The sequence below is a fragment of the Parus major genome, chromosome 2 (assembly GCF_001522545.3).
Source record: "Parus major isolate Abel chromosome 2, Parus_major1.1, whole genome shotgun sequence".
NCBI lineage: Eukaryota > Metazoa > Chordata > Aves > Passeriformes > Paridae > Parus > Parus major.
The window spans coordinates 9202627-9480023 of record NC_031769.1 but is presented as its reverse complement, the minus strand read 5'-3'; the positions used below and the strand labels follow the sequence as shown (position 1 = coordinate 9480023).

Below are 277397 nucleotides of genomic sequence, written 5' to 3'. Positions count from 1 at the left end.
GCCTTCGAACGGGGCCCGCGGAGCGCCGCGGGGCAGCGCAGCCCGGCGGGCCCGGCACTCGGCGGGCATGAGCGCCCTGCCGCTCCTGCTGCTCTCGCTCTGCTGGAGCCTGGGGCGGGTAAGTCTCCGGCGCACGGCCCGCCCAAGGGAACACTCGCTCCGCTCCCGACCGCGGGCGGGGATGACCCCACGGCTCTTTCCCGAGGAGCCTGTGCGGAGCCCTCCGGGCTGTTCCCGCAGCTCCGCGGGCGGGGGCTCGGCGGCAGGCGCGGCAGGTGCGGACGCTCCGGCCCCGCACACGCTCCGGGACGGCGCTACCTCCCCACGCTGGCCTCCGGCCGGCCCCGGACAGGGAAAACGAGGGGAGCGGTCCCGGCCGGGACCCCCGGGCGCTCCCCTGCGCTCCCTGCCGCATCCCCGGGCTCTCCGCAGCGCCGGGACCGCTCCGCACGGCTCCGCTCCGCCGGACACGGTCCCGTCCCCGCGGAGCCGCCGCTCGATCCCCGCAGTTTTCCCCGTAGCCGGTGGACACCGCTGGTTTGCGAAGAGTTTTCACGGAGCGCAGCCCGGGAGCGGTCCAGAGGCCACTGGCCGTCATCGTAGGGGGGAAAAGCCCCACATGCACAAGTGCTCTGTAATATGTACAGTGGGACTGCGATGTACGAAGTATTCAGAATACTGAAGTCTTCTTTAGGGCGCCTGCTTTCATCATCTTTATATTTTCAAGCGTTTCTTAAGTAGTTTGTAAAAGTTAGTTGCATTGCTGGAAATATGATACACACAAAAAATTTTTTTAAAGCCCTTAATTTTTTTTTTTACTGTGTTAACACCAAAAGTCGGGAAACCATACTGAAGGTGAGTTTAAGCTGCCTGTCAGAGAAAATGTTTATCCATCAAACTGCTGGTCTAGATGCTTTAGAAATTGTTAAGCTGCTTACAATGCAGAGGGACTCCCGAGCTGTATTTCCAGCTCAGATTGCACCTTTACATGTGGTTCTGTATTCATTGGTGACAAACGATAATCTACCCTTGGTTAAGCAGAGGGAAAGAAGGATGAGCACAAGTCCTAAAAAGTGGTGAGCGCCCTCAAAATCTTGATGTGTTTTGGGAGGTGGTCAGAGCCACCTAGTCTGGAACCCTAAATCTCTTTAGCTTTGTGAAGTCCGTCTGAATGAACTGGATGTATTAGAATGAAGTATAGTACAGTTTAGCATGTAGCCCAGCTGTGAAAAGTAACATGCTGCCTCTGGGTAGTAACAAGTGTATGTTTTCAAATTAACCTTACTATTAATCACTGATATTTTGGAGGTACCAGAAAGAGAAGCTGTTTATTCAGCAGGTTTCTTAATTACAGTAGCTAGTTTGACTTAACCTTCATTTAATTAACATTTTTATTTACTGAACTTTCCTTTCCAAGACCCAGTAATTGTAATACTTCTTGATGAGTAGGAAATCTACATTCAGTTACTGAATGTTTGCACTTGGAAATGAAAAACAGTCAAAAATATGTTCTGTGAAAGGAAGGTGCTATTAAAAAACATTATGTATGCATGGGACTTTTATTTGACATAGCCGCTATCTGCAAAAAAAGATTATACATTCCAAGATGTAGGTATTTTCAGTATAATGCTGAACTTTAAATTATAAGTTCTAGAGATCCTAATTTATGTTAAATATGTGTCTTTGAAAGGAAAAGAATTCTGCACTCAAAACATATAATTTCAGTACTCAACACAGAGAAAAGACATGGAAAAGGAAGTCAGGTTCTGATGTTGTAGATGGTGAAATAAGACATTTGGAGAAGAGACAGATTTTTTTGAGTTTTCATAACAGCCCCTGCTGTTATGCTTATGGCTCTTGCACTGTATTTTTAAAAGCTGTGCAAGTGGTTTGTCCACAAAGACACTGCTGCATCACCAGCTTCTCAGTCCTAACTCTGGATCTGAGGTTCTGGGCCCAGAATCACAACTTAATAATTATCATTTTTTAAAAATTGCTGTGTCATGCATCAGAGATCATTACCAGATTCTGTTATTAAATGTCTCCTAAAAGATGTGAAAGAAAAGACAGAAACTTGGAGAGCGACCACCTTTTTCTTGGTAATTACAATGAGAGGTGTGAGGATGACTGAAGTACTGCATATTCCCATTTTATTTATTTAAGATATGATTTCATTTGAGCTAATCTAACTGTCCCATCAGCTTCACTGACATTTCTAACTTTTTTATTTGCCACCTCCTTGCAGTAATTTCTCCCATTCAGTCTCTTACAGACTCCATGTGTTTCTCTGTGAGGCTCTGACTGCCTCCCCAAATTCAGCTGACCCCAGAACAACTTTCCAGGGTCTCACTTCTCTCTCTCCCCAGTACTGCTGCATTCCTGCCCCTTCCCATGGACATAGATAAACTTTTCTGAAAACCAAAGAACTGGGGCCGGGGCTTTGAACCAATTAAGGCATTAGTGCTTTAATTTTTAAGTAGTGGGTTTTTCTTCCTGTGTATTCATTTGCTTGAATCAAATACTCATGCTCTGGGGCCTTCAGAAGGTAAAATATACATGGTGGGAAAGGGAAGAAAAGCAGAATTTACCATGTCAAAGAGAATGAAGTTTGATCAATTTTCATGTTCAGTGATTTGTATTAAACTTTCAGCTCCCTAACTTACTAAAAGAAGGGGAAAAAAGCAAATGAGCAAATGTATCTACTCTCCTATTTCAGTTTCAGCTCAGAGTTTTCCTGGAGAAAAAGATCTGGTGGCATAATATTGAGGAATGCAGTAGAAAGCTAAATGAATGCTACAGGAAGAAGCCAGTAGATTGTTTCAACATTTTGTTCTAAAAAGTTAATTCTTTATCTGGAAACTAAAATGGGCGAGTGAAAAATGCTTCGCACGTGCTTGGGTGAAACCTGTGCCTATTGAAGTTGTGACTTTCATTATTGGTAGTTACATTCTTCATGAAGCATTTTAATTCTAGTTTCAAGACATAACCTGTTTGTTAATTTGACACAGGTGAATGGTGTCCATCCAGAATGCAGATTTCAGCTGGAGATTCACAAGGAGGAAACCAGGTGCATGGAGCTTCTAAAGAATGCAAAGCCAGTGGACTACAAAGGTACGAAAACTGTGATGTAGAGATGACGGGAGTAGTGGAGATTTTCTCTCTTTACCTTCTTTACTGTTTTTATTACTGTTTCCTAGTTGTCTGAACTCTGCTTGGGATTTTACTGTTTTTGGAATTTATGCAATTTTGCATTAAATGTACTGCTGCAGCAAGCTTGTGGTGAGAGGTGTGCAGATGCTAAGGATGCCCTGGCTGGGACACCAGCTGGGAGCAAACACATTCTCATGTGCTGAGATGTTGTAGTGTTTTCTGACTGGCAGAGCATCTGCAGGCTGGTGATGACAGGTTCAGCAGAAAGAGCAAATCTGAGGGAAAGCTGAAAGCCTTGGCTCCAAGCCCTTCTCCCTGGCTATGGGTGAGAGTAAAGTACTAGTGGCAGGAAGGATTTCTGGGTTTCCCAAGCAGACAGTGTTTCAGACTGAGGATCAGATTCACACCCAGAGGACCATGGAGTCGAGCAAAGGGAAAACCAGACAGTCGTGTCATGCCCAAAACCCCAACCCTCTGTGTTACTTTATTGTTTCCATTTTCCTTCTGCATAGAAGGATAAACATAGCTAGTCATTCAGCAAACTGTAATTTAATGGAAGGAAGAAGAATAGTAGATGTAGGGGTTCTTGTTCGGTTTTTGGGCTTGGAGTTTGTTTGGGTTTTTTGGGTTTGTTTTTTGTTTGTTTGTTTTGGTTTGGATTTTGTTTGGGTTTTGTTTTGGGGTTTTTTTTAGATTTTATTAGGTTTCCTTCCTACATTTTCATGTGAAGAGAAAAAAAGTTTATGGAAAAATGACGTTTTTCTTGTAAGCTGAAACTGCTGGTAAAAGTCATTTGTTCACCAAGTGGAACAAAAAGGTGACAGATAAATTCAGATTGTCAATATGTGGTTTATTTGGTCTTCTTGTGTTCATTTTGTTTTAAATGCACTCTGAAGATGATTATGGGACCTCAGAGACCTGCCACCTGCAGTGCTCTTTGAACATAAACATGAGTCTCAACTTACGATACTTTTTCCACCTCTCCTCAGTTTAAATGTGTAACTCTCTCAGTGCATATTCTAATACTAATTTGTATAAAATAAAAAATTCAAAGGATTATCAACAGTTTGTATTTTATTATAATTTCTCCATTTTATTAATCAAGATCAGTAATTAAAAATTTCTAAATCTTACTGGAATAATTAATCTCGATTTATGGTTTTTATTTATATATGAGTGGTGAAGAGAGAATGACTGTTACATAAAAAATATTAGTGGGAAGCCAGATGGAGAAATAATTAGTAGCCCAGCTTAATGAATTAAATCATGAACCAATAAATTCACTGTTAGCTGTTACATGGCTTTGAAAGTCAAGCTTTCCTCAAGATACACTTTTGTGATCCAGATGCTGGACTGCTCTAAGGGTACCTTTGTGAAGCACACTAGTTTTATTTTGGGTCCCCTAGGGGAAGAAAGAAGTTTGCTGTCAATATTTTCTTCCAAGACTCTTTTCACTGGAAGAGGGGTGTCTCCAAAGGCAAACTGCTGTGAAAGAAAACTCATGTCTTGAGGATGTCTGATGGTGTTGATCCAACCCTGCAGACAGTGGCAAAACAGCAGTGAAAGGATTTAGACATTTTATTGAATGCCCATCTAAAACTGAAAGAATATTCTGTTTTGTTGGAGACTGGAGTAAAGCCCCTGTGGGGTTTTATTAAATTTTATGTTTTTTAAACTATATGTTTAATATTACAAAAGATAATATTGTTCCATGCTTCCTGTTACAGATACCTTCACCAAGAACCTCCAGAGAGTAGCCTATGTTGAATATATGCATTTGCATTTACAAAAATAGACATTCTCTGCATGTCCTTAGTTTCCTCGTAAGCTCTCTGTAATCATACAAAGAAGGACTATTTTGTACAGTAATACTCTGACTGCTGATAAAAAAGAATTACTCATGAAAATTGGCAAACTGGAACTAGTCCAAGTTGTAGCTCTACATGTAACTTGTAATACATTTGAAACATAATTCTTTGCAATATATTCATAAATGCTATTCCACTTTTTCCTGAATGGGAAGGGTGGAAAGGGATGACAGCCCTTGTCATACTTCTCTAGCTTTAGTATGTGCTACCTGACTTACAAAAGCTTTTCATGAAATCTTGAGAAGGTACTGTCTTGAACTTGGAAATAAGAGTTCCCTGAGATTTTCCACAGAACACTTGGACCTCCATTATCAAAAACAGTGGGAACATTTTCATTAATTTATTGGGCACCTGGGAAACCTTTGCACCTCTACATCACATGCTCCAGAATTTGGCTGGCATGCACAGCTTCTGAATTTTGGAGGACCCAAATTGTATGGGACAAGTAGTTTCTTTCTTTGAACTAGATGGCAATTATGTATTGAATATCTTATCTAATCTTCTCAGTTCCCAGTTAGGGAGATAAAAAGGAAACATTTAAAGGCTGTTGGGGTTTCTCTGACATGATAAAATGATCTTACACCTGAGCTGTCTCAAGAGACAGGCTGAAGAATTTTACTCACTGATTTTTGCATTGCACCTAAAATCACTGACTATGAAGTCTATGAAGCACTTCTTCACTTCATTGCTTAAAGCAGTAAGGTGTTTTGCAAGGAAACACTGTACAAAAACAGGGTAAGTATCCTTTGAATAATGCTAAGGATATGCTAAAATCAAAGGACTCAGTTGGTCTAAACTCTGTTCATTTGTCAGTGTCAAACTGTGAGACACCCAAACCTCTTGCTTTGCACCCTTTGGGGGATTTTCAGGCATTAGCACATACTTTTCCATTAGTGGAAAGCATTACACTCCATTTAGAGAAGAAGTCACTCTCCAAAGACCTGTGACAGTGCTTTCCTCTCTGTAGTGCTCTTTAGAACATCTAGTAATTTATTTTTTGAAGACTGCATTAGCTTCTACCCACATTTGTTGTCTTCTTTCCTCCTATAATTTGGCCCCTGAGGTATGGATGCACCTTAGCTGGAAGCCTAGGAGAGGCACATTTCTTTATTTTTGAAGGGCAGATGAATTGCATTTTAACCAGCTCATAATAACTACAGATTTTGAGGTCTGTATGGTAAATAAATAATTTGTTTTTCATCTACTGATGGCTTGTCTTACCAAAAAAAAATTAAAAAAAATTAAAAAAAATAGGAAGCTCCCAAGAAAAGTGATTGAAAATACATAAAAATTGTCTTTCTGCAAATTTTTGTCTTTATTCAGTATTTAGAATTTTTTCTTACAAAGTAACTGGCTTATTTCTCTTTACCTTCAAGTGAAAAATTAAATCTTATGGTCAAAAATGCTAAAATTCTGGAGATTTTTTTAATGGGTTCTACAACTGAAAGTTCTAAAAAAATATTTCCTTATGAAAAGAATGAAGTTTAGGGATTTTGATTCATCTTCTACTAAATGGCTGCACAGTTAAATGCGTCTTTTTGGATTTTGATTTCCAGAATAGGTTTTTGTGTGACCCATATGTCAGACGACATTTTTAATTTTAGATATGGAATTTTAACTTTGAGAAAGGGATGTAGAAGAAAAGAAAAATAGCTTTGGAAAGAATTTCATAAACCTCTCAAAGAGAAGCTTCATAATGCAGCTTGTAATAGGAAATTAAGAGACAAGACACCAAAATTATGCTCTTAGTTATTGGTAAGTTTAAAGCAAGAGGGACCAACTTTGTTGTGTGGATTGCTGTGCAATCCAATCTCCTGAGCTGCACTGTCAATAGAATTCTCCTCAGTGATTTCACCACTGAGCTCACGATCTTGTGGATGAAACAGAGCTGTTCAGAACAGTGGGATGAACATTTGAATGTTGGACCTGTGGCAAGTTGTCCAGAAGTTAAATTTATCTGACTACCTTACCTGTTAAGGTGGTTTTTCCAGGAAGAAAGGTGCCTATTTTGCATTTACACACACCCTCACACCTTTGTGTACAATACACACACCTCTCTGTAACTACACCAATGTGATCACTCTATTCTCCACCTTAGTAAACAGAAGACTGACTCAAAGCCAGATGAGGCCTTTCTTTTGCTGTGTGAAAAGGGATGTCCTCAAGGTTTCCCCTTTCTTAATGCTCCCTATCTCATCAAGGTCTTGAATCAGGTTTTGTTTAGTTTTAAGGTTATTTTCTCTGTAAAATGAGTCAGACTGCAGTGGTGCTGACAGTCCTCTGTGGGAGCAATCAAAGTAGAATTAAATGAGGTGGTGGGGTCATGGAACTTCGTTCATGCAGCACCAGTAACTCTTGGAAGAACAACTTTAACTTTCTCAAATATCTGTGCTGCTGCTTTTCCAGCTGTAGTACAGATATGTTGCTACTTTTTAATTCACACTTTTTTTTTAAATGAAGGAAGCTAAGCAGGCTGCTTTGAATATTTTTATGTTTTGGATTTCACTGATTGAAGTGTAATCATTAATGACACCACATAAAACTGATCCTTATGGTATTGACTATGTCTGGGTTTTGTGGAAGCTGTACTTAAATATTTGAGGGCAGAAGAGAGGCAGAGCTATGTGCTTTAAGGAGGCTGGGTGAGAAAGGTGAGAAAGGACATTGAATGAAGGGAGTTGCTTACTAAAATGTAACTAACTGTAGATAACATGGCAAAGACCAAGAAAACATCCTGATCAGCCTCATTCAAAAATCTTACATAATAAAGTTTACTAAGAGTGACAATAACAAACCCTTTTGGAATGAAGAAAAGCACCAGGTGTCCACAATGATTTTGAAGACATGAAATTTCTGCTCTAACCAAAATGTAAGCAGAAATTCAGCAGTAGACATTAATATATGGCATTTGTAGCCCTGAAGAAAGAAAATGCACAGCCATAAGTGATTTTTTTTTGTGTTTTCCAGAAGATTCTGAAAGAAATACTGCCCAGCATAGTCTAGTGCTTCAGTCCTGATAAAGACAGCTGTGGCCATGGCAGTCTATTCTCCATGACATCCAAAGCTGAAATACCACAAGGAAGGAATTTTGAGTACCAAAACACTGAAAAAGCTTCAGCTAATACAACAATGCACATGGGTTAGACATAACATATACTAGCAGAAATATATGGTCCTACTTCTTAATAGGTACTTTTAATATTTTGTGGTGGTTTTTTTATGAGCAGGATATTGATTTTTAATGGTAATTATCAAGAATGTACAGCATGTCAGAATTGGGGCAACATAAAGGTGAAGGTACCTCTTACAGCTTTGACTATACATTCATTAATATATTTGCATAAGAATAGAAAATAATGTTCTTACGGTAAGATTAGCATGCTGTTCAGTCATACAAAAATAAATGCTCTTGCCACTAAAAGACATTTTGAGTAATTGGAAAGCAGGATTTACCTGGAAAATTTGAATTAATTTTTTTTTCTTTTTTGAGTGGGTTTTTTTTCAAAATTTTAGCTGGCAACTTCCATATTTCCCCACAGAACCCTAAAAATATGCAAATTAAGTGTAAAACTGGCAGATGTATTTTTGAGTCTCTAAGAGGAAACTTTTCTTCAAAAGGGAAATAAGACATTTATTCTGAAGTGTTGAATTTCATGAAAATCCAGAAATCCTCTAGAAATCTGGGAGACAGTATTTTTGCCATTCCTGGTAACAAAACTGGCTTTTGAAGAACCTATGAACTGCAAATATTTCAGGTTAATATGAGACGAACTCTATTGTTTTCATCATTCTGTCTAAACTAGTTAAATCTGATGAAATCAGTAAAATTTCAAATTTCTGTTTGCTGTCTACAAGTAGTGTTTGTTGTCCAGAAATTAAAACTTTTTACACTGGCATTTCTTCAGTGTTTCTGAGTAATTGGGGCTGCTTCTTGCCCACGTTGTAGCCAGTGTTTTTACAGGCACACGATGCAGAGGGGATTTGGGCAGGCAGGGTCCTTCCCCCAGGTGAGGACAGCCCAGGGCAGGGCAGGTGTCACCTCCCTGGGACAGGGACATCAGCCCCCATGGGCAGGTGTCACCTCCCTGGGACAGGGACATCAGCCCCCATGGGCAGGTCAGGGCCCAGCACAGAGCATCAGAGCTGGGCCACAGTGCAAGAGAAGAGGCAGGCACAGGCTCTGAGGAGGATGAAGGCAGGTGCAGCCCCAGGACCATCACAGCCTGTTCGTGCTCTTGGGGCTCTGACAAAAGCAGGTGGGAAATTCCCTACCTAAGGCAGGTGGAGCAACAGCCTTTTTTGGGACTGTCTCATTCCTACCCCCACTCTAAGCTTTGCTCCCAGTTTGCCAGCTTGCTACTTGTGCAGCACCTCTTGTTTCTTTTCTATCACTTGTGTGAAAATGCAGAAGGAATGTCAGTCCATATATGTTCATAATTCCCATGCGACCTAAGTTCCATGCTGTGGCACACAGACCTGCAGCCTAGAAATCCTTGCCCATAAGAGGTGAGATGGCTCCTGCTCTGCCAAGTGCAAAACTCAAAACATTGAAAAATAAACCCTAGGCTAGCTGTCGACTTTCTGACTCATTTTCAAAGCACTCTGTTGTTTTTTCGTGTTTTATGCACGCCTAGACAGTTTTAAAAAATGCTATACCTCTCTTGGAAGTGACAAATTTTAAATCCAAATACGAAGTGCCACCTAGTGGTTGTATATTTATAAATGTGTCTATAAACAAAACTTTCCAGCATAAACCTGTGTTTCATGTTTTTTATAGAAGAAGAAGCACACGTAGGTAAGTGAACTTGTTGCTCAAAGACTGGATCTCAAAAAGCAGGATGATGAATGGGATGGCAGTACTTATGTAAGCTGAAGAAGATGGGGGGAAAAAATGTAGTTTATAGTCTGTTTCCTTTTATTATGAACTATGTGCAAATACATGACAAGCATTAAAGACCAAACATTTAAATAAAGAAAGTGATCTCATTGAAACTTGCTAACAATAGCATCTGCAGTATCCTCTGGAGGAACAGGAGAGGGGATCAGTGGAAGAGACTTTTGGGCGAGTCACTGAGCAAAGGTTTTCTGGGAAGTTTGATTGTTTCCTTGGATATGCTATGTGTGACACATCAGAGAAATAAATGGTGCAAATGAAGAGATTGAAAAGGCATTGTTCTATGAAGGCTACAGGAGTGTTCTCCTGCAGAAAAACACCACAGAATCAGGGATGAAGAACCCTTTTTCTTTTTGCCTTTGCTAGTTTTATGAAGTTGTTAAAGGCTTCACCCCAGAGATCAGCCCAGCCCCGCACAGACACTCACTCACTCCCTTCCAGCAGGACCAGGGAGAGAACTGGGAAGGCAAAAGCTGGAAAACTCCTGCATTTAGATAAGAACAGTTTAATAGGGAAAGCAAAAACCTACTGTTCAGCACAAATCCAAAGCACAGCCCCCTGTTAGCAACTAGGAAGAAAATGAGCTCTATCCCAACCAGAACCAGCCCAATAGTTAAAGAAAAAGGTGAAGAATATGGCAGTAGATGTGCAGAAAAAGTTGAGGAGCTAACACAGATCTAAGCTGGGCTGACTTTTTATGTGTGCTTATCAAAGTGAAATGAGAAAAACACTCAGTGCTTGAGAACTTACTGAAGCACAGTGCAAACATAGAGACTAAATCCAATAATGAACATAATAAAATATGTACATTAAATTACCTCTGGGTACTTATAATATTTAAAAATATTATAAATAAAAATGACAGACATTATATGAAATAAACATTGGTGCAATTAAAGTTTTACCTTAAAAGTGAGCTACAGAAAGAAATAGAATGCTAGCTTTAGAAAGTATCATTTTAACTGGTAATATTGGTACCAGAACTAAAATGTAAAACCTTACTTAAACCTAAAAATATGAGTATTTTTTATCTTACTTGATTAATATTCTTCAGAGACAGTAGGAAACAGGCCTGTGTATGTGAGAGATGGGTAAAATTTCCAGAAAATGAGACTTCAGATAATGATCTTATGAGTTCTGCACTGATGGATGACAGTCCAGAAGTCCTAACACTGAATGAATTACTGGCTGGACAGAGAGTTGTAGAGAGTGAGTAGAGAGGAGAATACTAAGTTTGATCAAGTTAGATAATGTAGAAAACCAGAAACATTTAACATATCATTTGCCACACCTTCACTTCCCAACAGCGTGGCAATTAAAGCTCCATAGACTGCTTTGTGGTCACTGGCAATTGCTGGGAGCAATTAACCTGGCCTAATTTCATGGGTTTTAGGATGAAGTTAGTCAATTGTGTCCCACCTCTGCATAAGGTAATGTTTCCCTAAGAGAAAAAGAAGATACATGAGTGCAATATTGTTAAAAATCTGTAGTAATTGGAAGAAGGGGGCAATGAGGAAAGGTGTGATTTGAAAACCCACAAAGTCCACTGTTGTTTAACAGTTGTAATTCTAGCAGTAATTACACCAGTAATGCCATTTTAGTTTTCAGACTAGACCAGTTTTCAGCTGCCCACTGCAGTCATTCAGTGACTATAGATGCCTCCAGGACATTTTGGCAGTTTTCTCAGATGTCCTGTACCATTATCAGTAAGCCTGTAGATATACATAAATTGAGGCTTAATATTCTTTGAGTTCTGGTGACAGCAACTTCAGTTTCACTCACATGATTTGTGATGCATTTGAATGTAGTCTACATACAAGAAATACATCTTTGGTGTAACTTCATCCATTTGATTTAAGGAATCTGAAACAGTGCCATTCTCTCCTGGGCCGCAGATGCCTGTAAAGTCCTATTATACTGAGGAAAAATAAAGGAAAAAGCATATTCCCCAGAAACCACTAGTGACTTGTGATGTTTTGCACATCAAAAACTTGTATATTGAGTTCCTTCCAGCAAGCTTTGAGATTTGATACAAATTGTGTTAATTAATTTTGGTAGGAATAGGGATTAAACCTCAATTTTTCTATATAGTATTCCATGCAATTGAGGCTTGAATTAGACTTTTTTAAGTGTTTTCTGTGGAAAATATAACAATGGAGCTTCAAAGTCCAGGCTGTTCAGCTGCCTGTTTGTCAAAACCTTAGCCCAGTAAATACACAGCAGGATAGGAAAAAATTATAAAGTTTAAAAATTCTGAGCTGTTTGCAGACTACTGTAACAAACCCACTATTTTACAGAGAGTGGATTAAACAAAAGGGAAAATTTGAGAAAGTCATCAGCTTCCATGAGTGTGCAGTTTCATGACTCAGCTCTCACTGTTAGTGAAAATGGGGTTTAAATAAAAACGTCTGAGGTCTTACAAGATGATAATTATTCTTGTGTACTCCAGGGCTTGTTTATGCTGGCTCAGGCAGTCTATCAATCAAAGCCAAAAGAGTTTCATTTTGTCACTGTAGTTTGGAGTGCTGGCAGATGAAGAAAATAGTTTCTTTGTCTTTCTGATTACTTGTATGTCATGCTGTTGATGTTGTTTTTGGCTTAAAATCAGTTGGGGAGGAAGCATGGTTCAGGTAAACATTCTTTTCCTTTGTGTAAGCCCTGGTGCTGCATCATAGAGATTTGGACTTGATTTTGACCTGGAACTGAAGCTGAGGAAGCACCTAAGCATGTTCAAATTCCATTTCAAAGGCTATGAAGGTGATCTGCTCACTGCAAACCCCTGAAATTGTGTACAGATGGCCACGCCACCATCCAAGAGCTCTCAGGGATACTGTTGATAATGCCAAGAGAGGTTGCTGCACCATACAGGGCAATGGAGGATAAGGGATTACGTTATCTATGCACAGAGATAAACTTTGTGAAGTATTCCCTTTAGTAGTCCCTTATTTTTGCACCATCTTTCTGAATATAGAACAGATGCTGCATTTAGAGCTGTACAATCCTAAGAGGAGCGAAGAAATATCCAATCCCCGTAAGCAAGAGAATCCTCTGGAGAATTGCAATTCCTTGGGAAACTCTATAAAGAGGACTCTGTGGAATTGGTGATCAAATGCAGAATTTCCCCCATAATCCTCCTCTCATCTTCATTTATCATTTCCAAACCTTGTTCTTGGTACCACACAGAGGCTCCCTCACAGTTACCACACTTGGATGGATGTTTCCAAAAGAAAGTAAATCCCATGGGAGCACTGTGCCACTGGCTTATCTTTGTGCTGCAGTTAGGACACAGCCCTGGGACAAATCCAGCTGCTGGTCCTGTTACACATTCTTTGCTTCCCTAGTTTAAGTGTGCTTTGAAAGTAACTTAAACTTTGAAAGCAGGATGCTGCATATTTTAAGTCAACACAAGCTGTCCAAGTTTAATCGCACTAGAAAGTTTTTATACAAATACAGAATTTCTAAATACTCCTTTTCAAGTTTCATTTAACTCATGTGGCTTGATTTTGGGCATGACCTCACTGGCACGTAATAAATTAATAATTAATTGCTAATACTATAAATATTCTGAAGAATAATATGGCTGTGAACAGTTCCCAATCCAAGTTTTATGTTCTCTACTGAAAGGAACAAACTGTCCCTTATACTACTAATAATCTTATGGAGATAATGCCAGTGGGATAATAGTTTGATTTCTGCCCTTACCATTAATTACAAATGTAAATTTTAATCTCCTTATCTGAAGACATAAATACACAGAATTTTTCACAATTTCTTTTTTCTAAAATAACTTGAACTGAGATAAGATGAGTAACATGTCCTTACTTCTTTGTCCTTGGAAGGCTTGTTTTGACAAACTTTCATGCTCTTTGCTTTGCTTAGAAGATCTGCATTATAAACAGACATCTTTAAACAGGGCATGATTGAGCCAAGTGCCTATAGCAGCTATAGGAAGATTTACACTCATTCACAAGATGTATTCTTTGAGCCCCATTAATATGGACATCAACATGGGCAAAGCTGTACCAAGTTACTCTCTACCTGTAACAAGCATTTCCTGCCATTATAAAATATGTCTACAAAATGTGAAGGCCCCCTCCCCTTCTTGAAACCAATATATAGAGGCATTCTCTGTTCAAACGTCTGTTATTTAGTTTAAGATATTATCCTGTAAAATAAGGCTATTATAAATACACTATAAATATAAATTATGCCTGTTGTTCCAAACACTCTCCAATCATAATGCATTCCAATCATATGTGGTGCTGAGTACAATGACCTACTTACATATTCATTTGTGATGTTCAGTCTGCTTGATAGAAACTCCATTTTAACTGTGATTAGGAAGTTCTCAAAATTTTGCAGTTCTTAATGATTCATATCAATGCTCAGGAGTTATTTTTTTAATATTTCTTACTTTTTCTTATCATCTTCACATCACAATGACATTGTTTTAATTAGACATTTTGCAAACAATGTATTAACTGACCTAAAAATTGGCTGGTTAATCAGCAGACTCATGATTCCTTTCAAGTTTGAACAGAAAATATCATATTTGCAGCTTTCTTGAAGGTGTCTAATATTTTTTGAACTGTTTGTCCAAAGCTTTCACCAGGACTTTATAAGCTAAACCCAGCTTTCAAGTCTGTTCATGCTGGTTTTTTTTCAGGATGTGTTGGAGTTTGGGATAACATCACCTGTTGGCGTCCTGCGAAGATTGGAGAGACAGTCACTGTCCCTTGTCCAAAAGTATTCAGCCTTTTTTCTGGCAAACCAGGTATTTTATTTTTAGGCTAACTTTTACTGGCTTCTCTCTGGTATTCTGTAATATAATGTGCTAAAAATATTTTATTTGGGATTTAATTTTCTTTATAGATTAGGAGTTTATGTCAGAGCTACAGGATACACCATGAAAAGACCAAATTATCATCTTTGTGTTCTATTTGGTGTTCTTTGAGTTAGATCCTAAATATATTTTCTGATACAGTGACACTCACCAAAGCTGCAGACATTGCTTGCTCTTTTCTTACCTATTTTGTTAATTACTAAGGCAGCTGAGCCTGACTGACATCTCTAACAGTTGCCAGCAGGTCACATGTAGGTTGTTCCTTCTGTGCCTCAGGAGGGGAGCTCTGCCTTGCCATCATGAGAATAAAGAGCCTACATTAACAGATAATACCTAAAAATTACTGCTATTGCAATTTAAGGTAGTTATTATGAAAGCTTTTATTCTGCTTTTTAATGGAACTTGAAAAGAGCTCATCAGTGTCTGTCTGCTGAAACATTTAACTGGTTTAAGTCCACCATCTTCTGCACCATCTTGTCAATAAATCATATTTTGCCCTGTGGCGTTTAAATGGGGTTTTGAAAATAGATGATGCACACAGAGTATTTCACATGTATCTCAAAATGCTTTAGGAAAAATCTTATCCCCATTGCTCAGGTGGGAAACCATTGTCCTGAAGAGCTGGTAAAAGATGCAAACCTTACCACAGTTATATAATTCTTTATTGAGGGGTGAGGAATGGGAGGTTGGTGTCTCTGTGGAGAGCTTTAGAAATATTACTTTTAACTTAGAGGTTAATTTGGGGTATGATTAAAATACCTTTAGACTCAAAACTGTTGAATAAGTCTTTTTCCAGTAAAAAATAGGTAAGTAAAACAATCTACAGACAAGCAAAGGTTTTCATTCCTGGAACTGGTGAATCTTGATTAGTTTGTCATGGATAGTCTAAACAATTTGTAAAGGGGAAAGAATGTGTAATCATCACTAAATGTTGTGAAATCTATAAAAGTTTTCAAATTACTCAAACAAAGATAATAAAGTGTTGTCAAGAGACAAGGCAAACTAATAAATATCAAAAATTCAAAGTCTGAATTAAATCATGCTGCTTCTATTTGCCAAAAGCTAGAGCATGCACACTCTCTGGACTTTATTTCACAAACTTTAGTTATATTACAACAACATTTTAATTTTACTATAAAACAACTGCAATAAATATTTCAGTCTGAAATCTTCACAGTGCATTCCAACCCAATCTCACTTCACCATGGTGCCAGCAAGACTGAAAGATTACTTCATTTTATAGTTTGCTATCAAACTGTTTTCTCAGATCCAGCTTTTTTCGTAACTACTGGTTTCCTTCCTGCTTGTGGAACTAACAGGGTTGATTTTTAGAGGTCCCTCTTCAATTAAGAGTTTTATAAAGTTTTGTAAAGGTTTATACATTTCATAAATCTTGTCTTTCAATAATTTCAGAGAAGGAAGACAACAAACATTTTGCATGGTTGATTCAATTAAGAGCTAACTAAGCATATTGGTATTTTCATAAGTTGATTACGCTCAGGAATATGTAATTTATTTAATTCATTCGCATTACAAATTAATTTCATTCTTATAGAGGAAAATTGTGAAAATACCTTCAAACAAGATATTTAAATCTTTTTATTTAGCCAGATTTGTGAGATGTATGTTTTAGCTTTTAGTGTTTTAGAGGAGTTAAAATTCTACTACAAGATGATCTAGACTACCTTATTTTTATGCAGATATTCCAAACTGCAAGTAGGCTTTTAAATTCCTTAAAGGAATTCCTTAAAGGATTTCCAAATTTAAATTGAATTTTAAAAAGTAGCTGTCTTCTCATCTTTAGAACTTTTGGAAAGCTGATTTTGAGTTTCTTCTGTGGTGTTCTACATTATAGTTTAAGCATGCCACATGGTTAATTTTATATTGAATATTAGTAACTTTTGTTTAAAATAATTTTTACTGTAAAAGCAATCATATTATCCTGTAATATTTTCCTGTATTGTACAAATTTGTGAGTCTTAGAAAGTTATTCTGTAAAGTTTTTATTCAAATGTATGTGTCATGTTACAGGTTTTAAATAAGGTTGCCATTAGAAATATTTAATTGCATGAAAAGATGGTGTAGAAATAAACATTGCCTTCCATAGAACATTGCCCAGCTCTCTTTAGGTTAGAAGGTATTGCAGTATTTGACATAGAGGATACTTCAGCATCTTGAGTACATTGAGTTTTTTCTTGCAAAACTGGCTTTGAGGCAATTTGTGGTTCTGTTAACACATTCCTCTGCTCTGCCTAGTCAGAGAATCTTGATGTACTTTTAAAGTGAAGACTCTTCACAGTGTATAAATAGGTTACATTTTCTTTTAAAAATGTCATTTCTATGCCAAACAGCAAAAGTGGTCCCATTGTTTGAGGAGACTGTGGGTTCAGGTCAAGGCCTTTTTATTAGCTGGAAAGATTTGACTGCTGGTTGGTGAACCATATATGGGATATTTACAACTTTCCACTGAAGACTTTATACAAAGAAATTCCAGTAACAAATCAACAAAGTAAATATCACAAAAGCTTTAGTTTGGAGTGTATATAAACAAGTTTGGTTATTCTTGACCAACACTGATCTATGACGCATAAATTCATTTTTCTATGGTAAAGGCCAGACATCTTTAAGTCAATTATAAACCAGTGGTAAACTGCGAACCAAAGCAGTATATTATTATAGATTTCCAGTATCATAGATATACAAATTGCTCTAAGAAATGTGAGGGGAAGTTGGCTGTGAATTAACATTGTAAGAGTAAGTTATGACAAATGTGATGGCTATTAGTCTGACCTCAGGTTTTTCTGCTTTTCCCTCTTGAAATTGTTCCATATTGCATGAAAATTAAATAATTTTAATTAAATTAACAAGTAGAATCATGAGTTTACTCCATCTCTTTTGTGTGATTTTGTCTCTGGAGTCAACTTTTTCTACCAGTTCCAAACAGAAACTTTCTGAAATAAATAAATGTTCAAAATTCCTTTCCAGCCATACTTCCAAACACCCTGTACATTCCTTGTACAATATTGCTTCAGTATTGGTTCAAAGAGGGAAATTCAGCATGCATCTTTATTCCTCATTCTTCAGCCTATGGCATAATTTGGCATTTACACCATTACAAAACTTACCAACATTTGCTGTAGCAGTAAGTCATCACCTTGATGTCTAAGAGCTTTTGTAACTCTTCAGCAGATCCCTTGCTGTTGGCTTCTCAGAAGGCTTAAATTGGAGATTAGAACAACTCTCACTGAAATGACTTTTCTTTCAAATTACTTTGCCTACAAATACCCCCTTTACAGAGTGAAATGTATGGCTCCCTCCTGAGTATTTTAAATAAAATAGCAGAACAATTTATGCTTTTGCAGATGTGCAACAGAAATAGCTGTTATATCAAAGGAAAAGTCTGGGGTTTACTTCTGTTTTTCTGTAGTGCAAAGGCAACTCCAAGGAAGAGTCCTAGGAAATAAAAGAAAAAGAGCAAGGCTGCAACCAGTTAATGACACAGATTGTTTAAGGAGTCACTGGTGAGAAGAGTTTTAAATCTTTCTGATTTAAACTCTCTGATTTTGCTTTACAGGAAATATTAGCAAAAATTGTACAAGTAATGGATGGTCGGATATATTTCCTGACATCTTAAGTACTTGTGGATATAATGACTACGAAGACGATTATAAGGTAGGAAAAATACTTTTTCTATTCATTTAGATGATGGTGTTCAGTACAGATACCAGATATATTCTGCTTCTAAATAAATCCCATTTTGCTCAGACTGAATAAAAATGAGATTTAATGAAAATCTGTAGTAATTTTTCATAACGGTGGTTGCAATATGCTTGGATTGCAGTTGTCTAATGAGATAAAATCAGGAATATAGAACTCAGTAACTGTTTGAAACTCAAAGCTATAAACAGTTGGCAATTGCAGTAAAGGATCTGTATATCTAATATTGCAGTGGTACTCAGCTGGTGCACCATATGTTTTGCATTGTGTTATTTCTAGAAGTTTTTTATTTCAAATGAATATTTTTAAAAGTTGTCTCAAAACTTAATACTAATAATCTGTTAGTATTGCGTGAACGACTTGGTTGATGCTATGTGTTGAAGTTATAAGTAAAATCGAATAGATTTAGATCATTTGAGTTATTATAATCAGTTGGGGATTATATTGGACTTGAAATTGTGCTAGCAGTTGTAAGTTATTCATAAAGCTGTCCTAAAAGGTATCCTAAATAAACTATGCATGGAAAACTGAATTTGTTCACTTTGCAGATACTATCTCTTTTTGTTGAGGGAAGAGTTTTCATCATCATGTTTTATGTATTTTCTGTCTGTTTTCCTACTGAGGCTAACAGACCAAGAGTTTGTTTACAAGGATGAGCTCACAGTGTCAGTAAAATTCTTGTTACCCAAAACAGATTAAGTCCTCTCATGAACAAAGATACTTGGCCAGCTGGATTTTAGTACGTGTGGAATAGCTGTAGCAGATCTGTTCTGTCTGGCTTGCAGAGATGCACTGGTATTCCAGCTAAGGCAGGAAGGTTTTAGCATTTCTTTCTGTATTTAAAAGCCCAGCCATTACTGTAGTTGAAAATAGATAATAGAGAAAATTGAGAGAATATATTGTTTTCCCAACTTTTCTGAAGACAAATTCTAAAACATCTGTGTCATCTGACAGCTTGGGAACACACATGTATTACTGCTAAAACAGCCACTTTAAACATTGTCACTCAACCCAAGAATTGCCATGTGGTATGAAGATGGGTCAAAGCATAAAAATTCAAATTAACAAAATATAATATTTCAAGTAGTGAGAAACAGTTAGAAGATGAACTAGTATAATAGAAAAGCCGTTCTTGTTTGACATATTCATTAGTAATTTGAAGGAGGTGAACAAAATGCAAATTGAGTATATTGCAGGAATTAACCTAGACAACTTGAAATGGGATATAGCCGGAACATTTGCAAAAGACTTGAAAAAAGCAAAAAAGCAAATAGAAAAAGTGTGAGGATGAAAATCAAGAGAGGGATGTGGAAAGCAGGTGCTGGAAAATTAGCGGCAAACATACAATCAATATAATATCATACATATAAATCATAGAGACAATGGAAAAATGCAGTTATCATGCAGCAGTGAGATTTCAGGAGGCATTTGAGGTTCTGCATCAGCTACTTGTTTACACAGATGTTTTCTTGAATTTGGATCTTAGTGCTCAATGGTAGCCCCCCAAACCAAAATCTTTACTCAGCATAAATCAGTGTAGTTCTTTATTTTTATTTTTTTTTAATCTAATATTTCAACTATGAAAGATAAAAATAAAGTCCTAATATTTGGATACTGAGTATTCTGGGCATAAAGATGTCATGCAACAACATGCTCTACAGTATGGGGGATGAAGCATATGAGGGTGTCCCCAAAGTTACATTAACTAATATTTTAGGGAAGTGGTAAAACAGTTTTCCTAGAGTGAGTCCTAAATTTTCCTTTGAAGACAATTTTAGAGGAATAAGTAGAAACTGTCTTTGGTGTAGCTTTGGTGCCTGTATCTTCATTGCTGAATGAATTTCCATTATAGATCCAACTAAGTATTTGTTCCGGTGGGGTTTTTTCCTGTCTTTTAAGATACAGACTTTTATCTTCAATGCAAAGGTGGCTTATTTCTATACATATTCCACATATTCTATATATATGCATACACACAGGCATATATCTGTCTGCAGATATGCATTTATTTTGGGCAGCTTTGAATATTCTAGAGAAGGTTTAAATGATCGAGGTCTGTGAACAAATACTGAATAATTTGTTAACAGGTATCAAATTGCTATGCTTAAAAATGCACTGAAATAAGGAAGCTTATTTAAAAATAGCATAAACATGTCACCTCTTATTTTCTTACTGAAAGATCTTGCATGCTTCCACAGTTTGCATTGATTTTATGTTCACATTAAAATATTCCATTTTTATTCCATGTTAATGATATATTAGCAGGTTCTATAAAAAGAAACTATTTGCTTAACATTTTGAAATTAACTGTAAGTGCCTGTTTAAACCCTTGGTTTATTCTATCTAGATCTTAGTGCTCTTTACTGCTCCTGCCATTATTTATGGGGGACCAGTTTGATAAATATGACTGTCCTGGTTTCATCTGGGATAGAGTTAACTTTCTTCCTACTGGCTGGTACAGGGCTGTGTTTTGATTTTAGTGTGAGAATAATGTTGGTAACACACTGGTGTTTTATCTGTTGCTTAGTGCTTACTCTAAGTCAAGGAATTTTTTTTTTAAAGGTTTTATGTTCTTCCCAGCTCTCCTCCCCACCCCATGGCAGGGGGAGGAGGGAGGGAGTGGTTGTGTGATGTTTTGCTGCCGCTGGGGTTAAAGCCTGACAGTGATAATGTCTGAGCAAACTATTTGTATGTTAGGACATTGAAGTGTAGATCTAAACCTTTATTATATGCTTCTAGACCTTTTTCTGTAAGTAAACTGGTTACTGCTAACCTTCAAGACCAAGTTTTAAGTTCATCTTAGGTATTCAGATAAGTATCTTTTTGTTCCCTTTTATATTTCTGTGGACCTCAAGGCAGTACAACATGCAAAGAGCAAAAAAAAGCAAGCTTGATTTGACCATGCTAGAAACACACATCAAGGTGTGTTAACCAAACTCAAGCCTCACTGCAGTCTTTCCTTGACAAACTTTGACATCTTCTATCTAGACTGAACAAGCTGGAGATATGTCCTAGCTGTTGTCAGATGGTATTAAACTCTGTGTCAGCATTATTAATACACAGCAAGATGTTTGGTGAATGTAAAGCACTGAAATGTGTCCACTTTATTTAAATATAATGACTGAATAAGTTAATGCAGCTTTGTCTGATCTTAGTGTGAATTGCCCCAGGATTTATTAGATCACACAAGAGCCCCACTATGTACAAGTTACAGGCTGTGTGATTTAAATGTGTGGTGTCATGTGAAGAGAAATTCATGGGGAGAAATTAATGAATGAATGAATTGTGGAATATTCAATAAACTGCTAGATTCCAGTACACAGTGAGTGTTCACATTCACAGATACATCTGCTGATACACATTTACACAGGAAAATGTGGAAGTTTGTGCATTTACAAAGTTGTCATCTCCGCCACTGTGGTTAGGGAACTTTGAATAAGAAGACATTTTGACTGACATAATTAAAATTAATGATGCCACTATTACTAAGAGATACTTAAGGCAATGCTGATCTCATCTTTATTTTGGGTGGTGTTTAGGTTCAAAGTGAATTGAAGGAAAAATGTCAGAAAAAGGATATCATTAATTACTTGTATAAAAATTATTAAATCCCATGAGGAATAACAATTTTATTACATGTCCTTTTGGTAAATTCTATTCTTCTCTACATACATAATTTTAAAATGTGTATAAGTGTCCTTTAAGAGAAAATTAAATTTTCCACAAAATGTAATACATCTAAGGCATTGAACACATTTGCTAGGCCCAGTTCTTATTTTACATTGTACAGCTTAAGATTTTCTGATATGTTCTTCAAGTATGAATATTCAAATATTATGAAATACTCAAATATTGACACATGGATCATGAAAATTTAAGACCACAAATTCTAATACAGTTGTAAATAATTATATCTGTAAAGAGGAAGTTCTTACATGCAATATTACAGGGTTATATTATCCCACAGAATAAACAAAATGAAGAGCCAGTTGGGATGATGATGGTCATATATTCCTTAGCAATGATAAGTTATATTTTTAAGCAAATTAATAAAAAGTTGAGGGCTTTTCTTATGCATTAAGAGTGATTTTATGTCAACAGCAAAACCCCTTTGGACAAAGAATCAAGCTCTTTCTCCAGTGTTTTCTCCTTCAGCACTTAGATACCTTCTCACCCCTAGAGGTCCTTCCAAACCAAGGCTGATGTTAAGAGATCTACTGGGTGACTGTCAGCTTTGCCTAGGAAGTGTCTCTGCTCTTCTGTGCTATTTTGTAAATAAACAGAAGAATTCTGTCTCCTGAATTCAGTGAAAATAACATGAAACTAAATTTAAAGGAAACACTAGCAGAAACAGGTGTCTTTTCTAAAACAACGAAACACAAGTGTGCCTAAAAATAGACTTTGCAAAGTATTTATTGAAGTTAAGAAAAATTAGGCAAACTTGTACTAATCCAATTTCATTTTATGTGTGAGGGTTTATGTCCTTTTAAAACTATTAACATTAAGTAGCTACAAAAAAGGGTAAACATTTTAGGATTAGCTCTTTAGAAAACATTTACCCTTCCTGTAACCATTCCCATTATTTCTTCTAAAAATCTTAGCCACTGATTTTTTTCTATGCCTGAACACCTATTGACTTTGCTGTAGTGGTTGTAATTTTAATATTTTCCTCGGAAGTTTAAAAATAAATAGTTGGATTTCAGTTTTGGAATCAGCATTGCTTAAATAACCCTGTGAATATTTTGCAGAGGCCAGCTGTTCTTATTGTGTTGCAAAAGTACTGATTTTGTTAGACCTGCAGAAAAGTTCATATGATTTCAATTTCATAATGGCATTTCAATTTCATGTGTATGACTTAAATCAGTTTTTCCTTTGAAAAGAGCTATAAAATCTGAAGTGCTTATGATATTTCATCTGTGTTAAAATGTCAGAAATATAATTTCTGAAATTCTTTTTTAGTCCATGCCTTGTTGCAGTCATTTTATTCTTGCCAATCTTGCACATTTATATTTTAAGTTTAGGGGTTAAAGCTGAGTGTTACTTGAGACCTGGGTAATTACAGTTCACACAGAGTAGTAAGAAATAAGTAAGATATCCCATTTTGTATATAAAATATATTCCTTTGTGTCCTATGAGATTTGGCATTGCTTTGCCTCTTTCTTTTGCACCAATACAATACAAAGAGCTTGTCTCTAAAGGGTACAAGCTAAAATACAGACAAGTGACAAATGTTTAATAGCTGTGACTAAGTCAATATTAGTCTAATGATTTTCTGGTTTTCAGTTGCCACAGCACAATGTGGAATTTAACTCTTTGTCTTTACAGAGTTTGTGAGTATATTTAACTGACATATGATTTGAGAACACCATTTTTTGTTGAGTCACTTGGAGTCAGAGGTCTTACAGGCAAATTAAGACACATCTGGTTTATGTTCATGCAGGAAATGTAAGGAGCAGTATGGTTGCATCATCTTTGGTGCTGAGTCTGATAAAGTACTTCATGCTAATAATCTAAAGCATTCTAATCATCTACACTTTTTTTGAAAATCATAACACATGAATTTGAATAATTGTAATTTTTGATGTAATAAATTAGAAGTGGGTTAATTTTTACTACCCTTTGCAACAGTTTGAGAAGCAGAGTTAATTTTTGATCAGTAGAAAATTTTGTAGCATCTAAGATTACTGTCCATTATAAAACTAAACCACTAAAACGTCTGAGGAAAAGGTGTTCTTTTCTACGATTTCAAGTGTAGAATACAGGATAATTATTATCATAGGAGAAATAATTTCCACTGTGTAATTATTTCTTATTTCCTCATGCTTAGCTTGAGCAAAATGACCATGGTCATTATTAAGGTAATGTCCAAGCACTCTTGGCTGATTAACTTCAATCCTGACATACTTCCATGCAGCTATTTCACATTCATCTGTTTGGCAAAGGAATGGACAGCAGAGAGACTCAGTCCTGCTGATACTGACAGCTGTTTGTTGGGCTAAATGTACACAGGCTTCTTCTTTTGATTTTAGTCAGACACTTTGTTGTAGGGGTTGTGTGTGTGTGCAGAATGCCAGAAGCATTACATGAAATAGTGTGGTTTTTCCTGGCAGAAGACATCTCTTCTGTTCTCTCTAGCAGGGTGAAGTGACAGTCACTTCATGTGCAGCAGCCTGGCAGTTTCTGTCAAGCTCAGAGTACAAAGCCAGAGGATAAATCAAGGCACTGTTACAGCAGTGTGGCTGGACAACTGATGCTTTGTTAGGATGTTCATGCAGGGTTTCCACATATTTTTCCCTTCATTTAGGAATTCTGAAACCAGATACGTCCAATTTCAAGTGTCTCTGCCAGAGGATTTTTCCTGAAATCAAATCTGGACAGAATTTTCAAAATTGTGTGGAATGATGAAAAATTAAACCAGTCCAGTTTTCTTGTTGGGCATGTCTCAATCATCTCAGTACAGTTTGAACAGCTAGTTTCTTTATACCAAAGTACAAAAGACTCTCTTACTCTACAGTCTAATCGTTGAAATATATAACAACAGTTGCTATGAATGCACTTAAGATCCATGGCAGTTGCTTCCCATATTTTTCCACTTAAACCATATCTACTACAGTGCAGTTGCAAAAGTCTTCATTTCATTTCACATTTCATATTGCCTTTTCCATATCTGTATAACATTTGCAAAGGGAACGTTCAGCTAATTTCATCATGAATTGGGATTGCTAAAATAACTTCCTTACTTGGCCTTTGGAATTCTATAAAAATAAATACACTAACTGATCTGAGATTCCTTTGGCTATGTTAGTTTACTTAAAAGTGTTCCTTCCTTGCTACTTTTTACTGGCATCGTTTGGGAAGGCAAATGATAACCATGTGCACTAAATATTGAAATTCTGTCTCTTATATGTAGCATGTTCCACACTGCTTTTAAAGTCTTCAATTTCATGATTTTAATGTAATAAAAAAAATCTTCACTCTTAATATTTTATCTAGTCTGAGTGGAAACTTATGTCAGTCTAATGATTTTGTTGTAGGCATAAATGGAGAAGCAGTTTAATTTTGAAAATACTTAACCCTATTTTTCTTGATGTTGTCATTCAGAATAAGATTTATTGTAGTGTGCAGCTGGTATATTTACAGATATATGCAGTTAATCAGCAGACTGTGTATTTCAGTCTGCGTTTCCTCTGTTGAAAAATTTCCTTTCCAAATTTTAGCAAGTAACTTTACTAAAGAAAGGGTTGTTTGGGTCACCACTTAATAAAGTATTTGAACATTTAGGAGAGGAAATTAATGAGACTTAAATGTGTCCTTAAAACTAAATTCATGTATAACTGCATTACAAAGTACTCTAGAGCAGAAGGACTGAGGGAAATTATTTCTTTTAGAGATAATCCGTTCTTTCAAACTGACTTGCTCTTACCAGTTTGATTGTGTACATGGAAATTGATGATTCTGATACTTTATTTGACCTCATTGACATGGTATAATCAACTGGAATAGTACCAGATTGTGTGTCTAAGTTTTGAATTCCTGAGGCTGAATTTTCTACTGAAGTAAATTCCCTTGAGATGTTGCCTTGCAAAAATGTGTTGGAATAGAGATATAACATTCTCATCATGTACTGTAGAGCAAAGAATGAAAATCATGCTATAGCTTTCAAAGCTATTTAATGGACAGTTAGATCATTTCACAGACAATTTGACATATCAGTAAGTAGTTTCTGCTGTATTTTTCTATGCAGGTCAACTTCTATGTGAGGGTGAAAGCAATTTATACCCTTGGACACAGCGTATCTCTGATTGCTCTTACAACAGGAAGTATAATTCTTTGCCTTTTCAGGTATGTGTTTTTCATGAATAAATATTAACAATGACAAGACATCTTTAACTGTTTTCTGGTTGCTCAGCTATTTCGAAAATGCATTGAGTTTATACTTTTTGCAGTTAAACAGCTGACAGTAATGTAATGCTCACTAGATTTTTTGCTAGCACTGATCATATTAACAACTTTCAAAGCATTTTACAAATTTACAGGCATTACAGCCCATGCAAGAAAGAACAGTAATTTAGGAATGATTGCATAAAACATTTTCTATTTGGTTAATAAAATCAACACCTTGAATTGCTCTTGAGAATTAGTTGGATGCTGATCTCACCCCTGGACAAGAGTTCAGCCATGTTTTTTGCAGAAGCTTCTGAGTGGTTTCCAGGAGTACTGTAATCAAAGGCAATCTCTAATTTGTCCAGCTGGGGCTTTAAATCACAGAATCACCAAATCACTGAATTACCAAATTTGAAAGAGACCTCCAGGATCATCTACTCCCACCATCAACCCAGCACTGCCATAATCACCCCTAAACCATATCTTCAAGTGCTGCATCCAAACACCTTTTGAACACTTCCAAAAACAGTTGACTCCACTACCTCCCTGGCCAATTCATTCCAACACCTGACCACTCTTTCAGTGAAAAATTTTTTATCTAATATCTTATCTGAACCTCCCCTAATGCAACTAAAGACCATTTCCTTGCATCCTTTCATTTGAATCATGGCAGAAGGAGCCAACCCCCATCTTGCTACACCCTCCTTTCAGGTGGTTGTAGAGAATAATGAGGTCTCCCTTGAGCCTCCTCTTCTCCAGACAAAACAACCCCAGTTCCCTCAGGTTCTCTGCACAAGACGTTTTCTAGACCCTTCACCAGCTTCATTGCCCTTGTCTGGACACTCTCCAGCAGCACAATGTCCTTTTTGAAGTGAGTGGCCCAGAACAGAACACAGTGCTCGAGGTACAAGCCTCACAGGTTCCAAGCACAGTAGTGAAAGTATGGATAATTGTGCTGGGTCTGCAATATTTTTGTTAGGCAGTGCTAGGAAAGGCAGTACTGCCTGCTGCTTTTGCCTAATTTCTGTGACTTTTCTTACACTGAAGGCAATCTTCGACAAGTAAAATAACTTTTAAAATGGTCTTATCAGTATCTCAGTTTTTCTCTGTCTCTCCATCTTCATGCCTTTATGTATCACTTCCACCTGTCTAACAGAGTAGCCTCTATATTCTCCATTTTGAGCTTCACACAGCTTTTCTGCTCCACTTAGGACCAGGAAAGCCAAGAAAGTGCATCTCACAGTTTTGGTAGAAATAATATGTAGATAACAGCATGTTGTTTGTCAGACCCTCATTCCTCTCATGAAATATTCCTTTGGCTAGTTCTCTAAACCTTTCATTCTGCCATCAAATTTTCTCAATATCTAAATATTCAGAGACCATTCAGAGCAGATACATAACCCATAATTATGTTTGGAATACATTTTAGAAGAATGAATTCAGCCAGTCATGGTTATACTCCTTCTACCAGCAAATGCTCCAAGCAGATCCCAATGCAAATTACTGCAGTTTCAAAACTGTTAAAACCTAAAACCACATTTAATACAGAGAATCACAGATTTCTGAATGTCACCCATCACCAGAAGTCAGGTGTAACAGATCAAGCATTTACTCAAAACCTTCAACTATAATTTAAATATCCAAGTAGAGATATTTTTTTTTCAGTATTCCAGCTGAGTCAGGGAAAAGACAGACTTTATTTCAGGAGGCAATATATAATCTTCTAAGCCCCGCTTCAAGAAGAATCTTCCTCTGTTATTTGCAGGGAAAGATAGGGCTTCCCAACATAGAAAGTTGAATTAGGAATTAATTTCTGCCCACTAACTCCAAAATACTGGTTTGACAGCCTTGTATATATCCAACATTTATTATTTGAGCTACTAAGTGTGATTAATAGCTAATCATTTACAAGAGTTATTAAAAAAAACAGTTTCCTCCTATTTGCAGTTTGCATCTGTCTCTGCATTTCACAGAAACCTGTGATGCAATCACATAATAGTGGTATTTCAGCAAAGGGGGTCAATGGCCACAGCAGTCACTGTATTTTTGACAACTGTTTAAAATTCAACCTGGCATTATGTCCTTTGCCAAATTCAGGGCTAGCAAGACAGATCTGTTCTTTATTTCCATACACTCACTGTAACTATCCTTGCTTCAGTAGTTTCAGAAGGGATTATATATGTTTGGTAAAAATCATTACTGGAAGAATACTTGGAAATTGCACACTGCCATTACACCTGTTGCATCTTCATTTTTTTCACTGCTTATGCTTGCTAAAATGCCCTGGCTTCTGGGCTATTTCCAGGTGCAGCTCAAGGTGCTGGTTGCAACCACAAAAACCTCTTAGCAGTTTGGTTTGTAGGGATTTTCTATAAAAAGAATCTTTTAAATAGGAAAATCTTGAAGGGAGTGAGTGTATTTTAAGGGAAAAGACCTCAACTTAAAGCTTGCTTCCCCTGAGTACTCATTCACTTACTTGGAATATTTAATCTGTCATTTATTTGTAAGGCTTTCACATGGCTGCCAGACTAAAGAAGTTTTGCATTCATTGGATAGAAAGGATAGGTGATCAAATGTTCTGAATGCATTTTGAATTGCTCCTGCATACACCAACATCACAGGATCAAAAGTCACTATGTAGCAAAACAAATGAGCTAAATTAAAGAATGAAACCAGATGATAGGTGAGAGCACATCTGAAATATATTCAGGATAATCAAAGTTGTATTTTCAAGAAAAGCAGTGGAATGAGTGCACACACAGAAGGACACAATAACCTATGTTTATTGTCAGCTTATGTTAAAATGTGAGAGAAATACCACTGGGATCTTTTAGTCTGTGATACTAAACAGAAGTCAGAGATGAAAGAAAACAGCAAGGCAGCACTGACAAAATGACAGAAGAGGAAAGAGTATGCTTTAACTCAAGGCTCATATTGCTAAGAAGTGTCCACAGAGCAATAGAAGTTTGTTCAACAGTTTCTGCATCGTAATCTAAAATGCTTGTTTTTAAATCTCTTTTTAGAAAACTTCATTGTACTCGGAACTACATTCATCTGAACCTGTTCCTCTCTTTCATTCTAAGAGCAATCTCTGTTTTAGTCAAGGATGATATTCTTTATTCCAGCTCCAACACAGCTCACTGTCCAGAGGATCAAACCTCATGGGTAATAAACCTCATTTGCTACCTGGTGTAACACTATTTTGTCAGTGAATTTTCCTCCCTGATCCTTTTAAATATTTAGGAGTACCAAGATTTCAGTGCAGACAATTCTGAAGAGAATATAATGACTGGGAGAATGGTGTGTTAGACGTATCCAGATAAAGGCTGCAGCACAAGTAGGAGACTTTAATATTGTTTGCATGTCCATGAAGGACAGCTTGTCATCAGCCATGGTGTTTATGTATCTGATAATGACAAATCATAACCAGACACAGCTCAGAATAAATATGGCCACTGCATTCATCAGCTGAGAGCTGAAGACAAACAGAAGTGCTGTCAGCTGGGAATGATTAAAGGCAGCTGCTCTGGAAATGTTCCAGCAGCTTTATCAGGGGTCCAGGAGTTGGACAGGTATCAGTGGAGGGTGGGAAATAACTCAGGAAATTAAATATTTGCAGGAGGTGTCTTCATTAACTCCTCTGTACTTCTGGGCTATGACAGAACTGATATATCTGTATTCTTGGCAAGCAAATATGTTTACTGCATTTCCATGCACAGGGTTTAAAATAATCTCAAGTCTTGCTGTTAAAAGACTGACCTCTATATGATATGCCTTGTTTTTTCAGTCAACAATCCCTTCTAATTTTAATTGACTACAGTGTAAGCTTGTGGGAAAAAAAATGGAAGATATTTTTGTCTTGATGAAATAATATTGTCCCAAAACATGAAGTTCATAGCAGTGACTACCAAACTCTATATAAGAATTCATAATCTGGGATATTTCTAATGGAGAAAAGCAGGAACTGAGTTAGTGGACCCCAGTTAGGCACAGTAGAGAGTAGACAGATTGCCAGGGCTACTCAGAAGTTCTTAGTCCTTGAAAGACTGTTCAGTGGACTCTCAAAATACTACTTAGTTTCTGCAATTTCATTTATTCTCACGTTATTCTTGGCTACAAAGCCTTATACTTTCCTATTTAAATATGTAAGATTTTGTGGACTGCTGGCTAATTTCTGTTCCATTGTATATAGGATGATCTGGTACCAGCCTGACAAGGCTGTTCTGTCTTGCATTGGCTTGGTGCTGCCTTTCACAAGTAACAGCACACGGGGTTTGCCCCTTTTGTCACGTGTGTGTGATGTTCCACAGTTCTGCTGCACTCACAGAGGTCTAAAACACACAGTTCATAAGGCTCTATAAGTAGGTCCTGGCTCTGGATTACATGGAGAATTAATTTTGGCTAACTTTGCTGATAGATACCTTCACCATTCAGCATCTGCAAATAGAGATGATATAGGAGGAAGAGAAAATACTTTGATGCAGGGTTCTGGTATGTAAACTGAGAATGTAATACAAGGGAGTACTGGAATTTATAAAGGATTACAAAATTGTCACTGCTGATCTGATTGTAAGTAGTCCAAAGCATAAAAGCAAATTTAAGCTTGCTTGAAAAGTTCAACTTTTCACAAATTTTGAAGGACTTAATTTTATCCATCTTACATTTTTCTGGCCCATTGCTGATCTGCAGTGGATATTCCAAAGTTCAGAGGTAAGATCAGTCTTACCGAAGTTAGCCAGCTTTCAAACTTTGGTTGTAGGCAGCTAAAATCAGGTGAAATAAATTCTAGCCTTTGGACTCTCCCTTAGTTTTCTGTATATGCATCTACACAGGCATGAATGTTACTTGGGATGCAATGAGGTATTTGGTACATCATAGGGAACTGATGGATACAAAGAAGTATCCCTGAGGAGGTCTGTGCCCTTCTGGCTTAGCAGCTGGTGACTGCATCTCTATTCTTAATAAACATCTATATTTAGAGAGAGGAATCAATCACTGAAAGTGAGTAATTTACCTGCTTAGGTATGTGGTGTACTTGGAATTTTAACAGAAAAATGCAGGTATGGAGGGTATTTAAAATGAAATAAAGCTAGCAGAAACTAGAGATTTTATTTGGCTCAGTTTGTTTAGTCTGTTATATTCACCATATCATCACATTTCTCAGCACATTCTCAGTCCATATGAACATTTTCATATTCAATTCTCACATCCCAGATTCCTGCTGGGAAGTACCAAAGTAGCAGCAGCCAGCACCGTGGAACATCAGCAGCACAGACATCTGAAAATTAATTCTGCAGAGCACCACACAGGCTATAAGTATCATTTTTTGATACATGTCTATGTGTTTAGTTAACTAAGAAACTCTAAAACATTTTCTAAAGGGAAAACATTATTTTTAACAGTCCAGCCAACCTTTTCTTCTAAGTCCACTTAGTCATCACATAAACTTCTATTTTTCACTCAGTTTCACATTTGACTTTGAAAAAATCATAAAGTAGTTTCTTTGTTAATTTTTACTGTGTTAGGAAGCCATGTGAAGTTTTAATACATTTATTAGACTCCTAGTAGGTGATAATTTAATTTTATAGCCATTCATTAACAAACTGTTGCAAAATGTGCATTTATTGAAAACCACCATATTTTTCTATATTTATCCTCTGAGTTTTTCAAAATTTCTGAGTGAATTTGCAATGAGAGCCATCTAAATAAATGTAATAATTCACTTTCTTTTCATATACACAGTAACATTTACAATATCACATTTACTTGACTGAAGATAAAAATTTCTACTGGATCTGGTTTATTGATATTACAAAGACAGCTGAGATTTTTGTCTGTAGTAATAAAAATAACATGGCATCCTTCCTGCAACAAATTTGATCCTTCTTCTCGTATTTCAGGTGGGCTGCAAGGCAATTCTGGTGTTTTTTCAGTATGGTGTTATGGCAAACTTTTACTGGCTCTTAGTGGAAGGACTTTACCTCCATATCCTCCTTGTGCTAATATTCTCCCCCAACAGACACTTCACAATCTACCTGCTGATAGGATGGGGTAAGAACTTCCACATCTTTCCAGTAATGCTCTTTTTTCCATGTGTGTGTGTTGGCCAGGTTCAGTATTTCACACTAAGGTAGCTGAGCTGTCTCTGGTGGTGATTCCTCAGACTCACAGGTTCCTCAGCTCAGCTCCAGCACAGGTTACTGTAGCTGGGGAAAGAGCAGGCACAAAACTGCTGCAGCATCACTGCTGGCTTGATCCCTGGCATGGCTTTCACCTGTGCCATCTGCACCACACCCAGGGATTGCCCTGGTGCAAGGACTGCCACTGCAAAACATATGATTCAGGCATCCTAATTTGTGAGGAAAATTAAAGTTTAGCTGCACAGCCATGAGCTATACTATGCAATTTTCCTTTTTGAAAAGCCCAATAATACTGTCCATCTGGTTTTAAATACATTTAAATAATGTATTTAAAAGGAATTTAAATAATTCCTTTCATTTACAGAAGGTATGATGGTATTTATATGGAACACTTTAATACTTCCAGTAATAGGTTGTCATAAAACAATTGGGTGTTGCTGGGAAATGGGAATAAACCAGTGTGTGGACAAGGTTCCTTATGAAATGATTTATGCTCGTATTTTATATTGCAGTCCTTGGAGGTGCATTGGGAATGCATAACTTGTATCTATTTCCCTGTAAGTCACTCTGACACCTTGCAAGACACCTAAGAAAGGCAGTTTTTTGTGTACTAGTAACTATGACTACATTTTTATGAGAAATAAATTCACTTCCCTGCAGTCTTTGTTTGTATTTGTACTACATTGCTGATATATACATGTAATCATGTAGCTCATCAGACGGGCTTCTCCCTCCATTCACTGAACTTTACTATATGTTTTTGGGGGATAACTGCTTACTAGAAGGCTGAATTTTAATTTATTTTTTTTATTTTATTTTTTTTCTCCTGTGGCCTTGCATTTTTGTGATCATTCTCTAAAGCTCTTTGGCATTTTTCAGGAATTCCTACAATATTCATTATTACGTGGACAGTGACACGGATCGTTCTAGAGGACACTGGGTGAGTGTGTGTGGGAGGGAAAGCTTGAAGCCCCCAATGCCTGTGCAGTCCTTGCCTTGGATGTGGGGTCACTCCCACAAAGGTGGTTTGCTGCTCTGCAGGGGACAAGCACAGAAGTCAAATTTCCAAGATGGCAATAAAAGAACAGGTATTTGGGAGCTGTTCAGCTGTTGTTTGTGCTCGATGTTTATTTGAAAAACTCAGAGGGCAAGAGAGAGCAGAGATAGGATATACCATTACTCCTTCCACCCACATCTAGAGCTATCTGCTTGGGAAGTCAATGTTTAAAACAGCAGAGGGGTCCTTGGGTTCAGTGCTGCCACACGTGCAGGAAGGCACTGGGCATCCTCATTTGCTAACTAGCAGCTCAGAAGATTGAAGTGTAGATAACTTTGGGTACATAAAAATTGCATTCCCAGAAGTGAAGTGATGTAAGAGTATGACAGATGCATGTAGCCAGGTAAAGCTAAAGCTAACTAGAGCTAAGCCTGGCTCCTGGCATGAAAAGGGGATCTGAGAAAAGAATTTTGTAGGAAGATCAGATTTGATCATGCTGCTCCCAAGGAATGAGAGAAAATTCCTAACTAGTGGACAAACAGTTTGAACAGTACTGTTTTGTCCAACTAGCTATTATTTTTCAATTTATTTTGTAATTAAACTGAAAAATCACGTCCTGTGTAATTTCAAGGCTTTCTTTACAAGATCTCTAACATGTAAACCAAAGGCAAATTCCTTTTTCCTCTGTCATTATGATTACAGAGGAAGTCTGAAGGGTAATTAATCTTTAATCTGACTAACCTTTCAAAGCACTTAGAGTGTTTGGATCAAAAGTGTTGAGCCCATGGTGAAAATTAAATATTTAATTTTTCAGACAGAGTTTCAAGTTCACATTTTCACAAACAAGTTCCAGGCATCTATAACCTAAATATCCCACAAGAAATTGTGTAATTTCAATTGCACCTGTCAGTTTCTTTAGATCTTCCTGCTACCCAGAGGTGAATGTTAAGTGCACACTGAAAAAGTATCCTTGCACGAGGCAAAACTAAGCTTGGTTTCCACTAAGGTCAACATCTCCCATGGTATCTAATGGTACAGACCAGGGTGCTTGATGTTTTAGCTGATTTCATAGAATCATAGAATGGATTGGGTTGCGAGGGATCTTCAAGATCACTTAGTTCCAGCCCTCCTTATCATGGGCAGTGATGCCAGACTATAGACCAGGGTACTCAGAGCCCCATCCAGTCTGATCTTGAGCACTTTCAGGGATGGGGCATCCACATCTTCTCTGTGCAGCCTGTGCCAGGGCCTCATCACCCTCGGGGTAATGCACTGGTGAGGCCACAGCCTGAGACCTGTGTCCAGTTCTGGACAGGAAAGACACTGAGGTGCTGGAATGTGAAGGACAACAGAGCTGGTGAAGGGTCTGAAGCACAAGTCTGGTGAGGAGCAGCTGAAGGAGCTGGGAATGTTTAGTCGGAAGAAAAGGAGGCTCGGGGGGACCTCATCACTCCCCACAGCTGCCTGCACAGAGGTTGTAGCCAGGTGGGGGTTGGTCTCTTTTCACAGGCAAGCAATGACAGGACAAGAGGAAATGACCTCAATCTGTGCCAGGGGAGGTTCATCTCCAGTTTGGACATTGGGAAGAATTTCTTCACTGAAGGGGCTGTAAAGCATTGGAATGGGCTGCCCACAGGGGTGGCGGAGTCAGCTTTCTGGAGGTGTTCAAGAAATGACTGCATGTGGCACTCAGTGCCATGTTCTAGTGGTGCTTGGTCAAAGGTTGGACTCAATGATCGCAGAGGTCTTCTCCAACATGAATGATTCTGTGACTTTATGAGTAAAGAATTTTTTCCTAACATCTAAATCTCTTTCATTTTTAAACCATTCTCCCTTGTCCTATCACTACATGCCCTGGCAAAATGTCATTTTCTCTCTATTTTATAAGCCCCCTTTAAGTGCTGAAAGGTCACAATGATTTTTCCATGGAGCCTTGTATTCTCCAGGCTGAACAACCCCAATGCTCTCAGTCTGTCTTTGTAGGAGAGGTACTTCAGCCCTCTGATCACCTTTGGGGTCCCCTCTGGACCTGTTCTAACAGATCTACATCTTCCTAATGTGGAGGACTCCACAATTGGACACAGTACTCCTGGTGGGGAAATCAAGTATGCATATTAAAACAAAGGAAATAAAATTAATAGCAGGAAATGACTGACTGCCAAATTCTAAGCTAGAGCAGGCATTATTTTAGTGTGCTTTGACTTGTTTATGAGAAATACTACTCCTCATAGGTCTTGCTTGCCAGATGATATTAATGTCAACATGATTTTCCCTCTTTTTTTTTATAGTTGCTGGGATACAAATGAGCATGGTGGTCCCTGGTGGGTTATACGAATACCAATTTTAATTTCTATTATAGTAAGTAAAACTTATTATACAACTAAAAATTTGAAGCATGAATTATAGATCTGTTCAGCATTGTGCAGTGCATGTAGCCATTATTCTTTACTGCTAGTTACAGTTAGGCATGAATTCTGTTTTAATGAGAAGAAATTGTGCTGCAGGAGAAATGTTAAACAGATGCCAAGGCCATTAAAATTTGTTGCCTTCAAAATTTATCTGCCTCCTATTAAATGAGCAGTTGCTTTTATTTGTGTGTTGTTCTTTCTTTAACATCTCTCCTATTTATGAGGCTGGAGGAAGGAAAAATGTAATTATACTTTTCAATGAACTGCAGATTTGATTTTGTGTGTAAATAGATAGTCCTGCAATTTAGAATCTGATATTAGTCATAAAAAAGTGTGGCAGTGTATATCTTTCGTTAATTGGTAGCCTACTGAAATATATATTGGACATGAAATATTTGCAAAATTATACCATTTGAGAAGTTTCACAGGGCTTTTCCTGTTTAGAACTCATCAGAATTACTGGAGTAGTGTAATAATATTCCTGTTCACTGTAATGATTGTATAATTAACTTTGGGCATAATATACTGTGGTTAAATGTCCATTTCTGAAAATAGAGAATAAATTAATTTATTTTAGATATATTTGTTTAATTTTTAATTGTAGGCAGAAAATCTAGGGCGTTATTAGGTTACACAAGATTTCAGGAGTTTGCATTATGCTTGGGCTTGCCTTTCAATCTGTGCCTGCTGAAAATCATTTTGGGAGAAATTTATGTCATCGCCATTAGAGTGAATTCTGCTGTTTGAAGAGAAAGAAGAGTTGGCCATATGTGTGAAAATGACAAAAAGTTAGGCCTCAAAGATGTGTTATGGTATGAAGAAATGAGCATGCGACGGAACTACAGCATGAAGGGAATACTTGGACCTCAAAGGAGCTGGGGAATGGGGAACAATCCAGAGTGAAGAAAATATGTTGGAAGATAAAAGCAAAACAAACCACCTGGTGTTTACAGGAAAGTCTGTTCTCTGGATGCTCGGCTTGAACAGCCATCTGAGACCTCATGTGCCAGAAAGCTCCTCCAAAGCAGTCCTAGACCTGGAAGTGGGAGTTATCCCGGGGCACACTGGCAGAGCTGAACTGCAGCTGGATCCCAGTGAAGACTGGGAGGAGAGTTGTGATTTAAACAAATGGAGTACTGGTCAGGCAGCAGAGTTTGATCTATCCAGCAGTATCGTGAGAGCAAGTTCTGATACCATTTTGCACAGTGGGAATGGCTTCAGATAATTCAGTGTGTCAGAATTGTCCCTGGCATTTCCTCCTGAGGATTTTGGCTTGTGAGAAGTCATTTGGCAGACGTTCACACTTCATGCTGTACACACTTCAGAGTTACTCAGTTGGATGTTCCAAATGAATGTGCTGTTACCCCGGTTCTCTCCTTGTCCACTAATACGGGCTCCAGTGCATATGGCAAGTTAATATCCCCTGCTGTGTGCACTCAGCTGCATTAATTTTGCAGATAAAATCTGCAATAACAGATTTCTGTCTGTTACCTCTATAGATAAGCCTCTAAGTAATCATCTTTCTGAAAAAATGTATGTTAAGTCCAGCAAAAGCCTATATTTCATTTTATTTCATCCCTGTCATTTCAAACAAAATGTTAGAAACAGAGGGACATGCAGTTGCTATGACCGTGGTTTATTTATTAGAATCCAAAATTCTATGGGCTGTGTTATAGAAGACAGAGAAATTAATTGAACTTGAAAGCTCAGAGCCAAATTTTTAGTAGAAAGAAGACTTCCACCAATACATGAAGAAAGAGATTCATAGCAGTGAGACAGGCATGCCTGGTTAGGTACCTCACCTCCAGATTTTGGGCCTTAGGATGGGGTTAGTTTAAAACAACCAGTTTCTCATTTTCACCGAGATATAATTTTTCTCTAGATTAATTTATTCTAAGATGTGTTCCTTTGATGCAGCTTGGAGTTGCAGTTTTTAGCATACATTGTTCCTCTGAAGGTGTGGATTCCAACTGTTCCCTTACTTCAGTAAGGACATGCTGTATTTAGTGGGCAGCTTTCTAGACCACTCAAAAAAATCCTGCACCAGAAGGGATGGTGACCAGAGGAAGCAGAAAGTCAATGCAGAAGAAATAATGGGAGTGAGATTTAGGATATACTGAGTTTTATACTTCAGTTTTCTAGACTGATTAGGTACTGATCATAATGATTTTTTTCTGCAAGTGCCTTCCTATAAAGTAGAATATGAAGTAAAATACAAAATAAAATAATGCTATTGTACTGTCTTTAGAAGGCTGTTGTGAGAATTAGGCTGCAGGGGTTCAGATGATCTCCAGAGGTCCCTTCCAGCCCCAGCTATTCTGTGATTCATTCGTAATGTCAGCATCAATATCCAAGACAGTGAGGTACTTGTGAGAGGCCCCTTTTGTGCTTGATTGGAGTAGACAATCAGCTGTGCAACAATCTTCTCTAACCCTAATGCAGACAGAAAATACTGAAAGTTGAGGTGAGGAGCAAGGGAGGGTCAAAACTGCCTCTGGGCTTCTAGTTACAAATCCACATGACAATTTAGGATGGTGCTTGTTTGCAGAAAATCACATCCAGTGTACCATCCTGCTGGGAAACCTGCCTTCAGCTGAAGTAGTAGAAGGAGGATATTTCTGAAAACTGGGGCTTTTGAAGACTTTTGCCAGCCAGAGCAGGACTGGTGGGCATGAAGTGGTTGCTGGTGCTGCAGAACACAGCAGGTTTGGCCCTGCAGAGCTGAGGGGTTCTGGAGGGAGGTGCACGACTCCCACGCTGACTTGACAGGCATTTCTTTATGCTGCATACTGAGCGGAGAATTCAGAAATCACCATTATATTTGTTTTCTTTGCAGGTGAATTTTATACTTTTCATAAGCATTATAAGAATCTTGCTGCAGAAGTTAAGATCTCCAGATGTCGGAGGAAATGACCAGTCACAGTACAAGTGAGTCATACTTTTGGATATTATAGACAGAACCAAAATAATCTCTTTATTTCATCTGCTGAAAACCAACAACTGCTGTCTTACTGTAATTATATTTAATTTGGAACTACTTTTAGATATAGTTTAATAAATACAACTATGCTGAAATGGAGATAAATATATTTTTATCAAAACTAAATTAAATTTTAAAAATGTTTAATTTCAGAAAGATCAACAAGCTATTCTAGAATTTGAGTTTAATCTATGAACGAATATGTTGATACAAAATATATGGAGAGTAATATATTTCTTTTGATATATATATGTGTCATTTGGACATAAGAAAAATTTCAAAGTCAAAACATTTTCCCTCAACCTCCTTCAAAACTTTTTTTTAAATTTTAAAAATACTTAAATATGTTTTAAGAGATGGAAAGGACTTACATTGTTAGCAAAAATTTAAAAATTACATATAATGTTTTAATTTAAATGTTTAATGTTTAAATGTTTTAAAATTTAATGTTTCCTTTTCTAGAGGAAAGCAGTTGTTTCTGACTTAAATCAACTTCATTTCTGTTCAGACTTTCTTCTTTTGTGTCTTGGTTTGAACATCAAGTCCTAAAATGACTCTTTGTTTCCACAGCTTTAAAATCAAGGGATATTGGGGCACAATTCAAATGCATTGCTAGAATTCTTTTGTTGCAATACCTGCTATTGTTGTTAATTATAAGAGCTGCTGGATATGTAATTACCTGCAATCAAGATTCTGTTGTAATAAGTCTTATTTGAAAGCCCAGACACAGACTCTGACAGTTCAGGGTGTCAATATGATACTTCAGTGACAAAACCTAACATGAGCACTGAAAATCCAAAGCTGTTGCAAGTGGCCTTTGAAAATGTGCTCCTGGATAACAACTTTCCTTCATTTAAAAAATACTGAATTCCTGTTCTAAGAATATTGTTAAAGCCAAGAGAAGCAGGACCTTATGTGTTTTGTGGACAATGTGACATGTTTGATGCAAAAAGTGAAATATTCTGATGTGCCACAGAAAAGTTGACACAACTGGACTGACAAGCACATTGTTTTAAAGAGCTACAAGGGTCCTGTTTTTGTGTTTGCTAATTCAACTAAACATGTGGGAGAGCTTATTCAATCTAGATGAAGTTGTGCAGTTGCCACATTATTATGTAGCACAATGGCCAACCTCTAGGCAGGAAATCCCCTCAAGTTTACTTCTTGTGACATGAAGTTTTCTTTGCTTCCATGTGATATTTACTTTTTGAAAATTAGGCATTCCCTTAATTTCAGTCTCACCATTTTCCACAGTTTACTGTAGCACTTTATAATATGAAATATTCATATTAATAGCAACCTTGTCCTTCCTTACTCAGCCCTGTAAATTCTTCGCTTTTAGCATTTGATTGCCTGATTAAGTTTGCATTTCTGGTCTTTAGCTGATACCCATGGGAAAGTAGATTAACCTCAAGAAACTGCATTTACAGACCACATTAAAAGATCTGGGAGGCTTGGTATAAAACTGCAAATGCACTTTCTAAAATGCAGAGAAGAATAAGGCCTTTTTTGTTTGTCTCTTTTACTAAAATGTAAGTGCAGTATAGAGAAAGTAGCATCAACTAGACAAAAATTACAAAGCCAAGCATGGAGTGAAAGTGAAATATGAATCTAAAATGAATAATACTCACACAAGTCACCATTTTTCTTCCCTTCCTCAGAACCTGCTTGTATCTGGTTCCATCCTTTTTGTTGTTCATTTTACTTTTGTAGTGGATAAGTCTAATTTCAAGTAAAATCAGTTTTCCATTTCACTTGGGAAATCAGGAAATTTGCTGCCAGTGTCGTCTCCTCCAGTTGTAAATGAATTTCTTCTATTAAAGAATCCCTACTTTTCCTGCTTCTGGAATCATCTTTAGATGTGAGGGGTTTACTGTTCTTGAGAAGCTTTGCTGTCAGAAATTATTATTTCCACATAAACAGATGCAGCCCCTGGGACATTATGAACAAAGCAAGGCCATGAAAACTGACTGAATAAATAAAATTTGTTGAAACACCTTAACTTCTGTGTTAAAATGGGTGAATTCACAACAGTATCCTTTCATTGTTGAATCAAGACATTGATGAATTATGGAACTCAGCATTATAACTTCTCAAATTTTATCTGATACCAGGCATCCAAAATTGTGCATAACTTGCCCTGTATGATATACAGAACTGATGTTATTAGAGTGAAATAAATGTCAGATAAGCTAAAAGTAGCAATTTATCATTCCAGTAGTTTCACAAGCTGTTTGTCAGAGCAGTTCTGCTTAGAAATTTAAAGTTCTCTTTCCTTAACTTTAGTAGTGTCTTCTGCTAAATTGTGTTCTGTAATTGACAACATTGAAAATTATTTTATGGTGTATGCTTAATACCATCAGTAAAGCTATGAAGTTTTAGTATTTGGAGCTCATGAAAGTCTCACAAGTGAGACGATTCTGGATTACATTTCCTAGGTACTGTTTGCATACTGTGCATGTGCAATGTACAGAATAACCATACAGTTACACATTCATCTCAGTCAAACAAGAGCTCATCATTAAATTTCAGCTTTTTGTCTTTCCTTTTCCCAGGAGACTTGCAAAATCCACTTTGTTGCTTATTCCATTATTTGGAGTTCACTACACTGTGTTTGCTCTATTTCCTGACCGCAGTTCCAACAATTATAAAATAATCTTTGAGTTGTGTTTGGGATCTTTTCAGGTAAATTTTAAGTTTTTTTATTCAAAAGAAGTTTTATTGACCTAAGTGAGTGCCGCCTACTAACTAAGGAATATTGTCTCTTTCCAGGGGTTGATTGTTGCAGTCCTGTATTGTTTTTTGAACAGTGAAGTAAGTCTCACCTTTCCTACTGAGAATGTTAAATATTGGTTTTAGTAAATGTGTAAGTGCCCCTGTAATTCTGTTTTGATACACGAAACTCTTTTAGAAGATGTCTGCATTCCTATTAGTGGAATATATTTGCAACAGTTTTTATACAACAGGAGAAATCAGTGTAGTTGGGTGAAGAGCTTTAAGAGCTGTTTAAAATCTAGTTCCTTTCAAACTGAGGTGTTAGTGTCAATTTTTCATGATCTAGTCTAGCTCTGTTAGAAACAATGTGTGAGTGAGGTGCAGCAAGCCTGACAATTTATCCAGAACTTGAAATACCATTTAGTCAGTATTTAAGGGTGATGTTCTGTCAGTATCTAAACCTCAGAACAGCAACAGATTTTCAGAAGTGCTCAGCATGTCATAGTTTTCATAGTCTCAACTGAGAAAGATGCAAGGAATTCCTTTTGATTTCAGCCACCATGCAGTGTCTGACAGAAGGAATCTGTGTGAAGAAGACACCTGCCTGCACAGACAATTAACATACAGCTCTCCTGAGTGCTGTTCTGGTCTTTGATACTCAGGAGATGACTGATTTTGGGCTAATCATTTGATTCTATTCCTTAAGTACATCAGATAAATGGCTCGATGCCAAAATTAATGTTGCAGCATAAATGATACAAAATTTTGGAAGTGACCTTAGGGCATCTCTTCACAGACAGGGTAGACAGTCTTTGCTTCAGCTATGTGACCTTTGTAAAAACTGACTGGATACTCTAGAGGGAAGGGATGCCATCCAGAGGGAAGGGTTGCCATCCAGAGGGAAGGGATGCCATCCAGAGGGAAGGGATGCCATCCAGAGGGAAGGGATGCCATCCAGAGGGAAGGGATGCCATCCAGAGGGACCTGACAGGCTTGTGGAGAGGGGGGAAAGAACCTCAAGAGGTTCAACAGGGCAGAGTTCAAGGTCCTGCACCTGGTTCTGTGCAGTGCTGACTGAGGGATGAGCTGGTAACTTGTAGCCCAAAAAGCCAACTCTATTCAGCATTAAAAGAAGCAAGGCCAGCAGGTCAAGAGAGGTGAATGGTCACCAGTACAAGACATGGACCTGGTCTGTAAAATTTACCAGAAGACTGCAAAAATTACCAGAAGGCTGGAACACCTCTCCTATGAAGACAGGCTGGAGGAGTAGGGATTGCTCAGCCTGGAAAGAAGGATAAGGGGAGTCTTCATAGCACCTGAGAGTACATAAATGGGGGGTCATGAGGAAGATGGCATGAAACTTCTTAGCAGGGTCTGTAGTGTCAGGACACTTTTAAACTGATATGTGGTAGATTTAGGAAGGAAAATATCTTTTCTGTGAGGGTGGTGGAGACACTGTAGCAGGTGCTCAGAGGAGCTGTGGAAGCCCTGTTCCAAGGCCAGGCTGGATGGTGCTCTGAGACTGGTGGAAGGTGTCCCTGCCCACAGAAGGGGGTAGAACTACATAATCTTTAAAGGTTTGTAAAAATCCAAACCATTCAGTGATTCTGTTCCTAGAGATCCCCATGTGACAGCCAATAGACTGTGTGGAAAAGTTCCTCACATAAAAGAAAATTTTCAGCTCATATTGTGCATTTCCTTTTAAACACAGGTGCAGGGGGAGCTGAAAAGAAAGTGGCGGAGTTTGTGCTGGAAGCAGACAGCGGGCAGAGATTACAGACTCCACAGCTCGTCCATTTCTAGAAATGGATCAGAAAGTGTTTCCCAACTCCACCGGAATTCAAGAGCTCATTCATTTATGCAGACAGAGACCACCATGATATAAATGAGCTAGGTCCCCCCCAAACATGAAAAACTGTGGATATATCATTCATTATACAGCTTGATGTGATATTTTATGAAATGTACAGTTTAGTGCTTTGCTTTTCTACATGTTGGTATTTGGGGAATTGGTTTGTGCAGCCAAGCTGTTAATAGCAGAGAAGCCTGTCCCATGGATGCTTTCTGTTTTGTTCAAATGGTATTCATATTAATTCTGATGTTCTCTTGCAGTTTACTGTCTGTAACAATTCAAAAACTCATTTTCCATAAAGGTCGCTTTACCTTCCAAAATGGCTACAAGATCCATGCATGGTATCCTGCTCAATGCAGACTTCTTTGGCACAAGTAAGGGTTAAGATGGGAAGCAAGAAAATTTCTTACACTTTATTTATACTTAAGGAAACATTGCCTTAAGGGTTAGGAAATTATTTTCTAATTATGGAAAATAAGATTTAAAAAAAAAATCTAAGGCTATAATTAACCACACTGGGAATTCAGTGTGCTAATCCAGGAAATCATGAACATGATTTACACAGGAGGAAAAAGGTAGTACTTCTAGGCTAATGGTATAAATTTCAGAGATTACTTTCTACAGAGTTTGATTTCAATCCTGTTGTCACTTTCAAAAGTGCCTAGTTTAATATTTGAGTGCAGAGTGTAGGGCCACCTTTACAGTCCATACAGAAAGAACTGCTATATTACTTTTGAATTTAGTAGTTCTCAGTTGTTCTCCCCTGTTTAAAGTCAGATTTGTGACTTTCGTGAAGGAATTTTCTGAAGAGGTATATTTTATTTTGTAAAGCAGCCTGGCATAGGATAAACAGTCTTGAATAGCACATTACACACTGAAAATACCATTTTTTTGCAATATTATCATTGAAATCTGTCTCTTGGAACTACATATTTGACTACAAAAGACAAAGAATAGTGCAGTGAAGTTACAACTCACATTTAATGAAAAATGTAAATTCTTTTACATTTATTCAGTTCCATATATATCTGAAATTATTTAAAATATATGACCCCCAGGAAAAAAAACAACAAACAAACAGAATCCCTAAAACTTACCGTAAAAGGCATAAAGAAGGCATTTTCAGCAATGCCAAGCCTCTTATGTTGCCACATTTACAAAAAAAAAGGCAGAGAACTGACAGTCTTATTAAAAAGTATACAACATTTCCGCTCTTTAACAGAAATAAATGCAGTGATATTTTCTTCCCATGCCAACATTTAACCATGTCCACCCTACATTACAGGTTGGAATGATTTGTATTTGCATGAGTACCTCCATACAAACCATTGCCCTCATATTTCAGACAGATTTTATGGAGCCAGCAGAATCCAAGGTCCCTACTCTTGTCAGATACAGGGAAGAACAGCAGCAAGGGCATCTCTTGGCAGGCATATTTGTGCATTCTTGAAAATATTACCAGCACGGGGAAAGGACTGAGCAGCTGTCAAAGTGTCCCTGCAATTCTTGATCTGATTTAATCCAGCCATTTATCAGTCAAACACAATTTGTTTTAACAGGATTGTCATGGAGTCACAAAAAGTTTTGTCAGACCAAAGATAGAAAGGGCCCCATGGTTCACTGCTACAGAATGTGGTGAATGTTACATGACACCAGTAGGTATCATTTGAGTTAAATAACAACCACTCAAAGAATTGTTACTTACAAAAACTGAATTTAAATAAGCTATTGGTCACTTCCAGACCATTCATAATGTTTTCTTCTTGGCAAAGTAATTATGAGATTCTGGATGAAAGTAGGCTGACCAAGGACATTCCCATGGGGTCTAAAGATGTCCCCTTACACATGTATTTAAACTAAATATATTCCCAAATACTTTAGACTAAGGAAGCTGCTAAAATTTAGTATGTTTCCTGGATCTCTGGAAAAACTTATCACAAGCTCTTAACTGCAAATATATGAAGACCCACTGGAGCTTTGGGAGCTGCTCTTACACTTAAATTAAACACATCTGCACAAATTAGGATTCTTTGTCTGCAGTGGAATTGGGACTGCTCAGTTCCCTGAGATGTGATGTGCAGGATGTTCTTTTTTCCCCTTAATTTCTAGGGTAGAAAGGCACATGTGACAAGCATTCAAGTGTGCTCATCTTTTTGCTCAAATGAGGTTATGTGAGCAAGTTGACACACAGACAGAATGATAGCACAGAAATAGATGTTTCAGGCAGTCATTTCCATCAGTCTGCTCTGCATGATGCATCACCAATTATATGTGTTTATAACACATTGTATCTTAGAGAAAACTGTCTTTGTTCTAATTAGGTGAGCATGGAAAAAATCTGCATTTTAATTATTTCTGGGTTATAAAAAAGAAAACCCCAAATAAGAAAATACATTTTATGCTGCAACAAACCAGCATTGTTTCCTTTAACAGGGTGCAGATGCGTTTGGGCTTGATTCTACTTTTCATGTAGGGTGAAATGCCACATGAGAAGTTTACAGTGGGAGAACATAGGGGTATCACTAATTTGTAAAGGACAATGTGGTCATGGAAAGAATGGCACACAGGAGAGAGAGGTGCTGTATATATTTCTTTCAACCCAGTCAAAAGTACAGTACTTTGGAGAACCTCATCATTATATTAATAATGTAAATGCAGATAATCTAAATACTGTTTTATGAGACAGTTTAACTTGATAATGCTTTGTACAAGCAGTAAACACACAGAGGGCACTGTGCTCACTCATTTTTATTCCCAGAAAATTTCTGATTTCCAAATAATTTTATGCAAAGTTACAGCTTCAACCCTATACACCAGTTTGACTTTCAGCTGCCTTTTCATGAACAGATACACATAATAAAAAATGTCTGTAAAAGATGCATAAAATTCGACAAATATAGAACTCAATCAGTGGTTTTCATCTTTACAACACCGAAAACAAGGCAGCTTCTCATGGCTTTGTCTTTCATTGCATTTTGCTGAGGAGTATGGGATTAAATGCTCTTGTTCTGTGCTGTGGTGACTCTAAAGAGTCAAAAGTACAATGCAATGAAACATCATTTGGCCTTCTGTCATCCCTAATCCTAGTTCTCACTCAGTCCTAGCAGCATCAGGGGAGGAAGTAGAGGCTGCAAGACAAGTGTAACTTTTCCCTACACCTCCCTTTCTTCATTCCTTTACTGCCTCTTTACCTTTGGTTGCATCAGGGTCCAAACTGAGTTGTAAAGTCTTCAAGGCAGGAAACATGCACATTTTTTTTTGTGCATCTGCACTGAAAAACCAGTAGCACAGCTTGTACTTACTGAATAAGAATGGTAATACAGTTCACTCCCAGTACCATGGTTAACTGCTGTGCTTTACCTCTCCTGGAGGCACCATTAATTCGGAGTGATTTCTGTCACCATTACCTGCTGCTGCTGCCTGAGGAACACAGTGACACCTTACTAATTACAATTAAAAGATATATATGGACACTGACTTAAATTTTCCTCTGCAGTCTATTTCAGCTGGGTGCTTGATAAACTCAGGTGAAATTCATCTGCCCTGGTTTTGGTGTCTGAAAGCTGAATGTTTGTGCTAAAGACACTTTTACAGGGCTTTCCACAGTCATCATAGAGAAAGAGGCACCAGCTGAAGATGACTCCTTCCATGTTCAGCTGGGCATCTGAGGCAGGAAAGCTGCACCTAGTTTTCTCTTTACTTACTATAGAACGAGTCTGGTGTGTACTTGGATTTCTCACTCCATAGATAGAATCAGGTAAGATGTATCCCTCCAGAAGAGATCATTAATCCTTCTGGGTTATTTATATTAATATTACACAGATACCCCTTTTTAAGGCAATTACCTTGGGCTGGCCAAACTTATTCTCCAAGAAAAGTGCAGTGTAATTCCAAAGGTGAGGCAGTGGAGGATCCTGCAGTTCAGTTGGTCAGGCGTCCCTGCCTTCCATGACAAAGCCCACAGGCTTATATCTCATTTTGATTTCCCTGGCCTCAGCTTCCAGACAATGTTTGTATTTTGGGGTTAGGTGTTTGGCTTTTTGCCTTTTGTAGGGGGAGCCATGCTAAAAGAAAGTGCTTTACAGTACCCAAAATTTTCTTTATGTTGTACTGCAAGTAGCCAGCTGAGGAATACCCAATCTAAGCTTGTGATGGGTCTGTACTGTAGCAGCAATTGATAACTGATGGCAAATAGCATTACAAAAAACCTTCAACAGTCAAGTTGGAGCCATCCTACCCCACTCTGTAGCATCTGCTTCATGTCCTGATTCACCCTAGGCTTGAAGCCCTTTTGCCTTTAACACACCAAAGGGCAAAGCAACAGACATAGACCCTCAGCAAACCAGAGATTCTGTCTGGGGCAGAGTGGTGAAATAAGGCATTGCCAGGTGCATGTGGCACACAGTCCATGTACAAAGACTAAGATGAATCATCTGCAACATTTGTCCTCTATTTTTCAAAAAATCATCTCCTGTTAACTGTGAATTTGCCCAGTTCAGCAAAGTGATTTGGGATTAAGTCCAGATTCAGACTATACAGATTTTTTTCAGACATAAGGAAAAATCAAGCCCTAAATATGTCTGACAAAAAGAAAGAACAGGAAAGTAACCTACAAACAAAGCTGCTATGTGTATAAGGGTCATCATCTGAACAATTATTGTCTGTGCATAGTGATAGAGAAAATACCTTTACCAACAGGAGTCCCTTCATGTTACCATGAGTGCCTATATCAGCAGTGGGCTGCCATTACTACCCTGACATGACCAAATGCAGAAGTTAGGGTCCAGTGCTATTCTGTTGCTGAAAAAAATAAAATTATGAAGTATTCTAACATGTATATTACAAGAGTACATCAGGACAACATTTAAATAGAGCATTCTATGAGATGGTTTAGCCACTCTATGTTGAATCTGGTTCTGCCCAATGATAGCAGGTTGTAGTTAAATCCAAGTCAGGCATTGTCAGCTAAAAAAGGGACTGAAATGTCCCAAACCCCTCTATTTCCCAAAGCACTGTAATAAGTTTATGGAAAAACCTGCAGGTTTTTTTGTCCTGGCACATTAGTATGAGTATTACTTCAGACTTCTCTTTTGTCATCTTTGTTATAACTTTGTATCTGTCAAGTATGGTAAAAATTAAAGATTATGTAAATGAATGTGATTATTTTTTACAAAATGTACAGATTATGATGTTGTATAGATTAATGTGTGTAAATAGATTTCATACTGTAATTCACTATAGTTTTCTTCTGGTTTTGCTCTTTTGTTCTTTTCTGGTTTCAGTTTTTAATGTCACAAACCTAACAGCCTTCTCTGAGATGTTATGTATAAAGCTGTGAACAAATAAGTGTTTACATCTTTATGCTATTACAGATAATAGTAATCAATAACACCATAATGGACTGAAGAGGAATCAGAGAATAAAAATTTTAAAAGTTTTCCACAAAAATTCTGTAATTTATGTTTTTTAAAAATTGTATACAATGATGCAGTTTTGTTACAGATTCAGTGGGTCATGGCCATGCTGAAGGAAGTGAATAAGTTAATATTCCACTTTTTAATTCACCAGCTGTTAGACACACATAACAAAGAAAAGCAGCCCCTAGCTTCACTGAGGAATATGTAGCTTTCTGTAACCAGATGTGCTTACAGGGGCATGAGAATGGCACACAGCTAGAGCAGAACCAGGTGATCCCACATGTTGTGTATGGCACCATCCTCTATGCCCTGCAGCTATTTTTGATTTTTTTATTTTTTTTTTAATTTATTTTTGCTTGCTCAAAACTTGATTGCCCAGTTATCTGTCAGAAGTACAGATGTCTGTCAGGAGTACAATATAATGCAGTGAGAACAAAAGAAAGCTGTGGTCTCTCCTGTGGAGGCAACACTATATATCATGGGGTTTTGCCTAAAAGATTTGTAACTCTTCCTATACTTGTAATGGGAATGGGCACAGGGAAGAGACTGGCAGGGATGTGTTGCTGATGGGGCCAGAGAGAGAGGGGAGTACATGTGGGGGAGGAGATGGCACCTCGTGGGGATAAACCTGCCCTTGCTGTGGCACCAAGCAGGGACAGAGGATGGAGCCTTTTTTGGTGTCTCTCATGGACTGAGAGTCCATCCCCTTCTTTGTTTCTCCATGATCACAGAAGCCACACCACCCAGAGGGCTCTTCTGAGCCTTTGGGAGACCTGAGCTCTCATCCTCTCCCACCTTATGTGAGTTCTTGTAGGAGCTGAGTCAGTCTGGACCCTTTGGCAACCAACAGCACATCAGCAAAGTGCTTGAGTGTCCTCGCCCACATGCATGCCCTCTCTCCCTCAGAGCTAAAGGGGCAGCCCCACAACCAGATCACCTTGGAGCTGATAAGCCTGAATGTGCAGGACAGCCAGGGTGAACAGAACACTGGACCAGCTCCCATCAGCTCTGGCAACAGCAACTGCAAGTTTCCATGGCAAACCTGAGTCCTCTCGAATGCTGAAGTGGATCCCTTACAAAAATTCTGTATAATTAGAGGCATGGTTATCCCCAGAATACAAGCAGTGTACTGTGGAGGGGAAGAATGAGGATGACTGCACTTCAGAAGCAGCTTAAAGAAGGAAATGCTTCTCTGACAACTCCTGCATGGTCACACTGGGCAGTATCAGCTGAAGGAATCTCCTAGCTCTGTACTCGTACACAGCAACCCACAGGCAGCTGTGAATAAAGCACAAACTGTATGTGAATACACACACTCCCTTTCCTCTAGAAGACTGCACCACAGAGCTTCTAACTGGGACACTTGAAAAGCTACAGGAGATCAGTGGACAGGAGGGTGGCAGAGTCAGAAAAGACCATCTGTCTTCCCTTCATCTCTGTAAGAGAGCTGAACCAAAGACCTTTGGAAGACAGTTAGAGAAAAGGTATTACAAACTCTTTGTTTTTCAGTCTGGGGTGAATTGTAGAATGAGGTTACTTTTAGAGAACACCTTGTTCTCCCCTGGCAGTGCATAAGCCAAATCCCCATTTTTCTCCCAATTGCAGTGCAATTCCCAGCACTGACCCCAGTTCTGCCTGTACCGAGGCAGAGGTCATCCCTGGAGGCAGAGGGTTGACACAGACCATGAGGAGGAGCAGAGAACTCAGGAAACGCAATTTTCCCCTGCTCAGGAAAAGCAGCATCTCCCCCACCCCCTTCAGTCTGCTGTGCAAAGGTTGTCTGTGCAATTCTGCCCTGTCTGTGGAGTTTGGGGGTGACTTTTTTAAAGCAGTCACTCTGGAGAGGTACAGGTCATTCCAGCTTGCAAATGGGTTCCCTGCACAATGTTAAAAAAGTCCAACTTCATATGTGTCCAACAGAATAAAATAAAATGCTAGCTTTTAGTTAAGTTCTATTATTTACAATAAACTATATTTTAATATCCTTATTTTAACATAGACTGGGACATATTACAAGCTGGCTGACATGCCATTTAGGTTGAATTATTGTATCAAACCATTTAATAAGTAAGTATATGTTACATCAAACCATTAAATAACTGTGTGTTGCATCAACATAGTTATAGATACTTCACACAGGACAAGTAAATGTTTTTCATGTAATATCCTACAAATTTCCCTAGGATATTCCATTAAATATGGATATTGGATTTGGAAGACAACAGAAATCAAAACGAAGAGCTGTGCTTCATGTTTAAATCCTTCTGGATTTCTCAGTTGGTGCCTTTGTAATTGAGACTGCTTCTCAACAAAATCCCGTTAAGCTGTGAAATTCTCTGTTCAGAAAGGCTTTATTTAGTAAGAGCCCTTGGCCACTGCTTATCCCTGGTTTCCTGCTTATATTCTTCACCTGCTTTTAATTAGTGCCTTGGGCTTTGCCTGCCTGTCTCTGTAGGATATGAAAAAATACTGAGAGAAATAATGAGGGAATCAGTAAGCAAGTTTATAACAGTATAATTAATAATGGATGCTGACTACAAGGGGACATTTTGTTATACAGAACTGCATTCACGAGAAGCAATTTGAAAATTAAAACATAATCTGAGTAATACACAAAATGGTGCTATAGAGGATGTCTGTGCCTTAACCAGGTGATGAATTGGACAATTTAATCATTCCTGCAGATTATAGCTTCTGTTATTGAGATAAGTACCAAAATCATGTGGCCTGTTTCAAAAAACACCTAACTTGACCTTATCACTCAACAACAAAAACATGAATAAAAACACTGTTTCCCTCAAACACACAACACCTTTAAAAAATCATTTTCATTTTGCCTTTGAAGGCCGCAACATCTTGTTTATTGGATTAGAATAATAATTTATCAATTTAGACACTTGAAAGTACCTTTTTATCATGAAACATATGGAATTAATATTTTTAATAAGTGGGAAGGGGAGGGTAATCTTTTAAAAGCCCAGCATAGACCTTGATCAATGATCAATGTATAGCTCTGTTTGCTTGTCCTGATGCCCCAAACATGAGCTGAGTGCAATATTGGGGGTTTTTTTATCATTGAGGCCTAGTCTGTCTCTGTCGAACTTGAAACTTCTCAGTTAAGGTTTATTTTTACAATTCCCCTTTTTGACTGAATGCAGAGCTCAAAGTCCAGCCCAAGCAGTGTTCCTGCCTCTTGGATACTTCATGTACCCAGAGGAGCCCTTGCCTGGTGCCTATGGGGGTCTGCCATGGGGAGACCATGTCCCCACAGAGGGTTCAGCCAGTCTGCTGCTGCCTCTCACATACTATTCCCCTCTCACTGGCAGTCTGACAGGGCTGTGCCATAGGTATGTTGAGGTTTTCCCACTCTTTCGGCCACTTACAAAATCTGAATCTTAATTTAAACCATGAGATCCCTGATTTTACTGTGCAACTCTCATGATATCCAGTAGGACAATACTTTATCACCCCTTCTGGCTACACTGCAGTGAAATATTGAATTTAGAGCAATGCTTTCAAACATAATAATGGATTTAAAGGATTAAAGTTGATTAACAACTGTTCTTGGAAGCACAAAAATCAGTATTGGGTGTTTTTTATAGTACTGCTACCTATGCAAATTTACATAGTCAAGAATAAGTCAAATATTGACTGGTATCACACAAACTGAGGCTGGAAACTAGAAAGTTATTTGCAATAAACTGAGGAGTGAGGTTTTGAAAAAGCTTCATGGCATCTCAGGAAAATTCCACTTATAGATTCTTGTTTATATGGCTAAGGAGGAGTAATGTGATATGAGTCTAAAGCAGAAGGGGTTTAGACCCCATGACCCATGCACTTAAACTTCCTACTCTCCCATTAATATGTCCAAAGTTTTGGAAAGAAACAGGAAAAGTTAGAAAAAAATGTCATAAACTTACACAAATCAGAGTTTAGACAGATGCATTAGTCACAAAAATCATTAGGTTTTAATCTGTTGTCAACTGCTATTACAAAACTCGCTATTAATGACATTTCAGTCACTTATTTCAGCTGTAGATTCAGTCTGCTCCATTGTGTCTGGATGAATGGAAACTGCTGTGACGTAGATACTTTGGAAGAAATGTGATCACTATAAAGAGACTTTTAGTCTCAGTTCATCTTCTCCCTCTATTGTGCTCTGTATTCATCACAAGCATAGAAAAGTTCTTCCAATTTCCTATTCATATAATGATCCATGAATAGTACAACTGTACTGCTATATATGTTCTCCAAATGTCTGGGCTGAATAGTTTATTTCCTCTGAGTGGTAATTATTCATCTCAGCATTTGGCAGTGTTTTCAAGCGGTTTTAACTTTCCTCATGCAATGTGTCATCAGGTGTCAAAAACAGGAGTTTCTTTGGACAATCTGGATGCTGAAGTATTTGGTTGGCTCATAGGGTGGAAAACAGCTTCTGACCTTCACAACTAACTTGTGCTTGACTGGTTTTCCACTGCTTTAGCACATTTGAAAAATTCATATTAATGCAAAATGATAAATAAGAGGAAAAACATCAAGAAAAAGGATGTGAAGTTGGGGAATAAAGTGAGGTAAAAGCTAGGATCTCACTCCGAGGAAATACAATTATGATCTAGGACAATGGAAGAGGAAAGGGAGTGTTGGTTTGGAGAGGCTCCATGTAGAACAAAGTGGCTGGAAAAAAGGTTGTGATAGGAAGCCAGGAGCTGTGCTGGAGATCCTATTTGAGTCAATCTACTTGAGGAATATTTTCATGAGGAACTGTGAATGATCTTGCTAAATATTTTCCATTGTGTATGTGTGAAGCTAAACTAGAACCTAAATTTTCAGAAACATGCACTGCATATAAAACCTTTCTGGTATTGCTCCAGTATGCAGCTAATACAGTCTGAAAAATTCAGGTGTTCAGTTACAATCTACCTATCAACTGATGGTCTACATTCCTATCCTTTTACATAGAAATTTTACACATTTTAGATTACATGAAGACCATTTTTTGGCTCTACATATAAAAAAATGAAAACTTCTCTGAGTAAATAAGAGAATTGGAAAGCACTGATTTATCTTCTAAGACAGAAAAGGCCAAAGCCTTTTACACCACCAGACCAAGAAAACATTTTTACACCAATAAGCTAATAAGGTAGTATTTTTGGGGGGCATTAAACATAAATCATGAATTTTGATCTCATTACCAAACTTGAACACTGTGGCATTAACAATGTCAGCCGATGGATTATGTGTGCTGTGATTTCCACAGCCAAAGTCACTAATGAAAAAATAATATTCTCTATACTTTCATGTAATGAATATTTATTTTATGATTCTTCATTTATTTTATGATTCTTCCAAAGCAAAACACAATAATTTTGGCTTTCACTCTTCCAGTAGTGTCAAGTTTGTACCTATTTAATTGCAATTGCTTCACTAAAGGTACAATCCCAGTAGCCAACAGGCTGCCAACTACCAAAGCCTTCCTAAGTAGGAAGTCGATTTTTGAATACAACTGATTAATTTGCCCTTCCATTTTCTACTTGAAAATAGCTAGCATTTGATTTTTTTATTAATACAGCTTAAAGTTTGCCATCTGCCTTTGTAAAACCATGAATTTTGGACATGCTGAGCCAAATTCCTGCAAGATGACCTGTGACGTATCCCAGCCTAATTATGTCCCTGCTATTCCTGACATATTTATTCAATCTGTACTTCATGTCCCTCAGCAACAGGCACTGAACAATCTTAAGAGGGCAGAAATCCACTCAAGGAAGACTTTTGTCACAAGTTTAGGCTGGAGAAACACCTATGTTTTGTGTACAAATCTTCCTCCAATGAGATCCACAGATGTCATGGCATACAGTAGTCATTTGAAGGAAATTAATTGCTGTTCTAAAATAAGTCTTCTGCAATATGTTTTAGTTCATCTTCTGCAATGAGCAAAACCCAAAAGCATCTGGATATCTGCTTACCAAAATTTTTTATTGCTTTTATGTATTCAAATTTCCAGCCACTCTATTACTGTATCTGTTGTGGGTACAATGGACAGGTTGGTACCAGCTAGGAATATGTGCCCATTTCCTGCAAAAGAATCACATTTCCTCATGCCTGTTCAGCTACCCAGCTGCACACATCTCAAGATTTAAGCCTATACTTAAGTCCTGAAACATCAGCAGAACTTAGGATTTTGATCTGGTGTTTTGCTGATCATAAACAGTTTAGAGCAACAGTGCTTGCTCATCCCTGCTTATGCTTTTTGGTTTCCATTGTGTAAATTATATATGATCTTGAGAATCCCTTATCAATACTTACCCATCTTACAGCATGTTTGTAACTCATCTTTTGCACTTCACCAAGGATGCAGTTTCTTCTTTTGCAATATTGTGAATATTTTATGATGTTGTACATATATCCCTTTAATTTATATGGACGTGTTTGCTGACATTGGTCTCTGGATACAACACTTATGGTCTCTGGATATATTTTCGGAATTGTTATGGCAGGAGGAAAACAAGATCACAGATACAGCTGAGACAAGGCAGTCATGACACCCTTCAGGGAAGAAAACAGATTGGAACACTGAGCCAAGAGGGCAAGTGCCAGGGCAGGGTGCTGGAAGACCAAAGTGTGTCAACATGCAGCAGGAATGAGCCTTGAGCACCCATCCTGCCATGGGCAGGGCCAAGGAGATACCACAGTGCCTCCCACAGAAGGTCTGAAACCCTTTCCTAAGTGATCCTGGTGCTGACATAAATTGACAGCCCACCACAAGAGCATAAGGGAAGAGCTTGGATCAGCTGCACCAGTGCTAAGGAGCTCTTTTAAAGGCTTCAGTGACTTTATGCAGTGAGTGATTAAATCACCCTAATCTTGTCTGGGGCCATTGGACAGCAGTGCAGACAGCTCCAGACTTGCAGCATGACCTCCCAGCTGTGGGTTCCAGCAGGATCTCTGGCTCATACATCAGAAAGTCTCACTGCCATTGCTCAAATTTTCTGTTTATTCTTTCAGATATCTCCTCACAAATGTTTGTTTTAACTCCATGGCAGTTACTTAAATCAAGATGGCTTTTATCATTGTTAATTACTAAAAACTTGAACTTATGAGATACTTTGAATACTCCTACCAGGCCTCTGACTTTGTTACTGTGGAAGAAGAAATACTGAGTAAATTAAAAGCAGTCTCAGAGTTTGAGGATACAAAACCAGCCAAGATGCAGACAGACATGAGACCAAATTTTGTTTATTTTCTTGGTGAATAATAACTTGCAGCAAGCTTATAGCTGAATTTTAATTGACAGTAAACCAGTAAACATTTAGACAAGTCCATGTAGGTCCCAGTATCACTTACCATTCTTTAAAAATCAGACATTGTAATGTAGATGAGGAATTCAAACAAGTGGACAGAGAAGCCCACTAGGTTTCCCTTGCAAACTCCAGTGCAAACCTATTTTTAAAACAGTTGTATATTATGGATGGACAATAAGAACAGTAGTCTATAACACTGTTTGTACAGAACAGTAATCCTGAATGATATTTACATTAATTCCAGCTTTCTTCTAATATATATTTATTTATTTATTTGTTTGTTTGTTTGTTTGTTTATTATATTTTTATAATTTTTATTTATTTATTTATATTTATATTTATATTTATAAAATTTCTTTTGTCTTTTCCTGTGTCTCTCCACTACCCCAGAAATATTTTTTTGTGATTTATAATATGATGTTTTAATAACAAATTAACAAACCCAGAGATGATGCTGGACACTGAAAAATGGGGTGTAAATCACTGACACAAGACACTGACACAAGTTTCTGTGCAATTAATGAGTGCACTTGAGAATGGTTCAGTGCATTTAAAGTACTTAAGGATCTCTGCTAAGTCACACAATTCAAATGCAATATTGTTACTAGAGCCATGTCCTTCGAGTACCATTTTACTCCAAAAATCATTCAACTAGGTTCTATGAGATGTCCCTAAAAAGGGAAATAATTGGTATAAAATAAAGACTGCAACTGCCTGTTATAAACTGAGTATAAATTGTGTAGATGTCTGCTACTGCTTAGGAGGGTTTTCCTGTTTATTTATCTATTTGGAAACATTTCTGAATGCATTGCTATATCACAGTACAGCATGCCATACCAGATCAAATCAATGACCACATATAGAAAAAGCTTCAGGAAAAACCCATCAGCATTTTTACTGTACAACCTCTGCTTGGTCTCTTTCTAACCCAGGGCCCCCGACTCTCACCCAGACACATGCGACACCCAGCTCCCCATGCTACCTTTTAACTCTTCCCTAACACTCTCCTGAGACTGATTCTCTGTTTACCAGTCCTATCCACTGCAGACTGTCCTTTCTGAAGGGTAACTTTCTTTTCAGCTCTGTTTGTTGAGCTGATCAGTTCATTTTCTAAGTTCAATGGTTCCTTGCTGAATAACACAGTAGTTGCATTAGTGCGAAGTCTCCAAATTAAGGTATTGTGTTTCCTTACAGAATTCTGGGCTGAAGCATTTTCCTGTGCAGCTCCATGCTGCTTTCCTGCACACCAAGACATTCTCTTGCTATTGCTGATGGCTGGAAGATGCTCTTTGCCTTTCCCCAGCCCTTAGGGTAGCAGTTCCCAACCTGCTCACACACATGAAATCAATTCCATGTACTGATGATTTTGTTCAAGATTTCCACTTCCAGAAGAATAAAAATCTTCATCACACATCAAATGTCTCAGACTCTACTGTTTCAGAAACCTTGCAGATTTGCAAGAACAAATAAAATTGCAAAATATTAATTGAATGTATTTAATTATAAATGTTTTCTTTGGCTCCTTCATCCCAATTTCAGTGAAGGTGGAATTAACTTTGTGAAGTTAAGATGAAATTTTAAGATTCCTGCCTTCCTTTCCTTTTTTTCCCTCTATATAAACAGGACCAAACCCCAGAATTTTCATATGTTCATGCAAGCTTATTGTACCCATTTGTTTGTTACAAAACCTTGTTGTTTGTTTTTTGCTGTTGTCTTATGTTGTCTTATGATACTTATTATCCCAGTAAGGAAAATTTCCTCTTTGAAAATGTGTAGTAGTTCTTTTATTCTTTTTTTTTTTTCTTTCATATATCATGTCCTTTAGAAAATGGTTAGCAAAACCTTTTGTAGCATCCTATGAATAATTTTCAAAGCACATTTTTTCCAGTTTCAAAGCTGTTTTCTGCCTGTGAGGCTGTAAAAAGATCTAAAGATACCACAGGTGGTGAAATTGAAACAAAGCTACTTAATTTGACTAATATCCCTTTCCCTAATACCTGGTGTTTAGGACACATTGCACTCATATCCTATTGAATTCATGAATAAATTATGGGCATGTTGGCTGTGTTTGTGTGTTTCAGCTCACAGCATTTATTTCTGAGAGTGACCTCCAGAATTCAAATAATGTGGCATACCCCAAGTATTGCCAGCTCTGAGTGATTTTATGGAAAGACCAGCTTACTTCTGTTTAGAGCTGGAAGGGACAATTGAACTGCTTTTGTTGGAAAGGAGCAAGACTGATCAGGCAGTTAATTAAGCAATCAAACTGTTTGGTTAATGATCCTGTAGGGGCTGTCAATTCTCATTATGTTTTAGATTAGTTTCACTGAAGTGGAGCTGGAAGCTGGGGGTTGGTTTCTGCCTCTCTCTTCAAAAGCAGGAGCAGGTAGATCTTCACAAGATCCTGGGCCAGCAGGCAAGGGAAGGGAATGGCAGTGTTTTGAGCACAGACAGGAGAGGTGCTGCTGGTCAATCTCACCTTCTCTCTGGTGCCTTGGCAAAGGTGCCATTCTGTCTGTGGATGTCTATCCCAAAAGAAAATCAGGAAATATGGTTATTTTTATCTTAGACCAACTCCAGGCTCTGTTTCATCTTGTTGCCCTGCAAACGGTTAATTTGGCACACTGAGAGTTGCTGACAAAGGAAAGGGGATGGAAAAAGGGGGCCAGAAGCTGCTTGAGCCAAAAAGGAAGACTTGTGATGTATGCCCATGTGTGGGGGCAATATAAAGTCCTACCTGTGGCTTATCTGAGGAGCTGTAAGTTGAACCTCCATAGAATAGGAGCAATTGGTAAAGTATAAGTATAGGGAAAATTTAGTAGCTTCAAGAGAAAGGGCTGGAAAATGAATGATGAAGAAACAAATCAAATAAAATTAATTTTGCCAAGTGAGAGATAAGAATATACTAATATTTAATGGTAAAATTTACTGTGCATGAATGATTTCTACTAAAAAAGTGAATAAGTTCCAGATGTAGACACCCTGTTATGCACAGTGATGAAATATAATTTAATTCCATTTTTTGTGGCTCTATACTGTCTCAAACGTACACGTCAGTGCACTTGAAAAATATCAGTTAATAAATTATCCCAGTTTATTACTTTGATAAAACTGATCATATTCTTCCTAGGGGAAAACTGAATATTTCTCATATGCTTGGATCATACAGGAAGTCTGTGGCAGTCCAGGATATAATCCAGATCTTCTGAATATCAGCCCTGTATTTAGCTATAAATTCATCTTTCCTTAGACTTGACTTGTTTTGAGTCATATTTCGTAATCCAAAAGAGCCTCCTCCTACCTCCTCCCCTCCACTGCAAAAAAAAAAAGCCAAAAAAACCAAAACCTTAATTCCAAAGAAGATTAATAGTATTACTTTTTCGGAGCTATTGGTGAGAATTTGCATGGAGATGACCCCAAATCTACCAGAAGACTGGCTAGCTTGACACTGAAAAGGAAGAGAGAACACAGAAATTTTGAGAGCTATACAGACATTTTTGAAAGTTTTAAATAGACATGCTGCAGTTTGCATGCAAACTTTACATGATGAGACATCATCTATTCCCTCTCTGGATGACAAGGTCAAATCAGCTATTTGTCTGCTGACATTCAGCTGTTCATGAAATATGTGCTAGTTGACTAAAACTTTTGTTGACCAACTTGGACTATTATGAAATCATTCTGGAGAAGAGATAGTCTGTGTAACCTGCTTTCCTTTAAAGATGAAATTTTTTACTCTCTATTCCTCCCTTATCTGCCATCAGTTTTTCAGCATGCTGGAGTCTCTCAAATCCGACATTATTCAGACCTTTGGAAGAAAAGTAGAAACATAACATTGCAATTTATCCTACAGTCCAGACTGGAGCCAACCCAGAATCCCTTCTAAATTTGATTTCTTGATATTTCACTCTATCTTACTTTTTAAGAAAAATATTATTTTTTTTTAATTGTTTTCCACTGAATCTTGAATTTTTGTTGAAAAAAAACCAAAATAGTTTCTTTTTGTGACACTTTCTACAATTCAAAGATCTAGGTAGGTACATCCCAAATCCTGGCTGACTCCTAGTCATATCCTGCTCTTTTAGCCCAGTCTTAAGTTAAAGTTCTTGAGCACATCACTATGAGCAGCATAAAACATCTCACTTGGAAACCCACATTTTCTGAAATCAGTGCTCAAGTGTTTGGACAGTGCTGCCAGGAATGTGGTGTGCCTCTTGGGGCACATAAATCAATGGTGGAGCCATCTCTTTATCAGATAATGCACAGATTCTTTGCAGGGCCAGGAGTTGGACTCAGTGATCCTTGTGGGTCCTTCCAGCTCAGCTGATTCTGTGATTCTGTGATCAGCTGCTGTCTGAGCTCATCAAGGTACATCATGCATCACCCAGAAACTCCTTTGCCTTTCTGCTCCCACTGCCTTTTTTCTGCTGATCACAGCTGACCTTCCCAGTTGTGTTGGACTGGAAGTGCAATGAAGAGGATTTAGCAAGCTGTCTATGAAAGAGAGGCATTCCAGCCTAAGGAAAGCAGGAGTTTATCATTAAAGACTTCATAAATAATGATTTGCTCATAAAGAACGAAAATGGAAGCAGAATAGCTTGGAAACTCATGAACATTTGAAATGGCAGGAGCCATGTTACCAGCATCTGAAATACATTTAAATTGCTGTAAATGTTGTGGATCAAGGATCACTAAATTGCATACTGGAAGAAAGCTAGTGATATAAAAAGTAATGAAAAGAGCCAGAACTGAACATTAGTAATTTTCTTCATAAAAAGCAAGTTTCCATGACTCACTCATATACTATCAATTACATGTGTTTAGAGGCTGAATTTTAAGATTAAAATAGTCTACTAAATTTAACTGAGCTGTTATCTTTATATTTTTGCAGAAATGTTTTCCCCAGGCAATTGCAGAGAATAGCAAGGTGGTTGTGAGCTTGGGTTATGATAACATCTTCCCATAACCTGCATTTGCTGCTTATATAAATGTGTGGATAACATTGAGGATTTATCTGTTCTTCTAAATATTTGCTTGCCAGGGTGACACTGTTTAATTCCCATCTCCAAAGAGTTTTAGTTTTACAGATGCATTTTCGGTCTTTTCATAGAGATGTCAATTATGTGCAGTGTGAACTGAGCTTCCTATTGTCCCAGAGTGTGATGTTTTGAGGTGGTTGCAGCCACGCACACCAGCAGTGAGACGTGATGATTTCCCCACCCTCAGCCTTGGTTTGTGCTCACCTGTTAAAAATTTTGTGGAGAATAAGAATATAAATGCTATATTGTCTTGACCCAGAGATTAGCCCAGATGATTAGGCTGCCTCTGGCAGGAGCTTGTGGTGGAGGCAGAAGGAAAAGGAATGGGAAGAAAACCATGGGCAAATGTATTTTTCCTGTGTCTCTTCTCCCAGTTTCTCAGCTCATGATAAGCCTGGAAGCATCTTGAGTCAAAGCTGCATCCAGTGTTAGTAATCTGTGTTAGACTTGTCTTCCATCACCTGAACTGAATACAATTACATCTTTTTGGCTGCCACAGCATCCTCAAAATCTGAATACTACAATTTTGCTATGCATTATCAGAAAAAGTATTTATTTTTATTTGAACACTGTAACTTAATAATCTAATAGTGGGTCCCTTAAGTTTTCTGTTATGGGAAGTCATGAATAATGCTTCCCATGTTGCCCACTCACGTTTGCTCCAGAGTGATGACTGCCTCTCTGCAATCATCACTCCTCTAAACCAGGTAGTGCCTGGAAGCTCTCCTGGGTTTGGCTGAGACAGAATTAATTCTCTTCATAGCAGTCTGTAGGGTGCTGTTTTGGATTTGTGACCACAACAGTGTTGATAACACAGCAATGTTTCAGCTGTTGCCCATACCCAGCATCAAGGCCTTCTCACACTGCCTCACCAGCGAGCACTGGGAGCACACAACAGGTTGGGATGGGACACAGCCAGGACAGCTGACCCCAACTGACCAAAGGGATGTCCCACAGCACGTGTTATCTCAGTAATAAAAGCTGAGGGGAGAAGGAGGAAGGGGGTACATTTGGAATGATTGTCTTGCCAAGTCCCTGATGTGTGTGAGGAAACTTGGTGTGGCAGAATATCTGCTGCCCATGGGAATGAATTCCCGGTTTTACTTTGCTTCTGTGCGTATGGCTTTTTTTCTGCCTGTTAAACTACCTTATCTGAACCCATGAGTTTTCTCCTCTTCACCCTTTTGTTTCTGTCCCTTTCCCACTGAGGGAGGTTCAGTGCCCGGCTGTGTGGGGCTGAGCTGCCTCTCAGGCTCAATCCACAGCAACTCTTTAATACATCCCAGTGCAGAAGATGCTCTGTCTCCCTGATCCTGCGCTTCTGCCCTCTTTGTATCATCACTAGTTCTGCATCTCCTTCCCAGAGGGAGCCAGAGCTGCACATAGTGATAAAGAGATGGCTCCACCATAGATTTATATGACTTAGATATGTTTCTTTTCTGTTAAGAAATATGTAATAAGGGATCTTAATTGAAGATCCTTATTTAATATTCTCTTTGACTTCTGACCATTACTAAGCAGTCAGACAGCATTTTCACAAAACTATCAAAAGGCACCTTTCTGAGTGAACACGTTTCCTATGTTTGTGGCTCATTTTATGCCATATAGACCTATAGCTGGGGATTTTACTGTTCCATCTTTTGACAGGCATACCTTCCAGACCAAAACTGACAGAAGAGAATGCATCAGGACTCTGTGAATCTCATTCACAATGTTTTCAATTTCTTCTTTTCAGAACACACTACCTTAGAAGCTTTACAGCACAGAAGTCCTGTGAATTTACATTAAATACCTCAGAAAAAAGAATTACTGAACATAAATCTGAATCCTTCTGTCAGCAGAATATTCTTTTCTGTAATATTTGGTTTCTCTTTCCATTACATGACATAGCAGAAGTATTTTGAGTTGATTGTAAAGTAATTTATACTCAGTGTAAAATAGAATGTAAAAATTTTTATATAGTATACATTTCTTTTCACATCCATCTTCCTACAAGACTCTCTTTTTTTTTTTTCCATTGTGGTTTTTCTTATGTGGCTTACATTCCAGTCAAGTAAAATCAATGCAGTCCTTAATTAGAGTAATTTGATTCCTAAGGAACTAAAAAGACCCCACAACCTACAACCCAAGGCAAAAGAAAACCAAAACCAAAAAAACACAAACAAACATACAAAACCCAAACCAAATTACTGAAAACAGTTACTTCAGCTACAGAGTTTTGGTGTGCTTGTATTTACAAAGATTGTAACAGAAAGCCTTTTCCTTTAATAATTTTTTTTAAATTTAAATAAATAAAAATATAAATTCTAATTCTCAAATACTGGCCATAACTCCTTTTCACTAGTCTTTTCATTTTCATCATGATCAGAAATATTTAAGAGACCATGAGAGGAATTTCAGTTAAAAGCAGTTCATGCTTATTACTTTATCATGGATTATCAGAACAATTTAGAAATGGACAAATATGAGCAGAATAAGCTCATTGAATTCTTTTTAGTTAAATCAAATTAATAAAAACATCTAATGAAGGACTTTTCTAGAGAGACACATGGTGAATGGTTGCTAAGTCTTTTAAACCCAACAGAAATCCAACTATTTTTCCCTTTGCACATACACAATTATTAATAATAAGTAAAAATATATGGCAATGGCTTATCTTCAGGAACATCAGAGAGCCTAAAGCTTCCCAAACTTAGTTTAACTGAGTGCCATTATCAGTTTGAAGAATACTGTGGCAATTGAGTGTCTGTGGTTGCTTTCCCTCTCTACCCAGTCCCATTGTCTCTTGAGCCACCGCTGCCTTTGAAGCCACTGACCTGCCAGAGCCAGCACTGATGTGCTGAAGAGATACCTCTTTAATCACTGTTTTGTTGACTAGCCAGTGTCTGTCTTGCCAAGTCCTCCCAAAGCCTTAATCATGAAAACGGTGGGTTTTTCCATTCTGCTTTTGTCTTCACTTTTGCTTTCATATTACAGGTTTTTTCCTTGCTATTTGTTTTTTTTCTTATATCTAAGATGGATTTGATGATCTTTCCAACACACACTTCTATAGCTATTCTGCTTTTGGCTTTCTCCTAATTGCAGTTCAGGTACAGTTATGATACTTCATCATTTCAGAACTTGCAAGAAACAAACTTTGCAATAATGGGAAGGTCATTTTCTGCAAGAACATGGAGAGGGAGGAATACAGACTTTATTATCCCCTCTTTCTATAATTGGATTAAAAATACACTTTATTTTATTTGGGGACACTACAGTCATTTGTTGCAGATGTTTAACTGGTTGTTGTATATTTTGCCATTGCACTTACAATGATTCAGCTTTTAAGAGATGTTAGTACCATACATTCAAGTGTATGTAAATTCTCTGATGCAAAAAAATTTATTTTTTCTTCTGTGGTTTTGTGCTTTGGAAATAAATATTTCTTACAAAACCTTCATTTATGGAAATAATGAGCTACTTTTCTCTAGAGTATTTCCCAGTACAGGAAGCATGGCATTCAGATAAGCATTTCTCAGAAGAAGCATACCACACTATTGCCATGGAAGTGTCTAGCACCAGGCTCATGTCAGTGATAAATGATTTGTTACTTTTGATAAAGCAGGGTTGTGATTTTTCCCACCTTCACCTTGGTAATGAAAGGCCTCAAATCAACCTTAATTTTGCAGTTTTAATTCCTATCTTTTAGCCACTTGACTATCTGAGATACTTCTCTCATTTCTGCAGGGTTTAGCAGCGGTTATTTGCAAAACAAATCTTAATGCTATACTAATGTCTTAAATAGAATGTGGTGGTCTGGAATTCCTCTGGCACTCTTAGTCTTTTCCATAGAATCAGGGGATTATAGAATATTGTGAGTTGGAAGGGATCCAAGGATCTCTGAGTCCAACTCCTGGCCCTGAACAGGACAATCCCCAAGAGTCTCACCCTGTGCCTGAGAATATTGTCCAAATGCTACCTGACCTCTGTTAGGCCTGGGGCTGTGACCACTTCCATGGGCAGCCTGTTCCTGTTCCCAGCCACCCTCTGGGCAAAAGAGCCTTTTGTAATTACAACCTAAACCTCCCCTGACACAAATTCAGGCCATTCCCTCGGACTCTGTCACTGTCACCACAGAGCAGAGATCAGTGCCTGCCCCTCCTCTCCCCTCACAGGAAGCTGTAACAGCAGTGAGGTCCCCCCTCGGTGTTCTCTTCTCCAGACTGAATACACCAAGTGACTTTGGACAGCTTTTGTTTCTCCCTCAAGGCCCTCAACATCTTCGTGTCCCTCCTTTGGACAATTTCCAATAGCTTTTCCTTCTTATATTGTGCTGCCCAAAACTGAAGGCAATGCTTGAGATTAGGCCACACCAGGGCAGAGTAGAGCAGGACAATCCCCTCCTTGGACCAGGCAGGGATTTTGTGTCTGATGTACCTTCAGGGTCTGTTAGATCCTTCTGGACAATTTGTATCTAATTCTTAAATAAAGTCTTTAAATCTTCGCTGATTGTTGCTATCAGGAACCCATGCAGGCTCTGGTTGCAGGCAGAGGGTCAGTGCCTTGCAGTCAGGCTCTCAGAAATATGACAGCCTGTTTCTTCTGGATTTAGTAAGGATTATTCAAAGCCAGATAATAAATGTCCTTCTTAATATAAATTTTTGTAGCCTTTTTCATTAAGAGCCCTAGATAGTGATCAAGGCCCATCCTCACTTGCCCATTAATCATGTGTTATGCCATAGCAATAGCTCCCACAAGTGGGTTTGCTTCATGAAGGTTTCCATCAAACTGCAACCTGAGCATGTTTTCAGCAGACATTTATCTATAAATATTATCACATGGTTACTCCAAAAGCAATCTATGAAATGTCTCATATGCTGACTACATCAGTGAAGTAAGTCAAGGCATAAATTTCCAAAGTAAATAAATCTATTCAGATAAATCCAAGTCTGCCTGGTCTGACAGTTTTTAAACAAAACCTGTAATTGTGCAATGTCCTGTGCTCTGCAGTTGTGTTTGCTCTGTGCAGTTGGTAGAGCAGGTAATTAAATTGCTTCTTGGACAGTCTCAAAATTTGCTCAATGAGTTTAAACCAAAGCTTGGTTTTATGGTAATTTCATATCTCAGCATTAAGAAGATTATTGTGAGATCAAACATCAAGGAAAGAAAAAAAATAATTGATTTTTTTTGAAATAATTTCATTCTCTGCCCAAAGAAAACAAATAGAATATTTGGACTGTTAATCTCTCATTAAGCAGCTCATATGTAAACTAATGCATCCCAGCAATAAAAGTCCAGTAAAAGACATCAATTTGTAGGGACTCTAGGAAAAATCAATGGAGGATGATAAAGATATTTGCAATACCAGCTGAATTGCTGCTAGGTTACCAAAAATACATTACATTAATTTCATGGCAGAATATACATGGTTAGTGCATTCAGTGAGTTAGTATTGAATTAGTTCAAGTTATAAGGAAGTGCCTCAGAAATCAAGCAGCACAAAATAATTACCATTATGTGCTGATGGGATAATCTCTTTTTTCACAGACGTTGACTAAGCAAGTCATTCGTGCTTGCTTTGCTGGGAAAACCCATTTGATTAAGAATCCCATGAACATGAAGCATGTGCCCAAGATATAGCATGACCAGTCATCACCTGATTTTTCAAGAGATTTAAATAGACTTTGGATCCTGTCCCAGACTGCAGTGGTCTACTTCCTTACAGTAAACACTATCTTAACTAGCAAGAACTTGAAAAGGTCCTGACATTTTATTTTATAAATGCTACATAACTCAACAGAGTAAAGAGAGGGCATACAACACTCCATATGGTTAGTTATTAGAGGTCCTGAAAATAATATTATATACTGTTAAAATGTTACCCTCTGTTGGTTTTATCTTCCAATTATTTAAGCTTGTGGTTTGGCACTAAAATTAACACTCAAGAACAGTCTGAGGTGTTCATTGAGTGCAAATGTTTGGTGTACAGGTCTCTCAAGCTGGAATTTTTTCAAGCAAACTGAAAAAATCTTATAATTCACACTTTGTGTGTGCTAGAGCATAGTTCACTTAGCAAGTAATGTATGTAATTTGTAATTATGGAGTAATTTGCATAATTTACATTACCCAGTGGTGAAGGCTCTTGAAAACATCACCTACATAGAGCCTAAAATGAAAGAAGTATCAGAAAGACTTACAGAATGACATCAGTAATTCTCACTCTGTGTATTGTATTTCTACCACAGCCAAATAACAGATGCAAGAACTGTTTCCTTTGCTGTCCTTCTTGTGAGATTTTCTGTGAACACAGCACTGAGTGGATACGTGAAACAAATCATTTCACACAGAGCAGTCATTTAAGTGTTCATTTATTTAATCTTATTAAGAAGTACAACACATATCCTTCCAGTGCTGAATTAAATTGATCTCTTTTGCCTGTTTATCTTGCTGCTTTTATGTTTGAGCTTTCTGACATCAAAGAGATGGATGTCTTTAGGCAAGATACGCTGTTTGGTGTTCTGCAGCTAAATAGCTGTGACCTATGAATATGTCAGCACTAGCAAAAGGATCATTGTATAAACAATAGCAGAAGTTAATTTCCTCCAAATTTTGTTTAAAGAGTTATTTTGAAATGTTTGATATATGGGTGGTAAAGGCTTATGTGTATGACAAATTCTTCTTTAGTCAGTTCTGGTCTTTTTTATGCACCCTATGAGGCTGTCAGCTCTTATTAACATCAACTAAAGCTTTGTATGTCTTAGTTTTGAAGTTTAACAGTTTACAAGGAAAACAAAAACCTTTGACATTTGTTTCTACAGAATAGACTATAACAAAATAAGATGGGCAGTAGACTTAAATATAATGCAGCTATAGTCAGCATTGAATGCCTTTTGGCTAATATGCTAACAAGGACTCCATGCAGTCTCAGAACCCTGAGAGAGGGAAGATACTTGTATCCATAGCAGCAATTCACAGTAACCAGTCTCTATTTCTCCTTTACACTCTATTGTGAGGAAACTGCATAAAATGATCTGCTCAGCAGGGAGGAAGGAAACTAGCATCCCTTTTGCTGCTTTGTTAATAGGAAAGTGGAGTGATTAATCATTAAAGAACAAAATGTAATATATTTTGTGGGAACAGTGATGCTATCAGTAAGAGCATCACAAAGGGCGCCTACATGAGTAACAAATCCACATTAAACACTGTTGGGGATTACAGCATTTGGGATAAAAGTCAAGATTTAAATCCTAGTAGTTTTCAGAACTATTAGCATATTTCAAATTTTTATCTAAGTGTCTTGAAGTACAAAAAACAACTTCTACAACCTCTGCAATCAAATTCTTAAATATTTTTAGTAATATTTTTTCCCTCATTAGAAGAATGGTTTTATCCTGCTAAGTCTTAATGTTCAAATATCCCAGGCTCCATCAAAATAAATTTTGGAGCATGAGGGATGAAGCAGCCCTCCCATGGACACGCAATGAGAGTTTGGGTCGTTCAGCCTGGAGAAATGAAGCCTCTAGAGAGACCTTAGAACACTTTATAGTACCTGAAGGGGCTACTTGAGAAAGCTGAAGAGGGATGTTTTACAAGGGCATGGAAGGATAGAGCAAGAGGCAATAGTTTAAAACTACTGGGAGAGGAGAGAAAGGGAATAGATTCAGATGAAATATTAGTAAGAAATTCTTCTCTCTGAGAGTGGTGAGGCCCTGACCCCGGCTGGCCAGAGAAGCTGTGGCTGGCCCTTCCCTGGAAGTGTTCAAGGCCAGGTTGGATGGGGCTTTGACAGGCCTGGTCTAGTGAAAGGTGTTCCTGGCAAGGGGGTTGAAATGAGATGGTTTCTAAGGTCCCTTTCATCCCAACCCATTCTATGTTCAGTCCTGGAAGAGTATTTCAATACCCTACTGCTAATGTGTCTTTTGGGTTTCTTTCATGAGTTGTTTCCATCAGATCAGGTGTTCTGTGATTACTGCTATAGTGGCAGACCAAACACACAAAGCCAGCAGGCTCTCAGAGAAGAAGCAGATGATATGCCAAGATGGTAATTGCAGAGCAAGAACCCAGGTTGTTAGCTCAGTACTTCAGGGTGGAATCATGATGATTCGCCAATGCTCCCTTATCCTTTAAACCAAACTGGAGACTGGGATATGATTCATCTCCTGAAAAGTTGCTTTCAAGAAACCACGTAGAGAGAGGGAGATCTTTCTTTTCTCATTCTCTGCAAGAAAATTTTCTCATTTTCTTTTGCAAGGCACAAATATAGAAATGGAGGTAATAAGATAGACACCAATGTTGGAATGACAGGAATGCTATGACTCTGGGACTATGGCCTTTCTGTTGTCCTCCTGAGTACAGGAACCCCTGGAGCTTTCTTTTTCTTCATGGAGCATTTTAGATCATCAAAGAAATTCTAAGTTTATAATATCCAGGGACTAAATATTAGTAAGAAATTCCTCCCTGTGAGGGTGGTGAGGCCCTAGCCCAGGCTGGCCAGAAAAGCTGTGGCTGGCCCTTCCCTAGAAGTGTTCAAGACCAGGCTGGATGGGGCTTCTTTCCTCCAAAAAAAAAAAAAAGGAAGCCAGAGGCTTCTTTTCTCCAGGCTGAACAACCCCAGCTCTGAGTTTATATCCAACCCCAACTCCATCCTCCAATTTTACACTCAGGAGCTCCATATCCTTGAGTACCAACATCTGAACATGGATAGGAAAAGTCACAGGGTTTAGACCAGGTACAGGTTTGGCAGGGATTCTTCCTTTGCTAGAAATCATTGACTTTCATAGAAATCATTGACTCTGGAGTCTCCAAACCGTGGATATCAGGGATACCTGCTCACTATAATGCTCTGGTGCATGATTAAAAGATGAGTTTAATTATAGCAGCCTGGGAACTGCTCATGTTATCTATCTGAAAAGACAGAGCAGTGCCAGTGAGTTTACAAAGGAACAGACATAGTTGTAATATTCTCTGGAAAAGCACTTCAAAGAGAGAATTCCTGGAAGAAAATCATGAAGTCACAGGCGATAAATCCAACTAATGTTTTTAAAATATGCAGAGTTTTGAAACTACTGAATAACATATGCTCACAGAAAATCAAACACGAAGAAGACCTTTTGTTCTTGGCCTTAGGATTGTTTGGCAGCCCAAATGAAGTGTGGGGTGAGGGACGCTCCAACTGTACCAAGAGCAGGAGGTAAACATGTCATTAGTGTAGGAATTGGATGTCCAGAGTCATGGCTAGGCTATGAGGCAAGAAGAAGATGAGGCAGTGAATAATTTGGTTTCTTTGCTGAGGCTCATAGCATTTCTCACCAGTCCTGAGTAACTCATTATTCAGATCCTTTCTGAAGATGCAGATATTCCTAAGGGTTTTCTGTTAATCAAAGTTCAGAGAAAACTTTTGCACTTTGGGTCTAGCTGAGAACTGAAACATCACTCTCTGCCCATGAGCAATTGCAGACTGAGACATGGCAAGTCCAAAAGTGCCCAGTAAACCAAGGCTTGCTACAGATGAGCGGAGTGCTAAAGCAGTTTTTTCTCAATTTTGTCAAAAATAGTCATATATTGGATAGTCTGGTATATCCATATTGGATACATATATTGGTATATCCTGTATTGGATATACAGGACATAGGGGACTGGGGTCAACTGTAAGATATTGGCATGGGGAAATGTTTTTGCAATCTCTTGTGATGAAGATCTTTGTATCTGTTGTTGACTCTGGGGATGTTAGGAAGTGGTCAGCTTTCAAAATCACAGTTTTTTATTTGGTTGTTGGTGACCTGAAAATAAAAATTGAGTGTGATCTCCTGATGAGAAGCTGTGCCTTTTCAGCTGCACTAAACTGCACCACTCCAATTCCTGCCACCTCTTTTTCCCAGAACACTCAATAGGTAACTCACATGCCCTGCCTGGATCAGGATTCCCACGCTTAGCAAGGATGTTGCAGTGCACTCCCATTAGTGATGGGATAAACTCCCTTTTCAATTAAGGACATGCAGATTTCAGTGCATTGAAGCAAAGTATTAATATATCAAATATAAATTCCATAATCAGCTACAGAAATCTCAGCTTTGAAGATGCTTTCTACTTTCATTTATAAATCTGGATGTTATATATTCACAATACACACATATACACTTAATAATGGAAAAACACTACCTACATGCAACAGATTGTTTCTTAATTCTATTTTGTTTTGTTAGTAAAATATCTATTTGGGAAAATAGTAAAGCCATAATTTATTCAAGAAAAAATTGCATGATAGTCACTATAAAGTAATGGAAATATTAATAAAATAATGCAGCCTCATTAATGGCAGAAAAAGAATTGAACATAATAATCAGTTGTAACTGAATGAAGGGCCACACAGGAGATTCTGTCATGGAAATAACTTTTACATGAGAAACATAGTAAAGTCAAGAAATCAGAAGAAAGAGAAACACTACACAGCTCACAATTCAAGAATATTTTCTGCAGGAATCAGTGATAAATGTTTCTTCAGAGCTATTTCTGCCTGCAGGAGGGAAAAAATATCTAACGAAACACAAGCTGCTGCATAGAAAATTAATGAGTGAATTTATTGAGTAGAGAACACAGCATATATAAAAATGAATCAGATACAGATAGATCAGCACTATGATACAAGAAAAGAAAGAGAACTTCTCAGTGATATACATACAAAACCTAAAAAAAAACCCACAGAAAGAGTATTAGAAAATCTGTTCTAGTTCTACAGACTTCTGCCTTGTCATTTTTTTATCTTAATTTGACTGGGTTTTTTAAGAAGATCAGAGAATCAAGGCACCCCCAATCTTCTGTAAATGACCTCATGAAAATAACTGACTTGCAACTTCTGTCCTCAAGGATCAGCTCGATCTATGCCATTAGTTCATCATTTTTGTGGAGTGAAGACTGAAGGACCTCTCCTGATAAGCCTTGCTAAACAATTTCTGAAATATAGAGCTTCATCTCTATTAAAAATCTGTCATTAACCGAAATTCATAGAATCACTGGACAACATTTTTACCGGTCTATTTATTTTTATTTTGAAATATTCAATAACTTTCAAGTGAGTAGTCCCCTGACTCTTTTCTGCTTTAGTGGATATAGCAGTTTACACTCAGAAGTGAACATATGCCATTAAATTACTTTAGGGATCCACTGTACAGTTCATTTTTACTTCATTCTGAAATTTTTACAGAAATAGCATGTGGCAACTGCAATGGAGATGGAAAACTTTCCTTAAATCATGCCATATTATTATTCCATAATATTTCCCAGGACATTTTTGTTCTGTTCATTTTTAAAATCTCCACAGAAGAGGGGAAAATTAAACAAATTATATCTTCTTAAATTTCTTACTGCTTAATTACTTGCACTGACATTTACATGGCAATACTTTTCATATATTTCAGTTTCCTCAGTGCAGGACTGTTTGAGAAAATCACTTAAATAATCATTAGATCATTATCTCCATTCAGAGAGAAAGCATTTAAAATGTCATCACACCACTTATCCCATAAATAAAGCACTCAAAAACTGAGTACAGTTTTATGAGGGCCAAGAAGTATTTTGCAGTTAGTAACTTTTATGACAATGAAATATAAAGGGGCAGATCTGTAATGGTCAGAGATAGGTTTGTGTTTTATAGGAATATGATCTGTATCACTGCCATAGCTTGTCTATTCTCTAATTTAAACTAGTCAGTGCCTTGATAATGACTGCTCTCTATTTCTTATACTTTACAGCTTTCTCTTGGCTGTAAAATACGTATCATATATCTCCCATGACACCTGAAGGTGTGCTACACTTCCCAGGCAGTTTTCCAGAGGACACAGCTCTGTAGCCAAGGACAGACACATTTTGTCTTTTTGTTTGCTTCTCTTAGTTTTGATGGTTTCCTTACAGACACGGAGCTCAGCCAGCCAGGACAACCAACTCATCCACTGGCTTCTCCTGTGCCCTGAAGTCACTCCATGCCTTTGCTGTCCCTTGCTCATTATAATTGCATTTCACAGTAATCGTCAAGTCAGCAGGTTGTCCAGTGAAAAATTGCTCCCTTGGGCAGCATTTACTATAATTTCAAGTAATATTAAGTACTAATTTCTACACTGTGAATGTTAAAGGGAACTGGGCTTTAGACCAGGTCTGGAAACACATTTAACCAATGATGTATTTATATGGGAGAGGAAGAGGAGCAGAGAGTCTGGTCTGGGTGAGTTTGACCATAATGTCAATAAGATGGTGCAGTTTGGAATGACAAGGCATTAAAGAATTTTTTTTTTCAAGCACTGAGTTATCCTCAAATGTTTTGACTTTTGTTTCCCTTTCATCTACCAAGGTGATAATTACCAAGGGGATGGCTGTCAGAAGTGCAGCAGTGATTGTTTTTAGCTAGTGCTCCTTTCTCAGCAAAGTAGCTGCATCCATCCCCACAGCACACTCCACGTCATTAAGAGTAAGGCTTAGTGAGAAATGACTGCTCTGCCTAGTAGAAAATCTTCCATTTCCTTTGTTATCCAGACACTGTAGCCAAGGACTGTGTGTTCAGCCATGGACACACAGTGCAGGCCTGCAGGAAGGGGAAGATGCATAATTTATGCTGTGAGCCAAGACAGTGTCTCGCACGCTTTGAAACAAGTTCTTCCTATTTCATGACTTTGGCCAATTCCACAGCTGGAGATGGCTTCTGTCCTATTGCACATAAGCCTCCTGTGCATATTTCAAAGTCTTAGCATTAGAGCAGAATTTCTATACTTAAATGGAAATAAGATTTTCCTTCATACTATCATCCATCTCCAGCTAAATGTTCTCTTTCAGGCAGCTGCAGAGAGTAAGTGCTAGTGCAGAAAGGGAAGGATATTCCTCTCAGTCCAGGTACAAATGCTAATAATTGAAGAGGTTCTGTTCTCATCTTCAACAGAAATTAATCTTTGGGAGGACATAAGCACTCGATTTTCCTCGTCTCTCTGTTAGACCAGGTGTCACCCCAGCCCAGCTGTGGTGTGCATAACCCTTCCTTGTCCCCCAGTGAAGTTAGTCAGGACCTGAGCCAAATCACTCTGTGGAAGACATGCAGGTACTAAAATGCAGACAAGTTGCATTTCAATTTGTCTTTGCAAGGCCACAAAACCCAAAAGATGCTGTCAGGACTTAGGGTAGAAAATAAATCAGGATTAAATAGTAGTCAGAATAACATAAAAACTGGTCTTTTTTTCCCTCTGCAGGAGCCAAATGGCACCACCCAAACTGATGCCATGAAAGTGTCTTGCTGGATGGGAACACAAAGAAAACAGAGAAAAAGGATAAATATTTTTAATTGTCTTTTAAATAGTAATATATTAAGAGGTGTGGTATTACTGGCAGTGGGTCAATCAATGACAGATTTGCTTTGCTCAGTGAGAATTGTGACAGAAATAGTTAATGTTATTTTGAAATAATTTTATTTTTTAGTGCAAGTCATTCTACATTTAAATTCCCTTTAAACAGCTCCATTTATTTCACAGTGCTGTTGCTGTAGTACAGCAATTTGTCCTGGACATTTCACTTAATATTCTAGAAAAGTACATTAGAAGAAAGAAATAAAATCCTCAAGAATCCTGAGAATCCTCAACCTCTCAAAATTTTTTTAAGAATTATCTTTATTCATTCTACCATAAAGAAATGTTGCAGCAACATAATATTTTTCATATACATGCAGGGATTATTAAAGTATAGGATAATCCAGATTTTTTCATTTACACTAATGTAAACCAAGATGGAATCAACTTCATTTGCAGTCAGAGGAATCTGGTTTAGGAAGCCATAGGTGCTGTAGGAATTTATAAATCCTACAGCAGATCACTAAGGGAGATGAAAGAATCTCCAACATGTAAATATAAATCAAGATTTATGTCTGGGATTATACACTATGTGTGCATGTCACAGATATACACCTGCTAAACGTGCTTTGATTTCAACAGATGCTGAATGGGACAATGAATCAACAGGCCTTTCCCAAGGTCCTTTTCACAATTTATTTGAATTTATAACGGAGTATCTCCAAACACAATCTCACCACTCTGCAGCTAGAAAGGCTCATAAATCATAATAAATCTTTTAGAGGAGATTTCCAGCTTTCCCTCTCTAACAGAACCAATGTCTATACAGCTGCTGAGTGACCAAGAAATTAGTTTGCCATTTTTTAAGCAACATAAAGGCATGCAAATGTTGTCTATGCTGAACCTCCCATAGCATTTACTCTAATCAAACTACTCTAATTAGAGCTGATGGAAAGGTCATGAAGGACGAGTTGTTTTTCCTAAGCCGAAAAGGCTGACTCTTCTCATGGCTTCCCAGCCAACAACTGGGACAACAATGGGCATGTTATAGCATAAAAACAGCCCCTCGAGTAACACCCACTCTCTAAATTGTGCAGGTTATCTCAGAAAGTTCACGTTGAAATCCTAGCACCACTGAACTTGACGGAAACTTTTTCCATTAGCTTTGGCAGAATGAAGGCTTTCCTCTCACATCAGGGTTGAATAACTTCCAGAATGGAGGACAATTAACTGCAAACTGTCTGCAACAATTCCATCACTTTCAGCTGTGGGAACACAACCTTGCTTTAAACTGAAAGAATAATCTGACTCTCTGCAGTCTTTAAAAGCTTATCTGACCAGACGTGACAGCTGTGAACTATTTTCACTGCTTGATATGAGGAATACTGGGCTTGTGCACTATACCTTCAGGTCCTTGTTTGGAATATAACCAAGCTGCCAATCTTTGCCAGCAGTGGCTGCATTTGGAATAATTTCAGAAAGTCAGCAGGAGCTGGAAGTCCCTGGAGATCCTCCTTAGCTCCCTTACTGGCCCTTAATACGCTCATTAAAATGGCACAGCAGCCCTGTGCAGGTTTGTACACTCCTCTCATCCCCTCTCATGTCCCAGTTCCTGCAGCTCCACTGAGGTCACCCCTGTCAAATGGCCCAGCCTGGATCTCATCCATGCAGAGCAAATGCTGAGGGAGTGACACGAGGTGCCACACCTGCCAGCACCACACACCTTACCTGTGCGAGCTGGTGACACAGCCTGAGACAAAGGCAGCTTCCATCACTGGACAGACATATTTTTGGTCAGCCTCCAATACAAAGCATGCTGCCTGGACCTAATTATGCCACTGGCCTTTAAATCTCTACCTGGCAGTCTTTTCAGGATTTCACCCACCATTTTCCTTTCTTACCAATTCCAGATGTCCCAGAGTTTGAAAACAAGTAAGGTTTCCGAAAGGTGCATCTTGATCAAACTGGTTTTTAGACTAAAGAAATACTGTGGTATTCACCTCACTGACCTTCTGACTCTCTTAAACCCTCCTAAGGATCTGGCATCACAAGCCATGTATTCCCTTCAGTTTCACTCAGCCAGTCAGGAAGTACCTACTAACTTCTCTTCCTCCTCCCTAGCATGGTATAAAAAGGAATATTTGAAAAGCCTGTTCTCTTCTCTAAGGCTCCTCAAGGTGCTGTGAGGTGCTTAGAAGACTAATGTTTTCTTTCAGCATTCTTGGGTACGTTTTACTGACTCCTTTTCACTTTTAAACTTTCTATTGTCTTTCTTTTATGCTCTTTTATGCTCTGTTTGAGCTCTTGACTTCTGCCTAAACTAGTATGTCTACGTGCAGTGATGTAAACCTCAATCATTCTAACTTTCCATTACTTACTGTTGTATATTAATACATTCATAGCCACTGCATTATTTCCTTGAAGAACTCTTTTAAAAGTCTACCCGCACTATTATTACTACAAATAATTTAACTAGAGTTATATCAAAGGGTTTCCCATGTTATTTATTAACTTCTGTTCTAATAATTGTAGCTACAGACTGTTTACAAGGTAGGAGATACTATTTTTATAATTAGCTATAATAAATATGCAAAGGTCAGCTTGGCTAAATAGTGTCCTGATGAGGGAAATTACTAAATAGAAACACATTAAATTGAACATAGCAAGTTAAGATAAAATTGTAAACAGCAGTTTGGCATATAAAAATAACCATCCAGGCCTGTAGAAGATACGTCAATAGTAGAGCAAAATAAAATGAGCAGAAACTGAGCTAAGTTAATAGGAAAATGTTGCTGGTATTTTTAAAATAGCCAAACACAAAAGAATAGTGTAGAAAGGATTTTTCATTTTAGGAGTGGTTACTGCACTTTTGAATTATAAAATACTGGGAAAAAAAAATCCTAGAGAAAGATATTGCAGGACACATATGAGTTATGAGGTCACCTGGTTCTTAATCAAAACCTGTGAATTCCAGAAAATATGCAAAATCATACAACAAAATTTGAACTAGCTTTCCCATCTCTTTACTGTAACAACAATCAAGTCAGTAGAAGGAAAAGTTGTTGAATTTTCACACCCAACTGTCTCATATTTCTCTGCTTGACCTTCCTTCCTTCACGATCCTCTGGGATGTTCTGTAGCCATCAGAAACTGAACTACTGCTGCTTGGCTCTCCATCCATCTCCACAGAGCTGCTGAGCCAGCACTTGCCTTTTACTTAACTGCACAGTGAAATGAGTAAACTTAGAGCACCTGACTTGTCCCAGCACCTTTGGGACAGTCTCAAATTCAGTAATCTGTTCAGTAACCAACTCCAGAAGCCGAAATTTGCTTTGCTGCCTGCACATGTGATGTGACTTGTTCTGATGCAAGGACTATCCACACACTCAGCATTTATGTCCTCTCATACTCATTTGACAAGAAGCAGATGCTTAGACTAATTTTTTATCTGAGCTCCTTTTCTTTGACCTCTCTGGCCCAACTGTGAGAGTTTGACAGTATTGTTTCTCCTGTGAACAGTCCACACAAACTGCCAGCGTGGCTATGAACAGTAAGATAATGAGATGAAGCTTATCAGCAGGCTTTAGCATGTGCAAAATTATACCGAGAAAACTGCTCTGTTCTGTCATGGTGAGGCACAGGCAGTTTTGCACCAAGACTCTGCCCTCCTCACTGTCCATACAAAGTATGAGCTGGTTCACATTCAGGCTCCTCTCTGACAGAGGTCAGATAGCTCCGGCCAGGGAAAGGCAACTGGAACTGGAGGTTGGATCATTCAGGGATTTCTCTTCTACAAGTAAGATGTGTGTGAGTGGTGACCAATGTACAAGAACAGATATTCTCTCTTGAGCAGAGAAAAGCCTAAAACATGTAGAAGAGACTCAGAGATCTGGTCAAGATTTGGTTCTTTAATAGAGACCAAGCAATGATTCAGTCAGGCATGCAGCTCAGACTTTCTTTCAAGGGAATTCTGAAATTCACCCTTAACCAACAAAGACCAAGTTCACCAAGGGTTTGGTGATCCTAATCTAAATTAATGTCAAAGGGAGATAATTTGGCTCTGAGGACTCAGAAGGAGCTAGAGAAAAATGTATTCTCCCTTGCTTTTACCCAAACCAATTTTTATGTGCACTAATGCACTGCACTTTCAAGAGCCAATTAAAGGGCTGTACAGAGCAATCCCAGCCAGGCACTGATTGTAAAAACAAAATGTACAGACATTCGGGATTCAGTTTATATTTCAATTTGCAACAATGATCAGTGATATTACCAAGCACAAAAAATCTACCTGAAATGATCTGTGTGTAAACTGTACAGAGACCAGCCACACAAAACACAGGCAGCCTAACTTCCTCAGTCTGCAGTGAGTTCATCCTTAATAATTCCTGTTGAGCTTATCCAGTTTTTCTTTCTCATACCATATCACCAGTCTACAAAGGTAGCTGATGGGATCTGGAACTACACTGCTGCATCTGAGCTATCCTGTTCTGCCACAGGGGCACACAGCATCTGGGCCAGTTCCCTGCTCCTGGGAGTCTGTGGTCTGAGGAAGACAATTTAAAGAAGTTCAAGCACCAGCAAGAAGCAGAGGCACCATGCTGTGCTCTTAATAACAAGTGTCAAAAGGCATTTAAATGATGCTTCATTTCAGCTTGTACTGCTGGGCAGTGAAAAGCACTGAGCTGAAAACATGTGGGCTGACCTGTGTGTTATTTTTGCAGAGGGAAGAATGTCGGCACTCAGCACTGCATCATGCAGCAGTTCTGTGTGATAGGTGGATGCAGCACTATCATGGCCAAGAGGGGTGGTGATGACATGCAAAATAATTGTATGTAGGACTTCAGGCTATCAACAAGTGCTATTCCTAGAGACAAGCAAAGGCCACACTTGCTGGCAGCAAATAGTATACCTGCAAGCAGAGGTTACTCACTCTACTTAACCCCACTTCCCCGAAGGAAAAAACCATTCATTGAGTTTCAATGGACCTGAATTAGGAGCCATGATTAGCCTGATTGACAAGGATTTGGGTGTGAGAAGTCAGATTAGCAGAGTTTAGCCACCACACTCCAAAAGTGAGCTACATTCCTGTGCTCCAGAGCTGCTCTCCCCCAGCAGTCACCAGGTCAGGTCCTGTCACTCACCATCCTCTGAACCTTGGGCAAAAGTTTCAGAGAAACAAACCAAATCGCAGTCTCACTGATGAAATTCTCACATGAAGCTGATGGAAATATCTGGAATTTACTTCAAATTGCACCCATGCATTTCTGAGGTCTGTCCAACATTACTTACCATCACCTGTTGTGCTGTGTTTGAACAAAATTGGAAAAAATTTCTTCCTGTAGTTTTTTCCTTTATGTTGATGTTCACTTAAAGAGACTTGTCAGCTCCATTTTCCAGCCTCTCTGAAGATGTTTAGTATTTTGTCAATTTAGGGACACATCCACATTCTTCTTTGTATTATCTTGGCATTTTGGTTTCCATGAGGGTATTGACAAAGTTATTAAAATGTTGCCCATTCTTATTAGATTTTCACAGATGCAACCTGGCCTCTGGAGGAGACACTCTGATTTCACCCATCTGAGACACAAGTCACAAGATCTTTTGATAGTCATCGTGGAGACATGAGGGAGCAGTTTATCCTACCTTAAAAGAGATGTTGAAGATACCTCCTCCCTTTCATTTTTTGGCTTAATAGAATCAGCATTTATCTGCCATAAGGATCTTTTTGCTTTGTTCCACCTGACAGTGGATATGATCCAGGTGTATATTTTAGAATATTATGGTTTATTTAAGAAGACTGCTTTCCTCCCCCTCCTCTTTTTTTTTTTATAATGATCTCTTCAGACACAGCCCATATAATAGGCACCATTCTCTGGGATTTGGTTCACCTTGACATGCAATCTCTCCCCTCTGGTTATGATGCTCAGAGGAAAGTCATCTACCCCTCAGTATCTGACATCTGAGTACAAACGGCTGGTGCAGGGATGATGTGGGTAAAGGAGAGCAAATCTCAGAATTCTCCTGACACCAGAAATCAGTTACTGGAATGGGTTTTTTTCATGTTTTAACAGTACTTGGCTTTGCAGAATGCTGAGGGACCCACTAAGCTTTGGAGTGAAGTGACTGCAACCACTGGTGCTTTGCTGATGTCAGTGGACACCACAATCCCTGTGATTCCTCTTAGCAAACTTGCACCTCTAAATTTCTTGTTCCAAATGCCAGACAGCTTTCACCACAAGACTGGTGCAGCCAAGACATCACACAGCAACATTTGATGTGCAAAAGTAAGTTAAACTAAAAGCTCTGAAAGTGAAACTTGAAGAGAAACCAGAAAGAGTGAGTTGTGCAGGTCCCATAGAAAATGTCACTGTCAGGTTACTGTTGGCAACTTGACAGGTCTTCACACCTCTCATGATCTTCATGGTGGCACCTTTAAAAAGGCACAAAATTCACTGAAATGCTTTTGAAATTCCAGCCTGCTTTTACCTGCCCACCTCTTCTGCTTACCCATACTTCAGGAAAATGCTTTTTTCTGTCTTTCTCCAATTTACCACTTTTGTTTTTTTCAGTCTCAAGGTCATTAAATGAAAGATAGTTGTCTTAAATATTGAATTGCAAACATGTTCTGCTGTCTCTGTTGTCAGCAGCTGCTCCAGAGTTGCACTCAGTGCTCTTGCTGAAACAGAAAGAGATGGCAATAATCCAGGCAAAGTCACTGCAGGAGGCACCACAGGGAGCTGGCATCCACCCATTCCCAGGGAATGGCTCCTCTGCCAGGAGGCATCACGCTGGCCCCTCTGCCCGCTCGAAACACCTCCATTCTCGAGCATTTGAAAATCACATAATAAACATTAATGAGTACTGTCAAACAGCTTCCTCCCTCCTCAAAATCAGCTTGCATGGTATTGAAAATATTTTGAGGTAATTTCATCATAAAAACACATTTAATCACTTCAGACATTTCAGAGTGTGGGTTTCAGCACAAATAATTGCTTTACATTATTCCACTTATTCGTGACAATGACACTATTTTTGGCGATAAAAGGTTCTTAATCACTTGGTAGGCAAGTGCAAAGGAAGAGCAGCTGTCATCAGAATAAAGAAGCAGCACAAATCCTGCCTGTCTGGGATTGTAAATGAAGGAAGCCACATGTATGAAACCTGACCATGAAGTAGCCCCTCTCTGCCTGCACATGCTGCTTCTTCCCCTGTGCTCCACCTGCAGAGGCTGGGAGGAGGAAAACACCCATCCAAGTGGAGTTTTCCTGCATGCAGCTCCTTCCCTGTGTGTCCTCTGGTGGCTGAACCAGTGCTGGCTCCAGGAACTAAAGACAGGTGTGCTGTGAGAGCAGATAAGGGATAAAAGCATTCTTTAGCAATGCTGAAGTTAAAAGCAAGTTATGAGTACCAGGGTAAGCCAGGCCTGGTGCATTAAATAGATGGTGTCCATTTCCCTGCAGAGCTCTTCATCCTGACCCTGGGAACTGCTCCTGAGCTCACTCTGAGCTGCCTCCATGGTCCCTTCATGTCTTCTCTCCTGGCCCTCATTGGCACAGACTGTCTCTCACAAAGCAGTAGCTGAGATGCTCACCTCCGTACACAGCGTGCACTTTTTCCATAACTCCAGGTTTCCCCATACTGCATACTAACAATTCATTTTCCCAGGAACCTTACTAGCTGGGACATAGAAGCAAAAACTTTGTAAAGAAGGATTGATGATTAGGCTTTCTTGACTCTCAGTATGTCAAATAATGAATTGGATTCAAGCACATAGCCATGTGCCAGTTTTCATTTTAGTTCAGTTAGTGCCTGCTAGGACTCAGGTTTTCTTAATAAGTTTCATGTTCCTCCCAGTTGAACTTATGTTTTTTTTCTATAATATTTATCTCCATCAGTTCATATCAGTATTCTTTGATTGCTTCAATTACCAGGAAGTGTCCATCTCCTGGTCAAGACTGTGTATTTGCTCTTTGATTATGGATTTTCCTGTTTCTCACAAATAGAAAGATGAAGGGATCACCTTAGCCCAAACAAAACTGACCATGGAATGTGAAATTAAATCCCTGTGACTGTCTCTTGTCCCTGAAAATACTGCAGGGACACACAAGAAATGATGGCCATGGAATTGGGGTCAAGTTAGTACAACAGGTATTTCTATCCCCTCCTGGAAAGGGCACTACCCCCCAAAACTTCATACCCTTTGCAGCAGCCCAGCTGTGCAGCCAAAGTTGGCCTGGTCCACCATCCAAAGATGTCTGCATGGGTAATGGAGTACCAGTGGGTTCTTCTAGGCAAGTTGAGTGGAAAAGATTCCAGGAGAGCTGTGCTACTGATAAGCCATTGGATGGTGACACATCTTTACAGCTATACCAATGGTTTTGATCCTATTATTAGCATTTTATAAATGGAAATAATGCAAACACAGAAAACTCAGAGGTGATAGGCAGGGCTTTTTATCTGTGCTCTTTTATGGAACCAGCCCTTAATCCAGAAGATATCTCTAGGTTATCCATAATATATTTACCTCCTGAGGCTGCAGCACTGAGCTGGCAGAGTTTTGCAGGAGGTACCTATCACTTACCCTTTCCAACTGAGGCTGAAGCATCCCAGCAGGAGCTTTCCTGTAGCAGCGCAGCAGCCCATGCCAGCCTTCACTCAGTGCTGCTGGGCATTATTTGGGAGAGAACGAACAGCATATATTGTGAACTTCGAAAAAACGTCATGCTCAAGCTTCACTCAATGCCCCAGATGCAAAGGGCTGCCACCCTATCTATCTCCACTAGCCTGGAGATAAAGTTTCAGTCATGAGGCACAGTTAAATCAGCAGATCTGAGGAGGGACATATCTCCCACTCTGCAGATGGAGGCTTGTGAGCTTGGGTGGATGCCTGAAAGTTAAATATCTGTAACCTGAGGGCAAAAGCAAAAAGGTATTTAGAGCCTTAACAGAGTAATATTTTGAAAATTCCAGATTTGCTGATGATGGAAGAGCACTGAATACCCATTATGGAATTCAGCAGTAGGCGGGAACATCAGCTTTTCATTGAGGTAAAATACACATAAATTTCTTAAAATAAAATAAAAAAAAATCAGAATGGCAAATTCTGATTTACTTCACAAATATTTTATCATCCAAATTCTCAGGAACAATTTTTATCTCTTTGGTCAACTTAATTTATTCATCTACTTATTTTCACTGATGTCAAAATAATGGGAACTTAAATAAGCAAGATCCAAAATGGTGAGAGGATAGATTTTTGTCACTGCAGCTGTATGGAAGGAGAGGACAGATTATATCTTAGAGGGTTGTTAGCCTCATTTAGACTGACTTTGAGGATGGTTGGAAGATGCTGTGGAAATACAACTGACAGGTTTGGGACCAACCTGACAGGTGGGATGGTGGGACACCATGTTTGCTGCAAGAAGGTGGGCAGGGGAGTGAAAGGTGGAATGAAGACAAAACAAGGAGGCAAAACCATGAGTGTGAACAAAGAAAACTGTTGTTCAGGTGAAAGAACAATAGATACCAGCATACTGATATGGTGAAGAAATAGACAAAGAGCTGAATCCTGCCAAGCCCATAGGGCCTGATCTGTCAGTGCCCACCTTGTCATGGCCCTGGCATTCCTGCAGAACTGGTAGAATTTTATGCTTTTTTTCTACTTATTTGTGGGTATTTTATCCTTATTTTTCACAGGTGTGTACACTGTCAGAGCAGCACATTCATATTGCTCAAACACCTGTTCTTAATTATTTTCACAGGCTCACAACTCAGTGGTTGGAAAAATAGATTCAATCAGCAGGGATGACTGTGCTGTTCTGGATGAGTCTTTTGAGGCAGCTGTTTCCATGGTGTTTAAGCATTAAGTACAGTGAGTGACATTCCTGAAGCTCCTTGCAAGGCAGCTGGGCAGTCACTGCAGTCAGGAGTTGAAAACATAAGGACTTTTGTTCAGATGACGGTCAGAAGTTTATTGGGCAGATGGAAAACACTAGCAATTCCATGATGTCCTTATGCATGATCTAGCACTGCAGTAATTTAGTTTATGTATCTGTCAACACACGTCACTGAACTCTAAAAATCTGTGGGCAACTTTGTCTATTTGGATTTATCAACCTATCCTTGAAGCAACCTGGATAAAATATTTCCCCTTTCTTTTCTTCCTGCTGTTAATGAACTTAGTGTTAGAGGCATATTTTAGCAAAATGTTAAGCAATGCTATTGCTGCTATTGCAAATTGATAGATGTGCTCTAATGCAAACAGCTTGTGAGACAACTCCTGTGTTTTTGACAACATTTTGAAGGCGTCACAGCAATTGTTAACTAGTCCATTAGGGATGTTCTAGTTTTCAAAATGTATTGATTTAAATTATGTATGTTAATGTACCTATCAACATTACAAATGTAGTTTGCAGGAAACTGCTTATAATATATGAATGATAAGCCATAAATAATAACTGCTAATTAAATTACTTGATTAAGCTTCAAAGATGCACTCTAATTTGGAACAGAAAATTACTTTGAAGTGATTTCAGCAGCTGATAATTCTTTTAGAGTAGCAGAGTTTTATGAGCCATAGTCATTTCTAGTCAGGCATCAAACTTTTACTCACTAACATGGTTGGTTGAGTATTGCTATGCCTTGAATGCAATGGGTGCAACAGATTGACAAAATAATGAGTGACAACTAATTTAACCAACATATGAAAGTGCTTGAAATCAAATACATTAATTATTTTCTGACAGAACATGAATAACCTTGGGCTGGGTGTCAGCAAGGGCAAAACCCCAAGAACCTTAATTTTGAAAGACAGCAGAGACAGCACATAAAGGAGCTACAGGTACTTTGGAATTTTTTAATAGACACAAATAAATAATGATATTGTAAAACCCTGAAAACCTTCAGCAGAATCTGATATGAGTCTCTGAAATACAAGCTGAGCAGAAATGCTGTGCTTAACCTCTTCTCACAACACGTCTTACATTGCTGGTACAGTAGATTAGATTCTGGATGAGTTTCAACAGATAGAATAACTAAAAATAACTTACCAAACATGGACTTCTGTACCCAAAAGCTGCTTTGATAGTTTGCACATACCTAAGCGGAAAGGGACGAAGTTGTGGAAAAGTACTGGAGAGCTTGTGTTCCAGGAGCAGTGAGCCTTTTCTCTATACCCCAAGCAAAGTACTGAGCCTGCCTTAAAACCACAGAGTAAAACCATGGACTCTTAAGGCACATGTCACTGCTCAAGGCTTACCTGGAACTCAGGGCAGTGGCAGCACTGCTGTATATCCATAAGGAGACTCCTTCTCAAACCTTCTTGGGCTAAGGACACCCTAGACACTTGCTGGGGCACATAGATTCCTTGGGGATTGTTACACAGTATAATAGTGAGGTTTGTAATTTGTGGCTTCTCTTTCAGGGTCACCATCAGCACAGCCAAGGCAAGGGCAGCAATGGTTTATCTGGGCTGGATGAGCAGACAGATTTCTCATTACAATGTGACAACAAAAAGACACTGGTAAATGAAATATAAAACCAGTTCAATTTTAAGAATAGTGGGTACTTTCAGTTGTCTGGGTGCATTTTTTCTGTAATCCAGTATTTCTAAGTGTCCCAGCTATCTGAGGCTTGGTGTCCACCTCCTCCTTCGGAGTTCTTACACTAGATCTCAGCTCATACATTTGTTGCTCTGAAAGCCAGTTTCTAGGCACTTCAAGTGTGGGTTGTTTTTTTCCCCCTTTAATAAATGCAAATGATGGGAGATGGTGTGATCATGCATCACAGGATGATGAAGGATTCAAAGTGTTTCAAGTAAATGGGACTTGTTTGATCTCTCAACCCGATATTACAAATCATTCAACAGCAAATTTGTTTTTTTAATTATTGTTTGATTTCTCCTCTGCTAGGTCTGCTTGGGCAGAGGTGTCTAAGATGTAGATAGAGAAATATATATATATGTTTATATTATTCAATTAGCATTTATATTTAAAACTTCCATAAGTTGATATAATTAGCTTGAGGCCAACTTCAACACACATCTATTTTCTTTACCTAAACAAGTGTCTTTGGAGCAGGGTCTGATGCAATTTACTGGTATTCCCAAGCATGACTGTTACAGAAAACACCTTTGTAGCTGAAAGCGATACATTTGAGCCTAAATCATACTCTAAATGCAACTCACCTCAACACAGAGGTAAACATTTGAAAAGTTTCTCTGTGAGAAAGTCAGAATAGACTTTTAAAAATCAGATAAATGGACAGAGATATGAGAAATAACAATATTCCTACTTATTTCCTGGTTAAAATTTTCTTTTAGAAATAATACAAGATGTAGGATGTAGTTACTGAGCTGATCAGCTAGCTGGCTTGAAACAGAAGTATTTATTTACACAGCCTAATTATTTGGTGGAATATATTGCCACAAAATATTTTGGGGACAAAATAAAAATAGTTTTTAAAAGCTATTGGATGAATCACTGGGAAAAATATTCCTTCCTTTCTCTTAAGCACTGTGATCTGCCACCATCTGAGTCAGAAAATTCCTCTGCCACCAAGGAATTGCCTTCCAGATTGCCAGAAGCTTGGAAGACACACCATACTTGGAAGAAAAGTGACATTGCATGTTACTCTTGCTTCCCCTATTACTCTTTTTCCTTCAGCATTTGCTGTTGGCCCCTGTGGGTGGGGTAAGATCAACCTGTTGTCTATTTGTATAATTCAATTAATTTATACTATCTATTATTAATTAATGATATAAATAATAAAATAATTTAAAATATTAAATTGGTATAATTTATATAATTATATATTAATATATAATTATATATTAATATATATTTATATGAGTGTATATATATTTATATATATAAGTATATATTGTATATATTATATATACTTATATAATACAGCTATTTTCATGTATGGATAGATTTTTCAGAAGGACCTTAAACTTCAGAGATCAGTGATGACATTAAAGAAATTAATTTTTTTGGTTATAAAGATATGGATGCAATGATATGAAGAAATGCAGTATATTGTGAAATCCTTATCTTTGTATGATAAAAAGAATGGAAATTAGAACTTAAATGCAAACTACACTGAATGTCTTTGAAGATTGTGGATAGGCAGTTTTTGATTGGACCCCATGCAACACCCACATAATTAGTAATGAATTTGCTTAATGAATTGACTTCACAGAACTGCCAAAATGCTAAATATTGAGCAAGTGAAGCAAAAGCCTCAGGGAATTTAGGGAATCTATAGTAATGTATTGTCTAACCTATGTCCTGCATTCCACAGCACCAATGAAGGAATTTCCTTCTACTCAATGTGAATTTCACTATTTTGGGTGGCTGAATCTTTAAATGAAGCCCTTTGTCTGATAACAAAAAAAATAGCTGGATATCTAAAGTAACCTAAGTAATTGTTCATTTTCTAAGTGAAGGTTAGAAGGGCAGTTTCACATCCATTTTTTCCTTTATCCTACTTTTCTGGTATAAATCAGCCTGTCCTTTGGCTCAATGCAGGGGCATTAAGAATATCATCACCATTGCAAATAAACGGAGCAATCAAAAAAAACCATCTTTTCCACCCTACCTCATATAGGCTCTGTGAGACAAAGACTTTTCTTGGTCACTTATTTCAACAGTGCAATAGAACTTGACTCCCAAAAAATCATTTCAAATAGAAGTTATTCTAGATATTAGATTTTTCTCTTAATTCTTTGTCCTCAAGATATGGCATTAGAAATCTGGAGTTCTGAGTGCAGTCAGGGTAAGGCACAACTTCAGGTAACTCACTATAAGGGTTCACTGTTTGACTCTGCTATTTAAAAATTATAGCAAATGTCTGATTGTGGACTTCTGGATTGTTCTCTAAGCCTCGGAAAGAATTCCTCTATCTCCCTAAACAACACTTTTTTCCCAGCTCACCTTCTCACCTTCTCTCTCCCAAGAAGTACCAAGCAGATTAAAAATGTGGCTTTTAAAAGATGTGCCTAATGAATTGCTGTGTTATGCCTCTCTTTTTTCTGTAACAGAGAGAGAAAACATTGCAGTTGGGGTTAGAGGAAAGTTATGAAATCCCTGATGTGCAACAATTGTGGGGTGGACGAGTTGAACGGCTTTGTCTGGTCACAAGACAGACAATATAAAAGAGGAACAGCAGTGAAACTATCAGCTGGTGGAGCAGAGCTTTTGGCTAAGAAAGACCTCTTAAAAACACTGTAGCACTTCAAGGCCTGACTAAAAAGACCAATAATACACTCTACCTGCTTTTTATTTACTGTATTGAACCTATTCAGCAACAACAGATTGTCTGACCCGTGCATGGGACTAGTTTCCAGAGGAGCTGCTATATTTCAGACTCCTGAAAGTAAAACCCACTTGACATCCTGGAGAAAAAGGGCAGCAACTATATCACAAAATTTAATGAATCCAAGGGAAGCAAGAGTTCAACTGAAGGTGAAAAATAATCATGTTTTAAATGTCAATGGGTAGTATAGGCTATTACTGTATGGCTTTACTCCTGCTTCTAATAGGGTATCATTGCAATTGCGTTGCATCAGTGTAAAACTGGGAAACAGAGCCCTTAGGCTGCTTTAATTTATAATAGGATATAAATTATTTTGGGCTAAAATTCCATCAGTTTAGTGGCACAGTTAAAATGTTTATGCTACATCCATTAAAAATACAGATTTTTCTAAGTATCTGCAAATGTTAGTGTTTTTGAGTCTGTATTTGACACTACATCAGTAACCAATATGAGGTAAAAAAGCAGATTTCCTTGTGCTCAAAATCAAGCCCATCAATGCTATCAAACAATTTGACTCTTGTCTGCCTCCCTCCTCACAGCTGAGGAGGCTCAGAAACACCGACAAACAAGCAATTGTCTGTAAATAGAATATATTACAAGTTAATAATGAAAACATGGTTCATTAGCCATTTCCCTGCCCTGGTTTCTTCACAACTTTTCCTGGTTTACATTTCATGCCTGATGGCCACACTCTGGTTACATCCTAAGTGAATTCTATATGGGCCTATTCCAACAGTCTCTACAATTTAATGACACTTCAGTATTTGCTTTATTCCTGCCAATTTCTACACCTAGAACAGACCTAGATAGACTTTCCAACTCCTCAGAAAAAAGTTTCTACTTTTACAATTTAAATCTGTTCTGATAAAAATATTCCAGGTTGCAGAATATTCCCTCCCTTTGGAGGCTGCAAAGCAACTGTATCCTTCAATATTACTTAATTAAATGACAGCTATACTTGATTAAGGCAAAATTGCATTGGGTAGGATGGTCATCTTCAGTACCACTAAAAAGAAATGTTCTGGGATGAAAGAAGAGTCATTCTATTCCTGATCTCCCAAGCTCTGCTGGAAATATAGGCTGACAGGTTAAGAGAAGCATTTCTAAACAGTTGTAAGAAATGAGCCATCTGATTCAAGAATTCTGTTCCTTGGTTATCTTTCTATTCAGCTACTGAAAACTTGATTTTTCCCATCTGTGAGATGACAAAATTGAATGAAAATAGCATTAATATTTATGTTGCAAATAGAAAAGGCTTTCAAAGCATGTTCACAAAGTGGAAAATAAAAGCATAAGTTTATCCAAAACTTTCTGGCCTTTTGCAAATTTAAAATTCATCAGCCTTGCTGCCAGGATTTGTTAGTTTAAGAGCAGGTAATCATATTTCATAGAAGTTGTTAATGTAGGTGAACTTTTATATCGTTTGAATGTTCTCTATTTTGTGGATCAGTTAATTTCAGCTACATTTCATACTGCTATGAATATGTATTCCAAAATTGCCCACAGGTGGGAAGAAATATGTTTACTGGGTCTGGTTGAGATGTTTTGTGATAGCAATGTTTATATCCTACATAAAGAATATTCAATAGAATGTGTGCGCCTGTGAACTCATACCAGAGGTACGAGTAAAAATTATATTGATATGAAAATAGTGAACTATTTTCTTTCATAAGAGTATCAGTTCTAATTAATCATGTTGCCTTCTTATGAATAAAATCCAGTATCTTTTATAACTTGACAATCATTACAAGTAGCTGATTGAAAATTAAATGTTTTGTTTGAAACAATTTCTAAAATCCTTATGCATGCAATTGCTTTCCTTGTACTGTGGCCTGCCAATACTTCCCACTTTGCTGATACATGCTCCAAAATGGTTCTATCAAAATGTCCAACTGCATGGCCTGTACTCTAATGATCTGCATCTACCATTGAGAGCATGCAAAAAAGGGCAAAAGTTTTTTTCCTCACATTCTCATACAGCAACTCTCAGCCCAGGATACTTTCATTATTACTGATATTCTTACATTAGTTTCCAGTTCAAGAGAGAAAAATCCTTTAGGCAAGAAGCACAGGCCCAGTGCAGGAACTGACTCTCCAGGCAGTACAAGCACAAGATAATAAATATTTGGACATTTGAATTCAAGCAAACCTAACAACAGCTGCTCAAAAGCAGCAACAAGTACTTCTGTGCAAAGCCTGACACTATTTTTTTCTTTTGCATATTGAAAAAGCCCACCACGCCTGCACACAGCACAATGTAGAAAAATCCCAACCCTTTGCTTACAGGTTCCATGTACAGAATTGAGTACAGTAAAGAAAATTCAGGATGGGAAGTCCTGAAAGTGATGAAATTATATTGGATTTCTTTCAGAAGATTGGTCTGGCAGGAAGGAGTAGTGGAGTATGTGTCTCTCACTTTGGGATAGAAAGAGTGAGAGATTTGGATTTGGTTTTTTTTTTATGATGGGTGTCAGTAGAGACACTCTGATACCTTACTGGAAAAACTACCTGCCCTTTCTTCATCTGTATACCAAAGTTATTCTTATTTAACTTGTAATGTAAATTATTGTCAGCAATGAAGATAAGAAGGGTCACTTGTCTTTATGGACATTAAAAAGAAAGTCTGCAAAAATGGTCTCTGAAATATTAATTTCTCCAGCAGTTTTTTGGGCTCTCTGGATTTGTGCAATGGACAACAACACTGCCAAAGTGGTGGATGTTGTTTTCATAAAGAACTCATTTTTTACTGCTGTGACTTGGCACCATCATGTGGCCACTTCGAGTTTTTGCAACTTAAATAAAAATTTACATAGAAAAACATTTCCAATTAATTAATTTAAACTTAAAAATATTTCAATCTATTTTAGAAGGAGAAGGCATATACCTTAAATATATATGTTCACTAAATACTGAATGCATTGTCTCTAAATTGCCCTTTTTTTCACCAAATCTGAGCTTGTTTAATCAACTTTTTACTTACGCTCTTTCAGCCAGGTTTTCTTAAATTACAAAAGACATTTTCAGTGCTTCATCTTGGTTTAACCCCTACCAATAGTGTACAAAAATTAGTATCATGTTATAGACAGCTGTCCTCTTCCTCTCTACAAGACCTTTGGAAAATATTTGCAGAATTAAACAGGTATTTTCTGTTTTACATCAGAAATCCCAATGGATTTAGAATTTCAGTAAATCCCCCAGGCATATTGTTCACATAGTTCAATCCAAATAGGGAATGTACATCTCAGAACCTGAGTTAGTCAGGTATTCCTTGTGCACAGTTTCAGGGTCAAAATCAGAAGATAGATAAGTGTGATGTAATGTGTATTTTTTGCATGTATGTTTGCATATGGTCTTTAGGTAGACACAAGAAAGTTTTGCAAAGCATTAATGTTTAAGAGGCCCAGAGGTGGAAATCTCCTCACATTCAGAATGTACAGAAACACAACTTTATGTTTGCCAAAGAATTGCTGATTTATTTCAGAGTGAAATAATGAAAAACAGCAGTGCAATTTATAGGAATGCATTTTTGGTATTTTTTAAAAGTATATGTACATGTAAAATACTTTCAATAATGAAACACAGCAAACATATTTTTGAGTACAATAATGGTAAATTTGATTCTGTCATTTTTATCATAAAATATATTGTTTGTTGAAATAATGTATTGATAGTCTTTAAAATATATACAAATAATATACAAATTGCATTACAAATTTTTTAATTGAAATAAAAAATAAACTACACATTTTGCACAATAAATTGTACAACCCTGTTTCTAAAAAGACTGCAATAAAATAGAATACAGTTTGTCAGATTCCTCAGGCTGAGGTAATGCCCACTTCTTCTTTACATACTGAATGTCTATCTGTCCAGATTCCTTGGCCAGCACGATGCCTAACAATCCATTTGCTTTTTCTGGCTCTCCCAGCAGAGTCATAGTTACAACCCTGAAATCAAAAGAACAGGGGAGTGTTTTTTAATTGAGGCAAAATAAATAGAAATTATTCTTCTTTTCTGCTCAAGTCCCAGCATGTTCTTTAGCTTTCCACCAGTTGCAACCATTTCATGTATATAACATGCAATTCTTCCCCCATGCATTTCATCATCAATTTCTAATCATGGTTGTAAATTATTTCAAGCTTGTAAAAATGAACAATGTTTGATGGTATTTTCCAGTACAGTGTAATAAATTTAAAAATTGTAATATTTTCTCCAAAAACTAGCAGTGTGTTACTACAGTTTACAAGGAACCAAGGAAAGCTTTTAGTTAGAGGGATATTCAGAAAGGCTAACTTCAGCCTAGGGAAGACAGTCAAAATTTAGCCCGCTGTAGTTTGTCTCCTCACTTTAGGTAGTTCACAAAATAGAGTTAGAAAAGAAAATTCTAATGACCATTTAAAGTCAAGCAAAAAAACCCATGCAACAATATTAATATTTTGTAAAGAAGAGAGCACTTACTTCTCTGATGGGATAGTCTGCTTTGCCACAGGCAACAAATCATTTTCCAGAAGATCCCAAATGTAAATATTGGATGATGCATCCAGGGCAAAGAACACAGCAGGTCTTGTCAAAGCCCACTGCAGGGCAAGAATTGGCTGGCCCTTTGTGCTCCCATTCCACTGCATGAGGGGATACTCTGATGTCATCTGATGTAATCTAATACTTCCATCTGAACAACCAACCTACACCACAGATGAAAAGAAAATACATTCTGGAACAAAACAAACTAAGCAAGATATAAAAAGTGGCTTACTGGTGGACTTGGCAGTGGTGAGTTAAGGGTTGTACTTGATGATCTTGGGGGGTCTTTTCCAACCTAAATGATCCTATTATTCTATGATTTTTTGTCACCCTTCATGGCAGATTTGAATTAGTGAGGTAAATCAACTATCACATCTAATTAAATACATCAAAGTAGAAATACTGCCTCAGCAAATAATTAAAAAATCAAACTTTTATTAAAATGTTTTCATACCAAAAACAGTGGCTTTCCAAAAGGGAAGAAATCAATTGCAGTGATGCTTATTGATCTTAGTCTGCTCTCCTGGGGTCTGAATAGCTTTGGAACAACTTTTAAATCATGTCTTGTACCATGGCCTACCAGACCCTATGAACAATATAAAGAAAATTAATTAAACAAAATGAAACAAAACTTGCATTATTGGTATTACAGGAAAAAGTTAAATAATTCATGAACTGATACTTTAAAAGATCCTTACTACCTAACAAATGTTATTAGCTAAAAATTTTAATAATATAGGCACAAATTCTAAATTTTATATACAGTCTACTGGTCAAATTCCAACTAAATGAGACAGTTTCCAAACCAAAAAACTAACAACAAGATGAATTCCAGCATGGTACTCACAATGTTTGTTCCAACAATGAAGTGATTGGTATTAGAAGACAGAAATTTAATAGTCAGTGTCTGTGGCATTCTCTGGCTAATATCCTTTGGGAAAAGGCTGAGGAAAATAGCAAAGGCAAAAGATGACATTAACACAGTAAATTGTCTCCTTAAGCTGTGCAAGTACGTACAGAAACTCTGATCTAAAATGTCTATGACTAGATATAGGAAGAAATGTGTATTAAAAAAAACAAAACAACACAAACAGAAAATAATGTTAAATATGTCTTAGGGAACAGCAAATTAGTAAGGTATAAGAAAAATTAGCTTTGTGAGATAACATATGTAAAATTGAAATGCCCCAGTTTTCTTACCTGTTATTCAATTCCATAGTAGAGCTATGTACTAACTTCACTCTCCCTCCAGGAACTAAACCTAAAATTATAAAATATTATTATTTGAACTGATTGAAGAACTTTGCATTAAAAAAAGCGCAATCAACAAATTAAATAGTAAATTAATAAGTAAAAGGATAATTCATAATCAGTTTACAGCCTTTGACGTGTAAGAATCTTATATAATTTAGAGCTATTTGCTTCAGAATTCAAGTCTGAAGTTACAATCTTTGACAGAAATAGAAATATAGTTACATGTTTGTTTTTCAGCACTCTGTAAGACCCAATTCTAGAAGTGGTTCAAATGCCCATTTATGTTACTTGGATCTTTGACAATTAATTATAGTGATGAGATAGTGCAATAATGCATCCATGAAGTTGGTGTATGTTGCTTGCTAGCAGAGAACAACATAAATACTTCAAGTCCTTCAAGGACAACAATTTTTTGAAGAGGAAATAGTTTTACTCATGGTTGCATTAAAAATGTGTCAACATATGACCACGGCTTTAAGATGCACCTTTCCACAGACATAATACCCAGCTTTAGCAGCTTAATATAGCCTGACATTGCATTGCACATGATCTTATAGAAACTGATCAAAAGTTCTAATTTGCTGGGATTACTTCATTGTTTATTTATGTATTTTCAAATGTAAAAGGATTTTTGTTGCAGCCTTTTCCAGTTAGGTAAGCATGTAAGTGTAAATTTGTTTAAAGAACAAAGAATGTCATTTTCTCCATTTACATAACTCATAAATGGTTGAATGGAATTGGTTCTTCAGTGTTTTCACAGAAAATTTTTCTCACACTAAATTACTTATCTTACCTAAAAAAGAGCTTTCAGGACAATTCTCAAAATGGAGACACAGGCAACAACAGAAGCACTATATCAGGTTTGGTTAAAACTAAGGTACAAAGAGGAGGACCAAATACACAGAATCACACATTCTTTGAAAAAAAAAAGCTGTTGACAACACAAAAAACTACTCTGACATTGTAAGAAATGTGTCTGTCTAGTGGCAATTAACAATATAGAATTAGCAGATGAGATTTAGATAGCAGTGAAAATGATTCTCATACCTAACCAATAACCCCAAACATCAGCTATGAACTATTCAGGACTGACCTTTTCCTCAGTAATTTTGCCTTCTTCTAAATTACTTCTTGGCATCACTGACTCTTCCTCTCTCTTTTAACTTCATAGTCTCAAAACTGGAGCATTTCATTCTACCTCTAATGCACAGTACTCACCTAAGTCAGTTTGTGAACCCGCTAGATCCACTTTTCGCAATTCAACAACTACCTGAAAAGTCAATATTTAACATTAATAAACAATCAAAATTTACCAGACTTCCAAGTTTTTTAACAAGTTGTAATAGTAAGTAATAATGTAAAGGACAGTTTGGAGAGGCAGGTCTAACATTACAATGGTTACAGGTAGATTCTCTATTCCCTATCAATGTCTGCAATTCTAAAAATAGCTTCACATGCCTGCTGGATGTTCCCTGATGGAAAGCAGAATATGGAAAGCTACATTCTACACTTAATTGCTAGTTGGTATCTTGTTGTTTGGTCAGTCACAAAAAAACCCACCCCAAACAAGGAATTGTAATACATTTCCAGTGCTTTCCTATACATGAATAAAATGAACTATACATGAACTGTACATTAAATAAAAAGGGTAGATCAATTGGCCTGAATCTGTTGCTATGAAAGTTACTAAAGTAACTGAAGTTAAGGCTTTAAGGAACTTGATTACTGACACAGAGGTGAAATTCTTTTATGCCTTATTATCCACAGGTTCAGCAGCTGGGCCAAAGCTGCATCAGGTAAAAAAACCACTGAAAACATGTGACAGAAGAGTTTTCTGGACAGTAATTAACAGCAGCAGACCTGGTGCTTTCCCTATTACCATATTTTAGGCAAGGAAATCTTATCTTCTGATTTTTACTTTTTATCTCTTTAGCATTTGCTTTACATAAATTAGAAATTTAATTTCTCCCTTACATTCAGTATCATCTCTGACATCACTTTTATTTTAAAATAAAGTAGGTGGGTGAGAGATAACTGAGGACTATTAATTAACTACTGGAAATACGTGAACATATTTTTATGAAGTAAAACAATTGATTGTCTTTTTACATGAATTCATGTACCTGTTAATACTTTTGCCTAAAGATAACATAAGGGAGTCAGATCAAAACTTTGAAGGAGAATTCCAACAGAATGGTTAGTGTTGCTGTACTTTTCAGGGAGGCAATTCTCATCAGAAATTCTGAATTTGGGTTGTTGTATTTGAAGTATTTTATTACACATTATACTCTCTCTTTTCATACATACTCACCCACATGTTGAGGATTCCATTTTCATCCATTGAAGCTATCTGAAATGGAGAGCTTGACATTTCTATAGACAGAAAGGCAACAATTTATATTCATACACTGACCTTCCTCCTGAACAATATTGAAGAATTTGAAACATTTCCAACACTAATACATCCCCTGAAACTTCTACAATCTTTCAGCTGAATAAAAAGGGAAAGTGTCCTAATTCTACCAAAGGAAAAAAAAGGCATGAAACTTTCTTTACTGACAGGGTGGTCAAATATTGGAACAGGCTTCCTAGAGAGGTGGTCAATGCCCCAGGCCTGTCAGTGTTGAGGAGGCATTTGCACAATGCCCTTAACATGTTTTAAGATGGTCAGCCCCAAATCGATCAGGCAGCTGGACTGGATGATCCTTGCAGTTCCCTCCCAACTTAAACAGTCTGTTCTATATTTCTGTCTATTCCAGTATGTGCAGCTTGTCCTACCAGAAAGGCAGATGATCTCAGTCTGCATCTTTTTTAAAATGTCTGGATTCTGCATGGACTTTGGAAGGGGACATAAAAGTGTAACAGATGGAATCTTGTAAAGCCTGCAATAGGCAGCACATTTCTTCAAACCACTATGGATTTCAAAGTACAAATCTGCAACGGAAGTGATAATGTCTTCCCTAGCACACTGTCTGAGAATTTGAGGATGTGAGGATTAGAGTTTCTTTGCAAAGGTCCATTAAAAGAACAGAAAAAGGCACAGAAAAAACACCAGTTAGAGCCACATATTTTAAGTGTTTTCAGATATAAGAAAATTGCTCCACTGACTCAGACAGGTATTTTTTTTGGACATTAGAAAAGCATTAAGATTCTTCCAAAGGCAGTTTTTGAGTGATAACTTGTTTTATCATAGAAATATGGTCTAGAAAGCAGACATTATAGCAAGCACACAACCACATCTGATATGAAGCTGCACTGAATGAACATTACATAAAAATGAGAGCAGAAAACAAATATGAATGTTGCATGCAATTGATACTACAAACAACTAAAGAGGCAGACTGGAATTATAAACTGGATTTTGGCTATGATGTTTGTTTCACTAGATTCCTAAAGAAAGACTCAGATGTACTGATGCTTAGAAGAGCAGTTTACATACCCTCCTGGTAAGAGAGGCTTGAGAGCCCATAACTGTGGTCACTGGTGAGAGAAGTTGAGACAGGTTCCACTGCCAGTATAGGAGAGGTGTGGTTTACTGAGTTGAGAATGCCATCTGTAAATAAGGATCATGAAAGTTAAACATAGTACTTTCCACAAAAAGCAACAATAAAATCTTAATCACTTTTCAGCTTATGGGAGAATGATGATACAAAGAAAGAATTGCAAATAATGAATGACCTTTGCACAAGTCTCAAATACAGTACTGCAAACAGTTTGCTAAATTAACAAAATACTACTAGATAAATCAATGTTTCAATATTTCTATTCACTTCTCATTTTCCAAATGACTGATTTATTCCACTGTACCAGACATTTCATTAAAATCTGCCATTTCAGGTTAGCATGGAAAGAATTATTTCAAGCTCCATAAACAACAGGGGTAGAAATAAATCACTGTTTACTATAAAAGAAGACAGAATTGAAGGAAAATTACTCTTAGTAGAAAATATCCTAAAATATCCTAAAACAAAGTATTCACCACAAGAAAATATGTATTTACCATTTAATAACATTTTAAGGCAAATGTGTGTTTAGAGTAATTTCAGTGTGTGTTCTTTGTCAGGCACCCACGATTCCTGGACTTGCCCTGTGCACTGAACTCAATCTCATTTAAGACTGAAGGCATTAAATCTTCCTAAGTATCCAGCATTAAACCTGCCTGCTTACATAAGCAACCACATGAAACTGTACACATCCATTTGACTACCAGTGTGCAACACAATACCAAGCATCTTTGACCTACTAAAAAAGCTAAAAAGTCTATCTACAGCCAACTACTTTTACATGGCTGCTGCAATTAGAAACACTTGTGAAGAAAAGAGGATTTGGTCAATGTGTGTAGTGGGGTGTTTTAGAAAAATAATAGTACCACAGCCAGAGTTACATCAGAAAATCCTAGCATGATTTGGACTGAAGGGATAAAGATCATCTTGTTCCAACCCCCAGCTGTGGGCAGGGACAGCTTCTGCTGGACCAGGTTGCTCAGAGCCCCATCCAGCCTGGCCTACACCACTTTCAGGGATGGGGCAGCCACAACTTCCATGGGCAAGCTGTGCCAGTGCCTCACCACTCCCACAGAAAAAAAAATGTCTTCCTAATAACTAAACTAAACCTACACTCCTAATAAAATTATTTACAAAACTATTGCTATATGTTATTCTTCACTCCAGGATATCTTGCACGAACATTACAGAAACATCAAGACTCAGGTTACAATTCCACTGTGCACAGTGACTGACCAGGATGCACAGATGCTCACCTGTGGAAAATGTGGGAACTCTAAATGTCCACTCAGTTTCACTGATCATCATACAAGGGTGCATTCTTGAGTCTTCTCGAAGATCCCACACCAACAATGAACCATCTACTGTTCCAGCAAAAACTAATGTTGCTTTACTGGGACTAAGGCAGCAACATACCACCTGTAAAACAGTAAAAACATGCAAGGATGATATGATAAAGATGAATTGTTTGATGAGCCTGAAATAGGTTTGTGAGCATGGAAACCCAGAAAATAGGGATTACATGTGTTTATGGCAAAAGGAAAATCTACTTTAAAATGGTAGTAGGATACAAGACCTTCAGTAGGCCTTCCCTTTTCAAAACAATCATTGTGTAATCTGTATCAACTGTCACAAAGCTGAAAGAGGTGACTCAGCTGTATGGGAATGATGAGTAAAGAGAAGTCCTAACAGCATCTGAACCAGATGTTTTACTTCCACTACTCTTCAACCATGAAATACAGTAAAAATTAAACAATCAAAACAACCAACAAAACACCATGACCATCACTACAATCTGGTTCTGGAGCACAGAACAGAATGAGAATAGTCTTTGTTCACTAGGTTCAAATATGTTTCTCAGAAGACAGAAGAGGGCATATTTTGCAGCAAGACATAAAAAAGGACCCCAAGTAAATATAAAATCTTTAAATAAAGTCTTGTAATTGGTGGACAAATGTACAATGTTATTAAAACATACCTCTGAATCACATATTAAAACTTTCTGAGGACTGGAGGGCTGCCAGATGTTCCAAACACATATAAGGCTCTTTCTGCTCAGCAAACCAACACCTGCCTTTTCAGGTAATCCATGGACAGAAAGTAGTGTCTGCCTCTGAACTTGAGAGACATACAAGCAGGGTATTTTTCGGCCTAAACCATTAAAAAAAGCCAAGAAAGAAAAGCAATAAATGAAAAAGCAAATTCACTGCAGATGAAAAAGCATATTCAGCTGCTATAGCAACAAATAAACTAAGATGCAATTATGAAGAATATTTCTATTAACACTGTGTTGCTCTTGAAGCTATAAAACAAAAAAGGAGGGACTAGAGAAGGAGTTCAAAATACTAGAAGTAGAAAGCAAATAGGAAGAGACTCACAGAAAATTAATAGGATAATTATTCTGGGCATAAGCAAGCCAATCTGATCTGATGCCAGTACATATATTGAAAATTAAACTGAGTCTCAAACGGGAAACAGCACAGGCCAGGCTTTTTTTGTTTAATCTCATGTGTTCATGTCAGATGACATAGGGTTCTGTGTTATAATAGGCCTTCCTAACTTATTTAGAGATGCTGTATTTTTCACTTTTCATCTAACAGCTACTGTTTATATGGAGAAGATATAATTGCTTTTCAAATACATCAGGCTACAGTGTCCCTGTTGAATAACCTCACCTATTTGTAACTTGAGCTCTACTGTCAATATAAGATCCCAAACAGAATTACACCCCTTGGGATGGCCCTTCAACAACAGGGACAAGACATTACACACATCACGTTAACTGCTGACTTTTTATCTGGTAGGGATAGAATCTATTTCTTGTAAGATGCTCTGATGTTCCCTATGTGAAACCAATCTGCACAGAGCTCCAGCAAGATTAGTGCAATTAAAAGGAAAGTGGGGTTTACATCATCTGTGTATCCTGATATGTGCTGTTTGCACAGTAATGACAGAGAACATGGCACTTTGCATAAGAAAGAAGGTATCACTCTGTACACTAAAAAGTGTAGAATAAAGTTCCCTTACCATGGAGGAATGGCTGGTTAGTATTTAACTGGAAACAGCTATCACTAATAGACAGACTGGTTTGTCGAGATCTTAGTTTCCTGGGTTGTGTTGCAACTTGATCTTCCTCTAGCAAAACAGCAATCACCTTTCAAACATAATTACATTTATAGAAACAAAAGGGTCATCTTATCTTCCAGCTTGCTATTTGTAGCTTTCTAAAGTTGTGTGGATTAATTTCATAAAACTTTATCAACTGTCTTGTTAATTTTATAACTTTGTAAATACAGCTTTACAGACATAGAAGTTGCACAGCTCTGGTTCCATTCCTTTGCAGAGAGATTATTCTCCTTGATAACAAGTATTATTTAAGTAATTTATTTAAATTAGTCAGAACAAGAACTGTAAGTGATCTATCCCACTGTATACTTAAACACACAGCTCATAAAGGATATTAAGGATCTAATGTACCTGGCAAGCAGACCGGAGAAAATTTGCTAATCTTTGTGAATCTATTTTAGGCGTCAGAGCTCCATTCACTGATGTATCCTGGCTGTTTATGGGACCTATGAGAAACAGAAAAACAAAATACCAAACTTGAGGCTTTAAAAGGGAATCAGTTAAGAAAAGTGCAAGGACAATTTAATTTTTAAGCAAGAGGAGAGTGGCAGGAATCAACTTATCATCAGCAGAAATAACAGTGCTGAAGAACAAGATCTGTTGGAGACTCATTTTTGCTGCCAACAGAAACATCAAGCCAGAAGAAAAATTATTTCTGCCATGTATTTTTCATATCTTCCACATGTGGATTCAGAGTGCCTGTATCAGCTTGCTATCAAAGCAGCCTGCCACTCCATAGACTCACACAAGTAATGGGCACCAAAGAGAAAGTTTACATGACATGAACTCATCTGTGAGTGAATAAGACTAAAGTGTTCTTCACCTCCAGATACAAGAGCACTTTCTCCTGGATGCTGTGTCCATTTCTCCAGTGTCTCAACTTCCTCAGTCTGAATGTCTCTATCAAGATTGTCCTCATTACACTGAACATATGCCTAAAGTAGAATAAAATTGATAAAATTATCAATATATGGGGTGACACAGCTAAGAATGACAGCACATAACTGAACAGAACTTATTAATTTTAAAATTGAAATTTACAGCTAAACCTCTTCTGCCTGTGAATTCAGACTTGAGCATACTGACACAGTGTCACTATTTCATGCACGTACATTTTACCACATTTCACACCAGAGTGCTAAATAAATAATATTGCAAAAATACAGAATATCTTCCATGATGTGCAAACACCAAACCCAGCATATTTGGGGACACTGAGCCACAGACAGGCAAAAAAGCCCTTTAGAAAATGGGGAAGGAAATGAGAGAGTCCTCTTCTAATACAGAAATGAAATGGCATGTCTGGCCAAAAGTTTCAAGACCATTGCTTTATAGTAATTGAGGCTTAGAGATGAATATGATTAATTTACTACTTTATGTCCTGGTAGCTTTAGCAACCTTATTTTTCAAGGAAAATTATTTTGCAGAAGGAAAATCAGGCCTTTGAGAATTTAAATATTACTATGTAAGGTTACTCACCTGCTTGGTGTCCATTTTACCAAAATTCCTGATATACATGTCGTACTCATTGACAGGGGGCAAATCCAGCAATGAAAAACTAACTGAGAAATCCAGGTCAATTAGTGGAAGAAGTTCTGAACTCCGTTTTCTTCAGGATGAGTTACAAGAGAAAAACACAAAAATGGTTAAGACCAAATATTTGATATTCCTAAAGAAAGACAACCTGATTTTGTATCTAACAATTCTTTAATCTGTGGAGATTTAAATTGAACCAAAATTAATTGGCAGATAAAAATGTATCAATAAAAATATATAAACTATTTTTAAGAGATTTCATTTAATGTTACATTGAGGTAATAATCATATTTGAAAATGCAATATTTATTGTAAATGGCAAACTTAATATGGTTTATTAATAAAAGCAAACTATCAAAAGCTCACCAGATCAACTTGCCTGAGTATTCCAAAGCTGTTCTGTGAGGTAACAGATGAATGTCTCTTTCTTCTATAGTTAGGACAGTGGCTAATTCTCCTAAACTCATTTTATTAACTCACATCACTCCTATGTGTACGTGCTTTATAAAGATCTTCTATGATGTCCTAGCTTTGTTACACATATGCAGGAAAAGACTGACAGTCTCAGCCACAATTCACACAACTGTCTATCTGCTTTAATGCCATAAGGCTGTTGAGACATGAACTGCTTGAATTCACAAAGATGTCTGCTTACAAGTCAATTCCAGGCTCTTGCTGTAGTACAATCTTTGACAATTAGATAACAGTCTCCTTTTCTCTCTCTTGCTCTTGCAGGATTTTTTTAATGTACTTAAATGTGATACATAAATACAAACCAGATAAAATTATGGGTCTATAGCCATTCCATACCTAAAAACCCTTGCAGATGCATATTCTAGTTACAGCTTCTTGCTGAGGCTAGATTGTATTTGAAAAAAGACTAGAGCAACAAGAGCTAGAATTTCATAAATATTTCAAAGTAAATTTTTCTTTATTCTTCAGGATAATTCTCACATCTTTTTGTTACTTGATGACATCTATTGCATACTCTTTCCCACATTTTACTTTTCTTCCTAATACATCATCTCCTCACAAACATGGGTATAGACTGCTGAGATTTAACTCAAACATATGAACATTGCTAACTAGTTACGCATCTTAATGATAAATGCAGACAGATTCTTAAAATAATTAATAAGTATTTATAATTTACAACTCCCAAGTGTCACAATTTATTTATGGGATGCTTTCAGTCTATTTACTGGTAGTAATATATTATCACAGCATTAAATTCCACAACCCCTTCCTTTAACCATGAAAATGCTCATTAACTTCACAGGCTGTGTATGCTATTAGCATGCACACAGTGTTATAAATATAGTCATAATCAGTCATGGTACATAATCAGCAGAGGCTGACAAACATTCCAGAAGGCAATTCTCCAGAGATGCCTTTGTGAGTTTCTTAATGTCTCCACAGTCTAGAGAGAAAGCCTAGATAATGAACTTGTGTAAAATTTAAGCATATAATTTTAGGCAATGTGAATTAAATAACTTAGACAATAAAATCTCCCTTATGTGAAAATTAGCCACTGATGTGCAGCCATGAAACAGTGGAATCTGGTACTAACAATAACATTTAATAATCTTGCTTTATGCATACAAACATTGTAACAGAAAACTGGAAATATATATAGTGCTTCAGACAAACCTGGAGCTCCTGGCAAGTTCCACAAAAAACAGGCAACAATTTGTTTCTTTAGAATACAGAGACATCTTAGGTATCTCAAATCTAGATCAATTTTAGATCAGTAATAATATGTTTTTACAGCAATTGATGTTATCCCTGAAAGGGAATATGCTACTTTGGCAACTATATGCAAGATATATTCCTGATTAAGAAGTTAGAGCTCTGCAGAGTCTTGATGGTAGCTAAAAGGCTTGCTTTTCAGTACTTTAAGTCTACATCTAATTAAACCACTAATGCACTACACAAAGAAATTACAATCCTGGCAACATGTTCTGTATAAAATGTCCTGAATAAAATAAAATAACTGATCTATAGATACATTTGTCATATAAAATGACATATAGCAATACCTGTAAATTATATATACTTAAGAACTAATTACAGCTAGTTAATAAAATATTTGATTCCATAAGCCTCAAGTTTTAAAGTTCACACAGCTCAAATATCTCCCATAGCAAGCTGCCATTTTGTGAGGATTATTTAAAATACACTTACTTCTGCTTACTGGCCATACTTCGGCTGCTTTGTCTTTGGTTTGCCATTTGGAAATCCATGAATATTCCACAAAAAGAGCTTCTGACAGAAGAATCTTGCCTTTCTGTGATATTGTAAAACACAGTGTTACCATTCTTCAAAGAGCATGAAAATGTTAAGCAGTAAGTCTAAAAAACAGCAGATTTGTTACAAAACAGCTACTAAAAGTGCCTCATGCTCCTTACACAAAGTGCTCTATCACCATTTTCAGAGCAGTGAGTTTAACATCAGTAATGGGCCAGCATATGGCCTTTGCAATGGCTCTTTATAAATCAATTCAAAATTGCTGACTATTGTAATTTTTACTTTAGAAGATTGATGCAGAAAATGTCTCTTTCTTTCTCTTGCTATCAGCTGGTGCCTTGTTCCTCTGTGCACAGTAAAACACACTGTGATAAATTCTAAAAATTGCATTAAAGTCACACAGACTTCACCACGTCCACACTACACCTCTGAGTAAGAAATCAGGTAGAGGAGAACCTCATCAACACAGTCTTAACTAATGTCCTTAAATGAATAAAGAAAACATTGAAAACTGTTCCTTGAAAAGCCACAGTTAACAGACCAACTGATGTCACATCTATCTTTCCTGGCTAGTTTGTATCTAATTGACCTTAAGATGCAACTTCCAGTCAGGACTAATGGTGCTTTGACTTCGTCAAAGGTTGACCGCCCTTTTAGGCAATACTAGTAAAATTATTTTAAACTTATAAAAATAATTGCCAACTGATCAGCCACCATTTTAAGCAAACAAGATCAAAAGTTCAGCAAAAAAAAAATGTAGTGCAATTAAGAATGAACCAAGTGCTTCACAATTCTGAAATTTAAAAATCTTTATTGATTGTGTACTTTTCATTAGAAAAAAAATAATTGCATAAATCTTCTGCAAAAAGAAATTCACATAATAGTATGCTGGTTCTGGCTGCAATGACCATTAACTGAAAATCTATTGACAGAATCAGCTGGAATTCCAGAATTGACAGAATTCCAGGTTTTCTAGGCTGGAGAAGACCTTTAATAGATACTGTAAAGACTTACAGAAACTCCATGCTATTCTTCCATGACTGTACTAACTTTGAACCAGACTAAAAAGCTATTAAATATTCTTTTACACAATGATTCTATGTGGTTGTTCACCTCAGTGCAGACTGCAAAGGAGAACCACAACTGTACTTAAATAAGCAGCTCTGACACTCACAGGTGTGAGATCAATTGAATGCCAGACATTTCAGAAAGAGCTTGCATTTAAAAGTGATAAAGTGCTATATATTTGAGTAGTATTGATATTTTTTCTTGCCTTCCCTCCAAAACAGTTGCTTCAACTTCGCTTAAAAGAAAAAGGTGAATTTAATGGCAGCGGAAGCCCCAGACTGTTCCAGCAGACTGTTCCAACTCTTTAAGTTTTCAAAATCCAGACTCTCATATGCTTCTTTTACCCAAAATAAGACATATTAAATGTCAGTCTGTACTTTTTATATTTCACAATTTAAATGATTAGTAATGCCTATGAATCATGTAGCAATGTGGACGTTACAGTGCTTACCACAAATCTATATGATTCATCCAGAGGACCAGATTTTGGTCTTTAGGCAGACTTTTAGAAAAAGTGGCCAGCTGACTTGTAAGTTGTATGTGTTACTCATACATTTAATAAAAAAAGGGCTGGTACTAGTCACATACCCATGACTGGTTCCTTTTTTTCATTTTCCAGTTTCTTTGGCAATGGATTAAAAATCCTATCATTTTCTGCAGTAATTGCTCTTTGAATTTCTTCAATTTCTGAAGTTCTGGAAAATGGAACCTCTCTCAGGTTTTCTTCTGCATCTCCTACTTCACCAGTTTTGTCTTCATCATCTTCAAAATCATCTTCATAGTCCTTTGAAAGTAACAGAACTTTCCATACTTAGTAAATGCAGACTATTAGATGTATTTTTCAAGATTTCACAGAAATTATAAAATGGTGTCAAAATAAAAACCTCATACAGATGGCTATAAATCCTCTGACTGAAAGGCACTCTAAAATAACTGATGGAAAGAAAATGGCATCTCTTGATTGTGCAGTAATTTTAATCAAGAGAAGATAATCTCAGTGTTGTTCTACAGTGCCCAAAATAGTCTTTTTATTTAATATCCTAAAGTAGATACTATATGTTTAGGTGAATTATGTGATCTATAAGAAATAAAATAACAGTGTTCAGTGGTATAAATGCTTCAGGGATGTATGAAGTTGTTCTTTTGACAGTTTTAATTCAAGCTATCCTTTAATGGCAGACTCAAATTTACTAAACCACCACACTCCCTGTCTATGCCTAAGGGTCACCCTTTAATTAATTCCTTTAACTAAGACAATTCATGTCATGCTAAATTAATCTCCTAACATATATGATATGAACAAGTCTTAAATGTGCTTATTTCTCTTCACTGAATGGCAAAGGGCAAAGTGACCAGCTCAGCAGTGGAAATCATCACTCCTGACAGGAGAGGAGATGAGTTCTACCCTCACTGAACAGAGATGATTCTAGTTCAGCTCACCATGAAAGCACATCCCACACACTCTCGTATCTTAATAACTTTAAAGTAAACAAAAGAGAATTCCCCTAAAAACAGGGAATTCAATTAAACAAATTAGTGAAGTGAATGCTATGTATCAATACCTTCTTCCTATGATACTTTTTCAGTGATAAAGGAACTGTCTTTTTTAATTTTTTACCTAAAATTATCAGTTCTGATTATTTTAAAAATTCAGTATTCTTCACAGAAAGTAATTTAAATAATTAAAATCCAAAAGGGCAGAGAAAACATTTTGTGAACACTTCAACTAAAAAAACAAAAGTTGGTTTCCAACCTCTGATGAAAACTAACTAAATACATAGCAGAGACTTTATACTGAACATTTTAATTACTCACGATCTACTGTTAGCCAAATTAAGGTCACTGTCACCTAAAAAATAACTAAAAACCTGTTTATTTCTGTAAACAAAGTTATTCTCTATTTTGATACTTAAGAATTACTTCAGACAGACAAGTGTATGCTTTTACTTACTTCAAAGTCATTTTCATAATTTGGTGAAAAATCCTCAAGTCCTGTGTCTGAATTAGAGATGTGTGTATCTTTCATTTCCTATATAAGAAAAATGAATGAAACCATTAAATAATCTTACAAAATAAAATCTCTTATCTGCCAAATCTTAGCATACAATAAATTAATAGTTGCTGTTCTCAGAGATTTTTACATTTTCAAGCAAACATATAGCTTATACAGGTAATTAAATTTATATTATGAAGTGAAAATTGCTGAATTAAACTAAAGAAGAAAAACAGAACTCAGACTTATCTTGGGAAGACCAACTGGTTTTTACCATTATTTTTATTGGAAACAACATAAAAACTGGTGTGTTGCCTACAATTTCATTGCTGGTGCTAACAACAAAATACAATTGCCCTACTCTTTTGAAGACTAGACAAAATTATCCCTGCACTTAAGTTATACTGAGGGTATAACTTTAATCCTTTAATAAAATAGTGCAAATGTTGAAACCAGGAAAGCAGAGACATGGATATAACAGGAGAATAAGATAATTTTTATATGTAAATAATTTTGGTGGCATTGAATCCTCCACTTTATTTACATGGAATAAGATTTACGGTATCCCTGCAGTAACTTCCAAATACGTTTCCTTTCTCTAGATTATTAACTTGATTAAAATAATGACATTTATTTATGGCAGCTTTCCTGGTTGCAACATTTGCAGTGTTTCATTAACAGACTGAATCCCCCAGTATAACTTAGGTTGTGAGAAATTTCTTTGATTTCTTCTTTCTGCAAGGTTGCAGGAACTCAGAAGTAACTATAATTCATATAATTTTTTAAAAAAATCCTAATTCCATTTAGTCATACACCTTTGGTAACACACTCAACAAAGGTGAGTCTTCATTAGCTATTAGTAAAACTTTGTAGTTTTTATTACCTATGATCATCTCAGAAATGCCCACAGAGCTGTCAGCTTCACTAATAACACAGATGCACCTGGTACATAAATGGTTTTTACACACTAAAAAACTCCACTTGTCAGTAGTTGCCTGGGTTCCTATTTTAAAGAATTTGTAGAGAAAATCTATATATTGCCAATACAAAGCAGGATTAGGAAATCCTGCTGGAATACCTGGAAGGCTGTGGCACTTGGAGCAATAAATATACAAAAAAAAATCAACAGCATAGAATGAAAATCCCTAGAATTTAAGTCTCCTTGTTGAGTCAGGTAGGGATTAAGTGGAATTTCACCCTCCTGGGCTGCCTCCGATTGCCAATGAACACAGAGAAGATAATGGAAAAGGAGTCCAAGTATAAGAGTACTGAACTGCCCATTTCTCTCCACAAACTGAAAATGAAATTTAGGTCCTCACCACAGAAATTCACACTTAAAGATGAGCTGAATCAATTAGTTGAAAATATCATGAAACTTTTTAAAATTGTTATGGTAGAGTTAGGCTGTATCTGCACAGACTGCTCCAAATAAACCCAACTCTATAGAGCTTCTGACTTGATGAAAATTTGGTTCTGTCTGCACCTGTTCATTTAAAAATATTAAAATAAATAATTTCAAAATATAAAAATCATTTCCTCTTCCTTAGTTTTACCTCTTGTCTTGTGTCCATCTCCTCTTTTTTGATGAGTTTTCCTTTATCTTTTACAGTCCTATTCAAAAAGAGAACAATTAATGTATTGGTTAACTCATAAGAAAACAATTCTGTTTGTTTTGTTTTCTGGGGATTTTGTTTGTTTTAGTAAAAAAAAAAAAAAAGCTTTTTTTCTGAAAAGGAAAAACAGTTGGAAATTTCCAATTAACTGAAATATTTCTACAAGTATTTTTATAGATTTCTGTTGAAACAAGAGGATAATTAAATAACCAAGTGATTAACCAGCAAAGAATTCAGAAACTTTGTCCAAATTTAACACCTATAATCGCATAAAAAGGCAAGACAAAGTAATAAGGAAAAAAATTTCATAACCCCACACATTTATTATTTGTATTAATATTTTCAGCAAACCAGAGATCAAGATCAGTTTGGTTCAATATACACTAAAGCTATAAATCAAAGACAGATTTCAAACCTGGTTTTTCATTCAGGAGTCTTATTTGTAAGGATAATACAATCAGAGTCAGAGAGCAGGAGCAAATCAACAAAAAGCTTTGCTACTCAGTAATATATTTGATTATTTAATAAGTTGAGAATATTATAATATTATAGATAATAAGTTGAGAATAAGTAGAAAGTATCAGACTTCAAGAAGAGAGTATTTTTACTTCTTGTGTGAGTATTTGTATATACTGCTGTTGGGATTGACAAACATAGGAAAAGGCAACAAAATTAAAAATTTTTAAAATTAAAATTTGTCCTAACAAATTGGAGTGATTCAACATTAACAGTGTTTGAAACTGAAGCAGGCCTTCAGGACATCTCTCTAAAGCATGCTGCCTTCCCTGCCATTCAGGAATGGCTAAACTCTTCTTTCCCAGCTATGCACAAACAATGACTCAGCCACAACCCCAGCAGCAACAGCCTCAAAACATTGCCTGAATATTCAGCACTGCTGACACAGCTGAGTGCTGCTGCCAGGTAGCATCACAACATGTGTATTCTGAAATATTTCAACAGGAATACACTTCCACTAATTCACTTCAGCCAAAGTGGTCTGTCCCATGCTTAACATTAGTAATACTCAGCCAACACTGGCAGTGACTTCACTGCCAGGGTCCCCAGAAGCAAACAACCCAGACTTGTATTGAGCCAGGAAGCTAAACTAGGGTTTAAGAGTCAGAATTGAAGCCAACAATGTACCCAGAGAATTAGACTTCACAAAGTTCTTCAAGAATTTCACAAGGCTTAAGAATTATGGAATTCAAAGTACTAAAATATACAGGAAACTTCTCTCAGATTTATATTTGCTAGTAATAAAACTTAGCCTCGTAGGATCAGTTAAATTTCAGGATTATATTTCTATCTGGAACTTTTCCTTTCATATTCAACTGCAAACTTGCTATATATATAAATATAATGTTTTAGATACCATCTAGGATAGGAACTGAGTATTGATAGTCAAATTAAACTAAACAACATAATAGTGCCCTGTGTAGTTCATCATGAACCTTACATATGTCCACATGACTATATAGTGAATTTCCAGGTGGTAAAATACAGCAATTTGTCTCCAAAACTAAGTGCCCAGATTAATATATATGCAGTTTACAAGGACTGAAGAGTATCTCTTGCTTCCCTGATGAAGAAAAATAATTAAAGGAATACAACTACATACATTTTAATGTGAATCATCTTAGAGGCAATGGATTTTTTTGTAATTTATGTACTATTGGGCCTATGAAAAAAAAAAGGAAAAATATTATCCCCAGATATGTGAGATTAAGAATTTATGCTTATTGGTTTGGTGATGACTGAATCTTGGTAGACACCATTTAGTATATAATTATTTTAAATCCCTGAACTGACCTTGTAAGCTGATGTCTCATTTCTTCTTGAATCTTGTCCTCCTTTTTGTATTCACTGTTCTGTGAAAGAAGGCACAACGTTCATGAGTCAGAAATGCTGGGAAGGAATATGTATATGAACCTGTATTAGTTGAACTCTCATCAAATGGGAAAAAAGGTTCCTAATGAATTGTTTCAGTTACAAACTATATTTAATTTCAGTCATTGCTTGTAAGATGCTCTGAAAAGCCTCTGGCAGAGGCTGCAGGCTGACCTTGTGAGGCTGCAGCAAGCCTGTTCCAAAACATGAGACTTTAACAGCATTACTACAATTCACACAAACTGGACACAGGGACAGAGAACAGTCTCAGGCACTTTTAATCCCCAGAAGAGGGACTTGAATCTTAAATTCTGTATTATGAAGGCTTTTCTTAAGTTTGGAAATGTATTCAATAGGCTGTTAGGAAATAAATATTTGTTAAAATAGCAAAGGTCTTTGTTCCTATTCAGAAACAGAAATCAAAATATTACTCTGGGACAGAAGCATCAGCATGTGTGCTGTCTAACAGCTACCTGAGCAAATTTCCAAGAAGTCAAACATTGAGCAAGCCCCTGATAGACTTTTGTTGTCTGCTGCAGACAGTCAGTTACAAGAATTGTTCATGGAGAGCCCCCTACTCTGAAAATTACCCATATTGTCACTAGAAAATATATTTCTCAACTTTTATTTCAGAAGCTTGTACATCTTCACTCTTTAGGCAGCAGAAGAAACTATCCTAGACCATCTCAACTGTTGTATGTCTCATAAAATTTATTTAAGAGTTACAAATTACTAGAGATTCCTTCTCTCAGTTTTGTTGAATAAATACTCAGAAAAATCAGGAAAAAAAATTAATTAAGTCTCTAGGACATAACCTCATGTTCTATATTAGAAACATAAAAGATATTCTATGGCTTCAGAAGTACAGGCAAACCCCACAAATATAAAGGGTCTTTATTCACATGCCTACTTATGAGCTGGATAGCTGTTCTTCCTTCATAGACAACATAAAATTAGTTTCCATTAAATCACACTTTTTGCTACAAAGGCAGCCAATAAACTTTAATGGACCTCAAGCCTTATGAAATCTCCGCTCCAAAGTGTTTGCAAAAAATTCAAAATCATAGCAAGAAAGAATTTTATTAATAAAAGATGTTTCTAACATATAAGCAGGGTTTTTTTGTTTAAATTTTATGGAAGGAATCAATTCTGAATAAGCATACTTAAATACAGATGTAGTGTTTTCATCTACCACCTTACCCTCAAATGTCAGAAAATGTTGACTGAAAATCCTAGCATTTTTATCATTCCCCTATTGACAATACACTAATAATTAAAGTAAGTGATAAGGTAATGTTTTAACAAAACCTACCTTTAGATCATGTTTCTTTCTCTCATTTTCTCTACTTTTTACTCTCTCCTTAGCTTCTGCTGCTGGCCCCTCTCTGTCTCCATGGGAAGACTTTTCTTTAGATCTCTTCGATTTATGCTTTTCTTCCTCTCCCTTTCCATAATGTTTATGACTTTTCTCTTTAGAAAGCCTCTCTTTTTCTGTCCCAACAGAATGTTCTTTTTTTTCTCTGTGTTTTCTTTCTCTCTCTTTATCCAGCTCTTGATGTTTCTCTAACTTGTGTACACGTTCACCTTCTTCAACTTTGTAGGCTAAAACTTTCTCAATTTTCTTTCTTAAATCATTATCCTGCAAAGGGGAAAATAATATTAACAAGTCCTCCAAGACTGTTCAATCTTCACAAATCTATCCATATTTGACTATTAAAATGATTTAATTGTAAGAACTTAATCGTTCTGTCACATGGATTTCCAGACATTTTTTTTTTTATTTCCTATGATAACAAGTTTCAAATTATGACTGCACTTAAGATTTTGGTGTTTCTTCTTGGACACTGCACACTTTGATAAAGAAAAATCTTTGAATTAAATGTTCTTCACACAAAAAATTAATTCTTATCTACTAGATGGTCTAAAGTAGGACATACACTCATCAATTTCCTTTGTCATAGAGGCATAAATAGCAAAATGGAAACTTTTGATTTGAAAAATGAAGCACTGTTTGCTATGAAAATTTGATTTCATGTTTGCTTAAAAAAAGAGATAAAAAAATATGTCCTTAAAATCAGGTACCTGAGATATATTTTTTTTGTGTTTTGTACACTTGTCATCACCTTACTATCTATGTATCTCCTGGATTTCTTTGGAAACAGTCTGATCCAGCTTCTTCATTTTTCTACAGTTCTACCTTATTCTGTTATGGAAACACTTCACTAACTTCCTTTACCTTCTGTGCTTTATGTCTTCTTTCTCGCTCCTCAGTTCTTGCTTTCTCCTCCTCTAGAACACAGATGTATAAATTAGGGAACAGATTTTATAATATACAAATTCTGTACATAATTTACTCTAGCATGTAGAAAATAGTATTTTAGCAATGTGTCTTCTCTAATGTAAGAGCTTTCTGAAAAGGAATTCTGTTGAAATTCTCTCTCCAAAGCTGGTTATTCCTTCTTCTCTCCTAATGAATCCCTCTAGTCTTGTGTAATGGTAGGAGTAATGACACATACTACTGATTTCAGCAATCACCCTGCAAGTGAATGGGTCATCACTCAGTAGAGAGTGTCCAGGCACTGACCAGCAAAACCAGTGACATCCATCCTCTCTTCAGAGGAAGTGAAACAAGCATCATTTTTTTTAAAGCATCAAAATAAAACTAGGTTACCAAAACATTCCATAAAATACACATGCCAGTAGGTACTCACACCTGCCTGTTTCATCCTCTCTGCACAGATGGGATATGGTTTCAGAGTATTCCTATCTAAATATCAAATATTTCCAAGTACAACAGCAGCCCAAAGTTACTTACCCAAACGATGCCTGATTTCTCTTCTTCTGTGATGTTCTGTATCTCTTCCTTCAAATGATTTCAGGTAATTTTGTGGATCTGTTTGCTTTATTTCATATGTCTTGTGCTTTTTGTCTCGTTCTCTATCAGTCTCTCTGTCTTTATGTTTCAGTATACCATGTCTCTCCTCCAAATATGACTCTTGAACCTTATCTTTGTGTCTCCCTCGGTCTTCTCTCTGGTGTTCCTGTTCCCTTTCTCTCCGTTTGTCCCTGTTCCTTTCACTGGATTTAAATCTTTCTCTCTCTCTTGTTCTTTCCTTGCTCTTCTCTCTGCCTCTGAGTTCACGTCTGTTAGGGTCTATGTCATAAACAGTCCTCTCTCTCTGCAGTTTCTTCTCTCTGTGTTTTTGGTCTTCATTTTGTTCTGGTAGTGATGCCTGAAATAAAACAGAAAATCTATCATTGTAATTCAGCAATCTACTTTGATAAGAGCATATTCATGTGAAAAAAAAATTGCTGAATTACTAAATGTATGTTTAATTTCCCAAACTATATTAAAATGCTGATTTAGTTCTGGGCTTACTTTGTAAATACTAACATTATGTCTGTGCTTATTGAAAAAAACCTAATAAATGGAATAATAATAACACATATTGGAAAACAGCTTTTAAAAAATAGAACACAAACCCAATATAAATATCAATGATGTAACTGACTGCAGCTTGAATGACTATTTGACCAGGGGATAATGTAATCAACCAGTTTAAAAAAACAAGACAAACATGATAGATGATGATAATAAATACAATAGATAATATACATTTTAGGAAAGTGAATAATATATATAAAGCAGAGCTTGGATTTGGGTGACCAGCAATTCATACCCCATTGACTGCTGTGTGATTACTGTAAAAATGCATTATTCCCATTTACCTAATATAGAAATGTATAGGGTATTATGTGATTCATGTAGCCAGGAAGAGCTGAGTGGGGCCGGCCTCTGGGTAACCTTGGACTGGAGAGATTCCAGAAGAGTCAGTTGTGACAAGGAACTCAGCAGCTACACATTAAAGCCCTGTATCATTTATATTCAGTGATGCAGATTTAAAGTGTCTGGTGCACCAGGAAGTGTTAAAAAGCTACTGCAGGTTCCACTAGGCAGAGTGGCTTGTAGAACAAAGAGTCAACTCTTCATGTTTAGACCACCAATAAATTCTAGTGCTGAAAGGCAGCTTAACGTCAAGACTAGCAGAAATGAAATAAATCCACCTTTAGATGTTTCCTAAGTTCTTCTGCTTTCCAAGTATCTTCTTTGGTTCTTTTCTAGAACAAAAAGTGCAGAAAAGACTGAGTACCTAATTTGCATAGAGAAGTAAATAATTTAACAATTAATCATATTTCTAAGGAAAGGATCAAGGTACACATGGCAAATATCACTGAAAAGATCATCCAAACACTAATTTGATTTAGCTCTAGTACCTATTTACAGTAAATCTCACCTGACTGGACCTGGAAGAAGCCTTAAGCTCAGACTATATGTGTAAGTTAACTGCATATGAAATATTTGTACATAGAACTGAAGGTAAAAATAATATGTTAATGAAACTAATCAAAGTACACATGATTGTTTCACTAGAGTGCTCCCTAGTAAAATAGGTTATATTTCTTCTATTGCATTTGGAGAGCTCATGCACTTGGCTGCTTGACTGCTTTCAAAAAGCCTAAATAAAAAAATCATATTGTTTGAGGTCACAAAGGAGGAATTTTAATCTACTGAAAATTTTAACTAGTTCATTGAAGGATGATGACAATATCCAAAGTGACATGATCAGGCTATCTTTATTATCAAATTTAGACTTGGCAAAAGCTACTGAAAATTAACAAAATAATCATTGAAAAATATTGTAATGATGAGCTGCACTGGTGGAAGAAAATAAACATATGGTGCCCTTTTTTTTTTTTGTTAATTCATTATATGGAGACAATATTTTAACAGTATATATATTTTTCAAATTATTCTACAATTAAAAAATCTTGTCTTTTCAAACTTGGATTTTATAGAAAATTGTAGTGGACTGGTAAACTTCTAAAGTCAATGACAAGTCTCAAGAAGGCAGTATTTGCAACAAACAGTTGTTTTTTTCTTCTGATACTTAAAAAAGGCAAAAACCAAATATTTACTATTGCAGAGAGTCAGATGAGAAAGTAAAAACAAAGCTGACAGTTTTCTTAAATTAACCTTTAACAAAGCCTAAGAAACTCAACAGAACTTTTGTGAATGCAACCTGGAAGGAAGGATATGGATGGGAAGAGAGAAGAATGCTGCATTATAGTCTCAAACAGTAACCTATTTAAAATCATGTTCTGGTTTTACACAATATTTAGGTACATATCAGCAAAGAAAGAATTATTTTAATAGCATAAAATCAGCACAGCCAACAGACAACATCAGCAAAGGCAGCTTCAGATTCATTTTAAAGCTGAGGCAAAAAGCACACAGCAAACATTCACAGGTGGTTCTCTGGCACCCAATAATATACATCTGTCAGTTTTCTGGGGTCTGCAATTTTCACCTCCCAACCACAACCAGAAACTGTTGCTTTTGTGTATGACGATTTTCCACTTAAATCTCTGCTTTTGCAGAAGTATAATAAACAAACAGGGAAAATGAGATATTTTATAAAGGGTTGAGATCTCTGTCCCTCTGTAAGTAAATATCCACACAATAATGTTTAAAACAATCTTTCAAAGGATTTATTGAACTTTCTCACCTGTCTGCTAATTTAGAAGTACTTACATACTCATTTAAATCCAGATTAAGATTAGTTACTTAAATGACACTGGGGTCTTAATTCATCCACCTGAGAGCATTCAGCTCACATGAAATGTCACAATTTACTGAACTCAAAAAGTGCCATTAACGTTTTTACCAGCTAAGAATCTGTCCTTTAATCTAAAGAAAAAACAGCCAGTAGAAAAAGAAACCTCCTTGCTTTAGATAAACTTTGAAAGAGATCAACAGGGGTTTCTTCTTTCACAACTAGAAAGATAAGACTTTTTAACTAATTTAAGAACTCAGTTAAATGTGATTCCAAAGAACAAGAAACAGAACAGTAAGACAAAATTCTGACTTTAATTTTTAAGCTAAACTACTTTACTTTTTGCATGTAAACATTTATCTTTCTTATTTCCAGTATAAGCTGGCAATTTGAAAGCCCTCTCAAATAGGTGAGAGGACGACTGATAGAAGCAGCAAAAGGAGGGTTCTCACTCAGTGTGGTTGTTCCTGCCACTGCCTCTGGCTCTTTGGCATTCTTATAGCGACACACCTGAAATATTTTATATCAAAGTTTAACTTTTCCATCGCAACCCACTAGCTCACTGCATTGGCACTTCTACTTTTTCAAGAGAAAATGTCACACAGTAATTGATGTTAGCGCACGTGGTTTTGTTTCCTTTATTCCGGAGCTTTACAAACGTTCAATAATTTAACACCTTAATGCGAAAGTTACGTGTGTTCCCGAAGAATTTGGGAGCTCGAACAATTAGCGGCTACAGAAGCATCAATTATTAAACACACTTTTATCTAGAACGTTGAACAACGGGTATTTCCGTAAGCACCCATCCCCTTCTGCAGGGGGATGTGCGGTTGGTATTCCCAGCGGGATGAGGATTTCCTCGCTACGGCTGTTGCGGGGGGGGATTCACCGCCGTGCCGACAAAACAAAGCGACCCGGCCGGCCCCAGCAGAGCCGCGGGGGTTCTCGGGGGCAGCAGGCGAGACCCCGGCGCTGCGGCCCGCCCCTGCCCCACTCTCCCGGCCGCTGCCCCTCACCTTGTCCCCCTCCATGGGGCCGGGAGGCCGCGTCCGCCGCCGCGGGCCGGGATCGGGCGCTGCGCGCGGGCCCGCCCCGGCAACCAGGGCCAGCAGCCGCTCGCCGAGCGATGGATGCGCCGGCGCCGCCTGCGGGGCGGCGGGAAGGGACACCCGCTCCGGGTGTCCGGGGGGCCGCGGACGAGGGAGGCCTGGGGTGCAGCAGCGCTGCCAGCGGGTCACGGAGGTGGTCCCGCTCCACTCGTCAGCCATACTGAGGGACATCTGGAGTCTGTGCCCAGTTCTGCGCTCTTCAGTACAAGAGAGACATGAAGCTCCTGGAGCGGCTCCAGCGGAGGGCAATGAAGAGGAAGGAGCATCTCTGCTTTGAGAAAAGGGAGGGAGCTGGCTCTGTTCGGCCTCAAGAAGAGACAAGTGACAGGGGACCTCGTTAATGTGTATAGTTACCTATGGGAGGGTTCCAAGAGCATGGACCAGGTTCTGCTTGGTGATGCTGAGCAACAGGACAAGAGGCATTGGGCAGAGACTGATGCACAGAAATTTCCACATGAACATGAACTTCTTTACTGCGCAGATCACCATGCACTGGAACAGTTTGTCCAGAGAGGTTGTGGAGTCTGCCCCGATGATATTCCAGAACCATCTGGATACAACCCAGTGCCGCGTGCTCTGGGATGAGGCTGCTTGAGCAGGGAGGTTGTACCAGCTGACCCACTGGTCATACTGTAATTTCAATAACTGTAGCACATCAATCACCTCTTTGCTGAAAACAGGTAAGTTAATGAACTGTGATGGAAAGACCAGATGACCCACTGTGCTCCCTTCCAGCCATTCTGTGATTCTGGTACCCAGCTGGGTTTCTGCAGGTGAGGGCTCAGACCCTGTGACTTGGGAACGGGACACCCTCAAAGCCCTAAAGCCCTGTTGTTCTCCTCTGCAGCACCGACCTATTCTAGGTGAAAGGTATCATGAAACCATCCTTCATCGTGGCTGACTCACTTTTAATGAAATTGTACGCAACTACTGCAGGGCAAAAAAACTGTAAAAGGGTGCTATGCTTAATCTGCCGCTTATCCAGATGCTGGGTAGAGGCAGGTATGAAGAACACTTGTGTAAATAAATTTAAATGCTAATAATCTTCCCCCAGTGACAAGTACCAGAACTGATTTCTGCAACAAAGCGCAAGTGGCAGCTCACCAAACACACCTGGAGTGATCTCGATGGTTGCCTGCAGGAAAGGTGTGTGCCATTTCACAGCAAATATTTACAACCCATTTACACGTGAAGTTTAAAAGACCAAGTGAAAATTCCTCTGGGTTTTTTAAACTTTGTTCACGATTTTCAGAGTGTAAAAAAAAAGTTAATATGTAACTGTTACTTTTAAGTTGATGGTTGTAGAAAACTGACTACTGACAGACGGGGAAAAAAGGAAAGGAAGAAGGGTTTTTGCATTTGAGAAACATTCTTACTATAGTTCAATGGGAGTTTGTCGCTGACTTCAAAGAGATAAAATTTAACCCTTTATACTTGGCCTTAAATAGTCATTTGACAAGTGCATACAAACCTGATATCTTGTTGTGTTCAATTCATATTTCTAGAATAAATTCAAAATGCTGTAAAAGTTTTCACTTGTCCAAACTGTGAAATATTTTCCTTTCTCATGTAGCAGAAAAGTAAATCAAGCATGCAATTATGAGCAGAAAACCCCCATCTTTTATTGGAAAAAATGAAACACACAAACAAAACACACACTCAAAACCCAACAACAACAAAAAAGTCCAAACACACCATTAAATGTAAGTATGACTTTTAAGAGCTAAATGACTTCCACTAAATATAAACATCTATGGATACTAAAATATTTATAAGCCTTTTATGCATTATTTATCTAGTTTTGGCAGAACAATAATAATCTATAAGTACCTGGTTTGGGGGAACCCCCCAATTTCAGCAGAGGCTGTGGATGAGCAGATTGAGAGCAGCCGTGCCCAGAAGTACCTGGGGATGCTGCTGGGTGAGAGGCTGGACATGACCCAGCCATGGCACTCACAGCCCAGAAATCCAAACACATCCTGGGCTGCATCCAGAGCCCCATGGGCAGCAGGGGAGGGAGGGGATTCTCTCCCTCAACTCTGCTCCAGTGAGACCCCAGCTGGAATATTGCATCCAACCCTGGGGTGCCCAGAAGAAAGACATGGACCTCTTGTAGAGGGTCCAAAGAAAGTCACCAAGATGATAAGGGGGATAGAGCACCTCTCCTACAAGGAAAGGCTGAGAGAATTGGGATTGTTCATCCTGGAGAAGAGAAGGCTTTGGTGTAATTTAATTGTGGCCTTCCAGTACCTGAGGGGAGCCTGCAAGAAAGCTGGAGAGGGTTGTTTTAGAAGGCCATGTGGTGATAGGACAAGGGAGAATGAATGAAAACTAAAAGAAAATAAATTTAAATTAGATATTGAGAAAAAAATTCTTTGCTGTGAGGGTGGTGAGGCACTGGAACAGATTGCCCAGAGAAGTTGTGGATGCTGCATCCCTGGCAGTGTTCAAGGCCAGGCTGGATGGAGTTCTGAGCAACCTGGGCTAGCGGAAGATGTCCCTGCCCATGGCAAGAAAGTTGGAACTAGATGATCTTAAAGCTCTCTTGCAACCCAAACTTTCCTATAATTCTATGATTTTGTATTTTCTTTCCTGAACAAATGAAAATGGGCATAAAAGCCATCTTGGGTTAATTCAAAGAGCTCTTTGGCCATAGTAGTGACAATGTTATAAACACATGGAACTAGGCATCTGCTTAGGAAGGGATCTCTACAGAAATGCTGTCCTATGTGTAGGGACTGAAGGACAAAACAACCTTTTAACTGAATTTGATTTTTAACAACAACATAGCATACACATATAACTAAGTAAGCAAATGTGACAGTGATACCAAAAACTGGATAGAAGAAGCAGCAGCTTTTTCTCAAGTTCTGTTTCTCTTGTCTGCTCTTTAGAACATGCATATGTATTTCCTAAAAAAAAAAAAAAAAAATCAGTTTTGGCTGCTAATAGCTTTTTTTCTTAGCCCTGTGATAGGATACTAGTCAGGCATGTCTAAGACAAAAAACACAGTTGTGGGAAAGTGCCAACAGAGGGTTTGGAAAGAACTTTTCAAACCTTAAACCTAGGGATCAAACTGAAGTTTAATGGCTTCACGAGATTACACAGTAGAACAGCACTTTTGGAATAACAATGCTAAAATTTGTGTGTGCTTAAATGCATCCACCATGTATTAAAATAAACTACAATGTGTCACCAATGTGGTGGGCAAAATGAATACACAAGTGGTTTGACTGCTTTCATAAAATGTGGGCTAGACTCAAGTGAACAGAGCAATAAAGTGACACACATCTGTTGTGTAAAGCCAGCATAAAAGGATGCCCTAGATTTTCTTTCCAAGAAAAGTGTTGTAAACAAGGGGTTTGGTAGCCCTGAGAATTTTATTACAGTTTTAGCATCTACAGGTTTTTTTCTTGTCTGCCTTGGTACATATATCTCCTTCTCCACCTGCACTGTTATCTGAAAAATAGGAAGATAAAATAGCACAGCTTTTTATATTCTATAGTAATAAACTTTTATTTGTTTGTTTGTTTTTATCTTCTTATGTTGTTCCTCTAAACCTGTGGAGTAGTATTGCATTTTTCTTCACCTTTGTGGAATGACACATCACAGTGTTATACCAAAAAGTTACTGGAAATATTACCCCTCAGAGGGAAAACAGGACAAAATGGCAACTTTCCACCAGGTTTTAAAATAAAATTAAATAAAAAAACCTCTTCTATTATTAAGAAAAAACCCCTTTGTTTTGTTTTGTTTTGGTTTTTTTATGAAGAAAGGAACATGTTAGGATCTAGTCTTTGTAGAGTCTCCCCCCCTTTTTAAAATTCACTTTTTCATGAGGCCTTTTGAAGATGAGAACAAAATTTAAATATTACTATCAGCAGATGTACATAAATGACCTCCTGCAAAGTGTAAAAATGCTTCTGTTAGTCCTCCAGGTTCATAAATCAAAACAGCAAAAATGTGTATCTCTGCAGTTACGTTTGTGTCTTTAGTTTTGAACTTGTAAGAATCCAATGCGGGGAAAAAAAGGAGACCATAATTATTGTGAAAACTTGTTAAGAAACACATTTTAGTGGAAAGTATTTCTGTCTTCAGGAGCAATAAATATTTGAGGCTCTTGTCATGAGAGTACAATTTATGCATTCAGTGAAACTGAAGCCAGCCTGGGTGATAGCAGGGATCAGACGTACATAGTTTTTCTTCAAACAGAAGCTCAGGTATGTTATAGTCTTTTGACTCTTCCTTGTGCTATATATTAGATAATTTGAAGCAGGCAAAAATATTTGAGGTCTACACTAGATAATCTGGAGCAGGTTGAGACAGCTGCATAAAATCAAACACAGAAGTAGAGAGTATTCCATCATGAGAATCTACTAGGATAAAGTTTCATGTAAATTATATTTTCATTAATAATTCAATTTTTTTAAAAGGATAAATTTCCTCAGCAAAAATTCTCAGATTTCTATTCAATAAAAATTCTCTTCAATAGCTAAAAAGTGTAGAGAGAACCATAAGACTGAAATAACACTGTTGGGTAAAATGAGGTGTAATACCACATATTGTCCTTCAGGGAAATAAACTGTTACTGAAAATGGTAATGAAATAACAATTAAAATTACTCCCAAAACATGTTTTCTTGTGTGAAATCCAAAGAAGTTGGGAAAACTTTGGTTTTCTTTTTTACCACATAAACTGAATTTTCCCAATTTTTCACGTTGTCAAAAGTGATGTACAAACAAGATCTTTTGGGAAGTTATTTTGGAGAGTAGAGCTGGTACTTACTGGAAAAAAACCCATCATGGCAAACTGATGGTGAAGCAATGTAAAGGTAAACTTAGGATAATACTACTTTGCAATGAAAGCTATGGGATGTGAAAGAGCAAAAAGGTGAAGCAAACATATATGGCTAAGAATGGGTATAAAGGAATGTTGCAAACAAAAAGTATTAATTAAAATTCTAATAATTCAGGCCTAAAAAAAGCAGGATGTGAAAAGGATAAATGTTATCTAAATTAAATATATATAATCAGTGGTGTAGTTAATACAATTGATTATTGGATACTTAAGGAGAAGCCAGAGCAATCTCTGGGCTGTAAGTGATTATCTTCAGGAGATCCTGATGCACAAAAGACCACCTTTTTAAATATTAAAATATAGGATCAGGAAATATGTGAATTAACATTTCCAAATTTTTTGAGCAATTTATTAAACCCTTTATCTGCACCAAAATATTAGAGTAAACAAATAACTATTGTTTATCTAGAACATTTTATTAAAAATTTTATAACGGAGTAACTAATCCGAATTTATCTCCTAGCAGCAGACTTTATATCTTGATTTTAACGTGACTCTTTTTTCTCTATTACAACAATGGCTATGCTAATTTCATACCACCCAGTTTCTTCATCAGAATTTTGTGTGGGCCCAAGTCAGTTATCTACAAAAGTTCTTAGAAGTCAGCGGTAACCTCTTTATCAGAACTTCCTCTTGATGTTACAGATAAACGTTATCAAATTCATGCTACAAGATCTTGTTTCTGTTTTCCTATTTGATTGGCACATAATCACCCACTTTTAGTTCTGATTAGTCCAACTTTGACATCAATTAATTAATCACTGCACAGATCAGTGCTAGGCTGCTGGTCTACAATTATATTACATTTGTCATCCTAAATGCTCCTACAAGATTAATTTTTATTTTCTGTTGTGTTTCTCCATTGTATTAAATTTGACTGTATGGGGTAGTCCTCCAAATTCTATATCCAGCTAATTTTCAAAATACATGATGGACATTCATGAGAGCAGAAAAATATGTAGCTTATAGTAGTGTTACTTGCCAAATATCACATTAATTCAATCCCTTTTTTCCTCTCATTTTGAATTTTCATTTTAATTTGTGGTACACTTGTATTCTGATTCAGACACTGTGAGGCCAGCTAGGGAAATAAAATGGACAATGGACTCCAAGGCTGAGAACAAAAGACTGGAAAAAATGAGGGAGTATTAATTGTGTTGGTTGTAAAGGAGGGAGCCAACATACAATTTGGCAACTTGTACTAGGTGTTACACTGAAACTCAGGAGTGAGTGACATTAAAGTCACACTATAAGCAGAGTAAGTAATTAGAAGAGGAATTCAATAAATGCAAAAGTCACTCAGATTTACTGTAGTTTATTTCATTGGTGTCCAAAGGGGTCACAGCATCATACTTGATACCTTGAGTTCAAGGTCACAAGCTTTCCTAGCATCTTATGGTGCTCTCCAGTTCCTTCATGGTTTTGGCCTGTAGGTGTTTTGGTTCTCTAGAAGACCCAAAGTAAATTATAATTTCAAATCTTGGATTACCACCTAGTTGTAAATCACTGATTTTGTTACATCTAAAATACACAGATGGGGAACATACAGTGTCAGTGGTAAAGAGGAAGTAAAGGTGAGCAGGAGTCTATGGCCAGAAATTGTTTTAGCTTAGAGTGGTCCATTGAGTCTGATGGCAGGCATGGAGGGATTTTGGAAAGATGAGAAAACAGAACACCACACTAGGATGTCAAAATATTGATTCCTTTTCCAATTTTGCTGTGCCACACTAAGGAAACAACTTCTCCTTTGATGCCATTATCTTTTTGACTTTCCCTTTCTCTGGATGATTGAGATGAGGTTACTTTCACTTCCTAATAAAATAAAACTTATACAGCTTTCCTATTTGACCATTTGTGTATGTTTTCATAACTTTTCAGCCTATTGGATAAAGTTACTCTCCCCTCTTCATTGTGTGGAAATATTGAGTTTCAAAGTCCTACACATTTTGTGAAATCTCACATCTGAAGAAAGGAAAAAGGATCCTCATTCCCTCTAAATGAAAGGTTAGCTATTTAAAGCAAAAATAAAACAAACAAACAAAAACCCCAACAAAAAAAACCCACAAAACAAACAAAAACAAACCAAAGAAACAAAATAATAAAACGTCAAAAATAATAATAAAAATCAACACCAAAACCGAACTCCTGGTGAATGCAGAGTTTAATCTGCGAGTGTGTACCAGCAAACTGATTAGTACATAACTAAGAACAAGCACCGGCTGCCTCTTACGAAACTGCCGAGTAGATTGAAGTTACTTGAAAAGGTAAAGAATGATAGGAGGAATGGTGTGGGAACCAGGTGTTAAAGGGATACAGAACACAAGTCTGTAATAAAATCAGCTTTTTTGGTTTAACAAATCCCAAGGTGCCACCCTCGGCACTCGAGTGTGTTAACAACGTGACAGAGGAGGCAGCTTTATGGGAGGATGTGTGAGCAAAGCTTCAGGAAACACCTGTTGTAACTAAGGCGCGGAGTGACCAGCGTCTGGCTCCTCTGAGGCACTGATCAGTCTCTCCTTTAATAACACCCATCAACAGGGAACAAAACGAGACACGAAGGTTATTATCGAAGGGCGTAACAGGTAGAAACCATCCAGCCTCGTACGTGACCGAAGAGAATGGGAGACGGTGTAGTTTGCCCATGAGGAAGCGCACACACGCCTTGGCACGCTCGTCCTGCTCCTGCCACCCACCGAGAGCCTCTTTCCTGGCGGTGCCCTCAGAGCCGCGCTCCTCTTCCCGCATTCCCTGAGGCCGCGCAGCGATAGCCGTGGCCCGGAGCGGACACGGGTCCGGCACAGCGCGAACCCGCACTTCCCGGGCAGGCCTGCGAGGGACGGATGAGCGAGCGGCGGAGGGGAGGGGAAGAGGCTGCCCGGGGCGGGGGCGGCGGCGAGCAGAGGCGTTCGTGCGGCGGCCGGGCGCCAATAGCGGCGGCCGGGGCCAAGCCGCCTCCTCCCGGCGGCAGCGGCGCTCGGAGCTGGGCCGGCCGAGCCCGGAAGCGGCGGCGGGTGGTGCCGGAGCGCGGTGAGCGGGGCCGGGCGCGGGATGCGAGGAGGCGCCGCCGCCGCCCTGCCCCCTGCCCGCTCGCAGCCAGCGCCCCAGGAGGAGGAGCAGCGAGAGGAGCGGCAGCAGCAGTAGGAGCCGCCGCTGCGGTAGCATGAGCGGGGCAGCCGCCAAGCAGCCCCCCGGCGCGGGGTCCGCCGCGGATCCCGCCGCGGAGAACGCGGCGGCTGCGGACCCTGTGCCGGAGTCGCCTCCACCGCTGCTGAGCGTGGACGTGACGGGATTGGTGTCGCAGTTTGCGAGGAGCTTCGTGCTGATCTTCCCCGTGTATGTGCTGGGCTACCTGGGGCTGAGCTTCAGCTGGGTGCTCATCGCCCTGTGCGGGCTCTTCTGGATCCGCAGGCACCGCGGCGGCAAGAGCTCCCGCCTGGGCCGGGCGCTCGCCTTCCTGGAGGACGAGGAGGAGGCGGTGCGGCTCAGCGTCTCCTCCGCGGATCTGCCTGCGTGGGTGAGTGGCCAACACCCTTCGGCGCTGCCGCGGGCACCCGCGCCCGGCGGGCCGGGGCCTGTTACCTCTCCGGGACCTGCGTGACACCCTGCCCCGCCGCGGTGCCCCCCGCCCCGGCCCGCGGGGCTGGGCCGGAGGCCGGAGCCCCAGAGCCGGCCTGGCAGGAGGGGTGAGGACATTGCATCTCCCGCGCCCCGTGGCTGCTTGTCCCGGTTAGCCAGCCTCTTCCGAGACGGTGCAGCGGCGGGAGCGGACGGGCAGCGTGTCCCTTCCCTCCCGTTCTCCCTCCGCCGGAGTGGCCTCTCCGTGTCCCCGCTGCCCGCGGCGCTGACGGCGGTGACAGCCTGAGCCTGCCGTGGCCGGGGTTCCCCTCGCAGAAATAAACTTTACTGCAGGGTTTGGGTTTCTTTCCCCTCAGGTGCCAGTGACGTGCGCGGCTTGGTTCTAGCGCGGTCTCTCAGCAGAACGCGGATGTCGCGGCATGGGCCGTTCCCTACAAAGTTGAGATGAGGGGGAAATAGAATCGGGTTCTTAATGCGGTTAGGTCTTTCAGAAGAGTGTTACCAAATGGGGGATGAACCAGAAGTGAGGCGGTGTTTCCGAGTGGTTTTGGGGCTGTGACAGGGTTAAGGTACAGGGGCTGTGGTGGGTTTTTCAAAAGGCTTTCTCCGAATCTTCTTTGAAAGTTTTAGTCTTTCTACTAGGTCTTCAGTACTAATGTTAATTTTTTTTTTTTAAATTTTAATTTTTTTAAGCTTAAATCCAGCTTCAAAGTTGAATACGTTTTGTTAGTAATTTCTCCTTTGGAGGATTAATGATGTTTTTGATGCAGCTGCCAGCTGCCAGTGCCAGTATGCATCCAGGCCTCCCTGTGCCCTGCTCTGCCCCTGTGATGCGCTGTGCAGAGCTTGCTGCTCTCTTAGTGCCCATACCCGAAGTCTTGAGGGTTTCTGCTGATTCTTTACTGTGAAATTCCTTTATTGACTACTCTCTGCTCCTGACCTATAGTCACTCACACGTCTCCTGGGGGCTCTGCAGTGACTGTGCATCCAGCAGTATTGATGAGTCCAAGTAGCTGTTTTCATGTGATCAGATTGCAATACCTGATGTGACCTGTTCTAGCTCTACCAAGGAAGTTAAAGGAGAGAATAGAGTGGGTAGGTGTGAGACTGGAGTCTTTTACTCCTCTTTTATCATATCTTTTGCCAAAGTTCTGGTGGAAGATCATGATAAAAATGAGTACAGTGTGCAGGAGAGATTGTTTTTACCTCTTGAAGCAGAGATGTGAGACTCAAATAATGTAGTTAATAGCTCTTACATTACCTATGTGTTGTGTTTGATCTTTTCCTGTAATCACACATCATTATAATGGAAATGTTCTGACGATGCATTTAAAATGAATTAATTGAAGTGAGATTTGTAGTGGAGGTTTGTATATAGTAACAATCTGCTGATGACTAAACGGTAGTTATTCAAGATTAGTACTGTGTGTAAGTTTTATTTTAAGTCGCAATTTGTAACATTTGATAAAATGCCAATTAACTTCTGTGTGGAGTTGTCCAAATAACTAAAGATTTAGAAAGGGGCCTTGTGGTTGAAGTCAGAGGCAAAAAAAATTGAGTGCTGGCTGCAAGCAACTGAATATATCCTGTGTTGTGAGAAAGCAACTGATCAATATGCAGGGTTTCCCAAAGATATGACCCTCTCACACAACTGTCAGCAAATGGATGTAGAATTTTCTTTCTGTAGATTCTTTTTTGTTTTTATTTTTTCCTCCCTCTTTAATTTTTTTTCCTCCTTCTTAAATTTTAAAGGTCTTGGTTCTTTTCTTTCTGCTGATGTATTTGCTATGTTCTGGAAACATCCTTCTTAAAAATAACAGTAGCTTCCAGAATGAATGTAATCTAGAAAACAGAAGACATCTGAAAGCTGAAGGTCTGATTAACTCAACAGTGGTTTTCAATGTCTTCTGTCATAGTCCTTAAGACTTATATGAGTCTTATGCTGCTTCCTTAATGTGTCTTGAAAAACTACTGTTGTCCTTCCTTCTGCATGATGTGTATTTTCATGGAGATTTATGAATTTCGGTCATATTTGAAATAACAGCTACTGGATGGGACCTGACATGTCTAATAGGGATCAGCTTTATCCATCTCAGTGTGAACTCCAAACTGAAGTATTTTCTGTTGGTTTCTAATTATGGAAATAAAATTTAAGTTGCTTGAATAGGACAATGCTGTATTTTAAATATAGGAAACTTTGTACTCTTCTGGGACTGATACTGAGGTGTAATAAGCCATTTTTTAACTAAAATTATGTGGTATATCAAAGATTTATTTGATGCGTGGTATCTTTCTGGACCCTTGACTGGAGAAGAGCTTTAGCTTTGTGTGTTAAGTATGATTCTCTTTCCCTACACACCTGGGTATTGTTTGTTGCTTTGGTGGTTCATATTAAGAACTCAGTAATACTGCATTTTGTTATTTATTTTTAAGAAAGTGATTATTTCAGGAGAATGTTTTTCTGCTCGCAGTATGCTCAGTTGCAGTTTGAAAATGATGCTGTTGTGCCACCACACTAGATAGAGTTTGTAATGTTAATTTTTAGTTTCCTAAGTTAGATTTACTTCTTCCACAAGCAGGTGGTTATATGTCAGGAATATTCTGTACTGTGCATGTAAAATGAGTTAATTCAACGTGAATACAAGTTAGGTTACTTAAAATGTCAACACAGAATTAACTACAAATAAGCATGCAGTGAAAAATACTGCGTTTACTGTCTTAAAAAAACAAGATCTGTACTCATAGACTTGCTAACATGTAGTTATAGCTCTGCTGCATGTTTGAAAGGTGTCATGGATTATATAGGGTAGGAGGGAGCAGAGGTGGGTGCTTTTCCAAATAATTCAGAACTATGCAGCAGAATTTACAATGAGAAAGAACCGGAGATCAAAATTGTCTTTATTTAAATAGACATTTTAATACATGAAAAGGTCTTTAAAGAAAGACATTTCCCCTTTAGTTGCAGCATTTTTAAGCACCAGATGTATTTTATACTGCAGTGAATGTCATTTAGACACAAATGTGTATATAAGGAAAGTGGCAATTTAAGTACCACTACACAGAGGAGCAAAGGTAGGACAACAGGACTCTTAAGTTTTTAAAGGTCAGGTATCATGTTGTCTTTTATTTTAAAAGAGGTAGTGGAATTTAATAATCTAAGGAGTATAGCAAATTTACTTTGTTCTTTCTCAGATCAGCCAAAAAGTTAATCTAATTTTTCCATTTTAGCAGTGGTTCCTGTTGCCTAGTGCCACTTTCATAACATGCCAACATATCATGTTCAACATGCTTTTGGATTAGTGAAACTTTGGTTCCTGTTTTCTTCAATAGACAGATAAAAAGCCATGCTGAATTTGTTTTCCCTAGATTAAATGTAAATTTGGCCTGGTACCAGGAACTGTACCTGTGTGCAGTCTTGTCAACAATCAGCAGGTGACCAAAACAGGAACAAATCTTAGCATTTTTAAAGTATTGATTCTGAAAACAGATTTAGACCATTTTTTCTAATCTTAAGTATGTATTATACAGAAATTGAAATGCTGTGTGTGATTGTAGTAAAAGTAGTGACATGATAGAACTTTAATTGCAAGTCTGCTGTGCCATTTTGGGTCCTACACACTTGCTTAAGTTTCTGTTCTAGTTTGAAGTGATTTTATGTTGGTTTTTTTGTTGTTTTTTTTTTCTTGTTTTATTTTCTCATCTACTTAAGAAAAAGGAAAAAGCCTGCCTAAATCTAAATAGGTGTCATCACATTTTGAATTAAACTTATTTGGGGTACAATTGTAAAGAAATCTGATAGGTCTTGTTTCTCATGGGAATATGTGTGAAGTTTTTGCAGATTATGAGTTTTGTGTGACACCACTGAGCTACTATACCGCTGCTACATGTAGAGAAAGGAGTTAATGTCCAGTTATTTGGTTAGAGTAACAAAGTCTTTGGTTTTCACTGATATTGGAAAGGCAGAGCCAGTGTTTGTGGAGTGGTTCAGTAGCTCTAACTGCAGGATCATACCTGTACTGAGTGACATTTGCAGAGAAGATTAAGGTGGTTATGCTCTTATGTGGATTTCTTGATGATACAGAATCAAACTTGCTAACTAGATCTTAGATGGTTCAGGACAGGAGTCTCTAAAGAATCCCTGCTGGGGGATGTTATGTACCAGTAAACTTGATGAACAGGTGGACTTTAGCAACACAATGTCTGCTATTTGCTCTAGAAGAAAAAGATGTTCCTCGTCTCGTTATACCTTTGGTTACTGCTGTTATTGCTGCAGCTGTAGGAACTGTATGAGGGTTTTTCTGCAGCATATGAAATTTGAAGACACTGAGAGATTGTGACACATACTTCTAATCCATTCTCCAACTTAGTTGAGCATATTAGATGGAATTTACCTGGGGGTGATTTATAAGAAAAGTTACTCTCATGTACAGTAATTTAGTGTTAAGCAGGGTCTAATCAGTTTGGGTGGAGAGTACTGCAGGTGCCCATTGCTCTGGGCTGCCAGCCTGCATCAGGAAAGGGTGAAGAGGTGTGGGTACGAATACAGTAGTAACTTGTGAGTACTTAACAACTGAACTCTGTGTCCTTCTTCTGCCTGATTATTTTTCATTTTAAACTGTGTTCTGTGCTAGCTGATTCATAGTATAGGAATATGCACATACGTGTATTGTGGGTTGTGTGTGTTTTTGTGGTTGGGCTTTTTCCTTAAAGGAAGAAGTTTATCTGGTTCAGTATTACTTCTTGAAATTTAGGTCATCTGGATGGCATCTTAAGAGTACCCCATAGTTAAGGGAAATCTAAATGATGGGTTTGGGAATGGAGAACCAAAGGGGGAAAAAATAAAAAGATATTGGACAATTGATCCAATCTCCTTGTTTCTCAGTTTTCAAGTTGAGTGTCTTAAACCTGTGCTAAGATGATAGTGATTTGAGTGCTGAGTGATTTGGTGTCCCAAAACACCTTTCTTTTCTCAGGTAGTAATGTGGTGAGCCTCCCTCACTATATGATTCATATATAAGTATCCCTTTTCAAAATATTTTTGGTGGAAACCCAACATGTTAAGTTCATGTTTATGAACATATCAAACTACTGAAGAAAAACAGCAGCCTGCAAGTATTAGTACATCTCTTGAACTCTATGTAGGTGACACAGGCTTTCTAAATATGTATGTATAATACATAATTTTTTCATCTAACAGATTATTATTGCATAAAAATTACTACTGAGTTTTGGGACTACTGTAAATATTCTTTAAATATGTAGTTTGTGTGAATAACTATGGAAGATGTGTACAGGTCTCTTAAGTTTTTTTTTTTGTTTTCTTGTTTGGTATTTTTTAGTTTTACCTTTTAGTCTGGTAGTGTTATTTCCATGCCTAAGTGCCTTTGCATATAAGGAGCGGCCCATCTTTAACCATATTTGAAAATGCAGGAGTCAGAAAAATCTTGTCTGTAGAGGCTGAGGTTTTGTGAAAGAAAAAGAAATCTAGGATAAAAGTCAACCTTTTCTGCCTCTTCTACAAGATTCTTCTCACTTCAAATTACAACTGCTTTTTGAGATTGTTGGCACATCATAGTGTGGTGGAGTATGCAATCTAAGATTTTTTTTCGTTTATTTAGTTTTTAACATTAGAGCTTTTGGGGAAATAAAGTTGACTCAGGATTATTGTCAAAACATTTTCATTGCAGTTTATAGTAATGAAAGCCTGTTTTATACATTCAATGTGTTCAAAACAATTCTTTGGTGTCCTGTTCCTTTTCTTCAAAATGAAAGAAGAGGTGGCATGTTGTTTCTGGTAAAATACAATTGTTTAACTTAAATTTTAATATAAACCAAATTATTTTATCACCCATTTATCAATTCATCACTATTTCTCTAGTTGCGAAATTGTCTTTGGCATAAATTCTTTTGAGCTTTGCTGGCCATATACCCATACTGAATGTTGGTTTGGTTTTTTTTTAAACTTCAAATAATAGCAAGTTTCAAAAGAATGCTAATTGCTAAATATCCTCTGTAGTGACTGAAATTAGTTTGTCAGAGTCTTAGAACTATATATAAGATTTTGAAAACAAAAGTTAATGATTATGAATTAATCTATACCACTGATACGGTATGTTCTGTTATGTAGATAAAAGGAAATTGGTAAAAGAATATTAATCTGGACATACTACAGGAATAATAGATTGGATATGAGACATTGCTGGTTTAGATACAGTGTTGTTTGACCTGTGGTATCTTATCTTTGTCTTTGCTTTTCTCTACTCTTGGACTCTTAAGTCTATATATATATGTATATGTATAATATAAGTATATATATATACCATATATTATATAAGTATATCATTAAGTCTGATACTACCCTTTCCTAAGGAAGTGGAGAGTGGACACCACACCAGCAGCTTTGGAGCTTTCCTATGGCCTAGCAGTGTCCAGCTTCTAAGGGTTATGTACCAAGCTTGAAAGGTCAGCAGAATTTCAAATGTAGGATGTGTAGGGCTGCTTTTGCACATTCAGGGTGAATACTGTGCCACTTCAAAGAATAAAAAAAACAAATTCTTATCTTTGGCTGCTGTTTGTGAACACTCAATGAAAATAAAGGATATGTATATACAGAGTTGGTTTGTTCAACGTAGAATTAAATGTGAGTAACACTGAGGAAACTTTTGATAAGAGTAAGGGGTTTTGATAAGAGTAACGTATTATTATTTGAAACAACTGAATTCAGTAAATTCTGAAGCTGAACTGTTTAAAGAAGTCTGACACTATCATTTGTATAGCTTTTAGATTATATGGCACTTTGATTCTGGGTAAGACTTTTTTCAGTTGAGTGAGGTAAGTGTTCTGTGAAGTTGAGAAAGAAAATGTTTGATAAGAAAAAAGAGGGAGGAATTTAACCAAGAATTTGCTAAAAGTCTGTAAAATGGTGAAACCCAGTTGCCAGATTTGTGTTTGACAGACTTTGTAGTTGTCCAAGATAGCATGAATTGATCCATGACCCCTCTTTGGTTCTATCTGCCATATGCTAAATGCTTTTCTTGTTTTGTAGGGAAGAAAATTAAAGAAAAGGAGGATCTAAACTTTCATTTCTTAGACAGTCTTAACTTTTTTTGAGAAGGTCTTGACCTCTCATAAAGTTCTGTTGGGGTGGGTAGGAAAAGATGATAGTGTAATTAAAGATGTTTGTTTATTTTTTGAAAATAACTAACTTAAATTTGTTGGGTTTTCTTCTGACATAAGCCATGTTCTCTCTATTTCTTAGCTGGAAATAATGGATCATCAGGAGTGGAAAAAGGGGTTGTACAAACTTACTCCATCAGCTAGGGATGTATCTGGTAGTAGGCTTCTACTCCATTGACTAGAATTAATTCAGATTTAACTTGCTTTGTAAGGACCTCATTACAAAAGCAAGGTTCAAGAATTAGGAATCATTTCCTGGCTTTAGGGGCCTGTTTTAAATGAGCACACTAGCCTTGGGAAGTCTGTTCCATTTACCTCAGCTTCTCAAGATGCTTTTTGATCCCTTGTGCCTTTATAAAGGCCTTATTTCCATCCTAATGTGAGGGTTCAGGTAAGAAGCTGTGTCCCATCTCTTCTTGAATCCCATTAATAGGGTGCCCGGAACAGGGAGGAAAAGAGGTATTCCTAAGCCTTCTTGCACATCATTTGATACCCATCCCCAGCCTACTTGTAGTGTTTTATTCCCAACAGCTTTACCAAGTTTCATGTCTTTTAGTCTTCGTTACATTGATGGAGTTTTTATATCCTTTCATTTTAAATGGCACAGGTTTTGGCTGGTTGGTTTGTTCTCTCTGTGTGCTTCCTGTGATACAGTTAAAAATTAGAGCAGCAGTGGGAATTTTAAAGCTTCTTTCTACTTGGTCCTTATTTAGGATAATTTAAATTTTATTTGTTGGCTCTGCTCTGTGTTCCTGCGTTCATCCTTGTGGCAGAGAGGATCAGGGGGGTTAGTGAAGGGCTTGATTCTGCAGTTTCAAAATGAAGTAAATGTGCACTCCTGACAAAAAGGGTGCTCTGCATCCAACTGCACTTTCTCAGTGCCACCTTGTGCCAACATTAGAATTTACTTGGCCAGCTAATTGTGAGTTTTCTGCCAAGTTGGATGTTCAGCTGGATGAGTTTCATGAGTTTACTGTGAGACCACACAAGTGCCAGCGCCTACAAAAGGGAGGTGGCGGAAGCCTGTGCTCAGGTTTAAAGTGAGATGGAGCTTTGGCCTGCACAAAGAGGCTGTTCTTAGAAAACGGATAGCAAATAATGCTGCTGAGGTATCTGTGGGGAAGCAAAGTTTGAATGGGAGCTATTTATAATGTAAATTTGCATATCTAACTTATTTTATAACATTTTAACAGATGTGTTAACATATCTAATCATCAGGTGTATAAACTCTCAGTATTTTGATTAAGCTTAAAAGTTGACCATGTTTTTAGTGCATGGTTGGATTGGATGAGCTCCAGAAGTCTTTTCTTACTTGAATTATTCAATCATTTTCCTTTTTGTTTTAAGCTGTCATTTAGATTAGCTTTCAGTCTCGAGTTATGGCTTACAAATGGTAAGAAATCTTTTCTGCATAAAATACAAGTATTTGCTTAAATGTGAAGTGTACTAGCAAGAAAAAAAAATTTCAAAGAGGCTATCTTTAGAGAGGTAGTGACACCTTTTAAATCATTTGGATACCTGTCAGTGAAATAGATAGTATTAAAAGTTCTGTGCAGCAAATGTTAAAACACACTATTTTTCACATGGAACTCCTGTTACATAAATAACCTTTGTAAGACCAACGTTCCCATATAATGAGTCATTGTACAAAGTTTTGTCTGCTACACCCTGATGTGACTACAAAATTCTCCTTAAGAGGTGAAAATCTGAGACAGGACTAACATTTTTCAGCGGAAGCAGTTTGGATTTATGTACCATGAAGTTGTTACTATACTAGAAACACGAAACTAGTTTTACTTGGCTGAAAATAACTGTCATATGACAGACAAGAATTGCATTGTCATTTGGCTGTCCTTATCATATAGCAGCATGAGTCGAGTTTACATTAGTTCAGTTGCAGCACTTTTACCTGAAAGATTTGTATTTGCATTGTAAATTGCATAACTTTTGGCATCTGTTTATGTGGAAACTTCAGTTGAGTCTAGTATAGACTACACTATTGTTTTCATAACCTTTGTTTGCATTCCTTTAGTTTGATACTGGCTCAGTGAATTATCCAAGCAGACTGAAATAGTTTCCTCTGAGAAAATTTTGAAAGATGCTACACAGAATGTAAAATTAAATGTATTTACAATGCACTGTCTGGTCAGTCCTTAGTGGGAAGATGAATGTCTAAGAAAGCAGTGTCTTCCTGTTTCATTTTAAAAGTAAATTCAGGATATGCTGAAGCATGAAGGTAGCTGTAAAACCTTGATTGCTCTGATTTGAATTAATTATGCAATGTTATGATTCACAATTCTGCTTTCAAAGTTTGTAGGTGATCTTTTTAAAAACAGCTTACTAAAAACAAATTACTTGTATGGAGGAAAACATTGTGGGGGAGAAGTGGAATGGAACTTCACAGATCAGGGAACTCAGAGTTTCTTTTACATTTAAGCATTATTATTGCTTCTTTGTACTGTGTGGTTCTTCATGCCTTATTTCAGATCTTCATAGCTTGATAGAAAAAAACCCTGTGTCTGTGCCCTTTTAGATGCCTTTCTTGACATACTGTACTCTGTGGATGTGGTGGTTTCACATTGATTGACATTTGGGAAAGAAGTGCAGTAGACTAGTGAATAATTTTACAGCTTTATATCCAAAAGCTCGACTCCTGTGGTTTGATTTTTTTTCTGCAGAGAAGAGTATTAGAAGACATGTTCTGAACTGTGAATTTTTGTGGTGACTTAAGAGGGCAAACTCTCAGGACTTTTTGGTATTTAGCACGTTTGAGCTCTCTGTATGTTTCAAGCTGACTGTTAATGTAATAAATGTAATGATACTTCAAATAAGGAAATGTTTTCTCTTCATTTGGTAGTATTTCCTGATGCAGTAATCTTGCTGGTCCAGAATTTTGAAAAATTGTAGTTTGTTTTGAGGCAAGTCTTCCCTCCTCCCCCAGGATATTGATTCATCTTGCTAATTGTTGAAGTAGAATGCTAAATTCTCTCTTGTGTGTGGCTAGGAAGTTGCCTTAGTCTAGTAATAAATTTTATGATGCAGTCTAAATTTATATCTTAAAATGTGGTGTTCCTCACTCAATGACTTTCTCCTAAAATACTTGAACTAGAAAAAGAACGCTTTTCCACCCACCCACCCTCTGCCAGTTAAATATCAAATGGCAGCCAGGAAATGATAAGAGAGTGTTTCATGGGGGGAGCAGAAAACCAGTGTTCAGTCATTTGACTTGTATGTGTTAAAAAAATATTAAATAGAGATTGATATATTAGATTAAATTGTAGTAATTTCTTGTTCTCTATTTGTTCATGCTAATCTTTATATTGATTTATATTTTAGGGAAGATATTTGGACTATTGAAAGTGTTAGGGTTTCTTTTTTCTCTTAGGGTTGTGCTAGGTATGAGTACAGTGTTGATGTGAATATGCCTGAACTGTCTATGTTCATTTGATAAAGTCACTTATTTCTGTCATGTTTGTGCAAGTGTTTATAATGGGAAATACTTTTCTGCTACATTTGGCTATGAACAAAGCTTTTTAAAAAGTGCATATATATGCCTGTGTTGTTTTAGGTCCTAACATAGACATATAATAACCAAATGTACTTGCCAAACAATTGTTTTTCAAGTCCTTTGTGTTTTGAAAGTTTTGCAATTATAGTTGACATTTCTTTCCTATGTGTCCCATCTTTTGTGTATTCAAGTGAATAACCAAAATGTTACCAATCTGTTAATTTTGTTACTTTTGATTTGCCGAACAACAAAAGCTCTAATGAAGTTTTTTCTTGTTAGTTCATTAAGGTAATCCATTTACACGGAACCATAGTGACAGCCTGACAGTAGATCTGATTTGGAACTTGCTCAGTTGACAAATAAAGTTTTCATATAAGAATTTGTAATTTAAATTTTGCTATTTGAGTGGTGAGGAATTACAAAAGTGTTCTTTTAAACAATATTTCAGTGTTCAGTGATTTGCTTTCAGCGCACACAAGTTGTTACTGGTCAGCCTGCTACCTACTGCCTTCATACTGAACTCTTTGGTTTTCTGGCAGAGCCAGTGAGGAAATCTGTTGTACTAACACCATGACAATAAATCTGACAAAGTGCTTGAACCTCTGTTGGGTTTGGGGAGAGGGTATGCACAGTGGTGTTCTGGATACCATGTAGGAGTGGCAGGCAATTGTAGGTGGCAGTTCTTGTTTGGGAGTAAGTGCAGACAGGACCATTGAGGGCTAATGGACAATTTTAGATGATGTTAAAACATGTACCAAGGGAAATGGGCAATAGGAAAATTAGAAGGGATACTGGAAGAGTCTGTACTGGCTCTGGTAGGAGACACCCAAGTTTCATTCACTGAGTGAGTTTGATATTTGGGATGTAGACTCTTTAGCAGATATTTTGTACAACTTTTTTTAGTGTATGAAGTGAGGTTATTAGTGCTTGAAGTGAACCCTGCTAAAGGGATGGAAGTGATTGCAGCTTTAAAGCATTTATCCTTGACTGAAATAAGCTTGATTCACATCTCTGTCCTCAGGGAGCAAGCTGATTAACTGTAGGTTCAGTTTATTGGAGAGCAGTAGAATGTATCCACTTGCCAGAGAGAGAAGATTAGTTCATCAGTGTTCCTAAAATTAATGGGTTTTAAGCTCTGACAAATCACTCTGGAATTCCTTTGCTGTAAAGTTCTGATTCTTGTTTCCCATGTAACACACAAGATTCTAGTTTAGTTCTAACATGTAAGAACTTACAAGGTCACTTACTTTCTTGCTGGAGACTTGCAGCGCTTGGGGAAATGGTTTTTCTTTATGTCAACCACAGTTGTCTTGGGAGTTTTCATTTGTTCTAGTTTTCTTTTCCAGCAAAGTTACAAACTCCAGCTCTGCTTTCTGCTACTGTGGTTGTTTGCATTGTCAGCCACGTGGAAATAACATTCCTGTCTGTGATGTTCCAGTGGAGAACACAATATATAAATAAGGCTCTTACATTGTGATCTCCCACTGAGTAAGTAAAATAGAAAAAACTCTTGAATCAGATTAGTCAGTGGCAAGGGATTTGAGATGTCGCTATTTTAAAAGCAACTAACAATATGAGCTTATGACAAATGAAATAAATGCATTAAAACCCCTTTTTTTTCCCCCCACCATAGTTTATAACTCAATTTCAATTGTTGTGGTTTGACCCTGGCTGGATGCCAAATGCCCACCAAAGCTGTTCTATCACTCCCCTCCTCAGCTGGACTGGGAGAAAAATGCAATGGAAAACTTTGAGGGTTGAGATAAGGACAGGAAGAGACATCGGTCATCAGTTACCAACATGGGCAAAACAGACTCAAACTGGAGAAATCAACTGAGATTTTTACCAGTCAAATCAGAGTAGGATAATGAAAAGTAAAACAAATATTTAGAAACACCTTCCCCCTACCCCTACTTCTTTCCTGAGCTTCACTTTCTTCCTGATTCACTACCTCCTCCTCCATGGACTGCAGGGGAATCTCAGCTCTGGCACCTGGAGCACCTCTTCCCCTCCTTCTTCACTGACCTTGGTGTCTGCAGAGTTGTTTCTCTCACGTTTTCACTCTTCCCTGGGCAGAATTTCTTCTGTGCAATAACAACTTTTTTTCTTCTGTCTTCTGAAGTAAGTTATCACAGGGGTGCTGTCACCGTTGCTGCTGGGCTCAGCCTTGTCCAGCAGCAGCTGGCTGCTGGTCCATCTTGGAGCTGGCTGGCATTGGCTCTCTTGGGAGGAAAATAGGAAAATAACTCCATAGGGAGAGGTTCTGGCAACTTCCCTCAGAAGCCACCTCTGTGGCCCTAATCTTTCAGCTGCTCCCAAAACCTTGTCACACACACCCAATGCAATCTTAAATGTTCAGTTAAAAGAGATATCTTTAATGTGTTTTTAAAAAATAAAGTTTGGTGTGGCCTTTCAAGCAAGGCAGACACCCTGGTTCAGAAGCCAGCATGGTGGCCCCCCTTGGCCACTCGGACCATTCTACCCACAAGACATCAATGTGATGGATGGCGAAGATGGCATTTATTGTAGGAGAATTTGACCTTTTATAACCTAGGGTCACTGTGCTACTCCCATCTGCTTTCATCACAGCTGGGTGCTATTGGCTAATTGCAGGAGTCATTACCATACTCTGTGGAGAAGGGGGGGTTACTAACTTTCCCTTACATCCCGAAATCTTCGGTGCCGTGGTGCCCTACTGCTACAGTTTGGCAGCTTAGCATTGATGTCCTAATGATGTCTCAAATATGTTGAACAGTCAGGACTGTATCAGATAAGGCAAATCATATACAGCAACAAGGGCAGTGGACTTGACTTCAGCATCCCTTGATGTTGAAAAGAATTAAAATACTTGGGGTTTTTTTCTTCTCAGGGCCTCGTTGTACATGGAAAAGACTTTATAAAATTCTTGAAAATACTTTTTTGAGCTGGGAAGATATAGTTGCAAATTAGCTGCTATTTATGCAGATTTCTGAAAATAACAGTGGCATTTTACTCAAGGGGGTTGATTTCATTTTAACTGTCATCTCTGCATTCTTCTAACTCAAGTGATGTCTTTTGCAAGAAAGTTATTACATGTGATTAAAAGCCAAGTACAGATCTAAGGCTGACGAAAATGATCTGGTAGCTGTACAGAGCTGGGATTCAGGCCTGCACAACAAACAGTGAAACCTGTAAGAGAATCTGTTGCCAGTAGCACACACAGTCACATTTCCTGTAGCAAACTGAAATTTAGATACCATTGGGCACTTCATTCCAGAGAAAGGTCTCTCCCTGGCACCTGCCTTTGGTGAAAGGCAAGGGATGAACAGAACTCTTTGTAGGAGGTCCCTTTTCTCTGTATAAGAAGAATGTACAGTAAGGAGGTTGTAACTAGACTGCTACTTTTTACATGCTTAAATTTATCAAGGAATAATTTGGGCCACAGCTGTTGGATTTTAATTAATACATGTAGTAAATATTCTGTGGTAGAACTTCTAAAAAAATTACTAGCATCTGTTGTAAAATCTGCTGAGAGTTTCAGAACTGACAGTGACTTGGCTGCATATATTATTCCCTGCATGGGCACAAAGATTAACCTCTCCAAGAGAAATTCAGCTTAAGGAAGGCTCTGCTTAGGAGCAGTCAAATAAATTTGCATTGCCATGGGCAAGATTTCTTAGAGCTAGATTTTTGACAACTGACTTACTCGGTGGTTGTTGGCAATACAGGCAGTTGTCTTAAAATTGACAGAAATTTCTTTTCATTTTCAGAATTATTACTAAGTTGGGTTTTAGGCAGTAGGTGCTTGGCTTCCTCTCAGAGATAGAATCTGCTGAACTTAAATTTAAATATATAGGTTATTTATAGTTATAAACTCCAATTAGTTGGAGTTTATCTTTTTGGCCAGTATACACATCTCCAGAGGACTGTATTTGATCTTAAGAAAAATTCCAAGCTGTCAGATAGATCTCTCCAGAGGCCTTTATTTCTCTGTTATTGATAATAAAGCAGGTGTAGAGAGACTTGTTTATTCTTGGCCATATAAAAGACAGAATTCTGAGAATTATTGAAGAGTAATTAATCACTTGCAATTGCCTACTGATATACACTATTTGAATCTTAAAAACTGGAAATCCTTGAAATTGCTGTGAAACCGTGTGTAGGTAAAAAGGGTTGCTGAGATGTAAAAAGTTTTTTTCATCTTTCCTTTGTCATAAACTACAGTGAAGATCTAGTGGATATGATCTGATTATCACAGTGTCAGCTATGGACTATACAAATACACAGAGTGGGACAGTAGATGCTTAAAATGCAGAAATGATGTGCTTAAGTATCAGTTAAGCTCAGTCTTTTAATCTCAGTCTTAAAAGACTCTTACATGCATAATGTTATGATTAATTGTAGGCTGCATCTCTATAACGTGACACTGCCTACTGCTATCATTAATTAAAATTATATTGATTTATCATGGCTATTTTTGCTGCTAAATGGCAAAGTGAAAGAACATAGTGTGTTTGTAATAGTTGCATTAGGAGTAAAGAATATTCAAGAGATCCCCGAATGCTTGGGTTATCTTCAGCATTGATGATAATCAATAATAGGAGAGGTGACAGTTCTGTGTTGAATTTATAAGAGGGTAATGTATCCAACTCCTATTTTTTCACTCTTGTTACCTCTCCATCCTGTCTGTCAAACACTCAACAATTCTAATGCTGGAAGGTTCCTCTTCCAAGCCCAAGAAGATAATGAATCTGCATCACTCAGCTACTTGTTTGTTTGAAGGGCAGAAGCTGCCTTTATGCAAGGGCTGGTTTCAGGTATGGGTAAAACATCTTCATGCAAGTGGTGCTGAGCATAAGCAATGGCTGTGTAAGGAAGCAAGGTTATGTCATTCAGGTCAGCACTGCACACTTGATTGGCCATTCTAGAGGTGAACTGATGGCATTATTGAAAATCTTCGTAGACTCCAGATAGTAGTTTGTCCACAGTCTGTGCTTCTGCTGAAGGCCTAGTTTTATAACTGCTTCTGTGAAAACTAGAGTATATTCTCTCAAAAAAACACAGGAACTCCTCTCCAAACATACACAAATAAAATAAGTGAACTTAGATTAGAAGCCGAGAAATTGAAATGGAGTATCATTTAGGGCATATATGGCCAAATGTTAAACTTGCCAAAACACAGGACAAAGCAGATTCTTTAGTTTCCAGTACTGTTTTAAAAAGAGCTTAATTTAGAAAGAGGATTTACATTTTTTTAGAATTTATGATCACTTTCTTTGCTTACTTTTTTAAGATGGAAAAACTTTTTAACAGAGTCTTAAGGATGTTTTGATTCAGAGCATTGCAAGACAGCAATTTCAAAAGACTGTGTCAGTGATGGTTTGCAGTGGTGACATGAAAGTGTCTGTGTCTGTAGGAAGATGGAATCTTAGGAGATGTTTCCTGGAAGCAGGGCCTGGAGGAATTTTGGTAGGGTGAAGGGGAGCACTGCAAACTGACTGGACTTTTGCTTTCTGTTTAGTGTTTTGTATTTTTGTATTTACTACATGTCGCCCTGAAAACTCAGCTTCTGAGCTTGCTAACATAGTTTTCTAAGGACTTTCCCAGGACAGTAACTGTAAACATAGATATGTGTACATTCTTTCTGTTACACGTCTTGTGATGGACATCTCTCATGGCCAGTGCAGTGAGAAAGTGTTATCCTGGCCATCCAATCCCTGGCCATGGTAAGAAGCCTATAAATCCTGAGAAGAAAAATAAACTCTGCTCTTTTCTGCACCACACCTCAACCTGTGTCCGCGTGATCTATTGATCTTCAGTGGTAACAACTACTGATGTCTTAAAAGACGTCAACAACTTGAAACCTCATCACTGTTTGTTGTTTTTTTTCCCCAAAAGATGAAATGTTGATTTTAAACTCCAAATTTCCTATATATTATTAGCATTTCTTTTGCGTTGGCTTTGTTGAGTTGTAAAAACTTGCGTGGTGGGACAAGTGACTGAACAAGTGTTGCTGTGTACACAAATCAAAGTATAAACAGGATTGTCAAATAGGTGTTTTTTAACTAAAATATTAAAACATGTAATAATATGTTGTTGAAAAAAAGAAACAGGACAACCTTGGGTGCTCATTTACTCATTTGCTGCAATTCTACTCGAGGGGCTTCATCTTCCTTTTTTCTATGTGTGGACTTCAATATTCTGCAGACTGTGATGTGACTGCCAGAGAGTGTCAATCTGTGTGTGGATGAACGTAAATCTCCTAGTGCTGTGGATGATGTATTTTGGTATTAAATTCACTTTCGGATGAAAATTATAGTACAGTTCTAGAGAGACACTGCAAGCCCAGGAGATTTGCAACTTGCTGGATGTTGCACTGTGCAGATGCTGGATGTGCCAACCCAGTAACATAAGCACATGAATTTTCCTCAGAGGATGCAGTTTCAGTAGCAGCCTGTTCTTCTGCAGGTTTGATTTAAGTACACTTACCCTGCTTTTTCTAAAATAGCTTCTTGGATAAGAGGTGCTAAGCTCAGTCATGGGATAGATACTCCAGCTGGAAGATGGGCTGTCCAAATGTGATTTGTGCGAGTACAAGAACTAAAAGCTGCGAGTGCAAATTTAAAAATGTTTTTACATGTTTGTAAAATCTTTTCAATAAATGAAAATAGTTTATGTGTTTCAAAACAAAGTGATATTACTGGGTGGGGATTTTTGTTTGTTGAACATTATCTTCTAACATTTTTGAGGACTTTTTCCCCTTGAAAGTATCTTTTATACTTTAGAGAGAAGTCAAAATAGTAAGTAAGACTGATATTTAAGGATGAGGATAATAGTTAATTTAGCTGGGGAGGCAGTCTGGGTTTGGATTCCACCTTGTAGCTCAAACATAAGATGTAGCATTCCTAAGTTTAGAAACTTGATTTAGCACGTAGTGCTTTCAGTGTCTTTCCTTAGCAACCCAGCCTACCAAAACACACCAGAGCTGCCCTTCCTGCTCTGTACAGAGGAACAGTAGCAAACTCCATGGTTTTAAGGTGGAGTTTATAAACAAAAATAGGATAATGAGTCCTGCAGTTGTAGGGGATTGCAATTCGGTGGTCAGAGTATTTTCCAATTATGTATATTGTTGGTTTTGCATTTTCAGTATGATCCTACATGAGGTTAAAGGCCGCTCTAAAACTCCAGGGCATCATTTTTAAGTAAACTTACCTGAAGAGTATTCATGAAATGGAATTGCTTGTGGGGTTTTTTTTTGCTTGTTTTCTTTGGTAGGGGCTGAGCATGCCTCACAATAGAAGGGGTGCTGGAAGGTGCCAACAGCTGCTAAGGGTTACAGCCATCCTTTGCAGAAGTTGAGAGCGCATTCAGGGAAGTACAACTTCACCACCAAACAAACTTACCTGATTTTTCCTTAGACATCACTTCTGATTGCTGTGTTAGCTGGACCTTTGATCTTGCTTAGTGCAGAAGTTTCTATGTTATGTGTTGCCAGTGAAATGTATGACGTACTTTGTGTGTCTTTTTCTAACAAATCACACTATTTTGTATTTGTTGCCAATAAACAGCCCATTGACGGGGACAGAATTGTTCTAGAGAGAAGAAAGAACAAGTCTTATATACCTTAAAAATTTTAGTGGCTACCTAATTATTAGAAATACATAGCTTTGTATATGAACCTGGTATAAGAATTTGGTTAAATGCTTGAAGGAAAGACCCAGAAGGAGTTACACATGTAAGCTTGTCATCTGATACCTGATGCTGCCAGGTTAACTGGGGCTTTCCTCCCTACCATTTGTCACTGCATTAACTTGAGACCCAATTTAAACATTGGGCTCTTTTTTGCTTTTACTTTATTAGAATGCTCTGGTTTCTGTTATTTTGTCAGCAGAGCTTTATAGTTTCAGAGAGGGCTAATCACTGATTATTTACAGGTTCCACAAAACTCCCAGACTGTTGGTCTACATTCTTTGTATTCTCTGGATTTTACATAGTGAGTTTCTAGTGTTTCAACTAGAGATGAAAGGGAAATTTTAAAATGCCTGTCATATCTTTCATGATTTCTGATTATATTTCAGAAATGTTTTAATATTAAGAATAAGCTCTGGCTGGATAGTACTGGATGCAGTGCAGTATGTAGAAGCTAAACACCTTTGCTAGTGTTGAGTCAGAGTCAGTCAAAACAAGCATTAAGTTTTAACTGCTGAGAGTACTCTTCAGACTTGTTTGACTTCTTAGGATGCAGGTTAACCTAGCTTGAATTTTATGGATACCACAAAAAAAAAATAAAAATCCAAGTTCTCCATTTTGCTTTTTTTGTATTTTCAAATACAAATTTGCAGTTTGCTCATACCCAGCCAATACAAAGTGAATGGTACTTGTCATACACATAGATTTGTTTCAAATGTATTGTGAATACTAGATTACATAAAAAAGAATAGAAGGTGGGGCTTCAGTGCACAGAGATGTTTCAGGGTAAAGACAGGGAAGAAGATTTAATTTGCCTGAGAAGATTTAATCTGCCTGAGGAAGAGGAGTCTTGCAGGAGGTGATCATTGCTTCTTAACACTTGCCTTTTCTGAAAGCTGATGCCATTTTAGGCCTCACAGAGCACCTGCATAGTTCACTTAGTGAGATGAACTGTGTAATCTAGTGGGAGCTGAAGGAGTGAGCTCTCCCTGCTGCAGGAACCTTGGTCTCAGTGGATCGGACTGACTGCGGGCTTAGGGAAGCAGGCAGCGGGTCAGTAGAGTAAAAGGCAAAGAAACATTCAATGTTTTATTGTAGATACCAGCAACAAGGACGGCTGACAATTTGGTGCAGAGCCCAGCACTTCTTTTCACAGCTGTAGACAGTTCAAAGGATAGTAGGTTGTGCTGTGACACTGGTTGTATAAGCTGTTTTGAAGGCTAATGTTTAGCAGTCCAGAGAGGAAAATTTGTCTTCTGTTGACTGTCGAGAGAGTAAGACACTCTGGCATGCAGTGGGGTGGGAACATGCCTGGATTCTCAAGGGAACTGAAAAGGAATTTGTTATAGAGACTTGAAAGTACGAAAGAGGTAATGTTTTTGAAATGTGACAAATTGAAAATATCATGCTAATGCTGTTATAATTTTACTTTAAAAGCCAAAAGCTGGAATTTCAAGGTATTGAACCTTTATTTGTAGAAGGTGAAGAAATTAAATTACTCCTGGGAGTTAAAGGATGAAGTCAATAATGTCAAAAAAGTACTGTGCAGGATTTTTTAAGTGGTAAAATTTGGTTGGTCCTGAGAGCTATAGTTCATCTTATGTCTTTTAGCAGTTTAAGCATTTAAAATCTGGGTCTTTGCTTTCAGTAATTGCAATGCTCATGGGAATTTGGAGATGTGCTAATGCAGGCTGTTCTTAAGTGTTTCATTTTGTAAACCTTGAATGCACTACTTCTCTATAACATGGTGTGAGAGCAAGACTTTGGTCAGTATAAATGCAGTTCCTGATATTTTGTTTCTATAGAGTCTTACGCTAATATGCTAATTTTTTTTTTTTTTTTTCAAATGGTGCGTGTCCTGGCCCTCTGATGGACATCACCATTTATAAACTACAATTGTTACTGCTGTAAATGCCTGTAGAGGTGAGATTGGAAGACGGCATCTTGTTGTCCTAAGAGTTCATGTTGGGTTCTGGTCTTCTGAGGAAGTGGTATATAAAAACACTGTTGTAAATGTGGATAGTAAACAGTCAAAATGTTCAACCTAAATTCTTATGTTTTCTCACTTTAAGATGTGCTCACCAGGTGTGTTATATGTGAAAACGTGTCAGGATATCAGTCTTCAGGATATCAGTCAGAGGTTCTGGATGTCAGTCCCTTAGAATTGGAAACCATTAAAAGGTTCCTGCAACCCAATGCCCCCCTATTTCTCTTACTTCTTTATTATTATTTTTACTGTCCTGTTTCACTCCAAACTAAGCAGTGAAAAGGTGCCTTTGTCCTTTTTTGAGATGGAAAGTGAAAAAGAAATGTGAGCGTGGCAATTCAGGAAAAATTACAAGATGCTAAATTGCAGTGAAAATAAATCCGTGTGGCTACAGAGTTGATGTCATCTCTATATCGAAGCCTGAGTTATGATATATATTACTAATATATGTGTACTTGAAGATAGTTCTGAAATTAGGCTGTGCTGGATGATGAACCTGTGGTAGTGGACTAAAAACTTCAAGCTTTCTGTGCAGAAGGAGGTAACAGCTGAGCAAGGCAAACCCATGTGGCTTCCTCTGGCAGACATCCTGTGCTGTTGATTCTGCACCCAGATACCAGAGGAAACCATGCCAATGTAATTCCACATATTTGGAAGGAAACTCTAACCTTTACTGGTAAAGAAAGAAATTTTTGTTTCATGTTGTTGGTCTGGTGATTAAGCCTGGATGCTTCTGGAAGTTAATGATGATTGGTTTTTAATTTCTAGGCTGAACCTCTTTCCCCATTTGGGGCTGCAGAGGCTGAGTGTCAGGCTAGAAGCAGCATTTCCCAGCATCCTTACTAGCAGACTACTGTTCTGTCATTCTTCCAGAGCAGCTGCTTATAATGCCTATCCCGGAGGATTTTGTTATAGCAAGCTGCTGCTAAGTGGGAGGTCTCTGGGTAACTTTCTATTGTGGCATGCTTGCTCCATCTCTGCAAAAATAGCAGCACTTAGGCAAATTTTATCTAGTTTTGGTATTGGTGAGTTAAATTGATGAAAAGTAATGCAGCTTTTGACAAGTCACGCTGCCACTGTGAGTGAAGCATATTTAATGGATGCTGAAGTGAAAGATGTGCATGAAAAAATGAAACTGCTGTGCTGTGAAATGGCTCAGCATCCTTAACTTTTGGGTTGCAGGACTTAGTTCTGGGCTGCTTTTTCAGTCATATCAGAGCTCTGGAGCCTCTTTTTAGACAGGGTTTATCTTTTGCAAATACAACATTATTTTGCATTACCAAAGACTCTGTTTGCCATAGAAACTGGGGAGAATATCCAGGTGAGAATATTCTGGTGGTGTTGCAGGGCTGCATAAGGATACATTCTGAATCCTCAGCTGCCAGAACTATAAGCTGATCAGGCTTTTGCTAGGCTGTTAACAAAAATGGAAGGATTGTTAATTTCCTAAATGCTGTTTCAATGAATTCTGCAATGAGAAGAAAACAGAGGGCAGCTCTCTCAATTACAGTCCTGTATATGTATTTAATATATAATATATTTTAAAAAAGATAATTTTAGCAAAGTAACATGTTTGTATTACTTAAATGAGAAATATAGATTTATAATATATATAATAATATATGATACTATGATATATAATCATTATATTTATGATTATAATATAATAATAACATTTATGGTTATTGATAAAATGTAAAAAAGGCATTTTAGAGTTTGAACGAATGGTATGCTTTAATTTAAGTACAGCAGGGAGGTTGGAAATGGCATCCCTCTGTGGAGTTTGGGCTATAGTGAGGTTCAGAGGATGTGTGTATGGGCAGTGGTGGCTCTTGGCAGCATTTTAGGAAGGTCTGGTTTATGCTAGTTTAGCCTGACTTTACAAGACAAAGTCTGTTTGCTGCTAGTTGTTTTGCTTGTCTCCCAGATATCAATATGATATGAATCCTGATATATTATGAATATATATTAGGAGATAATGTCCTTCTGGCAATACCAGGGTGCTGAAGTGTCCTGTGTATGTGAACTGCTGTTTATTCCAGGTTTGAGCTAATCGGTATGTTAGGCTTTTCTTTAGACCGTCTAGAAGGGGAAGAGGAACAGAGGTAACAGAAGGTTGCAAGGAAGTTAAACTTCCTATAGCTTATAAAGAATGTCAGGTTTATTACTTGAGGTGTATGAATTCTATTGTAATAGCTTTCCTGTGCTAGCATTGAACCCTGGAGGTGTTGAAAAGCTGTTTGTTTCAATTTCTCCAAGCACCAACTTGTTTTGTCTTTAATTGCTGTGTTAAATAAATTACTTTTCACCCTCATGCTCACAGTGACTGAAGCAGATAGCTCAAGATAGTGGGGAATACAGAGATCACCCTGGAAAACTCGTGCTGAACAGCTGTCTGTAATTTGCTGTGGCACCTCACAGGACTTGAACTGATAGAGGCAGCTCACGTGGGCTGACAGTGTTTGTGCTGGTAGTGTTTTGGGAACATTTGGGGGGTACCAAGTATGTGTTTCTAAAGCCACTCTTGTCTTATAGGTGCAAATCTGACTCAAAGGGCACGTAATTGCTTCTTTCATAAAGGTTTATTTTGTTTTCCAGTGTGTTGTCCAAGCACTTAAATGACTTATGTTCCAGTTTATAAATAGATACAGTCCTTAACCTTGCTTGGTAGTACAACTGTTTCTTTCATTTAAGTATGTTTCCACTTTTTCCAATGTTTCTGTTTTACTTTGAGATTTTGTCATGATCATAGAGACATGGCAAAAATTCTAGGGCCCTTCCCCACCTCCTTTTTATCACTGTATTTTACTCTGTGTATGTGTACTCTCTGTCTGGAGAGGGGTAGTTTTATTTTTCCCCTACCCTTAATTCTCTTATGTTTGATTTTTGTAAAACATTTTTTTTGTTTGTTTATTTATGGGCAATTATTGTTAAAACCTGTTCTTCTTATTTTGTAACACTTTTAGGTTAGTTGATACTGGTTTACGTGGGTATTTCTAAGTATTATTTATTGAAGTACCCCATGGACATAAATAGTGTGTTTGACAAAACCAATATTCTATATTTTGTCTGCTTCTGAACCTTCCAGATATTTCTGTTGAAAGATGTGGAACATTCAGCTCATCTGTAATGATTCTCAGGGAAACAGTTTCAAGAGTCCTGACTTAATTCTCATACTGCAAACACACTGCATCTGTAGTCCTGAGCATGAATTTCACTGTGCAAAGGCTAATAATTTTAATATATTTAAAACTGGAAACACAAAATCCATCCCAAGGCATGCTAAACAGGAACTAAATCAATTACCAAAAGTAATGGAAATAGCAGTTGATTGTTAGTTTAGTAATAAGGGCCTACAGGATTTTTAAGGAGCCCTCACAATTAGCATTTAACCTTTTCTTTCAGAAATACCGAATCTTGCAGTTCTGCAACAGTAAGTATTTTGGGGGATTTCCTTGTTATTTAGAAGAGGAGAGAGCCAGGTTATATCTGGTATTGATACAAGTTAGGAGAATTGCTCAGTTAGTCCTGGAGCTGAATAACTGAAGTGACAGAGCCTGGCTGCTCTGCTTTTGCTCACAGCCCCCCTTCTTTGGCTCCTATCAGAAAGGAGTGGTCATCCCTTCAGTCTGCCTTTGAGAAGTCCCTTCAGGTTGTGTCAAGCAGCAGAAGACTCTGGGTCAGTTCCTCTGTGGAAAGGAACAGATATTGCTGCTCCTTGTTGCTTCAGAGTGAGAGGGGATTGCTGTCTGGAATACATGGGATTAAGCTATTAGCCCTGCTCAGCTCTGTTTTACCTAAAATGTCCTTAGGCCAGCCTGCTTTACCAACTGGAAAACACTGGAGTGAATAGCTGTTAAATTGAGCTTGAATATCACTGTATGACACGATTTATTCTATCCATGCTGGGCTGCTTCTTTTAGTAACTTTCTGTGGCCTTTTTGAGTTACAAGTGCAGTGAATTTAGACAAACTGTCAGCTATAATTCAAAGGATAATTTAATTTTAGTGTGTTTTGGGTTTTTGCCACACCACTGGATTTAGGCTTAATGGTTAAATAACTGCTTATGCTGTACATTCAGAGGGTTTTAGAGCAGCTAATTTGGGCTTCTGTCCTGAATTTCCTTCTGTGGTATGGTGTCCCTATCCACTGATTATGCATGAGGAGACTATGAAAAGTTACTGTGATACCCTTATACATTTTTACATTTAAATTAGACAAACGTACTTTTGATAGAGAGGAGAATTTTTATATGTAATTTTAGCTTTCCAAAATAAGCAGAAAGGGTCAGTATCCAACAGAAGAGATATTTGTGAAATAGCTGGACAACTGCTCAATAATACTTTGCTGCATTGTAACTGTATCAAGAAACTTGATTATATTGTGTGACCTTAATATGACTGGTATTGTTTTTTTAAGATTTAAATCTGGAGCAACAAATAATCAGTGCAAATGGAAGGAACTAAGCATAAATTAAGTAATGCTGACTCAGATAAGTATCTATTAAACATAGCTGTGATAATACATTGTTTTTAATGTAGAATATTCTTGAGTGGAAATAACTCATCTGGATTGTTGAGTCCAACTTCTGGCTCTATGCAGGACACCCCAAGAATCACACCATGTGCCTGAAAGTACTGGAATTCTTACCTTTAATCTTTGAGTGTAAAATGGAAGAAACCCAAAGTTTTGGGGAGTTTTGTTTGGGGCTTTTTATTTGTTGTTGTTGTTTTGTTTTTTGGTTTGTTTTTTTCTGCCTTTTAATATAATATTTTTTTGCTTTCATTTATTCCATTATTGTAATACACAATTAATGAGAAGGTGGTTGGTTTGTACCAAATTTAGTTTTCAGTTTTTGGAATGCTCTGATCAATACCTGTAGTTTTGTACTTTCAGTGTAGGTGCTTGGTTTTGAGTTATGTAGATAATACTTAGGACCTGTATGTTAACCATAATCATCAAATAAATGTTAAATTTAACAAGGGCTGTTTGATAAATATCTTTAAGGATGGAGAAAGCTTTCAAAGATAATTTTTAAAGGAAAAATGGTTTTCAATTAGGGGATCAGTAAATAGTAACAGCTGTTATGCAATTTATATTTTGAAGTAGATTATTAGTACCCGTGACTTGTGTTTAGAGCAATTCAACATTACTTAACAGAAGGATGTTGTCATGTCTTTCCTTCTGAATTTCTTGTCAATGCTTGCTTTTCGTGACACTTATGTAGATAAGTGAAGCTTCCTTTATCTGAATGAAGAACTATATTTAAGGCATTAATGTTATTATTTGCACTTTGAACATCATTTCATGTTATTTGCTGATTGCTATTTGACTTTTCCAAATTTCCCACCAATCCTTAGTCCATGGCATTTCAGTGTAATAGTTATTATTCTGTGTCTAACCTTGTTTCCTTGGAAAGATGCAGATGGTAGTCTGGCCGGAAAACTGAGTCAATGTAGCCAATAGAAGAGAGTATGCAGAGAGTTTATAAATAAAATAATTGTGGGTAAGAAACATTTCTACTGTTGTTACTGTTATTATAAGTGGTTTTCTTTTGTCTCTTTTTTTCTTTTATTGTCTTCCAGGGCAGAACAAGGAACTGCATTCCTTGGGCTCTTATTGGTATTTTATTGATCGTTACAAAAAAATACTGTGTTCTGAAGTGAGTTTTTGAAAGTGCAGGATCAGAAATAGAAAGTAAATATAAAAGTTGTTTAGAGCTAAGCACATGTAGTTGTGTGAGAAAGCCAAATAGTGTCTTTCTAATGTGCAGAAATGCATTTTTTGAGCACTTGCAAGTATTTTGCAAGATAGCGTTTAATAACAGAACTTTCCTGGAACAGGTAATATTATGTTGTTTTTGTTGTTGAACATAGTCATTAGGGAATTTCTTTCAACAGTTTTTTCTTGTTATACTTTGAATAATAAATTACTATACCAAGTGGTTGAAATGACACTACTTGCCAAACCTTCATGAGCAATTTACTAACAGAAGCCAAGAGGAAAATGCTTGTAGTCGTTAACTGTCTTAACTGAAATCTTGACTTCTGTCTCTTTCTGTCGTGCTTGTCAGAAGATTTTTATACAAGAATTAACAGATTTTGCACATCAGTTAGTCTGATTCTTGCTTCTGGCCATAAAAATGTTTGTGCAGTTGCTTCAATATTCTTGTGTCAGTCCTGGCTGATCCAGCGTACCAGCTTCTATCCCTCAGGCTTTCGCCTGTTGTCTATGCATAAGATTGTATTTGAAGTCAAAAACTCATAAAGCAAAACATAATTTTGCCACTAGTATTGTAGTCTCATATAGCAGGGTAAAAATATATGGGATTAGTAGATGGATAAATATTTTATTCTTTGTGTTCAGACAAGCTGGGTTTGGAGCATCGAAAGATTATGCAAAGCCCAGTTTTTGATTCAAAGTTGGCTTGACTGAAAATTTCAGTCTTAAAAATGCAAGGTTCTCTGCTCTTTGTTTTGAAATTCAGAATAGGCACCAAACTGAATTATATTGGAGTGAGCAGTCAGAAAAGCAAGAATGGAAAAGGGGTGAGAAACAGGAATGGAAGTTATTGTATTATTTGTTGCATATTGTCACATGTAAATGTGGGAGTAAACTAGGCTTACATACTGAGGAGCTGGATTAATGCCAACTCATGTAACTGTAGGAGCATGATAGGTGTGACACACTAAAGGACAAGTAATTATTAAATCTTTGGAAAAATCAAGAGTCGTGTCCTGTTAAATAAGGTGTTTATAAAGACTGTACAGCAGATAAAATCAAAAATTAATAAACTAGCATATATGAGATTTGAGTATCTGTGGCCTCTTGTTTGTTTCCCAACTTGTCTTAGGACTAAATATGAGGAGTGCTTGATAGGTGCAAGAGAGATGCTTGCTCTTTTCCTCATTCCACAGAGGTGTACTGGATATCAGCTTTGTGCATGGTGCAGGGGATGTGGCTTGTGCCTTCAAAAGTTTGTACTCTGAATCTGGGAAGTTGTATCACCCTTTGGAGGAAGGTGAATTTCATCTGGGCTGAGGTTATATTTAGAGTGGGAAGCCTCTCTCAAGTCTAGTATGTCTCTTCTGTTGAATGTCAACTGGATACTTGTACAGAAGACTAAAAATGAATTGTGAACATGACAACTGTTATATCTTGCATTACTCACAGCAGACAGGTTTGCTTTTTGTATTTCTGTGAATTTTATTTTCCTTTCCTCATCTGTGTGTTTAATTTGCTATTTCTGTTTCTTTTATTTTGTTGCTGTTCATTGCAATGGCTGTAGAATCACAGAATTTAGGAAAAGACTTCTAAGATTATCAGGCCTAACTACTAATCAGACACTGCCAGATCTACCACTAAACTATGTCTCTAAATACCACAGCTGCAAGTTTTTTTTAATACATCCAGCACTGGTGACTATACCACTTCCTTAGGCAGCCTGTTCCAATGCTTAATTCTTTCCATGAAGAAATTTTTCTTATGTCCATTCTAAACCTCCCTGATGCGACTTGAGGCTATTTCCTCTTATCTTCTCTCTTTTTCACATGGGAGAAGAGAGCGACTTTCAGCTGGCTACAACCTCCTTTCAGGTAATTGTAGGGAGCAATAAGGTCTTCTCTGAGTTTCCTTTTCTCCAGACTAAGTAGTGTGAGCTCCATAAAGTGCTCCAGCTAAGACTTGTGCTCCAGACCCTTTTCCAGGTCCACTGCCCTTCTTGGGACACTCTCCAGCACTTCAATGTTATTCTTGTATTGAGGGGCCCAGAACTGGCCTTAGGATTCCAGGCGCAGCCTCCCCAGTGCCCAGTACAGGGGGACAATCACTGCCCTGGTCCTGCTGGCCACACCGTTTCTGATACAGGCCAGGATGCCTTTGGCTTTCTTGGCCACCTGGGCACACCTGGCTCATGTTCAGCTGCTGTTGACCAGCACCCCCAGGTCCCTTCCTGCAGGGCCACTTTCCAGCCCCTCTGCCCCAGCCTGCAGCACTCCCTGCAGTTATGACCCAACTGCAGGACCCAGCACTTGGCCTTGTTGAACCTGAGACCACTGGCCTTGGTCCATCAGTCCAGCCTGTCCAGATCCCTCTGCAGACCCTTCTTGCCCTCCAACAGATCAACACTCCCACCCAGCTTGGTGTCACCTGCAAATTGGCTGAGGGTGCTGTCGATCCCTTCACACAGATCATTGATAACAATGGTAAGTAAACAGGAGTGTCCCCAGCGCTGAGCCCTGGGGCACACACTTGTGACTGGCCAGTGTTAAAATCATGGATGTAGCTCCATTCCCCACCACTCTCTGGGCCTGGCCATCCAGGCAGGTTTTTACCCAGCTAATTGTACACCAGTCCAAACCATGACTGGCCAGTTTCTGCAGGAGAATTCTGTGGGAAAACGTGTCCAAGGCTTCAGTAAAGTCCAGGTCAACACATCGACGGCCTTTGCCTCATCCACTAAGTAGGTTACGCTGTCATAACGGGATCAGCTCCATGACCTTTGCTGGCACCAAAGTCAGAGTGACAGGCCTGTCGTTCCCCAGGCCCTTGTGGATGGGGTTACATTTGCTGACCTGCAGTCACCTGGGACCTCCCCAGTTAGTCAGGACAGCTGGTAATTGGTGGGGGAGAGACTCTGTGATCACTTCTGCCAGCTGCCCCAGTACCATTGGGTGGATCCCTTCCAGCCACAGAGACTTGTGCTTGTCTAAACAGTGTAGCAGGTTTCTGACCATTTCCTCTTGGATTATGCTGGTTCCCCTGTGTGAAACATCTCTGCAGCTCTCATCCTGGGAAACTGAGCATCACTGATTGCTCTCCTAAGCAAATCAGAATGAAACATATTGATCCAACATCATGCACAAGTCATTACTTAGAATTGGCACTTTTTCTCTTAGCAGATTCAGAAAGCAAATATTTTAAAGGAAAGATCAAAATGTTATTTATTAGTGTTGGGGTTAACAGTGTTCATTCTTCCTGTTCCTTTAACTTTTTGACCATTGGGAGCAACTTGAGGACCCTGCAAGACAAAAACTGAGTGTAAGCTCTGTTCAGCTGTAGGTTAATGTACATAATTTTAACTGCTTGTGTTGCAAAAGTAAAAAAAAAAAAAAAAAAAAAAATTAAGTATTTTTTGCTTTCAAAAGGCGCACACTACCCCCAACACTCTAAGTACAGAGTTCTGACATTCTACCCACCATAATTTTTCTAGGAAATTAATTCTGAATAAAATAACATGGCTCCCAAATCATTCCATCTGCTATTAGAACTTCTTTTAACTCATTTAGTAAAATAAACAAGGTTGGATGTTTTTTCTCACAGTCAAACACATCACTGGACATTTTTGCATCATTTCTAATGCTTTTGAGAGATATGTGATATACTTGAAAAAGATGCTGAGAGCCTTTCTTCACAGTGGAAGACAGCAGCATTTGTACTTCTTCATGAATCTGTAGAAACGTGGGGTTTTCCTTTGTTATTGAGCTGGGGTTGTTGAAAAAGAAACAGACTGGAGAAATAATTGTGACACTATTGGTTATACTGCTGGGGGGCAGCATAGCAAAAGCTGTATAGCAAAAATTTGGGGGCTTAGATGAAATTAAGGACTGCTCTGAAGGTAGATTGAGTATATGAGGATCATGTTAGTGCTGGTTGTTAATGCAAGAAGTGAATAAAAACTGAAAAAAGTCATTAATGGGACTTGCTTTCAAATTCATCTTGTTGAAAATACAGTTTAAAGAATAGTTCTTTCACTGACTCTTCACATCTGGGATATGCATAACTGCTGTTGAAGCCAGTAGTACAATCTGTTATGCTATGAAGAGATTAAGACTTTGCAATTCGGTTAAGTAGAGACATTGCTTCACGAAAGTCACTATATGTAGGTCATGGTTTTTTAGTGTGTTCAAAGGCTCTTTGTGTTTGGGAAGTGTGATCTGCATCTTGTTCTACAGACTGTGAGTTTCTAAAGAAATTCTCGTTAGCTATTCTTCTTCAGGGCTTTATTTTTATTTGGTGGTGAAGTTTGGTTGGGGTTTTTCTGTGTGTGTGTGTTTGTAAAAGGTAAAGCTACTAACTGTGCTTTCCTTCTATGTCTAGAAAATTGTGTCTGTTCTTCCAGCATTTAATGGATGTTTTCCTATTGCTATGGGTATTTTCCAGCCCATGTATAAATTGTCATGCTGTCTCTGACTGGTTTCTGCAGAAAAGAAATTACTAGAAATGTCTTTCAAAGGGCTTTTGGCTGAACTTAAATCCATATTCCTGAACTTCAACTTCACTGATTAAATACTTATAGCCATGATTTATTGACATTAAAAAATATTTGGCATGAATGGCAGTGAAAGGAAGTAGAAGTGCAGTTGGGACTCTGGCAGTCGTGTGTGTCGTGTTAGTATTGGTTGACACAACCTGTGTTGGCTGTGCTTGTTTTTTAGTTTGTTCTTGGTGTTACAGCAATACTTTATTCCAGATGCTACTATTAGAAACAAGTCCAAGCATATATTTATGTAGTTCAGAAATGAGTTTGTATTTTAATTCTCTTGTCAAGGGTATTAACTGCTCAGTATGTTGTCCACTGTCTAGGGCGATCCCTAAGCTTTCTGGTATTATAAATGACTGGACACAATTAACTAAAAAGTGTTTTGTATTTGTATTAATTTTGTTTCTGTTTGTTTTGGTTTTTTTAGGTGCATTTTCCAGATACAGAGAGAGCAGAATGGCTCAACAAGGTAAGAAGAAGCATTGCTCCCAAATGGGAAGGGGCAGGATGGAAAGCTGAGATTAAAATGAAAGGTGAGGCAAGAATCTGAGAACAGAGTAGTTTTAACTTTTTACTTTATGCACTGGAAGTCTCTGGTTGTTGATCCAGTTAGTTACAAGAATGATTAAATTTAGTTTCATGGTCCTGAAATTATGAGTTTTATGAATGATTTAATGTGGCATTAGAGTAATGACAGCTATAATTGTGTGGAAGTCATAGCAGCTGTAAACACAATCTTTAATTTTCTACTTGTCTGGGATACTTTCCAGTTACTGTAGGTTCCTGACCTACAATCTAAAAATAAATGAAATTTGCAGTTTTGATTTGTGTGTGTGATAATCTAAGATATAAATCTATGTAGCTTACTTTTAAAAAAGTATCTTTCATTCAAAGAGCATAGAAGAACATGAGTTAATTGGAAAATAGTAAGAAAAAAGCAATATATAATTTTCAGATAGAAAATTCAGATGTGGTGAAGTTCTGATTTTTTTACATTTATAACTTATTAATGTATTTAAGAACTGTACTTCCATGTAGATTTTTTTTTCTCCTTAGACTGTAAAACAGATGTGGCCTTTTATTTGTCAATTCATTGAGAAACTCTTCCGAGAAACCATAGAGCCAGCAGTAAGAGGCGCAAACAACCACCTCAGCACCTTCAGTTTTACAAAGATTGATATTGGTCATCAGGTCAGTGTCTGGTGAAGTTTTTTTGAGAGACCCTGTTTTACATAACATTTTCATGTAGCCAGTTCAAATCTACACAGAAATATTGCTCTGTGACACGTGGTCATAAGCCTCATTCTGATTTCTGTTGTAGCATTAAAATAAAAATGTGTGGGTTTTTTAGCAGAGGCTTTATTGCATTTCCTGGGGTTTGTGCTTCAGAAAGTTGGAGAGAATTTGGAGACAACTCAGTGTAGCCTGGTCACATGAAGAGGTCACAGCCATGTGATTTTAATATTCATGCAGTGCTTTATGTTAAGTGAGCAGGGACCATTATCCTTTTTTCCAGAATGATCCAAGTGCAGTTTTCTTGTAATAGATGCACTTCTAATCATGTTATGTGTGGAGTCAATGTCAAGGCTACTGGCTTGGCTTTTGAAGGACTGCACATAACACAGTATCAAGGGGCATACAGATATTTGTCTGCTGTTCCATCCCATGAAAGAAGGGGTCTCATGCCTGCAGGAGAGCCTGTTTGACCAGTGCAAGCTGATAATGATTCCCTCTACTTGCAGCAAGTTCAGTACTACTTAATCTTCCCTGCATTAATCAGAACTTTACTGCTTTTTACTTTAGTTTAACAGCTTTTGTTTGAAGTTGTCTTTCGTGTTTCTATTGCTTGTCATAAATGGAATTTCAAGTAAGGATTTAGAAATCAACACCCCCACACACCCTTAAATGTTAGGAAACCTGAAATTAATTTTCAGGTGTAATAGAGGGGAATTGTTTTTCCTCTCTTTGTGACTCCATTTCACGTAGGTTACAGTTCATTATGCTTTACTGCACTTTTTGTGTGTTGGGTTATTTCTTTAAAATTGTAAGTCCTTTTACACAGGGCCTCCATCCTGCCCTAGATATATTTGTATTACAGACTGTAGCATTCTTTTAAGCTATACTAATTTTAAGTAGGATTTACATTAGCTCCCATACCTCTGTATGGTTCTGCAGCTGGATTGAGAAACCTTGGACATGACAAACTGTTAATCTTACTTTATATTGCAGCCTTGATTGAGTTGGTTGAGCTGCACAGCCCCAACACAGCACTAAGATTTTGATTTCACATAAATTATCAAAAATGTGCAAATAGAAATATGAACGTTTTTCAAGAAAGGAAAAACTCAAGAGTCAAATTTAGTCATCCTCAACACAACTCTTTATGGGAGTTACAGGATTTTCTTCTATCTATTCTCACTGAATTCCACTTAAGGTGCCTGTCTTTTTGTGAACTAAATTTAGCTTGTTGTAGTTACCCAGAAAGGAATGCTTTGGGAGTGTTAGACATAGATATCTACAGAGAAATCAGATGTTAATGCAGGGGAGAGGGAAAACTTGATTATTAAGTATTTTGTAAATCTTGAAGTCGAGTGGTCTATACCCAGGGTAACTGCTGAAAGGATTGTGGTTAATTGGATCCCAGTAAGTTAATTTTTACCTCTGAAATAAGAATTTGAGCTAAATTTTTAGCCTTACTTCACACCTTTTAATGTTTATAGTATGTTCTTTACTTCAGGCATGGATATGCCTATATTCACCTTTATTTCAAAGTTAAGAGTTTAGTATACTTCTGTAGAAGAATCCAACTTTTACTTGCTTCATTTTTCCAGCCTCTGAGGATAAATGGTGTAAAAGTGTACACTGAGAATGTGGACAAAAGGCAGATCATTTTAGATCTTCAGATCAGGTAAACTTCACTACTATATTACAAGGGGGGTCCATGCTTTATAATCTGTACATTGTTTGATTTGGCAGTTAAGTTGGCCTGAAAGGAGAATTGTTTCATTATGCAAATGTTGTGAGTTTTGTCTGTGTATGGAAGAAACTGCATGCTGTAAATAGCATTTATCTGAGGGAAATGGAGTATCAACTCTGTGTGGTTTCATCTTTAAAGTCATATTTGTTAATGAAAAAGTACTTTCCAAAGATAGTGCTTTATCTTTGACTTTTTTTCCTTAATGTATTAATACTTTGCTATTAAATGTAGTCTGAAATATAAGATGTAAGATTTTTTGAGTTTTTTACTTTCCTCAGTTACTTAGATTTCTTCTTTATAAACGTAGTATTAGAAAAAAATAATGATAGTTGCTGAAGAATTTGGATTTACTTTACCAGAGTAAATCTGTGTATTACAAAATCCTGGAATGGTTGTGCTCCATTGCTTCAGGTTTCTTTGCCATTTCGTCATGACCCCTTTTATATAGGTTTCTCAGTTGGTCTACTCTACATTTATCCAAGTCATTCTCAACACAATCTACAGTTGCAGAGCTTTTTGGAAGTTCAGTCAGTGAACCCAGCGATGTTTTTATAATTGACCATCATAGGTCTGTTTTACCATGGCTACTTTTGCCTGTTTGTGGGTTATGGAAAGGCCAAATTTATCAGTCATTGACAGTCCAGTAAAGAGCAGCCTTCTGTGTTCCTCACTGCTTCCCTGGCAGCAGCCAGGAGGCTCATCAGGCATCTCAGCTTCAGAGGCACTTCCAAAATTTGAACATGGCTATTCTTAAATTTGAATTATTTGTCTAAAATCATAGCTTCAGCTATGCTGAAGCCTTTGCTGCTTTGGCAGAGCTGGGCAGGCCTCAGAGTGATAAGAGAAAAGGCTGCCCTGAGTTCCAGAGCAGGTGGGGGCTACAGCTGTGAACAGAGCCCAGTCTTTATTGAATTGAATCACTTTATTTCTGTGGGAAAAAGACAGCTGTCCAAATCAGGTATTTGTGTTGCTGGACAAAATACAGCAGGATTGACTCTGAGAGCTTATTTCGCTGGATGATTATGTTAGCCCTAATGGAGCAAATTCCCTCAGTTTTCTCTTTGTTGCCACTTTTGAGAGCATCTGGAAGAGCAGCCTCACTTCTTCAGAGGTAAGCCCTCAGGAAAATAATCTTGTCTGACCAAACAGTCCATAGAAATGATTTTTGAGAAGCTGCTTCTGTTCCAAGACCATTCTTCCCTTTTAGGCAGAACTATTCATAGGAAGACAGAGTAAATCAAGTATTTATTTATTTATTTATTTAAAATTTCCACTCATTCTCATGAAGCAGATAAAAATAAAAAGGCCAGTAGGTTTGTACAAAAACTTCAGGAATAATGTCCTGTTACAAAGATCTGAAGGAAATCTTTACCCATATGTCTCATTGTGTTACCTTGCAACCTACCTAGAGAAGTGGTAGACAGCTGCAATAGAATCCAGTATAAAAGGCTGAAATTAAATTCCTTGAAGTGGTTTCAATAACAATGATAGTGCTGGGTGAACTGGGTGCCTGTTGAGCCCAACAGCATATCCTTACTGCCAGTGGCACAGACTTCCAGGAAGAAAATGGAAACGAGAGCTCTGGAGTGATTATCACAGCTTCTAGGAATTGAGGCTTAGACAAAACCATCATCAAAGGAAATCCTGTTTCATATTTAAGATTTGTCCTTGGCACCTCATTCGGAAAGGGCTCTTTTTCAAAGGCTTTTAATATGCAAGTTTAAGACAGAGAGCCCTCCTGGCCCCCTGTACCAGTTGTTACTGTTTGATGTAGTTTGATTTATTTATCTTCTGAGAGTCTTATCACTGGGATTGTCTCAGTTGTAACAGGAAGAATAAGCATCTCTTGGTACATTTAGATACAGAGTTAAAATACATATACCAACCCTAAATTCTGTCTTATATTGCAGTTTTGCAAGATTATAAAGAACAGTCTTGCTGCTGCAGAAAATTCCATCCTTTGGAATATTTATTCCTGTAGAATTTAATCTCCAGTTAAATTAGTTTGTTATAATTTTAATTTATTTCTAAGGTAGGAGTTTTCGATAAACCCTTCATTCTCTAAACACAGTTGAGAAGGACCTCCCAAACAACCTCTCTAAACATTCATAAGAATAGTTGTAGGAAGCCAAGCCCTGTGGGGTGTGTGGTGAGGGAAGGAAGGAAAGATTCTATTTATATTTTTTTTTTTTCAATTTAAAATACATTAATTCTTTTAAGAATCCTCTTTAATCCTGCAGTTTCACTATTGTATCTTCTTCTAGCCCTTTCTACTGTCAGCTGTTTGTGGTGGGGAGTGTGCATTTACTTTGGACCTTGCATAGTGCATTTAAGTAGTTTCAATGTGTCTCCAAAACTCTTAAGAGTATTTTTTTGCATCATCCTTCAGAGTTTTGTGGGCGTTTTTTTTGCCTGCTTTTAAATTTAACTTCAAAAGGACTGTTCTTTGGTTTAGTTTCTATTGTTTCTGTGAGGAAATTGAGTGCACAATGATCATTGCTTCAGAGTATTTTTCAGAACTCTTTGGAACAGGTTTTGTGCATCACTCAGGATCCAATTAAGAACTTCACCCTTAAGTAGCTTGAATAGCTAATCCACAAAGCACGCACTGGAGGATGTATTTCAAGGTTCAGTTTGAGGACCATATTTGTGAAGGGAATGCTTTTCCTTTCTCTTACTGTGGAGTTTGTTAAAAAATTATCAAAACTCATTATAGTTTAAAAGTCTTGTTCTTGATGACAAATATGGGCAAGAGAAAAATTCCAACCACTTGAGCAAATGAAGATAAAATCTAAATAAACTTCTAATAAAAAGAAATATTTGCTAAAGTACGTGAATGTCATAAATACTTGGGTAAAGGTTATGGATCATCAGAAAACAAGATAAACTCAGTCAATTTAAACAAGAACTGTAGCAAAGAAAGCAAAAAAGACTGAGAGATTGAAGAAGTAGTTGTTAATAGCCTGAGTTTTTCAGCTTTTCATGACACAAAAAAATTGATGCACTGAAAGATCTTTAGGCTGCAGATTGAAACACATGGATGATGTTTTCAAACATGGAATACTTGAATGGAGAGACTCATTACATTTTACTGGTAGAAGTCAGATGTAAAAATAGGGTCTAAAGATTTTCTAAAAACAAATAAGATAATCGGGTGTACAGAACTGCATATCACAGTAATGTAGGAAATATTTTTGCTGTAACCTTTTTATTTTTTCTTCTTTTTCTTCTGGGTATCTTCCATAGGCTACAATGACCACATTGCACTTCTCTTTTGATTCAGTACAGCTGCTGTTAATATTCTTTCAAGAGTGTCCTCATTAAACTGTAATCTGTCTCAGTGTTCTGTACCTTAAAGGGATCATTAATATTTCTGGGATATTATGATCTGAATGTATAGAATTTGCTGGCTAAATGAACTTTCAAGTTGTATGGTATATTACAGTGCAACTGTGTAGGCATTGACTGTTAATGAACCCAGCCAAATATCTTAGGAAACAAAAACATATTTAGCTTTATTATAAAGTTAAATGTTGTTGACTTAGTCCCCTCAAATGCAGTTTGTTGCTATTTTTACTTCAGTTTGTCATCATGTTGTTATGGATTTTCAAACAAGCGTATTGCTTCCCGGTCTTCATAACACAAATAGTTCTGATGCTGCAGAGTGCTGAGATTGAGGTTTCAGTTGCAGGTTTTAATTGACCTTGCTTCTCTGTGTCATGTTGTTATGCAATTTTATATATATATATATGTGGGAGTGTATTTATATATCTCTACTATCTCTATAGATAGTTAGGTTAAAAATAGAAATTACATAGTTTTAAATTGTATATTAAAAGTTACATACCTATTTTTAAACTACAGTCACACTGCATTCTTTCCAAGGAAAGCAACTGTCACCTTCCTTTGACATAGACCCCATCATGTTGTTGTCTTCCAGTTCCCCAAACTGGCCATTGAACAACAAAGATTCTGTATAGTGTTATGTTTTAAATATTCAAAAATAAATTCCAGTGATGGATGTTTACAGGAAAGTCTTGGTACTATTGTTTATTTCTGTTTAAGGGATTCATAAAATTTGCATTTGTTGAAATCCCAAAGACAGCACCACTACACACAGAGCAGAGGAGCATATAGATGATTTTGGATAATGGATATGTGGAGTGCAGCAGCTCTCACCTTTTTTTTCTTTTGGTAGTACTTTGTGTCCATCAGGCTCTGGGGGGAGGGAACAGCAATCCTACTGTTCTGTTCTTACTGTAATTTATTTTATATTGACTTGAGCCTAGAATGGCTGAAGAAGAGAGCAATTCCATTTTGTTCACAATTCCCCAAACATTTTTGTAATAAGATTGTTTCATACTCCCAAACACAGCTAACCGTGTTTCACTGTACAAGCCAGGTCTGAGAAATTAATGTGCAGAAAGCTGGGCTCTGCTGCAGAATCTGGAACAGGATGCCCTGCAGAGGAAACAATTTCTCTCTCCTTTCAGCAGTGTCTGGCTTTAATCTGTCTCCTCTCTATACCCTTTGGTTCCTTCTTCCATTTTCTTTACCTGGGCAGTCTGTTCAGAAAGCTCTTCAGATTTCATTTGTCCTTCTGTTAACAGCCTCTTATCTTCTTAGCCAGTGTCCTCATCCAGCTCATCTCTCCCTACCTGGAGCACTGTACTCAGCCTGTTGGGTTTTGCTTTTAGCTCTCATTCTGTAGACTCATTGATCAATTCCTTGCTAAATCAGAGTCTCAGGCTTCTTTCCTGAATTCCTTGTTGAGTTTAAAAATTTGTTTGTTTTCAGAACCAATGTTTCACAGCAGTACCAGCTCTTGGAAAAAAAAGGTTGCTCAGCTCTGCTGGTACATGCTTGACCTGCATGAAGCTTCAGGGAAAGCAGCTAAAACTCTAAGCCCAAGTTGTGTGTGAATAATCTTGTAGCATTGTAGCATGGGAAAAATAGATTTACCAACTTCAACAAATCTGAAATACAGGGCAGCATCTGGAAAATTTCAATCACTTGACCTTGCATTCCCAAAAATGGGATGCGAAAACTGTTGAGGGAAAAATTTGCATAGTTTTTGTATGTTCCCTAGTTTGCTTCCTGCCTTCCCTCCTTTCAGAAAGGGCTGAACTGTTTTTGGCTTAAAACTTGCTTAGAAGATCATTAAGCTCAGCATGCCGTGCTTATTGAAATTCTAAATACCACTGGCTTTGCGAGTCTATGAATATTTCAGACAAGTTTCATTTTTAGCATAAGCACCATCTCTGTCTAGGGCCTCTCATGATTATATTAGATGAGAGTGGATTTGTGTACATTTACAACCAATGAGATCTGTGGAGAACTTTCCTGAAATGGAGTGTGAATTCTGTGTCCATTACTTCCCAAAAGTAGGGCCTCTTGCTTGATTCCTGTTATGCATCCTTCTGGAAATGGTAGCAAACCTAGGTATTAATTTGAGTGATTTTGATGACAGTGATAATGTTTTGAAGGGGATGTTCTAGCAAACTGATATTGTTTTATGTTCTAATATTTCAACTTGTGTTTTTTGTGCATATACTAAGAGAAAAATACATTGTCATGACAGTGCAAAAGAGAACTAACAGTTTATTGCAATTTAGTCCATAAAAGTGAAATGTATACCTTCTGTTTTGGTTTAGTTTTGTTGGAAACTGTGAAATTGATTTGGAGATCAAGAGATACTTCTGCAGAGCTGGTGTGAAAAGTATACAGGTGAAATTCAGTTTTTTCTTTTGATTTTCATATCACTAAATCACTATTCTCTGATGAAATAATCTATAAGAAAGCATCAGTAATTGTGTAGCTTACTAATTTTTCTCATTTGAATAGTATTGATACTGCATTAGAATTTCAGTAATGTTATTTAACAAAAAAAAATCCTTTAAGGATTAAGAATGCAGAATTAGGATCATTGAATTAAGAATTAAGAACGTAGAACAAATATATAACATTTACTATAGGAAAAGATGGAGATAATTTCACATCAAGCTGATGTGATGTCATGTGTCCAAGTGATGTGTCAGTTTATAAAGGCACCACAGAGCTTAAAATTTTATTTCATGTAATATCCAAGCATCAGATAGAATTCCTGGTTTAGATTCAGTTACTATTAGTAGCCTTGCCTTCTGATACTGTTTCTGAGATTTCCTTAACTTTCTGATAACAGATCTCTCCCTAAGGAGCAGAATTGGCTCTTTTGCACATCTTGATATACCAATAAGGATTTACCTGCTTTAGCTCCAGTACCTATGGATTCCACTGTGCTTTGTATATATTTGTTTATATGAAGCTGTAGAAATAATCTACTTCACACTTTTAAGAAATTACCACCAACATGACACTGCATGATATAGATGAATGTAATGAAATTTTAAGCACAACTATTAAGTGCTCATATGAATTTTTTGGGGTTTGGATGACATATAAAGAAATAATTTATGTATATATATATATATATATATATAAAATAATTTCATAAGAAACAATTTAATGAATTAGAAGTATGAGCATTGCCAGCAAATAAATTTTATTTAAAACGTGACTGAAGTCAATTTCATTGTCTTCTTTTCTTCCCTTTTCACAGATCCATGGCACTATGAGGGTTATCCTGGAACCACTAATTGGAGACATGCCTCTAATTGGAGCACTATCCCTTTTTTTCCTTAGGAAACCTGTAAGCACTTTTATCTCCCTTTCCACTTTTTTTAGAGTGCTGATGATGGTAGTTAGGAAATGATGGAGCAAGAATTAATCAGCATAAGGAAAGAGTTTGGGAAGTCACTGCTGTTTGGTTCAACTTTGACAGATAAGGACTGAAAAATTTTATGAATGTTAGCAGGAACCAAGATGGATAATAATTACCTTGGAATTTGGAAGTGTGTTTTGTCAAAGCTGTCAAACTTTTCTTACAAGTCTTTTGGGTAAGGAAAGATCAATAGAAACCATCTAGATAGGCTGTAAATAAAGCTTTTGTTGCTGTTCTCATGATATTCTCTAGGTAAGCATGGTCTAACCTAAAATTTCACAAAATCTGTGCAAGATTGTTAAGAAAACCAATGCCGGTGTTAGCATTAAATTAGGATGGGGAATTACCCACCTACTGTGAAGTTTTTGTCCTACATAGCAAGTGGGCAATTCCCATTACATTTACCAGTGACCCAAATGTGAGAGTGGGTGAAGCACATAGGGAGATGGAATTGGTATTCAAAATGATCACGATAGTAGCAAAAGTGGAAAGCAGAGAGAAGGTCACAGAATTCAGCTGGAAAATGTGCTAGGCCAAAGTGCATGTTTGTGCAGTAATAATAGTGAAACAAAGGTGAGCCAACAAGGTCTTGCTCCTATGAAAATGATACAGACAAACTGGCATGTGTAAACAAGAGTACAGCCCCTCAAATGCTTTCAGTTTTAAACATGGCACTTCAACAAATATTTTTTTATAGAAGCATAAAGGATAACATAATACCTGTTGCACTTGGCTGGTGGAAAATTCTTTGATGTGTATGTGTGTGAGGCAGTTTCAGCAATTTGAAGTTTGGTACCGCTTTTAGTACGTATCCATAAGAGCTTAACAGAAAATGTGAACAAAGTGGAAATTCTTATGCTCCACAGATCTTTAAAGAAATTGTTTCCATTTCTTACTTGAAAGTATATTTTCCATTGGAAGCGCATTCCTTGAATATGTTCTTATTAAACATTAAAACTTACTATGTCAAGGTCTAACAGTTTCAGACTGGCAGGTCACAAATTACAAGCATATGGGGTTAGACACTTTGAAACATCTCAAATTGATCATCTTGGTTTCATCAGCAGTTTGAAACTCTGAAAAGTTGATCTAGGCTTGGGTAATAAGAGTGAATTCTTCAACAGCTTTAGGAGGTATGTTGTTACTTTCTTCAATGAAATAACATTCTTGTGATGCAGTTCTTTTGAGCAAATGTCTCATGATAAATTTTTGCTACCATGCTGAAAAGATAGGTTTGGTTTTAGGTGTTTATATTATGGCCTAGAAAAAACTTCTGTCACTTGTGTGATTTATGTGGCTTGTTTCATCTGTCTAGAGAAACCATGTGTGCTTGGGTAGGGGAATGGAGACTTAAATCTTAGTAAAACAGGCAAGAATTTGGAATTTTTTTGTGCCCAAGTTAGTCAGTGTTTTTGTAAAAGTGAATTAGTTCATGCAAGACTGATAAAACATCGTTGCTCTTATTTGGAAATAGTTGAGGAAGTCCATTGGGATGAACCAACTCTGGATTTCTTTGGAATGAGCCTAAACACTAGGAGATGTCTCCTTAAGTTTCACCTAATTTTTAATCTCTGGTTGAGCAGTGAATGTAGGACAACTGTTAATCTTCATGTTTATCCTAATAAAGTAAGCATGGCCCTGAGAAGGATTGACTGCTGTCTTGTGCTGGTTTGCACTGTGTAATTGTTAGCATACTCTCTGATATTGTTTTGCTATTTAATCCTTTCCTAAACAATTTCCATACTCAGTACAGTCCCTAGCTCATTCCAGCCCTAGCTCAATAAACAAGTTAAATGCAAACATTCTGGGTTAGAGGAGCAGGGAGAAAAGTGTAGCTGTGAGGATGGAGGCATTGTCTTTTTTTTTCCTACAGGAATAACGTTTCTCTGTTGTCTAGATGTGGTTTGTGTTGTCTCCCTCAGTTCTGTTTTGTACAGTCCTTCTGCAGACACAATCCTGACACACTCTGTGCTGGAGCCATGACCTAACCCAGTATGTCTGGATTGCTGCCCTGGGGTACCTCCTGCAGATGCTTCTGTTTGGTGCCTTCTGGGGGAGAGGTAGGAAAGCTGGCAGTGGTAGGGAGGGGAGATCAGCAGCAGGAATCCTTAGAAGCAGTCAGTTCTTGGCCCCTGCTCTGCTTCCCAGCATCCTGCTCTGGTAGGAGGTATCCAAACCTTCCACTTCTGGTACTCCCAGAACCTTCTCGTGTAGATTTTAACTCTGGTACCTGTACCCACTCTTTAATAAGTGTGATGCTTCTGCAAAGTGCTTAACTAGGACAATTTGCACCTGAGAGAAGAAACTGAAAACATACTGAGTGAAACACCTCTCATTTGGGGTCAGTTTCTGAACTTTGGGTAATATTTTGTCTGTAGTAATTTTGTCTTTTGTCCTACCCCCCTGACACTTTATTAGTGGGACAAAAAAAGGATGGGAAGTAGAGTGGAGTATCAGCTTGGACTAAGAAGTCAAGCCCTCCCCAAAAGTATTCAGTTACAAAAATGTTTAAAAGTGTTTTTCACTCTCCTTTCATTTAAAAATTAAGATAGTGGTCAAGGTCTGAGCAAACCTAAGAGTGAATGGTTCAAAAAATAATCCAGGCTAGCCCATGTCTTTGACCGTTATCCATGGCTGTTCAGCTTTTTCTAAGCAGACTTCTCTCCCCACAACAGTGTGTTTTCTCAGTGTTTATTTTTCTATCTTCTGCAGAAAAATGTAAAATAATGCTTATTATAGCAAGAACCAAATTCTTTTCTCTTACTAGAGAGCAAGTGGCTGCAGCCAAAGAAAGCGTTTCTTAAATATTTTTGTTAGAAGAGAAGAGGAATTAGCTGGCAGCTGGCATTAGATTTTGTTCTCATATTTTCCAGTCTAAAGTAACTGGCAACAATTCCTCTTGCTCTGTATCATCTGTTTGCTGGACTTAATGACTATATAAGGCAACATGGCCTATGAGTTTACAAGTCTCATATTTCTGAGTAATACATAAAGTTTTTGATCTTTCAAGAGTTCTTACATCTTATGAAACTTCCTATATACTGTATTTTGTTGTTGTTATTGTCAAGAAGGTTCTAAAATTTTCATCAGCTCATAAAGTAAGTCCAAATATGTAGGAAATTTCAACAGAGGGAAATAATGTGCATTCTAATGTTTGAAGTAGTCTTTTAAATCTGAGTGTCCATGCTTAGAGAGATGGTAGCACTGGATTAACAGTCAAGATTTGTGAGGTTCTTTGCATATTTCACTATAATAATATTATGTATATTTACCAGATAGTTGGTTCTCAAAGTTTTAGTTACCATTTTACTTTTAGCACAAATCAGTGCATAGTTATTTTGATTATAGTTCAGTTATAGTAGTTTATATGGCTTATAGTTGTACTGTAGATGGGTAATTTTCAAAAGCTTGTTTAGTGGCACACTCAGAATTGAGGGTGTGTACTAACCCAGCCTTTCTCTCTTAATAAAAGCCAAAACCCTCCCAATAAGACAAACACATAAAAATGCTATTGTTCTAAAAAGAACAATGGCTGGAAAAAACAGCATGTCTTCCAGGAAAAATGGGCAGCTCTTCCAAAGCTCTCATTTTCAGATTCACAGTTTTGCCTTCCATTTGCTGACTTGAGTACTACTCTCCTACTCACTTTACAGATTAGTTCTGTCCTGTAGTTTTGATTAATTTTTATATAGGTTTAATTTCATTTAATATTGTCTGCCTTTGTAAAACTGGCTGGATGGGGCTTTCAAAATTATAAGTCCTGATGAAAATTAGGCTTAAAAAGGAATTCTTACAGCCATAATGAGTCCCAGTGAAATGGCTGGAAATAAACAGTGGTTATGTAGAATGTAGAGAATGCTTTTTGAAAATATGGGCCTGTCAGATTTGTGGAATAAATCTGGATAAATGCTGATGCACAGTTACTGTTAGAATAATATTTGTTGAGAATTGGTCTTTTTGCTTATGAAGAGAATGATTTGCACTGCTACTCAGCATACGTATAATTTGCCATAACTTACATTTTTCCTCAGTGATTTTAGATTTTGGTATCTTATGGGATGTTTTAAGGGTGATCACAGTTGCTGTTTCCACAGTACTTTATTCTTTTCTCCCTGTGCCCTCCCATTCAATGTTATCACCACCAGTGTTGAAACTTCTGCTGCTGGAGGAAGCTGGCTAAGGGACGTGAGCTGGGAGGATATTAAGCACCATAAGAAGTGCCCAGGTTCCTGTCCTTCAGATGTATTTTACTTGCCTGAGCCAGCTCAGGAAAGTCAGGAAAGTGTGAAGACTGGTGTGAGGGTGTGAACCAAAATGCAGGCTGGTAGAAGGGTAGGAAGGAGTAGAGAAGGTGGAGAGAATTGGCTTGAATGAAATTGTGAGTAGCTGACACTGGAGAACAGCAGGTGCACTGGATTTGTGCAAAGTCAGCTGTGATCCTTCTTCTGGTCACTTCAGCTCACTTGCTGCCTGCTGTGTCTTCTACTTCCTCAAGTACACATCTCACCTCTAGCAGTTGTCTCATTTAAGTCTTCAGAAAGTTACAACTGAGAAGCTTTTAAACAGCATTTCTGTGCAGAGATATGCTGTGTTTCCTATAGCAACCAGTGGGAATACTACAGCACCTACTCTCTGTAGTATTGTTTGGGAGGTTCCATTTATTATGTATTTCCTGGGAGATACACTGGATAATGTTACATATTAAATTATTACAACAATGCCAGCACTTCAGTATTGTGGGTGGTGATGGGCTTTGCTCTACTAACAAATAAATTGTACCATGTTTCTGTATGGCCATTCACAAGTAACAGTAAGAGGGCAAGTCAGTCCCCTCCTTGTAATACATTCCTGAGGGGAATCACACCTTATCCCATGGAATTGTATCCTTGTAGCCTGTAGTAGAGCTTAAGTTTTCCTACAAAAGTCTTACACTTCCATAACTTGTTTAGCAGGAAGTTGTTAATCAGCATTTTAAAACTCTGTGGCTTCTCTTCTGATAATTAGTATTGCTTATGCCAGCCAAAACAAACCACAAGGTTGACAGTGTTTAGAGGCTGCTTTTTGTACTTCTGTGAACTTGATTTATGGCCCTCTATATTCTGCATTCCAGTATGTATTTTTCTCTTTGTAAGGGTTTCTAGTCTTGAGAACACCCAGTGTGTATAGAGATGCTCGTTATAGTCTGTCTTCTCTTTTTGGCTGAAAGGGTTTATTTACTAATTTATTTTTTTTAACCTCTTCCAATGTATGTGTTGCATTAGTCCTCAGTACAGAGCTTTGTTAAGATGTGAATTTCTTGGTTTTCAGGGAGATAACAAAATTTGTTTTCACTTTTCTGAGCAGAGGAAGAATTGTAAGAAGTTTGAGTAACAAGACACACAGGCTACTTCATTGGAAAGTATAACTGGTGTCTGGAATCCTGCCTTTGTCCAGGGAGCTGCTTGGTAGAGTCTGCAAGGCACATCACCTCTCTCAGTTGCAGTGTGTTGTGGAAAGACACCATCGTTTCTGCCTTCTGGCAGAATTTCATTTAGTGACAAATCCTGCACACAGTTTTTCCAGTGCCCTGTTAGTTCTGCTGCAGAGAACCAGCTGGCATTCTCTGAATTTAGCTAAACTAAGAGAATTATGCATTGCTTAAAGTGGTGACAGAGGAGGAAATGATATTGTTAAGCTATTTTTTAAATATGGAAAGTTTTTAGATTCGGTGCTTCATAGAAGATTCATCAGCTGGCAGCCCTTTGGTCCTTTTTTTTCCATAGAACTCTTCAGTTAGTTACGATGGCAGCATTGCTGTAACTTCTGTCAGAACCACACTTTGGGGGGTCCAGTTCTTCTCCATGGTAGTGCCCAAAACATAGAATGAAACTGTTGTTTGACTGGACTGTGGCTGGGGGCTCCCTCCTGCTTATGAAGACATTCTTTGCCTCCTTTCTTCTCATTCTGCTGTGTGTGTTTCTGATGTCAGTGTTATTTCAATACTTTTGCAGATACAAGGATTTTTTTTTTACAAGTTGTCTTTTGGAAAACTCTTCTTAAGTTGCAAACAGTGTATCTGTTGCTGATCTGATTATGTTTGGAAACCAAGTGCAGACTTGAAACACCAAGGAAGGATGGGGTGATGGCAGGGGGAGATAGAACACTAAAAAAAAACATAAGAGGAGAAAACAAAAAAAAAGAGGAGAAAACAAAATTTCTCCCTAATACCTGTAGACTGAAATCAGAGTATGTGTTACTGCTGGGTGCTCCTGGTAGAACAGGAAATGAAGCTCTGTGGTGGGCAAATGCAACAAACTTTATCTGTGAGGAGAACTTACCTTCAAAGCCCAAACAGTGAGAGCTTGATTATGCCAGGAGTTTGAAGGCTCAGATTCCTTCCAAAACATTTATTGGCTTAAGATTTATTTGCAAAGCTTTTCTAATAATCCTGTGAAGTGCTTAGCTGTAGTAATGTTTTTCAATTTCTGAGCTTCTGCTTCAAATGGATGAGGATTTGTCTTTAACATTTCTGAAATTGGTCTTTATCTTTATTCCTGTACATTAAGTGGATAAAGAGAATTTCTGATATTATATGTACTAATTGCATTTCTTGTCTAAATGACAGCTCTTAGGTTTTTGGTATAGTTGTTTTTCCATGCTTCATGCTGTAAGGACTGTTGATGGCATGAATAGGTAATCTTGTTTTTTAGCAGAGGTGGGTAAGAATCAAAATATTGACAGTGAGGTTGTACCATAGGCCCTGCCTGTGTTTCATGTGCTGTGTTGCAACCTTCCGAAATGCTTTTTAGTCACATCAATGGGAAGTGTCACTTCTCAGTGGCATCTCTTAGGTTGTTCTTGGTATTCTTTTGGGCTGTGGCAGTTAATACAGAAACCACTGTGATAAATGTTTCTGTACAGTGCAAGAGATGTTTCTCAATGTTGAATTTCAACATCCGTTGTGTTGCTCAATGCATTTATTCAGTGAAGTCTGTTTAGGAGACAGTGCAGGACTTTGCTGTGTTAACTGCTGTATGCAATACACTGAACAAAATATGAAAACAAAAGGAAATGCAAATATCTTCTCATTTGCCATTTAATCTGAAAACATCATTATGTAAAACTGTTAAATACAGGATGCAGGTGTGAATACCTGCTGGATAGGGACCATTTTGGGGGATGTTTATGGTGTGCATTTGCTTCTATTTTGCCTATGAATAAAGAATAAACAACACATAATAGACTGGATTCTTTGTCTTAAAACAGCATAAAATTACTTCTTCTAGAAGCTTGGTAGACTGCATAGATTTTTAAAATGTCTCATGATGTACAGTCAAAACTTGTGATCAGATCAAGAGAATTACTCTGAATACTCAAATTGTGGTTAGTCTTACCAGCTACTACCAAGCTAGTTGTTTGCTATATTACTTAAACATCTGTGGGTTTTCATGATTGAGGAAGTAGTATAAAACTGAAATTATTTACAATAAATTGGTCTTTACATCCTGGTTCAATTATTTATTTCTTAAGTATTTTTTTTTCCAGATTTAAGATGAGAAAGAGATTTGAGTACTAATAATTTGCACTATTAATTTTCAGAGAAGAATATACTGAAATTATCTTAGTTTTCCTGAATGTAAATATTTTGTGTTCTAGCTCATAGTTTGTTTTTGTAGAACTGTACAACTAAAGCTTACATACCAATGTGAAAGAACCCATTTTATAACAAATATTTTTCAACAAGGGGTTTTTTACATTTGGAAATTAAAAACCTTATAGCTTTAAATAGGTAATCATGTAGGAAGAAAAATGACAGCACCTCATAAAAAAAAAAATAAAAATAAATAAATATTGTTCAGTATACAGTGTAGATTGTAGCCAAGAATTTATTCTCTTCTGAAAGGTATTACTGCCATTTAGCCTTGGTAGTATTCCATAAATAGACAAACATTAACCTTTTCTCTATAAAATAATCCTGCTAGTACTCTAATAGAAAGTGGGCAAAACTAATTGTAAATGAGGTATTTTAAAAAAATACATTGAATGCAAAATGGTCCTGCAGCCAGTGATAGCTTTGTGCTTTCATCTAAAGAAGGAATCAGTAAAGAAAGGTAATAATCTCTGTAGAACTACTGAAGAATATTTTCCCTCTAGACTCTTATAGTCTGGTTTCATGCATAACAAATGTATATGATCAGGTAGATGGCTTAGTCTGAATTTAGTTTCCCTCACATAGCATGGCTCTCTGTAGAGAGAGGGACATCTGAAACAGGATGTCTGACTTTCTCGAGAAACTACTGGGTGCAATTATTCCATGATGGGGAAAGATGCAAATTTTCTGCCACAAGGAAGATGAGTCCTACGCCATCTACAGATTTGCAGTTGTGGAACAGATTTGGGGCCAGTGTAGCAGAGGAGGGCCTGGGAGTGTTCAAGCCAGCGGGGCCTGAACTGCACTGAAGCACCAGGATAAAGGGGGAAGTGGTCACTACTGAGAGATTCCTGGCCCCATGTGCCATCCTGATCTGTTTTCTCATGAGTTTTGTGCTTGCCTGGACCTTGGCATGTTGTCAACTGTTAAAGCTGGTCTGGCCCTCAGACTGTTACCCACTGCTGCTCTCCTGTGTGGGGATCAACACCACTTCCAGGGGAGATCTGGAAAGCATGAAATGTGACTCCAGCATGGCTCTGGAGGCAGCTCAGGGGCACAGGGGCTCAAGTGGTGAACTCAGTCCTGCTGGTAAGGTTGAAGAGACAAGACAGCAAGACACTGACTGGGAGTAGCCAGGAGGGAGTAATGAACAGGAAATCATGGTTAACCAAGACAGTGAACTTTGTGATTAGAAGGCTGGCTCGGTGGATGAGGGAAGAATTATGGACACAGCTTTTCTGGACTTCACTAAAGCTTTTGACGCTCTTCTGCAATATCCTCTTAGGTAAACTACTAAGTACAGAGTAAATTAATGGACAGGTTGGTTGAAAAGTGGCTGAACTCTTCAGTCTCAGTGAGTTGTTGTCAGCAACATGAAGTTTAGCTGGAGGACAGTCAGTAGTGGTTTTCCCCAGGGCCAACAGAAATCCATGGCTGTCCTGGATGGTGGGACAGGGTGTGCTCTCAGCAAGTTTGCTTGCTTAAAAATGGAAGGAGTTCTTGATACACCTGATAGTTGTACTGCTATTTAGAGGGACCTTGACAAGCTGGAGAAATGTGCCAACAGGAATCTCATGAAGTTCAGCAAATGGAAATGTAAATTCTTGTGCCTAGAAGCGAGTAACCCTGTCTCCCAGGACAGGCTGGGGGCTGACTGGCTGGAATGCAGCTTTGCTGAAAAAGATACAGGCTGTTCAGTTGGATAGAAAGGGGAAGAGAAGTCATAAATATGCAGTTATGGCAAAGATGGCCAACAGCATCCGGGGCTGCATTAGGAGAAGTGTTGCCATCTGGTTGAGGAAGATTTTTCCTTTCTCCACAGCACTGGTGAGGCATATCTGGATTGCAGTGTGGGGTTCCCCAGTACAACCAAGACAGGGGCATGCTGGAATAAGTCCAGTGAAGTGCCACAAAGATAATGAAGGTACTGGGCATCTCTCATGACATCATGCTCCAGTCCCTTAGTGATCATCATGACACCCAGGATAGCCTGAGCCGTGTTTGTGGCAGGGGCATGGCGCTAGCTCATGTAGATTCTTGCAGTGCGTCACATGACATGAGTTGACTTTTGTTCTGGAATATCTGGTTATTGCATCTTGTTTTTTCCATTGAAAGAATAATGATTTTCTTTTTTCCTGATTAATTGTTTTTTACAGGTAGTCCTGGTAATATTGTTCATAGGTAACATTGTTGAAATATTTGCCACCATTACAAAAGTAATGAGTGACAATTCTCCTTCTATGAGTAAATCTCTTATGTGTTAATTTTACTGGAAGTATTCATAAAGGAAATCATTAATTAAACTGTTAATAGATCCTTTGTAAAAAAATGGTATGTTCTCTTTTTAAAAAAGAAAGTGAAGGGAGGGTAATGATTCCTGTCTGTGAAAATATACATTTGTTCTTGTAGAGATTTGTTTTATTGTTTTAGCTTAGCTGAACCACCACAATTAGTTGCTTAACTGAGGAATATCAAAATCCTTTTCTCATGCAGTTATACTTAGATTGAGTGAGTTGGATTTGGAAACATGATGTGACTGGGTGGATTTAGATTTGTTTGTTGCTTAAATATCCTATTAACTTCTGTGAAGTTAATAGAAATCATTCAATGAAGAGAGAACTAATGGAACTCAGGTGTGTTGGTTTTGTTGTCTGGAATTCAAATATTATAAGATCAAAAAAGAATGTTAGTTTTTAATGCCAGCAGTCCTGAAACAGAATGGGTACCTTTATACAGCATAATATTCTGCAGCGATTTTCAATGAAGAAAGTATGCATGAACTAGCAATGAGTTATCCCTTTTAATTATTTCTAAGGATTTTTTCACTTTGATACTTAATCCTGTTGGTATCTTTCTTCTTTCACAGTGATAGAATGAGCTTGCATCTTGAAAACAGCCTCTTATGTTTGCAAGTTGTTATCACATCTTCCTTCCACCTTCTTAATCCAAATTCTTCATTCTTTCTGTTGGTTATGATGTCTTCTCTTGTTTTCCTGGTCTCACGTGGGGTTCTTTGTCAGTTTATTATAATTTGCAAATTCATGTTAATGTCTGTTCATCTATAACAGGCTTATGGTGACCCCAGAAATACTTCTCCAGAAAATAGGACCACATTTCATTATTCAGTATGGGTTGTACAGAGTAGACCCTGTGTATCTGTGTATATTGGGGAGCTGTGTATTTATGTGAATGGTGGAAGTGTGGATAAGAGAGTGGTGAAAATTTTTACAGCTTTTAAAAAATGCGTCTAAAAGTTCTTTAAAATGGAAGAGGGTTGATTTTGTTTATTTAAGAAAATCCTGGAAACTGGTTAATTCTCAACTGATCAGAATCCATAACAATTGTGTTTATTTCCTCAGTATTATGAATTCTAAGCTGCTTTTCTTTTTTTTTTTTTTTCTTTTTTTTTTCCCCCCTCCCTCCTCCTCTGTAATTCACAGCTTTTGGAAATTAACTGGACTGGACTGACCAATCTTCTGGATGTTCCAGGACTGAAGTGAGTATACCTAAAGCAGTGTTTGATATATCTGCACCCCAGTAAAGCCCAGAAAATCTCAAGACCAGCTGAATACTTTCTAGGTTAGATGACTCTGAGCAGTTCTCTCTTAATGTAGAGTTACATGAAATTGCTCAATTTGCAGAAGGGAGGGATTTCACCACAAGTCAAAGTTATGCCAAAAGTCTATATAGTAGGTCTTCTTAAAAATCCTATGAAAATACAATTTATAATGTACTTCTTTTAGTGTTCTCAGCCTTTCCAGATTTCCAGAATCTTGTCAATTTCCTATCTGCCGTTTGCTTGCACAGCAGACAGACACAGCTTTCCTTTCGTGCCAGTGGGTTCATGACATCTTGGTTCTTGGCTTTGTATGCCAATTCATCTCTATTTGCTTTTGTAAAGGTAGTTACAAATATCTTAGGACTATTCAAATTAAAAAAAGTTTCTAGTATCTTCAAGTGCTTACTTTTAAAGCTTTCAGTTTATTATGTGGAGATCAATTGGAGTAGCAAAAATACTGACTGTATATAGCTATAAAATAGCCTAGCTTATTTTGAGCTTTTCCTAATACCACATGATAAAATCCCAAATTAAGAAGCATCTATAGAGGTGCAAATCAGGCTGCTTTGAATCATTACAAACCTGATAATGTTAAGTCCATGAATATATTCATATTTATCAGGTTTTAATAGTTTCCCAGGGGCTTTTTAATTGGGAGACAATGGCAAAGGAGATAATGGTGGATCTGATACGCACATGGATTTTGTGACTACCCCTTTTATTAGATCCCATACTGTGAAGAGTTGGCTGACTCCAGACTTATTTTTCACTGTTTCAAAATCAGTTTGAATTTAGGTATTAAATTAATCCCTTAGTAATCACTTGCATGACTGAAGTGGGTTTTGCTTTCCTTAGACACGTGAAGCTATTGCATGGAATCCCAGCTGAACAGTTTGAAATTAGAACTTGCATTAAGTAGGTTAATGGCTGCAAGAATTGCACATGTTCGAAGTCTCTGAGGAAAGAGGTTTTCTTGATGAGTGACAGAAAATGGCTTCCATTACTCCTGAGCAATAATTCGCTCTTCTGATATAACATGACTGAATTTACATTTAGTACTTAACTTTACTAGACTCCTGAGACTCACATCCTGCTACATATTTGCCTGACTGCAAACACAAAACCTCAGATGTAAACAAAGTCTCGCTAAATATCTCAAGTTTATGGTTTCCAGAGCAACCAAACTTGGCCACATATGCACAAACCAGTGCCATCTAGACGTGGTATAGTTTCTATAGTAACTGTAACTGAGGTGACTCATGCTCTGCCTTGCCAAGAGGTTTCTTTAGTGCTGTATTTGTTTTTCTTACCTGTATAGATAAGTTGTGTATTTTGGTCTGACAACTTGACATATTGTAGTTGTTATAAACAATGATGGACAAGAGATTGCTGCCACCACAGGTACCTTTTTAGTCCGAGGGCTGTTGGCTGCACACTAAACTGCTTATTTGCACTCTGTTTGCAAATGTCTTCTACTAATTGAATTTCAGCATTCGCTGCTGGAAGCTTCCCTGTCAGCTGTTAACAATTTTCACTGCTTTTCCTATATGACTTCACAAGGAGAAGGACACACAAGTAATTCATATTCCATCATTAGTATAGCTTGTGGATAAGTGGAATTAAAATCTCCATGTGAGGAGGAACCAGGCTGTGAGGAGACTCAAGTGCTTTCAGGAGGGGATGTGGATGATAGGAAGATGTTGGGGTTGCTTGAGATACAGTGGAAACACTCTGTGCAGTCAGAAATGTGCTGTCTCTGCAGTATGAATAAAGACAGTGCAGGAAAAAAAGACAGCTGATAAAAATCTAGAAAAATTAAGTTGAACTAAGAAGAGAGCAATACAAAAGAGTAGGCAACTAACAATTACTTTTCTGCAATGAACTTGAGCTTTTGAAGACAGATATGCAACATTGCACACTTCTTTAATTTTTTTGAACTGAAAAAATAGTTGCACATTAAACCATTGAGTAAAGTTCTATGATCTTAGTAAGCTGCTTTTTAATGATGCATCAACGTAAGGGTTTATATTAAGGCATCTTTCTCTGTTGTTTGCAGTGTTTTGTCTCTGTTTTCCATAGATAAGACCACTTACTTTAATAACAAAAAATGCAAAAGATTGTCATTTTTGCCTTGTATTCATGGAGAATACTTCGCATTCGAGAGCACCCCAGCTGGCTCATACTAGATGAGATTTAAACAGCTTGAAAGCATTGTGTTGTTTCAGAATTCATTTAATTCATTAGTTAGTTGCATGCAATCCTCAGTATTCTTTTTCAGCTCCCTATATTTAAAGTTAGGGCATCTGCTAAATTCTAGGAGTCCAGTTTCTCTGTGTAAAACTTGGTGAAACTTCATTAATGCTGCCTCATTTTTCTCAGGTGTTTTTGTGAAATTCAAGTAGTAATGTTGGGATAAAATTGTGAGACTGAAGATTGGAATCAGAGTTGGGGTTTGGTTCTGGCATAAAGGATTGCGAGTTGTCCCAGTGCTTCGGCTGTGTTTCTTTCTCTTATTTAAGGAGATTTGCTGTAGCTCTATTTGAACATTAGTCAATCTCTGAACCTTATGAACCTAAATAAACCTACCTAGTCTAGGTAGGTTTATTTTTGCCTGTGATGCCAAACTCTGTGATCTTAAGGAAATCAGAGTTGAGTAGAGCAGAGCACGGCAGCCTTTTTTTCAAGGCAGCTCTGGTACCATTGCTTTCCTTGCACTGCTTCTTTGCTTTCTGCAGCCTAGGTCAGTTGGTTTTCTCCATTAGTCATCTGTTCTTAAGGGACTGAGCATCTTCTTGCCAAGTAGGGACACTAAAAAAAAGCAGGAATAAAAAAGCTTACCTGATCTCTATACTATAGAGTTTTGTCCTTAGACTTGTATTTTGAAAAGTGTGATTGTTGCTTTTGTAATTGCCATCACCTCAGCTTGGTTTTTCTTTTGCGTTTAATGCTAAGACTGGTTGAGATGTTTATCTTCTATTTTTTTGTCAGCTCTTAAAAAAATAATGAGTTCTATTTTGTTGGCTCATTTCAAAGAGTTTAGCATACATAAATTGAAAGCTAAATGTTTGGCAAAATGAAACTTTAAAGATTGAAAAGCAGTGTGTTAAAATGATGGCTAAATGAAGCTACTCTTCAGATAACATGATTATCTTGTAGTATTTGTCTTTAGAATTGCTGAAACTGAATTTCTGGGGTTCATGTAGAATGAAACGTGATTGCATAAGCTCTGCATGAAGAGGAGGGGAAGGAAGACTCTTTAGGGCAGATGTGAATTAACTCAGGGAAGTGGAGAGGAAACTTTTTTTCCCCTCTAAGCAGTATCCACTGTTTCTTCTCTCTAACCAGAGGCATGCAGAGATCTGTTCATTGATTTTAATGCAGCCTTGGGCTCCTTCTGTTCTTCTTGTTCTGAGTACCATTAAAAAATCAGCTGTGTTCCATTAGGTATTGCAATTATCTGGATTTACAGTGGAAGTGGGCAGCCAAGGGGATGCAGGTTGCAAATCTCTATTGTGAAAATCAGTGTGCATTTCTAACGGGCAAGATTGTATTTAATGATGTTTGGGTTTGATGTAATGGGTTTGTTCTGTTGCCCATCTCTAGCATAATGTTAATTGCTCACCACTGCAGTTTCTTTCCAAATGAAACCGTAACACATACCACGTTTCACTGCAGCTTTTGTGTTTTTATATGCTATCTCCTGAGTCAGAGCTACTCCCAGCTTCAGATTCAGTCTTAGGAAAACTTCACAAGGTCCTTACACACAGGTGCTTCATTCAAAAAATGTTCAAAGTAATCAAACGTTATCTGCATCTTGATTTCACGATGACTGTAAAAAGGGAATCATGGAGTATATTGAGGAGGAGAAATCGCAGCTCCACCAGCTTTAGTGAGAATGCACCTCTGCAGTTCAGAGTATTTCAAGTATTGTAATTACCTCTCTGAACCTCTGTACATCCTCCTGAGACATCCTGGGTACTTGTGTTCTGTGCTCTGCCTTTTTCCTGTGTAGCAGTGTGTATAACCAGTGCTGTTGGTCTGACAATGATTTGTTGTCAGTTCAGACCTGAGCCAGGTGACCTTGTAGCTTAGGAAATCGTTCTCTTTGTGTTTGTGGAGGGGTGTGGGGTTGGGTTTTATGTGAATCATTACCAGTGTGGTTGCACTGCCACTCCCTTTTCACTGAACAAAACCTGTTTTGCTTCCCTAGGCTACATTTTACTCAGCCATGAGCTTGTGTTCTGTGTCTGTGGTTTAAGTGATGGTCCTCCCAGCTCAAGAGGACAGTTGGTTTCATAACAATACAGGAACGGGTAGCCAAACTTCCACGGACAAATGAATCATTATTGAAATGCAAAAGTAAATAAACAGTTCCCATCTGCTTGGTTATGTGCATTACAGGCAAGAGAATTTATGCAATAGCCCTTTACCGAGGCTGGTTTTAAAAGGCAAGGCTGAGGGAGAAATTTGGTGGTGGCAGGGAAATGGGAACTTTGTTTTCATCCCTGTGGTTTCTGCAGTTCGGTGTCAGCTGCTTCCACCTGGTGGCCGTTTGGGTAAAAATCCTTTCTTTTAAGTTTACAAACCAGATGTCTTCTGCTCCCCCAGAAAGGCAAAGATTTCCTCCATTTGGGTTGTTACGCAGCAAAAAGGAATAATTTTTTGAAGTAACTGAGGATTCTTTTCTCCAACAGTGGCTTATCAGATACAATAATATTGGATATAATATCCAATTACTTGGTCCTTCCAAATAGAATTACAGTCCCCCTTGTCAGTGAAGTGCAGATCGCTCAGTTGCGGTTTCCTATACCAAAGGTAAGCAAATTTCTGTTAACTGTAATAATTGGGCATTTAGTTTCTTCTGTAGTAACTGTTTGAGACAATCTGTGTGAATTTTAAAATACAGTTACTGCACTGCTGCAAGTTGCTATGAATTCAATCACTGATAATAACTGATTTAATTTTTAAACAATTTCTATGAAGTTAATGTTTCAAAAGACCACCACGAAATATTTCTTTATTTATTTACTCTGTTTTGTTGGAATCTTAAGCATATTACTTTTAAAATTACTAGATTAGTGTATAGATTAAAAATAAAGTAGCATGTGTTTTATATTATCATGGAAAATTACTGTTAGTGTGCTTCACTAAACTGTTGTTGCTATTTTTTGCTACTCACTTCCAGAAACTTGGTATTTCTTGGTGTAACTGGCATGTTTCTGATGGTTGATGACAGTTTTTCTTTTTGGGAGTCTCTTGAGTGCTAGGTCTGTTGAGTGTGTGGATCATCACTGATATCTTCTATTTACAGTATGTCCAAAATAAGTTTCGTATTAAGGAAATGACAGTGGAAATTATAAAACATCTGTTGTGTAAATTGTGATGACATGGAAGCTTTCAGATTACTATACAAACTCATCTTTTCCTTTTTCAGGGTGTTCTAAGGATACATTTTATTGAAGCTCAGGACCTGGAGGGGAAGGATACTTACCTAAAAGGGATTGTCAAAGGAAAGTCAGATCCTTATGGAATCATCCGTGTGGGCAACCAAATTTTCCAAAGCAAGGTCATCAAAGAAAATCTCAATCCAAAATGGAATGAAGTTTATGAGGTATGGCTGATAAAAACTACCTTGTATGTTCTTTATAGAAAAAACAAAAGAAGACATACCCTCTTTCTTTTGTTAAAGAGGTTATTTTGGGGCTGTCCTTTAAGGAGCTTCTTGATGTCTCCCTCTAGAAACCCAAAGTTCTGTAACAAAACAGAAATTTTTTTTTGGTCTAGGCTTAGCATCAGTAATTCTGAAAAAGCATTGTGGGCTTTTAGAGCCAGCACTGACAAATTTTATCTGAGAACCTCTTAAAATTGCTCTACTCATTAAATTGCAATTTTTAAGAGCATTTTCTCACTGATGTATTTTATTATAGGTACTTCAGCTCTGTTTTACTGTTATTATGCCATTTAACCAAGCTGGTCAGTTTTACTGATAATGCCCTCTCACTGAACTTGCAGGCCTTAGTGTATGAACATCCAGGACAGGAGCTAGAGATTGAGCTCTTTGATGAAGATCCAGATAAAGATGACTTCCTGGGAAGGTAAATTTTTTGGAGAATATGTTTGTAGGTATTGGAAAGAGATTAAATATTGTAATTTTTCTTCAATTCTTTTTTTTATTATTTTATTGGAGTTGTTGTTATCTAGTTGTACATATAAATCGATTATCTTGGTCGTAATTAATTCCCTAACTACTTCATGTGTGTAAATACATTTATATGAAAATATGCTTGGGTGTGTATATACACATCTATAAGTTTACATTTTTTTGGAAAAACAAACAGGTAAGTATTGTGGGTACCCAGAATAATTGTGCCCTACATTTTTTAATGTTTGTGAGCTAGCATTAAGTCTTAATTATTTCTTCAGGCAAAGTTAATGTGGTTTTATAACTCTGTATCTTCTTCATCTTCATAGCTTCTAAATGACTGTCTCGAGTTAATCTTTTACTTAAGAGCTGATCTTAACTATTTGATTAAAGAAAAAATTTTGCTGTACTGCTTTTGCAAACATTCTTTTTACTCCACTCTTTTATTCCATAGACCATAGGTGTTTACTCATAAACATTTCAAGGTTTTAGCCAGCTTCTTTCTCCAGTAATTTGACACCTTTATTTCTTGCAGAGTTTTGGAATTTCCCTTTGTTGCTTTCTGTACAGAGTAGAGCTCCCTTACCCTTCCATCTCCTTCTCTCTTAACAGGAGCAACAGTACCTAATTCTTATTAAAATAAAGAAGTAGGTAGTGTACAAAGGCTTCTTTTTCTTTGCACTTCCCTAATCTTACACTGCAGTGATGGTGGGAGGAAGTGACATAATATGTACATCAGTACTAAAGAAATAAAAAGCCAAACAAATGTTCATGCACTGGCATGCAGTTGTCTGCTTTGTTTAATTTTTAGCATGTTCATTCCCTGCTACATTTTTAGGTTGTGTGAACTAGAGCTCTCTCAGACACAGCCAAAGTATGAATTTGGTCATAGCTTATGTCCAGGCACTGTTTCCAGTGGGTAGTTTGGATGTGCTCTCTGTCTTGAGAGTTGGGTCATATATATATGTGAGTTATACTGTGCCAGTTACTACACAATGGGCTCTAGTGTAGGCATTTTTCTGTTGTCCTGCACTCACCCTGGATCATCCATTTCATTCCCTACTTCTTTTCTTAGGTGCTAAAAGAATAGTATTCTGCTCTTTTGATCTCAGTGGATGCTCAGCAAGCACAGGGTGATGGTGCTTGAGTTCTGTACTAGATCTTTTGTTTCTTTGCTAAAATACTCCTTCTTTTTCTCCATTTTCCTAGTCTGATGATTGATTTAATTGAAGTTGAAAAGGAGCGTCTTCTAGATGAGGTGAGCAAGTTCAGTAAATTTTAGATTTAAAAGGCCCACATGTTGTACATGCTGTTGTTCTTGCTTTATTTTTTCCTGGGCATGCATGATTCGTGTGTGTGCAAGAATAACCTTAATGCTGTAGAAATAGATGCCCTGATGGTCAGTACAGTGGTTTAAGAGATATCTAAACTGGTAAAATCTGAAAAACAATGACGTTCTTTGTTGGTCTTGGGGTTTTAAAGTAACTCCTATGCAAATGCAAAAAATAATAATTTTAGATATTTGGTGAGAAGGCTTTTTTGCAAGTGAATAGTTAATTGCTGGGCAGACTAATTTTTGTCCTATATGTAAGAGAGATTTTATTGGAACATTGTGCAGGGTTTGTTTTCCCAGAACATCTTTAGAGAACTTAAAGAATTTTTTTGGTATTTTAAAGATGCTTTTATCGTACAACATAGAGGTTTGTCTGGGTGGTTTTATCATTCTGTATTGTAATACTTTATGTATAATATGATATTTTAATGGATCAGATCTTTTCAGATTATGTGGACTTCAGCTCTGAGAGATTCTTAGGAGCCTTTAGTGCTTCCTAAAGGTCCTGAAGAACCAATTGCAATCATATATTTGTTTGCTAGATTATTTCACATTACTTTGTTTAATTTTTAGTGGTTTACTTTGGATGAAGTTTCCAAAGGAAAGTTGCATTTAAAACTGGAGTGGCTCACATTGATGCCAACTGCTGACAATCTAGACAAGGTATTAAAGGAATACATTACTTTCATTCTTATCTTAATTGTTTTGGGATGCTTTTGTTGTAACTTTTCTGTTTATTTGTTAAGAATATAACCAGTTCTCTAGCTACTGTGAATTTGGAGAAACTTTAACTTTATTCCAAGCTGTCTGTCTTTAGAAATCTCACACCAGTCATAAGTGTCAATGGTTTAAATGAGATTTTCAAATGCTTTTGTGGTTTCTTGTTTTCTCTTAATGTTACTTTTTGAGAATATCTGCTAACATTTCATTAGTCTGGGAAATAAAGCTGGATATGGTATAACAATCTGTTCAATCTAAAAAAAATAAGTAGGAAATGGGCTGCAAATTTCCATGCAAATAGTTTTGAAATGTCTGTATGAGCCTTGAAAACTTACTTTTTATGCTTCATGCTGTGAATTTGTGAATGTTTGCATTTTGGGAGATGGTTTTTTGGTATGTTTTATTTTTAGAAATGGGACAGAAATAGTAATACTTGATTTCCAGAAAGACTTACAGTGTGGTTTTGTTTTAGGTTTTAACAAGCATTAGAGCTGATAAAGACCAAGCTAATGATGGGCTTTCATCTGCATTGCTTATATTGTATTTGGACTCAGCAAGAAATCTGCCTGTAAGTTACATTCTCATGGATACTCTTTTGTCTCAGAGTCTCTTTGGTACTCCCAGCATGTCTTGCTTGGTAGTGTGACACACTGCTTTACTAACATGCATTGTGCCATCTTCTCTGTAATTCCTCTCCTTTCAAGTGTAATGTAAGGTCCACTTTTTTAGTAGCATAGTATTATAGCTATATATTTAATAATACATTACTCTTTAATCAGTGTGGCTTTTTTTCAAAGAATGCTCCTTTCCTGGACTTGAAAGGCTGCATGTTTTTATTATACAATGTTTCCTATAAATTGTATGGGATTAGCATGAGGAATTTTAAGGAACTAACTGGGGAAAAAAACCCACTTCCATGAGATCAGGTAAACTTTCTTGCTTTGGCTTAGGGCATTGCTGGAGGTTTGAAGGTACCAAAGTCCTCCTCATGGAATTAATACTGTGCAGTTGATGTTACAGTGCCAGAATACTTGCACGAGGTTTCTATCAGTTTGTTTTTTGCAGGGTGGTTTATTTGCTTGTGCAAAACATAGAAATAAATCATTTTCTCTCAATCTATGGATTTATCTGATGGGACTGTGAAATAATTTGATTTGAGTTTATTTCAGGTTAGTAAAGTACTCTTTCTGGTTGTAATTTGTAGCAGTAATAAAGTTAACCCTACCACGGAGTGGCATGTGAAGCTTAACTGAGTTTTGCTGGTTTTCAGCATTGGTTTTAGATGAGAGGTTCTGGAAGTGATGACTAAAATATTAATCAGACAAAAAAAGAGATTTCAAGCTTTGGATTATTTTGCATGCAGATTTGTCTGCTGAAATTTAAGTTAAGATTAAGCTAAATCAAAGTGATAACAAAGGAGACCTTAGTAGCCCAAACATTTAACATGACTGACTAGTGATTTCATATCTGTTCAAGGGTGTATAGAGCAGCGTTTGGAAGTAGTATTTCTAGGCTTTTCTAAAAGCTAAAAATACTCATTTGGAATAGATTCTCACATTAACCTCACTGTATATGGAATTCAGGCAAAATCTTTAACTTAGCAGATAAAAAAAAGAATTACAGCAGTACAGAGTAAGCAGTAACAAGAGAATAGAATTAATGTGTGCTTAACATCAGTTTCAGAGTACTGCAACAGACAGAGAAAGTCTCTCTGCCATCTCTTTCGTGTACAAGATTCAATTGAATCAATTGATGTATCTCCTTATTCAACTACTGAATTTTACTGAAACAGCTACAAATTTAATATGTTTGGTAAAATACACTAAAGCCTCTTATTTAAAATAAATGGTGTCAAGTTCTCTCATGAACCAGTTGCAGTCTCTTCCATACAGCTCTGATTCTCTGATACATTCTCCATCAAATGCTCTGAGGCTTTGTCATAAATTAATTTTTTTTTTTGTTTTAAACAAACATTCTCTAACATTGTCTCCCTCCTTTGGAAAGATTAGATTTCAAATATTGAGTTCTACTTATTTTTGCAGACAGTATTTTAATTTCAGTGCATTTAATCAGTAGATCTCTAAACTCTAGGGCACAGAAAGGGGGAATTCTTTGCACGAAGCTGGCTAGTTAGGAAATTTGTGAACAGCATCCTGAATTTCCTGTTGCTGCATCTGATATTCTGTCTACAGTACAAGAATTGTCTGGGTGGGTTGAGATTGATGGTCATATTGTGGGACTTGTTTAATCCTCTTTTTTCTTCCTCTACCAGCCTAGAAATGCAGTTGCAACAAATGACTCAATATTTAACTTCAAGTAATTTTCTTTCTAGTGTTGTAAAGAATATAGTAGAAATTAACATGGGACAATTGCAATTTTTCGAAAACCAGAGACCGAAAGGCTTCACAGTTATGTCAAATAGGGGGGAAATACCATGGGATTTTTTTTTATGCAGAGCTGAAAAGGTTCCTGTACATTCTAGAAAGATGAATGTCATGGAGCTTCTACGTGAACTGCAGTTAATTGGAGTAAATATAGCTTTTTAATGGCCACAGGATTCTAATATGCAGCAACATTTACAAGACTAAACGTGAAATTTGATGGTTTCTCATGTTTTGCTCAAGTTCAGTGGTAGGGGTTGTGTAGAGCAATAGCAAATTAATTTCTTGGATTGCTTGTATTTATGGAGAAGAGAGAATTCAAAGAGAATGAAGGGTTAAAATTACACTGACCCTTATTAATAATTTGAAGGGTTTTTTGAACAACATTCTGTTACAGTGAGATGTTTTCTACATGAATAATTACTTTCTATTACCTTGAAAATTGTCTTAAGTGAATGCTTATCACTCGTACATTTTAGTTCATGCCATCAGCCTTGTTTTGTTCGAGTTAGTGTTGAGTTACCCCAGCATAGGCCTTTCTTTTGCACAGGTGCATCATAGTTGTGAGTTGCTGGCACACTGGGATGATTTACCTCAAAAATAAATAGAAATTGTGTAGAAGGCTAGTCCCTAAGTTAGTAAACATTATTTGGATCTGTCATATGAATCTGAACTACCAAGAGTGAGCCTGGAAAGTGGGTTAATATATTTGAATAATTAATAAAAAAATAAAATTCAAAAAGCATTCCACCTTGCTGTGCTAGAGAAAGTCATTTAATGGATGAAACTATTTGTAATGACAAATACTTGCTTTTTGTTACCTGCTGTTTCTCTGGAATCCTTTGACTATTTTCCTTAACTTTTCTGTGTAGTAAAGCTGCTTATGCATTCATTCTGCCACAATCCCATCACTCTGCTTTCTCCTTCCATTTCCATCTTCCTAAGAGTATCTACGAGGGAAACTTTGGGTGTGGATACTTAAAAGAGAGGAGAGCATCGGGACTAGTCTTTTGTGAAAACACTACCTCACTCTATAGAGCACTATTTGTGAGTTCTCTGGTATTGTTTGTATTGTACCTTTTCTCTGCCAGAGTGTGGATTAGTGCTACTAAAGCCACTCACTCTAGTGGAATGAGAGCATGCAATTTGTCTTCCTGCATGGTTTCAACAAGTGTGCATTGTTTCTGTGCTATTTTTATTGCATTTTAAAGGCTACTTAAATTTCATTGATCAGCATATCATTGGGTAAGTAATTAACCTCTTATGATAAAAACCCAAGATAAGTTTGTTGTAAAAGCTCTTTACATTTAACTTAAATTGCTGATTCATTGAAAAATAAAATGCATACTATACTAGCACACTGTGTGCTGGTTAATTGTTGGTTTTTATTGCAAAGAAATTAAAATAATAAATATTGCAACCAACATCCCCATAGTTTATTTAAAAGGTGACACACTCAATGTTTATAAGAACTTGCAACCTCTCCACGTTGGTTCAAATTGCTTTAAAAATGGGTGCAGTTCTTTGTCCTTCCCAAACTATAAATTCCCTTGTAAATTCTATCTCACTTCATGATGCTACTTGTTTTGCAAATTCCCAAGCTCCTTTTCTTTTTTTCAAATTAGTCTGTAGTCGGGAGAATCCAGGCTAGGGTGAACCACCAAATAATATTTTTTGCTTGAATTCAATGTTACAAAATTATTAAAAACTGATGAGCCTCTGAGTGTCTTACACTTAAATCCTGTAGTACAACATTGGTATCTTCAAAAAGACTGACAATCCGTTCAGAATAAGAATTGTTTTGCCAGAGGGAGGTGGGTTTGGCTTTGGAGATTGTGCAGATAAATCTCTTACTGGCTGATTACAGCATAATCCTTGATTTTAAGACACCTTTCCAAAGCCCAGAAAAACCCTTTCTGTTAGTTTCTCTGTAGAGGTTAATTTTAAATTATTTAAAAATTATAACCATTCTAAAATCTCGTTAAAAATTAATGAATAAAAACAGGCAATTTATAACCTATGGTTCCATCATCTTTGTGTTAAAACTATTAAGGAGTTGCTGTTTCTTTTACCAGATATGTCTTTAAAGTAATTATTATTAAAAAATAGATCAAAATGCTGGATTAAGGGTATAGCACTGATATTTTTATGGATCTGAGGGTCTTTGCATTAGGACAAGTTGTCTATATAGAACAACTATAGAACGTTTAGAAATTGGACAGAGCTTCCCAAATCCCTGAATTGATTTGTGAGCCAGAGTGGAACAGCACCCCTTCTAAGAAAGCCAGGTCTGGATTCCCTTCTGCAGCGCTCTGAACTGCCTGGCTCTGCAGTTTCCTGGATGCTGATCATGCTGCAAGCAAGAGGAGGACGGTTGTGGCTGGAGGCTAGGAGAGAGGAGAGGTCTGTGGTAGCCCAGGGATAAAAACAGCTTCAGCAGCCCTAGAACTGCACTTGTTCCCAGGGCATCCTTAAACATGGGCAGTTATACAAACATTCACACCTGCAAGCTCAGTGTCTAACTAACATCTGACATGAGTTCCTGGCAAGTGTTAAAAAGGGACCTCACTTCCTATGGGGAGAGAAAAATCCTGAGTGCTCTCTGTTCCTTTCTAGATAGTTTATTGGCTGCTGTAAATCTAGATTTGTGATAGCAGTGTACCCATCTAAATCTGATTTAGCTGAAGTTAAGGTGTAAGAATAGTGTTAGTTTAATTTCCAAAAGTAACTCTAAGTTTTCTGATAATCAATAGTTCATAACAATTTTGGTGTCTCTATAATATAGAAATTATCCATATTTAAAATTAGTTCTTACAAGTAGTGACTATCTTCTGCTTATCGGGTGAGGATGCACTCAGAGATGCCCCAAGCAACACTTAGTGAGTCAAAAGAAGTAATGAGTAATACACCGAAGCATATTGAATCAGGAGCTGGCTGAATAACAAACTAGTTTGTTACTTATATAATTTGTGGGTTTGTTATTAGGATTTACTGCAAATGTCACTGGCTGTTAGAGAATTCCACTGTGTCATTATCAGTATATTTATTGGATAACCCGTCCTCTTTTCCTGTAACTGCAGAAACACTCAAAACCATACCAAGACTATTTTGTCACCCAAAGCAAGATCTTCCCTTTTAATATTGGACGCCCCCTTCTCTCCTCTGCGTCTCCTTCTTCCCAGCCTTTCAGCCACCATCTTCATGGACGTGCAGCTTCTTCCCTTGAAACCTGAAGCCTGGCTTAAACATATTTGCCCCAGCTGATGTCCCTCTTGGCCTATCCTTGCTATGATTCCAGAGGAATTGAGATATGTTCAATATCCAGGAGTCAGTGGTTGCCTGTCGTTATGTATGATCACATAGGTTTGGTTTTGACTTCTAAAAATCTTTGAAATAATAATATAGGAGGGGAAAGATTTGTATTGAATGTGCAGGCACAAATGAGAAGGAAAAAAGTCCAGTAAGTTCAGTGGCAGTTTAAGATTCAAAATTATCTTAGTGAGTTGTGGGTGCCACCTAACAAAATCAGGTACTTCTCTGTAGAGGACAGTCATTGCATCCTTATAAATGTAGGATGGAAATAGAAAGAAAGAGTTTAAAAAGAGATCTTTCTACAGAAAAAGATTCGTAATCATGCTGTGTCATATTGTTATGTGAGAAAACACTGTACTCTGTGTAGAAAAGAGGAATGCAGCCTGTGAGATGTACGGCCTAATCCTTTTGTTCTGCGTAGCTGTTACCAAGGCCCTGATCCTGGCTGTAGCAATTTAATGGCTGGAGCACAGCACTGATGATGAGATTGACAGTACCCATGGCTAGCAGAGAAAAGGAGCTCAGCCTTAGGAAATCACACATAGAACCACAGAAAGGTTTGGGTTGGAAAGGACCTTAAAGAAGATCTCCTTCCAGCCCCTCTGCCCTGGGCAGGGACACCTTGCACTAGATCAGGTTACTCAAAAGCCTCATTCAGCCTGGCCTTGAACATCTCCAGGGATGGGGAATCCACAGCTGCTGCAAACAAAGTGACACTTTTATCTTCGTCAGAAAATAGGGAACAGTGCTTAAACTCAAAGAAGATACCTGTTGAGCATTTAAAGATTTCCTAATGAAAAACAGTTAAACATTATTTTCAATGAGGGATAGTTAGTTTCAATTAGTTTCAGCTCGGCATAGTGTGCAGTCTCCATCTTTGAAGTTCTGTAAGTACAATACTAAGTTCCTAATGTGTCAGATAAATAACTGTGGATAATTCTTTGATTTTAAGAAAGATAATGTTCAAGAAAAATACCCCACAAAAGTAGTCAAACCTTATTTCTGGTTCTCAAATAAGTTTCTTGTTTTGTAAACTCAAGTTTAAGAGTTGGACTTGATGTTCCTTGTGGGTTGCTTCCAACTCAAAATATTCTGATATTTTGTGCTAGATATTGTATGTTCATTCTGAAATAGAAATTTTCAAGCAAGATGCCAGGAATCTTTGGAATATTTTGGCCAACTGGAGTATATGACGTCCCAAAAGAAGCTGCAAAATAATATTTCTGCATAAAGGTTAAATCTCTTCAAATTTTAGTCACTTAGATTTTCATTCCAGAAAGGCATTTCTTTTGGCAAAGCATTAGTATAAGTTCCTGTTCATAAACCAGAATATTTTAAATGGCCACTACAAAATTTTTTTATTACCACAATCTACCGCTTCTAAAACAGAATTCTCCCATGAAACAAAAATGTATCCCCAAAGAAAAAAGCCAGCCAAAAGTACATTAACTTGAAGTCTGTTTCATTTACAAATCTTACTTCCTCTAATTATTTCTTATGAATTGAATGCAAATTTTCCTAGATGTTGTGTAACTTAAAGAACAGTATATTAATCTTAAAATACAATTCTGGAATTTCCATATTTAATGGAAAGCAGTCAGAGGTTTTGTCCTGCTAAACAACTTTAAATTCCTATTTTTAGCGTATTTGAGTGTCTTTATGCAAGTGAGTAAAGTAGCTGACCTTCATTCTAGTTAGCATGCAGTGTTTGCATCATTTTTCTGAAGAGGCTTAAAGAACTTTGACTTTTATAGTGATATAAGTCCGTATCAATTAGATGTTGCAATTTCTCCCATAAAAGGATTCCTTTGGATAATTACTTGACTTACCATCAGAGAAGCTTCTGTGTTGTGAAAATATGCTCAACCAAATTCTAAAAAGGTTCATTCAGAAGGCAGTTTATAGGGCATCAGGCATTAAATAAAAGTACTTAATAAATTATCTTTATTAGGTTAAAAAAAAACATGATCAGAGAAATGCAAGCAGACTTAAATTTGGTATATTAGTTTTAAAGCAGAATAAAAATATCCATAGGAGAAGAGGAAAAAAAAGTTTTGTCAGACTTTTTTGTTGTTGTGGCTGTCCTTCATTGTTTTGTTTCAAAGATGTTGGGTTTTTTGTTGTTGGGTTTTTTTGTTTGGGTTTTTTTTGTTTTGTTTTGGTTTGGGTTTTTTTTGATTGTTCCTCTCCCCCCGCCCCCCGCTTTGTCCTATGTTGTAGTGTCATAATTAATTAACCTAGTGAAATTGCTTCATTGCATGTCTTATTAACCCTTCCTATGTTCATTCTCTCCTGACTTAAAAGAATAATCCATTAGAATTTAACCCTGATGGCTTGAAGAAGGCTGCTGTTCAGAAAGCCCTAAAGGTAACATTAATATAGTTGTCCATTTAAGGTCACAAAAGTAATTGGAAATGCACGAATGCCTGCAACACTCCACTTCCAACACTGGATGGGATTTCTATGGCCAGATACATAGTGTAATTCTGTTTTACTTGAATTTGATTTCAAGAAGCCGGTGTCAAGATGTTGTTAAAATACTGTGATCTGTGGTAATTTGAACTCTAGGTCAGATTAGTGGAGTTACAGGCTGCTTAAGTGGGGAAGAGTGCTGAGATCTAATTTGTAGTAGTAACTAAAGAATGAAGCTGACATGAAAGCTAAGACATCTTTTACAATCTGATACCTTATCACTCAACTCTGAATGATTGGTTTGGAATAATCTTGTTCATGCTAGATGTTTTTAGAAGGTTTTATGTCTTTTATATGACTGCTAGAGAAATTTAGGCCAGTTTCTTGGTAGGCAAACTTGGAAAGGGCTAAGCCAGGTGCTTAGCTGGAGGAGCTTAAACAATAGACAGACTTTAACAGGCTGTCAACGAGTCTGTCAGTACCTGCTGTTAGAGGTGCATTATATGGGTGTACACATTGCTATCTGCTTAATTTGAATTAAAATTATTCCTATTTACATATCATCATAAGTGACAGGGTCTTTTTGTCAACTCCTGTAGTTTCATCATTTTATGAAGAAAGTTTCAGGCACCATTTTGGTGGATGAAGAAAAGGACCAAGAAAAAATGCATATAATGCCACCTACCATTTTAAAACACCATCAGTAGTAGCAGTGTAATGTGGCTTTCTTTCTGTTCTGTGAACCTTTGTATTTGGTTTTATTTGAGTGCTAAATCGTAGAAATCAAAAAAAAAAAGGCAGCATTCATCCAAGAAAGGAGTGCTTTCTTAACAGCTTTATTTCTAAAGGAAAGTATGGTTCTAAGCAACATATCACATTACAGTTGAGAATTATTAGTGGAAGTATGATGTCCAGAATGTAAATTCAGATCAAAAAAATATATCTAAATTATGCACTTTCTTAATTTAAAAATATAAAATATTTGAATCACTTGGTTGTAATTGTGACCTTACATGCATTAAGAAAATTTTAACTAACTTGCTGTTGATATACCTGATTTTTCTGCAGGGTAGAACTCAAAGTAACCATGTATCCTACATTTTCTAGGCTTTTTAAACTGCATTAACACCTGCTTGAGATGATTAACTTTCATGTCTAAATTTTCTTTCTGAATTCAGTTTTTGTTAGATTAAATTGAAATTCATGAAAGACATATCGTTGGAATGTTCCTTTGCATCTATAATTTGTTTCTAAACTGATGTTTGTTTTCACAGTTTGATGTAATGCTATACAGCTGGTGAGCAAGGCTCAGATATGGCAGATGGTTGATTCTCTAATAAAGAGTATTTGGTAAACTATAGAAATATCCCTCACATACATTATAGTGCATTCTTTCTCCCCAGACTGAAAAGTAGGGAACATCAGTGTTGGATACCACATCCAATTTAATAGTTCTACAGCACTGAGTCTGTGCTTTCTTCATATCTCCCATCTGCATGCAATACTCATTTTGCAGTTTTAACTATGCTTCATTAGCTTTGGGGATTGTAATGCTCATTAAAAGATAAGAATTTGCATCTTACCAGTTTCATTTAAAGAAAATGGAAATGAGTCTAAAACTCCTTCTTATTAGTAGCATTTTGCTTCAGCATATTCAGGTAGTTGGATGCTTTCGTGTTGACGTGTTCACCAGCTACTCGCCAGTCTGCCATTCCAGCCAGCTGAATAAAATACTGAGAATAATAGAGAAGCATGTAGTAGAATGCATATGATTTGTATTTTTAAGATGCAAACATTAAGTTTCAGAGGGGAGAGGTTCTGCTTTATTCTGAAGGCAAAGTTTTCACTTTTTCTTTACCAGTCAGGAAAGAAAATAAACAGCAATCCCAACCCACTTGTTTTGCTGTCAGTTGGACACAAGGCGCAAGAAAGTAAGGTAAGTTCCAGCTCTTTAGACTTGGCGCTGTCTTCACATATTTGGTAGGTCTGTGACCTTGGCATTTGGCTAACAAACCACAGAGCATATACACAACACTTAGTTGCCACCAGAACTGAAATTTGGCAACAAGCAGCTAAGGATTATAACCTATGATGTAAAACCACCCTATCAACTGAACCATGGCACCAAGTGCCACATCCAGTCTTTGCTTAAACACCTCCAGGAATGGTGACTCCATCATCTCTCTGGGCAGCCCATTCCAGTGCCCAATCACTGTTTCTGTGAAGAGTTTTTTTCTAATGTCTGGCTGAAACTTGCCCTGATGCAGTTTAAGACTGTGTCCTCTTGTCCTGTCACTTGCTGCCTGGGAGAAGAGGCCAAGCCCCACCTGGCTGCAGCCTCCTTTCAGGCAGCTTCCTGTCAGAGAGTTGTAGAGAGCAGTAAGGTCCCCCCTTGAGACTAAACAATCCCAGCTCCCTCAGCTGTTCCTCATCAGAATTGTTTTCTAGACCCTTCCAGAGCCTTGCTGCCCTTCTCTGCACATGCCAAATAAAACACCAAAATGAAAAATGTGCTCATCTCTTGACACCACCTCTATTAGACAAACTGTTTTATAATTTGTGTACTTCCTTTTTTCTTCAGATTAGATACAAGACCAATGAACCAGTATGGGAGGAAAACTTTACCTTCTTTGTACACAATCCCAAAAGACAAGATCTTGAAGTTGAGGTATGTGTCTCACTCTCTTTACATGCCTTTCTTCTCTAAGATGTTGCAGTAGTAACATTCACACATTAAAGGCATTTATGAAATGAGACTGGATATAATGTGAACACCATTAAAACGATACTTAAAGTAGTTTCTTAGACCAGGCAATGAAATGTTTATTTCCATTTACTACTAAAAGGAATAAAGACTACCAGAATCTCATATGAATAACACAGTTAATGGTTGTCTTTTCTAGTTTAAAAAAAAAAAATACAAAAGGTAATTTGATATTACCAGTTTTGAATTAGGAATTTTTCCTCTCTCATACCAAGGAAGTATTCACTCTATCCAAATACTGTATCCCTTTACACTGTTGACATGTCCTTTACACAGATCTAAGAGACTGAAGTGTAAATGAGGACTGTCTTAGTTCCTCTGATAGCTGTGGGGATTCATTTTCACACAGTTTGAAAACCATGTAGTTACTTTGATCAAGGGTCTGGTAGATGTAGATGTCATGGTTGCTTTTCTGTCTTTTGCTGTAGTAGGTAAGGTTGAAGAAACAAGGCGTTGAGTATATTTGTTTTTACCTCCTTCAATGTAATCTTAAAATCAGGGAAACTTGGTTTAAGAACAAGCTACTTTCAATATTGTTTGTATTTTTTGTTTTTAAATAAAATTGTAACTTCCTTCTTTGAATTCTTACAAAGCATATGATACAAAGCAACTTAATTTCTGTGTTTCTTCAGGTGAGGGATGAGCAGCACCAGTGTTCCTTGGGAAACCTCAAGCTGCCTCTAAGCCAGTTGCTAGAGAGTGAAGATTTAACTATGCATCAGCGGTTCCACCTGAGCAACTCTGGTCCCAACAGCACTATAAACATGAAGATCGCACTCAGGGTACTCTAAAACCTTTCCCATTGTAAATATCTGAAGGCACATTTAGGGCTGTGGTGACTCCTGGTCTGCCAGCTTTTGAAGAAGACAGTACATTTCCTTTGATGTCACCTGCCAAGTGTCCTTGGTTGTGCAGAGCTATCAGTACACAGAGATAGCTTCTAATTTAAATACATTCCATTTGAAAATTGTACAGTGCTCAAAATGAAACAATAGTCACCTGCATTAATCAAAACCAAGGTCCCCTGTGATTTTAGGTTTGGAAATCATGTTTGGAATCTGAAGTCCTCCAAATCTCTTTTTGAAGCCAGTGGGCTACAGATCAGTGAAATAGCCTCTATCTAGAAACGGAACTGAGGTTTTGATGGTTGTAAAAAATAAAGTGTATAAGGAAAGGAAGGACCTGCATAGTACTGGAAAATTTAAATCAGCTTTCAAGCATATTGGAGATTTGAAAACAAAACTTGCATACCTGAAAGTTGGTTTGTCTTTTTCACCTGTCTAAATTGCTTGATTTAATAAGGTACCATATATCTTTTCAAACACTGTCAAACTTCTGTATTTTTTTCTTTCTAAAGCACTTTGTTGCTTATGTGTCATTAATAAATGAAAGCAACCTATAAAAGAGAAAGTAAGGGCAATTAATGAGAAAAAATTGTGATGTAGAAGAAAAAATTACAGACTATCTTTCCAGATGACTAAAGCTGCAAAGTAAATAGCACTTACACCAGAAGTGCTTAGAATACAGGAAGGGAATAATGAGGAGAATAATTCCAAATGAATGGAGAATTTCACATTGTTTTATAGTTACTGCAGTTGCCATGAAGAAGGTGGTGGTTGCCTTGAAGGAGGTGTTTTGTCATGCAAAGCATTTCATATTGTAAGGGTGAATGTTTTTGGTTCTGCTTTCATGTCTTAAATTTACAACTTGTGACCAGCCAGTACTCTCGTAGAAGCAAACTGGTTCCTGTTTCTTATACTGCAAAATAGTAATGTTATGTGTATTTTCCTGTATCTAGGTCCTTTCCCTTGAAAAGCAGGCAAGATCTCCAGATCATCAACACTCAGCCCAAGTAAAAAGGCCGTCATTTTCCAAAGATGCAAGAAAATCATCTTTTAAGCCTCAGGTTCCCGTCTCGCCAACATCTGATCCAAACAAGCCTGTTCCAGCATCCCCAGTGACTGACAGTGATAAAAAGACTGATACATCTGATAAAAGTCAGCCTCCCAATGCCAGCCCGCAGTGGCCAACAGATCTCAGCCGCAGCTCCTCCAGTCTTCACGCCTCCAACTTCTCCTACTCCCCCAGCCACCTCTCGGTGAAGGAGCCCACGCCCAGCATTGCCTCGGACATCTCCCTGCCCATTGCCACGCAGGAGCTGCGCCAGAGGCTCCGGCAGCTTGAGAAGTACGGCTTTCTCTGCTTGCTTTTGCAGCACATCTCACCTGATTTACAAAGGATGTCACCAAAGCAGGAGTGCTTAGTTCACATTTCAGAAATGTTTTTTACTGTTCAGTCATTGGGATTTTCTGCTTCTTCCTGGTATCTCAGACAGAAGCTGCAATTAGAAGTTCTTTACCATTGTGATCGTCTGGAAGATAAAGTCCCACTTTGTTTCATAGCTGCACTTTGTAGTTCCATGGCAGTGAAACAGTTCATGCCTGTTTCACCACTGAATCCTGAATTACTAGCATTAATTAAGCAAATTAAGCTGAAAATAGTTGCTCTTTTTAAATAACTCAGAGGGATATTTGACTATAAAGGATGTAAAATGGGTAGTCAGTTACTGTGCAGTCACTGAAGATTGCTGCAGCCATGCTTTCTTAAATTCTTGAAATTTTTTTAACTTGTCTCAGTGGGCAGCTATACTTACCAAGTACAGACAGCTGAGCAGCCATCCTGCTCTGAATAGGAGACTGGAAGCTACTCATTCCTTCTTTATGAAGCTTCTCTGTGAATCCAAGTAGATTTGTTTTTTTTATTTTCAAGGGATTGAACCAATTCATCTTTTTTTCTGTCGGAGTTCATAGAATCAACTGAGTCACAGAGTATGGACAGAATCTTTGGTTGGTCATCCCTCTGCAGAAAGCAAATCCTTCTTCAATGTTAGATCAGGTTTCTTGGGCCTTGTCCAAACAAATTTTGCTCATCTCCAAGGACAGAGGTGCCATAAACCTGTTCAGCCACTCCAGTGCTTAGCCACTCCTCTGTTAAAAAATGTTCCTTCTTATTTCTATTGAAATTTATCTTGCTGCAGCTTCACTCTAGCCTCTTGTTATTTTACTGTGTACAGCTGTGAGGAATCTGACTTGGTCTTCTCTAAAATATCTGTTTTAAGTAGTGGAAGGGCTGAAATTGAGTTTGCTGTTGGCTCTCTCTTCAATTTGTACAAATACACCACTTGCTTATGTGCTCCAGACCCCCATTTATCTTCATAGTCACATGCTAACCATTCCTGACTTTGTCAGTCTCTCTCCTGGTCCAAAACTGAATTAGAGTTTAATTGTGATAAAGATTGAAATACTACTCCTCATGTAATATACAAATGTCATACTTTGGTAAGAGGTAAAGCTACAGGTAATGAGGTCCTTTATTGCAGATCACATGTTTTTAGGTGCTCTGATTTATTTTTTTTTTTAATATCTTAACTAAAAAAATACTGAAATTAAGTCTTCATTCTATTTTTTTCAAGTGAATGACTTCGGAATTTTAATGGAGCAATCACTTTGTAGTAGATATTCACAAAACAGGCACTCTTTTCCCTTGAAGATATCCTTCAGGTGGCTGAGAAATGGCAAATATGGCACATACTGTTCCGTGTGATATGGAAAATACTTGTAGTCATTTCAACCTAAAATGAGCATTTCATGGAGATGAGGGAACTGCACATGTTGGCCATTCTGTAAAACATGAATTCTTAAGCATGGTGCTTGCTTTTTATTTAAACATGACCTGTAAGTGCAAATTTATTCTAATCTTACCTTCATGGTGACATAAGCTATAGAAAAGTAAAATGGTTGTGTTTATACTGTGATTTGAGCTTTTACAACAGCAAGTAGATTTAAATTATCACTGTTTTAATCCCAAGAATATCTGTATTTCTATGATAAGAGAATTTAGAAAATAAGGAGCTGGTCTTCTGATTGGCTTCTGGCCTTAGGTAAGAGTGGCCCATGGCTGAGATTTTCATTGCAGTTAGCACGATTATTCTTTCCAATTTCCTAGATGCTGCTTTGATGCTTATTTTAGGGCAAAGCAAGTTCATTACTCATAATGGTTTTAGAAGTACTAAGGAACAGCTGACCTCTAAACTGACAAGAACACCTGACCTGTTTTGGAGAGCAGAGTTGTTGGCCAAGGAACTGAAGTACAAGAAGCTGATGAGGATATGCTCACATGCTTACATGTGCTTTCTTCTTTCACATTGGTCTAGAGAAGTTAAATGGATAATACATGATTTCTGGGAAAATGGTTCAGTTAAATTTTACTTCTAATGTGCGTTTTAAAAACTAAACTAAATAATGTTCTGCTTTTTCCTGCAGTGGAACAACTCTGGGGCAGTCTCCATTAGGACAGATTCAGCTAACAATTCGTCACAGTTCACAAAGAAACAAACTGATTGTGGTGGTGCATTCCTGCAGGTGAGCGTACAATACACAATTTCATATCTGGGCATATTTCTTTATAAAGTTTGTTGTATCCTGACTTAACTCTTAAGTGGATTGGTTAATCTTTGTTATTTTTAAAACAACATATGCATAAATACAAAAATATACAGAGCTGTATTCAGAATCAGTAAAAACTTTCTGGAAGATTCTGCTGTGATTTTATATTTGTCTATTATGCCTCTGTCAGATTTCAAATGAAAACAACATTTAGATTTTTATCAGCAGTATCTGAAAGCTGTTTCTAAGAGGCTGAATTTTTTACAGAATGACCAAAACACACAATTTCTAAAAAGCCATATCTAAACTTTAAATTGTAATTTAGGAAACATTGCATTCTCACCTCTGCTCTCTTCTTACTGGTCATCTGATCCTGTACAAATCATTTCACATCATATTTTGTGCAGGGGAACTACTTCATGTACTAAATTAAGTGATGGCAGTGTAGACACTTACATTCAGCAAGGTCTCCTTGATTTTCTAAGTGCTTTTCCTTGTTTTTCACTTTCACAGAAATCTAATAGCATTTTCTGAAGAAGGGTCTGATCCCTATGTGCGAATGTATTTATTGCCTGATAAGAGACGATCAGGAAGAAGAAAAACACATGTATCAAAGAAGACATTAAATCCAGTGTTTGATCAAATGTAGGTTCTAAACTATGTGTACTAGTTTTTTATTATGTAATTACAAAGCTGTTAAATCAAGGTTTCTGTGCTTTTTGAAGGGTGAGCTGTTGAAGTTCCTGGTTGTCACCATTATTCTTGATCATACCTTTCTCTTCTGCTGTAATAGCTCTTCCATCCTTCTATTCCCTGTTGTCACTACAGCCCTTTTTGCTGTTAGCAGCCACTTCTGTCTTTCCTGCCTTCCTACACCAGTTCCATGCCCCTTGTGCTGGTAGCTCAGCTGCAGGATTCATTCTCCTGGCAGGTGGTGAGAACACAAATGCCTTTAGCTGGCCAGTGCTGCTGATCTCCCTTCCTGCCAGAAAGTTTGTCTGGCTGAGTGCCTGGCTTATGCTGCCAGCCAGTGCCTGTGCATGGTCATATTGCTCAGGCACTCAATGGCACTCAGCATCCAGGGAGTCAGGAAATTTCTTTGTAGATGATATCCTGGCCCATATGTTGGAAGCCGTACCAGCTTGTGCAGTATTATATTGCATAAAAATCCTTATCCTTGCACTCATCTTTTTGATAATAGTTTTCCTCACATGTTCTGCCCCTTGCTTTCCACCCATCACTTTTCAATAAAGACCTTTCTCTACAGACAGCAAATAAACTCAGGGAAAACACCACTTCAGTCCATTCTGTCCAAGGCAAATCTGTAAATCATTAGTTAAAGGCTCCAGCAGATTTTCTTGGTAGTGCAGCTCGCTCCTGTTCATTCCAGGTAATAGATTTATTTCACCATGCCTTTCCAAGGAAAATGTATTGCAAAGCAATAAAGCTGTTTTAGAACAGTAGTGAGAAATAGATGTAGGTTGTGGTATAACCTTGTCCTGACTTTGTCTAAGTTTCAGCTCTAGCAAAGAGCTATTTTTGATAGTTTTCTTTAGCCAGGCAGGAAAGAAAAGGAGCTCTGGTTATCAAGTACCAATGATTGGTAAGACTGACCAATCTTTCCCTTTTGGAAAATACTAATACTGAGCTGTTGGTACAGTAGGATTCCACATTCTCTTTTCTCTAGTCAGTGCTTGACATTTGCCTCCTTTTGTCTTGTTCATGTGTTTGTTTTGTTTTACCAGTGGCCTCTAGATGCCAAAGGTAATAGAAGTTGCAAACATTTGATGTTGAAATTGATCTCAGTTTTCTTGAAAAATCTTAGGCAAAGCATTGGGATTTGTCTCAGACCTCAATTTTTAATTTAGGGAGGGAGATGGTTTCATTTTGGTTTGAGTGGCTGTTTAGCTATAGGAACTGATCTTGTGCCTCTGGTACAGAATTCCCTCTAAAGCACCTCTTTGTCTGTCAGGTTTGATTTCAGTGTTTCCCTGCCTGAAGTACAGAGAAGAACACTAGATGTAGCAGTGAAGAACAGTGGTGGATTCTTGTCCAAAGATAAAGGGCTGCTTGGCAAAGTAAGTTGACAATAAGCAAATTTTGTTCATACAGCTTGTTATTGTATAAAACAACAATCCTCTTGACATATGAGTTAGTGTTGATTGAAGCACTTGATTCAGGTATGAAGCTTTCAAAAATTATAGGTGCTTTAGATGTCAGGCTTCAGTAAGCAAAGGGAAAAACTGCAGAGCCAGACTTAAGAAAGAAGAGGCAGTAGTCTCTTCTCGAGAGTGGCAAGTTCACAGTAACAGAAGGAATGTGCTTGTCAGACTTACTAATGATGCTGTCAGAGAAAGGAAAGAACCAGTAGAAACCAGGCAATATTTCAGAAAATGTTCAGACAAAACTGGGAAGACAAACAAGTACTTAGGGAACCACACAAGTAGTTAAATTCCTAGTTTGTAAAATCTATGAAAAAGAGCTGCTACTGGAGACATTCCCAGTGCCAACACCAGCTGTGTTGTTTGTAACTTCAGTGTTCTATGGGCACACATAAAGTCATCTGATTTGCTACACGCATGATTTGGAGCATGGAAAAGGAATAGTAACTTTCTGCACCCTTTCAGATTGCCATATTTGAACTCTGTGAAGAGGATGAGTGATACAGGATCATGATCAGTTCATGGTGAACAATTTTCCTGTTCATCCGGAAGGCTGTTTAGTAGGAATGCATCTGCTGATTGCCCCTGCCATGCTGTGACTTGTTTGGGGACTGTAACACTGAAGGGTGTGGATTTTAAGGTCAAAACTAGCAACTTGAAACTTTAGGCAGATAGTAGAGAGCTGTGATGACAAGGATGTAAAATACATCATTTACCAGTGGCATTGCTTACATTGTAAGGATTGCTTACACTACAGGATTATCAGATTTGATCTTTAATAGAACTAGAATGAAAGGCACACACAGTGCATTGATTGATAATTTAACTTTCCACAGTTACTAATACCTCTGGCATCTGAAGAACTTGCTAAAGGCTGGACCCAGTGGTAAGTATAACATTTCCTTTATTAACAATAATACTCCATACTAACAACTACTGTGTTAAAATAGTTTTAGTAACACATGCTAAATGTTAAAAACCAATCCTGCGGATTTTTCTTTTTCAGGTATGATTTGACAGAAGATGGTACAAGGCCACAGGGTGCAAGTTAGGCCCATGGACACCAGGAATTCCTCACACATAATTTTGCCAACCTTTATATATTTTTAAAGTGTTGTTTTCAAAGATGTACCAATATTATTTTTATAGCTTTACTGATGTAGTTCTTAGACACATCCCCAATAATTTTATAACACTTATTCATTTTATGTGGTCATAGCCTTCCTCATTGTTAAACTTTGTATTTTATTTTGCTAAACAGTTCTGTGTATTACTGTAATGTGCAATAGTACAGTAAAGTAACCCTTTGTGTTTAAATTGATCTTTATGACAGCTGTACCTATTAGAAAGTGGAAAGAACATGTTCTGCTGTTTTCCTGCCTTGTTTTATATCTCACCAAGGTATACTGTACCATGTAAATATATACTATTTTTTTATAATTCTTTCATGCTGGTTTGAATTCAGAACAAAATTAGATAAAGGATACAGATATTTTCTTCTAAATGCATGTTAATTTCTTCAGATCAATCTCTTTTTGTCTTTGCAGCACAATGGTCTTAATCATTTTGTGATACTCTACAGAAAGAAACTGCAGAAAAACATTTTTACTTTATTGTGTTTCTGGCCCAGTGGGGCTAGCTTAAAATGTATAAAACATTGACATTTTAATATTTATATATAAATGTATTATTGGGAAATCATGCTATAGAATATTATAAATAAAAATGAGAGTTATATAAATATTGTATAAATAGAGGATGAGGTCCACAAATCACAGTTTCTACATCTGAGTTTTCATTTAATGGAGTAAACATTACAAACAGTACAGTTTTATTATACAGGTTCAGTTGGATTTTGTTACTTATTCCTGTAATCTGGAGTACTAGACATGTGACCTTTTGAAGGTATGAGGACATGGATTTTTCTGTATTATACAGAAGATGTCTAACCACTTTAAACTGTCCTTACCATGATATTTCACTGATTTATAAGTAGACAAATCATCTTGCAAGTTAAGTTCATATAGTAGGCATATGTACAAGACATATGTTATTTTTATTATACAGTACTGTGCTAAAATAGTATGTTATGCGATACCTTCTGTAATCCTCAAATGAACATCAGTAGGTAAAAAAGTGGGAAACTGAAATGAAACTGACTGTCTTTGACAGTTGCTTCATTGCTACTTAGTATGTTTGGTGCATGAACAAAATGTACTTCAGCTGTCCACGCAGGTTTCTGAGCAATGCTGTCCTTGTCCTGAAGCATTGCCGTGGGCTGGGCAGGAGGCAGCAGGGACACCATTAGCACAAACTGATCCAAGCAGGCAGGATCTGAAGGGGGAGTATCAGCCCCAACAGCTGAGCTCCTAACTCTAATTTTATGAATTATGGGAATTTTTTTTTATATTCAGAATTGATTTTTCTTTTTCTGGTCAGTTTTTTTCAGACTGTTAGAAAATTGTGCATTAAGAATCCAAACAGCTTAGCTTTTGCAGAGCCAGTGTCCTCATCCTTGGAGAAGTATGCAATTAGACAAAGTATATTATTTAGATAAGATTCTAGAATGATGTCTCAGCCAAGAAAGAATTCTAAAGTAGAATGATAAGCTCCTGAAATTAGCTTTATTGTAAGACTACTGACAGAACCTTAACTCTAGGTGTAGAATTTGTCTACATTACTAGATGTACCAAAGTGCCTACCATAGATGTAGCTTTTTGTCTTTTTCAAGTCTAAAAATTTAAGTTTGTCAATTTAACATGACCATCTGTTATGGATATGTGTGACCTGCACCATACACCTCTATACAGTGATGGCCTTCTCATTGCCACGTTTTATACAAGACAATTTAATCAAACAGTTGTGCATTGTGAATTGTACTGTAACTGCTGGTACTGGGCTGGGAAACAGAGATTCTTTGGAAGAAAACATTTCCATTTGAAGGCTTCACTGTATATTGGAATGTATGAGTAGCTGTATATTCACTCATCTATCCATATAAAATATATTATGAAATACATACTTCCTTTGCTAATTCTCCATTAAGATGTTAAGAACGGAAAGACAGAGAATTGTTCTTAATGCAATGAAAATGCAGAAACCAAATGCTAATCTGAATAAATGAGGTCTAAGAGTAGCCGTTTAACATAATTATCTTTTGCCTTGGTTCAGTCTGAGGTGGAAGGATTTTTGCTCTACATCACGGCCAGTGACTGCACAGTTTGATCTGCAGCAAACAAATAGTGTGTTAAACTGATTCAGTGTTTCAAGTCTTAAGTGCAGTCTGGGGACAGAAAACTGCACTTGGAACAAAAAAGAATTCTGTCTTTTAAAGTTTCAAGGGGGAAAATAATGCCACGTTCAGGCAAATGTGAAAGGATAGCACAAAGTGAGTAATCAAATAAAGAATATAGGGCAGGTTAGCTCACTACCTAAAATTAGGGATTGGTTCTTAGAGGTCCCATTTTCCATTTAGGAATCTGAAATAAAGAGATTGAACTGTCATTGCAATTCAGCAACTAGAATTCCCATAGTCTATAAACAGTTCTGGATGCCAGATCTTCAGAAACATTCTCCTGAGTGAATTTGGATCAGACTGTGAGTGCCTAGATGAGATCGATTCTTTGGATAGTGGATGCAACTTTTGTATTACCAAATTCCAGTTGTTCCATTTATATGGAAGTAGGAAGGACAATTTTGCCTTTGGGCAAAAATTGCACCTCATTATCAAGTCATTTATTCAATATCAACTGACAGCTTTTCATGTAGTTCTTGTTTATTCTGTGCCTTAAAATATGAACATATGAAGATGTTTAAGAAATGGTTAAAAATAAGCTTTGTTACCTGTATGTACCAACACATGTTCTGTACTATTGAAACTGTTTTTAGAATTACTCTGCTTCACTGACAAGAAAACCAGCTTTCTTAATTATAGCAGTGGTATAACTCGAACTCAAATCAGCATGCATATCACTTGGAGGTGGACTAAAAGAGTTTTAATTTTCTGTCTTCAATCCTTTATCAGAGCTGCAGCAAATGGTGAGAGTTAAAATGAGAACAAAGGGTAATCAATTTTGTACAGATTGCCTTTTTTGCTCATGTAATTCTACATTATGATGCATGTATTTATTCAATAAATGGTTCATATGGAAGTCAGTGTGTTGTTTCCCTTTACACACACAGAGCTCTTCTCCTCTCTTACGTATCCCTGTTCTAACTGATAATATGATGAAGAAAATCTTTAAAATAGTTCTGTATCCAGCCTCTTGTAACCCAGGGAGCCTTGCTATAATGTCTGTAGGCAGATTTTCAGATCTTACATGAGAGAAAGTGGAGTGAGAAATGCAGGATACTTTATGGGGATTTCTGTGCTTGCTACTCTGGAACAGATCCACACATAAGAATTAGTAGGTCCTTTGTTCAAATTCAGTGTATAATTTTTTTTTTTCTCTTAAATTTCTTAAATAATTTTTCTTATATAATTTTTTCTCTTAAATTGATCAATTGCATGCACAAATTGTCATAATTCTAGCCCTTATTAATTAATTGCCAATAATTATGCTTTTAAGAGGACCTAGACCTGTATTTAATTGCCTTAGATTTAGAATCAGCAGATTTCTACCTGCAGCATTCTTTCCTATTCTTTCTTTTGCTTGGTAAGGCAAATATGGATGGAAAATATAATGATGTACTGCATAAATAAGAAAAGGGGTGTTGTATCCTCTATCCATTCCAGAGAAACTGTCTTAGAAAGTCTGCTCTTTGCGTTAAATATTAATTTGTAATTAGTTATAGTTCTGTAATTAATTATACCTCTTCCCATAAACAGCTACATCTTGTCTGAATTAATAATATTCAGTCAGTTTTCATCAGCCATAAATAAAAGCTGCAAAACTTCATCAACCAGTCACTATCCCATTTAGAATGGGCCACACTGGATAATCTTTGATGACACTAATCAGTGGGAAGGCACCTGAAGCCAAGCATGGTTGTCTCCACATTTCCCCCACGGCAAGGTGGTTCTGGATTGCACGCTCCCTGGCAGTGCCAGTACTGATCAGGTGTCAGCATTTTCCTGACTCGGGTCAAGATCAAACCTTCCATTTGGTCCTGCAAGACAGGTGGTACCTGGATCAGCACTGCCTGTGTATTCACAGATCTTAGTAGAAAGCAGAAATAACTCTGCAAGACATTCCTGCAGATGGCTTTTAATTTGGTATTAATTTGATGGGCTCACCCCAGCCTAGGATTCTTTGTATTTGCTGTACTGTTTAAACTGGTTTGGGCTTTTAGTTCATCCAGTCTCCACCCAGGAACAGTGTTTGCTGATAAAGTTACCAGTGTGGCTGTTTTCAGTATTTTCTCAGCTAAGAGCTGAATACAAAATTTGTTTCCTATTAAGTACCTCTTTTAATCAGTTTAATTGTTTATATTCTCCCCCAAAGAAACTCTGAATGTTGGATGGTACCTTTAGTAGAAAGAACCAAAACTGCAGATTATCCTGGACCCATTTGTGGTTGTAGCTGGCTGCTGAAGCAGTCAGGTTATTTAATCCCAGATGGTGGTTTTGTATATTCTAAACAGTCCACCTGTTGTGTGCTTTCCTACTGGTTTCTAAGGAAGTCAGGCTCTCAACAATATTCTCAGGCACCTTCTGAAATATGTTTTATGAGAAATGCAAAAATCCACTTGTATTTCTTTCAGTGTTACACAGTAAATTTAGCTGCCAGAGTAGATGGCAGCTGGGAGGCAAGTTCTCTAATTTGTATTCATGGGATAGAGGTGATACTCTGTTCTCACTGACTGCAGGGAATATTGCTTGCCAGTCATCTGCAGTGGAATCCAACTTGAGCAAGGTCCTGCATCTCTGTTTTCGCAGACACCACTAAAATGAAGCCAACCTGTCTTTCATGTTAATCTTTGAGTCCTCAGTAGCTGTAAACTTTATAGCAAGGGAATTAAGGCCTAATAATGATCATTCTTCCCTTTAAGATCCACATAGAAACATGTCCAAGCCCAAAGCAAGGCAAGATTCCAGCCTTTCACCCAGGCAGTGGAAGGGCTGGTTCCAGCCTGGGGTGGTTTGTGGCCTGGAGACACGTGGGCCATTCCTGCAGGACCTGGTAACCCAACCCTCAGAGCTGGGCACCAAGCACCTCTGTGCAAGAAATGACACAAGTTGTGATGTCCCTGCACCCAGCTGTGTGGTAAGGAACTAATTTATGATCTATTTTATTTATTAATTATTTAAGCAAAGTAGCTCCTTTCTGCAGGTGTTGCACTAGATGATCTGGTGAGGTCTCTTCCAGCCTCAGTTCTATGGCTCTCAAGTATATTTTTTTTAAACATTAAGGTAAGCTCAGGAAATGTGCTGGAGCTCGGTGTGCTTCTGGCCTGTGCTGTAGGTCTTCCTGGGCATTTTTCTTCCTGAGCCCAAGCTCTCAGGGATGGACATATAGCTACTCCAGCTGGGCAGAAACAAGGAGTCACACAGCTGGAAGCTGCAAGCTTTGCTGAGTCCGCAAAAATTGTTAGGAATTAAACATTAAACATTTAACATGTGCACAGAACTTGAGTTGTTGTTGGAGTCTGAGATACAGATTGTGTGCCCTTGTTTTTAGTACTTAGTTTTAGAATTCAAAGAAACACTGAATTTCATATAATATGAAATTCATGGGCATGTTTTCATGGTGATACATGAGAACAAATGCTAAAGTTAAATAAGAAAAGTGTAAATGTGTAGATTAGAAAGTTTCTTGAATCACTGGGTGAATGGGTTGAGGTTTAGAGTTTAAGGTAGTTTAGAGAGCAGGGGACAAGATGGAGGATTTAGGGTGTTGTCTCTTGTCCTTCTTCTTTCTTCTTCATGTTCTTCTCCTGGAGGTTTTTGGGTAGTAGTAGGTGATTGGGTAGAAAATGCCGCAGTGCAGCACAAAGGTGTTGGGTCATTGAGTCACTAATAAAAATAACTTAGTTGGCACCTGTTAATTGGGTAAATGGACATATAAAAGACCTTGAAGAAGATCTTTGTTAGCCATTTTACCCCTTTACTATCATAGTGCACATAGCTCCTTGTACCTTGTAATGCTGATAAGAAAAAATAAACAACTGAGAACGAACGAGAGAAAATACTCGCCTCCCATCTCATCAATCTTCAGTTCAAAGGAAAAAGAACCCAAATCAAAAAGTCCATAAAGAGACAAGTTGTAACATAGATAATTCTAGCAAAATGGTAATTGTAGGTACTGAACAAAGGCCAATATCTGGGACAAGATCCCTAAACCCAAAAAGGGTGCATTTAAGAGAGGTTGTTTCCAGCATGAAATTTCAAACAATTTTTTTTTATCTTTTATTCTAGTTGAATTTGAAATCTGGTGGGTTATTCTACAAATTCTGAGAGCCTGACAACTAGAGTTTACTGAGCATGTCACAATGATTAATAATAGAGAATGTTTTGCAAGACAGTTTCATGCAGACTTCCTATGGAACAAATATTGATGGGCTGAAACCCCTGATGTATTTCGCATGATTGTTGTTGCTGTCTCTTGGATTACATTGCAGTTACTGTGTTGCAATGTTTTCCACCTACAATTTATAGGAAAGTTTATCTAGTTTTGCATGAATCATGGAATTCTCTGAGCTCAAGTAACTATGATAGCTGCTGAATGGCTGTTCTATTGTAACTTTCAGCTCAGAGTCCCACTGGATACCTCTGATGAATTGACAACAGCATCCAAACAAAGGACTTGGATTGTCACTAGACTTGTAATTTATCCAGGTGATGACAATGAAATAAAGAGTAAAAGTTGGTTAATGGAAATGGACATTCATGACTCATGAATGGCATTGGTAGCACTGCTGGTTCTTTGTTTTATTTGGTAAATCATTAAAAAAAATTCATGTAAAATAAGTTGGAATCTAAAGTTTAAAATACTAAGATTAGCTTAATGACAAATTTCAATCTTAGTTTTAGGCAACTTTGTTCTATGCCATATTTTTTTATTCAATATGTTTTTTCAAGTTCAGATTATTTGAAACATAAAAAATTCTCAATTTCTATTTTTTTTATTAAAAATATTTAGTTTTGCATATCTTGTTTTGCACTTTGAGACGTTCCAGGTTTTTCTGTGTATAGTCATTAGTGCTCAGTGTTTATTTCTGAAGGTACTGTTATATTCCACTAGATGGTAGTGCAGACCCTATTCTCAGAATCCTTTTTTGCTGCTGCCTGTGCATTTCGTTTCTGGTACAATAAGGAAGTGGTCTGGATGAGAGGCATGTTTGGGAGTGCAGCCTCAAGTCACCCTGGCTCAAAAGCTATGAACCACAGGTATGGTCCTCACCGTGCTCTGCTCTTCCCCTTTTCTCTGAGGCACCAGATATCCTAAAAGAATTTAGTTTCATAATTGGGAATTCCATTTGCCAGAATGGATTTATAGAGGTATTTAGTCACGATGCACAGGGAAATTAAAAAAATGGTCGATGATGTCAGGAAACATTGACCTTCTGGAATATTAAGGTTCTCAGTTCACCAGAAATTCTGCATGCTTCTGTCCGCAATTTACCATACATAGGTGTTTCATGCCTTAGATACCAAATTAGATTTGATTCTAGAACTCCCTTGAGTTGCTGACATAACTTTAATGAGACTAAGTGCAAAAAAGTTGAAATTAATCAGAAACAGGCAGAAGTGAAATTACAGTTTAGGACATAGAAAACAGCCTTAACCAGCACATCTGAAACATCCCTATGCTTTAAGTATTTATTGTTGATTCAAGTATGTGGCTAGAAACCTGGGATAGCTAACAATGAAATCCATTATGGAGCAGTACAATAAGCACAGGGGTAAAGGGAAGACAGATAAAATTCCACTAGAAAAAATAAGGTAAGAGTCCATTTTCCTTTGTTTAAGGACATGATGAGAAAGTTTGCTTAAAACACAGGTCTTGTGATGATAAAACTGTTTGATGCCTAGAACAGGAATAAATGACAAGTATGTCTAAACTTAGTGGATATGGAAGCCCTCACAGGTGTCTGACTCCCCATTTCCTCTCAGGCTGATACTGCACTGCTGTCAGTTTTGCATGAAGGCAGCAGGACATGCAGTCTGTAAAAAACCCCAATGAGCTTTGGTCAAGTTCCTAGTCTGGATCAGGGACATGGGGAACACCCTTGCTGACAAAGGAGCACAGATGTGAGAGACAAATGAATGCTGGGATAATGTCCAAGCAATGTAAAGTAGTTTGTTGTGAGTTTGTGTGTGTTTATAGACGTATAAACTAATATGGATGAGCAAATCATGTCCATTCTGATATTTGTACGGTATTTTAATATTTTGTACTAGACAGATGGAAGAGAGATGGTGTCATATCTAAATGATGCATGTCTATCACAATGAAACCTCTAAGAGCACTTCTAAAATTAATAATAACAGTGATTTTGTACCTTAGAAGCATTTTTTCTCTTAAAGACTAAAATAGAATGAGAGCTGCAAGGAGACAGGACACTTATAAGAGCAGTAAATCTCTATCAGAATGTAATTTAATGGGGTTAAAGTAATACAGACATGGCATTTGTAATTGGAGTGCTTTATATCTGAAATTAACTGACAAACTAGTGTTATAAATTTACTCAATGATACATAACATTCTGGGAGATGACAGTGACTTTATACTAGAAAATGTTTGCTTTAGTTGTAATGAAAAATTACACTCCCTTTTTTTACAGCGGGATGGATTCAGCTATGCAAATACTGCCATTGTAATTTCTTTTTGTGAACATCTTATAACATTTCAGAAATCTTTCCATTTTCATGGTACTAATAGGGAGCAAAGAAAAATTATAATGACTTGCAACACTGCTTGTAAGGAACAAGTGATAACAGTAAGGGCATAACAATACAGCAAATAATAAATTATAGGCCCACGGAATGGTTTGAGTTGGAAGAGACTCTGAGCATCATCTATTTCCAATACCCCTGCCATGTGCAGGGGCACCTTCCACTAGACCAGGTTGCTCAAAGCCCCAGCCAACCTTGCCTTGCACACTTCCAGGGATGGGACATCCACAGCTTCTCCAAACAGTCTCTGTCAGCATCTCACAACCCTCACAATAAAGAATTTCTTCTCAGTATTTAATCTAAAACGGCCCTCTGTCAGTTTAAAACCATTCTCCTTGTCCTATCTCTCCATGCTCTTACAAAAATTCCCTCTCCTCGTTTGTAAACCCTTTAGGCACTGCAAGATGCTCTGAAGTTTCTCCAGAGCCTTCAGTGCTCCAGGCTGAACACCCTCTGCTCTCTCACCCTGTCTCCATGGGAGAGGTGTTCCAGCCCTCTTCATGATATAATAACTAAGTATTTTGTCATAACAAAGCAAAGAAAATGAATTTACTGTGTTTTCCCAGCTTAAATTGAGCAGGGTGTGGATCCCTGCAGACCCCGGCAGTAGCGGGGAGCTCCCGCCGGGCGGCACTTCAGGACTTCGGTACGGTCGGCAGCGACTCCAGGGAGTGGCTCTTCCGAACGGCTTTTGCATTCCCTCTGCACATTTTATTTCCTTATTTTTGTGTGAGTTAACAAGGCTAATTTTTTTTTCTTCTGCAGTCATTTTTTTTTTTCCTACTTAATCTCTTAAACTCTAAAATTGATTCATGTTAATATTAATAATTTAAGGGAAATAAGCCTTTTCACGGTCTAATCACACCAGCATTGAGAAGTGACAGTTGCCTCTGAATAAAGGATGGCATGATTGGCAGGATTACCTTCAGGCAAGGGGAGATCTGGAGAAGTGGAATAGTGTGAAACTTCATCTCTCTCCCATGCTGTTCGGATTATTTATCAAAGTATGTGAAGATCAAAAAAAAATCAAGGGAAATGCATGCATGTAAATTATTAACAGCCTGCCTCAGAGGATGAGCAGATTTTGTTCATACTGTATTAACTATAACAAATTTTATTACATATTCAAAGAAAAAGAAATAGAAGTTACAACTGCAACATGGTAGTAAATAACGAGTGAAATAATCTCATAAGAAACTATTATCTACAAAATAACATTGTAAATATAAGAAAATATTGTCAAGAAAGCATCTGACATTCAGAGAGCTACTTGTTTATTTTTTATTTATATTGTTGACTCTTAGAGGTTGAAATGGAATGCTTGCTCTAGCCCAAACAACAATATTCTGGTGTGAGCCATCTGTAACCGAGATCTCTAATGCAGGCCACCAACAAGAATAAAGACTTGTTCATGAATCAGTAGCACAAAAGCAAATCTTTATTTGCTGTTGCTCAGCAACCATGTGCGAAAGGCCCATTTTTCATTTTTACCGTAACTTGACAGGAAAATGATAATAAATATTAGATTATTATCACAGGGTATAGATTATTTTGAACAGATGAACAGATATGTCAAAGAGAGGCATGTAATTTGGTCCTCTTGAAAGGGAGAATATTAGAGAAACTGAAAATAGAGTTGTAGGTTTATTACTGGCTTGCAGTTCATGCTCAGTTCTTGAAAAAACCTAGAAAAAATTATTCTGCCTCTCTTGTTTCTCTATGTGGTCCTTTAAAATGAATCACTTGGTGTTATTCAGCTTGTCATTATCTGTATCAACTTCTAGTTTCAATACTATGAAAAAAAATCATTCTGCGGTTGCTATGCAACAGAAATTAAAAGCTAAAATATGTTTTAGTTTGTTTGCTAAATGGATAAGTGCCCAACTAAATAAACAGTAACCAGGTGACTAATGTAGCATCTAATTAAAGACTAATCAAGGTATTAATGAAATATTCAGTCTACGTGAGTCATGATAAATAAATCCATCAGTTTGGATCTAAAATGGCAAAGATTTTTAATATATGCATAAAATTTAATATAGGCAGACATATATTATATGCATATATAATATACATTAACACAATGTATAAATGTCAGGTGGTATACTTCTTTATTTGTTTTTACAATTCTCCAGGTATGCTGATTGCTCATGCAACTTACTCCAAACAAACTGTTTCACAGGCTCCTTGCACTTAGGTGAATATCTAACTTGGGAAATAGTCAGGTATACAGCATCTGAATCATAAGCCAGATTCTTATATCAAATAAATGTGGCAGAAAATGAAAAGATCTTAATTCTTAATATAAACTGAAACTGTGAAAGGCAGGGCCTTTAGGGAAGGTTATATGTTAAAAAATAAAACAGCAGCAGATGAAAATGCTACTTTAAAAGGAGTGAATTTTTACATTTAATACTAAATAAAATCTGAATTACATCATATTTTTTAAAATTACAATCCTGAAAAGTCTGACCAGATGTGAAAATTTCTATAGAAATTATAGTTAGTTTTCTGTTTGTCTGCACAGTAAACCAGCACATGCTGTACTGCTTCTACAGACTGAAAGTAAATTACTTCAGTTATGCACCTCTCTCTTCTGAACAGCCAACACTGAGAAATGCTACTGAAAATGCCAAAGGGAAAGATATAAATTAAGCCCTTAACAAGACATTTTTACTGGTTTTGGTTTGCAGAAGAACTCAAACAAATGGAATGAGAAATATTACAGAATTCAAGATCTGACTCTATTTCCAAACACTGCAAAGAAGAAACAGAAGACATAATTTCTTGATATAATAAAAAAAATCCTTAGTTATCCAAACTCTTATCATCTGCCTTACATAGTCTCCTACACATTCAGGCATACAGGCTGTTTAACTCTTGATTGCTTTGGATGAAGAGTGCAAAGTACTCATATTGTTCACCAGGACTGTGAGTAAAAGCACAGCTGTCAGCAAGAGCATCAATAACATTATTGGAGAAAAAAGCCACCAGTGAAATCAAATGCATGATGTTATAAATGGCAATATAGTATTGGCTTTCCATTTATGTATTAGCTTTGGCATATTATTATTAACCACAAAGATGTTGATATGGAACAATTTATATTTTCTTTTAGCTGCTTTTTAGGATAGTATAATATGTGAGTTTATATATGCACCATATAGCTTCTATAAATAGTAATTTGATAAATGTATTATGTCTTGGGCCATAGTGTAATATTAAAATGGACTATGTGATGTTAAAATGCTTTTATGTAACTAACTCAGAGACTAGTGTAAGATAATTAAGTAGTTTGTCACGTTTGTAGACTGAGTGATAACAGTGACAAAAACCAGAACCCAATTTACTAACTCCTCGTTATCAGAGTGTAAAAACAACAGGACAGAACCACGAGAAGAAATAAAACATATAAATTTAATCTACAAGACGGCATGAAGACAAGTCAAAGGTTAAAACTAAGCAAAAGAACATTAAACTCAAAGGATTGTTTGAATATGTATAAGCTTTATAAATATGCAGGTCACCCCTGTAATGTAACAGGATATAAAAAATATTGTTTTAAGCTCAGGGTGTGCTTTTGGCAGATAGCCAAGCACCCTAGCGCTGGATTTTGTCCCTTTTATCCCTTATTAAACTTTAAAAAAATTTAAAGAGTCAAGTTTGTTTTTCACAGTGATGTTTTTATAAAAGCAGTTAGTCCACGTTACTGGAGATCCATGGAAGAAGGAACACTTTCTTAAGCATGAACATGAATTTAACTGAGCATGTCTTATCTTACCCCCATTTGGAAACACTGACAGTGCAGGTAGGTAAAGAAAGGGAACAGTGAGCGGGGCGGTGGGTTTGAACCACGGCAGCTGCCTCTCGGTAAGTGATGGGATGTTCCCCCGGGACAAGCCGTGTGTCCAGCCAGCCTGTGTCAGAAAGCAGCGGAGGAAGGAGCCTTTCAGCTCCGAAGCTGCCGGGCGCAGCGCAGCCCTGCTGCCGGGGCCGGGCCGGGCGCTGCGGGCACAGGCGCTGCTCAGCGATGGGGCCGGAAAAGGGGATGGAGCACAAATCCTACAGGGACCGGCTGGGGAAGCGGGGGGGGCTCAGCCTCGAGAAAAGGAGACTCAGGAGGGACCTTATCGCTCTCTACGGCTCCCTGAAAGGAGCGTGTAGCCATCTGGGAGTCGGGTTCTTCTCCCAAGTAGCCAGCGACAGGACAACAGGACAAGCTGCGCCAGACGGGGTTCGAACATCAGGAGAAATTTCTTCACAGAAAGGGTGACTGAAATGGGCTGCCCAGGGAGGTGGTGGAGTCACGGTACCTGGAGGTGTTTAGGAAAGACTGGACGTAGCACTCAGTACCATGGTCTCGCTGACCTGGTGATGTTCGGTCATAGGTTGGACTCGATGACCTGGGAAGCTTTTTCCAGCCTAGCTGTCTCCGGTTCCCTGAATTTTGAACACGAAACCCGAGCCCGGGTGCGTTACCAGCACCGCCTTTTTCCCACCCCGCCCTCAGCCGTGCCGCGCGCGGGAAGGGGCGGGGGCGGTGGCCGAGCTCTCGCGAGACGAGGCGGGAGTTCCGCGGCGCGCGCTCAACGTCAGCCGCGGGAGGATTCGAAAAGTGGCGGGTGAGGGAGGGAGCGGGCTGGGGGTGTCCTGGGCTGTCCACGGGTGTCCCGGGCTGTCCCCAGGTGTCCCGGGCTGTCCCCAGGTCCCCCGGACTGTCCACGGGTGTCGCCTCCGAGCGGCTCCCGGGGCCGGTGTCTCCTCCGGCGGTGCTGCCGTGCGCCGTGGGATCTTCAACGCGCGTGTCCGCCGGCTTCTTTCCGCTCCGCTGGGGCCGCGCCGCGGTGTTGGAATCGCAACCCCATGAGGGTTCGGCCGCTCTGACGGAGCCCGAGGTAAGCGGCTCGTCCGGCTTCCCGCTGCCTCCTCTGCCGGGGCCTGGCGGGAGCCCCCCGGTGACTCGGGACGGGGCCCAGGAGCGGCCCTTGCCCTGCTCTGTGGTGTGTCTTCACCCACTCTAAATATATGTAAGTCACTTTCCCAACTGGAAAAGCACGTCAGGAGACACCTAGGATGGAGGGAATGTTTACGTGAGCAAATAAGGCTCTTGGTGGCCTTGCCCATTTCCTATGGTTTTCACTTGACAGTCGAGAAAAGAGACCCCTCTGTGCTTCTGATACACATAAATACTGTTGGGAATTATGACCGGCTTAAATAGTGGGAGTGTGCTGGAGAATCCATTGTGTTTTTTTAAAATCAAAATATCCTTTAAAAATTTACTCTAAGACATATTTACTAATAAAAAAAACAAAACAAAACAAAAAAACCTACTCAAAAACCCGAACAAAAACCCCAAAAACAAAACAACAACAAAAAAAAACCTAAAAAGAAACCAAGCCCTGCAGCCTAGTGATGTTGTGAATCTAAATGCTGATTCAGATAACTCAAATATGTTGGAGGGGAAAACTACTTTACCTATGTAATACACGTATAACTACTGTAATATATGACATACATATATATAAATGCTATGTATATAACTGATATATGACTACAACTGAGACCAAAATGATCTTGTTTTGATATACAGTACTTTCTCTAATGTTATGCTTTGTTTATAAAGTAGGAAAGGCCAATTCCAGGATGAAACACAAAGCATTTTTGCAGGTTGTGTCTAAAGAGTCAATTGAAGACTTCCTGCGTTACACTCAGAATCCTGTAAGTGTGTCAGTGTATACATACTTCAATTTTGGAGTCATAAGTCTGTTACAGGTGCAGAAATCATGTGACAAAGGGACAGAAACTATTTGTCTGGTACTTGCAGATGTGTGGGAATAATTACTATTGAAAATAAGTTCAAATGGCACCTGAAGGAACATAGGCTGAAAAAGCTGTGGAATCTGAAATATGAATATTTATAATAATATAATATAATATATATTATATATTATGTTATATTATTAATACAGTATAATATTTATTTAATTATTTATTTAGTCTTATAATATTTATAATATTTTTATATGTGATTGTTCCACATACTGTTTTTAAAAAATAAATTACTAGTACTGTGGTGATTTAAAAAAAATTACCATAAAAAAATTTATGTTGCTGAAGTATTACATTTTTAAATTTCAATCTATCAAAGAGTTTACTGGTATATAATGAATGTGAGTTAATGTACAAACGTAGCAGAATTGTGTTTCACTAGTATTTGTTAATTCATTTGATAGGTTTGGCTGTCCACTTGTTCTTTGGTCATTGTTTGATTTTACTTGAATTGTTCTTTCTGTCTCTGAATGCTTTAGAGAAGGGGTAGATTACTCTCTCTAAATGAAGTGCGGAGAAAACAAGGAGGAACAACAAAACAAATCCCCTGAAATCTGCTATTAAAATCTCGTTTTCACAATGTGTATATATTGCATAATAATGAGAAATAATAATTTGCATTGAGGTGTTTTCCACTCAGCTTCAATCTGTCTATTTTTAAAATATACCTGAGTTCTTCTAAGTGTCTTTTTGCTTGCTGCCATAAATGGTATTGTCAAGTTAGTTTCTTAAGCTTTTTAATGGGTATTTTTCTAGTAGTACCTGTATCAGGATAAAGTGGATCAGTTGACCTCTATGCACATAGAGGCATGAACTGATTTAATGTAGCAACTATACTAAACTCATAGTCATGTTCTATATAATAAGCTTACAAAGTTTGTCTTCCAAACATCCTTGAATCTTTCCCCAAGAAATTTGCTATTTCTTTCATTTGTGTGCCTGTCTGTAGTTATATATGACAACTTTATTACTAGATTGCCTCTGCTTTAAGTCTCCTTCCTGTTTTTCCCTAAATCTAAACACTTCAGCGAAAAACCATTCACTTGAGTTTTCACTTGCAGAGTTTCCTTTTCAATTGATTTGGTTGTGTTGATTCTGCCATCTGTATTCAGTAATTTATTTTAATCTGCCATGGGCAATTTGGATTAAAAATAGGGAGGGTTTTCAACCTTTTATTTTTCATCACAAATTCACAGGATTTCTCTTGCAACAGTTTTTAGCTGTTGCCAATATCTCTGGAAACTTTATGTCACCAGCTATGATGAGTATATTGAAAAAATTGTCTTCATGCTGTTGTAGTGTAAGGGACTATGAATATCCACATGACTTTTTGACTGTCCAAGAGACTCAAGTTATTTTATTAATTTCCTCTTGAAACCTTCAGCGATGGAGGATGTGTGACCATGTCTTGTCTTAGTATGAGGATCCTCTTTTTTAGATCTCCCTTGAAAAATTCTTGGCTGTTTTTGTGGAGGAGGCTGTGATTAAATAAATCGTCATAAAAGCATTATATTTGCTACTTAGTTGGTGCTCTAGCCTTAGAATTTGCCTTTTAAATTCTCTTGAAAGTTCTGTTTTTAGCATCACTGCTTCTTTCCAAGTCTGTTTTCTACACATGCCCCAACCCCCATTTTACTTCCTCTTTGAATTTTTTCTTTTCTGCGCTCTCAATGTTTAGATTGATCAGTGCTTTCTAAAATTCCATGGCTTTGCTAATTTTTCTTCAAGGTTTCTCATGGGCTTTTCATTTTTTCCTTTGTAATATTTTAAAAACATCATATTGTAATGCTGTTCATTGAGATCTTCAAGAGGTGCTGATAATTTTTTCCACTAAATCCCATTCCAATTCAAGAAATTACATAATTTCTTAGACAGAAAAATAGGAATCGCAGATATGATTATCATTCACTGTCATCCTTTCCCTTCATAGATTTTGGAATAATTCTATCTCATATCATCCCAAAGAAAAATCTAAAAGCTCTAGTCTTATTATGAATTCATTCTTTCTGTTCAAAACAGTACAATCTTAATATCCTGTCTTTCGGGTTTGTTTGAAGCACAGGGCTACAGAACTCCCTGTAAGGCCTTTGGTTTATTGTATTTGTTCTCAGTTGTAGAATAGAATAGAAGTTCTCTTATAAATATGTAAGAGGATCTTTCTTCTCATACCCTTCTGGGAACTTTCTAATACTTATTGCCACTTCTTTCATTCCTTTCTGTTTTTACCTTCAACTTTTTTCTTTTTGATGCCTTGGAGTGTATCTGCAGAGTAAAAATATATTTTTTTCAAGATCATGGACATTCTCTTTCCTCTGAAGTGGTTTTGATCCACTAAGTCTTCACTTCAGTATTACAAATTACATCTCAGAAATTATCTGTTCTTTCTCTTGGTTATGCCCGGTTTTCCTTCTCATCTTCTCTCTTCATATTCCCTTTCCTAGCAGGATGCCTATCCTTCTTTGATGCTAACAGACTCCTTGTGCCTCTGAGGTAAATTCTTCTAGAAAAGTTCTTACTAGGAAATAGTTCAGATCAGCCTTGTGGTGCAGTCTCTACTGGAGACTGATGGTGGCTTTCCTGTCAGCAGGGCTTCAGCAGGAGGTGTGGGGTCAGCTCAGGAGCTGGGTTTGATGTGGGGCTTTAAACCACTGCAGTGTGCAGAGCTCTGATGTGTGCAGATCATATCCCAAATTAGTGCTGTACCTATGGTTCTTCTGAGCGTTACGTTTCCAGTCCTTGGCTAGGGATTTTCTTTCAACAGCCATCATCAATCAATATATAAGAAAGTAAAGATATAATCAGGGACTTAAATTCTGTGCAGTTTTGAGCTTCTTACCTAAGGGTATGGAATTGTCTTCATTGCTATCAAGGGCTAAAGACTTTTGTCTTAAAGGCAGCACTCTTGCTTCATGATAGACTTAACTAGCAGGAATTCCTTATGCTATTTTTAAAAAATAGAACTTCTAGAAGGTATATTATCTCTATAACTGCAGAGGAATATAAGTTAATCATTAATGTAAAAACCCACATTAAATGTAGAAAATATGATGATGAAAGCCACTTCGCTGATGCAGAATTGTGTGGCATCTTCTGACCATTTATAGAACAATACACTTGATCATTTTGACTTGAATGAGCTGCTTCAGGAATTTCCAAGAAAGCAAAAAGAAGTGCTATGGCAGAGACTGACACAGCTATTGACAGAGAGCCTGATGGAGAACCCTGTGGAAACATGGTACAGGAGTGGAGATGATAAAGGTGATGATGACATGGAAGTTGAGATAGTTCCAGAAATGGTAAGACTCTTGTAAATTGAAAATATGATGAGTGTTTCATGTTTTTTGGGACATAAAATGGAATATTGCCATAACATCTGAAAACATGCAAGAGTTATTAAATAAGATCAGCTCCAAATATCATCTTCCTGCTCATTTTTTAAATTACTTAATTTATGCCTCAGTTAAGCTGAACTTAGGATTCTGTACTGTAATAGACTAGATCTGCTGATAATTTTAATTATGAAAGATTTGACTTAGTTTTCTTGGTAGAGTTGAATGGGCTTTTTCTATGTTTTATTTCAATAAACAGATGTTAATATTGCAGATGTTAATTTTAAGTAGCTGGAATATAGTATAAGAAATTCACTACCTGATTTGTGATATCATTTTATTTAATGAAGATCATGAAATCTAGATTTGACTGCACCTTCCACAAATTTAGAATATATAGAATTTTTCTGACTCAGACCCTTATATATTGCCTTCTGTGTTGTAGTCTATGTAGCCTTGAGAAAATTTGGAAAAGGTTATTTAATTTTAGGGGAAGAAAGGAAATGCAGTGGGAAAATCATTAGAGAAACCTAGAGGCTTCTGGAAAAATTAATCATCCATTCAGAGACCTGTAGAATCACACACTTAGAGTGAAAGGCACCAGATTTACACATCTCTGAGTTACACAAGACCCTGCTGGTTAGGGGCTTGTCAGCTCTGAGATGGATATGTGTTTGAGTGGGTTTGTTGCAGATGAGGACTTTAATGCAGGAATGGATGCACATATACAGTCACAAAGTTATCTACTAGCTGGAGCTGAAAACCCTTTTCAAACATTTTGAAAATATGTACTTTAAAAATCTATTGTTTTGCCTCTTACTTGATAGGTTTTGGGTGCCAGTATGCGCCTTCTTCAAAATGGAAGCATAATAACAATTCAGCTTTGCTGGCTGTTGCTAAGGTTTATTTCTTGTTTGAATTAATTTCTGAGTTCAAAACAAACTGCAGAAGTGTTTCCACTGCATTGCTTTCTTTCAGAAACAAACTGTAGCAGTGATCCAAGGAGTGGTAGCTGTCGTTACTGCTTCCATACCTGCAGTGGATGAAAATATGAACTACAAAGCTCTTGTAGAATGCGTTTTTATACTAAACGGTGAGTACTTCTCTGACCGTACAGAGTGCAGCATTTTACAGAGGCTGTTTGATCTGACTGAAATCCAGCTGGCCTATGAAACAAAATTCACAGGAGAAAAGTTAGTACTGGTTTGAGCTCATATCTATGGGACAAAATTAAGGGAGTGTTTACCTAAAAATTAGCTGCACAATTTAGAAGTTGGAATATAAATAGTTTTCTTTCTCCCAGCTGTTAATCTTGTGGAAGATAACTTCGATTATCCTTTGACTTATATTACTTTTAAGGGAAACTCAATATTCCTTTGTCACTGATCCAAAAACTTGGGCCAAACCTTAGTGTTGCCATAATGCTGCAGTGAACATAAGCCATGAGGGTGTGTAAATGTGGCAGGAGCTAGCTGACACTGTGAGGTGTAGTTAGTGTGTAAACAGACTGCTGTTTTACAGGAATGACTTAGTTCATTGCAGTAAATAATAGTTTCATTATTCTTGTAGGTATTCTTCCTCCATTACCTGCATCTGAAAAAATCCTACGTGACACTATCCAATGCATGTGTCAGATGTGGTGGGAGAAGGGACTGGAAGGGAAGGAGCAGCTGGGGAAGACTCTGTTTGTCATTCTGCTGAGAAAAAGCCTGAATAAAGCTGCTACGGTATGCTGAGGCTATATTGACTTTCATGTTATTATTGAATATTTCAAGAAATAAAGCACTGCCTTCTCTAGAACAAAAAGATTATTGGCATCAGTTTCACAAGTGAACGGTTTTGGGTTTTTTTTGCATTCCTTTTCATCTTTTCAGTCTTTTGTCCAGTCCAATGACCAAGGCTTTTATTCTAATTAACTCTTTCCATTAACTCAGATTTTAGTACTATGTTCAGCTAAGCATAGAGACAGCTTTTGTGGAAATCTTCTTCTCTTGCTCTTTATCTTTTTACAAATAATTTTTCTTTCATTTTACAAAATGTGTGAGTTACTTGGAGTATTGTGATACATATCTTTTGCACTATCCCGATGGATGTATCCTTATTTCTTTCCTCTGTTTTTCCCTGTTAAACTGCATGCATTGTATGAACTTTAAAAAGTGGAATGATGTGGTTTTAGCATATTTTGCATGGAATGGCAACTTTTGTTCTGTACTTGAGCATGTCTTCATTTGTTGGAAGTTAGAATTTCTGCAGTTGCATATATTTTTTCCCAGTATTGTGATGAAATGAATGCTCATAATTTCACAATCCATAACAATGCATTTCAAGTTCATTATTTAAAATCCTTTCAATGCTGCTTTGCATTAAAGCCATGCCTACTCCACTCTAATGTGGGCTTCTTGTTTCCTGTTAGGGTGCAGATATAGTTCGTGTATGGAATCTACATCAGGCATTACTTTGTTTTGATTATGATTCCGATGAGAGTAATGAAGTCAAAGACTTGTTGCTTCAGTGTTTTATGAGTGTAAAACACATTAAGAAAGAAGAGGTAAGCCAGCTTTTATCTTACTTGTGCCAGTGAGCTTTGGTTGCTTTTAATAGTTTTGCAGTTCGTCTTTTTTACTGTATAGTCGGTAGCAACATGAGACAAATCAGCTCTGACTTCAAGCTAGAAATGGTTGATACTCTGTTTCATTTGGAAAACTTGTTTCTATTCCAGACTAAAGTGTGAAAGTTTATGTCTAAATCTTCAGTCCAGTTCTTTTATTGTGAGGCGATGGGAATCAAGTGCTTTGCTTCCAGTGCATTTCCCTCAATATTTAAAATCATTCCCTGGTGTAATTATTTTCTTTTATAGCAGTTTTTCTTTTATTGAAAACAAGTAACTGTAGCAAAATGATTTTCCTGCCAAATGACTCCATCCAGAAGATTGTGTTGCCATATTCTGTTTTAAAAGTAGCATAAAAACTACCCAACTTTACAGAAAAATCAGAATTACTTTATTTAACTACATACATTTCTCTCAGTGAACATTTGCTGTTTTGTTGTTTTTAGGTTGTGCCTGTGCACCAGAATAGTGGTGTCCAAGTCTTTTTTCTGGTTAGGTGACTGGACCACCCAACTTCATCTATGTGTTTGAAAAGACAGGTGTCTGCTAAGGAAGGCAGGAGCCTTTCTTGATATGGAAAATGTAAACTCTCTCTTTCTGAATTATTAAAATTTTGAAATGAAAGGGATTTTAGGCAAAGATATGGGAGTAGGAATAAGAGAGTTTTATTAGTTTGTATAAATAAAGAAACCCTATAGCTTAATAGGAAAATTAAAATAAAATGCAGTAGTACAAAAGCGCTCATAGAGTTATATTATAACTTGACACTGTTGGTCAGGGTGTTGGTAGCAGTCTGATGGTGTCTGTAGTTTTCCTGGAGTGACAGTCTTGGTTCTGTTGAAGCAGTGATCCTATAGGAGGGTGTAGTTTTTTTTCTCTGGAGGTCTAGTGGTGATGTAGAATGGTCTGTTTTTCTTTTGGGAATTTAGTGGAAAAAGGTTGACTGTGGTGTTCTAAGTCTCAGATTTTCTCTAGCTAGGAGTGCTTGGCTCCTCCCCCTGGGTGGAGCATCTCTCAGTGGGATGATGTAATTTTATCAGTCATTCAGTGGGACTCAATTAATAGAAGATATCCCCCTGGAGGGAGGATGAGTCTTGGAAGAGATAAAGAACACTGCCACACCTGGTTTAACTGATGGTAATAGCATACATACTTTTGGTTATGTTTTGCATTTGCAGCCTAACACACTCTGAAATTCTAACTCCTACTTGCATCTGTAAAATATATATATTCCTATTATTGTGGAATATATGAACTTTTGTCATAAAATAAGTCCTGAGATTGCTGCATGATTGTGGCAGTATAAGGATATGGCCTTTTAAAAATGGAGATAGCAAAGGAGTTAGGTGAAATGCTTGATAGAGCATGGTTTGGATACCTGCCACAAAGTTAGTGGGGTTTTTGTTACTTGCATATCATATTTTAAGCTACCTTAGTTTTGACTAAAATTGTAATGTACTAAGGCAATATGAGAGGTGGGAATGAAAAAAGAGAAAATGTGAGTGGAAAGAGGAAAGACAGGCAAGACTTTATTGACAGAGTTTACAATTAATTTTGTGTCCTTGGTGTATTTCATTTTAAGCCATTTTTTCTCATCTGGAAAAAGTGTGTACTTGTGTGTGTTCTTTGTCACAGTAAGTAATATGTATTAGCTATATTTGATTCTATGTATTTTTGTTCTTCTGTTATATTTGAATCCACTGTATTGTTTTAATATTTCATCTTCATATAGGCATAGCAAATAATTGGTAATTATATATGTAAAATACAACTGCTATCTAGACTTCAGAAACTAATTTTTGTAGTTCTTTTTTTCTTCTGTGTCATGTGAGACTTTGTAGTATAATGTGTTAATTACTACACAGCTTTTCTAAAGGAAGTTTCCACCACGAATCATGGAATGAAACATCCTTCAGTATAAAAATTGTGGTTTTGCTATGTTGTTTTTTTTAATATGAGGGGGAAAAAAACGGTGGTAATCAGACTTGGTAATGAACATTTTTCCTGGCATATTAAAACTCATCCACTTTGCTCCATGAGAATGTGCAAATTTGGCCACGCTTTGCACATTTGTTTCTTTGTCCAAGATTTTTCTCTTTGCTCTCCCAGGGATTTCTGGTTCTTGATACTTTGTCACTTTTGCATTTTCATAGGCCTGTCTCTTTCTGGGTAGGTACAGGGAGTGTCTAACTGCACTCTCTGCTCTGTCATCTGATCATTAGTGGTTTCAGTCCTTAATTCTGGATTCTTCACTCTCTGTCTGGAAAGCAGCAGCTCCTGGCTGTAGCCTGAGGGCTCAGCCTTGGCCAGTGGTGGATCTGCCTTGGAGCCTGCTGGCATTGGCTCTGTTGACATGGGGAAAGCTTCTGGCAGCTTCTCACAGAAACCACCTCTGCAGGCCTCCACTACCAAAACCTTGCCATGCCAGCCCAATACACGAATCACTTTACATCTTGGAGGATAACAGTTCAAAATAAAAGGAGAACCATAACCCATTCTGGAAAGATCCCAGGACAGGGTTCAGTTAAATTGTCTGAAATAAATTTAGACATCTGTGAAGGAGCATAATCAGTACAAGTCCTGGGAAGGATTTGATTGCTTAAGTGAATGACCCATGCTACATTTAATGACCTGAGTTGCCTCAGACATCCATGTGGGGCTGGCACATAATGCATAGATCTCTGCTTTCTGGAAAACCATTTGGGCATGTAAAATTGCTGTGTTTAGGTTGTGCTATATTAACCCTTGTCAGCAGAGTTAACAGAGCAATTCAGCTCCATAAAAGAGTAACTGAACACCTGATCACATGAATCACTGTTCAAACAATTAACATTTCAGAGACTTAAACATCCAAATTCACATGTCTCAGTTTGTGAGCAGAAATCCAACTTCACTATATGAACTTGCAGTACTTACCCGGAATGGTAACGAATTTGGGTTTTCCTGGCCCTGCAGACAGGAGATTCAAAGTGTTCAAAGCATTTTCCTGTTGCTATGAAGCCATTGTACTTCAGTTGCAAGTCCTTTTGTTTGGGGTTTGTGTGCTGTGGGAGTTCAGTTGCAGTGATAACACACCTCATGTGTGCTCTCTGATTTCCCTTTCTGGCTCATTTCACTAATGATAGATTTCCTGTAGGATCAAGAAACCAACCAACGCTCTTCCAGTATCTCTGCTGGACATTTTTTTTGCATCCTGTATTGCTTCTAAAATGCTCGTAGTAATACCAGATATCAACATGATGTATGAATTGCTTTGAGATGAAACTGAGCTTTTGTATATCAGGCCTAATACTCCCTTTAATGCCTACAGACTTGTCCTACAGTTCCTAAGAAAAGTAATCCTAGTTTTTATAGAGTACATGTCTCAGAGTGCAGCACCATAGCAGCTTAAGCTGCTATGACTCCAGGTTGCAGTGATCCTGTGTTGCCATGGGTTAGCATTCCTCTTCCTTTCCATAATGTAATGTTCAAGCAGCAGTGTCATGGGTTGATTGAAGGAGGTAACTCTTTTCTTCTAGTAAGATTATTTTTAAGACAGATTAACTGTCTGGAATGGTTCATCATTTGCAAGACTGAAGGGAAAGGTCAGGAATGCAGTGTATCAGTTCTAAATCAGATTAAACCAATAGAGAAGTGCACATTTATACGTCATTGCAAGATCAGGGAGTTCAGTGTTTCTGCCTTCTCAGGCTGTGCTATTCAACACAGAGCAATATTTCTCAAAGGCTTATTATCAGGCTGCATTAGTGGAGTAATCCTCTGGATTTATATCTCTGTGATTTAGGAAAACATTCTTGTTCATATGTGGTTTCCAGTCAAACAGCTGCAGAGCCTGGAGAGCATGCTATTATGTTTTAGAGGTGGGTCTGTTGTACTCTTTCCTTGCTAACCTTCTCTGTGTGTATAGAACAAAGTCAGGTGCTCTGTGTCCACAAGCACAGCAGTACCAGACACCCAACACTCTGATACTGCATTAATCCCAAAGATGACAAGTTTACAGTCTTAGTCACCTGTCACCAGGTTACCTCTCACAATAATGAGAATGTTGATACCAGTAATTATTTCAGATCCATCAATCACAAGCAGCAGATTAATTTAGAGACACTTATCATAATTTTCAGGAGCAGGCTCAATCTTTTGAAACCTAAGGCTAAAAAGAATTGGTTGAAAGCTATTTTTTTTCTTTTCATAATCTGTCTTGCTGCTGAGGTTGTAGAAGATGAGATGAGCTCGAATTTGTCCTCATCCTTGCTCTGTTGAGGAAAGAACTGTAGGTTGAAACTCCCTTAATCTTTTGTTTTGTCAAGGATATTTATGTGTGACATGCCAAGTGGGACTGGACTGTATTTATATTAGGCCACCAAAGCTGGAGATAGAGACAACTGTCATTGACAACAGAAAGGATTCCATCAGACCTGTAGACAAGAATCTTGATACTGTATTTAGCCTTTAGGTCTTGATTTTTATGAGCTACTGAGTTACTCCTTTACCCAAAGGCATTTCAGCTATCAATTGCACTACAGGGCAGTTTCTCACTATGTGCTTCCATCTCCCACCCCTACTCTGTGAGATTCCCACTCCAAGTGTGACTGGCATTCTATTTTCTCTGTTTGGTCTCAGATGTGAACACAACTTTTGGTCCAGCTCTCAGTGGAAGTGCCTCTGAACCTCTGCTGTTTGTTCAGTGACCCCTTTGCACTTCTGCAAATGTGCTCTTTACTATTGCACTTCCTTCATTAATATTCCTAATTTATTTTTGGCTAGAAAGCTGACAGATACCAAGGACCCTTACAACTGGCTGACTCACCCTTATGTGTGATCAAACATTTTGAAGTCTTAACTTCATCTGTAAGCTAAGTCAGAGTGTGGCTGCCTATACAGATACTGTATAAGTCTCCAATTCCTTGGGCAGATCTTGCTAATACTGGAAGTGCATTTGCTTATTTCCTTCATCCACAGCCTTCCACTGCCTTTTATTGCAAAATTCTATTGCTCATCAGATTTGTCATCATTGTTCCTGACTTGTTAAAATGGAAGAAAACCAATTTGGGAAGAATAGTTTCTGTTTTCATGAATGAAAACAGCTCCAGTAGGTTTGCAATATTACCTTTCATGTGGCAAGAGGAAAGGAATTTGCTGATCAGAACATTTAATTTCCTCAGTGGCCCAGCTGTTCTTTGTGACCGTGTTAAAAATACTTCTGTGTCCAGTGCTGCTGGAGTCGTTGTGGTGTTTTATTTATGCCTTCACCATCATTCTGGTGTAATCCCAGGATGATATTGCACTTGGCAGAGCTCAGTGATCCAGCCTTGATGTGGGTGCTGATTGCACAGTCTGTTATTGTTCTGGAATGCAGCTTGAAGGCACACCAAAGCAGAAAGGACATTGGAAGAGAGAATGCAGATATGTGATCCATGTGTTCATTTGTCTTTATCTACAGTATGAATAAAAGTTGTGCTTGAATTCTGTTAAATAATTAAGAATCTTGAATGGTTTTTCCATTTCACCATTTTTCATTTCATGCATTTAAAATTAAAGGTATAATTTCCTTTACTGATTTTTGAGATAGCTTTTAAATGGGGTATTCTTCTGAATTTGAGTTCCCTTTGTTTTTTCCTCTTTTCCCCTCCCCACAGGGAAGAAGACTCTTGAGTTTTTTGTTCAGCTGGAATGTAAACTTCATTAAAATGATACATGGAACCGTTAAAAATCAATTACAGTTCTTTCCAAGGTATGCATCCCAGTTAGAGTACTTAATTAGTAAAAGCTTGTCTAAAATCTTGTTTATCTCACTCTAAAAATATATTGTATATTGAAAAAAAATATCAGTATTCAGAAACCCACAAATCTTCTGAAGAGAACTGCTATATTGTTTCAGAAACTTAATTTAACAGTAGCTCTGACATGCCTGGGTGTACAGTTATAGGAGTAGTAAATGTTTATTTGCCATTAGCTAAAGCAAATGACTTTGATAAAAATTGGACTGCATTATTTGCAGTGCTTGTGTGAGGGTTGCAGGTCCATTTCTCCTTTTTGTGAGGTATTTCTATTTTTTCCTACAAACAAGCTCTAATTTTATTTTCTAGGTTTCTATATAAGACATTCTAATAAGAAGTGACTTACAGGGTAAATCATAGTATGAGAACTTGGATGATGGATGAAAACTATGAAGATTTTTTTTTTCCTTGATTATTCAGTGAAATGTTGCAGAAGTAATTCTATATATTAAAATCAGAGGCTTTCTAATGCTTTCAGGTAGAATAAGGTATTCCTGTACATGTCTGTAAAAAATTTAAGGCATTCTTCATTACATAATTGGTAAAGTATCCCTGAATGTTTTGTCTCTCCCACCATGAGAGGTTTTTCAAGTATCATGTAATAGTGCTTGGGTTCATCAAGTGAGAGTTAACTTGGTATTTAAGGGTATAGACTTGAAAAGAGAATTTTTTCTTCTAAGAACCAATTTGATGCACAGAATTAAGATCCATATTGGTTCTTATACAAAACTTCATGTTTTGTCTTTATGAACTGTACATAGATATGGTTAGTATGCTTTCTTGACAGTGTTTCCTATATGTTAATACAGATCCTTAGTGGAATACATTTCAGAAGTTTACTTCAGGGCTTGGAAGAAGGTGTCAAGAGAATTCATAGAGGTAACACTGTGCTTGAAATTTCATTTGGATAGTTTTGAATTTCAAGGTAGGAAAGACTCATGACTTTCCACCTCAGAGAGGTTCCATTAATAAGCCTTAAAGAATTATTTCCCTGAGGAAAGAGCCTCTTCAGCATTGTCAAGTAACTATATGTCATGCTTTGAATGTTTTCCCACTGAGATCAGCTTGGCTGCAGTTAAACACCTTTAATTCTTTTGCTGAAGTGTTGCTTCACACAAATATCCATATACACAATGTTTTTCATAAACATACCCGTTAGCTGAATTACTGAAGCTTTTATTCAGTATGTGCAAGTCTGTATAGTTGATAGCTCAAGTATTTATCTAGTTTTTGTGGATTTCCATGGAAATGATTAATGGCATAATTACAGATCACAACAATGCTAGAACAAAATTTCAGATACTAAAATATTCTTATTTACCCTGCTTTTATCTTCTGACAATTGGATTAATTGTATATTCTGAAATTTTGAAAATTAGTTGAAATTAGGCTTCCATACTGAAGCCCCCAGAATGGAAAAATTTGGGCCAAGCAGAAGCCAAGTAAGAAATAATAGCAGATAGTATTTTCAGTTGCTTGTTTCAGGGAAAAATATAGTTGCTGCACAGCTACAGTACTTACTGTTTTATTGTATTAACAGGAGCATGTTTGTGTTTTTACTGTAGGTACTTGAATATAACTGCATTCAGGATTTCATGCATCATGGAATTCATCTTCCCAGAAGTTCTTCTGTTCATTCTAAAGTTAGAGAGGTAAGTTCCAGGAAAGCATGACATTAACTGTAGCATCAAAATGAAACCAATTGCTATGAAGTGGAAAATTTCCATTTCATACAAAATACAATACCAGGTGTGGCTGGAATGGAAATACTTTGCTTTATAGCAGCCTGTATGGGGCTGTGTTTGGGGTGTGCTGGTGGCACAGCAATGTTCTGGCTGCTGCTGAGCAGTGCCTGTGTGGTCTCAAGCCTTTCTCCTCCCCACGTTTTCCCTTGGGAGTGGGCCAGGCATGAGCAAGAGCTTGGGAGGTCAGAGCAGCAGAGACAGCTGACCCAAATTGACCAGAAGGATATCGCATGCCATACAACCATCATTCCCTCAGCAAACTGAGAGAAAGTGGGGTCTGGGGAGGCAGCCACTGCTGGGAGCCTGGCTGAGTATTGGTCTGCTTGTGGCCAGTGGTGAGTGGTTTCATTTGCATTACTCTCTTGGGGATTATTTTGGTCCTCTTTGTTTCATTTATTAAACTGTCCCTATCTTGACCTATGAAGTTTCTCTTTCAATTCTTCTTCTTCCCCACTGAGCAAAGAGTGTGTGTGCTTAGCTGGTGACTAGGGCCAACCTACCACAAATGCTTAAAAAATAGCATATTCTGAGAAACAGTGCTAGAAATAATTTTAGGAGGAACCTGTTTATAGTTTTGCACTAGGTTTGTCTTTGCTGCTCAATAGTAGAAATAGAAGGGGATTTTCCAGAGTGCAAGAAATAATTTTTGTTGTCTGTTGTCTACACTTTATTTACCTATAGAATTGATCTTTCCATAGATGATCACAGAGACGAAAAATCATAACCTTCTGGAGACAAACTTAGTAGATGGGTCTGAAATGAAACTTGGCTTTTGCAATTTATTATATGTGATGGGATTTATGTATGTTCATAGGGACAAGCTTTGATTCTAGTTGTCTGTCTGTGCTGTTTAGTCATGAGCAGAACATTTGAAGCAGAATGAGAACTGCACAAGGCTTTTTGAAATATTTGTATTTGATCAATGCCGTTTCCCCTCCCACGCTTTCCTCCAAATACCCAGACTCTAGAGTGTGTACTGTGCAATATGCAGCTCAACATACCAGTGTGCAATACCATAGTGGATTTTTTGTTTGTTTTGGTTTGTATTTTCTGGGGTTGGTTTTTTAGGGGGTTTGTTCTGCTTTGTTTTCTCATAGCTATAGGGTTTCCTTGTTGTGTGATTCCTGATCGATGGAACAGGCTTTTGACAGGACATTTCATGTTTTTCAGACTCTGAGGTTTATGATCTTGAAAGAGGACAGTGAATAAATATGTCTTTGGTCTGCAAATGGAGTAGGTCTTGGAATAAATTTGAACTGACCACTAGAGGGTCAGCTTCTTTTCAAATTTTGTGTAATCTTGTATTCTGTTTTCCAAGATCTTCAGGGAATTATCAGTGCTGTATTGATCAAGGCCAGAAATGTTCAGAGGATGATCTTGTCTCATTTTTTGATTAATTACCAACCTTAGAAGCTGAAACTGCTCAGTGTTTCAAGTGGAGGAATTCTTCATATCAAGCTTCATGATGTCCCTTCACATATTCTGCTCTGGTCTTCCACTTTCTCTTCCTTTTCTGCATAATTCACATACAAAAATAACAGGATTTTTAGCTAATTAAGCACAGTTTTGAGTTCCAAGGAGTGCTGATAGTTGCTTTTCATCAATGCATAAAAAATGTATTAGGTTTGTGCATGTGTATTTGGATAACTCCACTTACCAGATAAGTTCCTTTGTTCTTAACAGAGAAAAGGCTTCTTTATCTGTAGTTTATAATTTCATGGTTTCAAAGTATTTCTGCCAGTTACTTTAAAAATAATTTTTGCAGTAACAAAAAGGAGGTGTTGCTGTGAAATTCTCTAGCCACATTTTTTCTTAGTTGTAGATCTTTATATAAACTTACTGACTCTATAAAATTATAAAATGTTATATTTATTAGATGGTTTTAATTTTACTGGTTTTGGGACTTTCTAATAAGATAGAGGGTCAATTAAAATGTTTGGTTTTTTCATTTCCATAGTATGAAAACCCTGGTCTTACTTAATTATGAAATAAGACAACCCCTTACCACTTTTTGAATGTAGAATGTTAAGATGGCTTTGGGGTCTGTTTTATTTGTTTTTCCTTAGATGCTGAGTTATTTTCATAAACAAAGTAAAGTTCGTCAAGGAGTTGAAGAGATGCTTTATAGATTGTATCAGCCCATCCTCTGGAGAGCACTGAAGGTAATTACCCTTTTCAGAAAATACAACTGTCTTTCTCCAACTATTAAGTTTTGGGTCCTTTCCATGTCTTCTGCTTTTATTATTTGCTTTTAAAATTAAATGGCCACAAAAACCAAAATGAGTGTTTAACATCACAGATGTAGCTGAGTACCTTTGCAAGTTGTAATTAGGCATAGCATGGACAATAATATTCTAGTTTGTTAATATAATTTACTTGTAAAATTCACTTTTGTTTACAGGTACATGAGTGCTTTCCAGGATTGCAGCTGGTATTCTCATCCTCTCAGCCTGAAAATTCTGTGTAATCTTGTGTTATCTTTCCCAAGACCTCTAGGGAATTATCAATGTTTTATTGATCAAAAATATTGATCAAAGCCAGAAATGTTCAGAGGATGGTTTAGTGTCACCTGTTGATTAATTACCAGCCTTAGAATACAGCACAATGAATTTATTAGAGTATCCATTTAGGAAACTTATTCTAGTTGGATTGTATGGACAGACATTCATGGTACACTCATGTGCACTCAGAATGAAATTTCTTACTTGTAGTTCTTTTATGGTGTGTGTCTGTCCTTCTGTGGATTACATGCATGGACTAAAGGTGACCTACTGCAGTTTGTCTGCTCAGTTACACACTGTGATTAAGAGGAGCTAAGCTTCCTTGTTTGGTGACAGCTTTTATTTTGTCTGAAGTTATGAAATCCCTGTTTGTGAGGGTATTCACATACAGCCAAGTTATTTCTGGTAAGCATTCACAATTTAATTTACTGGTTGGTCATAAGTATCTTCTCTAGACCTGAGAAAGGTGTTTGTAATTCTCAGATTTGAAAGTATTTACTATTGACTTCAAATTTGGTTTGAAGGTTGTTTACAGTGGATTTTATGAGTTACAGGAAGGAGTTGAGAGCTTGTTTGGCTTCAACAGAGCCCTGTGGTAGAGGTGGGAATATGAACAGAATCCTTGCTAGCCCAGTATCTTGTTTGGTCTTACATTAAAGGTTAGATCCCATCCTTTTAGAACTAATATAAACAATGAACCTTCTGGATGAAACATTTATATACTAGTGGCAGAGAATGATAGGTACAAAGCATGGCTTCCTTTAATTTCTACAGTTCTGTCTCTAAAAATAATAGGGGTTTTAACTGTTTTTTGGTAAGTTATCAAAGTACAGTATTTCATTCTTAAGGGAGTTGCTGCCTGTCAGTGCAGGGTCATAGTCACTTTCCAAAGCTCAGGACTCAAATGTAAGACTAGACTACTTTTTGGAGGAAGATTCTGTCAAACCTTATGAAATCTGCATACATTTATTTGAAGAAATGTAACAGAAGGTGTGTCATGTGGGAAAAAAGGGTTAATGGTTGATTTGCAGCAAGACAGCAGGAGAATTCCTGATTCAAGAAATGATTTAACAGCTGCTATTCATAATTTTCACTAATGGTTCCATTGCTAGAACAAATCATACAGTACTGCATGAAGTATTTGGCTGTCGCTGTGAGTCAGAAACGCCAATAGTTTAAAATACAGAACTAAGAAGGGAAGTTTATAACTGTTCTTACTGTTATGGATTCTACTCCAAAGCTTGTAATGTCAGTTTAATTTTAGATAACCAGTTTGATGCTCCTATTTTAGCCAAATCCCTAATTTAATATAGTGAAGAACAAATTTTGTTCCAGAGCACTGGTTATGAAAAAGAAAGGACACACAAGGCCTGTTTATTCCTCCTTCATACAGAAAGCAAAAATACTTCCGTTGTAAGAATACAATGAATTCGAGAACTGTTGATGCTGAAACTACTTGATTTCATTTTTGAAATCTTTAAACTGAGAATGCACATTTGTAATACAGTTCTCTGTTTTTCTTCACTTGCTTGTTTTGCAAGTACTTAGATTGAGCAAGCTTCTGTTGGGGCTTTTACCAACATGTATTTTATGTTACTTTATGTAGCTACGTTTTTAATATAAGCCCATATGTAACTGCTTCATCTTTTTTTCATGTTCTTGTTATGAAAAACAAGTGTCATGCAAACATAAAAGAGATGTGCAGTGATTGGTTGTTAGTATGAGAAGATATTTAGATACAAAAATACGGATATTTAGTGTGAGGTAAGTAGTGATTAAGCTATTTCTTATCAAGCTGAAAAAGTCAAGAACCACTCCTCCGGGAATTCAAGCCATTGAAGGAAGTGACTCCTTTGAAGTATTTGGTTGTCTTTTTAAATTTTTTTTTAACATCCCATGCATTTAAACTAACATGTCCTGGGGAAGCAGTGTTTTAAATAATTGGAAGTGAATTTCAGAACCTGTAAGACCAGATAAAATGTAAAAGAAAGCTATGAAAATTAACTGAAGAAAAAAAAATTAAAATATTGTTTGAAAAGGTTCTGAAAGTTCCTAAGAATTGTACAAGCATAATGGTAAAGAAATATTAGTCATTTAAATAACTGCAGGCTCTGGCATGAAAAAGTCAGTTTGGATTAAAAAAGGCCATGAATTTAAAGTCTTAGGATCTACCTCTGTGAAGACGTTGTACAAGCCTGAATATGCAAATACATTTGGGATAAATTCCAGTTAATTAAAGGCAGTAATTTGAACTGTGGGTACTCAGTTCAGAATTAAAAGTGAGCTTGATGGAATTCAGTGTAATGCACTTTAAAAGTTTATGGAAATTAACTTTCTGCAATGGCTGTGGCAGACAAGGTCTAGGTTATTGCACAAAAACACATTTTAATAAATTTTCACATGCAATGTTAGTGCAGAAGAGCTATTTCACCCTGAATTCACATATTATCTTGTTATGTGTTAAATATAGAAAGCTCAGAGTTAAAGGATTTTCTACAACTTTTTAGGATCATTAAGAATTACAGTATTTTCACCTTTAAATTGTTTGCATTATCCATAATAAATAAAGGAAAATACAAGTCCCTAATTAAAGAATGTATGTATGTGCTTTATTTGCTGTTGTAGTATTCAATTTAGAATTCCTAGTGATTTTGTTGACTTGAAGAATTTGCAATATTATGGTTCTACTCCACCATATCAGGATTGATCAAGAAGAGAAACCCAAAGCAGTTTGTCAATGAAGTAATTGTTACTCATTTCTTTTGTGTTTTTCTGGTTTTATTTGTCATTAGTTTATTTAAGTCTAAACATTACATGGTTATTGCTATGTTTCTTTTCCCTGCCTTTGATCTCAATGTGCTTTATGACAAGGGAAGAAGAAAATTAGATTATTAGAATAGTCAAGAATTTTCCTGAACTGTCTTGTCTTGATGCTAAAATTATGCCTACTTTGCTTGTTATATTGAGAGATTTATATTTTTTATTGGACCCAAAAATATGGACAACATACTTCCTTCTCTTTCCAACAGAAGTCAGCAGAGGCTCTTAATCACTACACTGCTATCTTTGATAAATAAAATGCAGTTTGGTGTTTAGATTTCAGCTTTGTCCTTGAGATGCCTTGAATTTCTTCATGGTTTCATTGCCTGCTCTCTTTTTCTGTCCTTTAAGAGTCCACAGGATCAATTATCTTTCACTGAATGAGTGGCTAAATATGCACCTTTTTTATTTTTTGCATTTGTGGATCTACAATCACTAAAATATATGTTGGAGTGCACTGAAAATTGTTAAATACGGTAAAATGTTGTGAGGCTTCCCCTAGGTTTTTCCTGAGCTGCCTGGAGCTCAGAACACAGTCCTAATACTTATGTGCAGAGATGCAGAACTGAGTATGTTTTTGCTGGATAAGTTACTCTCCAAGCTTTCTGGTACCTAGTTACTAAATACTATTTTTTTGAAGAAATATGCTTAAGCTTTCAATTAAATCACCTGTCTCTTGACAAGCAAGTTAATTAATCCAATCTGATTGAATTTAAGAGTCTTCTGTCCTGAAGAGGAGCTTTTAGGCCACCAAGAGAAATCCCAACTGCTTTTAATTTATTCAGCATTACAGAAAGCAGAAGGGCTCTGACTGTGTTTCCTCAGGGCCATTGAAGCCGATATGCTTTGAAAGCTGATTGTGACAATAACTCAGGTTTTATTGAATGGGCCAGAAATATAAGATAAAACATTAAAACTCATGTGACTTTAAGTTCTTCTGTTCATTCCTAAAGTCATCTCTTCCATCCACTTAATTAAAAACACTTGTCAAAATGTTTGGAGAACAGTATTTGACAGGATACACCTTTGGATATTAACAATTGGTCTTTATGGAAAAAATATCTTTTCCTCCATTGTAACAGGCCAGAAACTCAGAAGTTCGAGCAAATGCAGCATTTTTGTTTGTTGATGCTTTCCCTATTCGTGATCCCAGTTTTACTGCTGAAGAGATGGACAGTGAAATTCAGAAACAGTTTGAAGAACTTTTTGTAAGTTTTAATAAAACTGATATGTTAAAAATGAAACTTTTATCAAAGCTAACTAAAAAAAAATTGTTGATGCAATTAAAATTTATTGAATTTCTGGTTAATTGTAAGGAAGTAGAGGTCTGTGGTGCAGAAAATACAGAGTAAACTAATTAATTTTAAATTTCTATACTGTGCTTTCTGCAGATGCTATACACCACTTTAAACTCTTAAAAAGGAAATATTTTGGTTTGTTATTCATTGATCTGTGAATGAGACATGCCTTTGAAAGATTAAATGCATGAATAATGATCTTGGTCCTTGCTTAACCTGGGACTGGGGCAGAGAGCTTCACAGTTACTATGGAAGTACTCAATGAAAGTTCAGTGCTGTATTACTAACTACTTCTTAAATTAAGTATAATGGAGAGAACCTAAAAATCTCCTTACCAGTCCAGATGGGTGAAAATGAATGTAGTATTTTTCTTAAGAAAATGTTTGGCAATTCCTGAGTAAACATCAGATAATGGAATGAATTTCAAAGTTTTTATGTTGTTCCATAGGAACAATGTCAATGTAGACGCACAGAAATAGAAGTCCAAATATTCTTAAGTAAGTCACAAGTGCCAGACTTCTTTTATTTAAAAAAAAAATAAATTCAAAAGTCCAATAAAAAAATTGGCCAATAGCTATCTTAACTTTGCTTCTGATTTAAATTTCCTTGTTTTCTTCATAGTAAAGTGCCTTGAAGGTCTATTAATATTACAGTTCTTTTATTGTATGACAATTTTCATAATTAAAAGGTAATGGAATGCATTTTGTTTGTGGTAGGCTCAGGTCAAACAGCAGTAGAGTTACAATAATCCATATGCTCACAGCATTATTCTTCTGTTTGTTTTAGAGTCTCTTAGAAGATCCTCACCCAGTTGTCCGCTCTACAGGGATACTTGGAGTTACTCAGATCGTATCCAAATACTGGGAGATGATTCCTCCAACAATTCTTGCTGATCTTTTAAAAAAGATAACTGGAGAGCTGTCATGTGATACAGCATCTGCTGATGTTCGATGCTCTGTTTTTAAAGTAAATGTTTTTTATCATGATTGTCATTTTTCTATTTTACTTGATGTACAGGTTTCTAGTATAGGCTACTTTAAATCAAGGAAATTACTTGTTTTTCAAAATGTATTAGGCAATAGAATTCCTAATGCATGGAGATTTTGCACATTTCATAAAAGCCACATGTCTTTTAAAATAGTAACTGATTTGCTTTCTGACTCTAAGGTTTTTCAATTTCAGTTGTATGCACGCTGTTTGAACCTGATCACTTATTTTTTTTAGCTATTAGAAATGATGCTTAGACTTGAAAATATATATTCTTACATCACTGGCTTTAATGCATCCCAAGGCATGCACAATTAGGATTTTGTACCCCACTTTGTGTGTCTGAGGTTTGGATGGATATAATTCCACAGTCTGTCTGGTAATGCCTCCTCCCATGTACTGCTCACTATGTTAGAAATAGTTCATCTACATCTTTCTGGCATGTGAGAAATAACTGATAGCTTGGACAGAAAAATGAACTCCCTAAGCAGCATTTTCACTTGAAGATTCTGTGTCAGTTGAGACTTAAATTGAAGCTGTTGTCCTGTTAATCCTCACTTTCTCCACTACTGCTGCATGGAGGAGCTATCCTGGATAAATAGAAAGTGCTGGATTAAAATGAATTGGAACAAAGAAATATATTTTTAATTTAAAATCAGCATATTTTAGAAAGCTGAGTGCCCTCAGGTAGTGGATAAGACCATGGTCTTAGTGTAGGTCTGAAGCTGATTCAGCTGAGGTGAGTTCACCAAACAGTTCACTGTAAATTTGAAGTAATCAAAGCAGTTTTTACCAAAAAATATTACAAAAAACCAAGCATGCACAATGTCTGCCTCTGCTTTATTTGACATGAGAAGTGTCATGGTCTACTGAAACAATTTTTAGCTACAGATTTTTCAGCTGTACTCTTTCGGGATTTATTTTTTTTAATTTTAGTGCCTACCAGTAATTTTGGACAACAAACTAAGTCACCCACTCCTGGAACAACTCCTGCCTGCAACCAAACACAGTCTTCATGACAATTCTGAGAAAGTGCGAGTGGCTTTTGTGGAAATGCTGCTCAAAGTGAAGGCTACCAAGGCTGCTAAGGTAGGATAATGACACTCAATAAATAGCAAGGAGACAAAATCGAGGAATTTATGTTAAAAAAAAAAATACATTTTGAGACTTCTGCAGTGTTCCTAAAAAAAGAAAGAAGTAACCTGCTTTGCTCTGGTTATACTCTAAATATTTGTGGTATCCTGAGTGCTCTGTGGGCCCTTTGTTCTCTCTGTTGGATGGGCAGGGGAGAGCAGTGGTTTACAGCCACACTTCCCTCAGCTCCCAACTCTTCTAAATGCCTAACACCTTCACCCTTAGCTTTTTTGCTTTGATTCTTATACTTTTATCATGTCTTTTCCAAATTTGTGGGCACATCCTTTGGGATTTTGGTGTCTTTTTATAGTGATGTTTAATGTATTTTGTGTTCTGCTGTGGACTCTTATTTAGGGTGACACTGTCCAGCTACAAGTCTTATAGCATCTTTGAGCTCTTATTCCACTTTCTAATGTTAATAGTTTCTTATTTTCAGTTTTATATTTTAATTTAACTGGTTTTGTCTCTTTCTAAGACTAATAAAGATATAAAACTATTAGAAAGCATCCAGAGGAGAGCTCTGAAGATGGTGAAAGGTGTAGAGAGAAAGCCATACAAGGAGTGGATGAGGTCACTTGGTTTGTGAATTATTCTGAGTTCGCTGCCATTAAAGACAGAGAAAAAGGTTAATTCTCAATGTCAGGGATATTTTAGGGGAAGGAAGGATCAGGTTTGCATAAGGAAAAAAAGGATCCTAGTAAGTGTTAGATGTTTTTCAATAACTTCTTTTGATTTAGAAACTGTAATGTATATCCCTGGTAAGTCCTGGGTTCACCTTAAACTTACTTTTTATGACAGTTCTAATAGGGACATCCATGGTTCAAATTCATAGGGTAATTAGCTGCTGCAAATATTTCTACTCAAGAGTAAAATAGGTTCCTTGGTGTTGAAAAATACTTCGTTTTTTAATTCAAAATTGTCCAGCATAATTAATTCAGAATCATCTCCAAAAAAATTGCAAATGTAGTGTTACCGCTGGCAGAAGAGCTGTGTAGTCCATCTGAATTTCATAACCTTTGATTTCTGTGTTACAAATAAACTGGAGCTCTGCTAAGGGTGGGGTGCATTCAGTATTTAGTAATATGGGGTTTGGGATGGTTTTGGAAAGACTGTTGATCCATACAGGTTTTTAAGGTGTACACAATACTTGTAAATAATTTGGTCCTACTTCTTCCTGTGAGGAGAATATGAAACATGGCACATAGTGACAGATAATTGTATTTACGATGATATCCTTGTAAAGTAAATAGTTCTTCCCTGTGTCGATGGAATTGCATTATATTGCAGGTGTATTGAACTGGAATTGCTTGAACCACGGTTTTTCCAGTGAGTCAGAGATACCAGGAGATTAAAAACATCAGCACAGCAAATACCATTATTGCAGCAGAATTTGATCTCTGGTTCACGTTGGTGTAAGAATAAAAAAAAAAATAAAAATTTTCATGTTTTCCAAGTTAATGTTCCTTACATTTGTATAGACTGTTGACATGGAAATCACTTACTGAAGGTGATTTTTTTTTCTCCATTTTTATTTAACTCCTTTGAATATCTTTTTCTCACTTTACAAAGTTCTGGAATATCTGTCCCATGGAGCATCTCCTGTCTCGCCTTGAAGTTGATTCGAGGCCGGTGTCCCGGCGCATTGTGAACCTCCTGCTGAACTCCTTCTTCCCCACTACCCAGCCCGAGGAGGTGTGGTGTGAGCGCTGTGTCACTCTGATCCAGATGAACCCAGCAGCAGCCAGGAAGTTCTATCAGTATGCTTATGAATTTACTGGCCCCACCAATATAGGTAAAGTACAAAACATTGCGAGCTTTTGGAATTACTGATATCATGCCATGTAAATGCTTTTTTCTTCTTATTTCTGTAACAGTGGTACATTGCTGCTAGATTTTTGGGGGCTTAGTATAATATTAGTTTGTAGTTTTTGGAATTCTTGACACCAGCAATAAGCACAGCAGGTGAAGTCATCAGCTTTTTCAACAGTGAGGAGATCAAAGATTTTCATCTCTGCTTTTTGATGCTGAGCTGTACACCCCACCCCATGGTGGCACCAGTTCCTTCTGTTCCCCTTTCTCCCTACACAGACCTTACAGCTATCTCAGCTGATACCTATTTCTTATGTAGAAAAAGGCTAGCAAGTACCCCGTGCCTTAAGTGATTTGAGATCTTCACATGAAAGATTATATAGAAACCGAAAAAATGTTTACATCTGATAATCTGGTTATCTGGGATTTGTGGATCAATATTTTCAAGTTGCTCAGGGAAAATCTAAAAAGTCCTCTTTCAGAAAGCTTCAGAAAGCTTCAGTGAAGAGGGCATGTACTGTCCAGAATGTCACTGCTTTTTAGGAAAAGTCCTATTGAACCTAGTAAAATCGGGAAAATTTTGTTCCAGAGGAGTTCTGATAAAACCCAAGTAATGAGCATGGAGTGACTTGGATGAAATGCCCAAACCATTGCCTCTCAGCTGATCATCTTGATAAGGTTATGAAATCAGCTTGTACTTCCATCAGAGTGGTCATAACCCTTTCACTTCTTCTAGAGCTGAGCTCCTCATTCAGGAGTACAATGGTTGGGCTACAACATCTATTCCAAAGAATGGGAATTGACATAGAAGGGAATGTGTTCTAGAACGTGGGTCATTAGGTTAACACTAAAGATTAAATTTAGGAGTTGTGGGAGCTTCCTCTGATTCTCATTTTGATGAGGTGGTGGTTATTTTTTTAGTATACTGTTTTAACAATAAAATTAAAGACCCTGATGATAATGTTGTCATTTCTTCTTCATACTTGAGGATATAAAACATGTTCAGATTTTTTTCATTTTCTTTACAAGGAAATTTCTCCATTTTTTCCTAGCTGTTTCTGATTCTGTTGGCTACTTTTCATACTGTCTTTACAGTATGAAAATAATTATTATTTATAATTATTAATTATTTTAAGTAATGACTATTTATTATTAAAATATTATTGTTTATAATTATAATTAGAAGCATTTATTACCAACATTCATTAAATAGCAAATGTCTATTCTTACTCATTTTAAATGTAGCTAAATTGATGCTCACTATTCGGCGCTGCTTGAATGCCTGCATCCAGAAAGCAATGAAGGAGAGTCTTCATGATAGTGGGGATGATGATGGTGGTGATGATGAAGAACATGGAAGTGAAAGGGAGAACACCAGTGTAAGATAGTACATTTTATGCAAAATTCTGGTAACTTGTTTTCAGTGCAGCTTAATGTCACACAGAATATGACAGAAAGACTAAAGGAAGGCCCTTGGGCATCTCTGGAATTGGAAGGGTGGAACCACTGTTACTGGATTTTCATGTCCTGCAGCAGCAAAAATTTTTTCAAGTAGCTAGAATAAGGTAGAAGGAATATGAAGCAAATTAATAGTTGCCTAATTCTAGTGCTGATTATAAATTGGTTGGTTTTGCAGTTGAATTATTTTAAAAATTACCATTACAAGGTATGTGAAGTTAGAGAGATTAAGACTGAATTGTGGAGTTCCTATTCTATGACAACCACAATGTCTTTTGTAAAGGGACTAGAAGGATTTTCAGTGTCTTTTAAGCCTTATTTTGATTTAAATTTCTATTTGAAAACATAATGGGTAATATCATCTAAGTGTTTGTATTTCAGGTGTTGGATAATGTGTTGTCAGTAAATGATGTGGCCAGCATGGCAAGCTTGTTGGAGATCACTGTAATACTCTGGAGAAGTATCCACAAAGCACTAGATCACAATGAAGATGCCAAAGATTATGCTATCAGGAAGTTTGCTTCTGTACTTCCTGAATATTTTAAAGTATTTCAGGTAAAGAAAGCCTAGATTTTCCTGTATTTTCTCAGTATTTTCTTCAGATGCTTTCATGTTTTATGTCTTTTATCTATTTTTATGGCATTAAATATTCTTTTTTATTGTTGCTATAAACTATAAACAGCACAAATTGGTAGAAACTATTCTCCAACTGCAGTGTCTGACTGATGAGCCATTATATAAATAGTCAGCTCAGAAATACTTATGTAATAAATTGCTCTCCTTGTAAGGTTTTTCTAGGGTTTTATTCTTTTGAATGCTTTAGAACTTTTGGGAAACAGTAAACACAAATGTGCCATTGCAGAATAAATACTCATTGTACATTGGAATCCACATATTTTTCTACCCACTGTCCCCCAGACTCTTCCACCAGCACCACTTATGATTCAGCTGCAACTGAAGCAGCTGAGGCTCTGTTTTCACTGCATATGAGCTGGCAGAGTGCACTCACAGCCCAGAAAGCCAAACATGTCCTTCTGACCTGCTGGAGTGAGTCCAAAGGAAGCCACCAAGATGAGAGGGATGGAGCACCTCTCCTAAATGGAAAGGCTAAAAGAATTTGGATTGTTAAGCCTGGAAAAGAAAAGGCTTTGTAGTTTCCAGTGCCTGAAGGGAGCCTGCAAGAAAGACAGAGAGGGACTTTTTTCAAAGGAGTGTAGTGACAAGACAAGGGGCAGTGGATTCAAACTATGAGAAAGTAGGTTTAGATGAAATACTAGGAAGAAATTCTTTACTGTGAAAGTGGTGAGACACTGGCACAGGTTGTCCAGAGAAGCTGTGGATGCCCCATCCCTGGCAGTATTCAAGGCCAGCTTGGATGGGGCTTGGAACAGCCTGGCTAAGTGGAAGGTGTCCCTGCCCATGGCAGGGTGGTTGGAACAAGATCTCTTTGTCCCTTCCAACCGAAACCATTCTGTGATTCTGAGGTTTCTGCTAATTTGAATACTCTCTAATGATCTGTTGATGCATTTATTTATTGCTTTGGTTTGATATAGGCAGTTAATTAAAATAAGTCATTTTCAAATTGTCAGTCTCCTTGCTGTAGTTTTTTTAGTGTTATTCTTGAGTAGGATGCCGTCCTAAGAGTCACCAGTAGTGGCTGCTGCTCCCAGAGTGAATTTGGAAGGATTACATACTGGATATCTTTTTTCTCAGTTGATGGCTTTTATGTTGAAGTATCCTGAAATATGGTGGCTGTTCCACTGCAACTTTGCTTTAGATAATCAGGGAGTGAAAAGCAGCTCATTGCAACATATTATTCTGCAGCACAGATTTATGAGTGCTCTTTACCCTGAAAGCATTTGGAAGTTGTCAAAGACATTCCAAATCTTTTTGGGTTGAGGATGTAACATCCTTTCTGAAAGGGCCTGGTGAACAGACAAGATATCCAGCTTTAGCAAACAAACTCTTTGACTTTGATATTCTTATAGTGAGTAAGCAGCTTGGATGTAAAAGGACCTGTCATCAAGGGGCTTAGTTCCTAAAAGGCTACAAACATACTGAAGCAGCCTGTCTCTTTCCTGAAAAAGCTACAAATATATTTTAAAAGTTCTTTTAAAAATATGAGCTCTAAAAACGGTTTTATATTTTGGAATGGCCAAGTAGGTGATAATTTCATTTGGCTGTTTCCATGAAGCTTGGACATAGAGAGAAACTATTTTTGAAGAGTTCTTAACATAGATTGGTTTCTATATAACCTGAGTGAGATGATGTTGTGGCCCAGACCATGTATTATTTCATGTTGTAATGAATAATAGTGCATTAAACATTACCACTGTTATTTATATAAGAACACTTTCCTTTAGAGTCTTTTTAATAAGTTTGTGGTGTGAATGAGTATTCATTTAAGGCATTGGTTACTTGAGAGGAGTTAGATGGTATCATGGTTGTGCAATTAAATCTTAGTCATATGGGGAAAAAAAGTTAGGTAGAGCTACTATTTCTTTTGCAATGAGTATTAACTTAATGGATCCATGACTGATTATTCATGGTAGTTATTCTGGCAGTTTGTCAGAAAGCTGAAGGATACAACAATTGACCTCCAAAACCAAGAATCAGACATTTCAGATTGCAAGCTAATATTGATTTGAGTTTCTTTCAGCTCCATTTGTAGTGAAAAAGGGAAATCTTTAATCTAAGAAAATGTAATCATACTTTCTCAGTACTCTCTTTAGTTTTGCTTGGATGTATGTACCTTCCATTTACATCATGTGGTGTAATTCTTTTATCCTAGGATGAGCGGTGCATGACTCCATTGGTTATTCTGGCATCCTTTATGCCCCCTGCTGCTATTCCTACATTCAGGTACTGTCTGGAAATCCAAAATGCAAATGACAAGAAATTTCTTGTTGGCTGTATTTGTTCATTTTTCACAGTCTGATATATTAAATGCCTATTTGGATAAATCAAGATCCTAAAAAACTGTGGTAAGTCAGTAAAATTAGTGATGTTCAAGTCTAAGTTGTTGGTGAATCCTTTGTTTGTATTATACTAATTGTTTTCTGCACTTAAGGGTGTAAAGATAATGTATCTTTTTGTCTGTTTGCTTTTAAGCTGTGGTGTGGTTTCCAGACTCAGAAATATTGACAGTGGAGCTAACCAAGGCAAATATTCTATCCTGATCGACTGCCTGTGCCGCTGGGGTCAAGTGGGGCACATTATGGAACTAGCCTGCGATTGGCTGTCTGACTCCCTCACCCCAACAAAGGTCTGCATATGCATATGACAGGGAGTATAGGAATTGCCAGACTTCTTTAAGGCATCATACTTTTTTAAAATAGAATAAGACTTTTTAATGCTATATTATTCTGCTTTGAAATCAGTTCTAAAGTCAGATACTAAGACTTGTACTGGTTTTGTGCTTCCTTGCTCTTCAGAATACTAAAACATCTGAGCGTCGAGTACGTATCCACGTAACACAAGAATCAAAGCCAGACTTAGCAATTGACTACCTTGAGTATTTATTGACTCATCCTGTCAATCGTGGTTGCCTCCTTTCTGTTCCTAAAAAGAAACTGAAGAACCTTTTGAAAATTCTTGGTGCTGCAAAGGTAATTTTCTCCTTATCATAAACAGTGTTTATAAAATCAGTAGTTAACATCGTATATTGCCCGAGTCAAACTAAAGGCATGCAAGAACAAATAAATGAGAATCATGATCCCCTCTCCCTTTGTAAAAAGATTTTCCTTTTTATTTTGACTTCTGACAAATACTCTAAACAGAAGTATAGTAGTTCAGAATTGTTTATAGATGGCAGATTTTAACCAGCTTCTCAGTTTTAGTTATCTCAAAATTTTTGTGATCTAATGTTGAGTTTTTTTAAGGCACCTGACTTTCAGAATATGCAGATAAGGAACAGTCTGAAAATAAATTATGGCACTGCAAAATGGAAGTATTAAAGTATTCTTGTTGGTTTTTTTGGGCTTGGTGCTTTGCTGTTTTTATGGGTTTGGAGGTTTTTTTAACCTTTTGTTTAAAGCTGTTGAGGAAAGAAACATTTGAAAAGATTTCCTGAAAAATATAAACGTAAACCTTGATATTTCAGCGGGTTCTTGGCTCAGTTCTGAAAGGAACAGATTCTGGTGTCTGGAATCAAGCAACCAGCCTAAGAGCCTTCAGTCTCTTTTGCAGATTGAGTATTCATCTTCAGCACAAGGTATGCATATAGCTTTCCAGAATAAGCTGGAGTTACAGTTGACAGTACAAGAAAATTCAAAAACAACTGGAGACACAATTGGTAAACTTCCCATTGTTTTTTTACAGTTTTCTGAAGAAGGAGAAGATTACCTTTCACTTCTGAAGGAGACAGGCACTTGGATAGAAAGTCAAGTTGTACCTTTTATACTAGCAAGTGATCAAGAGAATGGCATTTCAAAACACAGTGATGTTTCTGAATTAATTATCCAGGTTAGAAGATTCTTATAATATAAATCAAGCTGCCTTCAGTTTGAAAAGGTGTAGGTGTAGCAATTTGTATGCAGACAAACTGCACTGGCACTTGTGTCATCATTTACAGTGTCCCTTACCCCTGATCTTTGTTTGTCCTTCAAAGAAAGCATTTGATGATATAATGTGGGTGACGTTTTAGCTAGTTCTGAATTGTTTTCTGTTGCATTCCTCTGACATTTCATTTAACCCAAGGTGGTTTTTACCACTGAGCTTTTACCAGATTTTGGTGAAAGGAAAGATTTGGCTAACTTTGGTCCCAGTCAGTGTCCTTGAACAGCTCAGTTCACATATACACAGGCTGATTAAAAATTCTCACTCTGTCTATGTCTGTCTCATAATAATCTCTTTAGCATGTAACAACTCTGTGTCTGTAGGGAAAAGCTCTTTTTGTCTGCTTTTTGTCTGGTTTCAATTTTGCTATTAAAGGCAGGTAAGACGTCATATTTTGCCTCAGTACATGATAAGTATCAATGCCTTTGATCTGAGCCTGAGTAAAAAAGAGAGGATTTACTGCCTTTTGAGAAATCATTTACTGTTGGGAAAGGGCAATGGAAACATTAGAAGAACTGCTTGGAATTTGTGCTTGTCAGCAGGTGTGAACTGAGTAACTGCAGTTAGTTACACCAGCTCTCAGGGCTTCTTGGCTAAGAGTTTGTGGTTTTACTATGTTTGAGTTTTGTTGAATGGTCACTTTACATAAAGTTTGGGTTTCCTATAATTTTGCACCTCTCTTCTAGGCCTACCTGACAGTGTGTAAAGATGTCATAATGGTGGGCCTGGGAAATGTCACATTTCAAGCACACCTTTTAGAAATGACTCTTCTGATTATGCAAACAGGTACCCTATTTTGTACTAATAGCAACAACTGCATTTATACTTAGCTGACTTTTCTTGTATTTGCAAGTTAGTTAATCCCTAACTTTTAAGGGTTGGAGGGAACACTGAATTCATACTTAAAATATTAATTGGACTGTATGAAAATTTCAGCTAAGGGTTCTCAGAAACTAAATGTATTGTCTACACTTGTAAACTATCACTGTGTGTTGTATCTGAGTTTCATTTTAAGCTTGTACCTGATGAGTATCACAACTTTTATATTGTGCTGTTTTTCTCTAGAGAGAGGTGGCTTTTGTGCTCCAGTGTTGCTGTGTACGCTAAAAGAAATTATTGAAGCTTCTTTAAATCAGAATACTGAGACAGAGGAAGTGACAAACCTTTTCCACACTCTACAGAACGTCTTTCAGAAAATTTTAGAATGTGTGGCACATAGACTTAAGAAAGAACAGGAAGAAGGGATTCAGGTATCATATTACAGTTCAAATTGCTATGTAATTGCTAATGTGTAGGTGAATCCATGATTTTTATGCAAAGGGGTATACTTAGACACTTTGGGGTTGTTACCTCACTATGACTTACTGTTTGGGTAGACATGTGATTAAATTTTCAGTTGAATTCTCTAAGTTTTCTTGTTACCAGTTTTTTTTTTTTTTCCAATTTGGTCTCATCATGACAGCAGAACCTGTAAATTGCAGAACAAATTCCTTCTGTTTCAGTGATCCTGGACCTTGCTGGTACTTCTAGGTTGTTAATCTTATCTGCAATTAGATGAACTTCCTCAATCCAGAGCAAAGGATTTTTTTATATATGTTATGATCTTGGAGGGAGGAGAAATTTTCTTTCTTATTTATTTCTTTTTGCCAGAATGATACCAACTTTAAAATATGTATGATGTTCTAAAATTCTTGAAAATCTCACATCTTAAAAGAAAAGTTGACTTCCTATATTTTAAAGCAGATACTAAATGTGTAGTAGTGAAATGGGTGGATCATTCTGGGAAATCTGACAATCTACTTTTCAGGACTCAAAAAACATTCAGTTCTTTTTTGTAAGAACCATTGCCTTGTTAATTTCTCTCAAATTTCTGAGTAGACTTTCCAGTTGTTGTTGATTCCCCCTCTGATCCCAAGTGACTAGGATACCTCAAAGATTTCAAGGTGTGGTCTGCACTTCACAGAGAGACTTGCTGGTATATTTCAATTATACTCAAGCAATATGAAAAGAAATATGTGTTTTTCTTTCTGGTTTTAGTTGATTCACTCTATTCAGATGCCTCTTGGAGAATTCATCCATTCACTGCAGTGCTGGCATTCCTTGTTCCCAGCAGTTCACCAGGGTGTACTCTCCACTCTCTTGGCTTCAATAGTAGCAGAGATAAATTGTGTGCTACAGAAGGTAAAGTTAATTTTGTTTTTTCTATTTAACACTTTTCACTTTTTATGTGTTATGTTGGAGCAAAAGAGCTTTATTCAGAAAATTAGTCTTTGTATTGCAGATGAGGATTTTTGTGTGTGTTGGCATGGAATAAACAGGAAATTTAATTTGCTATAATTTCATATTAGAGTTCATTGCTCAGATTTCTGACTGCAGTTGTGTAGGAACAGACTTGTCTGGGTACCTATTTCAGTATTTGCATTTGACAGGAGGACTTAGCAGTTAGGCAGTGTTGGAAATTAACAACGTGGGTTCTGGAATATTCCCTCTGTGCTTCTGTACTGGGACTGGCTGGGAAGGAGTCAGCTTTCCTCCCTGGAATTCCTGTGCTGCTGTGGTTGGCATTTGTGGCCAAGACACTGTTGAGGACACACCAGTTTGTTTTGGCTGTTGCTGAGCAGTGTTTGCAGAGTGTTCATGTCTCCTGGTTCCTTCACCTTCACTCTGAAAAAAAGGCTGTGTGTGTGAGGCTGAGAGGCAACACAGCCAAGACTGTGGACCCAAAGTGATCAAAGGCTTCTGCCACACCATACAATGTGTGTTCAGCAATTAGGGCTCAGGGAAAGACAGAGAACAGGGGCTTGTTCTAAACTTACCTCCCTTCGTCTCACTCAAATCAGGGAACTTTGGAAGTGAACTGATGTGTGACAGATTCCCATTCCATATTCTTGGAATGGTCCCATAAGGTTCTGTAGTTCTCTTTCAAAGCAGGCTGATGTCCTTCTTGGCATTCTCTGCTTCCATACAGAGACATTTCATGTGCTGCATCTCTTTTTTGGGTTCCTTTGGTTTTTGGTGCAGAGGATTTCCAAATATCTGATCTGTGTTGCTTTGGAAAGTAAAGAAAGAATCTCTAATATTGTAAAGAAAGTTGGACAGAGGTTATTTCATGTTCTGAAAGTCCAAGGAACCACAACTGTCCTTGAAGGAGAAGGGCAGTGTTCCCATCCCATTTTTCTAATGCAGATAGTGTTAGGAGCAAATATGATTAGTGAGATTGGAAGCTTTGAGAACTAAAAAGGAAGAGCTGAGGCTCTTTAGTATAGAGGCTGTACTTTTGCTGTGGGTTCTGGATGTGTCAGAAACTGAGCAAGAAACAGTTGCCAGAAAGTATCACAGAGCAGCTTTCAAGGGTCTGTTCCAGCAGGCGCTGAAGGAGGACCAGCTGTTTGCCTGCAGATATTGATGTATCAGCTGAGAGACTGTAGGGTGACAGGTGCTCTTTACAGATGATGCAGAGGAAACATTACTGGGCTTGAATATACTGGAGGTTCATACTCATAGATTGTTTATTCCAGTCATTCATCTGAGCTGGTGTTTTCCCTGCCTTCAGGTTGTTGTAAATCAAAATTCACTTGTAACTAAATATTTGTCATTCTATCCAGAACTTTATACTAAAAAGAGCAGGTATCCAGAAAATCACTGTCTCTGAAGTTACATTTAGAAATCATGGATGCACACTTCAAGTTGGACCCACAGAGGGGACTCATTTGTGTTTAATAGGTTGTGCCTTTATAAAGAGTATAGTTAAATGAAATTTGTGGTGAAAGTAACTGCAGAGAATATTTGCCTTGTTACAATTACTGTTTATGTGGTTTAGTTTCAGTCATTCTTATTTAAATTAGTTTTGTTTATTTGGACACAACAGAGTTGGATTAAAGCTATTCAAAGGATACTTGTGAATGTTTTAATTATTTAAGGATAGGTCCTGGTTAGTGTAATTATTGAAATACAATATTCTGCATGCATATCTTTCTTGAGCTATAATGGTTGTTGACTTTTTATTCTGTTTAAGGCTTCCAGTGAAGAAGACTTGACTATGCCAAAGACTATTTCAGACCTTCCCCCTCTTTCACGCAGTTTAATGGCTATAATTTTGAAGTCAGTTAATGTTGTCAGGTAAATGTTTCTATATTAATTTTTCCTAGGCTTTTGGTAATATAGAACAGTTTATATGTTGTCAATAAAATTTTAATTTCTGAATTCAAATAAACTTTGAGGAACTAGCTTCTTTCTAAATTTATTTGGACTATTTAATAATCCCCTTTTCTTGACATACTGCCTGTAGATATTGATTGCTGGGGTTGAGTCCATTTTTTTAACCAAGATTTCTTCTTATTTACAAGACTGTTAATCGTGATGAGTTTTTTAATGATACATCTTGGCTTGCTTCTTTCATTATGATACTTATAAAGCTGAGTCTCCTCAACACAGAGGTATTAAGATGAGATAAAATATTTGCCAGAAATAGAATTAATGCTTTAGTTGAACATCTGCAACGAGATACCTATGGCTGTATTAAAGTCACAGCATTCAAAATAGAAAGTCTCTGAGTGCTAAAGGCCTGCAAAAGTGAGCTTGTGTTATTTATTTTTTAAGATTTAAACTGAGGGGGAGGGTATTTGCTATATTTAAGAGGGCTCTGAATATCTTTTATCCCAACTGAATTTCATTTTGCATGGTTTGTTCATACTCAATTTTTCTTTACATGACTGTACACACTAGACTTGTTTTAAATTATAAAGGGGCTTAGAAGTCCTACTTCTCTCCCTAACTTACCACAACTAATTCCTCTTCTTAGCTTCCTCATCTGACAGACATTGAATATCCCTGTCTCTCCTGTCATGAGGTGTTTTTTTTCTTCTCAGTCCTTCTCTAATTCTAGCTGAACTTGCAAAACAAAAGACTCCAGAGATTCTAGCAACAGTCCAACTAATCCAAATCTTGCACTTGCTTGAGGCAGCAGCTCTCCATCAAGGTCTTCTCTTCTAGTGAAACAATTATTTTACACATCTCTTTTCAAAAGAGATGCAGAAAATCAGTTAATTCTTCTGAAACTTTTTCTTGTAGTAATCAAGGTGAATCTTGTCCATTCTTGGTGGAAAAAAACCTGCAAGTTTGGTTCAAATTGTTTCTGAGTACTTGGGAAAAAATGTATCTTCTATAATTTATCTTTTTGGAGCAAAGATTTGGAGATAATTTCCATCTGGTTCTACTGGTGCCTCAGAATTGAGACTGCTTTTAAGGCTCTTTCATAAATCTGTATTGATAGGCTATAATCAGAATCCAGTAGCAAATAATTTGGTGTTTCAGAAATCTTTATGTCAGCATGAATGCCTTGGACTTTACGAAATCTGGCGTGTCTTCTCTGTGAGCTCACAGTCATCTTGCTCTGAGTTCTGCAAAATCTGTTTTGTTTTCAGTGCTAACCAGTCAGCCTCTAGCACTGAATTTCAATCCCCATAGCAGTCATAATAGTGGGAAGCTTGGCAATCCCTGTCCAATTGTGTGAGTGTTCTCCATTTTAGTAGGAAGCTATCTGTATAAAGACTATTTCAGACCTTCCCCCTCTTTCAAGCAGTTTAATGGCTGTAATTTTGAAGTTAGTTAGTTAATGTTGTATATTAATTTTTTCAAGGTTTTTGCTAATATAGAATGGTTTTTATGTTGTCAATAAAATTTTAATTTTTAAATTCAAATAAATGTTGAATAACTAGTTTTTGAATTTACCTCTGAACCTTATATGCATTTTTAAATAGCTTATTGTTCTGTTCTATTTTCTTTGCCTGCAGGCTCATATGACCTTTTTTTGGAGGGAGGTAGGGAAAGGCAGCTGCAGTGAGTCTTGTTACAGGTTAATGAAATTCCAGTGTTCCTTCATGGGGGTTGAGTGTGCTTAGTGACCCAAACAATGCTAACAATGAAGTCAGGACTCTGATCCCAGTAGTGTCCGTTAGCAATTTAAGGCCAAGGTGAAATGGAATCAATGCTTAGTCATGTTAGTCCACAATGATACAATGAAACTGATGCTATGCCTGAGCAACTTCATAATGCTTATTTCTGAAGCTAAAGATTTTTCATCTTTCTCAGCTCTTAGAAGCAATATTTGAATTTCTGCAGAAGGTTTTTACTGAATTGGTTCTTAACTGCATATTTCATTTTGATATCTTAGCACAATAAAAGCCAGAAGAACAATTGAAGTCAGAACTGGCAATGTATGATGTTCTTTTTTCATAACAGATAATAATATTGCTAAAGGTATTTTGAAATATGTTAGGGAAAGTTACTGTAATGTAAAATTGCTGCTCTCAGTTTCCCCTTTAGTTGATCACAGAACATTTAGCTATGTGCTCTGAGGATACCAGGATCTCTTCCATCTCCTGTTTTATCCATCTTGTTCTTTTATTTTTCTCTGGTTTTGAGAATTGTTTCTGAGTTAAATTTGGGATTTTTACTGCAAACACTAATGACCAGTTACTGTTTCCATCCTGTGGTATTGACTTATTCCCTAGTGCAGTTCAGTTTGGTTGTTAGACATCATCTGTGACTGTCATTTCATTTCTCTTACCTTGACATATATCCCAAAACACCACTAGAGTTTGCTGGTAATACTTTCATCTCATGCTAGAGGTGAAAAAATCTCTTAAGATACATATTGGGTTAGTATTTCACAAGGAGCTGCTGTCATCGTCCTGTTATTCAGCTATTTAGTTTCAGTAACTAAAATGTTGCTTGGAAGTGTTTCAGGACATTGTTTAGTTAAAAATGATCTTCACTGGGTTGTAATTGGAAGATCATCTATTTTAATATTGATGAGAAACACATTTAAGGTCAAAATGTTAAGTCTGAGTAGGTACTAGCAAACCAGTGGAGCTATAGAATATATTTTTTCTAACTTCAGTAGAAATTTGAGTTAGAAATTTCAGTACAAATTCTGTGAATTAAATTCCAGTAGAACCACTGTTTTTTTCATGGATCGACTTTCCTAAAATATACCACAAGCTCTTCAATTTTCTTAACAGCCAGTTTTCCTGTTTGCAGACTTTCTTATTTTCTTCCCAAGCAATTTACCATGCTTTGATATTCTCAGTTCCAGAGACACCTGGTTTTCAGTTACCCAATCACACTGCTTTGTCCTGCATGGTATCTTTGAAGCTGTGGTGGCAGGGTAGCATAATTACAAATACATTCTGTTCAGTTCTATTTTGAAAGAAATATGGTTTATAACACATTTTTTCTTTATTTTTTGCCTTAGGTCAATTTTAAATGAATTAATGGAGTACATTCTCTCTGAAGGAATTGAAGGGATTTTTAGTCTAACAGCTACTGTCTGCATTGTGAATATAATTAAAGGTCAGTTAAAACATTTTTGTCCTTTTTCCATCTTTCTTTTTATGTACTACATTGAAACACACAGTAGTTAATCCAGGACAGTGAAAATCCAATTTAATATCTAATCTTCCATTAAGCAATCTTTTATAGTTAAAGTTAGTCTATGAAAATATGGAAGGGTGGGGTTGTTTTCTTGAAAAATTATTATTGTTGTCCAACATTTCAACTCGTTTCAAATAGGTGGTAAGCACAAAACTTCACTTCTAAAGGATATTGCACCTGCCATTCAAAGGAAATTGATAGTATGCAAGGATGCTGCCACAGGAGAATTCAGCAGTGCTGAAAGGTGGGTGTACAGTGGGAAAGGAGCACTGAGCTCTCCTATCCCCTCTCTGCAATAATTGGTTCTGTTCTGTACTTACATAACACTGTTAGAACATTCTGAGTGATTGACTGCAAGGTTTAAAACACTGAGGGGGGGGAAGTGGGAGGTATTGAGCCCTGCACAGTATTAAATTTCCTGCCCTTATATCTGCTGTGATTGCAATCTTTACATATTTAGCTTTGGGCTTTTTTCATTTAATTTGAATGTGTTATCACTTGATCCTGTATATTGCAGGATTCACTTCTGAAGTCCAGGTCTGTTTGCAGCAGGGGTAGAACAAAACAAATAGTCCAGTTACTATTTCTTATTACTAGAAGATTTTTCTCCCACACTTTGGCATTGGATATATGAATCCAAACCTATGCTGGCAGGAAATATTTACCTGAGTATAACAATGACTTTGAGACCTTTCCACAGGTGATTTTATTTTGCTTTTTTTGGTGGGGGGGATTTCAAGTGTCATATCTGGTGTATCTTTTGTGAAAAATTTTTTGAAAGTGATTTGACTGTATTGTATTTGTAATCAGTTCTCAGCCCTGTCTAGAGAGTCATGATGATTGCTTTAGCCTTTAGTGTCTCACTGAAGTCTTAAAATTTGGGAACATCTGATTTCAGCCTAGTTATTGAATAGCCCATGGAATCAAAAAGTGTGCAAAGGAGCCATTATAAGCATAAATACAGAATTTTGTACACACTGGGTTTATGGACATTAATCCAAAGTTACTGAGAAAGTTTGCAATGCACCACAGAGGTCTGAACATGCAGAGGCCCTTGCAGTCTTTCATTCTTCAAACTAGTGATCCTTACTATTCAGTCAAACAATGGCTGTAGAGTAGACAGACTTTAAAATAAAAAAAAAAAAACCAAAAAAAACAAAACAAACCAAAGACTCCCAAACAAGCCAAAAAGCCCATTGTATAGAAACCTCATTGTATAGGAGCTTCATTTACTCAAGTTTCTTGCATGGCTCTCCCAGCCTGAGCACACTTCCCCAGTGGATCCCTGGCCTAAGGCACGTTGTTCTCTGGCATTTTAGTGACTTGACATAGACATTGGTGGCTGAGCTGTGCCTCCATCCAGAGGATGGTGCTCTGGGGACCCTTCCAGAGTCTTCCTACCTGAAAGAGGCCTGCAGGAAAGCTGGAGAATTGCTTGGTTGTGAACAAAAAGGCCTTTGGTCAGGACCTAGCTTAGAAACAGAATCAAACATATATAAATAAAACCCTATTCTTTTCCCCATGAAATTATTTTACGATGGGTTTCCAAGTATCCTACTAGAATATTTTTAATAACAATAATAATAATAATAATAGTAATCTGGAAAAGAGGGAGAGCAGCAGGGCGTCATGTTTCAGTTTGCACTTCTAATCAAGACAGTAGAAAAAACTGTGAAATTAAAGAGAATCTTAACATGATTAAATAAATAGGCACATTAAAGTGAATAATTGCTGCCACTTGAGAGCACTACTGACTATAAATTTCAGTGAGAACACAGATAATTGCTTTATGAATCTATATGATCGTCTCTGCCCAGTGAACTGGGACAAATCAACTTGCATGTTGGGGCAGATGAAGAGTATAAGATGCTACACAGTGTCTTAATTTCATGATATATGAGTGGCTACCTTTGTATAATACCAGTCCAGGAGACAGTTGCAGACAAAATTCAAGGGTTAGGGATATGAATATGATAATGGGAATGGGAATTTTTCTGTGAATCAGAATTGTACTATAATTAAATCCAGAAGCTATCACACAGCCTTGCAGAATTTGGGGGAGATTCATATTTGCACAGTTATGTTGGGCATTTTTCCTCTCCAGAAAGGTAAAATAATTGATGCTGGAAAGAGGTTTGGAGGAAGTTCTGCAGTGATTAGGTTTTACATGATGAATTAAAGTGTGCTTGCAGTCTCACAGCTAAGACAGAACATCAGACTAGGCTGGGCCTCTGGTGGCTTCTGATGTGCCATTTGTAGTGCTTTGCTGCTTGTGTGCTAATGTGCAGCTAAAATGTGATTATACATGGTCTGAAGCATGCCCTATTGTTTGTAAACTATTTTATCATCCTACTCAACTTACCAAAGTTTAGTTATGGTATGCTGCAAGCTATATCTCTGGTCATTAATATGATGACAGACCTCTAACACACACTACTGTGCTGCTGCTTGCTAAAATACATTACTGGGTTTTAACTCATTCTTAATAGTATTACTGGTTTTTGCTTCTGAATGCATTATCTCCTAATAACTCCTTGAGGGATTATTTTATTCAATATCCAGGTATACCAGGAAATGGTGACATTCTTTAATTTCCCAAGAGAACTGGTATTCTGTGCCAGCATCTTAACTTCAGACTTCGGAGTAATCTCTTACATATTAGCAATGAAAGAAAAAAGTAAAAAATGCTGTCTGGTGTAGTAATTAAGGTGCTGCCTTATACAAGGAATTGTTGCACTAATTCAGAAGCAAAACTTTTCAGTGCAATTTAGTCTTCCCTTTTCAGCTGAGTTAGTGGTTTCAGATGGTCTTGTGGGTTTGCATTTTTAAAATGCTGTTCAGTGCATTTAAAAATTCTGGACAACATACTGTATATTGAGAGAATTTCCTCAAAAGTAATGGCACGCACATTAATTTGGTTTATAAAATGCAAATACTTATGCCTAACACAAAAAATGCAGATAAAGCTGTCAATGCAGTCATTTGGAGGCTAAAGAAAAATGTCTAACGTTCTGTAAAACCTAATGTGCTATAGGATAATAACTCTTACTTAATACTGTGTATTTACTTTATTTAGCATTTTGATATATGAGTATTAGAATTTAAATTTAGCTAATGGCTGTGCTGAAAGATATTTCTTTAGTATTATTATTTAGCTAGCTCCCAAATTCTTAATTGCACTCTCATTGCATGTGTAAATCATGGCTCTTGAATTGTTTTGGTTTATAACTCTGGGTATGATTTCTCTGCCTCCCATCTTTAAATTCCCTAGAAAGGTACTTGGTAAAACTGACTTCAGCTTGTCTGTTTGAGAAGATCACAGTTATCCCAATTTATGCCTTTTGGCCATTGTGCCAATGGTCCCACATTAAAAATCCATTGGTTTTTTTAGCCTTAAACTGTAACAAAATAAAATTTATACAAAGCAGCATTGCACCTAAACCCACAGAACTTAACTAATTATCCACATTCTGCAGTACCTTGTAGCACTACCTTACTTGGACACTGGAGTTTCATTCTGGTTTAAAGGCTGTGGCACTGTAGAGAGGAGTGTGTAATTAGAGTCAGAGCTGGACTAAGAGGAGGGTGAGGGCAGCTGGATGAGGCAGCTGCTAATAAGGATAAGATAGAAAGCTCAGGCTGGGAAAAAAGTTGCCACAGGTGAGAACAAAAATTATAAAGACTGAACAGAGAGGAAGAAATGAAGAAAGTAAAAGAATGAAAAGTGATCTTAGAATGAATTACCTGTAAAGTATTTCACTGTTTTGTTTGAACAAAAGAGTAACAATGCTGTGCAGAAAACAAGTGAGTTCTTTAACTAGATGATGAAATATTAGAAAATGTGCTTGAATTGACACAGTAATTTAAACTGGTTTGCTGCTGGTTATTCTAGAGACAGAGCTGATTAGCATAAAATATGGAAAAGTTGAAAGAAAAAGGATCCAGCTATTTCAAAAGTAATTTGTAAAGGCATTTTACTAAACTAATAGGGACTAACTGGTCAAAGAAATCATGTGGTAGCTGTCCTCTGAGAATCAAATAGCTGAGGACTGATTTGGCATTTAGCATTTCTAATTCTGTTATGCATTGTTTTATGGCATTTCAGATTCCTGTATGAATCATCTCTGAAAATTTTGGATGAGTTTTTGAATCCTTGAGCACGCAGAAGCTTTTGTCATGAAAATTGAAGGAAGATGTATTGCTTTTTAAAAAACTTGTATTGTAAACTTGTGAATTGTTTAAGATTGTTTCATTTAAAGCAAGCAAAATGTATAAAAATGTATAAAAGAAATTATGTAATAGTACAGATTTTTCAACAGCTGCAAAGTTATTATTCTGTATAAAAATGTCTTCTTGGGGGGAGTGTAAAAACAGTATTTTTGTATCTTTGTTTTTGTAAAACAAATAAAATTGTATCATAGATACTCTTGAGACTGAGGTCACTCAGTCCCTGGGAGAACTAGACCATATTTCTAAGGGTTATGGAAATGAGTCTTACTTGGAGATATGTGAGGGTCAAAATGGTGATTTGGAATAGCCATCATGGCTTTACCAAGGGCAAAGTCTGCCTTATCAACATGATTTCCTTCCCTTTTGTAGAACAAAAGAGAGCACAGAATGTCTTGTTTCCTATCCTTGGTGAAGACTTTTAAACAGTCTCGTATCCTTAGAGCCAAACTGGAGGGAGATGGGATGGAGGGGTAGACTTGGAAGATGAGTGGGAAACTGGCTGGACCATCAGAGTAGAAGAATAATCTGCTAAGGGGTGAGATTGCCACCCTGGTAGCTGTGGCTGTGGCACTGCTGAGGGCAGGCCCTGCTGCCAGGGCTGATTGGTGACAGGGTGAGCAGCAGCCTTGGACTGATGGCAGATGACAGCAGCTGGGAGCCACAGCTGACACCGAGGGGCATCTCCTGCTGTTCAGCAAAGACCTGGACCTGATGGACAAATCCTACACCACTCACGCAGGCACCTGCACAAGGGCAGCTTCTTGCTGCCTGCACCTGCCTGCAGGAGGATAAAGGACAGACTTTCCCCAGAGATGAATGGAGGAGAATATGAGGCTACAGAAACAACTTGAGCAAGAGTTTCCTGTTGGACATGAAAAACAATCAGTATGAGAGTAAATTTGAACTGGAAGAGGTTACTCAGAAAACCTGTGGGAATACCCATCCTTGGAGATGTGCAGAACTTGGCTGACAAGGAGGACTGACCTTCCATGGTATCACAGCTTTGGGCTTAACCCTGCTGAGCTGGGGATTGGATCAGATTCTCCCTGAGCTTCCTCATGATTTGAATATTCAGGTGCTTCAGTACCCACTACACTAGGGGAAAGTGTCTTAACTATTAAATACATATTTAAGTAATATATTAATTATTTTATATTTAGCTATTTTTTAAAAATTTGGCTATTTTGATAAGTTAGTACTGATGATGCAGATAATGCAGGCATCTAAGCCACTTATTTAATTTTCTTCATGCTCTCCCAAGACTACGACAGACTCTTCATTCTTGATTAAGATTTGTGCAAAGCTGTACCTCCCATCTGTCTAAAGAATGCTGATTGCATAATGTTATTTTGCCTTAATGGCGATACCTGTAAATTACCTGTCTGAGCTCATAGGGTGGTTCAACCCCAGCCAGCAGCCAGGCACCACCTCAGTGCCTCCTCCCCTTTAGACATGGGGGCAGGACTGAAAGGGTACAAATCAAAAAGAAACAGTTGAATAATTAGGAAAATTTTTCAAATTGTGAGGAAAAGAGATAAAAAGAGAGGGAAATAAAACCACCCAGCCAGTCCCTAGGCAGTGTCCTCACAACCTCTCCCCAGTTTATTGCTGAGCATGGTGCCATGTGGTATGACATCTCTTTGGTCATTTGGGGTCTCCTGTCCCAGCTGTGTCCCCTCCACACTCCTGATGCACTCCCAGCCTCCTTAGGGGTGGGGTGAGACACAGAGAGGCCATGATGTTGTGTAAGGCCTGCTCAGCAATAGCTGAAACATCCTTGTGTTATCAGCATACATCCAAAACACAGCCCTATAACAGCTACTGTGAAGGAATTTCTCTCGCCTAGAACCACACCTCCTGATGCTTTAGTTTTGTCTGGTTTAGGAGATTTGATAGAAATCTCCAAAAAACTATTCAGCCACAGACCAAAGTCGCACCCTCCAGCTTAGACCTGAAGATGTAGCACTTGGTTGTCTACAGTTAAGTGAAGTGATTCTCAGGGTGGGCCTGTGCAAATGGCTATTGAGTCTCCAATGTTGCTTGAGTGGCACTGACACTAAAGTTAACCAATTTGGCCAAATTAAGATGGACTCTTCATTCTTGATTAAGATTCGTGCAAAGCTGTACCTCCCATCTGTCTAAACAGGCTGTGGTAAGAGACTAAGGTTTTTCTCAATATCTGCTGTCAGTGCAAACATCAGAGCCATAGTTACCCTCGGTACAGAAAACTTCCCTACTAGATAAAAGCTGTTTTTAGCTGGAATGTTGATATTTGAAAGCAATGCAGTTCTTAATAAACAACTGGCAAGCTTTGCAAAAGGATAGACAGTGTGTACATGGATTCAAAGGTTCCAGGTTTACCTCATCCACAGCAGTGGCCTGACCAAAGGAACTAATGCTGCCCCAGCAGGTAGCTGCAGATCTGCCAACTGTTTATCTATCAACATCTTTATAAAAACTGTGTTCTTTGGCCTGCATTCTTCTACATCTGTTAACAGGCAGGTGTTCTGGTAATGACCTTTTAAATCTTCTGATTATACAAATTACTCAATGAATATGTAAATAAGTTTCTTTTTTCTGCTTTTCAGTCTCTCAGTATTTGCTCATATCATTAGATTAGAAAAGAATCCAAATTTACTGCCTTGTTTTTCTTCAGTATATAATTTTGCTTTTTTCATGGAATTCATGGTACAGATGCAATAGCCCTATGCCTGAAGGAAATAAAGGTCATTCCATCAACATCAGAAATATATGGATTTCCTTTGAAGAGCTCAGAGGTGATACTGCTAGGAAAGGTAAAAAATTTAAAGAAAAACCTTTGTCTTCCTGGTGGTTGGTACTCAAGTGGTTCTTAAGAGGGTTGAAATAATTTTCTGTTAGTCCTGCAGCTGGTGAACATATTTCAGCTCAATTTCTAGTCTGGCTCCACTAAACTGCTCTGCCATGAAAAAACATTGTCTTTCTGCAACACAAATAATGGTGTTGGGATTCCTTGAGCCAAGGTCTGTCAGGGCTTTCTCCTTAGGCCTTTGTGGCAAATTTCACAAGAATATCGAAGGAGTTCTATGTTTCATTTGCTGTTCTCATTCCAAACTTTATTCTTGCAAAGATTTAAATCTACATTTTCCTTATGTTTGAAAGATCCAAATAAATAGGACATTTCTTGCTGTTATCTTTTGTAAACCTGTAAAACAGATTTGCTTCATCTTATTAATCAAAAGTGCTGTTGGGGAAGAGGTATTGTTCTTTTGGTATGTTTGAAAACTTCCCTTAGTCTTGAGACAGACCCTTTGAGATCCATTCAGCTTTTTGAAGAAGTTGAACCTGATTTTGATTAATAAAATTGCTTGAAAAATGAGCAAGAAAACACCAGTCTATGGCACTCCTTTGGGCAACTGGCACTGGCAGGTGCTGCCTGCAGAAGAAACTTTCTGGTCACAGTTGTACCTGTGAGTGCCATGTCTGGAGCTCTTCCCTTTGTGAATATGCATTCAGGATCAATGAGACTGGAGAAAGCAATAACTTTAAACTACTTTCAGTAATCAATGTTTGTAATACTTGGGCCCTTTTTGTAATGCCAATGTTCATTTGCTTTGTTGTCTGGATGGATCTGCCACCTATCACAGCTTCAACTTGTGAGCTAAAGAAAAAACAGAAATTCTCAAGTTTCTTCCTTAGCAAATAAATGTTGAGATATAAAATCCAAGCATACAAACCTTCAGAATAGCCAGGGAAGTTAAAAAAAACTCACCTTGTATCTGTTGTTTACTCAGTGAGAGCTGCAACTTGTTTTATATTTAAACTCCCATGTGCTGCTGCTCTCAAGTGTTCTGAGGTCTTCTGATTTTGAGGGCAATCAGACTAATTTTGATAAAATCTTTTACCTTACTTGAAAGATGCTTAGTGAAGGACACTCCTGATAATGACTGTGATGAGAAATCATGACATACATGAACAGCAGCGTGAACTGATGAACTGGGAACACAGAACTTCGCATATTCTTTGCTGATCTGCTCCAGTGTGTTGCAAACCAAGACCATTGCAGAGTCCAGGCATGCCTGTGCCAGGAGCCCCTGTTGTGACAGCTGCTCATGTCCAAGAGAAGAGCATGGCTTACTACTGGCACCTTCTCAAGCAGCTGGCCAAGGGCAGCTTTCAGGAACAGCTGCAGAACTTTCCAGGGGAGGCCAGCAGTTCTTCAGGTTCATTAAGCCCTTGCAAATAGGCACAGGTCTTGCCTAATGTGCTCTGGATAAGAATTCTTGGTTCTGGGCTCTGTGTGGCTGCTTGTGTGAGCATGACCTGAGGCACAGCCCCAGGCTTCCAGCAGTGCTGTAGCTTTGTCTTTCATTTACTCTGCAGTCTCTGGGGGTTTTTCACTTGGCTGGAGTGTTCAGCATAGATGTGTTCTGGGTCTTCTCTAATCACCTTCCACTCTCTCCAGTTCTGCATCATGGTTGTAGCAAAGTTGTAGAAATGATATGCTGTGGCACTGAGGAAATTTCATTCTCTGTTCTATCTGTCACCACTGTTTGAAAAGTGCAGCAGTAGGAGTTCTGTTAATTTTATTTTGTTACTGCTCATGACTCTAGTAAACAGAAACTGTTACCAGTCTTCTCTTGTGTCATTCTTTTTAACCAGAGGACCACTTTTTCTTAGCAAAACAACTTGGTTCTCAAACTCATGACTTGACAATTGTTTATTTCATGGTGCTTATATTACTTAAGATGTCACTTTACTAGTTTCTCCCTATGTAAAATTCTGGTATTTCGTTTCATATTCTGTCAATTTGTCCCAGTTTCAAATATATGTTCAAACTTCATTAGTTTATGCTTATTTTTTGTGCTGTCATTAATGAAAATATCAAATAAGATGCTGTTCCAAAACATCATTAATAACTACTTTTCATCCTAATCTAGTTCCCTCTTCGATTCAGTTGGTTCCTTTCCCATTTTACTATGCCTACAATAAATCCTTGTCTTGGGTCAGTACATTTTTATTATGCTGCAGTAGCAGATGCTCTGCTATTAAGCCTTACATTTTAAGCAGGTACAGTTTAGCAGTTCTTGCTGGAGAGGTAGGTGAATCCTGTGTGACCCCATGCCAGCATCAAAGGACACAGAGGATAGAGCCAGCCCAGCTTCCTTTAATTCCTTTCTTTGCAATGTGCAATGGCGTGTGCTTCCTGCCTTTTGGGGTAATTATTAAACTTAAATTATTATTAAATTAGATAAACTTTGTGTTAGCTCAGCTTCCATCTAAATAAAGGATATTGATTTGGCTTTTTTGTTGTTGTTGTTGTTTCCTACTATTGACATCCTTACCCACTGCCTGAGCAACAAGCTTCTTAGTGAGAAATTCAGGCTCTGTGCACAGACCTTTCTGAAATCTTGCCATGATAGTTAAAAATAGGTGTTTGCAGCTTTATTTTCTCAGAAGACCCTCTAAAGGAAAAATACAGCATCTGTAAAAGCCTACAAATCCAATTAGGCCACTCTAGGACAGTACTTAGAAAAAGAACCAAAGCAAAAGAAAACAAAAAACAAAACCCAAAGTAACTCTACTTCCTGCTCTGGTTCTGCCTGTTTAAGGACAGTGTGACTGTCCTGCACTGAGGGAAAAGCTCCTTTGACTGGATAGGCTCTTTCTACTGATCACACTGCCAAAAACTGTCCTTTCTTACACCATCTTCTTTGGATCCTCCAATCTTCCAATACACAGGATAAAGGACTTTTACTCTCAGTATTTTCTCAGTTCTGCACAAAGAGAAATTCTAAGGCTTGTTCTGTATTTAAAAGTGGTCCTTTATTAAAGGGGATTGTCCTTCCTGACAAAAATTGTTACCTTTCTCTTCTATCCCCAATTTGCCTTTCAGGGGCTGCTCTCTTGGTCTGCAGGAGAGTGGTTTTCATGGGTCTGTCCCCCCACAATGTGTAAAACACTTTTTTGCCAGTGCCTGAGCTGGTCACTGGGCACAGCAAATGAGTTTGCCTTGTGTACAGGAGCTGCCGGGAAATGTGCAATGACCTCAACAATCTATATATTCAAACTCAAGGACAGTAGCAAAAACATCTGAGATGGATGTCTGCACTCTATGTCCCAAGAGTCTGATTTTTAAATGAAAGAAGTTAAAGGTGGGTTTACCATCTTCCAGATCAGTTTTTTTTTCCTTTTGTGTTTCCTATTGTCAGAATTTTAAAAGTTAATGTTATGCTAGGGCTCAAAAAGGATATAAGACCAGTCTATCTGCAATGAAATTGAGAACTGTTTGATGCAAGAAAGAGATCAAGGGATCTGATTACAGCCTCCTGGTTCCTTGATTTGATCTACACTGGAATTGACAGCAAACTTTGGCTCCTAAGCCATCCGTCACAGGTTAGCCAACCTCTGGGGGATTCTTATCTTCCCTTTGAGATCACAGAGCCTTAAACTGCCTGAGTAGCACATGGAGATCAGGGAACCTAGCCTGCAGTTTTTAATTTATCAGTGGATCATGATGCATTGATTGAATGCTTAAAAGCAGGCCTGTTTCAGTGTGATCTAATATTAGAAAGCACTCTGCGCTATCTGATGAGACACTCTCCTGGGCAATTAGCACATCTGAACAGGTGTGATGCTTTTGACTCTGGAAATAAATTGACTTTGTGGAAAAAAATACATGGAAGCATTTTTTTTTGGTTGGATGGGGGGGGGTTTGTTTGTTTGGTTTTTAACTATAGCAAGAAGAAAGCAAGTAATTTTTTTTTCTTAAATCTATTTGTCAAGACCATCTTCATCCTCATGGCTCTCAAGCTTGCTGTTGCAGTTCCAGTTTAGGACAGCTATCTCTAAATTTATTCATCTGCTAATGAAAGAAAATGCCTGTTAAAAGTTTATTTTTGTCTTGGTATTTTTTCTAATTGTGTTTAATGTAATTCTTGCCAATAGCATTTTGTTCCTTTACTATTTTTCACCATGATTTTCCTTTTTTCATTTGCAATCTAGGAGATTAAATGATAGAATATTAAGTGTCCATCATACACCTCAGAGCAACAACCTTGTTCATCTTTGTTATGCACAGTAGAAGCTGTGAAGAAAAGTTCATGGGAGATGCCCAGCCTAGGAGGAAGATTCCCTTGAGAAGCAAAGTAGGTGTTTTTGTTTGGCTTTTGATGCTTCTTTGGAACACTGAACTACAACAGGGAATGATAGGAAGACTTTTAAAGGAGTGATTCAGAACAGAAAAAGAGCATTGTCTTTCCTATTATTCAACTTTTAACACTTTCTCCAAAATCCATGATTGTTCTCAACATAATCTTGTATTTGCAGAGACACATAATGTAATTTCAGTGTAGTCCAAACAATGTTCCTCTCTCTAGCTGTCATTACCATGAACTTTCCCTATCTTTTTTTTTTTTTTCCTGATCACAGCATACCCTCAAAAAGTGACCTTCCTTTAAAAGAAACACATCATAGGCAATGGTGCAAGCAGTCTTGTACTCTGAGATATCAGAATGCTTTCAGCAAGACTTTCTAATTTTTTTAACTGGAAATTATGTGCTTATTTATTTTTTATTCATTTTTAGCTATTCAGAATAACCCATGTCAATAAGCATTGTTAGAAAACTGCAGTGAAAGTGATCTGAGCTCAGTTGTTCATGCTCTATTCTGAGTTGCAATCAAACATACTGGCCAATTCTACATTTCCTTTACAGTGTACCAGGAGGAAAACATCCTCAAGGATACTCTAAGCTTATGGACACACAGCAGCTATAGCAGATGTTCTAACCTCTGGGCAACCACCAGGTTTGCTTCTGTGTTTTACAGTGTGCAGGACAATGTTTCCTGGATAGAACAGAGAGGATGAGCTTATCCCCAAGGCAGATTGTCTCCAGTAACAAGCAGCCAAAGAGAGAGAGAGATGCTGGAGAAAATAATGGACAGGAGCACAGATGACTTCTTGACAGTTTGCTGTCCCACACTTCCTCTCACCAGCACAGCAAGGGGCTAAAACTTGCAAGAATCTGCACTTTGTGCTTTGTGAAACCAGATCCTCCCTTGTATGTTTTCAGGATAAGAGGAATGGCCTCAAGCTGTGCCAGGTAAGGTTTAGATACTAGGATCAATTTCTTCACTGAAAGGGTGGTCAAGCATTAGAATAGGCTGCCCAGGGAAGGGATGAAATCACCATCCCTGAAAGCGTTCAATAGATCTGTGGATGTGTCACTTGGGGATATGGTTTTGTGGTGAACACAGTGTTGCTGGGTTAATGGTTGGAGTCAATGATCTTGGAGGTCTTTTCCAATCTTAAAGATTCTATGATTCTTTGAAACACATAAAGACATGGTTTAAGAGTGTTATTAGAGCTGAAAAGTCAGGCACTCTAAAGTCAAGTGATACTAAAATGAAGATGTGCACAGCTTTAATCTCTCCTATGAGTGTGTGTCAAACGACACATCTTCAATCACATTAAGAGAAGTCACTCATTCTACACAAAGTGTTCCCTGTACCTTCTCTGTGGATCATGCAAACCCCTTGCTGTTGATAACACAGGAAATGGTCAGTGCTTTTATCCCCTCATGGTTCAGCACACAGCTCCACACTGAGCCTGCTGCCTGCTGTTCGTACCCAGCTCCTTCTGCAGTGGCGTTACTATGGCACTACTCACTGCAGTCCCAGAATTTCACAGTGATTCATGTCTCTTTCCAGTTCCCTGTAGGTTTACTTATCATCATCTTAAAAATGCACAGTGACACTAAGGTAAAAAATGTCATGGATTTTTTCCCATGTTTGTCAGATTATAACACTTGTTGCCTCAAGGCATCCATCTCCAGCTGCGGGTGCTCAGCACTGGAACCAGGCTGCGGGTTCTGAGTTGGGTACAGCAGGTGGGGGACACATAACCAGAGCCTCCCCAGCAGCTTCAATCAACTACAGGCCAATTCTTTCAGAATGACAAAGTGCAGTAATCTCATTCATTCTTTAATTGAGCACAGGAGGAGTGGGTATCCCAGGGGATTAGTTACTCGTTGTAAAATCCATTCACCAAGTATCAAGTCTTACAGATTAGCAAAGCTGGATGAAAACAGAATTTTTAAACTGCTTTTGAACTCCCTCCCATTAAAAGAACCTAATTAGTTTAAAAAATTGTCTCCCTACTGACATTTCAAATCAATTTTGATCAATGGTAACCAAATATAATTATTCATTGCTCACCTAAGGGTTTCAAGATGGTTTTGAAGAATAAGAACCTATTATCAAAAAACATTACAATTGTCTAATCCTTTCACTTGGCTATCCCATCGTGGTGTGCTCAGACAGCAAGTTTTTCAGCTGTGCTGAGGCCTCCAAATGCCATGAAAATCAGCAGAAATTCATGTGGTTTCATTTTGAAATCTGTCTTCAGTGACTACAAAACAGGCAAGTCAGCACTCAGCCTGTGTTGAACTGAAGTGACAGTGGGTATTAGCAGGAAATACAGCATTTCTCAGTCAAAAGGGACCAGCTCTAGAGCACCTCACCTGGGCTTGTTCTCACAGAGGCCATCCCTCTCCCAGGGAAGCCCAAATTTCCTTTTATAGCTTGACACCAGATATAAAGATGTCAGAATGGCCTCAGAGTTGGATTCATGAGTTACTGTAGCCCTCCCTTGAGACACAGGGGTCTATTCTTCACAGGTTCTGGACATCCACACATTCCACCTTTGCCTTCTCTTCCAACAACTTTGGACCAAATGCAGCTTCAGCAACCTGTTTCCTGTAGGTATCACTATAAGTGGTATTTGAACAAGTCAGCTAGAATTTCAGATGAGTCTTAAATGAACTTGAGTTCCATCCAGACCTGCAAATGCCTACATTAACAGAAGCTGCTCTCTCCAGCATCCCAAGCAAACCAGCAGGAGAGATTATGTAAATTTTCCTCACACATGCACACCGAAGTGGCTGGTCTGGTACCAAGGCTTCTTACAGCCTTGGAAGTCAGCCCTGAGCACTCATATACAAAGATGTTTAGGTCTTCAGTTAATGTGAGTCACATCTCCCGCTATTCTCACTGGTAATTTTCTCTAGCTGCATTTCATCTCTTAGGCTTTGAACATTCCACTTTAGGCTCCTTTCCAGAAACACATAAAAAACATTATCATTCAGTTATAGCACAGGGAATAAAAGACTGGCTCACATCTTAGCAGTCATAACTAAAATCAACCTACTTTTTTTTTTTTTTTTCTTTCCCCTTTTTAAACTTCATCAGTTGTGCATTTGTACAGTTCTCTAGGATTTTTCCTTCTGGCTCTCTATTGAATTCCTCTTCCTCAGTGATACTGAAATATCTAGAGTAAAACTTTTAGTGTGCACCAGAGCAAAGACATTTTCTAATAAAATTTTGGAAACAAGAAAAAAACCTTTAAAACAGCTGAGAACAGCCAGACAACATGGTTCTTAGATATAACAGAATTGCCATGATATTCATAAAGTCAATCATACCACTATCTTCCATCAAGCAATCTGATATCTTCTAGACCCTGCAAATACTTATTTTCATGCTAAACTGTATCCAGTATGAATTAATTAAAAAATTCTAAGGCTCTGCTAATTTTATAGACATTAAATGAAAAGTACTGAAAATGGGTAATTTCTGTATCAAATGCTAAAATCCTTTCAAATACTTTTAGTTACACTATGAATTATTCAACAATTGAAAAAGGAAGACCACAATCACTGCTGATGTGACCTTGGACTGTACATTTTCACACCAGTTAAAGACTTTTCCCTTTAGGAATTTTCTGTTCCTTTGTCCCAAAACTTTGTCCCTCAATTCAGAATACAACCGCCAAATGGAGGTATTTGTACTGCTGTGGAGAGAGTGGTATGACTTTAGGTCTCAGTAATCCAGGCTTCTGTAGAGCTTCTCATGCTTTAAACTTATTGTCTGAGGCACTGGATGGCTTTTTGTTTATAACTATTGTTTATATTTAGTATAATATATAATATATATAACATAATATAATATATAATAGTTATTGTTTATAACAATTGCAGAGTAAAGTCTCTCCTTCTTAATTACTTTAAAATACTGTTTAAATTTATATTTTAAAAAATGTGTACATGGAATCAGTTATACATTTTCTTTTACTGAAAGGATCAAATACACAAAGCTATATAACCACACCTGTACTCTTTCAACATACATGAGTAAAAGAAGCTACTGGTCAGGTGCATAGTACAAAATTTCTATTAAATTTTCTTGATAGTTTTAATACCAAGAGTGATTACAGCTTTTGCAATACAGTTGCAATACTCCCCTGACATAATTTGAATAAAAATCTTCTGACTTTAAACTTTCCATCAACAATAGTGAATAAATGTAACTAAAATATGCCAGAATATGAACGTGTGAACAGTTCTGCAGTTGCTGTTTGAGTGTCTGTGCAAGATCACTCTGAAGTGTTCAGTACATGTCACTGCCAGAGCAGAGTTTATGACTGCTCACACCAAAAAACCTGCAAAGTGGCAATTGGTGCTTCTCCTCTTGTAACCATGGCACCCCAAGATATGGTTCTAGAGATGGTTTCTGTGCCCTCATTTTTCACAGTCTTGTGAAAGTCCTCAAATCACACTCAAGGTGCAGGAGGCTCACTGCTGCTCAAGCAGCTCTTTCTGCCCTCACAAAGGTGTGGTGAAGGTTACACGTGCATCAGAGCCTTCAAAATCTCCCCCAGTGTCTGTAGATATATCTACAGGTTTTGAATATTTTACCTACATCCTCTCAAGCCATAAAATGGGAATAATAAAACAGTATAAATTCTGTCTTTTCTGGGCACGGATATAGCACAAAGCCTCTCTGTCTCTTTCTCTTTTCTTTCACCCTTAACCCCCCAATACATCTTAAAGCTTTGCCAAGATATCTAGGTTACTGGATCTGAGATAAACTGCCTGGTAGGTATTGTTCCCTGTGGACTTTAGGCCCATTAGCAGAACAAATGATCTTCAATTAACGTGCTCAGAAGTCTTGATTTGGGCAGGGGGGAGTGGAAGGGACAGGGAGATGAGAGGAAGAAAGAAAACGAAGAAGCTAATTTTAATGCTTCTTTTTTCTCTAAGGGCTTGTTTGTCTGTGCAGGTAGAGTGTATTTAGCATAGCTGGAACTGACCTTTTGTTCAGGCTCTTCTTTATACTTGGATAAACTGACAAATGGATCTGTGATCCTTAGATGAAATATGCACTTTTATCCAGTAAAAATATACAATTTCTACAATTACATAGGTGTACCTATGCTTATAAACAGACCTGCAGAGGCTTTCAGACATGACCTCAGTAACTAAGTACACAGTAAAACTCAGATGTTACCTTTGTGTTCTAAGTTCTAATACTTAGTCTCTAACTGTCCTGTATCATTTAAATTCTGTTTACAACATTTTATTCATATCACAATTATTTACAAATTGGTAAGTATGAAGAGTATTTTCCTTTTGTGTATCTTTATGCCTAACTTATTCTCTGGCAAAATTCTACTTTAACTGAAACCTGTGTTTATTTTTTACACCCAGTCAATGTCTGGTTTGTGCAATTTTGGCACTTTTTGTTCTTACATCTCTAAAAAAATTTACCATTAACTCAATTACCAGCTGATTAATTCCCTACTTTCCCTACTCCTAATATTTAATTCTAAACAGTAATAAATAAACAAAATAAATGCTATAATGATCTTCTTGCCTCTCCCATGCTAAACTACTACCTACAAAGTCTTTTCTAGCAGGGCCATTTGCTTTTAGTATAATCTTGAATGGGCCAGTGAAATTGAGTGAGGCTGACCTAAATATCCAGTGGTTAGTTAATGTATTTGAATCAACTAGAGCAAAAATTTGAACCTTTAAAATACCAGGCCACACAGGTGTCCTGGCTACTGGGCTAGTTATCCATCCTGAGATCATTTCTGTCCCCTTCTGTATCTTTTTTTCTAGCCTTTACTAGTGTTTTTTTGATTAAAACATGTATATTTCTCATGAAAAACCTTAGTCAGACAACACAGCATTTTCAAACAGAAAAATGTTCCCTTGAAAAACTCCTGTTCAGCTGTGGTTGCCATGGATAAGGATGTAAATCTTTCACATGCATAAAATCATACAGATTATCCAGCTCTCCTTTTACTTTGCCTAGCATGTTTTTCACATCTAAATGGGCATCATAAAAAGACTTAACTCCAGCAATTAAGGACATGCTAAACCTCAATGTGTTATTCACTGGGCTGAATTCTTCAGTTCTGTGATTTCCAATGTCATTATTTCATGAAGTGTCACACTCACCTCCAGACACATTAGCAAGGGAGAGCTGATATTCTACCCTCTCAGCCACCATTCAATATATTTAGAATCCCTTACCAAAAAGATTTAAATATGCCCTTACAGAAATAATTTGCTGATACTGGTTTTTTCAAAACTATCAAGTCCTACAGTTCTGTTTGAGCCCTACAATGTCCCTGACTTCAGGAATGCAGTCATTTCTATTGTGTTTCTTGGAATTTTCACAAATGACTTGCACACTTCAGGATTTCTTTTTCCACAGTTCAGAAACTTATTGAAAACATGGTAAGAAAAACCACAATCAAAACAACCCCACAAGGTTGGTAGACCTGAACATGGATGCTTAATTTATTATATGAAGTACTGAAAACCTTGGCACTTATAATTGTCTTGATAAAAAGACTGTGAACCAGCAAGGAAGCTGCATGTGACATTACTTACACTGTGATACTGTTTTTCATCTAATTTGCACACAGACTCAAGCCTTGCAGTTTTTACACTTCATTAACAAAATTCATTATACCTAATACACATTACTTCAATCTGCCTGCTCCTGGGGCTTTAAGATAGATCTGTGTATCTTTGTTAGGTGAAGCCTAATGCAAAACTGTAAAATACATCCAGGCAGGGAACACCTTGCACTTCCCAGTCCTGAGAATTGCTACTTGAGTTATCTCCAAATGCCTAATTCACATACTGATTGACTCTTTACTCTTTCCTTGACACCTGACTCCTGTCTTTACTGTATTTGTATATTCAAGGATTTCTTCCTGTCCTCGATGAATGCCCTTTCTTGTCCTGATTTTTCACATTGCTTCAAGTGCTTTTGAACAAATGTCCTTATTTTGCTAATCCTCTGCACAGAGTGGCTATGAGAATTTTAATTTCCTTTTAAAATCTGCATAGTATTTGATCATAAATTCACAGGAACTATGCAAATCATTCCTTGCAGAGCTGCACTGACTACCAGTAATATCACTGCTATTTTGTATTTTGACGTACAACTTGTTCTCTCGCTGTGCCTGCCATTTGCTGCTTTCTTACCTTCAGTTGTTTTGCAGTTCTGTGCTAATTCTGATGACCTTTTTCCTTGTTCCCACTACTAGCTTTTAAAGCCAGATGGTTTGCATAACCCATGAGAATATACTAATTTACGTTTCAGCACTTTCATTTCTCATCTTGTCCTTTCCACAGAACGCTTTTCCCTCCTTTTTTGTTTCTCCCCTTTTAGTGCTCAAATTTCTCTCAATGTCGTCAAAATTGATTTTTCTGAGGTAAAAGGACCTTTTGGCTTAGTGAAACCACTCTCCTGCAAGACATAAACAGTCGTGTAACAGACCTCAAGAGCAGAAATCTTCAAAAAGACCATCCAGTATCAATACATTTTTTAAAAATTTTCTGTTTTCTGAATGAAGTTTTGCTCTTTTTCGCATCTGAGTCACCAACCTTAACCACAAAGGAGGTGATTTTGCACCAGTTCTAGAAGCAATTATATTTTTTTTCCCAGCACAGAGGTTCATGCTTTTTCCTCAGAGCAAAACTGAGAGGATAGGTGTGTTTTGCAGCTGTCTGTAAGTGCCCCTTGTTCTCCCCATGAGCTCCCACCCAGCCCCCCTGCTCCAAGTCTTGGAAGTGTGCAAGGAGGAAGACCTCTGCTCTTCCAGGGTTAGTCTGATTTGTGGATTTCTGTTATTTGATTTTCTGCTCTATGGCATAGCCACTTCATGTACTACAATTTTTACTCTTTTTAAAAATCTCGAGTGTGTCTCAGTCTGGTTAAAGCCAGCGATGAAGCATGTAGAGCTGTTTGCCTGAAGCATGAAGAAGGTTGTGGGAACCTGAAACTTCAGGGAGGAATAAAGTAGATGTTTGGGTGAGAGAGGGGGCTGCAACCAGCATCACTTTTTGTGGCATGGAGCTGGCTGCCCTGGCCAAAAGCACATCCCCCTGTATGGAGACATGGCACCTGTGCTGTGTCACCTTGGTGCCTTTGACTGCTGCATTAAAGGCTGAGTGTTGCTACAGTGAATTTGTGAGAAAAGGAGAGCCTGTGAACCAGGAGGGACTCCATGAGCTTGAAACTCCTGATCCCTCCTGGCAGCCTGGACTGATGCTCCCACTTGCATGGAGTGATTTGGGAACAGGACGGGGAGGATGAACATGTCACATATGTGGATGTCTCCCAGGCAAACTCAGAGGTGTCAGCCTGAAGGCTCATTAAATCCTTTGGAATAGCCAGTAATTTTCTGTGGAGGAAGCACTGGTACACAAACAGCTGCTGAGGAGACCACAGGGTGGATCCACTCCGCTGGCACATGTTTCAGGACAAAACTTTGATAGGGCGAACTGGTTTCACTGTATGCCAGAATTTCTAGAGTTGGAAGGGACATCTGGAGATTACCTTGTCCAACCTCCCCGCCAAAGCAGGGTCACCCGGAGCAGGTAACATGTCCTGGGGGGTTTGGAATGTCTCCAGAGAGGGAGACTCCATGACCTCCGTGGGCAGCCTGTTCCAGTGCTCCGACACCCTCAACATACAGAAGTTCTCCATCTTGTTAACGTAAAACTTCTTGCGTTTCAGTTTATGGCCATTGCCCCTGAACGGCTCCATTGTTTCCCCGTACAGGTGTGTGAAACAAGCACATTAACTCCCCTCCCATGCCCAGCCATCTTTACGGGGGCTGCCGGCGGAGGCGGCGAGGATCCCGGCCTCCGCCAGGGCCGGTGGGGGTCACGGGGCTGGGGCAGCCCCAGCCTTGCCGCCCTTGCCCAGGGGAGCCGCTTCGCTTCCCCGGGTCCCGGCGGGGCGGAGCGGGCGGCGGGGAGCGCTCCCCCCTCACGGCTGCCG

At 37.6% G+C, this 277397-nt stretch overlaps 5 protein-coding genes across 8 annotated transcripts; 3 read left to right on the top strand and 2 right to left on the bottom strand.

The window, feature by feature from the left end:
• Nucleotides 1-6: 6 nt before the first annotated feature.
• Nucleotides 7-48896, top strand: VIPR2 (vasoactive intestinal peptide receptor 2). Its single transcript, XM_015619499.1, has 13 exons — nt 7-118; nt 3009-3111; nt 14579-14686; nt 18330-18427; nt 26217-26314; nt 29380-29521; nt 32257-32407; nt 33376-33436; nt 35782-35851; nt 38738-38829; nt 41437-41566; nt 41654-41695; nt 43308-48896. The coding sequence occupies exons 1-13, from the start codon at nt 68-70 to the stop codon at nt 43479-43481; spliced, it is 1320 nt and encodes a 439-aa protein (XP_015474985.1). The 5' UTR covers nt 7-67; the 3' UTR covers nt 43482-48896.
• Nucleotides 48897-92262: 43366 nt separating this feature from the next.
• Nucleotides 92263-118259, bottom strand: WDR60 (WD repeat domain 60). Its single transcript, XM_015620022.1, has 24 exons — nt 118196-118259; nt 115630-115683; nt 114380-114797; nt 113801-113853; nt 112877-113203; nt 111487-111545; nt 109618-109675; nt 108023-108100; nt 106660-106855; nt 104941-105043; nt 102700-102829; nt 102044-102155; nt 101572-101666; nt 101122-101248; nt 100073-100245; nt 99351-99513; nt 98031-98144; nt 96903-96964; nt 95810-95861; nt 94538-94598; nt 94185-94281; nt 93792-93923; nt 93275-93498; nt 92263-92763 (listed from the first exon to the last, which is right to left on the bottom strand). Exons 1-24 carry the CDS (start codon nt 118208-118210, stop codon nt 92592-92594), a joined length of 3075 nt encoding a protein of 1024 aa, XP_015475508.1. The 5' UTR covers nt 118211-118259; the 3' UTR covers nt 92263-92591.
• A 7900-nt stretch (nt 118260-126159) lies between these two features.
• ESYT2 (extended synaptotagmin 2) lies at nt 126160-208069 on the top strand. Of its 3 annotated transcripts, XM_015619089.3 has the most exons (24): nt 126160-126659; nt 157749-157790; nt 158378-158512; nt 160153-160229; nt 165953-166025; nt 166897-166986; nt 178129-178184; nt 182942-183062; nt 183682-183858; nt 184260-184342; nt 185599-185647; nt 186296-186385; nt 186915-187010; nt 189769-189870; nt 194440-194502; nt 196409-196483; nt 197129-197215; nt 197944-198093; nt 199110-199498; nt 201634-201732; nt 202270-202401; nt 203729-203834; nt 204755-204804; nt 204925-208069. In XM_015619089.3, the coding sequence occupies exons 1-24, from the start codon at nt 126306-126308 to the stop codon at nt 204968-204970; spliced, it is 2742 nt and encodes a 913-aa protein (XP_015474575.1). In that variant the 5' UTR covers nt 126160-126305; the 3' UTR covers nt 204971-208069. The 3 variants fall into 3 exon arrangements, with proteins under 3 accessions (XP_015474575.1, XP_015474576.1, XP_015474577.1); XM_015619090.3 differs by lacking the exon at nt 189769-189870 and having other exon boundaries at nt 126161-126659; XM_015619091.3 differs by lacking the exons at nt 189769-189870; nt 194440-194502 and having other exon boundaries at nt 126162-126659.
• Nucleotides 208070-213051: 4982 nt separating this feature from the next.
• On the bottom strand, nt 213052-218880 carry LOC117243967. Its single transcript, XM_033512337.1, has 3 exons — nt 218847-218880; nt 218070-218751; nt 213052-217976 (listed from the first exon to the last, which is right to left on the bottom strand). Exons 1-3 carry the CDS (start codon nt 218878-218880, stop codon nt 217781-217783), a joined length of 912 nt encoding a protein of 303 aa, XP_033368228.1. The 3' UTR covers nt 213052-217780.
• Nucleotides 218462-264627, top strand: NCAPG2 (non-SMC condensin II complex subunit G2). 2 transcript variants are annotated; one of them, XM_015619095.3, is made up of 28 exons: nt 218462-218651; nt 219383-219474; nt 222690-222881; nt 223893-224007; nt 224484-224641; nt 225328-225462; nt 231159-231253; nt 232109-232178; nt 232865-232951; nt 235111-235206; nt 239448-239573; nt 240450-240629; nt 241587-241739; nt 243354-243576; nt 244839-244972; nt 245433-245606; nt 247843-247913; nt 248163-248316; nt 248486-248659; nt 249154-249264; nt 249372-249515; nt 250295-250394; nt 250674-250858; nt 251646-251789; nt 253624-253727; nt 256864-256961; nt 257181-257286; nt 261148-264627. In XM_015619095.3, the coding sequence occupies exons 2-28, from the start codon at nt 219400-219402 to the stop codon at nt 261197-261199; spliced, it is 3456 nt and encodes a 1151-aa protein (XP_015474581.1). In that variant the 5' UTR covers nt 218462-218651; nt 219383-219399; the 3' UTR covers nt 261200-264627. The 2 variants fall into 2 exon arrangements, with proteins under 2 accessions (XP_015474581.1, XP_015474580.1); XM_015619094.3 differs by having other exon boundaries at nt 219380-219474.
• Nucleotides 264628-277397: the final 12770 nt, after the last annotated feature.

Coding starts and splice junctions, on each gene's coding strand:
- VIPR2 (XM_015619499.1), top strand. CDS start 68: ATGAGCGCCCTGCCGCTCCTGCTGCTCTCGCTCTGCTGGAGCCTGGGG. Junction 35,852..38,737: donor CAATTTTAATTTCTATTATA/GTAAGTAAAACT, acceptor TTTTCTTTGCAG/GTGAATTTTATACTTTTCAT. Junction 41,567..41,653: donor TGTGTTTGGGATCTTTTCAG/GTAAATTTTAAG, acceptor GTCTCTTTCCAG/GGGTTGATTGTTGCAGTCCT.
- WDR60 (XM_015620022.1), bottom strand. Junction 96,965..98,030: donor AAGCCTCTCTTACCAGGAGG/GTATGTAAACTG, acceptor TTCTGTCTATAG/AAATGTCAAGCTCTCCATTT. Junction 93,499..93,791: donor TTGGAAAGCCACTGTTTTTG/GTATGAAAACAT, acceptor TCTGTGGTGTAG/GTTGGTTGTTCAGATGGAAG.
- ESYT2 (XM_015619089.3), top strand. CDS start 126,306: ATGAGCGGGGCAGCCGCCAAGCAGCCCCCCGGCGCGGGGTCCGCCGCG. Junction 183,063..183,681: donor TGCGGTTTCCTATACCAAAG/GTAAGCAAATTT, acceptor TTCCTTTTTCAG/GGTGTTCTAAGGATACATTT. Junction 199,499..201,633: donor AGGCTCCGGCAGCTTGAGAA/GTACGGCTTTCT, acceptor TTTTTCCTGCAG/TGGAACAACTCTGGGGCAGT.
- LOC117243967 (XM_033512337.1), bottom strand. CDS start 218,880: ATGGGCAAGGCCACCAAGAGCCTTATTTGCTCAC. Junction 218,752..218,846: donor CAAGAGCCTTATTTGCTCAC/GTAAACATTCCC, acceptor GACACACCACAG/AGCAGGGCAAGGGCCGCTCC. Junction 217,977..218,069: donor TCTTTCCTAAACACCTCCAG/GTACCGTGACTC, acceptor CGTCTGGCGCAG/CTTGTCCTGTTGTCCTGTCG.
- NCAPG2 (XM_015619095.3), top strand. CDS start 219,400: ATGAAACACAAAGCATTTTTGCAGGTTGTGTCTAAAGAGTCAATTGAA. Junction 249,265..249,371: donor GTATTCATCTTCAGCACAAG/GTATGCATATAG, acceptor GTTTTTTTACAG/TTTTCTGAAGAAGGAGAAGA. Junction 250,395..250,673: donor TCTTCTGATTATGCAAACAG/GTACCCTATTTT, acceptor GTTTTTCTCTAG/AGAGAGGTGGCTTTTGTGCT.